General features: G+C 54.9%; 9 protein-coding genes, 1 non-coding gene and 1 pseudogene across 19 annotated transcripts; 6 read left to right on the top strand and 5 right to left on the bottom strand.

The window, feature by feature from the left end:
- The first annotated feature begins 21,331 nt into the window (after nt 1-21,331).
- On the top strand, nt 21,332-28,663 carry HOMER3 (homer scaffold protein 3). 2 transcript variants are annotated; one of them, XM_030880042.3, is made up of 10 exons: nt 21,332-21,486; nt 23,085-23,166; nt 23,254-23,410; nt 23,663-23,794; nt 24,804-24,911; nt 25,919-26,040; nt 26,556-26,712; nt 27,043-27,156; nt 27,266-27,352; nt 28,196-28,663. In XM_030880042.3, exons 2-10 carry the CDS (start codon nt 23,153-23,155, stop codon nt 28,385-28,387), a joined length of 1,083 nt encoding a protein of 360 aa, XP_030735902.1. In that variant the 5' UTR covers nt 21,332-21,486; nt 23,085-23,152; the 3' UTR covers nt 28,388-28,663. The 2 variants fall into 2 exon arrangements, with proteins under 2 accessions (XP_030735902.1, XP_030735904.1); XM_030880044.3 differs by lacking the exon at nt 21,332-21,486 and adding an exon at nt 21,566-22,170.
- A 585-nt stretch (nt 28,664-29,248) lies between these two features.
- Nucleotides 29,249-36,279, bottom strand: DDX49 (DEAD-box helicase 49). Its single transcript, XM_030880037.3, has 13 exons — nt 36,133-36,279; nt 35,133-35,256; nt 34,431-34,516; nt 34,221-34,342; nt 33,692-33,879; nt 33,408-33,548; nt 32,591-32,666; nt 32,218-32,294; nt 31,944-32,041; nt 30,781-30,855; nt 30,046-30,134; nt 29,882-29,953; nt 29,249-29,790 (listed from the first exon to the last, which is right to left on the bottom strand). The coding sequence occupies exons 1-13, from the start codon at nt 36,245-36,247 to the stop codon at nt 29,602-29,604; spliced, it is 1,452 nt and encodes a 483-aa protein (XP_030735897.1). The 5' UTR covers nt 36,248-36,279; the 3' UTR covers nt 29,249-29,601.
- Nucleotides 36,280-36,567: 288 nt separating this feature from the next.
- On the top strand, nt 36,568-53,934 carry COPE (COPI coat complex subunit epsilon). The gene is made up of 10 exons (XM_030880045.3): nt 36,568-36,749; nt 42,630-42,692; nt 44,601-44,701; nt 47,791-47,943; nt 49,159-49,212; nt 49,717-49,798; nt 50,945-51,100; nt 52,372-52,440; nt 53,513-53,587; nt 53,734-53,934. Exons 1-10 carry the CDS (start codon nt 36,624-36,626, stop codon nt 53,779-53,781), a joined length of 927 nt encoding a protein of 308 aa, XP_030735905.1. The 5' UTR covers nt 36,568-36,623; the 3' UTR covers nt 53,782-53,934.
- Nucleotides 53,935-57,285: 3,351 nt separating this feature from the next.
- CERS1 (ceramide synthase 1) lies at nt 57,286-75,530 on the top strand. Its single transcript, XM_030880050.2, has 7 exons — nt 57,286-57,581; nt 59,918-60,077; nt 64,467-64,647; nt 66,845-67,006; nt 67,486-67,633; nt 67,865-67,974; nt 75,390-75,530. The coding sequence occupies exons 1-7, from the start codon at nt 57,333-57,335 to the stop codon at nt 75,430-75,432; spliced, it is 1,053 nt and encodes a 350-aa protein (XP_030735910.1). The 5' UTR covers nt 57,286-57,332; the 3' UTR covers nt 75,433-75,530.
- A 243-nt stretch (nt 75,531-75,773) lies between these two features.
- GDF1 (growth differentiation factor 1) lies at nt 75,774-77,998 on the top strand. Its single transcript, XM_030880049.3, has 2 exons — nt 75,774-76,098; nt 76,761-77,998. Exons 1-2 carry the CDS (start codon nt 75,774-75,776, stop codon nt 77,546-77,548), a joined length of 1,113 nt encoding a protein of 370 aa, XP_030735909.2. The 3' UTR covers nt 77,549-77,998.
- Nucleotides 77,926-114,153, bottom strand: UPF1 (UPF1 RNA helicase and ATPase). Of its 2 annotated transcripts, none has more exons than XM_030880047.2 (24): nt 113,657-114,153; nt 99,838-99,980; nt 98,143-98,232; nt 95,666-95,833; nt 95,060-95,240; nt 93,779-93,940; nt 93,041-93,158; nt 92,792-92,890; nt 92,154-92,262; nt 91,820-91,979; nt 91,598-91,716; nt 90,972-91,136; nt 90,762-90,876; nt 90,007-90,150; nt 89,398-89,611; nt 86,023-86,140; nt 85,460-85,616; nt 85,088-85,230; nt 83,772-83,946; nt 83,129-83,210; nt 81,418-81,579; nt 81,066-81,283; nt 80,599-80,721; nt 77,926-79,782 (listed from the first exon to the last, which is right to left on the bottom strand). In XM_030880047.2, exons 1-23 carry the CDS (start codon nt 113,876-113,878, stop codon nt 80,602-80,604), a joined length of 3,384 nt encoding a protein of 1,127 aa, XP_030735907.1. In that variant the 5' UTR covers nt 113,879-114,153; the 3' UTR covers nt 77,926-79,782; nt 80,599-80,601. The 2 variants fall into 2 exon arrangements, with proteins under 2 accessions (XP_030735907.1, XP_030735908.1); XM_030880048.2 differs by having other exon boundaries at nt 93,074-93,158.
- Nucleotides 114,154-155,873: 41,720 nt separating this feature from the next.
- On the top strand, nt 155,874-163,573 carry COMP (cartilage oligomeric matrix protein). Of its 2 annotated transcripts, none has more exons than XM_030880051.2 (19): nt 155,874-156,139; nt 156,369-156,454; nt 156,869-156,920; nt 157,347-157,516; nt 158,181-158,318; nt 158,612-158,686; nt 158,792-158,950; nt 159,039-159,143; nt 159,232-159,339; nt 159,540-159,699; nt 160,241-160,359; nt 160,572-160,624; nt 160,725-160,906; nt 161,121-161,299; nt 161,426-161,474; nt 161,678-161,874; nt 162,372-162,544; nt 163,164-163,303; nt 163,386-163,573. In XM_030880051.2, the coding sequence occupies exons 1-19, from the start codon at nt 156,061-156,063 to the stop codon at nt 163,430-163,432; spliced, it is 2,271 nt and encodes a 756-aa protein (XP_030735911.1). In that variant the 5' UTR covers nt 155,874-156,060; the 3' UTR covers nt 163,433-163,573. The 2 variants fall into 2 exon arrangements, with proteins under 2 accessions (XP_030735911.1, XP_060152910.1); XM_060296927.1 differs by having other exon boundaries at nt 156,351-156,454.
- A 371-nt stretch (nt 163,574-163,944) lies between these two features.
- On the bottom strand, nt 163,945-242,722 carry CRTC1 (CREB regulated transcription coactivator 1). 6 transcript variants are annotated; one of them, XM_060296924.1, is made up of 16 exons: nt 242,568-242,722; nt 196,764-196,880; nt 195,487-195,534; nt 193,796-193,933; nt 192,714-192,775; nt 190,614-190,708; nt 188,476-188,561; nt 184,775-184,815; nt 184,077-184,297; nt 179,256-179,389; nt 177,372-177,524; nt 177,213-177,263; nt 175,005-175,109; nt 171,442-171,528; nt 170,644-170,824; nt 163,945-169,388 (listed from the first exon to the last, which is right to left on the bottom strand). In XM_060296924.1, the coding sequence occupies exons 1-16, from the start codon at nt 242,691-242,693 to the stop codon at nt 169,177-169,179; spliced, it is 1,857 nt and encodes a 618-aa protein (XP_060152907.1). In that variant the 5' UTR covers nt 242,694-242,722; the 3' UTR covers nt 163,945-169,176. The 6 variants fall into 6 exon arrangements, with proteins under 6 accessions (XP_060152907.1, XP_060152906.1, XP_060152908.1 ...); XM_060296923.1 differs by having other exon boundaries at nt 177,213-177,524; XM_060296925.1 differs by having other exon boundaries at nt 163,945-169,299; nt 177,213-177,524.
- LOC115865559 (U6 spliceosomal RNA) lies at nt 188,005-188,111 on the bottom strand. Its single transcript, XR_004044346.1, has one exon. It is a non-coding gene; the product is annotated as a U6 spliceosomal RNA (small nuclear RNA).
- Nucleotides 242,723-251,321: 8,599 nt separating the features above from the next.
- On the bottom strand, nt 251,322-279,482 carry KLHL26 (kelch like family member 26). Of its 2 annotated transcripts, none has more exons than XM_060296921.1 (3): nt 279,355-279,482; nt 256,332-256,508; nt 251,322-254,145 (listed from the first exon to the last, which is right to left on the bottom strand). In XM_060296921.1, the coding sequence occupies exons 1-3, from the start codon at nt 279,429-279,431 to the stop codon at nt 252,558-252,560; spliced, it is 1,842 nt and encodes a 613-aa protein (XP_060152904.1). In that variant the 5' UTR covers nt 279,432-279,482; the 3' UTR covers nt 251,322-252,557. The 2 variants fall into 2 exon arrangements, with proteins under 2 accessions (XP_060152904.1, XP_060152905.1); XM_060296922.1 differs by having other exon boundaries at nt 256,332-256,726; nt 279,355-279,454.
- On the top strand, nt 276,438-276,531 carry LOC115865561 (U6 spliceosomal RNA; annotated as a pseudogene).
- Nucleotides 279,483-279,888: the final 406 nt, after the last annotated feature.

Raw genomic sequence — 279,888 nt, 5'->3', positions numbered from 1 at the left:
AATCAGGAATGTGGGCTGGAATCTGCCCCCACTGGCTCATCTGTGAAGGGGACCACAGAGACTTCTGGATTCCTCGGATTGCCTTGTAAGGACCTCAGGGCCCCGTGAGTAGAAAATACCCTTTCATCGTCAGCTGGTGTAATCACTTCCTCTCTCCTGGGTCTCTCCAAAATGAAATTTTTGTTCTTTGAGGCCAACTGGTCCACCCCTCAGGGCTTTTGGGACCAAAGACAGCCCTGCCCATGGGACTGGAAACACCTAGATCTGTGATCTGGATCAGACCTTGGGGTTTTGGTGGGGGCTGATCTAGAGGCACCCTACCCTGGGTTGATTTTGATTGAGGGTGGTAGGCTGGGTCAGCACGTTGGGGGTAGCCTGTGCCCAGGACTGTGAAACCTGAGGCCTCGAATGCATGTCCTTGGCCGGCAGGTGTCTTGGGTGGCATCTGAGGCTGAGGGCCTGGCCTGTGTCCAGTCAGGAAAGGCCGAGGTAGGCTGTTTTTGCCTCTGAACACTCTCACTTTGTCAAGGAAATCTCATCTCTAAAAAACAAGCCCTGGGGCTTCCCTGGTGGTGCAGTGGTTAAGAATCCGCCTGCTGGGGCTTCCCTGGTGGCGCAGTGGTTGAGAATCCGCCTGCCGATGCAGGGGACATGGGTTCGTGCCCCGGTCCGGGAAGATCCCACATGCCGCGGAGTGGCTGCGCCCGTGAGCCATGGCCGCTGAGCTTGCGCGTCCGGAGCCTGTGCTCCGCAACGGGAGAGGCCACAACAGTGAGAGGCCCGCATAACGCAAAACAAAAAATAAACAAACAAAAAAGAATCTGCCTGCTAATGCAGGAGACACAGGTTCGAGCCCTGGTTCATCCCACATGCCGCGGAGCAACTAAGCTCGTGCGCCACAACTACTGAGCCTGCGCTCTAGAGCTTGCGTGCCACAACTACTGAGCCTGCATGCTACAACTACTGAAGCCCGTGCTCCTAGAGCCTGTGCTCTGCAACAAGAGAAGCCACCGCAGTGAGAAGCCCGCTCACTGCAATGAAGAGTAGCCCCCACTCGCCGCAACTAGAGAAAGCCCATGTGCAGGAACGAAGACCCAACGCAGCCAAAAATAAATACACAAAATAAGTAAAAATTTTTAAAAAGAAAGAAAAAAAAGAAATGTCACTGAGCTGTGCATTACTGTGCCAAAATTTCACAGCCGCTTCTCGAGGAATGAGAGGGCAGGGGCATTTGAGAGTCCTTGATATCCATCGCCATCTGGCCTTCCCTCCAGAAGTCCCCAGTGATCAATGTCACAGGGTTCCTGCATGCTGATTTCCCTTCAAATCTTCCACTTCTTTTATTTTTTGGCTGCACTACACGGCTTGTAGGGTCTTAGTTCCCTGACCAGTCACTGAACCCGGGTCCTTGGCAGTGAAAGTGCGAAGTCCTAACCATTGGACCGCCAAGGAGTTCCCCAAACCTTCCACTTCTGACTACAAAATTACTAGCTGCCAGTGCTCTGAACTGATCCCAAAATGAATGAATATTCTGAACTTCTCCTGAAAGAGAAGGGAGTTCCAGGAAGCTGAGGCCACTATGTTCCTGTCCACATCATTTGTTTACAAATATTATGTTGCCACACTGTGCATGGCCCCACACCAAGTGATGTGTGGACTCACGAAACCTCAATCCTCAAGATCCCCCCAGTCTGGGGAGCAAAGGCAAACACAGATTCCTCCAGTCCCATGGGGTCAGGGCTGGGTTGGAGGGAGGAATTGGAGCTGGAGGACCCTAGAACAGGGAGCTGGGCCCTGCCGGGGGGTTTAAAGAAGACTTCCTGGAGGAGGGGGCAATGACGCTGGGTGTTGAAGTATGAATAGGAGTTCAGTGGGTGAGGAAGAGATGGCAGTGACCCTGACAGAGGGAATTTGCAAGAGCATGAATCCGAGGACATTGAGCGAACATGGGGAACTGTGAGCAGGTGGGCACACGGAGGCAGGGGGGACATTGCTTAAGGATCCCCATCTGTAGAGTGACCTCAGAGGGAAGCAGCTCCTGCAGAAGCAGTGGACAGTCTTCCTCAAGGTCAACCTCATATGCTCCATCCCGAGACTAACTTCCACGTCAACATCCTGCAAGACTAAAGACTAGAGAGAAACTTTCTCTTACGGGAAACTTACACCGCAGTGTAAGTGGGCATCATCTCTGTGCCTCTGGGAGCAATAATAGGACATCCACTGCATGCTAACTCCTCATCACCGGAGGCAAAAACAGCAGCTCAGGAAGGTTCAGGGCTTTGGATTCGAACACTCGGCTGCAGGCCTGGGCCAGACGGGGCCATCTCTTCCTTGAGTCACTTCATTTCATCTTCACGCCCAACACTTGGGAGGAGAGAGTCTGATCTCCATTTATTGAACCTCCAAGAGAGGATTTCTGCTTGAGGGTTCATAGTGCTGGTGTCTCCAAGGAAATGCAGAGCCTGAGACCCCCACCTGCACCCATCTCCCCCTACCCCGAGTTCAAAATGGCAGGAGGCTGAGGCCCACTTTCAAGGCCAGTCCCTTCCAGAGGGAGCACCTGGAGTCACCCCAGGGTTTTACATGATCATTTTCCCCTAATTATAAAAATGTTAAGCAATTTCCTGATGGAGAACCAAAGAAACAGAAAAGAAAACAAACAAACAAAAAAAGACACAACCTGTCCCACAGTCGCTCAGCTCAGAGATAATCTCCCCTGCCATTTCATGTACTGCCTCCCAGCATTTAAAAAATGGCCTTATTATATTTTATTATCCAAGTAATGTGACTCTCCTGGAGAATAAGCAACTGACAAGATAAGGAGAAAGAAAACATAAGCAGAAATTACCTATCATTTCCAAAACAAGAACTCTTACTATTTTTTTTGACTTTTTGAATGTTATTTTATTTATTTTTTATACAGCAGGTTCTTATTAGTTACCTATTTTATACATATTAGTGTATATATGTCAATCTCCCAATTCATCCCACCACCACCAGCCCCCAGCCGCTTTCCCCCAAGAACTCTTTCTATTTTAAAGTATTTATTTTTCTTAGTATGCAACACCTCACGTCTACTGCAAATGATTTAGAAAATACAGCTAAACCAAAGGCAGAAGAGTTTCTTTTTATTCCTTCACCCATAGATGAGCCTCGTTAACTCCAGTTCTATGGTTTCTTCACACTATGAATACTCATGAGATGAAGAACAGCAAATGCTTATGAGCAAAGACTCTGGACCCAGACAGCTCAGGTTCAAATCCTAGCTCTGCCAGCTGGCTGTGTGACTTTGGACAAGTAGCTTCACCTCTCTGGGCCTCAGTTTTCTTATCTATACAACAGGAAGGATGATCATCATGCTTCCAAGGCACAGTGAAGATTGAGATAATGCACTTGCTGTGCTCAGAACATTTTTTACAACTTGATTTTTATACTTCTTTCCTCTGTTTACAAAGTTAAGATGTGCATACCATATACACAAAAATACACACACACACACACACACACACAGCAACAGCTAATAGGAAGGGAAAGGTTGGCAACCCCACCCAGCAAAGCCCAACCTAAAGCAAGTTAGGGCAAGAGACAAGCTGACGTCCAGCCTCAGCCTGATCCCACGGGGAGCCCTGGAGCATGAAGAGCACCCCAGAGCCTGTCTCGCTCAGAGGTGAGGGGGCTGGGCTAATATATCCAAATCCACCCTCGCAGGGGCTATTATTTCTCTCCATTTTACAGAAGAGGAAGCTGGGACCCAGAAAGGGGTAGGTGACTTGTCCAGGGTCCAGACTTGATTCATGACGTGGATGAAAGAGTCAAGTGATTAGGAAAAAAGCTAATTCTTAAATTTTTTTCCTTTTGCTGTTTTATTTTATTTGTTTATTTATTTATTGGATGAAACCATTTTATAGATTAAAAAATGAAACTCCTAAAAAAATGAAACTCCTGCAATTAGTGAAAGTATATATTGATCCATCCTTTTCGAAGTAAAATTTGACATTATATCCCAAAAACCTTATAAATATGCATGCCCTTTTGCTTAGCAATTCTGCATTTAGAAATTTATCTTGAGGAAATAATCACATAAGTGTTCAGAAAATGTTGTTAATAATAATACAAAACTAGAAACAAAACATTCAGAAATACAGTATTGCTTACAAAACTTATGGTACACTTGTACAATGAAGTGTATTTCAGAAATGAAATATGATTATGTCTGCCTATATTTATTGTTATGGAAAGACATTTATGATATGTTATAATATGAAAATCCAGGTTACCAAATAGAGTATGCTCCTTTTAAGATATGTATAATATGTTATTTTATTTTAAATACAAAAATATTATATGCTCAGTGTGAAAAATTCAAATTTAGAGTCCTGTTGAATAAAGAGAGAAGCCCGACTTTGCCCTTTTTTTTTTTTTTTTTTTTTTTTTGCCGTATGCGGGCCTCTCACTGTTGAGACCTCTCCCGTTGCGGAGCACAGGCTCCGGACGCGCAGGCTCAGCGGCCACGGCTCAACGGGCCCAGCCGCTCCGTGGCATGTGGGATCTTCCCAGATCGGGGCACGAACCCGCGTCCCCTGCATCGGCAGGCGGACTCTCAACCACTGCACCATCAGGGAAGCCCCACTTTGCCCTTTTGAGAGCAATTTGACATGCATCCTTCCAGGTGGTTTACACCTGCCAGGTATAAATATACAGATGCAGACATTATATACGATTTTTTTTCCTTATTTTTACAGAAGTGTGATTCTACTCTACATATTAATCTGCAAATTGTTTTGTTTACATACTGTTCTGTGAATATACGTGCACATCTATACGCATAGATCTACCTCATTTTTTTTCCTTAAATGGACTACTTTAATCCCCCACTGACATTTTTTGTAATGTTTTTTAAAATTTTTGGTAAATGTAAATTTATCTTTTTTATTTTTTCTTTATTATTGCAGTATGGCTTACACCCAGGAACATACATAAAGTGCATTAATTTTAGGTGTAGATTTTGGTTAATTTTTGAAATTTTTTTTCTTTAAAATGTATTTATTTATGGCTGCGTTGGATCTTCATTGCTGTGCACGGGCTTTCTCTAGTTGTGGTGAGCGGGGGCTACTCTTCGTTGAGGTGTGTGGGCTTCTCATTGCGGTGGCTTCTCTTATTGCGGAGCACGGGCTCTAGGCACTCAGGCTTCAGTAGTTGCGGCTCGTGGGCTCTAGAGCGCAGGCTCAGTAGTTGTGGTGCACGGGCTTAGTTGCTCCACGGCACGTGGGATCTTCCCGGACCAGGGCTCGAACCCGCGTCCCCTGCATTGGCAGGTAGATTCTTAACCACTGTGCCACTAGGGAAGTCCCTGGTTAATTTTTGATATGGGCACACCCAGGTAACCACCACCCAAGTAAACCTGGCAGGTCCCCTGGTGCCCTTCCCAGTACATCATGTTTCAAATAGCTGTATGCATCTCACTTTCTTCATAGAGGTTGTCCCCCACTTTAAAAAATAATTTTATTGTCTTCCATTATTTTCACTATCTGATCTTAATGTCTCAGCATTGCAAGTCTTTTTCTCCCTTTCATTAAACCTTGGTTTTTGTTTTTGCTTTCAAGTTCTTTTTTTTTAAATTGAAGTATAGTTGATTTACAATGTTGTGTTAGTTTCAGGTGTACAACATAGTGATTCAGTTATATATCTATGTATATGATTCAGTTATATATTCTGTTACAGATTCTTTTCCCTTATAGGTTATTACAAAATATTGAGTATAGTTCCCTGTGCTATACAGTAGGTCCTTGTTGGTTATCTTCATTAAACTTTTTATTTTTAAATAATTATAGATTCACGTGCAGTTGTAAAAATAAGACAGAGACTTGGAAGCATATGTTCCTACTAGAACTTGCATGTGAATACTCGTGGCAGCGTTATTCATAATAGTCAAAAGTAGGAACAATGCAAATGTCTACCAACTGATGAATGGGTAAATTAAAAGAGACATCTATACCGTGGGAAATCATTCATCCACAAAAAGAAGTGAAAATACTGATACATGCCACAGCATGGATGACTGTTGAAAACATTATGCTAAGTGAAAGAAGCCAGACATAAAATAAAAGGTCACATATTATATGATTCTATTTATATAAAATGTTTAGAATAGGCAAATCTATATGTAGAGACAGAAAGTAGATTAGCGGCTGACAGGAGCTGGGGGAGGGGAAAATGAGAAGTGATTGCTAATGGGAACAGAGTTTCTTTATCGAGGTGATGAAAATACTCTGGAATTAGATAGTGGTGATGATTGTACAACTTTGTGAATATACTAAAACCCACTGAGTTGAACACTTTCAAAGGGTGAATTGTATGACATGTGAATTATATCTCAATAAAACTGTTGAAAACAAAGAAAACATACAGAGAGAATTAGGGTACCCTGCATCCCACTTCAACCAGTGGGAACATCCTGTGTGACTACAGTACATTATCACAGCCAGGAAATTGACATGGATACAATCGACAGATTTTATTCAGATTTCTCCAGTTTTACATGCATTCATGTGTGCGCCTCACAGAATTTTAAAGAAATAATAATGGCAGTAGCTTGAGAGCCAGCTGCACAGCAGGCCTACTGGGACCCAATCCCACCACAGCTCTGCAAGGTGGGGACCATCTCCCAGAAGAGGCTCAGAGTTTAAAAAGGTGAACTTTTGTGTATGGCATGAGGTAGGAATCAAGGTTTGTTTTGTCCCACATGGATATTCAGTTGCTACAGAAAAATTTCTTAAAAAGTCCATGCATACCCAAGCTCACACAGGTAACCAGGGATAGGGCAGGGACTCCAACCCAGAAATATTCGACTTAACCCAGAACAGTCTCCAGGTCTCCTGTGGGCCTGTCCTACCGGCTAGCCAGCCAAGCGAGCTTTGCCCTGTCAGCAAAATGGAATGACTTTTTTAGAGCGTTTGCCAGAGGAAGCAGGGTGGGGAAGCACAGGCCAGCTCTAACTCGCTTCCTTCCTGCAGGGATGTCGAAACATCTCACTCTGTCTCCTTCCCACCCTGACCTCACCTTTAATTTTTTTCCCCCTTTTTCTGCCTTCTTCTGAGGGGGAAGGTAGTTGTCTGGACTGTGTGTGCAGTCCCAGTGCGGAAGGTCCAGCGTGTCTTTGCCAAGGGGACGTTCAAGTGCATGCCTACATATAGCACTTTTGTCCACTGGGAGAGGTGAACATGAGGCTCCCAGGACACCCTCAAACTGGCCCAGTTCCCCCCTAGTCTCCCCAAGTCAGGGAGAGGCTCCATCAAGCACCCAAATATCCAGGAGTCTCCCTAGATTTCTTGCCTCCCTCAGCCTCTAGAACATTCCTCCACTGGCCAAATTCTCCCCCTGTTCAGGCAGGTCATCCCTCCCTCAGAAGGTTTGGGGATGGTCAGGAAGCCAGGAGGCCTAGGGGCCACAGTTGGTGCCTAACAAATGTTGAATGGAGCCATAGTTATACTCCATGCCTCCTGACACCACTGTCCCTGAGTCCTTTCTCCCTACAGCAGCCACTGGGGGCTTTCCAGAGCTTAAAAACCATATCAGGTTACTCCCCAGCTTACTCACGTCTCCCATCATCCTAGAATCCTACTCCCTGCAGCCTCCCAAGGAGGCCCAGTCCCTGCCCATCTCCTTGGCCTCCTCTTTCTCCCTCCCCACCCTTGCTCACCCTGCTCCAGCCTCACCACCCTCCTCAATGTTCCTCAAACACTCCCAGCTCCTTTCTACCTCAGGGCTTTTGCATGTGCTGTGCCCTCCCCCTGGGATGACTTTCCTCCTGATCTCAGTGTGCCTGACACCTTCTACCCTTTCTGCTCTCGGTTCAAATGTCACCTCTCCAAATGCACTCCCGCCCCATGCTCTCCCAGCCATCTCCCCTTTCCTGTTCGATTTCCTTCTCAGTACCTATTGTCACGTGACCTCTCCTTATTTAGATATTTGCCTTCTATGCTTTTTGTGCGCCCCCACACCCAGCCCAGGGCCCATGACATGGTTAGGAGTATCAGCTGCTGCCATTGCTGGGATGGTTGAGGAGCTGGGAGGCCTGGGTGTCATGGTTACACTCCATGCCCCTTTGGGTTCATAGTTGGCAGAGCTCCAAGTTCTTCTCTCTGCCTCCCCTTACCCCTGCTCCAGGGGCATATGTCATCTCTGCCCTAATTGAACCCCTGGAATGGGGAATAGGTGGGGAATTTGGTCCTTGGGGTTCCCACCCCCACCTCACCCCAGTGAGGGAACATCCATGGGACCCTGAGCTTCAGGGCAACCCAGAAGGGGAGACTGAGACCCAGAGAGGCTTCCCTACTTGCCCAACCCTGAGAAGGGAACTAAGGCGGGGCTCTTCCAAGCGATGCCTCTCTGGACCTCTCCAGTACAGGCTGAGGATGGTACCAGGGGGCCGAAGTTCAGGGAGGTTACCTTGTGCACCCAGAGGTAGAGTGGGGAGGGGCAAAGCCGGGGTTCTCCTGAGACAACAGGGGCCCAGGCTGGCTCTGTGCCCTGCAGCACAATTGCAAAATCAGCCCAAACACTCCTGCTTGTGAATGCTGACAAGTGTCAGGTGTATGAGAGTCCAGCTTGTAGAAAAATGAGATGATTCTGAGCACATTTCAATTGAGACCCAGGAAATTCCCCCTTCCTTCCTCCCTCCCCCTTCCTCCCCCTCCTTCCTTCCTTCCTTCCTTCCTTCTTTCCTTTCCTTCCTCCTTCCCTCCTTTCCTCCTTCTCTCCCTTCTTCCCTCCTTCCCTCCTTCTCTCTAATATGACCCCGAAGGTCTTTAGAAACATCCTTGCTTTCTGGCCTCACAAGATGCTCCTGGATCCTCTGGCCCATTTCCTGCCCAGACCTGGAATCAGCCATTCCTCCAGGAGCCCTGGCTTCTTTCGTGGGAAATGGTATTTAGAGACCACAGTTGACATCAGGGGTGCTCATTGCTGCACGTCTGGTCACTGTTTCTAGGCCTTTTCAGTGGGCAGAGTGAGAGCATACTTCTTCTGTTTGAGAGACAATACATGCTGTATTCTTACTGATTTTCCAATTCAACTATTTAGGATTGCAGAATTTTACTTAACTTCTTTGCTTTATTGGTACATCTTTCCTCTAACCCTGAAAATCTTGGTTTCTAACATTAACAAAATGACTTAGTTGCTTTATCCAAAAAAAAAAAAATTATATATATATATATAATAGTTACAGAATAGCAACACCAATATTATTACTAATGCTATGATTCCCCACCAGGGAATATGATTTATGTACTGTAGACTGTGTTCTAAAGTCTTCTGAAATAATTCCTGTTTGTGGGGTTAAGCCAACAGCTCAGAACCACAATTAGATTCATTTGTCTCTCTCTCTCTCTCTCTCTCGTTTTTTCTTTTTCTGGCCACTCCACGCAGTTATTTTCCCAACCACGTATTGAACCCGGGCCCTCCGCAGGGAAAGCATGGAGTCCTAACAACTGGACGGCCAGGGAATTCCCCATTTGTCTCATTTTTATTTCAAGTTTTTGTTTCTCTCTCTCTCTCTTTCATTTAATTTTGTTTTGTAACCGTGCAAAACATTCACATGATTCCAAAGTCACATTTACAAAACAAGATAAACTCAGATAAATCAGCTTTTAGCCTGTCCCTTTCATCCTGTTTCTTCCTTTTAAATGTTGAGGTTTATTCTTCCATTTTAAATATAAGTAAATATACATTCATAATCCCCCTTAGATAAATGATAGCCTATTACATGCACTTTTCTCCATCTTGCCCTTTGCACTTTATAACATACCTTGGAGATGACTCTGGTAATATAGAGCTTTTACTCATTGCTTTTTAAAAATATATATATTTTTTGGCTGCATCAGGTCTTAGTTGCGGCACGCGGGATCTTTTCGTTGGGGCGTGTGGGCTCCTCGTTGCAGCGCGTGGGTCTGTCTCTAGTTGTGGCGCACACGCTCACCAGTTGCAGCATGAGAGCTCTCTAGTTGTGGCGTGTAGGTTCAGTAGCCCCACAGCATGTGGGATCCCAGTTCCCTGACCAGGGATCGAACCGGCATTGCAAGATGGATTCCCAACCACTGGACCACCAGGGAAGTCCCATTACTCATTTCTTTTTACAGTGGTGTATTCCATTGGGTGGATGTATGGATAGTTCATCCCATCATCCCCTCTAGGTCATTTCCAGTCTCTGTTATTATCATGCATTTCCCACACATCTCTCTTTGGACAAGATTCCTAGAAGTAGAGTTGCTGGTTCAAAGGGCAAATGAACATGCAGATTTGCTGCATACTTCCACCATGCCATTATACTGTTCTACATTCTCACCAGAGGTGAATAAGAGTGCCTGTTTCTTCACAGCCTCACCAAGAATGAAGGGTCATATTTCTATCTCCATGTATATTTTTCCCCAAACAAAATGGAAGTTTATTTTCTGTCTTGTAAAAGTCCAGAGGTAGGTGGTCCAGGGCAGGCATGATGACTGCTCCACAAAGTCCTCTGGAATTCAGCCTTGTTTTCCCTGGTGGCCTCCATGCCCAATGTCTCACGGTTCAAGATGGCTGCCTCAGCTCCAGCCATCACATCTGCATTCCAGGCATAAGAATGATGAAGGGATAGAGAAGGTAGCAAAGAGAGTGCCCTCCGTGTAGTTTTAATTTCCATTTCTCTTATCAGAGCAAGGCTGAGCATGTTTTTAGGGCCAGTGCACTTATTTAATGTGATCTCTTGTCCATTTTTAAATATAGGGTAGTTGATTTTCTTCTTTATTTTTGGGAACTCTATATTAGGTATATTAACCCTTTGTCTGTGATATATATTGCAAGTGTTTTGTGAGACTTGGAGACTGAGGCTTAGAGAGGCCTAGGGGAGTGGGGCTCAGACAGGGGGTGGGGATCGCGGCCTCATTTCTCTGCAGAGGAGCTTAGGCCGGCAGCCCCCTCCCTTCCACAGTGGACAACGTGGTCCTGCAGCTTCTCGCTGGAGCTGCCAGAGCAGACACCACAGTTCGAACACAACCATGGGTGGCTGGCCTGCCTAACCTTGCCCCCAGCATATTCTCAACCTCGTGGCACACTAATGCCCTTCCCCAGCCCCGCCCCCGCCTCTCCCACAAAATGGAACAATCCCACCCCCTCACTCCATGGTTCCACCCACCCGTTGTGAGTAGCCCCGCCCCACCAGCCCCGTTTAAGCCCATCCTCCCAGCTGCACACGACTTCTGCAGAGGTGCATTCCAGCTGGCCCCACCTGATGGGGTAGCCCCTCCCCAACCCCTCTGGCAGCCAGATTCAAGTCTTCTCCTCGACGCCCGCATCTATGTGTCCTCCAGCACCGTGCCAACCTCTCAGCCTCACCTTCCCCCTCTATACACTGAACGCAGGAATAGTGTCACCCCAAAACCTGCTCCGGCACGGCCTTGATGTGTGACCTTAGGCGTGTCACTTCAGCTCTGTGACTTCAGTTTTCCTCTCTGTACAGTGGGTACATTGAGCTCCCTCCTCAAAACCCAGCCCCTCATTTCCCAGCTATGTCAACTTGGGCAAGGACCTTAACTGCTCTCTGCCTAAGTTTACCCACTCATAATGGGCTGTTGGGAGAACTTTGAGGAGGAAGATTGGACTCTCAGTATACAGCTGGCACTCAATAAATGTTTGGAGCTGTTCGCTTAGTTCCTCCAGGTAAGGAGATAAGGAAACAGGCAGTGATTGGAGGAGGTGGTGGCTGAGGGAAACGACAGCAAGTCGGGGGGCCCAGGGCCAGCACTGCAGACCCCAGGTGTTCCCATAGAAACCACGGCCCGGGCAAAGGCATGGAGGCTGGAATATGCTTGGTGCTTTTTTTCCTTTTTTTTTTTCTGCTATGGAGATTTTTTTTTCTAATTTACTTATTTCATTTATTTTTTATTTTATTTTATTTTAATTATTATTTTTTTGCGGTACGTGGGCCTCTCACTGCTGTGGCCTCTCCCGTTGCGGAGCACAGGCTCCGGACGCACAGGCCCAGCAGCCATGGCTCACGGGCCCAGCCGCTCGGCGGCATGTGGGATCCTCCCGGACCGGGGCACGAACCCGTATCCCCTGCATCGGCAGGCAGACTCTCAACCACTGCGCCACCAGGGAAGCCCTGCCAGTGTTTTTTAACTTAACAGTGAGCACCTGGCACATCATAGGTGCATCATAAAAATTCACCCAGGAAATTAAATGCTATAACAGAGGACCTTATTTAGATGATTTATGTCATGCTTGTTTGTGTTTTCTGAAACTGTTTTTATACTGAGCATATTAATTTGGCAATCAGAAGAGAAAACACATAAAGCTAATTCCATTAGAAAACATATGCATGTATGTTTCATGCCCTCCCCCCACCCCTCATCATGGCTGTTTATCTTCCCAGCTGCCTCTCCTTTCCTCCAGTCTGGCTCCTCCTGACTTCTCATTGAGAGTGGAGTTGGTACATCCCAGTTCCTAGGGTCTGGGGCTGGGCTGGGCTCCTAGAAAGTGTGCAATTAAGATAAGATGGAGAGGGAATTCCCTGGCGGTCCAGTGGTTAGGACTTGGCACTTTCGCTGCCGTGGCCTGCGTTCAATCCTTGGTTGGGGAACTAATATCTGCAAGCCGCAGGATGAGATGGAGAGATTTCCGGATGGGGGAACTGAGGCTCAGAGAGGTAAGTTGACCTGTTCAATGTCACATAACACATAAGTGTCAGTGGAAGCTGTCTGCCCCCAGAGCTCTTTCTGCTACCTGGAATGGACTCAGGCCAAGCCTGGATTCCTTCCTACCCTGCAGCCATTTTATTAGGCTTATATGATGGTGGCTTTATTATTGACGGGGGGAGTTGCACCCCACATGGAGTTTGATTTCTCAATGGGCCACTGGCAGAAATCGCTGGTCTTTTCCTTCGTATACATCTCACACTGGTGCTCCTTGTTCCCCAAGAAGCCTCAGCCCCAGACCTAGGGACACCAAATCAGATACATTTGCTCTCTGCTCCCTGGGATCAGGGACCTGAGCCAGGTGCTCTGCCTGGAAAATCTGGAGGGCTGCATGGAGGAGGGGGCACAGAGTTGAGGCTCGGATGAGTAGAAGTGTGCTAGGTTGAGAAGTGGAGGAGGGACTTCCCTGGTGGTGCAGTGGGTAAGAATCTGCCTGCCAATGCAGGCAACATGGGTTCGATCCCTATTCCGGGAAGATCCCACATGCTGTGGAGCAACTGAGCCCGTGTACCACAACTACTGAAGCCCGCGCACCTAGAGCCCGTGCTCCACAACAAGAGAAGCCACCGCAATGAGAAGCCCGCGCACCGCAATGAAGAGTAGCCCCCATTTGCCACAACTAGAGAAAGCCCGCACACAGCAACGAAGACCCACGCAGCCAAAAATAAATAAATAAAATTATTTAAAAAAAAAAGAAGAAGAAGAAGTGGAAGACTAGCTGGGTGGATGTAAGGATGGAGGAGCTGGGGGTGGATCATGGATGATGTCTGCGTCTCTAGGAGGGTAGGTAGATGGTTGGGTAGGTGGGTGGATGGATTGATGGATGGGTGGCTGAGTGGCAGGATGAATGGATGGGTGGATGGATGGACAATGGGTGGGTGAGTGGATGAGTGGATGGGTGCATAAGACACAGCAGGCCACTCGGGACCACTGACCACCTGGCCGACCCAGTGGGGGCCCCTCAGCCTCCCTCCCTCTTGCCTCTGCTCTTCTTCTCCCTGGAAGGTGCCCCCCCAGAACAGCAGAGACACCTCAGCCCAGCCACCAGACACATCCTGCCTGGGCCCCAAGGTGCAACGAGAGACCCCAAGATGTGATGAGACTGACACCCCTTCCCCAGACTCCGAGTTCCCCTGGTCTGTGCTCACTTTGGGATTTGTTATAACAAAGAATTAAACGATTTTGAGAAGCGGGGACCCAGAGTTCCAAGTTCCACAATCCCCCTGCTGGGGTCCCCAAGATGTGACTAGGAGGCTGAGTCCTAGTTGTCCCCGCTACACTTATCACACTTGCCACCATTTTGGGAGGTGGGAGGGTCCCCGTGTGTCCCTCTGCTCTTGGGCACGCCCCTTCCCTCTCTCAGACTCAGTCTCTCCAGCTGTAAAAGGTGTCCACGAAAGGTCCCAGCTGGGACCAGCTTCTAAGTTTACTGCTCTGATGTCACAGTCTTAAAGATCTGAATAATTTGCATCTTCCTTTCACGCTGGGTTCTGTAAATCACGCAGGCTACGCTGCTCCCACTGCATCAATCAACGAGCATTTATGCTGCTCCAGCTGAATGCAAGCCAGGCCAAGCCATGATTCCCCTCTCTGGAAGTGTGTGGCCGCTACTCTCAGGCCTCCCGGCTAGAATAACACAGAGCAAAACTCGAACCCAGGCCTCTGATTGCAGCCTGGAGGTAGTCTCCCCTGTGTACGCGGTTGGTGTCCAACGTGTGACCCTTTCTCTGTCCCTTAGTGGGCCCCCTCCTCCAATCCAGCCCAGGGCAAAGCAGGCTCCTCTGTGACCTCCCTTGGGGCTACAGGATCCACGTGTTCCGGAAACCAGATGTTTCCGTCCTGTTGGAGGCCTGGGATTTCAGTGATAAGACCAGGGCCAGCATCAAGAGCTTTTGAGAGAGAGAAAGAGGAAGGCCAGACAAAGCAGAAAGAGAGTTACTGAGATGAGCTTTCTCCTGGAAGCCCTGGGAGGGATACGTGCTTAGAGCCTGGGACCGTCCCCAAAGATATAATGATAGCGCTAATAACAATGTCATTTGTTTATCAAGCACAGAGCAGGATACCCTCTGTTTCGTGATAAACGAAGAGGCAAGTATTAGAATCGCCCTCCTCAGTCCATTTGCCATGTGGTGTGCTGGTGAATCTTATTGCAACATGTAAAAGCAAATCCTGTCCCTCTCCTGCTCAAAAGCCTCCCATGGCTCCCCAGTTCACATTCTTCACTGGGGCCCAGAAGGTCTCTTCTGACCCAGTCTATGAAGCTCTCTGCCCACACGGCCCCCAACTGTGCCCCCGCACTCACCCTGCTCCAGCCACACCTGCCTCCTCGATGCCGCTCCAAGGGGCTGAGTGTGTTCCCACCTCAGGGCCTTTGCACATGCTGTTCCCCTGAATCACCACCTCCTCAGAGCAGCCTTTGCCAGCCACCTGTCTTTGCCTGTGGCTCTGCTTGATTTTCTTTCCTTCGCATAATGCTGTCAGAAGCCAGCCTACTCTGTCCTCTGTCATCCATTTTGTCCACCAGGTAGTTGTGAGCGCCCTGAGGGCAGAGCCTCCCTCAATGCTGGCATGTAGTAGGTACTCAATAAACATGAGCTAACAAATGAAGAGCCCCATCTTAAAGAGGAGGAAACAGGGGATTCCCTGGCAGTCCGGTGGTTAGGACTCCGTGCTCTCACTGTTGAGGGCCTGGGTCCAATCCCCGGTTGCAGAACAAAGATCCCATCAGCTGCGTGGCACGACAGAACAAAACAAAAAAAAAAAAAAAAAAAAAGGAGGAGGAAACAGAGGCCCCCAGTGCATCCATGGAGATAGGCCGTTGGAACATTTGAGTCTGAGCCCAGATTGTATCAAATCTACCTGCAGGGAAGTGAATGCCCCCCCACCCCCTCCAATGGGTAAATAAGGCTTCAAAGGCTGCACGGAGCAGGGCCTGGCCTGTCAGATCCAGGTTCGAGGCCAAGCTTTTCCACTCGGACATTTTTTAATTTGGGGAAGTGGCCTAATTCCCCTGATCCTCAGTTTCCTCTTCTATAAAAATGAAGTCAGAGGTCAGATCAAGGAGGCAGCCTGTGGGGCCCTGCCATGGGCTGCCATAGCAGGCATCTCTCTCCCTCTTTGTGCCCTCCCACACTGCGCGACAATGGGGCCCCTGAGAGGCCTTTGCCCAAGTCGGGACTCTGAGGGACTCCCAGTCTGGGGTGGCGGCAGAGCCAGACAGAGATACCCCCTCATCATGTAAGGTCAGGGTTGGGGTAGTGGAGGAAGTCTGGGAGGGCTTCCTGGAAGAGGAAGTGTTGGAGCTGGCATTCCAGGCCATAGGTGGGGTCAAGTGCAAAGGCTCAGAAATGAGGCCGAATGCATAGGTTCAGAGATGGGGTTTAGCAGCTTGGCTGATGGAAATGAAGCGCTTGATTCTCCCTCTGAGACCTAACAAGAGAGCCATAGAAGGTGCTGGAGTAGGAAAGTGAGCAATGCCACCAGTTAAGGGGTCCTGGGGGTGGGAATGCTGGTTTAGGGGCTGGCCAGAGGGGTGAATCCTGACTCTAGCCTGTGCCTGGGGACCAGCAACAACCTCCCCTGGCAGACTGAGGGAGGAGGATGCAGCATCTGAGTCACCCGGTTCCTGCAAGAACATTCGGCACCCAGCAGCCCCACATGGGCTGTCACGAAGCAGGAACACGGCCCCCGGAGCCCCTCCATGCAGACTTCCCCGAGACCTCCTGCTCTCTGTTCCCACAGCTCTTCCTTCAAGGCCACAGAAGGAGAGTAGTAGGAGGAGAGGGCAGGTGAAGGGGAGGCCATGTAGGTTGTTTGGCCAGAATTTGGGAGCTTGGGGGAAGGGGAGATTCCCTGGCTGAGGGCCCTGAGTGTCCTGGGGCTGCCAAAGCCGCTGGACTCTGTCTGGGATTGGGAAACTGAGGCTCAGAGAAAGTCAGGGTCTGCCCCTATTCTGCACAGTGTATAGATATCTGGTTCTCTCCTAAGAGCTGAAACTCTGGGGAATTCCCTGGCGGTCCAGTGGTTAGGACTCCCCACTCTCAATGTTGAGGGCCTGGGTTCAATCCCTGCTCAGGAAACTAAGATCCCGCAAGCTGCACAGCGCGGCTGCCCCCCCGCCAAAAAAAAAGAGTCGAAACCTTGTCTGGAGCCTGCAGTGTAAATCTGATCACATCCCTCCCTCTCTGGCTCCAAACTCTCCCACGGCTCCCCAGTACCCTCAATACTTCATTGCCATCCACGAGCTCCCACCTGGCTCCTTTAGCCCTCAGCATCCCCTTAGTCTCCTCCCTCACTCTGTTCTGACCACCCTGGCCTCCCTGCTGTTCCTCCAACACACCTAGCCCATCCCCACCTCGGGGCCTTTGCACATGCTGTGCCTCTGCCCAGAGCACTCTTTGTGACTTATCAACCCCATCTGATCCCCCAGCAAAGGTGCGGAGAGAGGGGATCATGTGCCCAGGAACACACATCAAGCTGGTGTGAGTCAGGATTTATACCCAGGCCTGTCTGACTACCCCCCAATCCAAGCCCTCTCCCACAGATGGTGTCACGTTCAAAACAGGCCTCCAGACCAGTCCACCGTAGAGATGAATGATTCTCAGTCTCTCCAGGTTTTGCCACCACAGGTGGGTGCCAAAGACTCTCAGTCCTTAGGCCCAAACCCGCTGCTCAGGGAGCTCCTGGGCCAACTTGACTCTCAAGTCTCCCACTGTCCCTCCTGATGTGGCCGTGATTTTTCTGCCCCACTTTCTGCCCTTCACATGAGTAGATGGTGGAGCCTTCAAGGACAACACAGCCAAAAATAATCAGGCCCTGACCTACCTCCCAAAAGTGGGGCAGCCCCGCCCAGCCACCTGGTATCGGGGAGGTAATTAGTACATGTGGCAAATGAGGGTAATTAGGTCTGTGGGAACTGAACCATGGATCCAGATTTGAAGTTTGGAGGGGGCTCAAGGGCCGCCTCCCTCAACCCCCAACCTGCCCTGGTCCTGGGAGGTTGAGTCCATAACCCAGTGCCAGACCCCCTGCACCAGCCCCTTCATGTCTGGGCCTGAGGGGGTCTGGTTCCATTACTTCCTGAGAGCTGTTTGTTTAATGAATTAACCTTGGCCTTGGGGAGAAATTGAATTGGATCTGAATTTTAGGTGGGGTCACTATCTAGGGAAGAAAAATCACCAATATTAAATCATCAAACTCTCCTCTGCCATGACCCCTATGCGTCCACCCCATGCTGGGAGATGCCAAGCCCAAGAGAGGCCTCAGCCCAGCCCTTGAGATACCTTCAGGCTGGGGGAATCAGCGCTGGACACAGACACCCCCTGGGGTCAGTGTTGGGCTACAAGGAGGGAGGGTGTTGGGAAGGGTTCAGCAGAAGAGGAAAGAGGGCTTCTTAGAGAAGCGGGCATTGGGGGTGGGGGTTTGAGGAATGAATAGGAGTTTGCCAGGAGGATAAGGTCTAGTGGCTGGCCCAACTAGCCAGCCTGGGGCAAGAGGGAGTAGGAGAAGGAGAGTGGTTAGAGAGGCACATACAGGGCCCAGAGCTAAAGATTTAGAGGATATCATGCCAGGTTGGACCCATTTCTGTTCTCAAGAGTGCATGCCTGGTTGGGACCCTTCAAACCCTAAAAGAGAAAATCTTAAGAACTTGGCTCAGGGTCGAAACCACATGCCAAGAATAACTATAATGTTTATAACAGCAAGCATTTATTAAACTCCTAGGGTCATACCCTCTTCACGCCAGGACATGTTGGAGCCTTAGAGGAAACCTCAGAAGTGAGCACCATTCTTATGCACATTTTATAGATGGGGAAACTAAAGTGCAGGGAAGAAAAGTGACTTCTTTAAGGTCACCCTGCTGGTAGGAGGCAGGGCAGGGATTCACTCCCTGGCTCATGTGACTCTGGAGGCCACCAAGGACCAAGGTGGGGCCTTGGGACCCCTTCCGTCTGGAAGCATTTACAGAGTTCCTGCTGCAAGTCAGGCCTTGCTCTAGGTGCTGAGACAGAGCCATGGAGGAAGTAGACAGTAACCAAATCATGACCTAAACAGATCTAAGTGGCCACTGTGACTCATGCCATGAGGTTGGGCATGTGGCTTTGGGGAAGAGTGACAGACCTCCCCTGCTCTGGTGGAACAGGAACCCTCCAGGGAGGAGAAACAATATAACTTCAGCCCAAAGGTTGGGTCAGATTTAACTAGGCAGAGGCCAGAGCCTGACCTTTAAGAGCCACTCTGTAAATGCGGCTGCCCTAGAGCCGAAAAAGCTGTTCTATTTCTTGCTTGGTTCCTCCTGTGACAGGAAGCTTATTCCCTCATGTCCTTCCTCAGCCCCAAGAGAAAGCTGTTGTTACCAGTCAGCCACCTTGTGTTGGTGGCCTCTGTTCGCCCCTCAAGGACATTTCCAGTAAGACAGGCCCAAGAACCAGGCAGAAGAGGGCTCAGGCTGGGGTGGTAGTGGCAGCTCAGGGCAGCCCCCTACCCATCTATACCCAGGGGACAGTGAGAAGCTGCTGGTGTTGCCTGGATCCTTCCTGCCTCCTCCCACCACCTACAGCCCTGTAAGCATCAGCCCATTCTCCAGGCGAGAAAACTGAGGTCTACACTGGCAAAATCACTCCCTCAGTTTGAACTTGATTAAGACAACTTCAGGTCAGGGCTGCTCAAGGCCAGCCACATCCCTGTCCTTCCTGGAGACCTGAGAGGGGACCCCATTCTCCCTCATGCTGTTGCCTCCTGCCCTCATAAGGGATAAATTCTGCCCAGGCTCCTCGCCCAGCCGCCCCCACAGAACAGCCACATGGCCCCAGCTCTACAGCCAGCCAGCACTCAGCACACACCGAGCAGCTTCCAGAAGCCTTGGCTCTGCCGGCACCTTTCCAGTTACTGTTTTTTTTAATTTTTAAATTTTCTTTTTTTTTTTTTCGGTAATAAGGAAAAGTCATTCTTTGCACAGAACAGACGGTATTTTCTTTGTTCCCTACAGTGTTCAAGCATTTTGTGGCTTCGCGCCTGAGAGCGAAGCCAAATCCTTTGCTTATGCAAATGCCGTATGAAGTTAAAGGCAACTGGGGAAACTGAGTCTGCAGCTCTGTTTTCCTAGCTGCAGTGATACTACCTCTCATGCTGAGTGAGCCTGGGCTCCAGGATGGGCCAGCTCTGGCCACAATCGAACAAATAAATAGATCAGGGATCCCACAGAAAGGGATGGGGTGGTGGAACAGGGGCGGGTGATATCCCTTCCGAACCCAGGATAGTTAGAGAAGCTTCCAGGAGGCGAGAGGGCAGTGGAGCTGAGCCTGGAAGGACAAAACTGAATATATGCCTTTGGGAAGCGCATTCTAGGTAGAAAAAACAGCTTGGGCAAAGGCCTGGAGGGAGGAAAACTCAGATCTTGGCCTGGGAGTAAGTCTCCGGAAATGACATGACCTGGGATTCACCTAAAGGTAATTTGAAGGAAGCTACCAGCTCAGATGTGCGATTCTTGTTGGTGGAAACAGACAGACAAGAACAGGGAAAGGACGTGAGGAGAGGAAAAGCAAAAACCTGGCATGTGAGTCAGAGCTTCAGGGAAGTGCAGGGCTTGGTTCTGAGGAGCCCCGGTGCCTCTGCCCATGAACCCGATGGCACTCTGTGACTTTGGAGACACTGTGTGTCTCCAGAGAAAGGGCAGATACAGGACTGAAAAGCGGGCTCCACAGGCAGGGTCAGAGGAGATCCTGGCTCGGCTCTAAAAGGACCCTCTCCCAGCAAGCGTAGGAAGGGGGTGGACTCCCTCTGACCAGAGGTGGCAAACTTGGGCCTGTGGACCTCCAGGCAATTCACCCGTTTGGTGGCAAGTGGACACTGACATTCCCTCCACCTGGATTTGGGGACCCTATAACACAGCAACGATGATCCTAATCCAACCTCATCGGCATTGTTACAGTTGTTTTAGGGGACACAGAAGCCCCGAGGTTGACAGAAGTCCCAACCTGGGGATCAGGGTGAGGTGGGAGAGCAGGCAGGAAGGATTCTGAGCAGGGGGCCTGGGATCAAGCCCCATTAAGTGCCTACTGTTTGCCTCTCTCTCATCTACCAGCCCCCTCTCTGCGGAGGTCTCTTTCATTTTCTGGATACAGCCATTGAGAAGCCACTGTGTGCATGCGCCTGGGCCCACCAAGGCAGCAGATGCGCCCTGCCCCTGGACTCCCATCGGGTGAAGAGGAACCTGATTCCCCATCACGGGCAAAAGCAGCAGAGGCCCCGAGGGTCAGGGCCCCCCTTGAAGAGAGGATGAGGCCACATTCTCCTCTGTCCACCCAGGTCTGTCTGTCTGTCTGTCTCCTGTGTCTCTGCCTCTCTCCTCCATCTCTCTGTCTCTAGGTCTGGGTCTCTGTCTCCGCCCTATTCCCTGTCCGCTTCCGCCCCGTTCTTAACCTCTCTTCCCCAATCCTCCCCGCTTCCTCCCTGCTCGCGCCCCTCCTTCTCCCTCTCCCCCCACCTGCCGCCAGCAGGAGGTGCTGCGGTGCGGTCTCGGCGGCCCGGGGAGGCGGGGCGGGCGGCGGCCGCGTCGGGACTCGCCGCGATGGGACCGGAGACGGCGCGGGCGGCGGCGGCGACGGCGCAGACAAAGGCGCGGGCGGTGCGGAGGGCGGCGCGGAGGGCGCGGGCCCCGGAGCCAGCGAGCGAGCGGGGCGCCCGTCTGCGGGGACTCGGCGCCGCGGGGCCGCACCCGCCTAGCGCCCGGACACTTGCGGGGTGCAGAGCCGGCAGGGTGAGCCCGGCCAGCTGAGCCAGCACTGGGAGCGCGGGGGGCCCCGAAGTTCCAGGGCCGGGGAGAGGGCGCTGGGGGTCCCGAAGTTCCGGATACAGAGGCTGGGGGCAGCTGGGGGAGCCCCGAAGTTCCAGGGCTTGAGAGGGCGCGGAGACCCCGAAGTTCCGTTGTCGGGGTCGGGGAGGGGACAGTGCGAGCGGTTCCCGAAGTTCCGGACCCGTCATTGGAGGAGGCTGTGAAGATGTCTCCGACGTTTCGGACCTGGGGTGGAGGAGCGACGCGAGGGAACCCCGAAATTCAGGACCCGGGGATGGAAGGGTGGCAGGGGCGTCCCCGAAGTTCAGGAGCCAGGAACAGCGCGCAGGATCCCCTAAGCTCTGGACCTGCGGTTGCAGGAGGTAGATAACGTGTCCCCGAAGTTCTGGACCCGGAGTGGGGCGGGGCGTCGCAGGGATCCTGGAAGTTCCAGGGTCGGGGGCGGCACTTCCCGAAGTTGGGGCGCGCACAGGGCACCCTGGTCCTGACCCTGGGAACTCGATCCTGACTGAATATCAGATCCCCTGGACTGGGGCTCCTGGGGTGGGGCTTCGCCCCCGCACGCGATTGTGGATCCCGGACACCGGGCGGAGTCGGGCTCCCCTTTGGAGCCCCGCGGCCGGCAGCGTCCGAGGCGCATGACTCTTGGTGAGTAACTTTTCCCAAAGCCGCAAGTCGCTGCAGGAACATCCGCTGCAGGAACGTCCGGGCAGGAGGGGCCTGAGTTTCTAGGATCCCTGCGCCCCGGAACCCTGGCTCGACCCAGGACTCACCCCCAACCCCGGCCAAAGTCTCTGCCCCTCCCCCACCCAGGGGCTCCGGTTTCAGACCCTGTGACCGGGACAGAAGCTGCCCAGGACAGAGTGGGGGGGCATTCCCCCCTCTGACCACGGAGGCTACCGAGTCTAGGCCTCCCTTCCCTTAGTTTGCCTCCCCCCCTCCCCCAGGTCTCTCGTGGACCTGGATCCCGCCCAGCCCCATGGTACTGGGATTGAGTGGTGATGGGTGGGCACCATGGTAGACCTGTTGAGCCACATCTTGTCTTTTTAACTAGGCTGGAGGCTCCCTGGGGATTTGGACTTTGACTCCAAGGTGTGCCTCTGCCCTACAGTGGAAGCTGAGGGGTCTCTTTGTGGGTCCAGTGGGGGACCGGTCTCCCAGTAGGCACCTGTCAATGCCCCACTTATCGATGGAGGCCCTGCTTTGAGGAGTGATGGACCAAAGTGTCAGGAAGTACTGAACAGGAGTTGGCCACCTTGGCCTCCTCCACCCAGCCCAGAGATTGAGAAGACTTCACTGGGGGTCCAATAACCAGGAAGATGTGAGGTATATGCTGGGCTGTTAGATGCCACCTGGCTCCTATCAGAGGCCGTCTCCTGCCCAGGGTGTTGCAAGAGTTTCCTCCCAATGGAGAGAGTTGGGGTCTTTTTGCTGAGTGATTCCCTCACTTTTGGATTGAAGTTCTATGAATGGTGTACTTGGAAGTGGGTCCTGGGGCTGGATATGCTTGGCCTCCCACAGCCTGGTCTGGGGAGACACTCACAAACGTCCTGTCCCCCCAGAGGCCAAGCCAGCTGTTCCTACCATCCCCCTGGCTGTCCCTTGGAGCCCACCCAGACAAGCCTGACCAATGTCCACAGCCAGGTGAGCCCCTGCTTCTACCAAAGCTTGGCCTTGAGTCCCCTGGGGGGCCGGTGCCTGGCCCCCACTGAACACCCTCTCCCCATGCAGGGAGCAGCCCATCTTCAGCACACGGGCGCACGTGTTCCAGATCGACCCGGCCACCAAGCGGAACTGGATCCCCGCGGGCAAACACGCACTCACTGTCTCCTACTTTTACGATGCCACCCGCAACGTCTACCGAATCATCAGCCTTGGGGGTGCCAAGGTCCTGGTGGGGCTTGGGTGGGGTGGCAGGTGCCAAGGATCCTAGGGACAAGCCTGGTTCAGTTGCTTCCTTGCTGTGTGCCTTGGGGGCCGGGGGAGTACCCTGAGTCTTTCTGGGTCTCAGTCTTCCTCCTGAAATGGCTCAGACCAAGGACTTCTGAGGTGCTAATACAAAGCTATATCCCTGGGGGTTTCACATTCATTATTACCAGTCCCATCACCCGGGAACTTTTCTCCCCTCCGCCTTCCCCAGGCCATCATCAACAGCACTGTCACCCCCAACATGACATTTACCAAAACGTCCCAGAAGTTCGGGCAGTGGGCAGACAGTCGCGCCAACACCGTCTATGGCCTTGGCTTTGCCTCTGAGCAGCATCTGACTCAGGTGGGCCTGCAGGGATACATGGTGGGAGGAATGGGGCTGGGGCTGGGTCTTCTCTTGGGTGCACTGGGGGGCCCTGGACAGATGCTGGGCCTCCATCTTCCCAGCTGCAGAATGGGCCTACAGAATTGGACAAGCCAGTAGCTCCTTCCCAATTTTCTGGTTCACATTCCAGCTCTGTCGGCCACCTGCTCTGATTTCGGACACAGCCTGCCCCTCTCTGGGTGCCTAGGATGGGCTGGGTGCTTCCCCGCACCCCTGGCATTACCTTCTTTATCGCCTTCCTCCACCCTCTGCTGTTTCTAGAGTTCAGTATTGTCTTATCCATTGTTTCCCTGTATGGTTCGTGCTCTCTGAATCCTGTTGAGTTCATGATGCTTTGCTTTGCTTTTCTTCTAGAAGCATTAGTTTTCCTTTCAAATTTAGATCATTGAATTAATTTCTACCGGAGGTTTAAAGTAGGAGTGTTTTTTTCCCACATGAGTATTCAGTTGCTCTTGGGCCATTTTTTGAAAAAAACATCTACCCCCCCCCCCCAACCCCCAATGAATTGCACTGGCCCCTTTGCACAAATCAAGTGGCTGTATGTCTGTAAATATGTTTCCTTAAAAAATTACTTTCAAGCTAAGGAAATTTATTTTAAAATGAAAAAAAAAAAGTGTATCCTACCCTAGCTGGAAATGAAAGACAGATTAGCACCCACCTGAGGCTCTCCTTGCTGCAATAAGCCTGACTGAGAGGGAAAGGGGGCCCCTTTCTCAAGGTGGCTCAATGTGATACACCTCCATGAACATCCCACCACCCCCCCCATCCTGATACCCACTCTGCTCATTGGGCATCGTTTTCCAAGCCTACTTCCCACTCTTCCAGTTCATGAGAGGAGGGGATGCACTCAATTCTAAAGTTCCTTCCAAAGCGACAGAGCTGCTACTGGGTGGAGCTGATGTGGTGGGACCCTGGGGGAGGGGGCTGGGGGTTTGTTGACTGTCTGTTCCTGCCCCCCATTCCTCAGTTTGCCGAGAAGTTCCAGGAAGTGAAGGAAGCAGCGAGGCTGGCACGGGAGAAATCTCAGGATGGGGGAGAGCTCACCAGTCCAGCCCTGGGGCTCACTGCCCACCAGGTCAGCACTCCCTGTCCCATGCGTGCCAGGAGCTCAACTGATATTGGGGGGGTCTAGGTGCTGTGCCGGTTCCCAGGACCAAATGCTCGCAGATGATGTAAAACTAGATCCATGGCAAGGACCATGGAAGAGGGCTGTGGGTGCCATGGGAGCGTGTCATAGGCTGTCCAAATGTTAGATCAAGGAAGGCCAGAAAACCAGCTCACAGGGCAGAGTTGAAATGTGGAAGTTGAAATGGCTAAGTAGAGCGGCAGAGTAAAAAACTGTCCCTGGGTGTTTCCCCCCACTAACTTATTCGTATCATTTATTTATTTAGTTTAAATATTTATTATTTATTTTACTTATGTATTTTGGCGGCACCGGGTCTTAGTTGCGGCTCGTGGGATCTTTGTGGCGGCATGCAGTCTTCTTAGTTGCGGCATGCAGACTCTTAGTTGTGGCACGCATGCAGGATCTATTCCCTGAGCAGGGATCAAACCCGGGCCCCCTGCATTGGGAGCACGGAGTCCCACCCGCTGGACCACCAGGGAAGTCCCTCAGCATCATTTATTGACCGCATACTGTGTGTCAGGCCCAGGGCTGGGCACAGGGATTAAGGAGATGAAAAAGTAGGTTGGTCCAGGCAGCAGGTGGATTCATAATGAATTTAGCCTGATGGAGTGCGTTTCCTGTAGGATTTTTAAATGGATGTTGAAATTTGGCCCCAGGGAAGGTCATTGCTCTGAGGGAACAGCATGGAAGTTTCAGATTGCTCCCCGCTTTGCAGATTATGAGTATCTCCCGGGGTTTAGGCTAGACTGCATCAGGTTTGCTCCTGGGGGTTGGTGAGAGCCCAGCAGGCAAGGTGGGGGGCAGGGCCCAGAAAGGGGCCATCGGGAGCCATTGGTGGTGGGTGAGGAGGGGAAAGGAGCAGTCAGATCCCAGTGCTGGGAAAGACCTCCTGCCCTCAGTCACGACCCACGTAGCATCAGCCCTCACTGTGCCCTCACTTCTGCCCATGCTCTTAGGTGCCCCCGAGCCCCCTCGTCAGCTCCAACGGCCCCGGCGACGAGAAGCTATTCCGCAGCCAGAGCGCGGACGCTCCCGGCCCCGCTGAGCGCGAGCGGCTCAGAAAGATGCTGTCCGAGGGGTGAGGGGGGTAGGGCGGGGCACAGGGGCGTGGCAGGACGAAGGGTTGGGGAAGAGGGGAGAGGAAGTTCACAGAAACTGTAGGCACTTGTTCAAGCGGCGGGATCTGACACTGGACCCAAGGCCTGTGGTAGAAGAGGAGACACCCAGACTATGCCCCTTCCAGAGCCGACCCCGCTCCTGCCTCATCCATTACTCGGGGCTAACTCTGGCCTGTCCACATCTCCCCCGGCTAATTCTAAACCCACGGGTGCCTCCCCACCCACTTTGTTCTGTCCACATCCCCTGGGCTGATCCTGCTTGGCCTTCCGACTGTGTCTCACTGAACTGACACCAAAGCGCCTGCTTTGACCCCACCCCCGACAAGACTCCGCCTCCCCGGGACGTCCCCACCCCCTAGTCCCGAGGTACCTTGGCCCCAACCATAACCCCGCCCCCAGCCCAGCACCTCCCTCACCCTGCCTCAGGCCCAGTGAGGCCCCGCCCTGCCCTCTGCCGACTCCAGCGTCCCCGCAGCTCGGTGGGCGAGGTGCAGTGGGAGGCCGAGTTCTTCGCGCTTCAGGACAGTAACAACAAGTTGGCGGGCGCCCTGCGAGAGGCCAACGCCGCCGCCGCCCAGTGGAGGCAGCAGCTGGAGGCCCAGCGCGCAGAGGCCGAGAGGCTGCGACAGCGGGTGAGGAAGCCCCTCCCTCCCAGAGACCCCAAGTGGCCCGGACCACTGTGAAGCCCCGGCCTCCTATATGTCCTGGGTTCCCTGGCTGGCTGTGTGATCTTGGCAAATCACTTCCCTGAGCCTTAGTTTCTTGTTCTGTAGTATGGGTCTGAAATAATGTCAGCCTCAGAGGGTTGTCAGACCCTAAAGACCTACCTGCCAGAGGCGGGGTGGTGGCCCCAACCAGAAGGGGTTAGTGCCCAGTCATGGGCTTGGCTGGTCAGGCATATTCCCCAGGGATCAGGAGAGTGCAGGCTGGGGCATCAGGGGCTGACCTTCCTGTCTGCACAGGTGGCTGAGCTGGAGGCCCAGGCTGCCACCGCCGAGCCACCCACGGTCAGTGAGAAGGAGGGACCGGGCCAGTCGCTGGAGCAGCTGGAGGCACTAGTGCAAACTAAGGACCAGGTGTGTGAGCGTGTCTGTGTGCGTTTGTGTTTCCTTGGGCCCTGCCTTCCCTGATCTCCCATGGGGGAGCCAGGACTCTCAGAATGGATTCTGGGAACTTCTCCATTAGGAGATCCAGACCCTGAAGAGCCAGACTGGTGCTCCCCGTGAGGCCCCAGACAGCACCGAGCGTGAGGAGACACAGCAGAAGGTGCAGGTGTGTGCGGTTGCTGTGAGGCGGGGTGGGGTGACCACCCAAGGCAGCCAGCCTCTGATGTAGGACAGACCTGGCATCTTCCCTACCTAGTGGGTTCTGGGCAGCTATGTGCCTCCCTGAGTTTCAGTTTCTTCACCTATAAATGGAGTAGGAAGACATCTAAGGTTGTGAAGGATTTGGATGACCAGGTGCATGGAAGGACGGAATCAGTGGGTGGTTTATAAAACATGGTTATTAGTACAATGTTTCATCTCCTTCCATTCATTCAACAAGCAGTTTTTGAGTCTCTGTTGAATCTTCATTCTTGACCCCATCAAATCCTCACACATTCCCAGCCTGAGGTCAGGAGCTTGCATTTGTACCCAGGTGTGCTGGCCTGGCCCTCACTGTAGACTTTATCTGAGAAACCTTCAAGCATGTCCTGTGAGTCCAGCAGGAGGGAGAAGTTAAAGGAGCTGGTGCCCCCAAAGAGAGAGGTTGGGGGAATGCTCCCTGTTGTTTCCTGGGCAGAGTGCACAGCATGTGCAAAGGCTCTGAGGTGGGGAGAAAGTATGTTCAAGGAACCACAAGGAAGCCACCAAGCCTGGGTTGGAATGAGCGAGGAGGGGTATGGATTTCATTCCCAGCATGATGGGTGACGAGGGTCTTGAGCAGAAGAGGAATGTGGTCATTTCAGTGATGTTCCAATCAGGGGACCAGGGAGTGTCTTGGGTAGAGGTGGCAGGGAGGAGGCCAGGAGACAGAGAGGGCTTGGCCCAGAGTGGAGGCTGTGGGGATAGCATTCAGATGCTGGACCCTTGAGACTTGCTGGGGCCCCCAACCCTGCTTGCCCTCTCCCTGCAGGAACTGGAGACCCGAAACGCGGAGCTGGAGCACCAGCTGCGGGCAACGGAGCGCAGCCTGGAGGAGGCACGGGTAGAGCGGGAGCGGGCACGGGCCGAGGTGGGCCGGGCCGCGCAGCTGCTGGACGTCAGGCTGTTTGAGCTGAGCGAGCTGCGGGAGGGCCTGGCCCGCCTGGCCGAGGGCACGCCCTGAGTCCGGCCTCTGGGTCTACGTGGGAGCAGGGGCCTGCGGGAGCTAGTTTTACATGAACGATTCCCGCCTGGGGCACGGGCCAGGCCGCAGGCGGCACAGTGGGCCATTCCCCCGGCAGGGACTGGGGCCCGACTCAGCCTGGGGAGGGCCTGTCCACAGTACTCCAGCCGGCCCTGGCTGTTCACAGCTCACGGGCTGTTTTTGAGCTCTTCATCGTGTAGAATTTCTAGACTCCCCAGGGCACGTGCTGGTGCCCAAATTACATTTCTAAGCGTGGCTGTGTGTGTGGTGTGTGAGTAGCTAGGTACCTGGTCGCCGTCACTGGACCCGCTGCCCTCGGTCTGTGTAGGGTTTGGTAAGCCACTCAGAGATGAGAGGGAGGCTCAGAAAGCCCCAGGGGCATGCCCAGGCCGCATGGCTCTGCTGCCCCATCTTCCTGGGCTCTGCCCATGTTGTCTGGACCAGTTTGGACTAAGGTGGACCCTGGTTAAGGACTCCTCCCACCACTTCACTCTGGCCACAAACCCCAAATACAAGCAGGTGGGCAGGAGGGGACGGTCCTAGCCCATGGCTGTGTTCACTGGGCATGGGAGGGATCTCACCAAAACATCTGCATTTGCAGAGAAGAGCAGTTGCTATGCCCATTTTCCAGGTGAAGAAACCAAGGCCCATATAAGGGGCTTCACCAACCCGAGGTCACTCGGCTGGAATGGTCAGCACTGCCGTTCAAAGCTTTGGGCCTGGCCCCACAGGAAAGGAGACCCGGGGGATGGGGGGGTGGTAAGTGGTGTTCTGGGAGACTTGAGAAGTATAGGCAGTCATACCCTCCTCCCTCTGCCCCTGCTCCCCGAGAGTCAGACGGGGGAACTCAAAAGACTCATTTATTGAGCATCTCCTGCAACGACACACCTTCGCTCTGGGGCCCCACGGCACCCCCAGCGTGACCCTGGGCTGGGGTCACTGCACGTGGACTTGGGCCCAACCTCATAGCCTCCTTTCCTCCTCTGCAGCCTGCCTCTTGGCCAAGGTTCTGAGGAGGGGCCACCAGGGGCTGCAGGGTGGGGTGGAGGGCTGCGCACTGAACGTGGGTGTCCGTGGGCTCCACTGAGGGGGACTGGGCAGACTAGGAGGAGAGATTATCCTGAGGGGAGGACCCTCCAACCTTCAGCTGGATGAAGGCGTCCCAGGCTGGGCAGACGGGGGCCGTGTGGAACTCAGGCCGGGCCCTGAGCGGGTGCTGGGGACAAGCAGGCCTCAGGCTGGGCCCTGGATGGACACCCCCTGCGGCCAGCCCCGCTGGCTTTCTGCCGCTGCAGTGCCTGCTCCACTTTCTCCTTGAAGCGCCGGTTCTTCTGCTTGATTTTGGCCAGCTCGGCCTTGCGCTTGGCCTCCAGGTCGGGATCCTGGCATGGGGAGGACCGGAAGGTGGCTAAGCTGATCGTCCGCGGGGAAGCTTGTGCCCCACGCCCACTCCACCACCGGCTCAGCCCTCACCTTCCCCTCCAGGATCATCTGCTTCCGCTTATTAATCTCTTTCTTTTCATCAAAGTTGGCTGCCTCCAGTTTCTGGGGGGCGGGAGGGAGAGGCCGTCTTGGGGGTCACCATCTTCCAGGAAGCACCCTGGGCCCCAAGGACCAGCCCCTTCCCCGACACTCACAATCTCACACTCCCTCCGCACCACGTTGACCTGTGTGAGGATCTGTAGCACCTCAGGTTCCTCCACCGAGAACTCCTCCAGCTTCTTCTCTGTGGGGACAGCAGGGTCACAGGGGGGCAGGCACGACATGGAGAGGGATTTCAACTATGTAGTGAGTTCCCTGTGTAGCAGGGCATGCAAGGCCATCCAGGGCCGTAGCAGATAAGGATCAGGTGGGCAAGATCTAAGATTTCAGACCCAAGGAAGGTATAGATTGCTCTTTTTTTGTTGTTAGCAATACTATGAATTTGACTAGGGATTTTTTTTTTTTTTCCTGGAAACAGTGTCCTTTAAAGTCAAGACATTTCTGAATCTTAGGACAGTCTGTGCAGTGACTGGAGGTGCCCCAGAGGTTCTCAGTCTTGGCTACACATTAAACCACCCAAGGGGGTTTTTCAAACATGCCCAGGCCCGAGCCCTGGGGCTTCTGACTCATCCACAGGGACCACCCACACACTCTGGTCTGAGAAACCAAAGTCCCTTCCCACCAGATGTGGCTTTCAGCTGCTGAAGGCCATTGCAGAGCTTGTTTCAACAACTGGGCAAAAGAAACTTCTTTGAGGGTTGCATAAAAAGGAAAGCGCAGTTTAAGCCTGCTTACGTGAGCAGGCTAGCGGGTGTCTGATAGGGCTGAGTGGCATCTCACCCAGAAGCACCCGCCTCCCCTCCCCTCTCCTCCTCTGCCCCTCCACTCACTGATCTGCTCCTCGATGGCGTGTACCAGGTGGATGTCATACTGCGTCACCAGCGTGATGGCCTGTCCCTGCCGCCCTGTGGGGACACACCCAGGCTGTGTGCTGGAGGCCAAGACAAAGGGCCAACAGAAGCAGGTCCTGACCAGCAGGCGGCTTAGGGCTCCTCTCAATCAAGGGGAACAGTACAGGAGCTCGGTGGGTGAGTGAGTGACTGGAAATGAATGACGCTCAGGGCGTCAGGGCTCAACCCCCTGCCTGACCTCTGTGTAGTAGGCAGGTCTGTCCCAGGGGAGCTGCAGGACTCCAGGGAGAGGCAGCTCTCCTGCCAGCTTGGCCTTATACAGGTGATGTGGCTGATTTCCCATTTTGGTGTGGCCGCCAGGGAGCCCAGGCTAAGTTCTGTCAGCAATAAGCCCAGACAGGCTTCAGCTCAGATCTCTGCACACCACTTTCTCCATTCCCCGTTCCTGTGACAGTGACTAGTGCTGGAACAGCACTGGCAGCTGGCCAGGCCCATGGCCCTCGGAGCACCCCAAACAGGTGTCACCTTCTTATTACCCATTGTTGGATGAGGCAGTGGGGGCCCAGAGAGCTGATGTGACCTTCCTGAGGCCACAGGGGAGGAGAGAAGGGCCAGGCCCAGTCTGGCCCCAGAAACCGTCTCTCTGCCCACTCCAGGTGTGAGAAAATCTCCTGGACTCCGCGCCCCTCCTGGGTGGGGCTGGGGAGCAGACACAAGGATGCCTCCTTGGCTCCTAGCCAGAGTCACAGCGAGGGGTTGAACTTGGACGGCAAATCCCACAGGGCAGCGTCATAACCAACAGGACTCGTACACCTATTTGCTGCTGGGCATGGATTGGCAGCCCTGACGGGTAAAGGGGCCTGGGGTGAGGCAACAGGGAGTGGTGGGGATGGGGCCAGTGTGTACCGTGTCCCCAGGGGACAGCACGTGTCACTGTTAGTGCTGCTGGGGGTGAGAAGACAGAGCATCCCCACCTACGGTTTTGAAAGGCCGATTCCCCCAACTTGCAAGTGCTTCCTCTAGTGTCTTTCACCTGTGGCCTGTAGCCCTCCTGTGTCCCACCAGCTTGTGACTCTGGCTCCTCGTGGTGTGGGCAGGCAGAAGGGGCGGGTGCCAAAGGCTGCCCCACCCTGTGTGCTCACCTGCACGGGCTGTCCGGCCGACTCGGTGGATGTAGATCTTCGGGAGCCCGGGGGTGTTGTGGTTGATGACCACCTGTACCGTGGGAATGTCCAGGCCCCTGGAGAGAGAGGTCGGTCAGCACCTCTGTCCATGTGGGGAAACTGAGGTTGGGACTCACCCAAGGTCGTTCAGCAGTGAAGCTGAGGCTGCCTGACCCATGCCTGAAGCCAGTCCCTCCCTCTGGCCCTTTTGTGGGGGGCGTCATGGGGAAGGGAGTACCCTGGAGCTGCTCACCGGGAGGCCACATCTGTCGCGATCAGGATCCGGTAGATGCTGGACTTGAACTTGGACAGGGCGGCAAAGCGTTCTTTCTGTGCCGGATTGGGGAGAGAATTGGGGGTGGGGGGCGGGGTGTGAGGTAGCATCTCAACAAACGTTTGAGCGCTTACTGTGTGAGGCCTGGGGACAGGGCAGAGGCCAGGACAGTCTCCGCCCTCAGGTGGCTCACAGTCCAGTGAGGGAGATGACCTTGAGGAGGCCAGACTGGGGCAGACAGGTGGCAGGAAGAGTGTTCCAGGCAGAGGAAAGGGCCTGGGCAAAAGCTGGGAGAAGTCCCCAGGGCAAGGCTGGCGGGTGAGGGGATCTGTGGGGCCGCCCAACGCCTCACCTGTTTCATCATGGAATGCAAAGCCACGGTGGGGAAGTTGAATTTGCGCAGCATCATACACAGAATCTGACAGGTCCTGGCAGGAAGGATGTGCTGTCAGCCCATCTAGCGCTAGGGTCCTGGAAAGGTGCTCCTGGCCCTCCCACCCCCCGAGTCCCCAAGTAGGTGGCCCTGCACAGCTGGGGAAGGAGAAGCCAGGCTGCAGTGTCCTGCCCACTGACCCCTCCCCTGGCCTAAGCCAACAAGAGTGGGCCCTACATCCAGACTTTTCTCTTCTGGTGGCCAAGAAATTCTTGGGGGCAGCAGTCAGGAGGTCTCCTCCACGTGCTGTGGACTGCCCTTCTACGCTGGCTCAGGCTAGGCTACTCTACAGCTCCTTGACGCTCTCCCAGAACGCCTCAAAGGATTTTGAAATCCCTGGGTCTGCGGAGAGGACAGCCCCAGGTGTTGGTGCTGATGTGCTGGGCCTCATTGACATCCTGAGACCACAGCGAATAGGCTGCTCCAGGGCCTTCTCAGCTGCTGCAGGGGTCTCCTGGAGAGAGCCTGAGGCCCTCAGCCCTTCCGGTTAAAGGCAGGTCTGAGGAACCCCAAATCCTGGCTCTGCCTTCAGGAGAGGTGACCTTGGCAAACTGCTTGACCTCTCTGAGCCCCCTTGAGTGCATCCTCTGAAACTGCTGGTCTGAGCAGAGGCCCCGGAGTGCCGAGACCATCTGTATGCCTCATACCTCCAACCTTGGGCCACCTCTCAGGCCTCCGTGAAGGGCTATGGGAGGGGCGCCCGGGGGATGGGAGAGGCAGGCCTGCCCACACTCACTTGCATGTGTTGGTGAAGATGATGATGGACCAGTCCTCGTGCTCGTCCTGGAAGTTCTGGATCAGGTGGACCAGGTAGGCATCCTTGACCTTCTCAGGCACTAGCAGGTAGCGCTGGTCCAGCTGTTCTACTGTGCGCACACTGGGGACAGGCGGGCCTGTTTCCCCTTCTGTTGAATGAGGCCAATAGCCCACCCTGCCCATGGGTAGTAACCTCTGTTGGGTGTGACCCCCACTTGGACTCCCGCCTGCCCTGCTCCCCCAGGAGCGTGGTTATGGACTCACGGGGCCTGAGCCTCCCAGAAGAAGGGCTGGTTGGTGGCCAGGCCCTGCAGCTCTCTCAGCGTGTCGGTCAGCGTGGCACTGAAGAGCAGCGTCTGCCTGCGGGCCGGCACAGCCGCCAGGATGGTCTCCAGGTCCACGGTGAAGTCAGTGCAGCCCTGCTCCAACAGCCGGTCCGCCTCATCCATCACCTGTAGTGCCGGCAGCAGGGGGTAGGGATCTGGGGTGAGGGTGCTGGCCGAGCCCTGACTACATGCCTGGGCTCGACCCACCTTCCCCATGTGCCTCCTTCCTGGTCTAAGATGTGGGCCCTAGAGCACTCTCCCTCTAGGTCTTGGAGGTCTTCTCCCTCACCCATCTCAGCTCCAATGTCACCTCCTCAGAGAGGCCCAGCCCCCAACTATCTTTACTAATACAGGCCCCCTTTTGTTGGTTCCTGAGCTGTTCTTATCACCATTCCCAGCGTGGTACTGGATGGCCTGTGGGACACACATTTCCCACATGGATGTATCAGGGCCCCAGGCTGACTTACCAGGAAGCGAATCTTCTTTATGCTGAAGGTATTGGAGCTGCGGAGGTGGTCAGCCAGGCGCCCTGGTGTGGCGATGACCACATGTGGTTTCCGGGAGAGCTCCAAGGCCTGGGCCACCATGTCTGTGGGTGGAGGGCGAGAGGTGGGGCTGGGTGGATGGTCTGAGGCTGCAGAGGGTCCATGCCCAGAGCCTCCCTGGGCCCCCCATACCCATGCCGCCGACAATGATGCAGTCTTTCAAGCCCAGAGGCTTCCCCAGGACCCGGAACTGCTCTGCGATCTGGTAGGCCAGCTCCCTGTGGGCATGAAGGGGCCAGCCTGGGTCAGATAGCGGTTTTGTGCTTGCCTCTCATTCCCATCTCCACCCTACGGCCTCCTGCCTGAACCTCTCCTGTTCACACACCCTCCGAGGCTCTCAGTCCCCTTTGGACAAAGGTTCTGATACTGAGTGTTGGAGGCCCCTTGTGGTCCCTACCCTCACTAGGCTGGATCCCCAAACAGCCCATGGCTTGTCCCCTGCCAGTCCTACCCACACTGGCCTTTCTTCTTCCCACGTCCTCAGCAATGGCCTCAACACCACAGTCATCAAAGCCTGAGACCCAAGTGTCAGTCCCCCCTCCCCCAGGGCTGGTCAGTATCCAAGTCCTCTCCTCTCTGCCCCCAGCCCCAGCTCCGCCCAGGCCTTTTCTCTGCCTGTGTTCCTACTTCCCGGCCTTCTTGCTTGCCCCTGAGTCAAGCCCTGTGCTCAGAACTTTTCACACACTGTCTTGTTAATTCTTCAGCACCTCTAAGAGGTGGGCATAATTTCTGTCCCCATCTTGCACAAATGGAAAGTGCGCTCAGAGAGGTAAAGGCGCTTGCCCGAGAGAACACAGCTGGTTAACTCACCCACGAGGCCTTTGGGGCGCTCACCTGGTGGGTGTCAGGACGAGGCAGAAGATGCCATAGGGATCCTCAGACAGCTTCTGCAAGATGGGCAGGACAAACGCTGCCGTCTTGCCACTGCCTGTCTTGGCACAGCCCAGGCAGTCCCGACCTGGGCAGAGGGCAAAGCAGTGTCACAGGTGTAGACAGGTGTTGTATCGGGCACAGTTTACAGCAGCTAACATTTAATGAGCAATTACTGTATGCTCAGTACTGGCCTGTGCCCTTCCCGTTCCAGGCATTCTGACAACTTTTCATTTAGAGCAACTGACACATTTTAGAAGGGCGAAGCCATTATAATCCCCATTTAACATAAGGGGAAACAAAGTCTCAAAGATTTTCCCAGGATACACAGACAGTGAGTATCAGGCTGGACTGGAACCCACATCCATCTGCCCTGAGATACCTGCTACTAACCACGACCTCGTTTTGACTCCTTCCGGGGTATCAGGGCTTGGGAAACCCAGAATGTCCTCCCCCCAATCTGCATCCTATGCTCCCTACTGACTCCTTCATCCTTGTTTATTTAATGCCTCAATTTGTCACATCCTAGGCTTCCTGAAGGCGTCCCTTTAATGGCAAAACTGGGTTGGACCAGAGGAGTGGGGAGAAGAGCAGTCTAGGGACCAGAGCCGTGGATTTACCAGTAATCTTGACAACCTCAGTTTCCATTTGTAAAATGGAGATAGTAATCCAAGCTTTACCGAATTTTCCCAGTACTATCTATTAGTTTTTCATCAAACCCTCCCAGTGCTCTGAGGCTATAAAAGTTTCAGAGATTACATCACTTGAGTGCGGACACACAGCGAGTCAGCCGTACACCCTAAACGCCGACACTGCCTAGTCTGCCTCCGGAACCCAGGATCGCCCGTAAGGGCCAAGACTGCCCTTCGCCTCACGGGGCCGGCGTGGGCAAAAGCTGCGAAAAGGCAAAGTGAGGTGACAGGAGCGGGGACGCCTCCTGGAGAAGAGGCCTAGCCATACTCACCTTCCAGGATGGCGGGAATGCAGCCAAGCTGCACGGGCGTGGGCTGCTTCAAACCCAGCTGCCGACATTGTTCCAAGAGCCAGGATGACAGCCCAAGCTCCGCAAAGCCAGCCATCCTCGCCGCCAGCCCAGTGTAAGCACCGGTGTGAGCCGTGCTTCCGGTGCGTGTTGATTACGTCAGGAAAGCCTTCCAGTTTATTGGATCTGCCTCCTGCCTGGTCCCACCCTTTGCAGCTCACTGCCATTCCTAGCCTCTACCACATCCGTACCACTCTTCCCCGAATCCCGTTGGCTCTCAGGATCGAATCGAATTACAGATGCCCTGCGAGACGCACTTGCGTCTCCCGCCCCTTTGACTCCCGTTTGAGTCTCCCATTGGCTCATCTCTAGGGATGAACGAGTAAACTACATTTCCCGGCGTGCCCCGCGGTGACTCCCTCCTTCCGGCCGACGTGTCTCTCAGTGGGAGTAGCGGGTGAGTGGCCAGCAACATGGCGCCTCCGGCTCCTTGCTCAGCCTCTGGAGGCTCCGGGGAGGTGGACGAGCTGTTCGACGTGAAGAATGCCTTCTACATTGGCAGCTACCAGCAGTGCATCAACGAGGCGCAGCGGGTGAAGGTGCGGCGGCTGCGGGGCTGGGGGACCTTGGGGGCGGAGGCGGAAGACACTTCCTGGTGGCTGCGGGTCGCGCTCTGGTTTTAAAAACCCTTCCTCTTCACCTCGCGCCGTTTCATCCCCGCGCCCTCACCACGCCGCCACATCTCTTCAGAGCGCGGTGAAGAATTATCCTTGTCCTATGACCAAACTCAAAGCAGTAACACTTTAACGATACTTCTCACTCTGAGCGCTCTCTCAGACTGAGCCTTGGGAGGCATTTGAGTAAGAGAGAGGTTCATACCGCTATAGTAATAATAACAATGGTAATGATACTACGCTACAGTAGTAATCATAAAGACAGCAACAACAATAATAGTTTCCATCTGTTGAGCACCCACACTGTGCCGCCATGCCCTCAATACCCGTGAAGTAGGGACTGTTGTTTATCCTCATTTTACAGGTGAGAAAAGGGAGGCTCAAGAGAGAAATGGCTTCTCGCTCGTTACCCTGCCCCACTAACCAGGTTATTTCTCCCCAGACTTGCGCATTCATTCATTCACGCATTCCTCATTGAGCATCTGTATGGGCCAGGCAGGATATTAGTGCTGGGCTCAAAGCAGTGACAAAATAGACAAAACTCCCAGCTCTCTTGGAAGCCTCAGCTCCCAAGGGAGACAGACAGTAAACAAGTAAATAAACAAGATGTCAGGAGGTGGTGCGACGGAGAGTGGTGGGAGTGAGCCTGGCTGTTTGAGAGCTAGAAAATGTAGCCCTTCAAGGCAGGGCCCAGGCAACCAGGCGGTGAGTGGGTGACAGGAGAGGGGGCAGCAGGGCCCACGAGCAGCACCATTTGGGGAGGCACATGGATGGTACTGTCACTTTGAGAGTGAGCCATTGGAGAATTTTTAAGAGCAGTGAACATGACAGGGTCTTTGCCAGCCCTCATGGTGTAGTGTCCTGAAGAGAGTAAACAAGTAACCAAGGAAGAGAATACACAGTTTTCAGTTTGAGTCCTCTAGGGGAGAGGGGAGATAAAAAAGTGCTGATCAGAAATGGGGGTGGGGGCTGCTTCACGTGGGAGTGGTCAGGTCAGGGCTCTCTGACTGCCATTTTAACCTGTGACCAAACCTTGAGAAGGCTCTAAGCCCATAAGTTGCTGCAAAGGTGCTGAGGCAACAGTGAGCTCCATGTAGTCAAGGCATGAGGGTGGTGTGGCAGGAGTGAGGTGAGCACAGTGGAGGAGATGAAGAAGGAGGTGGGCAGAGTGAGGGGCAGGGCCTGAAGGGCCACAGCAGGGGTTTGGATTTTATTCTGAAGGTGTGGGAGGCCATCGGAGCGCCACACAAGGGAGTTGCAGACATCTTCCCAGAGGCAGCCAGAGGGTTGGGAGGAATTTGGATTCTGAAGTAAGGAAGGCTTGCTTTCCCTTCTGGCCTTTGGCAGTGAACCCCATGTCCCTGAGTGTCATCTGCATAATGGGAGGTAAAACCTCAAACAGACTTCAGTAAGAGATTAGGAATCGTTGAAATAACATTTGCATGACTGTATTAGTTTTCCATGGCCACTGTGACAAATTACCAAACGACAGCTTAAGTCAGGCAGCACACGTTTATTATCTCGCAGCTTCTGTAAGTCAGAAGTCCAACACCGCTCTCACCAGGCTAAAATCAAGGTGTTGGCCCAGCTGTGTCCTTTTTTGGAGGTTCTGGGGAAGAAGCACCTTCCTAACTTGTTCAAGTTGCTACCTCTTGGAGGCTTCTGGATGCTTCTCTCCAGTCCTCAACCCCGCATATCACCCTTCCATCTCAGAACAAGCCACAGAGTTCTCACTTGGAGTCTCTCGAATTTCCCCTTCTTCATTTCTTTTGTCTAAAAGTCCTCTGCTTTTAAGGGTTTCCGTGATTAGACTGGATCCTCCCAGATAACCCAGCATAGTGTCTCCATTTTTAGGGTCCATAATCTTAATCACACCTGTGAAGTCCCTTTCGTGATGTAACGTAAGCTGTTCACAGGCCCCAGGGACTGGTATGGACATCTCTGGGGGACCTTGTCCGTTTGGCGCCATGGTTGTTACATGCCTCCTTGCTGGGGTAGTGTAGACCATGAGAAGATTGAGACAGACCTGGGCTCAGATTCTGTCTCTTCTGTGTTCTCTCTGCAGCCAGGGCTGAGTCACTGCACCTCTCTGAACCTCACTTTCCCCTCCTGTCAAATGGGAACGATGACATTCATCTCAGTAGGGTCCCTGTAAGGTTCAGCGTTATACTCATGATCCACCGTCTGTCTTCTGTTGTGTGTCTGTTCTGCTTACATTACAGCAATGTGTTCTTTCCGTCTTATTGTGTCATAATATGCAAACTTTACCTCCCTGCTGAAGGAATCAGCATGACCTGCTGTATGTAGAGAGTGATGGAAAACAAAGGAAACCAGATCAATACTCTTATTTATTTATTTACTTATTTATTGGCTGTGTTGGGTCTTCCTTGCGGTGCGCGGGCTTCTCATTGCGGTGGCTTCTCTTGTGGCAGAGCACGGGCTCTAGGCGCGCAGGCTTCAGTAGTTGTGGCTCGCGGACTTAGTTGCTCTGCGGCATGTGGGATCTTCCCGGACCAGGGAGTGAACCCCATGTCCCCTGCGTTGGCAGGCGGATTTTTAATCCCCAGGGAAGTCCCAACAGTTTTTTTTTTTTTTTTTTTTTTTTTATTTATCTTTGGCTGCGTTGGGTCTTCGTTGCTGCACACAGGCTTTCTCTAGTTGCGGCGAGCAGGGGCTACTCTTCGTTGTGGTGCGTGGGCTTCTCATTGTGGTGGCTTCTCTTGTTGAGGAGCACGGGCTCTAAGTGCATGGGCTTCAGTAGTTGTGGCATGTGGGCTCTAGAGTGCAGGCTCAGTAGTTGTGGCTCATGGGCTCTAGAGTGCAGGCTCAGTAGTTGTGGCGCACGGGCTTAGTTGCTCCACAGCATGTGGGATCTTCCCGGACCAGGGCTCGAACCCGTGTCCCCTGCATTGGCAGGCAGGTTCTTGACCACTGCGCCACCAGGGAAGCCCTCCGCAGTCACTCTTGCTGGAGGCACACTGCGGCCAAACCTCTGAGCTGGGGGAGCTACACCCTCTTTAGCAACGTGGTGAAGATGCACCGGCACCAAACCAAGAGGTTCTACCTGACGCGTCCAGAAGAGCGGGAGTCCTGTCCCTGCTGAGCCATTAGACGTGATTTATTTCTGGTCCACAGGCCACCTAAACCTTCTTAGGCAGCCTGTACTGGGTTGAATGGTGTCCCTGAAAAGATATGTTCACCCGGGACCTGTGAATGTGACTTATTTGGAAAGGAGTCTTTGCAGCTGTAATTCAGTGAAGGATCTCTAGACAAGATCAGCTGGGGTAGACCCTAAATCCAATGACTGGTGTCCTTCTAAGAGAGAGGCTTGAGGCAGACAGAAAAGATGGAGGCAGAGGTGGGGGTGAGGCAGCCACAAGCCAGGGACTACCTGGAGCCACCAGAAGCCGGATGAGGCAAAGAAGGATCCTCCCAGAGAGCCTATGGAAGGCGCACAGCTCTGCCTGATCTCGGACTTCTGGCCTCCAGAACCATGAGAGAATACGTTTCTGTTTCTTTAAGCACACCCCCCAGCCCAGCTGGTGGTTAGTTATAGCAGCCCCAGCAACCTCAGGCACCACCAGAGGTGGCGCCAGGTAGAACACCTGGTGTGTCTCAGTGCTGGCATCATGATGATGTTTGTTTCCCTACCTGTCAGACATTTCGCAAGTGCCCACAAGATGGCAGGCACTGCACAGGTGTTAGGGATGAAGCAGCTAAGAAAGCCTCCAGGAGCTGACCGTCGAGTGTGGTCAGGGGACACTGATGGCCAGTAAGGGGAGGGAACGTGATCCTCCTTGCCAAACCCCATCACCGACTTCCCTTTACAGTACCCCTTGCTCTCAGGTCTGGCTGCACCTCTGAGCTGTTTGAAGGCAGTTTGAGGCCACCTCGGGGTTGGATGTCGTTGGTGGGCATAAGCCTCCTGGCTTTTCTGGTTTCTGAGCTCCCAGGTGATTCTGATGAGCTGTCAGGACTGGGGACCAGACCACTCACCTGGTGGCATGCATCACAGTCCCTGGTGTTCCCTGGTCTGTACATCTGTCCTTGTTCTTACACCTCCCAGAAGCTCTTCTCTCTTTGGCTGATTGAGAGGGTCCTGAGCGTCTGTGTGTGGGGTCTCGGTGACCCCCCTTGGCAGTCCTGCAGGGTCAGTGGTGGTGCCTGTTTTACAGAGGGGGCAGCTGAGGCTCAGAGTTGCCTCTGGGACCCTGGTCCCCCACAAGGCATCCCACTGTGTCCCTGCTTCAAAGATAGCAACAGCCAACATTTGTCTCTTTTTTTACTGAGGGTGGTATGGGGACCCCAAGTGGGTTGTCCTCACCAGTGACCACCTCCGAGGGTCATTTCAGAGTCACTCATATAGAGGACACCGTGTTCCAAATCATGGCCGGATCCCCAGCCTGGCCACCAAGGCCAGAGCAAGCTGCTGGGACCCGCAGGCAAAGTTGGCCTGAGTCTGGCTGGGGCCAGGAGCCAGGCTTCTTGTTCGCAGTCTCCCTTGGCCTGGGAGGAGGACACGTTCAGCGCCCTCGCCCCCTCAGGCTGGGAAGAAGGCCTGGGGACTAGGAGTCTGGTTCTCAGCCTCGGGGGAGAGCAGTCCTGGCGTGCTCCCACCGGCGGGGCTCCAGAACATTTGTCCCTGTGCTCTGGCAGCTGGACAGGCTGTTCATTCTCTCTGCGCTTTTCCTCAGGCCCTGTGGTTTAGACGTTGTTAGAGTAGTGACTCCAAGGTGGCCGGCCCCCTTCCCCCATGCCACTTTCCTCTCCCAGCCCCCAGTACCCGCGTGCCCTCTAGGCTGAGTTGCTCTGTGCCACCCCAGGTGCCACAGGGCCCACAGGAAGTCAGCCAGCACCCTGGGGCGTGGTCCAAAGCTGCTCTTCCGAGGAAGGGTCCCTCGCTTGCCCGTAGCCTCGTGGGGGCCTCCCTCGCCATCCCACAGTGAACCCTGTAGGAGGTCACCTCACACCTGCTTCTGGGTTCTGTGTGGTGGCTGGGCTGAGGGAGTGTGGCCCTTGGGCCTCGTCCCCGAGTATAGGGCAGTCCCCAAGATCTCACCCAGCCTGGCTAGACCCAGACATCGCTATGCTGGGGCAGCCAAGCTGAGCTCTCCCAGAAAGGTCCTCCGAGTGAGGCAGACCTTCATTTCTCCTGTTTGTCACGTTTAAAGAACGTTTTGAAACAAAAGCAGGACAGGAACAAGAGGCATGGAAGTATTCATTACAGAAAGTAAGTCCCTTTCGCACGTCTCCCGCTGGGTCCCATCCCTTCTCCAATATCCACCATTCATGTCCAGATAGGAATCCTCCCAGGCCTGTTTGCTAGGCTTGTACAAACTTGGGCATCAGGGCATTCCCATACCTACCCCCACCCCCACCCCTTGCTGTCCTCGGACCACCCATACTGTTGAGCAGCTTCTGTTTTGATCCACTGCACCCTGGGGTCCTTCCGCCTTGACACAAGCAGCCACGTGTCCAGTGGTCAGAAGCGTGGGCTCTGCCCTGGCCCCTGCTGTGTGGCTGGAGCAGTTTCAGCACTTTTGGTGCCCCCATCCCTCACCTGAATGGATGGGGGTGACGGTCGAACCTCCTTTCCCAGGGAGATGTCAGGGTGGCACAGAATGAGGTGCCCAGCACACCGCATGCCCTCAGTGGAGGCTGCTCTCCTGCTGCCTAAGGTCATAGGCAGCTGAGAGCCAGGGCTGGGACTAGGACCCAGACTCCACTGAGAAAGCTGCCCACTTATGGCCTCTGAGGGCCTGTTGGGCACGTAGCCCCCAAGAGTTCTGACCTGCTTTTCCACAGCCGTCAAGCCTGGAGAGAGATGTGGAAAGGGATGTCTTCCTGTACAGAGCGTACCTGGCACAGGTGAGTGTGGGCCCTTGACCATGACTGCCAACACCCGGGGGAAGGAGAGTAAGGAACAGAGTGTCGGCAGGGGCGGGGACCACGAGCAGCTGATGTGGCCACCACAAGAAGGTGGCAGTGTCCCTGAGGCCCTGGAGCACCAGGCCAGAGGGCCAATGTTGGGATTTCTTGCTTTTCTTTTTATACTTAATGGATAGATTTCACTTGTTCAGTACAGTTCTGGGTTTACAGAATAACTGAGCAGATGGCAAAGAGAATTCCAAATGCCCACCCCCCACACGGGCATTTTCTCTTATTAACATTTCGGGTTGCAGGGTGCTTTTGTTACAATCCATGCAGTGATATTGATACTGTTACTAGCCAAAGCCCACAGTTTAGACACTAGGTTTTTTTTCTTTCTTTTATTTGGGGTATAATTGATTTATGATGTTGTGTTAGTTTCAGGTATACAGCAAAGTGAATATGTTATAGAAATACATATATCCACTTTTTTTTTGGATTCTTTTCCCATATAGGCCATTACAGAGTACTGAGTAGAGTTCCCTGTGTTGTACAGTAGGTCCTTATTCGTTATCTATTTTGTATACAGTAGCATGTATGTGTCAATCCCAATCTTCCAATTTATCCCTCCCCCCAGACCCCTTACCCAACCCTGGTAACCATAAGTTTATTTTCTACATCTGTAATTCTACTTCAGTTTTGTAGGTAAGTTCATTTGTAGTCTTTTTTTAGATTCCACATATAAGCGATATCTTATGATATTTTTCTTTTTCTGACTTACTTCACTCAGTTTGAGAATCTCTGGGTCCATTCACGTTGCTGCAAATGGCATTATTTTGTTCTTTTTATGGCTGAGTAATATTCCATTGTATATACGTACCACGTCTTCTTTATCCATTCCTTTGTTGATGGACATTTAGGTTGCTTCCACAGACACTAGGGTTTTTAAAAAGCAGCATTACCCTGATAATGCAGTAAGACTGCATTCTTCTGTTCTAAAAACAATCTGGACTCTGCAGACAGGATTGAATTGTGCCCCGCCCTGTTCCCACCCCAGACCCACCAGCCTCCCACCAACCTCGTCCCACAGCCACAGCCATAGAGTGCTCTGTTGTGGGTACATGGCTCCACAGATGCCCCCACCTCACATCAGGCCTCGGGTGGCTTCCCAGGTCTGTTTGCATCTTTCCCTCTATGGAGCATTCTGGAGCCTGATGGAACTTCCACCTTGTGGACCAAGCCCCCCTCACCACCCTCCTCGCCACCAACCTCCAGGGTGAAGCTGGGGCCCAGACAGTGTGTGTGGTCCCCAGCAGAGTAGGGTGCCCCGGTGCGCCCCAGAATCTCCTTGGATGTGTTCATATATTCGTGTGTGTATATATATCTTTAAAAAAAGAATACATGTCGGTGGCAACGAAAATACTGAAACTACCTAGAAAGAAAGAGTGAAAAATGGGTCCCTGATTCCAGTTCCCCTCCCTGCAGTGACCTCCCTGCTGGGTGTCTGTCGGTGGGGTGCATGTTCTGCTCAATAGAAGCCAGTGCCCAGACCCCCTGCCCCTGGTGACACCACCGCACCCCACCCCCAGAGCTGGTGGGGCCCTCACCCCGTCACTTCACCACCAGGGGCTGAACAGTGAGCTGCCAGGGTCTCCAGCTAGAGCAGTGGGCAGCGTGGCACGACAGCTAACGAGTGATGCTGTGCTGGCTTCCACAGCGCACTCCAGCGGGGATGGCACCCGTGGGCTGAGGGGGTCCCTGGGAGTGGTGGGCACTGGCCCCTGGTATTGGGGCTCCACCAGGGCAGTGCTAGAGCCAAGAAGCCCTTGTATGTTCCTGGGGTCTGAGAACATATAAACCCCACGGGGAGTTCGGGCGGAGCTGACAGCCTGCTTGTCTTGCCCACAGAGGAAGTACGGCGTGGTCCTGGATGAGATCAAGCCCTCCTCGGCCCCAGAGCTCCAGGCCGTGCGCATGTTTGCTGAGTACCTGGCTAGCGACAGCCGGCGGTGAGGTTGGGTGGGGGGCAGGCCTGGGGCACGGTGGATGGGCCTGGGTGGGCAGAGGATGTCTAGTTGGCATCCCTCCTCTGCCCTCTCACCTCTCTGAGCTTCAGTTTCCCTCACTTGCTCAGTGGGAGGCTGTGATGGACCCTGCTTCAAAGGGGGCGGGGGGCTGGGGATCAGAGATGAGGACTTGTGTACAGATACCTAGGGACTGTGAGGGCCTCATTCTTGCCAGGAGGACCTCCCCTGGTACATAAGGGTGGGGACCCTGCAGCCAGTCTTCCAGCCATTGCTGCTCACCCACTGTGCAGGGGAGGGAATGGCAGCCACACCACGCATCGTTCATCTCCGCCCAGATGGAGGGTGGGAGGGGACAGCAAGTCTTCACCCTGAGCTGGGTGTGTCCACCTGTGCCACAGACCAGCAGTCATCAAACTCCCTCAGGCGATGGCCAGGAGAGGTGGGGTGGTCCGGGCTATGGGGACCTGGAAGTGCTGAGCATCCCAGGACCAGCCCCGCCTGTTACCTGCTGCTCCGTTGGGGTCTGAGACAGCTCACAGTCCAACCCTGCTGGCCTCAGGTGGTTCCTGCACAGGCAGGTGCATGGGCTGTTCCTTGCTGGCTGAGATGCTCGCCCAGGTGCACGTGAACTCGGCCTCTGCAGGTGGGGGCCGTGTGGCCCTGCCTCACCTGTGCGTGGAGCACCAGCCTGACACAGCAGGCCCCGTGGCCCCTCTGCACCTCGGTTTCCCCCGCCCCTCGGAATGGGCTGGTCTTGAGGCCCCCTGGGATTTTGGAGGTAAAACACTCCCCACAGGGCGGCTGGGATGGAAGGCTGGGGCAGCACAGCCCATGACAGGGAGCCACTCTCTTCTGTGAGCCGATTCCCGCCTACTTGTCCCAGCCCCAGGGCCCTTCCACCACCCAGGCCGCCCCTCACAGCACTGTGACGCCTCACAGAGGGGCCCTCCCCCCGATCTCTGCCCTGTGGAACTTAATAGACCAGGATGTGGTCATGACCTTGTTGACAGTACGCTTTCCTCGGAGGCTGCTGCCGCCATCTGTGAGTCCCAAGTGTGGGTGCGACTGTCTGCTGTGACCCCAACCTCCGCTCCTTCCTCGTGGAGGGCAGCACCCTGTGCTCCACCTTCTGTGATCAGGCTCCTTCGTCCACAGACACTTGAAGGATTTACTCAGAGAGGCTTAAGCAGTGGCAGCTGAATGGGGACTCCCAAAAGACATGTCCATGTCCTGACCCCCAGAACCTGTGAACCTGACCTCATTGGAAATGGGGGTCTTTGCAGATGTAAGTGGTTAAGGATCTTGAGATCATCTTGGATATAAGGTGGGCCCTAAATCCGGTGACTGGTATCTTCATAAGAGATGGAAGAGAAGACACAGATGCGGAGGCTGCGTGAAGATGGAGGCAGAGATTGGGGTGAAAGGGACACAAGCCAAGGACTGCTGCAGCTCCAGGAGAAAGGACCAGGACCGATCTTCCCTTGGAGGAAGGAACCAATCCCGCCAGCACTTTGATTTTAGACTGCTGGCCTCCAGAACTGGGAGAGAATAAACCCCTTTGTTTTGATCCCCTGCCTGGTTTGTGGGCTCTGTGACAGCAACCCCAGGACACTAAGACAGGCAGCCTCCTGAGGCCATCCCTTCACCCTCTCTGTGCACGTCTCTAGCTGGGGTGACAAACCCCATTCTCCTTTCGGAAGGGGAAGGAGCCCCAGGGCTGCCGTGAGCACTACAGAAAAGAACCCGCAGGAAGCCCACGGCGTGGAGCAGGTGCTTGGGAAAGCAGAACGGCTCTTGGTGCATCCATCCTGGCAGTACAAACCACCCCATACAAACTGCCCAGCGAGCAGGTGGTGGAGAAGGTGCTGGAGCCCGCAAGGGTAACCACAATGTGTTCCAGGAACAACGTACAGCACTGAGGTTACAAGGACAAGAGCAGGCACCGTGTTCACAGCCTGTGTGCCAGGAACCAGGCAGGAAGCTTTGGGACGTGGCCTTGGGGCTCCTCACGCCAACCCTGTGTGATCCCTGTGCACAGCCCTTCTGTGCAGAGCGGGGAAGAGACTCAGATTTGAAGTCATTTGTCCGTCAGGCACTCTCTGGTGGGCGCAGAGGGAGTAATAGGCACATCCCTGCCCTCCAGGGGCGCTCAGGTACACAGGCACTGGGCCACCAGCCCCCAGCAACCCGCATGAAACGTATGCGCTTGTTGAGACTGTGTGTCCCAAGCCACAGCATTTGTCCAGCAGTGACACAGGGCCGGGCCCTTGCCTCCCTTCTCTCATTAACCGCTCAGCAGCCCTTTGAAACAAGGAGTTGCAGCTCGTCGTTTCAGTTAAGCAGACCGAGGCTCTGGTGTCCTGTGGCGGGTGAGGGCGTCCGGCTGGTCCTCGGGCAAGCCTGAACTCCAGCCTGCTGCCGGCTCCCAGCCCCCAGTCGCGCATGACATCCACTTGCCGGGAGCAGCCTGCACACCAAGCTCGGGAACCGGGGGCAGCCACCCTGTCAGTGGGGTGTCGTCCTGCACAGCCGCCCTCAGGACCCAGGCCTGACGCTGACCGAGGTAGATCAGGACCCTCTGCTGAGACCACTGGTCTCCTCGGGAAGTTGGTGACGTCGCCAGTGTGAGGTTTACCTGTGTGGCCTCATGTCCCTGTGGAGGTGTCCCCATTGAGCTAACCTGTCCCTGTGCATGTGGGGCGGCATGGACACCTCAGCCCCCGAGCACTGAGAGCCAGTGGAGCTCGAGACCTGGATGGTCGTTTATGCTGCTTCGTGGGCAGAGCCAGGCATGGCCCTTCCTGCCCCACACTCCCCATTGGGCCTGGAGCACCCAACCCCGCTTCTCCTGGCCTTGGTTTCTGTGTTTATGTGAGGGGTGAGGAGTGTCTGGTGGGGAGGTGGCGAGACTGGCACCTAGTGGGGCTTGGCAGAGACAGCTGGGCCTATCCTGCCCTCCGCTGCTTTGTGCCCCAGGGGGCCTGACTCGCCCTCTCAGGGCCAGTCGGTTCCTACGGGGGAGAGGCCGCCTCCCGCCCCTGCCTCGGGCTCTGAGCAACTGCATCTCGCAGGGATGGGATCGTGGCCGAGCTGGACCGGGAGATGAGCCGGACCGTGGACGTGACCAACACCACCTTCCTGCTCATGGCTGCCTCCATCTACTTCCACAACCAGAACCCAGATGCAGCGCTGCGCACCCTGCATCAAGGGGATAGCCTGGAGTGGTGAGTGGCTGTCCTGCACTGGGGGAACGGCCAGCGTGTGAGTGGCTCCTCTGGTGTCCAGGCAGCTCAGGGCCTCATCAGCCATCGTCATAGGAACGGCAAGGGGGGCTGCTCTGAAAGAGAGGGGCTGGGATGGGGCATGGGCCTCCCATTTAGGCTGCAGCTCTTGTTCTCCGTCCAGGAGACACACTTTTCCGCATGGCTGGGCCATTGCTCTGAGGACACATCACCCGGGGCTGAAAACCCTCTGTTCCCAGGAGCAGAGCAGAAAGCACCTTTGTCTCTGCCTGAGATTTCTGCACCCTCCCTTCTCCCATGAAGCCTTGTGTTTCTCTGCCTTGGGCCCTGGATTTCCATGTCCTCCCTGGGCCCCACGGACCCTCCTCTGAGACCGGCCCTCAGGGCACTCCGGGCCTGGGCACTGGAGCGCCCTGCAGCCTGCTGTCGGCTCCACCCCCACCCCAGGAGGTGGCTCTGGGCTGTGCTGTGTCCGGCTCCCTGCAGCCAGGACTCCAGCCCTGCAGGGTGCAGCCATTCTCCCCCATGAGCGCTCTGGTTTCTGCCTTCCCTTGGTTAGTTGCTCACCGCGTGTTCCCTCATATCCGTTTATGTCCCACCTGATCCAGAGAAGGCTTTGCAATAGGCGTGTTACACGGCTGGTGAGGCAGTGCACCCCACGAATGTTTCTCATGCTTCTCGGGCTGGTCTGTGTGCTGGGTCATGTTCTGGCGGGAAAGCTCGGGAACAAGTGGCCACATCAGTGATCGGTGGGTGGTCACAGCTGTCTGGGCTCGAGGCGAGGGGCTGTGGGTGTGGGCGCTGAAAGCACGGAGCAGGTGTTCCCCTGCAGCACTTCATCTGGGACTCTGGAAAGGAGACGGGGGTACAGATGGGATGGCCAGCTACGGGGCGGGCAGGGAGTGGGCCACAGGCCTGGGGACCCCGTGGGAGCTCCCGGCCCAAGCACACTCAGCAGAGACAGGTGGGAGTGCAGGGCTTGGGAAGCGATGGGGTGCTCAGCCCAGCAAGCAGCGCCCAGGTCTGAGTTTGGCCCAGCTGGGCTGACAGTCAGCCTCAGTGTTCCCCTCTGTAAGGCGGGGCTGGTGGCCTGAGCACTCAAGGGGAGGTTTCTGGAAGGTGGTGCTTACACAGAGTGAGCTCCTGGTGGAGGATAAAGTGGGGTGGGAGTTCACTGACTGCCCGCCCTTCCCACAGCATGGCCATGACGGTGCAGATCCTGCTGAAGCTAGACCGCCTGGACCTCGCCCGGTAAGCCCCTCCCCACCGGGGCTGCTGGGCTGTGGCCTGTGCATGGGGGGGGGGCGTATCTTAGCAACGGCCAGGCCATGTTGGGACCCTGTGTTCTCCAGCAGCCAGGCCGCTGTCTTCAAGGGTGCACGCGGCATGGGGACCACCCAGAGACCTCCCCCGGCTCTGATTATCAGTGACACGAGTGTTTCTCCATTTATTTCATTCTAGTCCATTGGAGTGACTGCACTATTGTTTACCTGCTCGTCTCTGCAGGGTGTTGCCTGGGACAAGGGGCGTCACTGTGCCTCAGTTTCCTTCTGTGAGGCAGGCAGTGGGGCCCATCTTGCAGGGTTGGGGTGGGCTTTGCAAGCACGCAGAGGCGTGTGCAGCCGTGGATGGGGGGTGGCCAGGCCGGGGCCTGAGGTCCTGGGGCCTCGTGAGCAAGGAACTCGGGCTGGGGTGGGGCACAGTGACTGGCCACTCAGCTACCGGGCACCTCCCACCTCTCTCCTCTGCCCCCAGGAAGGAGCTGAAGAAAATGCAGGACCAGGACGAGGACGCCACCCTCACCCAGCTGGCCACCGCCTGGGTCAGCCTGGCTGTGGTGAGTACCCGGCTTGTGTGCGGGCATGAGAGACAGGAGTATCCGGGAGCCAGGAGGTGGCGGCGACCCCCTGTGTGCAGCGCTGGCTGCTCCTGTGGGGAGGGTGCAGGTGGGGTTCCACAGACGCGCTGGACCTCCTGCTTTCTTGGGGGCTAGTCCCCTGGAGGAGCCCCAGCACGTTTTCCCCCTCTCTCGGGCTTGACCCCTTCTGGCTCCTTGCAGCCGAGAGGCTTGGCCAGAGCCAGAGTGAACAAACTGGGGGTTTATGGAACCGGACTCGGCGTACCTCTGCCTGCACGTACCCCCTCCCGCCCCCCAGCCCGGGTGCACGGAGCCAGCCAGCTGGCAGCGCACCCTCCTCTGGGGCTGGCCCTGCTCTTGGCTGCCATCAGCTTGCTCTCTGGGCTCCCAGCACAGGGTTGGTGCCCGTATCCCCCCACGCTTTCCCCCCTGGAGCCCGCCCCCCACCCCCCCGTGCCTGGGCACCCCTCTCCTGGCAGCAGCCCCGTTTCTGGATTTGGACATTTGGCTTCCTTTCTCTGAGTCGCTCCTTGTACGGGCCTTTTAAATTGTGCTCCTCGTATGTGTGCATCTGCACATCCTTTTGCAGGGCAGAGGCCTCACCCCACAGTATCCATTCAGTTTATTGGGACAAGCCCGAACAGCTCTCTCCCATAGCCTAGCAGTCTTTCACAAGCACATCTTGGTCTCAGGTTCCCCTGCAGGTGTGGCGCTGTGTCTTTACCAGGCGGACAGAACCTTCTTATTCAGAATTCGGGCGGTCAGGGTCATGGCTGCTGGAGCAGAGGCCACCCCGATGGGCCATGTGTCCCAGTGGTCCCAGCTCAGACCTTGACCCAGCTGCCCATGCACTGATTCTCCCTCTTGAAGCCGAGGCTTTCGAGTCTATAAACGTAGGGCTTGGGGAGCCGGGTTTGAGGGGGTCTGCGTACCGCTTCGGCCCCTTCACAGCACTAGCTGCACAAGGATCTCTTCGGGGAAGGGGGCGGTGTCCAAAGACTGCCTGCCGTGGGCCGGCTGCACTGGGATTGTCTCCACAAAGTGCTGGGATCCCTCCAGGAGGGAGCAGGCAGGGTAGGGCCGGGCAGAAGGGGGACAAAGCGGTGATGCCAACTGTCCCCACAGGGTGGTGAGAAGCTGCAGGACGCCTACTACATCTTCCAGGAGATGGCTGACAAGTGTTCGTCCACCCTGCTGCTGCTCAGTGGGCAGGCAGCCTGCCACATGGCCCAGGGCCGGTGGGAGGCCGCGGAGGGCGTGCTGCAGGAGGCTCTGGACAAGGTATGGGCAGGCGCAGCCCCAGCCCAGAAACAGGTGTACCACAGACCCCATGGCCTGCCTTGTGGCCATGTGGGGATTTTAATGCCATATCAGTTAAAACTCAGGATTGCAAGCGACAATCCTGATTCTAACTTCTCTTGGAAATGCGAGGATCCCGTCAGCCTGGGCCCCCGTCGGCCTGAGCTGAGCAGACCCACGCTCTGTCTCCTCTTCACTGACACCTTGGCTACCTGGCCAGGGGCCTTTCGTGGTGATCCCTCACCTGGGTCTGTGCTTGGGAGAGACAGCTCCCGTTTGCTGCCGAGGGGAGAGCAGGCTGCCGACGGGATGTGTCACCTCTGCCCATCCTTGTCGAGCAGAGGGCCTGGAGCGCTGCACTCAGGGCTGCTGCAGTTGTCTTCTCACGGCTGCCATCTGAAACGTTGTTTGATATAATGAGACACTGACACCAGTGGGAAGCTTTCTCCATGCTCATCTCTGCGAGGGGCCGAGCTATCGTCAGGTTGTTGGCCGAGTGGGGCCAGGCTGAGGGGAGTCAGTCGGGTGCTCCTGCTGGCTGGTGTCGTCAGGCTGCCCGTGTGGAGTTGCCTCGCCTACCAGAGCGCCCCGTGCTGGTGGGGAGAATGCGGGTCTCTGCAAAGAAGGGCAGCATGGGGTGGAGCCAAATCTGTGCAGGAGGCTTGGGTCCCTGCAGCCCCTCGAGCCTGTGGCGCCCTGCATCCTTAGCGGCATGTCCCTGCCTTGCCCCAGCCAGGGGCTCTGGCTGGGGTTCCTGGCCAAGGCAGCGGCCGAGCTGATTCCCAGAGTGCCCTGTGCCTCAGAGCCCAATATGGGCGGGTGGGGTGAGGTCACCCCCTTGGAGTTTCTGGTAATTTCCCGCAGCTTCCTGCCAATGCCCTGGGGAGCAGGCAGGGCGGGAGGGGTCTGTCCCACGGTCTCAGGCTTCATTGCAGCAGGAGGAGCAGCTAGCTGGGCTGTGATAGGTTGAGGCCGCCTTGGTCTGGACTCCATTACTTTGAGATTTGTGATAAAAACGCCCCTCCCAAATTGCGACAAGCAAGGGGGCTCTGTGTCAGGCTGGTCTGCACGTGAAGCAGCACGCTCACTGGGAAAGCAGCCGGTGTGGGGAGGCAGAAGGGAGGGCCCTGAGGCTACTGTCTTGTGGAGCGGCCAGTGGTGGGGGCGTGCTGGGTCTTGCAATCCCAGCCCTGCTTGAGATGGGGGCCTGGAGGAGCTGACCCTGCCTGTCTGGTGTCCCCTTGTGTTGCCAGGACAGCGGCCACCCTGAGACCCTGATCAACCTCATCGTCCTGTCCCAGCACCTGGGCAAGCCTCCCGAGGTAGGACCCTCCCCACCCTCAGCCAGGTGCAAAGTGTTTTCCGGCCCTCACGGTGCCAGCCTGGGGTGGGCAGGGGTCTCTGGTGTGGCCCCGGCTCTAGAGGGAGCTTGGGGCCTCAGGGTCTGACCTTCAAGATTGGCCTGGCCTTGGGGCAAAAACCTGTTCCCCACGAGTGGGTGCAGCTGAGATCGGCCCCGGGAAGCTGGCATTGCAAGTACTCTCCCAGGGTCCCCATCCTGGTCGGGGCTGCAGGTCAGCTGCTCTGTGGGTCCTACAGACAAGTGGACTGAGGCTCAGGGCTCCCAGGCTGGGACTCAGCCTGTGCCACCTCAGGATTGGGGGCGGACACCAGGACAGAGAAACAGGGCTCCGGGGAGCAATCCTGCTGAGCCTACCTGGTCTGAGGGCGGGGAGGAGGACGCTGGGGCACTGCCCCATTCAGGTGTCTTGCCCAGCCGGCCAGGGCCCTGCCTCAGGGCTTCATGATGGTCTGTCACCAGTTTCTCGAAGAAGAGCCCCCCAGACAGCCTCAGGGCTGGGGTGGTGCAGGACAGATAGGACCACTCTCCCACTCACCGCAGAGACATCCCCAGACTATCAGTTTTGGAGAAACAGAGCCAGACAGACGCCCCTAGCCCCACATGGTCAGGGCTGAGCCTGGCGGGTAGGGCAAGGCTGGGAGCGAGGGCCCACCTCTGAGGTGTCTCCATACGACGTGCCCAGAACAAATCCATCTCCTTTCCCAGCCCCGTGCTCCCTGACCTGCCTTCCACTCCTGGCCTCCTGCCTCTCCCAGGGCCTGGGTCCCTGCCCAGCCCGCATCCCTGAACCTGGTGCATGCTTCGCGCATGTACCAAGTGCAGACTCTGTGCCAGGTGGTGCTCCCCACCCGCCAGGGTCCTCTCGAATTCAGCATGGTTCCGGGGCAGCAGGTTGTGATGGAGAAAATGTGGGGAAACCAGGGCTCTTGCCTGGATCTGGCCAGGTGGCCCTTGTTTCACCCCACTCCCTACCCTGCAGGTCAGAGCCACCATGGAGTCCCCATATTTAGCTAATCTTGCCTCCCCCACAGGTGACAAACCGCTACCTGTCCCAGCTGAAGGACGCCCACAGGTCCCACCCCTTCATCAAGGAGTACCAGGCCAAGGTGAGCTTGTGCAGGCGGCCCGTCTCTGAGCCCTAGACCCCCGAGGCTCTGCCAGGCAAAGCGCAGAACTTGGGGCCTGGCTCACAAGTTCTCCCCTTTCTCTGCCCACCCCCATCCCCCTTCCCCGCCCCCTATTCACGTTGAAGGAAAACGACTTTGACCGGCTGGTGCTGCACTACGCCCCCAGCGCCTGAGACCGGCCCCAGACGCGTTTCTGGAGCTGTGGGGATACAAGGCCAGGGCTGTGCTGCCCTCTCCACCGGGCACTTGCCGTTTGGCCAGAAGCAGAGGCTGGAAGCCCAGTCCAGCCCCCCCTTTTGTCAATAAATGTCTCCACTCCAGGTATCCCCACCGGATCCATGTTTGCTCTAGCCATTTTGAGGGGAGCATGTGGGAACCAAGGCTCAGATGGGAGGGGCCTGGGCACCATCACCCAGGGCTGTTGCTGGGAGGGGGCCCCGGTGACCAGGGTCTGTGAGCAGCAGCTGTACAGACTCCCCTGCCCTCAAACAGCCACCTCATGTTGCTGAGCTGCAGGCGGCACAGCCATGTCCCCCAAGCCCAGTTGGCATCCAAGGAAACTGCAGCACAGAGAAGTCACAGCCATCACAAGGGGCCCCAGGATTTGAACGCAGGACCCCTGGGTGGTCTGCAGGTGGTGAGGGTGCCAGAGCACTCAGGTTCAGCCAAGTGGGGAGGGTGTGTACCGGGTCCTCATAGGAGCGAACATCAGCCGCCCAGACCCCTGCTCCCTGCTGCCCTGCGGTGAGTCATGAGCCGAGACAGACCCCCTGTGGTCGGGGCTGTGGGCGCCGGAGCACTGCTGTGGGTGCCGGAGCGCTGCTGTGGCCAAAGCAGCGAGCTCCCTGCCCAGAGAGAGAAATGCATAGTGAGCGCCCCTCGGTAAGAAGAAGCTAAGGGCTTCCCTGGTGGTGCAGTGGTTAAGAATCTGCCAATGCAGGGGACACGGGTTCAAGCCCTGGTCTGGGAAGATCCCACACGCCACAGAGAAACTAAGCCTGTGTGCCACGACTGAGCCTGCACTCTAGAGTCCGCGAGGCACAACTACTGAGCCCATGTGCTGCAACTCCTTGAACCCCGCGTGCCTAGAGCCCGTGCTCCGCAACAACAGAAGCCACCGCAATGAGAAGCCAGTGCACCGCAAAGAAGAGTAGCCCCGCTCGCCGCAACTAGAGAAAGCCCGCACGCAACAACGAAGCCAAGCAACCCACGCCAACAACGAAGCCAAGCAACCCACGCAGCCAATCAATCCGTTTATTAAAACAAAAAAAGCTAAACAACAGAGGGAGGGAGGGGAATGGCAGAGGCCTCTGGGATGAGGTCACCATTGAGCTGTGTCCACCAAAACAAGAAGAAGGATCTGCCAGGACAGGTTCTGGGGTGACGAGCATCCTGGGCAGTAGGAACAGCCTATGCAAAGACCCTAAGGCCACACTGGACTCAGTGAGCTGGACAGGGCTCTGTCTCTGGGCCAGTGTCTGGGTGGGGAAAGAAAGATACTTGGGCTCCGAGAGCCTGGCTTCGGAGGTGGCCTTGGGAAACCCTGTGCTTGATTGCCAAGACAAGACAGACAGCAAGGGACCCCCAGCATCAGGACCCACCCCCAGCCCCTCCCTGCCTGGCGCGGATGCCCCAGGGCAGGGGCATCAGTCAGGGGCAGTGGTGTGTGGGGGGAGTGAGGGCTGAGATGAGCTCCCTGGGGAAGAGGCCTGCCCTTTCAGGTGGGGCAGGGTATGGGTGCCATCCTTGGGACCTCGGCAGCCCCTCACTGAGCCCCTGGTGCCTGGGAGCTGTTTCTCAGCTGCCAGCACCAGGAGCCACTTTCTGTTTCCGCTCTGTACCCACACATTGGCAGCCTCCTATGTGGGCCCTGCCAAAATGAAACTCGAGGCTGGGCTGGGGCTGGTGGCACCCATTACTGATGGGTGCCATAGTGACCAGATAGTGCCTGGGCGGGAGGGCAGAGGTGGGTGGTTGGGATGGTACAGGGCTGCCCCACAGGCCCGACTGGACCTATGAGGGCATGTCCAGCAGCCCGGGACCCCTTAGCCCCCGTCTGCTTGCCACGCTGGCTGTGGCATTAGTTAACGGGACAGATGAACCCCTGCCCACATGGAGTGCACATTCAAAAATAATGAGTAAGAGGTACAGCAGGACAGATGGTGACAAGTGCCAAGGAGAAGACTGATGGGGGGATGAGGGAGGTGCAACAAGCAGGTGACATTTGTAGGTAAAGCCTGAAGTTGGTGAAGGAGGAGCCCTGCCAGTACCTGGGGGAACAGCATTCTAGGCAGAGGGAACAGCCGGTGAAAGACCCTGAGGCAGGACTCTGGGGTGTTGGAGAGCCACCTCCAGATATGAGGCCAGTGTGGCTGGAACGGAAGGAGAAAGATGGAGAGAGAAGGGCGTGAGGATAGGTTGTGGGTCACAGTGAGGAGATGGGCTTTTACTCTGTGTGATGGGAGCTATGGAGGGCTGTGAGCAGAGGAGGGACAGGTAGGTTTCCTCTGGCCTCTGAGCGGGGTAAGGAGGAGGCCGAGACACTAGGAAGGAGGCACAAGGGTGGCCGAGGGTCGCATAAGGCTGTACAGGTGCAGAGAAGTGGCTGGATTCTGGGAACATTTGAAGGTGGGGAGAATTGGATTGCTGCAGGACAGAGGGTGAGGGAAAGGAGGAGGGATGAGGGCCCCTTTGACCCCCCCTCTCTGTTTTCACCTGTGCACCTGAAGGTCAGGTCAGGCTGGTGGCCATATGGAACCCAGCCTGGCTCCTGCAGGGCACACACTGATTCCCCCCACCTCGGAAGGCTGTGGGAGGACTCCTAGATGGGGAGAAGGGCGGGCACAGGCATGCGGGAGTCCTGGGGCTGGGATGAGGGCTACCAGTGGCAGGCGAAACGATGTCCCCAAGAGGTGACCGGTGCCTTTGGTGATGGCCATTGGGGGCTTTGGACACAGGTCGTGGTCGGTGTACAGTGGAAGATCATGGGGGGTGGTCCCAATGAAGTGATGGTCTTGATCCAGCCTGAGTTCCCCCACATGGGCACTCACTCCCTTGGCCTCCCTGAAGGCCTGTGTTAACCCGGTTCAGGGAGGCCTGCCAGGTCCTCAGGGTCACAGAGAGCAGCAGGTGGCCCTCAAGCGGGGGGATGGTGAGGCCTGAGTGTGGGACAGGGCAAGAGAAGCATGCTGGAGGGCCTGGGAAAGAGAGAATCGCTGGTCCTGGGCACGGCTTACTGGTGCTCACCTTGCCCCGTGTTGCGGACACAGCCTGGTGGGGTGAAGGAGCCCAGGATGGGCAAGGGCATCCAAGCGAGGACGAGGGATGGGGACACGGGGCCGCTGCGGCCCTACTCGGGTTCAGGTCAGGCGGGCGCCAGGCAGACACCCCCTCCAGCCCCCGGTCGCCCCCCTCCCCCCTCCCCCGCGCCTGGGTTTCCTCCACTGGAAAATGAGCCAGATCGCTGGCCCGCCTCCAGGACGCGGCGCGACAACGCCAGGACTTGTACGCCCGAGGTCGCCGCTGCTGCCTCCGGGGGACCCAGCTCCTGCGCGCCCCGGCCCCGCGTCCCTGCGGGGCGGAGCTAGCACTGGCCCCGCCCCTCCGTCCCACGGGCTACGGCCAGCGCGCCCCCGGCCCAACTGCGGCGCGTGACGCGGGGCGCGCGGCTCCGGCGGCCACCGTGGGCGGGCGCAGACTGCCGGGACGACCGGGAGCGGGCGGCATGGCGGCGGCGGGGACCGCGGCGGGTCCGGCGGGGCCTGAGCCCATGCCTAGCTACGCGCAGCTGGTGCAGCGCGGCTGGGGCAGTGCGCTGGCGGCTGCGCGGGGCTGCGCGGACTGCGGCTGGGGGCTGGCGCGCCGCGGCCTGGCCGAGCACGCGCACCTGGCGCCTCCTGAGCTGCTGCTGCTGGCGCTCTGCGCACTCGGCTGGACCGCGCTGCGCTCGGCGGCCACTTCGCGCCTCTTTCGGGTAAGTGCTGCTGGGGGTTGGGACGTGGGGGTCCCGGGCTGGGGGGCCGGGATGTTAGGGAGTCCGGGGCGGGGACCCAGGGCTGCCGCGCGCCCCTTTATGTCTCCGCGGACCAGGGTGACTGGAACGTGGCGAGCCTCAGGCTGGAGGAGCTCGGGACGCGGAATCTTCGGCCGCCGCGTGCCCCTCTGGGCCAGGGCGGGGTGGGGTTGCGAGTGGATGTGGGGGTGTGGCCGGGCTGGGGGAAGCCTGGAACGTGGGGACCCTGACAAGGGTAGGATGCTCAAGATGTGGGGGGAACAGGTCCGGTCAGTGCGGGACAAGGGGGCCCCGGGCGGTGGGAGGGCCTTGTCTGCTGCGCACTCTTTCGGACCTAGCGGAGCTGGGTATAGAAGAGCGGAGGACACGGGCAGGGAAGGCTCGGCGCACAGGGGCTGCGTGTGCCTTGCGCCTCCGGGTCACTTGGGGCGCGCTCGGAACCGGATCGGTGTCCGGGGTCGGTGCGGCGGCGGGACTGGCTCGTCCGCTGCGACCGGGAAGAGGCAGGAGCTGCCCAGTCGCTGCCGCTCGTCTGTCTGGAGTCAGCGCCACCCTCCGATCAAGGGATGCAAAGGCCTGGGCTCCCTGGCCACGCCGTGTTCGCAGCCTTTGGGGGGAGGTGGCACGGCCTGGGTCTGCGAAGCTGGACTATGCGGGCTCCAAGGGGTCGCCACCGAATTGCTCAGTTTCCGGCGAGCCTGGGAAGGCCACCTCCCCAGCTGGAGAGTGACTGTGGGGTGACATTGGCGCCTGGCCTCCCTCCCATCCTTGGGGAGGGGTCGCTGCTATGGGAGCTTGTTGGAAGGCGTTTGGGCTCCAAGCTTGGCTGTGACTTCCCTGAGGACCAGCTGGGGTCACTCCGCCCGTCTGACTGGAGGTGGCAGGGGGTGCAGGGACAGAGTGCCTGGAGCCAACAAAGGGGCCTTTCTCTGCTGGCTGGGCAGAGGCTGGCCCTTGTTAAGTCAGGGATGGGGTGTTGTCTGGCTGCCATTGTCCCCACTCCCACCCCCATATGACCCACATGGGGGTTAGAGACCGCAGCCACCACGCTGCTCCAGGGAGGGGGAGGCAGGCATGACTATGGCCCCTCCGTAGGTGAGCCCTGGTCCCAATCTTGCTTTGTTGCTTCCCCCACCTTCCCAGTTTCCAGCTGGGCAGTGGGAGGTCCAGGAGGACGAGGGCCAGAGCCCAGGAGGGGGATATGGTTGCTCTGGGACTACCAGGGTGGAGCAGGCTTCCTCCCCACGTTCCTGAGGGAGCTGGGTGGGGGACAGCAAGGTCACGGGCCCCTCACTTTTAGAATCCCTGGACGTCGGGCACTCACTCCAGTTCGTGGCTCGCCCTTCCCAAGAAACGGGCGGAGGGGCTGCCTCGTTCTCCAAAGCTCATCTTCTTGGCAGTCGTGTGGTTGCCAGGGGTTACCGGAGCTGGCTCTGGCTGTCTCCATGGCGACTGTTGGTGCTCCGGCCCCCTCAGCCTCGCCTAGGGGAGGGGGGCGGGGCTTGGCCGGCAGCTTTGGAGCCCCGCCCCCAGAGAGATTGAGGCTCTGCCCCCAGGACTCCAGGGGCGCTGGGTCCCTGAAATTCCTCCATGCCTCACCGTTGCATGCTCCCACTTCTCTTGTCCCCTCCCTGCTGTCCCCTCAGGTCCCCCCATCTGCGGTGTCCTTTCCTTGACCCTCTTTCTTCCTCTGCCCCATCCTCTCTTCCTTTTCTCCCCTGAGTTCCCATGTCCTCCCCCACCTACCCACCCCATCTTCCCCAGCCCCCGTTCCTCTCTGGTCTCCCCAATTCCTCCTCTGAGGCACCCCCTCCCGTCAAGTTCCTCCCACATGGGGACTGCTAGGGTTCCAGCCCCCCATGTTCCCCCAGATGCCCCCATATTCCCCTCCAGTTCACTCCCATTGCCCCTTCCAAGTCTTCTCTTTAATCCTTCTTCCTCTCTGTCATACCTCTAGCTCCCCCTGAGACCCCCCAAGCCCCCCAGTCCCCTGGACTGAGCCCACTGGTCTCCCTTGCTTTACACCCACGTGTCCCCCTCCTCCCCTCACAGCCTCCCCTCATGTTTCCGCCCAGGTCTCCCCCATCACTCCCCTCCCCTTGCGGCTGCGGCTGGACAGCTGGGCACTAAGTTTAGCCCTTGGCAGGTACACGTGGGCTCTGGTTACTTTCCAGGAGGCTGTGGGTACCGGGCCCGGCACTGCCTGGCCTGGGGAGTCCCTGGGCCTTGGTTTCCCTACCCTGGAGGAGCGGCCCTTGGCTACCAGTGCTGATGGCTGCCCGCCTTCTCACCCGTAGCCCCTAGCCAAGCGGTGCCGCCTCCAGCCTAGAGATGCCGCCAAGATGCCTGAGAGCGCCTGGAAGTTTCTCTTCTACCTGGGCGCCTGGAGCTACAGCACCTACCTGCTCTTCGGCACTGACTACCCCTTCTTTCACGACCCACCCTCCGTCTTCTATGGTAGGGGACCTGCAGGGCTGGGGCAGGTTGGGGGAGGGCCCTGTTCTGAACTCAGAGAAGGGTACATGGGGGAGCTGGACACTCATCAGACATCCCATGCTGGATGTCTGCTCTGAGACAAGGGCGATGAAGGGGCCCTGGGGCCAGAAAAGGGGGCACCTGTCCCTGTCAGGACTCAGGGAAACATCCTAGAGGAGGGGACCCCTTGTGTGGGCCCAGGCAAGCAGTCCAACACGTGCAAAGGCCCTGGGGCTTGCATGAGCTTGATAATATGGGGACGGGAGGAGGATGGCAGGAGCTTGAGTTTCGTCCTAAATGGGATGGGTTTGTGGATTATAAAAAACCTTCTTCTGGCTGCCACGTGGAGACAGATGAATCTTGGGTAAGGAGGGGAGCTGGGCCCAGGGGTTAGGCAAGGGACCAGTGTGGCTTGGACCAGCTTGGCAAGGAGATAAAGGTGGTGAGAAGTGGCTGCATCCATTGATTGGATTCGACGTGGGTGTCATCAAGGCCTGAGCTCTGGGTGGGATGGGCAGGAATTTGACTGCAGTGTCCTCTGTTACCAACCGGCAGGCCGATGTAGAAAACTCAGTCTGCGACGAGGGGTCAGGCTTCTCTACTCTTGTGCTGACCACCCAGACCGTGTATCAGGGACACACATGGACGTGTTTCCTGCCGTGTGATATAAACATCCTGGGAGGGCTCCTGGTGGCACCAGGGAGCTGGGCATGGAACCCCTGCGCTGCACCTGTCTGTCTTGTGACCATGCTGCCCACATGGCCACTTTTCCCGTGTAACACACGCACATTTCCCGTGTCATAAATCCCTAGAGGGGAGGTTTGAGCTGTCATTCAATTTTCCTTTATGAGAATGAACTGTAATTGAACTCTCTCTCTGTAATTGAAGTTTCGAGCATGGAGTTGCCTCTGGTTCCTGCTTATAAATTATGCTGTGATAGCACACTTGCAAGTTAGCTGCTTCTCTGCAGGCACGCTTACTGAGTACCTACTGTGTACCAGGTGCTGTGCTGACACAACTGTGAGTAGGTCAGAGAAAGCCCCCCACCCCTGTGTTTTGGGGTGACAGATCTGTTAAAGTGAAACAGGAAATCTGTTAACGGTGATAAGTGCAGATGAGGAAACTTGAGTGAGCAGAGGAGCATGGGATGTGGGATGTCTAGGAGGTGGGGAGGAGGGCATTTTCTACAGGGATGGGGATGGTCCCACCAAAGGTGACTTTTGAGTGGGGACTGGGAGGAACCTGGGGCAGATGGGAAATGCAAAGGCCACTGTCGGACAGACACGCTACTGGCTGATCAGAAGCAGCAAGGAGCCCAATCAGGTGGGGTGGGAGCAGTGGGGGTCTTTACCATAGGGCCACGAGCAGAGGGGGGACGTTGACAGGACGACCTAAGGGTGGGGCTGAGGGCAGGAGCCGGTGTGCTCTGCCCAGGACAGGGTTGTGGTGGGGAGAGAAGTGGCTGATTTAAGAAATGTTTTGGGGCTTCCCTGGTGGCGCAGTGGTTGAGAGTCCACCTGCCGATGCAGGGGACACGGGTTCGTGCCCCGGTCCGGGAGGATCCCACATGCCGCGGAGCGGCTGGGCCTGTGAGCCATGGCTGCTGGGCCTGCACATCCGGAGCCTGTGCTCCGCAACGGGAGAGGCCACAACAGTGAGAGGCCTGCGTACCGCAAAAAAAAAAAAAAAGAAATGTTTTGAAAGCAGAATTGATAGGATTCACTGCCAAACCATAGGTGGGTGTGAGAGAGAAGGAGGATGGGGCTGGCCCCAGGGTCTAGGGGGCTGAGGGTGGGGCAGGTTTGGGGGAGACCAGGAGCTGGGTGTGGGATGCCCAGGTGGCTGATCCTGGAGATCGGGGAGGGGGATGAGGCAGGAGTGACATGGAGAGGCCAGAGCAGCAGGCGGGGTGTGTGTGGAGAGGAGGTTGGAGGTCCACAGACAGAGCCCGGCCCACCTCACCCCACAACGTGCAGGGAGGTGCAGACGCAGCCCAGATGGGGAATTATCTGCTGCCCTCTTCCCTCTGCCCCAGATCTGGGGCCCAAAGCTGGAGAGGGGGTGCTCTCCACTGTAGCAGTCTCGCCAGTGTGATAGGTGGAAAAGAGGGTGTCCCGTTTCCACAGAGGGTGCCTCCGCGTCCCTTCCTTCTCAAGAGGGACAGAGACACTTGGCAGGTGTGGGGAGGCCCCCCTCTGCTGACTGCAGCACTGCCACAAGGCTGTGCACGGAACGTGGGGGGAGACCCAGCCAGGAGTGTGAGTTTTGCTACTGAGCCCAATTGGGGAGCCCTGGACGTGTTCAAGTGGGGGATGAGTGATCTGTCAGGTGTCTTTCATTTTTTTTAATTAGGTAAACTTTACATAACATAGAATTAACCATTCTATTTTATTTATTTATTTTTGGCCGCACTGTGCCGCTCGCTTGATCTCAGTTCCCCGACCAGGGATTGGACCCATGCCCCCTGCAATGGAAGCACGGAGTCCTAGCCACTGGACCGCCAAGGAATTCCCAGAATTAACCATTTTAGCCAGTCACAGAAACACAAATATTGTGTGATTCTACTTATGTGAGGCACCTAGGGTCGTCAAATCCATAGAGACAGAAAGTAGGATGGTGGGTGTCAGGGGCTGGGGAAGGGGGAACAGAGAGGGAGTGTCTAATGGGGACAGAGTTTCAGTTTTACAACATGGAAAAACTTTTAGAGATTGGTTGCACAACAGTGTGAATATACCTAGTGCTACTAAACTTAAAAATGGTTAAGGTGGTACATTTTATGTTATATATATCTTTACCACAACTTTTAAAACTTCACCATTTTAAAGTGAGCAGTTCAGTGGCATTTAGCACGTTCACAGTGTCTATCTAGTTCCGGCACATTTCCATCATCCCGAAAAGGAGACCCGTCCCCGTTAGCAGCTTGCCATCCCCCCTCTCCCAGCCCCTGGCAACCATTAGTCCGCTTTCTGTCTCTATGGATTTGCCTGTTCTATAGACATTTCATATACATGGAATCATTGGTATGTGATTGCATGTGCCCGTTTGCGTCTGGCTTCTTTCACTCAGCATAATGTTTTTGAGGTTTATTCACATTGTAGTGTGTGTCAAGGCTTCTTTCCTTTTTAGGGCTGCATAATATTCCACATGATGTGGCTACACGAAACGTGGGTTTACCACATTTTGTGTACCCAGTCACCTGCTGATGGACATTTGGGCTGTTCCCCTTTTGATGATTGTGACTAGTGCTGCTGTGGACATGAGTATACGGGGGTCTCTTGAGTCCCTGTTTTCAGTTTCCTTGGGCACAGGCCAAGAGTGGACTTGCCAGATCATGGGGTCTGTGTATTCACAGCCATCGAGGCTGCTGTGGGGAGAATGGACAGTCGGGAATAGGCTCTGGAGGCCGGGAGAAGCTGGGGCAGCGCTGGGAGGAGATGACGGTACCTGGACCAGGGTGGGGGCAGTGGGGGCAGGGCAAGTGAGTGGAGGTGGGGACCGAAGAGGGACCCCCAGATAGAGGTCCAGGTGGATCTCCGTTGCAGGCAGGACCAGGGTACAGACGAAGGGCTGTCACTGAGGTGGCAGCATAGGAGGCGTCTAAGGGATAGCTGGCCTCCAGGGGGACTTGAGGGTCTAGCTCCAGATCACTGAGGCTTGGAGGGGGAGGGACAGGAGACCGGGGATGGAGCCCAGGGAGGCCGTTACAGGGGATGGACAAAGAAGGAGCCGCAGACAGCAGGGCACAGTCTGGAGTTCTAGGTCGATTCGGGCGAGTCCTCGGTGATGGACTGAGGAGGGGAGGCGGAGATGGTGGGGGGAGCGATGTCCCCTGGAAAGGCACGAGGCCTGAGTACGGGTGGGCGCATGTGCAGGGGCAGGGGGCAGGAGGTGGCTGCAGGAGGGGAGGTGGAGCCGGGCCCGCTCTGCGGGAGAGCCCGCACTCATGGGCGTTGGAAAGTGTGTGATTTCTGCCTCAGCTGCTTGGCCGGCACAGCAAGGCAGGTGGCAGCCTCCATCGGTTTGGGGATTTGCTGGGAGGGCGGCACCCAGGACCGGGTGTCTTGAGCGAGCCTGGTAAGAGAAGACGGGGAAGGGGGCCTGGGGCACAGTTGGAAATTCTGCAAAGGACCAATTTCAGGGCAGGAGCACCTTTTTCTGTAGATCTATAACTGTTCTAAAAAGTAATGCCTATTCATAAACAATGATGGGTGGAGAATGGGTAACAGAAAACCAGCGACCAGAACAGCTGCAGAGATGCGTGGCACGCCCAGCATGCAGAGGACCCATGCGCGGCTTGAGGGAGTGCTCGGGGTCGCCTGCGGGTCCCGGAGGCCCTGCAGGTCCCTGACGGCACGGTCTGGCCCTCCCCAGACTGGAAGACGGGTATGGCGGTACCACGGGACATCGCGGTTGCCTACCTACTACAGGGAAGCTTCTACGGCCATTCCATCTACGCCACGCTGTACCTGGATGCCTGGCGCAAGGACTCAGTGGTCATGCTCATCCACCATGTGGTCACCTTGGTCCTCATTATCTCGTCCTATGCCTTCCGGTGAGTCCAGGAGGGGACAGGAGGGTGGAGGGCACTGGCGTGAGCAGTGGCAAGAGGCTGGCACAGGGCAGAGGCTGATGCCTGGGTGGGGGGGTATGGGGGTGTCCGTGGGAGAGGTTTCTGAAGAGAGATTCTGACGTGATGGGGCAAAACAGGTGCAGAGAGGCACCACCTGCCCCCACCCCATCTGTCCCCCCCCAGCTCCTCCTGGATGGCAACCTTGGCTGGGTCACAAAGCAAGTGTTTACTGAACACCTGCCATGTGGCAGGTGCTGCTGGGGGCACAGCCGTGAGCACAGTAGACAAAACGTTATGTTCCAGAGCCCACTGTGGCCACCACACGTGGTCATAGTGCTTCAAGGCAGAGCCTGTGCAAACCACAGCATGCTGTATGTGTAAAAGCCACCCTGATTCCAAGGGTAAAGGAGAGTGAAAATATCTTTCAGTCCCTTTGTTATGTCATTTACATGTTGAATGACGACATTTCGGATATACTGAGTCAATTGGAATATATTATTAAAATTAATTTTACTTCTTCCTATTTACTTTTTTTTTTAAACGCTGCTGATAGAAAATTTAAAACGAAATTGGGATTAGCAGATGCAAACTATTATATATAGGATGGATAAACAACAGGGTCCTACTGTATAGCACAGGGAACTATATTCAATATCCTATGATAAACCATAATGGAAAAGAATATGAAAAAGAGTATATATATATGTATAACTGAATCACTTTGCTGTACAGCAGAAACTAACACAACATTGTAAAGCAATTATACTCCAATAAAGATATTAAAAAAATAAAAATTGAACATGGAAACTCAAAAAAAAATTTAAAAAAAAGAAAATTTAAAACGACATATACAGCTCATATTCTATTCATTTTTTAAAAATTTATTTTTATTTATTTTATTTATTTATTTTGGCTGTGTTGGGTCTTCGTTGCTGCGCGTGGGCTTTCTCTAATTGTGGCTAGTGGGGGCTACTCTTCATTGCAGTGTGCGGGCTTCTCATTGCGGTGGCTTCTCTTGCTGCAGAGCATGGGCTCTAGGTGCGTGGGCTTCAGTAGTTGCAGCATGTGGGCTCAGTAGTTGTGGCGCACGGGCTTAGTTGCTCTGCGGCATGTGGGATCTTCCCGGACCAGGGATTGAACTGTGTTCCCTGCACTGCTCCACCAGGGAAGCCCCTCAAATTCTATTCTTGTTGGACTAGCTGTGCCCTCCAGCACAGTAGCTGCTGGCCACAGGTGGTCATGTCAACTTTAATTAAACTTAAATAAAATCACACATTCTGTACCTCAGCCCAGTATGTGGCTGGTGACTCCTGTATTGGACAATGCAGATTTAGAACATTCCTATCATTCTTGAAAATTTATTAGACAGCCCTGCTCTAGAGGGTAGAATCAGATAACAACCCCCCCACAAAAAAAAAACCATGAAAGAAAAGAACTAACAGTTTGTTTGAAGGTGATCACTATGGAAAATTCAAGTCGGAAGATAAGGACTGCAGAGGTGGTGAGGTGAGGTGGGGTGGTCAGGGGTGACCGGTGAGCCGAGACTGAAAGTTGGTGAAGGAAGGCTCTGGGAACACCAGGGATGTTAGGGGATGAGAACAGCCTGTGGCTGTCAGGAGGGCAGAGTGGGCATGAAGACGGTGACAGAGGTGCACAGCCACATCCAGGCTGAACTCAGGCACCACGCAGCTGTGAGGCGGAAGGCTGGATAGGGACGGGGCTCCAGCCTTCGTCAGATCCTGGTGGGGGTGCGGCCTTTCCCAGGCAAGTCTGCAGTTTGCAGCAGTGTTCAGGTTAAATGTACAAACCTGGGAGCATCAGTGAGGCAGTCATGTTGAAAGTGTGGGGTATCTGGACACAGAATGACCCAGGCCTGTGAGGGTCAGGGGTCATTGAGGGTCAGAGGTCACAGAGATGAGGAAGGATCAGAGAGGGCACTTCCAGGGAGGTTCCTGAGCCTGGGGTGTGGCTGCCACAGGACGGGTGCAGCCTGGGTGTTACTGCTGACCTAGCCCTGTGAAGGGGGGATGGGCAGGGCAGATGGGCCAGGGAGGACAGCTCTGAACAGACCCACGGGAAGCCTGGAGGGGTGGCCAAGGGGGCCTGTGCTTGGGAGCCTCGGTGCGGGTAGGGGTCCCAGGGTAACCAGCCCTCTCTCCTCTCCCGATTTCCTCCTCAGGTACCACAAGGTGGGCATCCTTGTGCTCTTCCTGCATGACATCAGTGACGTACAGCTGGAGTTCACCAAGCTCAATGTCTACTTCAAGTCCCGCGGAGGATCCCACCACCGGCTTCACGCCCTGGCTGCAGACCTGGGCTGCCTCAGCTTCAGCCTCAGCTGGTGAGCCGGCAGGGGAGGAGGCGGGCCTAGTGGAAGGGGAGGGGACCTGGTGGAGGTAGGCGGGGCCAGGCCGGGAAGGAAGTGGGGCTTATGAAAGTGGGTGGAGCCAAGCAGGAAGGAAGTGGGTCCTAGAGAGGCGGGTGGGCAGGGAAGAGGTGGGTCCTGGTGAGGTGGGTGGGGGCTTGGTGAGGTGGGAGGGGCCAGACAGGGCCAGGGTGATGTGGGCGGGGTCTGGTGGGACAGCAGAGGGCACGAGTTGGGAATAAGCAAGCTGGGCAGGAAAGGACAGCACAAGAATGGAGACAGCTGGGCAGGAATGAACAAGGGTGGGGTAAGGAGACATGGATGGGTGAGGATGTGCAGGGGCAGATGGATGAGTCCAGACGGGACAGGACAGGGACTGGGGGGAAGGGGAGGGGGCTCCCCTCCCCCTCCCCCTCGCCCCCACAGCCTCCTCGACGCGCCCCTCCCTTCTGCAGGTTCTGGTTCCGCCTCTACTGGTTCCCGCTCAAGGTCCTGTATGCCACGAGCTACTGCAGCCTGCGGTCGGTGCCTGACATCCCCTTCTACTTCTTCTTCAACGCACTCCTGCTGTTGCTCACACTCATGAACCTCTATTGGTTCCTGGTGAGTTGGCGCTCACAGCTCCTCGCCACCCCTTTCTTCTCAGATGCCAGTCCTGTCCCGGTCCCCGTCCCCAAGGAGCGCTCCAGGTGCACGCCCTTCTCACGCACTCCCAGGGAGGAGGAGCATGTTAGGCAACGTGCAAAGGGCCGGTGGCAGGAGCACCCAGCCATCAGGAGGGCAGCGAGGTCGGGGACGGGGCTCTCTTCTCACCTGTGCCTTCCCCTCCCACAGTACATCGTGGCTTTTGCTGCCAAGGTGCTGACGGGCCAGGTGCGCGAGCTGAAGGACGTGCGGGAATATGACACAGCAGAGGCCCTGAGCCCGAAGCCCAGCAAAGCTGAGTGAGTGTGGAGGGGCCCCCAGCCCTAGTTCATTCCTTAACCACGTCCGTCTGATCGAGCGCACTCTGTGGGTAGGCCCCGGAGACACGGCAGCGGATGAGGCTGATGCCGACGCTGCCCCCCCCCGGAGCCTGCATCCAAAAGAGAGACTGCGACAAAGGCATGGACGATGTAGCGACAGAGTTAGATGCTGTCAGGACAGACAGCGAGGAAGGTGGGGGTGGAGAGGTGAGGGGTGAGAATTAGGGTCTCGGTGGTGGGAGCCGTGAGGTCCAAGCCCAGTGCTGAGGATCAGCTGTTTTCCAGGCCTGACGGCAACCTCTAAGCAGGTGGCAGTGGAAGGGGGCGGTGAGGGGGTGCCATGGGCAGCCCAGGGAGCCCGGACTCTGTTCGGGCTAATACCCTCTGGTCCAGCGGGGCAACCACTGGTCAGCCAAGCAGGAGATGGGGCCGGGGGTTCGGGCCCGGGTGGGATTTGTAGGGATGACGAGCCAAAGGGGCCTCTTCGACCGTCCTGGAGGTAGGGGCCTCGGGACTGCCAGCCCTGGGATGTGAGCCAGATGGCGCCCAAAGTCCCTGGCCTGGAGGGGCCCCAGGAGTGAATGGAGGCAGGTTGGGATGACCAGCAGGGTCCAAGGTGTGCAGCGCCTCACAGTCAATGTGAGGGGTGGTTGAGCAGCACTGAGATGGGGGCTGCTGAAGGCTCGCAGGGCGCTCCCCAGCAGACCCTCTGATTTGACCCCTGGGAGGTCATCAGTGACCAACCTGGGAAAGATGGTTTCGGGGAAGCAGTGGGCACAGAGTGCAGTGAGGTGTGGGTCAGAATGGGCAGGGAGGAGGATGAGAGAAGCAGAGATTTTTTAAAAATCTCCTTGAAAGACATGAGAAGGGGAGCAAAGAACTGGGGGAATTGCCAGAGCAGCCAAAAAGCCAGCGCCCAGGTTAGAGGGGAGTCAGGCAGGTGAGCAGGGATTGTGGACACAAGAGGGCTGGGCCGCAGGTGAGGTCACCCCAGTGGTCAGATCCCAACTCTGGTGTAGAACTAACCAGACTTGCTTTGGATGTAGGTGAAATAGAAATAAAAAATTCAAAGATGACCCAAGACCTCTGGCTCGAGCTGCCATTTACCGAGATGGGACTCAGGGCAGGACCATGTGCACCGGTGGGGGTAGGGGGTTGGGAGTCTAGTTTTGAGGGTGTCGGATTGTCGATGTCCAGCGAACCTGAGTTGGGAATTGCGCGTAGAGGTCAGTGAGGTCTCACCAAGGAGTCTGACCAACCCTCAGAGGCTTCCAGAAGAAACAGTGATTAAAGAGAACTCCAGGGGTGAGGTTGGGGAGGCACCTGCTTGGCTAAATCTAAAACTGAAAGACCTTTCTGCTGTAAAACAGCGAACTCCTAGAGATGTCCTTGTAAACGCAGAGCCCAAGGCAAAGAGCAAGCCAGACCACCTAGCTCCACCCTGCTCCCTGCTCTGTCTCCCCCAAGAATGTCCAGCCAGAATGTGAGTTGGGAGGCTGGCGCCTCCAGCCCCAAATGACAGCATTCCCACTAGGATGGCAAAGAACAAACTCCATACAGAAATGACAGGGGACTGGGGACATGCTGCCATGGTTGGCCCCATGGGCACCACATGCAGAACCTGGTCCCTAAGGATGGCTAGAGTTAGCACAGTTGGGTATAAAACAAGATGGGATAAAAAGCAATGAGAATGTGGAATGTGCCACAAAAGAGCTGGTCAGGACACCTGAAAATCGTCAGGTCATGGAAAACAAGAGACTGAGGAACCGTCAGCTCAGATTGACTGAATGCAATGTGGGATCCTGGACCAGAAAAGGGACATCTGTGGAAAAACTGGTGAAATTCAAATAAAGTCTATGGTTTAGCTCATAGCAATATTCTAGCATTGGTTTCTTAGTTGTGATAAATGCACTGTGGAGATATAAAGTGTTAACGTTCGGGGAGACTTGGGCAGTGGCCACCGTGGAGCTCTTTATGCTATCTCTGCAAATCTAAAATTATTCTAAAATGAAAAGTTTATTAAAAATGTAAAAGGCATGAGAGACCATGAAAAACAGCATTGGATGTTAAATATATTTCTTTCCTAGGGCTGCCGTAACAAAGTACCACAAACTAGGGGGCTTAAAACAACAGAGGTTTATTCTCTCACAGTTCTAGAGACCAGAAGTCTGAAATGAAGGTGTCAGCAGAGCCACTCTTGCTCTGAAGGTCTTCCTTGCCTCTTCCAGTTTCTGGGGGTTCCAGATGTTTTTTGGCTTGTGGCTGCATCACTCCAATCTCCATTTCCTGTCTTCAAATGGTCTCTCTGGCTCTTATAAGGACATTTGTCATTGGATTTAGACCACTATGATCTCATCCCAAATTCCTTCACTTAATTACATCTACAAAGACTCTTTTTCCAAATAGAGTCACAGTCACAGTTCTAGAGATTAGGATGTGGACATATCCTTTTAGGGACCACCATTCAACCTATTATAGATGTTAAGTCTCCAACGATTAGATACAGCTGAAAAGAGAATCAGTGAATTGAAAGCTGCGGAGAAATTACCTAGGATGCAGCCTAAACAAATGGAAAATATGACAGCTAGAATAGTAAGAATTATGTGGCTGAGTCCTAATAGGAGATAGATAGACAGGGAGAGACAACATGAGAAGACATAATGCTGAGAATTTTTCCAGAAAGTGACAAGACATAAATCATAAGCAGGATGAATACAAAGGCATCCGGGCCCCAGACACATCATAGTGAAATGTGAAACAGCTACAGAAAAGAAGAGATGACCTAGGAAACAGTGACAGACTAACAGCAACGAGGGAAGCTGGAAGACCGGAGTCAGATATCACCTCAAATGCTGAAAGGAAGTAACAAGAAACCGGGACTCTTATACACAAGTTTAAAAACAGTTACTCAAGAGAAAGGAAACCTGTTGGCTTGCATGAGATCCTGGGTTTGGTCCCCAGCATCCCCACCAAAAAAAAAAAAGGATATCCGCAGGAACAAAAACTAAGAAGGCTTACCATTCACAGATCTTCTCTAGGAGAATATTTCAGAAAACTACCCCAAGAGATAGATCAGCAGAGAAATTGATACATATCTGGGTAAAAATTTTTTTAACGCCTAATTTGAGAGATTTTAAAAAATTAGAGCTGAAATATTTAATATTATTGAAACTTTGGTGGCTTTGCATTTTGCAGGAGGATTGGTGGCTTTGCATTTTGCAGGAGGGTAGGGCATTACCTTTGGGCTATATTGAGTATTTATGTTAACACTATTAGGGTGTAGAGGGGAGAATGGAACCAAAAACAGGTACAACAAAGTAAATGCAGGAAAGGAAAGCTAGAAAAAGCAGGGTAAGTAATGCAGAATGAGGGTAGAATCTCAACTATTGCGCATGCAAATAAACACACATGGAATAATCATGACAATTACGCGACTGGGCTTTTAAATAAATCCATCTCTGACCTGGTCAAAAGACTTCAACTCCAGGATAAATAAAAGTTGTAAGTAAAAAGACAGGAGGAGGGCTTCCCTGGTGGCGCAGTGGTTGAGAGTCCGCCTGCCGATGCAGGGGACACGGGTTCATGCCCCGGTCCAGGAAGATCCCACATGCCGCAGAGCGGCTGTGCCCGTGAGCCATGGCTGCTGAGCCTGCGCGTCCGGAGCCTGTTGCTCCGCAACGGGAGAGGCCACAACAGTGAGAGGCCCGCGTACCGCAAAAAAAAAAAAAAAAAAAGACAGGAGGAGAAAGGTGTAATTTTTGATGTGAAAGGATCCGCATGATGCAGCCCTAAACTGTGGCGAGATGGGACCACAGGAGGTAAAGTCCATGTTCCTCATCAGGCAGCTCCGAAGCAAGAACAGATGTTCTTTTTAAGCACAGGAACACTTCTCAAAATTGAAAAAAACCAGGGGCAACCTCCGTTGCTCAGAACCAGGATCGTGCAGACCATGTATGATGAAAATGCAGTTAGATTTGAAAACAATGACTGAGAACCACTTTGAAGGACCCCGGAGTGGAGAACAAATCACGTGGCAAAGCAGCACTGAGGCCTTCTTTGCTCCTGCTGGTTCTCTCTTCTGAACCCCCTCCATGGGGCCCCTCCTGGACCTCTGTCTTCGGCCCCCTGCAGTGGCCCCTGCACCCTGGTCACGACCTCGGTCTGAAGCCCCCATCGTTCTCTTGGGCTGCTGGGACCGCCATCCATCGGGGGCCCTCACCCCGCTCTGGGTCTGCTGACCTGCCTGAGGCTACCCCACCCCTCCGTACACCGGCTTTCTCCTCCGTGACACTCTCAGCTGCCCCCGCTGTATCTGAAGAGCCATGACCCGCACATCTGGTCCTCGCTGCAGCACTAATGGGGGCCAGGGGTCCTCAGCGATGCCTGGGCAGTGCCTGATCTCCTGAGACTCTTCCTTCTCCTCGGCCACCAACTGTCCTCACCATTGTCCCCTCACCCGATGACTTGGCTTCCGTGTCCCCAGGAAAGCAGGGGTAGCCGGATGAGGACATCCACCCTCTAGTGCCGGCTGGCTGCTTTGGTAGATGGTCCGTCTCCCTCTGAGGCCACCGTCCCGGGCCACCGATGTCCACCCCTTTGCCTGCTCAGGGACATTCTGATCAAGAAGAGAAACCTCCTCTCTCCGCTCCGCTTACAGACCAGCACCCCCTTCTCCTCCCTTCTCGAACCCAGCTCCCTCTGGGGTCTTACCCCCACCACCCCGAGACCACTCCTGTCCGCTCCACTGATGCTAAACAAATCTGGTGGTCACTCCCCCCCGCCTTTTTTTGAACAGTTTTATTGAGATGGAATTCACACACCATGCAATTTGCCCATTTGCCGTGTAGAAGTCAATGTTTTTAGTCCATTCACAGAGTTGTGAAACCATCACTGCGGTTTTAGAACATTTTTGTCACCCCCGCAAAAGAAACCCCATACCCAACCCAACCTCTCCTTTTGCAATCGCCAGTCTGCCTCTGCTCCCTGCTTCACTTTCTTTTTTTTTTTTTTTTTTTTTAGTATTTATTTATTTACTTGGTTGCACTGGGTCTTAGTTGCGGCTCGCAGTCTCCTTAGTTGCGGCACGTGGGCTCCCGCTTCACTTTTTAGTGCCTTCCTGCTCCGCATCTGGCCTCCCCCTCTCCCAGGGCCCTTTCACTTAATCCACCCCAACTTCCAAGTTCCTCTCCCAGCTCACAGTGCTCCTCTGAGTGCCATTGTCTGTGTCAGTGTCTGCTTGACATTCCAAGCACCTTCTAAATATCCAGAATCAACCCCCATTCCCACCGCAAACTACCTCTCGTGAACATTTGTCCATCGCACTTGATGGCAACTCAGGGTGAAAACCTTGCAAAACCCTAGGGAGCCCCCCGTCTCTCCCTCTCCTCCTTATCCTCAAGGAAACATCCAGAATCCACCCGAGTCTCTGCCTGCCCACATCCCCCTGCAGCTTCCACCCTCGTCCTGATTTTCTCTTTCCCGCTGTGGTGCACTGAGACGAAAAAGTGTAAATCTGATTCTGCAGAGAGGCCGTCTCGCCCTAGTTGGGTACTCCCCTCCCCCGCAAATACACTGTTTTTGAGGAGGGATGGGGCACTTGGAAGCTTGTGCAGAAAAACAAACCAGAATCACCACAGGAAAGCTCTGATAAAGAGGCACAGGGCGGGGGTACGGATCCTTGGAGGTATTAAACCTTCTATAGAAGTATAGGAATTAAAACAGCGGGAACAGAGCTGAGCCCATCAAACTTTAGCAAAGAAGCATCCCGGGAGGGAAGGAAGAACTGTCGATGGGACGCTTGCTTGGTAACCATCTTTATCTCGCATGAGCCCCCAGTGCAAACTCCCAAAGCATCAAAGATGTTGATGCAGAAATGGAAGCTGTGCAATCAAGGAGTCGAAATGAGAGACTGTGCCGTCCAGCAACTGAACTATGAGAAGACTCAAGAAGCTGGGAACCCCACCTCTGCTCTGTCTAAAAGACCAACAGGCAAAGCTGAAGATATAGGACAGATGGGAGGTCCACGGGGGGCTTATCTCTGATCTCCCAGATAAAGGGCTCCCGCGGTGGCAGCGAGACAAAACAGCAGCCCACGGAGAAGTGGGCCGAGGGCGGGAGGTGTGCTCCCAGGAAGGGGCATCCAGTGGCTCCAGCCCCAGGGAAGAGCAAACTAAAGTGACTGAGACCATCTTCTCCAGGAAAGTCTTTATGTTCTCATATGGAACGGTCTCTGAGCTAGAGTGCTCCACAAACCAAAGGGCTGCAGGGTACAGTAATGCACATATGCTAGTATCTGAGGATACACAGAAGTCAAAGGGTGGTAGATCCCTAGGAGCCGCTCGGTTGAACTGTGAGTTTTCTATGCTTTCTGAGGTCTAGACCGTGAGAATATATTACTGGCTCAGAAAACTTAATACAGTTGTACATAAACTAGACTGTAGAATTCACTTTAGCAGAGACTGATGGACCATGTGCAAAGGCACGAAGAGTTCTCATACGTGGGAATAGGAATGGTCAATGGCCGTGACCGTAAGACTGCGGGGAGATGCTGTCTTGGCATCAGCAGGCTGGCCAGTTAAACAGGACACAACACCGAGCAAGTGATGGCAATAGCGGTGAGGGGCAGGGGTAGACCTGTTGAGTCCAGTAAGGTGGGCCTGGGCAGATCCCCAGGGTGCAGGTCCCCTCCCAGTCGGGACCCCAGAGACCTGCCACTAACACAGGCAGGGAAGATGGAATTAAGGAGATCATCAGTGCACATGGGAGCGATCTCGGTGGCACATTTTTGGAAAATTGAGGTGCAGGAGAAGACATCTTTGTAGACAGTTTGAAATATGCAAACCATGAACGTTGTTTAGACGTTAGGGGTCTTTCTCTGGGATCTTACAGTACTGATTCGTTTTAAAACACTACATAACTTGTTTTAAGGACATGGAAGCAAAGAAGGGGCTGTGGCAGGTGTAGACAGAGGGCAGTGGATGGAGAATCATGGGCTGGGAAGCCTTTCCTGGTAGGGCCATTGTAGTTGGGGAGGAGCCTGCCCGGTGGGATAGCCGGGGGCTCTGGCCAGTTCTGCCTCCCTGGGAGAGGAGGAGGATAAAGCGCTGGTCCAGGTCCAGGCGATGGGCTTAAATCAGGCAGAGGTTGGTAGGTGACTTTTGCCCTCCAGCAGCCGCGGGTGGCCCAGGGGGGAGGGGAGAGGAGGGTTTAATTGTAGGAAGGAGCAGGGACCACTTGCCCAGCAGGCAGATGGCAGGGTCTTTTGGCCTTGTGGGCTGGGAGGAAGAATGGGGCGGGGCTGGGAAAAGGAGGGCAAGGAGGGCGGGACGGTGGTGGGAGGCGCTACGTGGTGGCGTGGGGTCCCTAGGCTAACCTGGGCCGGTTCTGGCTCGCAGGAAGCCGCTGAGGAATGGACTGGTTAAGGACAAGCGCTTCTGAACCCCTCGACCCCGGCCCCGCCGCCCAGGACCCAGCCCCACCCAACCTCGCCCTCGGGGACCAGCCACGCGGCTGCCCCATTCGCCCCCTGTACCCTGGCCCTATCAGGCTCCGCCCCCGCCGCAACCCACCCCGCCCTGGCCACTCCCGGGACCCCTGCCCCGCCCCCTCGAGACCCCGCCCCCGTGATTGGTCCCTATTCGACTTCAGGATCGCGGCCACGCCCCCCGAGACCCTGACCTGGCCCAGGTCTTTCCAGGGACCCCGGTCCCGCCCCCAGCCCGCAGGTCCCGGAGCCCACCAGCCCCTGAGCACTCGCCCGGCCGCCGCCTGTGACGAAGATGCCACCGCTGTGCCGGCGTCCGAGCCGCCACGTCCTTCTTCTCCTACTGGCCATGCTGCTGCCCTCGTCACCCCCGGCCCGCGCCCCCGCGCCCCCGGGCCCCGCCGCCGCCCTACTCCAGGCTCTCGGGTTTCCCGATGTGCCCCGGGGCGCCCCCAAGTCCCGGCCTGTACCCCCTGTCATGTGGCGCCTTTTCCGCCGCCGGGACCACCAGGAGGCCAGGGCGGGCCCTCGGAGGACGCCCCTGGGGACTACCCTGCGGCCGTGCCATATGGAGGAGCTGGGGGTCGCCGGAAACATCGTGCGCCACGTCCCGGACCGCGGTGAGTGGGGTCTGCGCTGGGGGCGTGGGTCTGGGAGGCCGATACCCCGCTGGGCGCCCCGAGCCCGCCACGAGCCTCCAGCGGCGCGTGAGGAAGGCCGGAGAGCCCTGAGGGTCGCCACCCTCCCCGTCCAGCCCGCAAGCAACCTGGGCCTCTGAACTCCCTCAGCTCCTCCGCGTGGACACCTGCCGGGACAGGGGATGGGGTGGGGGAGTAATCCGAAGGCCAGGCTCCCTTGCACCGAGCAGGGCCCCTTGCTTGCAGCTGAAGCCCTGCCCCCACTCCATCCCACCCCCTCTGCCGCTTCACACCACTTGATGCCTTCCTGCAGATGCCACCCGCCCTAGCATCGCTTCCCCACTAGCCCCATGCGTTCGCTCATTTCCCCCCCCCCCCACCTCCCCACCCCCGCCTATGTCCCCAACGGCGGGCTGGCCGCCCTACACTGGTCGGGGCCTCTTCCTTGCAAGTGACGCCCTGCCCCCACTCCATCTCCCTCACCCACCGCCGCTTCACACCATTTGACGCCTTCTAACAGATGGTGCGACCCCCAGCTCCGGTCGCTCACCTTCCCCCGCTGTCCCCAACCAAGACCCATTCGCGGGCCGGTCGGCACCGAGTGGGGACCCAGCGCCAGCCGAGCCCTCTCCCTTCCTCCCCAGGCGCGGCCGCCCGGCCCCCGGAGCCCGCCTCAGCTGCGGGACAGTGCCCTGAGTGGACCGTCGTCTTCGACCTGTCGGCCGTGGAGCCAGCCGAGCGCCCGAGCCAGGCCCGCCTGGAGCTGCGCTTCGCGGCTACAGAGGCGACGGCGGGGACGGCGGGCGGCTGGGAGCTGAGCGTGGCGCCGGCGGGCGCGGGCCCCGGGCAGGTGGTGCTCCGCCAGGCGGTGTCCGCCCTGGGAATGCCGGTGCGCGCCGAGCTGCTGGGCGCCGCCTGGGCCCGCAACACCTCGGCGCCGCGCAGCCTCCGCCTGACTCTGGCGCTGCGTCCCCGGGCTCCCGCTGCCTGCGCGAGCCTGGCCGAGGCCTCGCTGCTGCTGGTGACCCTCGACCCGCGCCTGTGCCACCCCCTGGCCCGGCCGCGGCGCGAGGCCGAGCCCGCAGTGGGCGGCGGCCCTGGGGGCGCGTGTCGCGCGCGGCGGCTCTACGTGAGCTTCCGCGAGGTGGGCTGGCACCGCTGGGTCATCGCGCCACGCGGCTTCCTGGCCAACTACTGCCAGGGCAAGTGCGGGCTGCCCGCCGCGCTGTCCGAACCCGGCGGGACGCCCGCGCTCAACCACGCTGTGCTGCGCGCGCTCATGCACGCGGCCGCCCCTAGCGCCGCCGCCGGCCTTCCCTGCTGCGTGCCCGCGCGCCTGTCGCCCATCTCCGTGCTCTTCTTCGATAACAGCGACAACGTGGTACTGCGGCACTACGAAGACATGGTGGTGGATGAGTGCGGCTGCCGCTGACCGGGGGCGGGCGGGAGAGGGCAACAATAAACACTGCGTGGTCCGCTCTGCTGCCTTCTCGGGTCTTGTCACCTGGGAGTGGGGACGGAAGCAGCTATGTCCATCACCATCGACCACCAGGATGGTGGGTGGAGGTCCTACAAGTGACGCCGCCGGCGCAGCCTTCCCAGAACCCATCTCTAGGGGGCCCAACGTCTAATGTACACGGGCCCCAGGAACTGACCCTGCGTAGGCCCAGATTCCCCAACTCCCGTCCCTGCTGCACAGGTTTGGCCCGTCTCAGCTTTGCCGTTGAGGTGGCTCCGAATCCCCCACCCCCAACCAAGCAGAACCCCAAACCAAGTGCTCTGCCACCCCCTGTAGTTATCCAGCCCCAGTGTGAATGCAGAGCTGTTTATTAAGATTTTATTGGTGACAAAAGAAGTTAAAACAAATTGACCGAAAATCAAAGTTACATTGCCTTGGTACAGATGCTTCTTGATTTGGGGGACTCATAGCAACTGTTGCTAAGGTGGAGAAAAAAGCAAACAGCACAAAGCAGAGGCAAAGCATTCCAAGGAACAGAACAGGGTGGGTGGGTGTGTCACCCATGGGGACAGTGCACAAGGAGTCATAGCAAAAACCTATCCAAACTCTATGCAGCTACCAAAAGAAGTGGGAACCGAAAGCACTACAGCAATGGTAATAAATAAGAGGCCTTGCCAGAAGGAAGGTGGCCTGTGTGTCCCCCGTCTCTCCCATGTACCAGCTGGAATCTGGAGGCTTTGGGATAAGGCACATGGGGAGGGGGATGCTGGGGGTCAGGGTCATCAGGGCCTGGATAGGCAGGGTTAGGGTTAGACAGTCCCCAACTAGGTCCCGCCAGGGAGGCTAATCCCCGTCACGGTGTGCGAAGAGCTGGGGGTGACTCCACCAGCAACAATAAATGCAAGTTGCAACCCAGACCCAGGCAGAGGCCCCTTGTACCACGTGATGTGACAACTCCTTCAAGCCCTTCGGCACAGAACCAACTTATTTCAGAAATGTATCCCCTTTCCCCGCCAAAGTTAAAATGACCCCACCTCATCAAAACTGTGCCCACAGGTAGAAGGGCTCCAAACTAGTCAGGTAGGGTGGGGGAACAAGAGGGGATGGGGCATTCAGTGAGCCTAACTGGCCACAGCGACGGTGGGAGCCTCCCTGGGAACGGGGACAGATCCTCCTGGCTAGTGCTTTCCACCAAATCCTCAGGAAGGACCCTGGGGAAGGAGCCACTGGCCAGGGAACTGCCACCTTCCTGCCCTCTGGCCTCACGGCCAGTCCTGCCCGAGGCCCCTCCTGCGGGGCCGAGTCCACGGCACACGGGAAGCGCTTTGCTTCTCGGAGTCCAGCAGAGACCACGGAGTCGCCTGCCCGGCCCGGGACCATGCTCCCTCACTGCCCTGACGTACAGGGAGAAGCTGCTGGAAGCTAAAACTGAAAAAAAAAAAAAATCCTCCTCCCGTCACAGGTGTTGATCCTAATCTTGAGTTGTTTTGGCATGTTTAAACTTCGTTTCTGGAAGCTTCTCGCATCTCCCAGGTCCACCACTAAGATTTGAGAGACAAATTCAGGAAAGTATATTTTTCAGTACTCCTTTGAAAGAATCTTTAAAAAACAAACAGAAAAACACAAACCACCATATTTTCTTTAAATGAAAACCCTCCTAGAACACAGGCAGTTGTGAGCGCGGCGATATCAGAGCCAGCGTGGACAGAACCCACTCTGAGGGGCTCTCCCGGCACGGCCGCCACCGCAAGGAGCCTGCTCAGCACAGAAACGCGTAGTTTTTCCTGCTAAAACGTAGTCCCCTTTCAATAAAAGAGAAAAAGAAAGAAAAGAACAGAGGAAAGGGCTACTCTGAGATGAGGGTCTTCCTCCCTCCGCCCTGGTCGCAGACCCAGGTGTGGACGCAGCGGGCGAGCGCTGGGCTCCTCGGCGAGCGGGGCTGGCGGGGCTCGCTGGCGGGCGGTCCTCCGTGGCCGCCCCACCTCCCGCTCTCCCTTCTCCGTCTCCTCGCCGCCACGTGCCAGCAGTGGGCGCTCGCTCTGTCTCGGGCTCCTCTCTCCCTCGGGTACTCCTCTCCCTCTCCTGTTGCTCACAGTGGTGCTTCAGTTTTAGCAGTGGAAAACAGGTATCCATTTATTTTTATTTTTTATTACCCAGAATAAGATGCTGATGGACTAAGCCACGTAGCTTAGCTCTTCCGCTGCCACCTGTTGGGGAGGGAGGGAGGGCAAGAGGCTTCAGAGAAAGTGGGAGCTGGGGCAGCTCCCGGGCCTGGCCCAGAAGGCACGGACGGGGCTTTCTCCCCGACTCCACTTGGCACCTGCGTCCTCATGTGTTAAACATGACCTCAGAGGCCGGCCGGGTACCCAGACCAATGACTTCCCACCCGGAGAGAAGGCAGCCAAGAGTTAAGGCTGCTGAGCCTGTGTTGTTCAACAGCGGTACGCCCCTTCTCCCAGCATCACTGCATCCCATTTTCCCTGCACACCGTCAGGAAGGGGCAGAGGAGCAAGCCCCAGGCCTATGCTTGCCCTGCTCGGCCTCGTTACAGATGGAGAACCATGAGGCCCCTTCTCCCAGCATCACTGCATCCCACTTTCCGTGCACACAGTCAGGAAGGGGCAGAGGAGCAAGCCCCAGGCCTATGCTTGCCCTGCTCGGCCTCGTTACAGATGGAGAACCATGAGGCAGGACCCTCGCGGGCACCTAGAAGCACCCCGAGGCACCCGTGCACCTAGGAGCTGGGGCCCTCGCCACCCTCACGACCTGCCTCGTCAGGGCGAGGGGTACGTCCACTTCCTGGCTGCCCACCAGGAGCAGCTCTAAGATTCTCTCTGGAGAGGACCGTGGCACAGACGGTGTGCATGAAGTTCACATCCCCCAGACACTAAGAAGAGGTGCAGGGACCCAGAGTGACAGGTGACAGGATGCACTGGCCCCTCGAGGACTTGAGACTCCCATATTTCCCAAATTTTCCTACAAGTCCAGATCCCAGCGAAGACCTCCTCCAGAGGCCAGCTTGCCTTCTAATACTGGGACAGCCCCGTCACTCCGCCGTGCTGGTATGCCCGCTCCCCCTGGTACGTGGAGTCTTGCGACAGCGCCACATCAATCTGTGACTTAAACTCATCTCCAAGGTAACTGTCCTGGAAGACAAGGTTGGAGAGATGAGCACCCAGTCGAAGGATGCGCACTCACCCTCCCAGGCTTGAGAACCTGCTCTGCGTCCAGCTCATCACCAGCCGCAGGGAATAATCTGGAAACCTATCCTCAAGCCTAAGTGGCAGGAAACCCACACTGGTTACTTCACCATTGGAGACACGCTACCCAGGACAGTATTGTGGATGGAATGTTCTAGACCTACAGTCCCCCTGCTAAGGTCTTTAGGGGTAAGTGTCACGGGGTCTGCATGTGTGAAGAGGGCTCCCTGGGCTGGTCTGACTTTTCTGTGGGTGTGAGACGTCTCAAGTTAAAGTGGCAGAGGGCTCACCTGGGACAGCTCAGGCTGGGAGAGGCCGGGCTGGCTCATCTGGGAGGGCTGGCTCATGGAGATGTAGCCCTGGGTCAGAGCGCCCTGTGAGAAGGGCTGTGACGCCACATCCTGGCTGGCCTGGCTATTGGGGAGATTCGTCTGGCTGGGCCCAGGAAGCCCAAAGCGGTTCTTCTGGCGTCCCCCACGACCAGTCTTGCCTTTTGGGGTGCCCCGGCCTGAAAGACAGCCATCCAGGGTTCCTTGAACGAGGTTTTGAGCCTCACAGACAAGCACTCCTGCTCAAAGCCTGGATGTGAACAAACTCCAAGGCCAAACTGCTTTTCCCCATGGGATGCCACTCAGTGCTCACCTGCGGCTGGCCCATTAGCTTGTCCAAAATACCCCGGTGGCGGCATGGGCGGCATGACCAGGTTGAAGGGGATGGGAATGTTCATGGCAGCCACGTGGCTGGGGCCAGCACTGATCATGCCAATCTGGTCATGGGTCTGGAAGTACATGTTCGAGGGCCGGCCTATAAGACACAAGGAGAATGGCAGGCATCACACTGCATCCAGATGAATCTGTTGCCTGCCCACAGCTGAAATGTCTGTTTGGTCCTGTCACTGCTTTGTCTGCCCCAGCGTTTCTTGGTGCGTCCCTAACGGCAAAGTCACCTGATGCAGAATCTCACAACTCAACCCGCTCCCCTTCCCTGCACCCAATAGCCTCCTTGAGGCTGGTGCCTGGGAAGGCACCTTTTCTCCCAGGGGATTCTGAGAATCACTGGCCCATGGGGATCTGAAAAACTGAAACCGCTATGCATTTCTAATTTCTTAAAAAAAAACCTTTTATGGCAAATGTTATATTCATATTACATGCTACCACTGCCACCCTGCCACCCCCCAATCAAAAGAAAAAGACCAAGCTTGACAGACCAGCAGATCTCACTGAAAGCAAAAGCCCCCAGGGCAACCTTGGGTGTAGCCAGACCCACGGTGGCATCAGGGATGAAGTATGGACCCAGGAAACCCCCAGCCACACAGGGACTCGTCAGATGTGGCAATAAGAGATCTGTTGTTCTTCAAGAACACAATCCCTGGGACTTCCCTGGTGGTGCAGTGGTTAAGACTCTGCGCTCCCAGTGCAGGGGGCCCAGGTTTGATCCCAGGTCAGGGAACTAGATCCCACATGCATGCTGCAACTAAGAGCTCGCGTGCTGCAACTAAGGAGCCCATGTGCTGTAACTAAGGAGTCCGCTTGCCGCAACCAAGACCCAGCGCAACCAAATATAAGTAAATAAATAAATAAATAAATATTTAAACAGACAAAAACAAACAAAAAAACACAATCCCTGTCTGAGCCCAGGGACAGGGAGAACACTGGGGCAGGGAAAGGGGCCTTGCCAATTTAATGTGGAAAAGGAGCAGCTGGGGTGCGCCTGCCCTCAGGGTGAGTGGCAAGCACATGAGAGGTTTAAGGCCAATGTGAAACTCGGGGAGGTGGCACAGAGTCATGGGTGAGGCAGTCACCCTCCATGCGGGCTGGTGCAGGGAAGGGTCCCAGGAGGCAGGGATCTGGGGGATGAATGGGAACTGTCTACAGACTGGCTCAGGCAAGAGTCGTCATCCCAGCAGCAGGATAAGGCTCAGCCTCAGTACATACGGAAGCCTCACACAGGAAAAGCGGGCATGCGCAACCCTGAGGTCTGACAGATGGAACTGAAGCTTGGGGAAGCCGCGAAACCTGAAATGAGGCGGTGGGTGTGACACCCCCACTGAGAAAGCGAGCGAAGGGCAGGCAGGGTGGGGTGTGAGCACAGGGGCAAACTGGCTGAGCTGCGTGCAGTATTTGTTGAGAAACTGCTGTCCATTGAGCTGTATTATTTTAAAAACATCTGGTTTTTAGAAATGGCCAAAGACCAATTATTTGATTTCTGACAAGGGAAGCTGAGAAAACTCTGTCAAACAGGCTTCTGTGGACCAAGGCTTGGGAGGCCACTCCAGGAGTAACAGGGCTGGAAGCTGTGGGCGTGGGAACGGTCAACAACTGTGGGGCCGGTCCGCTCCCCTGCAGAGACTCACCCTGGCTGCTCCGGTCATAGACGGATCCTGGGATGATGGCCTCCCGGGCATCATACATGGCTGTTGTCATGAAGCGGGCTCCCTGCAAAGGGTTTAGATAAGTGAGGAATTTATCATGTTGACACAAGGAAGAACTTCCAAAGATCTGGTGGCCTGGAAGGTGGCGAGGCTGCACTGAGGACTACCCCGAGGCTTGCCGGCTTTGGGCCTTGTGTGCTTTGGGCCTTGCCTGCCCCTCCTCACCTGACCTGGTCTTTGTTGCCAAACATTTCCGTCTCTGGGCTTCAGCTCAAGCAGCATCCACTCCCTAGGCCCCCAGAGCACCTTGGGTTTGCCAAGTTCCCTAACTGCTTGGGTCTGACTCCTAGGTGCCACCTGTGACGTAGCATCCCATGAAGTCCAAGGCCAGAAAGGCCTCAGAACAGCAGGGAGACCTGGCGTGGGGGGGCTCTGTGGGGACAGACCGGCATGCATGGCTCCTGTTCACACACTGACACTCTCGGCGCACCCTCAGCTCACACTAGTCACGTGTCACACCTGCCATCGCTCACTGCCACGTGCCTGGAACACTGGCTTGGGGAGGACGGGGTTCCCAGCAGTCTCCTCCCCGCCTCCCCGCCCCCTGCCCGCGGCCGGCCCTCACCGGGTTGATGGTGTTGACCAGCTTCCTGGGCTTGCTGAACTGCATGAGGCTCTCCCGCAGGTTGTTCAGCGGCCCCTCCACCAGCACCTTCTGCTCCTTGTAGTAGTTCAGCAGGTGGTTCCAGAGCGGCTGCTTGGACAGGGCCTTTGGGTTGCCCACAATAATGACCCCATATCTGCGAGACGTGGGCACAAAGAGTGCCGTGCTTAGGGCTGCACAGTGAGCAGAGCACTACGCAGATTGGTCCAAGGCAAGAGCAAACGAACTCGAAACCCAAGTCCAGAGTAAAAGGTGCCCAGGCAGCTCTCCTGGCACCCCGCCCACCAGGCACCCCTCCTCTTGCCACACAGGAGCCTTGAGTGCCACCCTCGACCTCCCTAACCAGACGCCTGCCCTGCCTGTGCCAGTGCCCGCCGTGAATGCTGGGGACGGGTGGGTAACTGCGAGCTGAGGTGACTTTCACTGGAGCCCACCCTGTAGCTGCCGAGCCTACACCTGGGTTTATTTGAGGGCAGATTTCTGTGGAGCCCAGATGTCAAAACACCTCTGTGGGCCGATGAGCTCAGAGTGAGTCTCCTTGTTTGCAACCACGAGTCAGCCTCCTGGGCACTATGTCATAAGTGGCCCAGGCAGGCTCCACAGCAGCTTCGGGACCCCTTATGGGCCAGGCATGTAACTCAAGGCCCAAGCTGAGCTGCTAATGGATGCTCACACCCATCAGGCTGTGCTGGGACCACCCCCGCCCCTGCCAAAGCTGGCCACAAAACAAATGGGGTAACAAACGAAAACCAAGGTGCCCTCAGTGGGGAAGGGACCAACATGCGAACGTGAGCCCTGCTTGGGGCTGGTACGATGGTGGCTGTTGTCTGGTGTCACGTGGGGGTAACACGGGGTCCACCTTGCCCTCTGGGTCCCTCACCATTTCAGAAAAGTTTTATTCCAGAACTGAACAAGGCAAATAGGACTAAAACAGTAGACTCATGGATTAAACAACTTGACAAGGACACTCCGTTGTTGGGATGGAATTTCCTTCGAGACTGAGGCCACAGAAAGCCACCAGGACACAGAAACAAAGACAACTCATGAGTGAGACGTTCTTTCCGAATTGCTGCTGGGAGCCCTCTGACCACTAGCACTGGCGAAGCCCCTCTACCATGCCCTGTGCCCCAGCCCAGGGTGCAGCTGGGGTATGAGAATTAATAGGAAAAGAACCAGGCACTGAGCAGCCTCTTGGGCCAACCCCTCCCAGCGCCTCAGAAGGACTCCTATGCAAGAGAAGCCACCAGCAAGGCCCAACAGGACTCAGTCCTCCATACCGTGCTCTGGTCAAGGCCACATTAAGTCTCCTGGGGTCGTTTAAAAATCCAATGCCTTGGTGCTCATTCGCCCGCACACAAGAAAGGATGATGAAGTCCTTCTCGCGGCCCTGGAACGCATCCACGCTGGCGATCTCCACCTCCTGCAGGGGCAACGGTCACGGTCAGCCAATAGGCTTCCTTCAAGGACCCTTCAGCCTGGTGTGCTCAGCCTGGTGTTAAGATGCACCATCAAATCCCAGCGATGAGCCTGGGACCTGAAGCCTGCAGAGCCCCTAGGTGCTGGCCACCGGCTCACTGCGCCTCTGTTACAAGGCGGTCAAAGGTCAGTGCCTGGGGTAGGAGCCAGCAGACCGGACTGGGCGCGCGCACCTGGTAGAGCTTGGTGTGCAGGGAGCCACTGAACTGCATGTACTGCACCAGGTAGGAGCGCTGGCCCTCATAGGGCGTGATGATGCCGATCTGGTCTGGCTTGGCGCCCGCCTTCAGCAGCTTCGTGGTGATCTTCTCCACATTTGCAGCCTCCGTCCTAAGAAAATCAGGCTTTCACTTCCCAGGCTCCACCTGTGGGCTCCTGAGACCGCCCCCCCCACCAAGGCTGGAGGCTGTGGGAAGCTCAGGGGCAGTTCCGCCTCCAGCACGACCCTGGGAAGGCCCTGCCCAGTGCGGCCACAGCTGGGCTGCCCATCCTTTACCAAGGGAGTCATGAGGGATAGAAAGGCTCACGCGTGGGCTTATGAAGGATCTGCTCAACATAAAAACATACGTTGAAAAGATGAGATTGGAGTAGGCTGTTGGTTTAAGTGTCTGAACAGAATAAGGATGAGGGAGACAAGGAAAAGTTTCACCACCACATTAAACAAAACCACAGGTTAGCAGTCACTGGACAAGCCGTCACTGAAGCTAGGAGACGCCACAGATGAATCACTGCTTACCTGTTTAGGTAGGAGGTGCCTGAGCTGGCAATCTCCTCTTGGCCCTGGGTCACGTAGAAGAACATCGGTTTATCCGGTTGGGGCCACTGGAAGTCAAACCCCTTCTTCACACGATCCGCTGTCATCGTAGAGGAGAAAAAAAGAGAATATCCTATCAGAGAAGAAAGTGTAGGCAGTCTGGACTGAGCTAAGGTGGAGAGCTGAGTGGAGGCCACGCCATCCTGGGCAGGCACACGGTGGGGCAGGAAACCGCAGGCTCCAGGCAAAAGACCCAGGTCTGCGGGCCCGGGCCAGGCCACCGAGTACCGAAACTCCCAGGAACACCTGGCACCGTGTCTGGGATGAAGCTGGCTCACTGGCTGAAAAGATCTCACTGGTTAGTGCAGTCTGTTTAAGAAACCTGTGTCTGGGGGCTTCCCTGGTGGCGCAGTGGTTGAGAGTACGCCTGCCGATGCAGGGGACGCGGGTTCGTGCCCCGGTCCGGGAGGCTCCCACGTGCCGCGGAGCGGCTGGGCCTGTGAGCCATGGCCGCTGAGCCTGCACGTCCAGAGCCTGTGCTCCGCAACGGGAGAGGCCACAACAGTGAGAGGCCCGCGTACTGCAAAAAAAAAAAAAGAAACCTGTGTCTGCCTCAGGGTAACGAAGATATTCTATTTCCTTCCAGAAGCTTTATGATGTACCTTAAGGGACTCATATGCCCCTACAACTGGCTTTTAAGAACGACACTGTTGGGACTTCCCTGGTAGTCCAGCGGTTAAGACTCTGCACTTCCACAACGCAGAGGGTGCAGGTTTGATCCCTGGTTGGGGAACTAAGATCCCAAATGACACGTGGTGTGGTTAAAAAAAAAAAAAGAATGACACTGTTGAGCTGACCCCATCTTGTCACACACCAGGGCCTGTGGACACATGGGTCTGCCTCTGGACTCTATCCTGGGCACTGTGCCCAGTGTCTCTGCGACTGCAGCTTTACTGTTAACTCCTGACATCTCCTAGTATGAGTTGCCACCTTCATCAGGCTCTTCACGTTCATCTTGGGTGCCTGGTCCTTACAATTTAAAAAAATCAGCTTGTCCTGTCACATACCCCACCCACACCTTTGGGAATTCTGACTGGAGTTGTACCTGATCAACAGATTAGTGTAAGAAAACTGGTATTTTTGCATGAAAATAGCCTAACACTGATGAAGGAAGCTTGACCCATGAGAACACGTCGTATGATCCCTTTTATGTCAAGCTGAAAATGAGGCAAAGCCTCAACCTTTCAAGCGAGGGCAGTGGCTGGCAAGCTTGGTGACCTGCTCACTGCTGGCAAACGCTTAACCACCTGCTGGGGGTAAGGCGAGGGCTAATCTACAGTGCTGGCCAATTTCTGTGGTGTAAACACTCCCGCCACCACTGATGTCAGGCTATCCTGAGTCCGTGGGTCTGGGCAGGCACCCGCACTGCCCTGGACAGGGGTCACTTCAAGGCTGCAAGGAGCTGGTCAGGTTGTGCTTTTAGATGCAGGTGCTAGTTACACAGGTGTGTTCACTTAGTGAAAACTCACTAAGCTGAACACTTAGGATCTGGGCACTTTTTTACACTTCAGTAGAGAGTTTAAAAAAATATACTCATGGGCACTGATGGTTCAGCAGTGAACCACCACCACCAACCCCTGCCCTACGGAGCTGACGCCGTGGAGGTAGGTGGAGCAAGGTGGGCAAGGGTGTGAATTACGGTTAAGCGGTGGCTTTCCCAACAAGTGTCAACCGCGTCAGAGAATCACAAACAAGCTCCTCATGGCCTGGCCTTTTCTAGCCCCACCACCCAACAGACCAGCAGCATTCTAAGTGTCAAGACTGCATTGCACAGCAGCCATGGGGCCCCGGCCAGGCACGCACACTTTCGGCCTCAGTCTCCTCACCTATAACGTGGGCTAAACAGGCCGACGTGGTGGGCTGCTGGCATTAATGAGACACTAACTGGTTCTTGAATGAATGCTGGTCTCAGAACCCCTTTACACTCTGAAAAGTTGAGTTCAAACAGCTATTGTTTTTATGGATTACATCTACTGATATTTATTGTATTTTAAAACCCAGAAATCTAAAATATTTTAAAATTCATTTAAAGATAAACATATTAACTTACAAATATTTTTTTATGAAAAATAACTGTATTTTCCACTAAAATATATATTTAGTGAATTTTCGCAACTCACTTCACTATCTGGCTTATTCTACTCCTGTTCCCAGTCTCCCATGAGCCCTTGCAGCATGTGAGGATGGTCACAGATGCACGTGGTTGGAAAAGGGAAGCGTGTTTTATGACCTTTCCTACTACTGTGGAATTCTGCCCAATTCTACAGGAAAGCTGGACGGGAGGTCACCCTGCAGGTCAGTGACGATGGCCTTTCTACTCTGCCCTGCACCTGCATGGCCTTTGACCCCCCAGTGACTTGGGAGCACCCTTGCTGGCCACTGGAATGGCAAGTGCCTGCTCACCCCGTCAAGCAGAGCTTCCAAAGGCTGATGCACCTGACATCTGTCACCACCAAAGATCTCATCAGAAAATCCATGCAGCATTGGGAAGACTTGATCAGCTTATGCTAGGGGACATGGGTTTTCCAAAATTCTAATTTTGGTGTGAATTCTCAGATTTTATCACTGGTGATGAATATTCTCAGTTATTTTCCTTGAAGCCACAGGCTCACTTTGGTCACTTTTGGGAAAACGCCTGCTAAATACCCCAGTCTGTATAACCAGTGTGTGAGTCCTTCCTTCAAGCACCTCACACCCCTGCCAAGTTTCTTAGGAGAACGTCCTCTCCCATCACACATAGAATCACAAGAACATGCACTCAGGGATTAGTAAACTGAGTACTCTTTGCTTGTGCACCCAGGCTGGTGCCTGCCACAGGTGCGTGGTGGTGACGACACACAGCAGCCTGGTCGCACCACTGACTCATGCTGAGGCTTCTGCACCATTAGCGTAAGTGTCAGCACAGCCAAAAGGCACACGATGTCCCAGTGTTACTACAGAAGTAGTCTGGCCTTGGTCGTGCAGAGGTCTTTGAGACCCCCATGGCCCGGACTTTGAGAACCACCGATAGAGGAAGGAGCGGGACAGGCAGTCAGCTCTGCCACCCCCTCTTGTGTGTGTTGTGTGTGATGCGCCAATGGTGGAAATGCTCACATAGTGACTCTGAATTTTACGAGGACACAGGCTCCCCCTTGCCCACACCCCGAGAATGTCCCAGAGTGCACTTTCTGTCCCACTGACCACTGCATCTCTCTGAGGCGTCCCCTACCCACTAGCAGTCACCACGTAAGGCCACTTAAGAAGGAAGTGACAGGAGGTATTGTCTCCCCAGGCCCCCCACTCTGGGCCGAGTATTACCTGCAGTGACACCATTCTGAAGAGAGCCCTCATAGAAGATGTTGGATGGGAAGGCACTGAGCGCAGGATGCATCCGATACTGGACCTGCAGACGGATGGGACGGATGCCCAGCACCACCAGGCGCTCAAAGAGCGACTGGGACAGCCCGGCCTTGGCCGCCTTCTTGCACATCACCACGGGGCCCAGCTGGCAGTGGTCGCCCACGAGGATCAGCTGTGGTGAAAGGCCCACACAGGTAAGAAGCTCAAGCATGGAACAGCCTAGACGTCCACTCAGGGGACTAAGAGGGCCAGGGTCCATACAACCACCCGGCTATGTGAATTCAAGTGGCAAGATACGGCCTGGGGGTGGGAAAACTGCCCACCACATACATGGAACACGCAAACTTGCACTCAGAACCCACACAAAGGCACTCTGTGTCAAGTCCACCCTTCGAAGACCCCCTCAAAGGGCCTGCTGTGCATCCCTCTGTGCTCTGGCAGTGCATCAAACAGCACTACAGGACACTTAAAAACAAACCCCCAGCACTAAGAATTACACAGAACTGGAACAAGAGAGAATGCACACCAATTTTCAAACAAGACTATAATGGATGGGCTGTGGCCCACCTGCTTGGCTCCAAGGACCACAGGGACCATGCACTCTGGCTCGGTGGCCTGGGTGCTCTCGTCGATTAAAATGGATCGGAACTGCATCTTGGCGAGCCTCGGGTCCCCGGCGCCCACACACGTGCAGCAGATGACATCTGCATTCTGGGGAAGAGAGTGCGCCAGGCATCAGGGCACCTGCACGGCCAATGTTCCCAGATCCCCAAAGCAGGCAGGACGGGACACAGACACCATTCCGGTCCACGCCCTCCTCAACAACTATGGAGATAAGTGGTCCCTCCCTGACAACATCTGTCCAGGGTGCAATGACCCTAACTTTCGAGATCCTAAGTGGTTGGGCTTCACTCCTAAGAAAGAGCTTGGCGCCTTGAGACAGCCTCTGAGGGGCAGCGCTAAGCCAAGGGCACCATGCTCAGGCTGAGATCCACTTCTGGTTGGTTCATCAGCAAAGAGCAGGAGACAGCGCTCCAGACCTGCCCCCTGCCCCACCGCGGGTACGGACCAGGTTCCCAAGATCCCAGCAGCAGGGAGGCTGGCGGGAAGTGGAATCTACCTCAACAAGATGTCTCTGTGTGATCTCAGAAAAGCATACGGAAGAGGGTATCAGAGTTCTCTCCTCAAATGCAAAAGAACAAACTAACTAAAGGTGCCATCGTGGACTTAACGTATCCAAGCAGGTCCTTTGGCCCAAGTGAACAAGACAAACGCCCAAAGGCCCAGGCCAGTTCCCCCGGCAGCAGGGCAGGTGAGTTCACCATGAGCAGCTCCCTCTCGGCAGTGCGCTTCAGGGCCCGGTATCGCTTTTCATCCGCAGACGACAGCTCGCCAGTCTCATCCTTCAGCTGCTGCAGCTTCTGGAGCTCCGGCATGCTGCAGACACAGGGGCACATGAGAGGGAGGCGTGTGCCGCCAGGGCCTGCCCAGGGGAGACACACCTCACTTAAGGCCGGCTACCCGACACCCACCTGTCCATGTTCCTGATCTGGTTGTGCAGGGCCAGGAACGACACCGGGGAATCGATGGCCTCTCGGCTCTTGGCACAGAGCCGCACGACTTTCAGCCCAGTCTGGTGGATCTTCTCAGTCAGCTGATCCACGGCTATGTTGCTTGGAGCACAGACAAGCACGGGCCTTCAACACAATGTGAGCAAATGTCAGTGCTCGCCCAGAGAAAGTCGAATTAGCCAAGACTGTTGTTTTGAATCACAGGCGGTAGAGCCAGCTCAAGCTCTAAGACTAAAGCCGGGAGTGACACGATGCTGAAGGAGCTAAGAGCCAGATGGTCTGGAGCTTCCTGATCTTCACTCTACTCAAGCAACCCACCGCTAGCACCCGAGTCCAACATCCTCACCTCCCGTTTGCACTGTAAAGCCTCTCAAAGCTCCAAGGTGCACGCAGGCACAACACGACCCAGGATGGACCTACCCACTACGGCCTTTACAAGAATGGCAGGTTTGCTTGTTAAAAGCAACCGCAAAGGCCAGATCTAATACAAACGGCATAGAATGCAGCATGCCAGACACCCTGGGCCCCGAAGCCTCCTGGAAGACAGGCCTCCCTCTCTCCCCCACTTGGGCCATGCAGAGCCCTACCCATTGCCTTGCCGAGCCAGGTGGTAGACAATGGTGGCTGAGGTCACCGTCTTTCCTGTACCCGGTGGGCCCTGGATCAGACTCAGTGGTCTCTGCAGCACAGTCTTCACGGCGTAAACCTTCGGATACAAGTGGCCGTTAGGGGTGCAGGCACGGCGGAGGGCCGCTCACCGGGCAGGCTCTGCAGTCCGGGACCCTCCTGCCCCCGGGGCGGGGGAGAACCTGAGAGTGGTTGAGGTCAGGGAGCCCCTGCGCCGTGAAGCGTTTGGGCAGCTGGCACTTGATGATCACATCCTCCACTTCGTGGCCGAGAAGTTTGTGGTAGATGTAGCCCGACACGGAGGTCTCGTCCACAGCAAAGGTTTTCAACGCACTCTGCATCCTGAAAGGAAAGCTCCAGGTCAGTGGCACGCACCACCGTGGAGCTGCTGTGCAGACCTGCCCCTCCGTGATGAGGAGGAGAAGCACGGAGACGCCGGAGGCAGCAGCCACGCCAAGGGCAGGTGACGGCAAAGTAGATGCAGGGAAGTAGAGGCTGGGAAGGAGGCAGACATACCTGTCGAATGAGGTTGACTTCCACACGAAATCCACCTGGAAGTTATGAGTCACCTCCACGGGTGCACCCACACTGCTCCGAAGCTCAATAGCGATCTCATCGCCATAATCTATGCCGCCGAGTTAAGTCTCATTCTGGTCAAAAGCCTTTCTGAGGAGACCTCACTCTGTTACTGAAGACACAGACCCTCCTCTGCACCAAAGACAGAAAACGCAGCCAGAGACCCATGTTCTCGGTGACAGATTCTGCCCACCGTGTCCGGGGCCAGCGCAGCCAGCACCGTCCTCCTCCTCATGAGCCCTGGGGCAGCAGCCAGCACCCAGCATGGAGCAGCCAAGCCCAGGGCCCAAGTTCCAGGCCCTGACTGAATTTCCGCAGAGCCCTCAGGCACATAGCTCGGAGCACCCTGGCTTCTGCCTAAGCAGCTCTCTTCATCAGTTTTATAGAAACGGTGCCCCCTCAGAGGACACCTGAAGAAAGGGCGTTGCGGTCGCAGCTGTACACACCCTTCCCTCCACCTGAGGCCCCGAGGCTGCTCTCAGCAGTGACCCCCACGCAGGTCTCCTGTGCTCTGGACAAGTTCGTCACAGACTTGGGCAGACAGTGCCTGTGCCAGCCCTTCTTTACACAAAGGATACTATCAGGGACCTTGATGACGTGGCCGATCCCTTTCCACAGGGGCGCCAGGTCCCCTTTGTACCGCAGGCATATCTCATCCCCTTGCATGAGCCGCATGTCTTACAGGGAAAAGACAGCAAGAAAGTTAAAGTTTTCACATGTGCCACAGACGCTACCATGAAGAGTTCAAATTAAGGGACACTTTACAAGGGTGAAACTAGGAATTTTATGCTACTTATGGTCACAAATATTTTAAAACTTAAAATCACCTCTTAACCAAATTATGACTAAATCCTCATTACCAGAGTCAGTCTTGGGCAAAGTGAAGTAGGCGATTCTCTTCTTGTTAAGGCCCAGGTCCCACCTGACCGTGATGTTATCTTGAGTCTGAGCACATAAAAAATAAGAGCCCTGTTAGCCTGCAACACAGACACAGGCCTGGACTCCTTGTGTCTGGGTTTCCACAGGTGCGTGCCCTATGGCGAGCAGCACCGGACAGCCTGAAACACCAACAAGGGCACATCCAAGAAGTCATTAGGACCCCGAAACCTGCGCAGGACGACCAGGAGACCCCCATATGATGTCTGTTCTTGGAGGCGGCTTCTCTGTGGGCTGCGGAGGGAGAGAAGGAAGCCGATGGCCGGGGACACATCTCGTGAGCCTCAGGGCTCCTGCTTCCTATGCACAGTCTCCGAGGGATGGGCACAAGGAGTGTCCTCAGTGTGCTGTGGGCTCCTGAGGTCTGACTCTCATGGCTGTGGCAAAGGCTACAAACCCAAATGTAAGGAATTTTTGTTGGATTTAAAATCAGAAAACACCCAGGCGGGTGTCTGGCTTTGAGTGATGGGGCGTCTGCCCACAGGCCTGTCCTCAATCCACGGTTCTGTCTCTCAGGGGCTGGGCCTCGGCCCACGTCAGCATTTGCAGTCTGCAGAGAAAACCACCCTCCCCAGACCTTAGAAGAGATGCTTTGTTAAAATGACCAAACCCTCCTGCACACACATCACCTGCGACTCTTTCAGTTTCTTATCATAGTCAGCCTCCAGCTTGACCAGAGGACCGAAAATGTTCTGGTACTGGTAGGCATCCTCATACCGCAGGAGGACATGCTGCGGCTCCTCATCCACTCCCGGCTTCTCGAGGTCCTCCAAGGTGGCAGAAGGATTTTCCTAGAGGACAAGAACGGCACCACGTTCTTCCCTGTTCTCACCTCTACAATGAACTATATGCGAGCTCCCCAGTCAACAGAGGCACAGTCACACCCACCATTTCTCAGAACGAGCTGATGTTGGGCTGATGCGGAGAAGGGCACCCGGTGGTCGGTGGTGTCCACTCCGTAAGGAGAGCCCTCATATCAGGAAGTCCACGCGGCACACAAAGGTGGACACCCAGGTACACAGCCCTGACACACCTATACCATCAGATGGCTGCATTCTCCAACAAAGGCCTAACCCCTGACCTGGGAGAGATTACACTTCTTCCTGGCTGCCAGAAAGATTACTGGCTTCCCTGGCTGTGTAAACAGAAAGGAAGGCCCACGTCCCCATTTCCTCCTGATCCTATGCTGCACCAACAGGAGCAACGCACACTTCCTTGGCAGGGACAAAACAGTATGTGGGCTGTCTGGATACAAACAGGAACAGTGAAGTAATTGTGGCAACTTGAAAATCAAGGTGGAAAGGTTCCTTGCTGGACTGTCCTTCAAAAATATTTTGACTTGCACTTGAAGATAAATTCACATCCTTGATCATATGGGTGCCTAATTAAAATTTCTAGCCTAGTTACTAAAACTTTATCGTAAAATATAAACAGCCAGAACCAGAGATGGGCTTCCCTGGAGAAACAGTCTGTGGGCAGGGCAGGAATCCTGCGCGCCCCCAGCCTGGTGTCGCCCTGGCTCCGATGCGCCACAGGCCCGACCAGGTCTTATGGAGTACACCCACAGTCCTGTCTGTCCACTCAGGCCCGGCTCTTCCTGACATGTCCACACACAGTCACCAATGGCCAGTTCCCAATCACTTCCTTCCCACCACCTACCCTTGCCCTCAGCAAGAGAAAAATTCTAACAGCCGGAGCTTTCCTTTCCCAGAGGCCTGGCGGAGCTACCCGTGGCGCCCTTGGTCCTGCTTCCAGAAGGAGCTCGAGGGGCCACTCCAGGTAGAGGCTGCAGAGTCCCCCTCGAGCTCCTTCCGGAACCTCCTGTTTCTGAGACACCACCCCCAGCTCCCCTCCCCACCCCCGGCAACACTTGGTGCTGAGATGGGTGTGCATTCCCAGCAGGCCCTCACCTTCCAGAGCTCCTCCAGCTTGTTGATCTGCTGGGCGGTGATCTGCCGCGCCCGCAGCTGCTCCTGCTCAGAAGGGATCTTGACCAGCCAGGACAGGAAGCAACGGTCCTGGATCAGGGGCTGCCACTGCGAGCTGTCCCAGTTAATGTCCTTGAGACTGCTCTGACTGGCACAGGGCTGCCTGCAGAAGCCCCGAGGGTGGGGAGAGCCCAGGTGAGGATGACCTCTAGCCCCCCAAAGGCTTACTGCCTTTAACCTCAAAGGGGCGTTTTCCCTACATTTTACTGTATGAGCACATTACCTTTAAATTGTTAGGAATAAATTGTGTGTCCCCACACACTTGAGCTCTGAACTCTTAAAACTCAGAAGAGACTTTGCTTTTACAGAATTGTTTTCGTGATTTAACCAGAACACACCCCAAAAGGGTTACTTGACATTCCCAGCTCTCTAACAAGCCCCAGCCCCCCGAACCTCCTTACACCTCGTCAGTCGGCAGAAACTATTTTAAAGCTCCATGGAGTCAGAGCCATGGAGTGGCTGAGTCTTTGGGGAAGAGGACTGGGGCTGAAAGGCAGTCCCCCAGGGAAATCGCGGCCCTGCCCTCACCTGCATAGCAGCACCACAACCGAGTCAGCCTTGGCAGGGATGAAGCCGAGGAGGAAGACGTTGCGGCAGCCGCAGTTATAACACTCCAGAACCGTCTCCCCCAGGGGCCCATCCTTGTGCAGAGTCACCTCTTTGCATTTTGCCCTCACGAGGTGATTTACAATGTGGCTGAAACCAGGAAATGATAAATAGTTAACACCCGAAGTTTGGCTTTTCACCACTTCCAATTTTCGAGCTCCGTTAAAAGTTCCGGTACCGTTCACGGTCCATTAGCAGGAGTGGTCACACCTCATCCATCTGGCATCCCGGGGGACCAGCCCGCCCCTGAACTGGCTCCCCACGGAGCACAAAAATCAATCCGACTTGAACCATTTTTAAGGAAAACTTTCCTAACACGTTTCACACAGTTCCTGCTTTTTTCTCTCCCCCCCAGTTCCTGCTTTCTTAAATCCAACTTATTGGACCTAAGTGAATCTAACGCTGGGGCCAAGGCTGCTGTCCTGGAGAGGCAGGAGGCTCGCCCCTTTCACTGCTCCTCTGCTCGTTGTAGTTTCTCTCCTGCTCCTTTCAAAGTCACTTCTCATGGCCCCTGTGCCTGCTTCCAGGAGCAACACCCCTCCTCATTTGCTGCAGGCCAGGAAACCTGATAACCAAATGTATTAGAAACCTGAGGACAGTAAAAAATACCGAGTAGTGGGGCTCAGGGCTACTCTCCGGAAGCACAGGGCCAGCCCTGAACGGTCTGAAAGCCCCACCGCCTCAGCTCTTTCCTTGCTTCGGGTGGCCAGGGCTCTGACGCCTTTCTCATTTCCGGGACACGGCTCACCTAAACCAGGACCTGAGTGCCCCAGCCACAGAACTCTACCCTCCGCCACGCCAGCCTCATTCAGGGCCCACGGGTGGTGCACGGTTCTGCCTCAAGCCCTCCCAGCCCCCGCAGCGATCTGCAGCCTGGCTGCAGGTTTGTCACACGCTGAGCATGCCTGCCAAGCCTCCAGCCTTCCCTGCTGCCACCCTCACATCACCTTGGGAAACCCCTCCTGTTCAAGCTTCGGCTCAGATGCCAACATCCTAATCCTCTCTGGCCCCACGAAGACTGTCAGATTACCTAACTAATCATCACTGCTCTCCGTACTTCCAAAGCCACCCCTCCCCCCACCCCTGGGCCTTCTACCAGGATCAGTGATTTTCTCTTGTCTTTTCTAGGCCCACCTCACTCCATTACACTGGCAGCTTCTTGAAGGCGAGTGGCTGTCCCATCACCTTCACAGTCTGACCTTGCACAGAACACACAATCTGGCTGGCCGAGTCTGTTTTCTCTTAGAGGCCCTCCACTCACTTCCCTTATCTTGGCTCTGCTGACCGGAAGCTGGGGTTGCCAGCCAAGGCAAGTTTTATTTAACTGCTTTTCCTGCAGGAGAGGAACTAATGTGAACACGGTAACACTTATAATTACCCAGAATGTTCAGAAAATGGTATACCAGTCTCTTCTGGTTATCCTGAAGATGCTTTTCCCTTCAAATCTCTAAAAAACATCAGCTCCCTTTCTTGTCTCACTCAGAACCCCACAATTCGCATTACTAACTCCAAGGTGACACGAGATCTGACCATTCTGTGTCCTCAGCCACAGCTGCCAAAGGCACAGTAAGGGTACGGGGCTCTGTGCAAATAAAGCTGCCTATGGAATTTTGTCACTTTATTTCTATAAAACATGAACCTCAGAGGAAGATGCCGCTTTCTTGCAGGCGACCTGGATCCTTGCCCCACGGAGACTCTGCTCTGCTTCCCTGTGGTAATGGAGTGAGTCGCTGCACATCATGGCAGCCTTGGAGGAGCCACCAGGACCAGACCCATGCCAGTGGTGGAGGCTGAGGAGTCTCACCACTCGAGCTTAGCCAAACGGACTCTCCCCTGGAATCCAAGCACCCTCACAATGCGGGTCTCACCCCAAACACAAAACAAGGGACCTAGTCACAGCTGCTGCTGATCAACAGCAGGAAGGGAAGCCCAGAACCGACGGTCAAGTGAACTTAATTTAATCTAATGATTCAGGATCTGGCCCATATTAGCCTCAGGACTGCTCTGATGAGCTAAGGCCAGAGGGAGCCTTCTCAGGAAGCGGCTCCCATGGATGCCCATTACTGTCTTGGGAACATCCTCCCCAGGCACCCAGTAATGAAGATGAACGGGCGTGCCAGGAGCTCATCTTGCAGAAAAATATAAATAAAAACTGGGAAAGAGAATTAAGCCAACCCTACTTGCATAATAAAAAGAACCACAGAGAATAAATCAAGGGTAAATACATTAAGGCATTCACACACCACCATCTGTTTCAAGTTAAACCAGTCACAGAGGAGGGAAAAAACCAGGTTTGTTAGCGTGCTTTTATATTGTGCTTCGCGTCAACATTTCCATAATTTACACACAAATCTGAGCACAGCACTGATTAAAGACACATGCGTGGTTTGATTATCTACCTGCCAGAAGTATTTCCACGTCCATTACAGAACCACTTCTTGCTGGTATTACAGTAAACCACGCAAGCAGGATCGTGTATTCCGCAGTAACTAAAAAAGTCAAAACATCAACAGTTAAAGCTAGAAGACCACTCTCTGGTTTTAATTTGGCAGGATGTAAAATTCTTTCCTCTTACAACATTTTTAAGTTTTTCATTAAACACATACTCAAACCCGATGATCCCACTAACAAAATCCAATCAGTTAACTGCAGAGGCTTCCTGACCCTGTGAACGCAGGGAAGGGTTTAGGGGTGCTGTGGAGATTCCTCAGACAGCAGCAAAGCCCCTTCCAGGGTGAGGTGTGTGGGGGGGGGTGAGAGCAGTAAAAGGTGCCAGGTGAGCCCAACAACGGAGTCCTAAAACCCCCAAGGTGACCTAGTCACTCCCCTTGGCCTCAAGTTTCAGGAACCGTGACTTATAAGCAGGGAAATCGGCATCCTTAGCTCTGGGCACACAGAAGGTAAGCTGAGACCACGCTGCGTTCACAGTGCCTCCCATGCTCCAGCAGAGGGCGCCCTGCTCCTGGGAACACTCAGCTCAACCCAGCAGCGGAGGGTCCTGGGGTACAGACTGAGCTCAGCTCACAAGGAGCACCTAGGGAGATCCCCCTGGCCTCCCTTTTCTGAAAATCAACACACCAAAAACAAAAATATTGGCTCTCCACAGAGTTCTGTATGTGGATGAAGCCAAGACTCAAGTCTCAAATGAGAATGTCCTCTGGCCAAGAACCTTCCCTTCAACACCTCACGCCAGGGGGCTCTCCCTACTCCACTCCCCACGGACGGCAGGAGTGTGACGGGGTGTGCAGACTTTAACGACCTGCAGCTTCACCAGGACCACTTCACAGGCATATTTGGTACATAACAGGAACGCGAATACATATGTAAAAATGTACTGTAAATGAGAGTGAACAAAGAGCCAACAAAGTAAAAAAGTGTGCCCACCAAGCAGGGAAAAGAGCGGCCCTCTGTCCCGTGATGGGTGCAGACCTCAGAGGGGCAGCGTGCCCAAGGGGCAGGCAGAGCTGAGTAGAGGCCCAGGCCCACTGCCCTGCCTGGCGGGGTGCCCTGAGCAAGATTATTTCACCTCTTTTGGTCTCAATTTCCTCATGTGCGTGTAACAAAAAAGCAAGAGTAAGTCCAAACACAAGGGGTGGGTCCTCCTCTAGATAAGAATTCCAAATTTGGTCAACACGCAGGTCTATCCACTGACTACTCACTTCCAATTTTTCAGGAATCTTCCATGCAACAAGGAGGCAGATGTTTTAAAGAAGCCTACAGTGATCTCTTTGTAAGAGAAATCTTAGCTGCTCTATTACCCTCCAAATGCTCACCCCATGTGATGAGTTCTTTCTGATACGTGAGTGGGGCAGGTACCGGGTAACAACCCAAGGGCCTGAGGAAAGCAGAGAAGGGGAACCTTTCCCCCTCCAGCTGGGAGAATCAGGGATGACAGAGGGTGCTGATCCCATTCGCCTGCCCAGTAATAGGGACTTATGTGTGTATAAAGGCTTGAGCAACCTCCTTATTCCCAAGGACAGTGTTTCCAAGTGTCACAGTCCATGGTCTTAGAGGGGCCTCTGTAAAGTTAGCAAATGCATATAGAATGTGGATGCTCTGGGAGGCGAGTCCTCTCCTCCGCTGAAGGTGCTCACCTGCAGGCATGTATGGGGAGATCCTTCGTGTAATAGGTATCTTCCTCATCTTCTTCGAAGTTCAACTCGGCCAACAACTGGCTAGTCTTGGCCACGCTGTCATCCACGGCCCCGTTCTGCAGGATGCCCTCAGGCCCACCGACCTATGGCAGAAGGCAGCGTCACCATGAAAGACTGCAGCTTCCGGGCCTCAGCCCAGGCACATGGCTTCTCCCCATATGAGCAGTCATGGCAACCTTCCCGTGAAGCACTGGCCTGCTCTCTACTGTGCAACAGTTCAGCGTCTTCTGATTTGACTTTTCATACTCTCCTCTTCCCTATCAAACCTACCTGGCCAAAAACAGGGCACAGGTGGCTGAGGTCATCCGCCCTGCCACCTGCACACCCAGGCCCAACCCCATCTAGCCATAGCGCCATGACTACAAGCAGGAAGCTGAGGGCCACAAGAAGCAAGATGACTTTTTACAAACCAGATATGGTCCCCCCCTGCAGACAGCTGCACAAGGGTCCTCCTCCTTTAAAGCCTAAGCACCAGAAGTAAAGGTTGTGACCCCTGCAGATGTGGGAATGCAGTTCTCTCGTTAGTCCACATACTTCCTTCACTGTCAGTTCCCCTCTCCAGAAGGCAGCCCTTCTTAATTATGAATTAGAAATTGAATGTTAGGATAATCTTCCAGTTTCAGGACACAATCTTACTAAATGTACCCTTTATATGTCATAACAGCAAAAACATACAAATAGGCAACTTTAAATAACTAAGCGATGAATTTCACAGGCACCTCTGCTGAGCTCACACATCCATTCACGAGTGCACAGACTCAGCTTGTCCGAGGGAAACAGGTGCTCCTAATGCTGCCCCCGTTGGAACTGCCTCCTCAGACAGCAGCCAACAGTCCTCATCATGGTCCCCACGGGCCACAGCCCACAAAAGGCTGGGTCAAGCAGTGGAAGCATCATGCGATGAAAGACGGGAAGGAGTGACAGGAGCCCCAGGGCAGGCACCAGGTTTCTCTGAGCTGTGAGACGGGATCAGACACTGGCCTGCCACGCAGAGCTGGGAAACCAAAACCCACACCCACGCCATGCGGGGTCGGCTCAGGCCAGTCCCTGTCCACTGCTCCAGTCACCTATATGGGCCTAAGGACAACGGGTCTCCTGAGGGGGGGGGCATCCCAGAAACTCCAAAGGTGCATTCAGGTTGTCAAGGAAGCCAAGAACCCATTACAGGAACACGTGTCTCTGCAATGGTCTCAGCCAGATCAGAACCCCATTTCACTGTGTCTGCCACCACTTTAATATACTATCTTTTTTTCTTAAGATTTTTTTGATGTGGACCATTTTTAAAGTCTTTATTGAATTTGTTACAATATTGCTTCTGTTTTATGTTCTGTTTTTTTGGCCACCAGGCATGTGGGATCTTAGCTCCCCAACAAGGGATCAAGCCCACACCCTCTGCCCTGGAAGGCGAAGTCTTAACCACTGGACCACCAGGGAAGTCCCAACATTTTTTCAGAAGGCAACAATCAGGTTAAATGCAAGAAGACTGTATGCTTTGTTTGGGGGAAGGTTTTTTTTTTAAATGAAAAATCAGTATTAACTTTTGGATTTTAATGTAATGAAGACAGTATTATTAACATCATCACAAGCACCTCTTTGTAAATCCCTGACCTCCTTTTTAAAAAAATTGTAAGTGGTTCTGTGGCGTTAAGTACATTCACATGGTTGTGCAACCACTACCATCATCCATCTCCAGAACTTTCTCATCTTCTCAAACTGAAACTGTCCATTCCCCCTCCCTCAGCCCCTGGCAACCTCCATTCTACTTTGTTTCTATGAATCTGACTACTGTAGGGACCTCACATAAGTGGAATCATGCGGTATTTGCCCTTTTGTGACTGACTTATTTCACTTAGCATAATGTGCTCAAGGTTCATCTATGTCCTAACTGTGTCAGAATTTCCTCCTTTTTCAAGGCTGAATAATATTCCATTGTATGGACACACAACATTTTGTTTATCCATTCATCAGTCAGTGAATACTTGGGTTGCTTCCACCTTCTGGCTGCTGTGAATGATGTTGCTATGAACATGGAGTACGAGTATCTCTTCAAGTCCCTGTTTTCAATTCTTTGGGGTATATACCCAGAAGTGAAGTTGCTGAATCATATAATTATTCTATCTTTAACTTTTTGAGGAATTGCCATACTGTTTTCCACAGCACCTACACTATTTTATATTCCCACCCACCAGTAGTGCACAAGGGTCCTAATTTCTCTACATCCTTGCCAACACGTGTGATTTTTCTGTTGGTTGTTGATAGTAGCCATCCTAATGGGTGTGAGGTGGTATCTCATTGTGGTTTTGATTGACACAACCTGGATTATAATGATGCTAAATATCTTTTCCTATGCCTGTTGGCCATTTGGGTATCTTCTTTGGAGAAAGGTCTAGTCAAGTACTTTGCCTTTTTTTTTTTTTTGTGGTACGCGGGCCTCTCACCGTTGTGGCCTCTCCCGCCGCAGAGCACAGGCTCCGGACGCACAGGCTCAGTGGCCATGGCTCACGCGCCCAGCCGCTTCGCGGCATGTGGGATCTTCCCGTACCAGGGCACGAACCCGAGTCCCCTGCATCAGCAGGTGGACTCTCAACCACTGCACCACCAGGGAAGCCCTACTTTGCCCATTTTTAATCAGGTTGTTAAATTTTTTGTTGTGCTTTGTTTGAAAATATTTTAAACATTTATTTATTTATTTAGGCTGCACTAGGTCTTAGTTGCGGCACATGGGCATGTGGGATCCTTAGCTGCGGCAAGCAGACTTCTTAGCTACAGCATGCGGACTTCTCAGTTGCAGCATGCGGGCAGACTCTTAGTTCCCCGACCAGGGATCGAACCTGGGCCCCCTGCATTGGGAGCATGGAGTCTTACCCACTGGACCACCAGGGAAGTCCCCTTTGTTTGAAATTTTGATAGCAAGTTACTACTTCAAAAAGTTACCTTTCCTTTTGGCAACACTTCTCCTGACACATGCAGCGGCAATACTGGGATGAGGCTGCCGACAAGGGACCAAGACACCTCTCAGTGTGACTGCCTCAGCACACACATGTTTGTTTTCTGAAAGTGTGTGGCCAGATTATGGTACCTGGATTTCACTTCATGGCAGTGAAAGAGCCACATATATCATGCTATAGGGGAGGGCTGAGAGGGTGTGGGCCACAATCTCAGGCTCAGGATGGTATTTACGTTTTTAAATGGTTGGATGAAATACCTAATAGTAGGTATTTGCTTCTTGTCCCACAAAGCCTAGAACGTACTACCTAGCACTTGAAGGAAATGCTGGCTGACATTTCTCCAAAGAAGACATACAGATGGTCAACAGGTACATGACAAAACACGCAATATTTGCTAATTATTAGAGAAATGCAAGCCAAAACTACGAGGTATCACCTCACACCAGTCAGAATGGCCATGATTAAAAAGTCTACAAACAATAAATGCTGGAGAGGGCGTGGAGAAAAAGGAACTCTCCTTTGTTGTTGGTGGGAATGTAAATTGGTGCAGCCACTATGGAGAACAGTATGGAGGTTCCTCAAGAAACTAAAAATAGAACTACCATATGACCCAGCAATCCCACTCCTGGGCATATATCCGAAGAAAACTCTAATTCGAAATGTACATGCACCCCAATGTTCACAGCAGCACTATTTACAACAGCCAAGACATGGAAGGAGCCTAAATGTCCATCGACAGAGGAATGTGTAAGAAGATGTGGTACATATACATAAAATGGAATATGACTCAGCCATAAAAAAGAATGAAATAATGTCATTTGCAGCAACATGGATGGACATATCATATTATCATATTAAGTGAAGTCACTTATTAAGTGAAGTCAGACAGAGAAAGACAAATATCACAATATCACTTGCATGTGAAATCTAAAAAAAATGAAACAAATGAACTTATTTTCAAAACAGAAATGGACTCACAACTATAGAAAAACTTATGGTTACCAAAGGGACTGATGGGGGGATGTTAATTAGGAGTTTGAAATTGACATATACACCCTGCTACTATAAAATCGATAAAACAACAGGGACCTACAGTATAGGGTGCTACATTCAATATCTTGTAATAACCTATAATGGAAAAGAATCTGAAAAAGAATATATATATAACTGAATCATTCTGCTGTATACCTGAAACTAACACAATATTGTAAATTACCTATACTTCAATTTAAAACACGGTTGGGGGACTTCCCTGGTGGTCCAGTGGTTAAGACTCCACGATCCCAATGCAGGGGGCCCAGGTTCGATCCCTGGTCAGGGAACTAAGATCCCATATACCGCAACTAAGATGGCACGCCTTAGAGAAGCCCGTGCCAAAATAAATAAATAAATAAATAATTTTTAAAATAAAATAAAAAATGGTTAATTTAAAAAAAAAGAAAGAAAATGCTTGCTAACTCCTAGTCTAGAAGAACTCTTAAAATGTCTCATCAGGTTGTATAAACTTTTATGTGTAAAGAAATACCCTTAGTGATATGTGAATCTTTACTTTCCTGAAACATAAAAATTAGTATGTGGAGTAATACGGACACATGCGTGACACCAGGTGCCTTCATTCCACCCACTCTTGCTTCATCCAGGCCTCAGATCCCACACTTCATCTCCCCTCACAGAGGGAAGAGTGAACCAGCAGAGGGCACATCAGGAATGTGTGAGGCTCTTAACAGAGCCTGACCAACCATGTGACGACCCTTTCTCTGCATCACTCATACCCCTTCGGGTTTAATAAGGAGCAGGAAATCTAAGTCCGTTCTAGGACCTGCTCTAGGAACTCTCAAGAGACAATACAATACCGACACAACACAAGGTCAGATGGATTCTCCCTCACCCCCCACTGAAGGCAGGGAGACTAGAGAGAGAGGAGTCCGGATTCCCCAGTAGGCCCTGTAGCTGTGTGGCTGGGGGGCGTGGGTTTGTCCCTCCTCACAAGTACTTACGCACACCTACACACCACATGCACTTGTCCAACCCCTGCCCAGCCCCACTCCTGCCCAGCTGTGACCTGACCACAACACAGACTTCTATAGCTGGCTTGTTAATTTCTCCCTCTACTTTCTGGAAAGTTTTAAGATAAACATTAACTTCAAAAATACATTTGACCTTAGCAACTATAATTAAATGAGTTAAAGCACTAAACAGTGCCTGGCACAGAGAAGGCCCACAATCCAAGCCAGGCGACGTAATGGAAGAAGGGAGGGGAGTGTCCTTGTCTGGCACAGGACTGAGGTTATCAACCCATCAGCTCCAGCCAGGACTCCTGGGTCCTGCTGGGCTCAAGAAGGGAAAGTCCTCCCCGCACCCCTGGCACCAAGCCCATTCCCAGGCACCGTGTCACTGGGTCTAGAAAGCGAAGGAAACAGTTCTCCCTCCACCCCTGCTCTGGACACTCATTATTGAAGTCCATCTATGAGCTGCTGAGCTGATCAAGGTCTTGCAGAGGTTTTCTGCCCAGAGAGTTTCTTACGACCCACTGCAGAACTCAGTGCACCTCAGAACAGCAGGAAGAGAGGCCACTTCCCCACAAAGGAAAAGCACATCAGTTCAAAAATTACCACTAACTGTGCTGGTAAGAACTTTTAGACCATAAATTTTTACCCCAAACCTCATAAGCGTCATACCACTCAGCATGAAATAGACATTCCTGTCCCTCAATCCCCGACTATGCCAATGTCCCAGGGCCTTTGCACTCACTATCCCCCTGGCTTCTACACAGATGGCTCCTGGTCCTTCAGTCCCAGTCCACAGGGCACCTCCTAGGGAGGCCTCCCCTGACCCTATCTGAGGGGCACCAGTGGGGCCAGCTCTGCCGGTCCTGCTCCCTGCTCTGACCCCCGCACCTAGAACTGAGCCCACACCCCAGGAGGCTCTCACAGTGTTAGCTAAATGAACATATCTTCTCAATCAAAATATAAGGTTGAGATGTAAAATGACTCATCATTTATTCTTTTCTTCCACAACTTAAATAAAAAAGAACGAGTGGGAAATCGCCTTTCCCTCAGGTGACCTGAGGCAGAGAGGAACTACCAGGTCTCTGAGCCCTGCCTCAGGAAAAGGCTAACAGAAGATCCGCTCTCCCTCAGCTTTTGAAAAAGTTTCAAAACTACAGAGAATGAATGACCCACACACCCACCATCTGGATCCACCAGCCACTCACATTTTGCCACATTTGCTCTCTCCCTCTCTTGCTCCGCACACATATGCACACATGTGTTCACACACACACATACTTTTCTGTTCCTGATCCATTTCAGAATCATAGGTCCCAGGACAAGGGCTTTCTCCACACAACCACAATATAAACATCACACTCGGGAATAATGCTGATGTAATACTGATATCTAATACACATATACACATTTTCCCAATGTTCTAATAATGTCCTTTACAGTTTTTTAAATCCAAGACCCAGTTAACAATTACACATTATTTGTGATGTAATCTCTTAGCCTTCTTTAATCCATTAGTTTTAACCACAAGAAATTGTTGAGATTTGACCATTTTTGACCTACAATGAAGGGAACTTCACATGGTCCCACCCAACACAGCAGTCCCTGAGCTCTGGGTTAAAGGAGTTCTACCTGCCTCCCTCTTTTCAGTAGACCCTTGTTTTGACCAAATGCCAAGTCCACCCCTGCCGTTCATTTCAAAGCTCAAGAACATCCTCGACCTGTTTGGGGTGTCTGCAGCTCACCCTGTGCTGCCCCTGCCTGCCCAGCTCTGGGGTCAGCCACTCGCAAAGGAGCTCACAGACTGACATGGAATCCACCCACACCTGCAGGGAGAAGCCAGGCTGTGAGGAGAGGTTCAGTCCAGAAGGCAGGACACCTCACAGGACAATGACCTGGACCGGATCCTGGCTCAGTGGCATGAAAAGAAGAGGGAGGGGCTGCCCAGAAGAGCAGGGCTGGAGACGTGACAATCAATCACGTTAACGCTAGACCTCACAGGGATCCGGACCAGGTAAATAATCTGACTGTGGAGAAAGGGAAGCCCCATGTATTCAATATTAGATGATCCTGAAAAACTACTGTTGGTGCTGTTTGTCTGACCACAGCAGTACGGCTATGAAGGAAAGATGCCCTTTTCATGTTTTTAGAAATGCATTCTAAATAGCATAAGTCTAAATGGTTGAGTATCACTAACTCATATGGCTCAACCTCAGAAGAGTGAAATGACAAGTTGGATTTGCTTTAAAACACTTCAGCAAAGAAAAAGAAAAAAGAGAGAAAAGAAAATCTTCACAACCATCAAATCAAGAAGACAGATGGGCAGGATTTGCTTTATCTACTTATACACGAGAGAATTCCTAATAAACATTTTTACACAATACAGGTGGACAAGGTGGCTGCCTGGAATCTGTGTTAGCTCTGCAGAGCCATGCACTTGAAAGGAGTGATGGAAGATGAGCACAGCTTGTACCAAATGGCTTCTGCCTCGGGATGAGGCAAGCAACCCCTCCAGCTTCACTGTCAGCCCTGGCAGCTGAGCTATGCGAGGAGCTAGGGTAGATACAAAGGTGCTATCCTCAGTCATGACAAAGGGCTACTCACAGCTCAGCAGGCAGCCTAAATCAACTGTACTGTCTAGAAGCCGTCCTGGCAACAGTCCACAGGGATCCTGAGAAACCCGGCTCAGTTGTCCAACTTGCAAGCTGCTAGTGGACCAACACACATAAAAAGGCACAAGGACCCTATGCCAGCCATGGGATCCCAGGACCCGGCATTCCTGTTGTTTATCAGAGGAAGTAGGATTTTGCCCTCAAGGAAAGCTCTTCCGGCAAGAAGAGTTCAAAGCCCCCCAAGACTGGGGCCCCATAAGACTTGGAAAAGGGAGCACTAAAGACCCGGCCCGACTCACTGCCCCCTCTGCACCTCCCAGGCCACATTCTGCTCTGGGTCCCACTGAACACAATGGTCATCTTGGCCCTTCTCTGTGAGCTGGACTGTCCTATACCACCAAAAGACCACCCCTACCACGCTAACCACCACAACTGCCCCTCAGTTGAGAGCCACTGCCCACAATCTGCCCCTCCAGCCCCTGCGCACAGCGCTCTGGTGGGGCCTCTCCCTCCTGCAAGGCCTCTCACCCAGCTCTCGGGGCAGCACCTCCAAAGGTCTGCTGACCCCCTACTCACACCTCCCATCCAAGGGGAGCCCTGCCTCAGCCCAGGGGGTCCCGGGCCCTGATGTAAACCATCAGAAAAGAACTCACGCCTGCTCTAGAGGAGTTATGAGGACTCGAGGACAACGGGGTGCTCAGCACAGTGACGAGCATGTGCCTGAGGAGGAGTGGCCACCTGGTACTGTGGTAGTTCACACATGTGCGCACCTGAGGGCACACATCTGACCCCAGCGCTCTCTGCCTGAGCTCCCCTTCTAGCCTCAGCCAAACTCTGCCAGGTCTCCCTGCCACCTAAGGGCCCTTCCTCTCAAGGGAGGTCACGGCACCCCTCAGCAGCAACACAAGGCTCCAGGATCCAGCCCGAGCCCCTCGTCGTGGACAACAGCCCTTTTCCCTCCATGCCAAGCCCTGTGCCCAAGTTGTTCAGGGTGCACTTCCTGAACAACTCAAGGACCACCACTCACAAAGGCTTTTTCCCCTTTCCCTCCTCTGGACCCTCACTGTCCCCAGGGTCAACTGCAGACTGGGCAGCACCTGCCATTTCTAACAAAGCAGCTGCAGTTGGCAAAGGACTCACTTTGACTCCCAGTGGGAGTCAGCCCTCCCCAAGCACAGCAAGACAGTGAAACAGAAGTACTGAGAGGACGGGCATTGAGAACCAGGCTGAGGAGGTCAGCCTGAGAGTCTGTGCAGAGGGAACAAAACAAAACGTGAACAGACACATGAGGGCTCCCAGGCTCACCACATGAGCAGTGTGGCCAGGCCTCAGCTCCTACCTCTGAACACCAGCACAGAACCTACCTAGCACACGAGGCACCACATCTCCCCAGTGTGTGACCTGGAATGGGAAGCACGGGGTCACCCGATCTCCCTACCTTAGAGCTTTAACAAGAAACTACCAAGATTAGAAGGAGCAAAAATAGAAGAGGAAAGGAAAGGTGGCATGAAAGAGAACTCAGGACAGTGAGTGACTGTTGGGATGGCTACACAGCCCAGTAAATTTACAAAAAAAAACACAAAACACTGAATTGAACACTTAAAAACAAGAGGCCTCGGGAACTGCCTGGCGGTCTAGTGGTTAGGACTCCGTGCTTCCAATGCCAGGGGCCCGGGTTCAGTCCCTGGTCGGGGAACTAAGATCCTGCAAGCTGCTTGGCAAAGCCAAAAAAAAAAAAAAAAAAAGTATGTCTTACCTGCTTATATCTATGACCCAGATCAAGGTGTGTGAAATTGTAAAAATTATAAAAAAACAAACAAACAAGAGGACCCTGGTATATGACCATACCTCAGTAAAGCTATCATTTATTTATTTTATTATTACTTTTTTTTTGGCTGCACTGGGTCTTCATTGCTCTGCACGGGCTTTCTCTACCTGCGGCGACCGGGGGTTACTCTTCATTGCGGTGCACAGGCTTCTCACTGCAGTGGCTTCCCTCGTTGCAGTGCACGGGCTCTAGGCACGCGGGCTCAGTAGTTGCGGCTCACGGGCTCTAGAGCACAGGCTCAGTAGTTATGGCACACGGGCTTAGTTGCTCTGCGACATGTGGGATCATCCCGGACCAGGGCTCGAACCCGTGTCCCCTGCATTGGCAGGTGGATTCTAAACCACTGCACCACCAGGGAAGCCCAGTAAAGCTATTAGAAAGATGCCTCTCTTTTTTGGTTGTGGGAGCTAGATTGATAGAGAACTTTGTTCTGCTGTTAATATTGGTATTATATTAGTGTTACCTTTTCCCCCCAATCATGCTGAATCTGGGTAACAAAACTAATTGGGTAAATAGAGTTAGGAGTTATTTCGCTTATTAAGCAGTAACTGACACGTAAGCCCTCCCTTTCAGGGGTTTGGAACCAAACGCCAGAAATCCAATAAGAGGAAAGTACAGGTAGAACACATGCCAGAGCTCCTGCGAGGTTAGCAGCATCTCATCTCCAATTTTCTCAAGGCGTACTTATGTCACAGCTGTACTGAGTGTTCACGGAACAAAAAAGGGCTGACTCAAATTTTAAACTCACCACTTTTAGGAACCCCGGAACTATATGGAACTCACTCCTCACCATAAGCTGAGGGCCAGGAAGCAGAAGATGATCTGTTTACCTGGACAATCAAGGATATGCTGGAACAGCCTTCCCTGACTTCTGAAGGCAGCAGGTTTTGAAGAGTAGGTAGCAGTTCTTTATAATTTTATAAATTGACACACATCAATGTACATAAACACCGGTGAATCCATCAATAAAGGTAACAAACACATCCATCACCCTCAGTCTCCTCGTGCCTTTGCCATCCCTCTCTCCTTTCCTCCCCTCCCCACAACCACTGATCTGCCTTCTGTCACTGTAGGTTACCTAGCACTTTCTAGAGTTTTATATGAACAGAATCAAAGAGTATATACTCTTTTTTAAGTGCATCTTTCACTCACTGGAATTATTTGAAGATACATCCATGTTGCTGGCTGTATCAATGGTTCATTTCCTTTTTTTTGTTTGGCAGTGTTCCCAACTCTTAAGATTTTCACCATAATTCCAATGTTTGGAGGAAACACAATGGTAGCAACAGTCAAGGGGAAATATTCCAACTAGGCAGACCAGAAGGTCTGTAATACCAGCTATCATGCAAAGGACTTCCAAAATTACCTTTCCCTGCCCTTTGAGGGGCAGGGGAAGGGGCCAGGAAAGGGTCAAATACCCAAAAGAAAACTGTCCCTTTATCTTAAGGACACCTGTCAGGGCTTTGATAAATATCAGTTTCAAATAATAAACAAGAAAACAAGTGTCATTGGAACCAACTCAGAGCTCAGCAGGAGTCACCTCTGCCTGCCATTCTCCCACCCTGGCCAAGACACACATGTGTTACCTCAACAAACTTTCAGATAAAACCAACTGTGCAAAACTGGCAGTCAAGACTGATATCAAAAGTGGCTACACACCGGAAAGCAGTCTGGCAGCACCCGAAAAAGCAACAGGCAGTTGTTACCATACCACCCACCAATTTCACTGAAGGCTTACGTCCACACAGAAACCTCTACACAGATGTTCACAGCAGCATTTTCCATAACAGCTAAAAACAAAAACAACTCAAATGTCCACCAACAGGTAAGTGGATAAACAAAATGTGGTCTGTCTGTGCTGTGGAATATCATTCAGTCATAATAAGGAATGGAGCAGATACATGCCACAACATAGATGAACCCTGAAAACATGCTCAGTAAAAGAACAAAAGACCACATACTATATGTCTATTTATATGAAATGTCCAGAGTACATAAATCCAGAGATAGAAAGATTAGTGGCTGCCTGGGGTTAGAGAAGGGAGGACTGACAGGCTAAGGGGTGCAGGGCTTCTTTTTATGGTGATGAAAATGTCCTAAAATCGACTGTGGTGGTGGCTGCACAACTCTGAATGTACTGAAGTCACTGAATTGCACACTTTGAATGGGTGAAGTGTATGGTATGTGAATTCTACCTCGGTAAAGCTGTGAAACAAAAGTGGTTGCCCAGCACTTGACAATCCACAGCCACTCATCCAATAAGATAAAATCAAAAGGCACTCAGAAGAGAAGCCCAGGGACTTCCCTGGTGGCGCAGTGGTTAAGAATCCGCCTGCCAATGTAGGGGACATGGGTTCGAGCCCTGGTCCGGGAAGATCCCACATGCCGCGGAGCAACTAAGCCCGTGAGCCACAACTACTGAGCCTGCGCTCTAGAGCCCGTGAGCCACAACTACTGAGCCCACGTGTCTAGAGCCTGTGCTCCGATACAAGAGAAGCCAACGCAATGAGTAGCCCCCACTCACCACAACTAGAGAAAGCCCGCACACAGCAACGAAGACCCAATGCAGCCAAAAATAAATGAGTAAATATATTTATTTATTAATTTTAAAAAAAAAAAAAGAACCCAACTAGAACTCAGAGCTGCTCCAGGCTTGCTGTTTTATAGGCTACAGTTTAAACAGGATTTCCAATAAAACAATTACCTCTCACAACCCTGAGCTGCCACGGGTCATGGCACACTGCTCAACCAAGAGATCTTTATCCTCAGCCTTCCGGACACGCTGGACACAAATTACAGACAGCACTATCTGGTCTATCCATTCATACATGAGTCCAGATTTCACGTATGTTTAAAAGTAACAAAAATATAGCTGTTATCCCCATTTTACAGCTGTGGAAACAGGTCTACAGAGTATGAAACTACAGGCGTTATCATGAGCCTCCAGCGGCTCATTCATTTCTCCATGCAAACTCTCCCCTCTCTCCTACCTTCCCCCACCATATGTAAACAAAACCGAAAAAACATACATATGGTGCACACCTGTTCTCCCTGATGCCCCACCCATCAAGCTTCTATTTTTAAGGAATCTGGGGTTAGCATGAGTCAAATGTTTTCTGCTTCTATTAGGGGCTAAAAGAAAGTCCAGGTGGGTGGTCTACCCACGGGAATGACTCATCCAACTAGAATGTAAGCCCCCTCCTCCAGGACAGGGTTTGAGCTCACTCTGGCTGAGGATGGGTTAGCTCCCCGCACCCTGGCGGTGGATCCTCTTGCTAAGGGACACCTATGACAAGGTGAACCCTATAGCTCCTCCCTGGCTGAGAATTCAGGAAAATAAACCTGAGGGAGGTGCCAGGCACAGGAATGGAATCTGAGATCCACAGGAAGATGGCTACATTCCTGGGGAGCCCAGCCCAAGACCACTGCCAGCCCCTTCTCCCACCCCGGGGCAAGGACCCAGGTCCAGGAAGTGTATGCCTAACACACTCTCGTAACACAAACCCAAATTTAAAATAACTGAGCAGCCTTCGCTAAATGTTCACATTATTAAGAACAAAACTTTCTGACGTGGCAGAACCATTTATATGAAACCCACTACCACGGCCCCATTGGAGGAACAAACTCAAAACCAACTTTTCCAAGGCAGGGCTGTGGAGTTACGTAACAGGTCGATTTCAGCAACAGGCAATGCAAGAAGGAAAAACAAAACGCAAACTGCTTCATGAATAATCTTAAAAGCCAGAGAGTGTGGGGTTCTCGATTGGATGCAAAAATTCCGTGTCTGCTGGGGAAGCCTCGACCCTCGTCTCGCCAGCATCCCAGGGCCCGGTGAAATTTGAATCCGCCGCACAGTGGGCATGAATGGGGGCGGGGGTGCCCCGATGGCTGCGACCACAGGTAAGGGAGTGGGGCAGGGCGGTCGCATCAGCCAGAGGGGGAACCGGAGCAGATCACCCCGGAGCTGGTTTGAGCAGGGCACTGACCCAGCTGGAGGAGAACTCGGGGACAAGTCGCCCCCAACCTGTCCAGAGACGGACCTAGGGCCGCTCACCTCGGACAGGTCCGGAAGAGGACTTGGGACAGATCACGTAAGACCCGGCCTGAGCTAGGTCCTGAGATCACTCGGACGCAACCAGAGCGGAACTTGAAGGAGATCTACCCGGGTCCGGCTGGAGAGCGGAAACTGGGGCAGGTTACTCCGGGCACGTCCTGAGCGGGAGATGCCCGTCCAGGTTACTCCGCACCCGGCCGGGCTGTGGGACCCGAGCAGATCAGCCTGGGCCCGGCTGGAGGGGAAACCGGGGCAGGTCCCCGACCGCCGAGGCCCGGCCCTGGCTTCCGGCGTCGCCATGTGCCGCTCACCTGCGCGTCGAGCTGTCCGGCCGCCGCGCCCGGGCCCGCGCAGACCGGGGCCCCAGCGCCGCCACCTCCGGGGCCGCCGGGGGGCGTCTGCGTCTGGCTGGGGAGAGTGAAGTCGGTAAACTCGAACTCGGAGCCCTGGGTGTCGGCGCCGAGCAGCTCGGCCTCCTCAGTGTCCAGGAAGGTGAGCGTCTGCGAGCTGGGCCCGTACGCCTCCACGCTCATGGTGCCGCCGCGTAGAGCTCTCAGGCCGGCTCCACACCTCACTCGAGCCCGCCGCCGCGCTGAGGCCTAGGCCGCAGGCCTCGGGCTGCCGCCGCCGCCGCTGCGCCCGCGCCCGTGAAACGGATCAAAACGCCCGCCGCAGAGCGAGCAGGGTCGAGAGTCACGCGCGCCAAACCGCCGCCGCTGCCGCCGAGCCTCTCAGCTTCGCCGCTTCCTTCGGAGCCGCCCGCCCTCGCAGCCCTAGGCAGGAACCGCCGCCACCGCTGCCGTCGCCGCCGTGCGCGTGCGCGAGCCCGACGCCAGCGCAGGTGCGCGTGCGCGAGCCCGACGCCGGCGCAGGCGCGCGCACTCCTTGAGGACGCCTCCAACCGCGCCCGGACTCCCGGAGCCTAGCGGGCCGACGGGACGCGCAACGTGCACGCGTGGGGGGCGGGGCTTCCAACTGCCGTCTCAGCACACGCTCCAGTACGTGGTCACGCCCCAACCGCTGCTCTGTGGCGCTGGGGCAGAGGTTGGTTTCGGATTTGGTCGTCTGTGTCAGGCGGTGGCAGTGTCTTGGGTTAACTGAGCGCCAACTGAATGCCTTACATAGGTGGAACACCCAGCTGGGGAGGCTTCACCAGGACGGTGCGGTGCGTCCCCATCTCTCGAAGAAACTCCCTGGGCCTGTTAACCCATCTTTAAAATGGAGGCGCCTGGCACAAAGTAGCTGCTCAGTGTGCACTGGTTGAATAAATGAATGGGGACAGTCCTTACCACAGAGCCTAGCACGCGGAAATGGTGATTGCTGCTGCTCTGGACAATAATATTATTCAGAGGCAGTATATAACAAAGCGATTGGGAGTACTTGCTCTGAGTTGAAATCCAGACCTGACCACCTACTGGCTGTGTGGCTTTGTACAAGTGATTTCACCTCTCTGAGCCTAGGGTTTTCTCATCTGGGAAAGGGGAATAATAGCCATTAAGATGGAATGAGGAATAAATGAGCTACTATTTACTCCCTTAAGAAGTATTTATAAAGGAAAGTTCCATGTGGACAGGAGCTGACCATGTGATCATGGGCTTCCCCAATGGGAAGAATAATGCCAACACACAGGAGGTGCTCAGTAAAAGTTCAGTTACTAGTTTCTGAGCATTAATTTCCTAACTTCTAGCCTCAGTTTCCTTTTTTGTAAAGTGTCTTCGAGAACCTGCCACTTCCCAAGATTCTGGGACTAAATACTTGAAGTCAGCTCACAGGGCTCCTGGTTTGCATGGCTACACTAAAAGTTCCTGATGCTGCATTGTTCCTCATTTTCCAATATTCCTGTCACAATATGATAAGAGTTTCCTTTTTCCTTCTTCACATCTTTTTTGGCTTCCTGTGCACTAAAATGTGGGAATATAAAAAATGAATAATTAGGTCCCCCTCTCCAGGGTGAGAGTTTAAGGGAGAATCCCAACAAGCCAACAGATGCTTTCAATAAAATGCAAAGCCCTCTATGGAAAATATCCAATTGAATTGGTAGAAGCATTTAAGACCAATGTGGTAAAACTTATCAGAGTTTTATTTATTTATTTATTTTTATTAATTAATTTTATTTATTTATTTTTGGCTGCATTGGGTCTTCGTTGCTGTGCATGGGCTTTCTCTTGTTGTGGCGAGTGGGGGCTACTCTTCGTTGCGGTGCGCGGGCTTCTCATTGCAGTGGCTTCTCTTGTTGCAGAGCAAGGCTCTAGTTGCATGGGCTTCAGTAGTTGTGGCACTCTGGCTCAGTAGTTGTGGCTCTCAGGGTCTAGAGCTCAGGCTCAGTAGCTGTGGCACATGGGCTTAGTTGCTCCGTGGCATGTGAGATCTTCCCAGATCAGGGCTCGAACCCATGTCCCCTGCATTGGCAGATGGATTCTTAACCACTGTACCACCAGGGAAGTCCCCCTTATCAGAGTTTTAAATGCATGCCCTGCCCTGCATTTGACCTAGCAATTCCATTTCTAAGGATCTCCTCTTGTGTCCTACATACACTCACATTTGCAAAACGTTTTAGTGTATTTGATAATACACTAAAGCATATCTATTTAACACAAAAGAAGTCGGTAATGGAGGAATTGAAAAAAAAAGACATGACGTATAGAAAGCAAATAGCAAATGGCAGAAATAAGTCTTTATGTGTAATTACACTAACTGTAAATGGATTAAATTCTCCACTTAAAAGACAGAGATTGTCAGAACTGATTTTTTAAAATCATGGTTCAACTATGCTGTCTACAAAAGACTCACTTTAGATTCAAAGACAAAATTGAAAGTAAATGGAGAGAAAAAGACACTCCATGCAAATAGTAACCCAAAGAGAGCTGGACTGGCTATACTAATCTCAGATGTTAAGACAAAAATTGTTACTTGAGACAAAGAACATTATATAATGATAAAAGTTTCCGTCTATCAGGAAGAAATAATGTATTTTGGGTCTCTACCTAACAGTAGAGACCCAAAATACATGAAGCAAAATGTGACAAATTGAAAGGAGAAATAAACAATTCAACAGTAACTATGGTTTACTCTTGAGGAAAGGAGTCTAAGGCCTAGGGAGATGAAAATGTAGAGTGGAGTTGTCATTTAAGACCTACTCACCCAACCTGGGAGGCCCCAAGGATACAACTTTCACCATGATTGTGAGAAATAAATTTGTGAGGGAACCCCAGCATCCTGGAGGAGCTCTATGATCTCTCTTCTCTGTAGCTCAGAACTTATAACAGTAACTGCTGCCACTGAATTGGGAAACCTAAATGCAATGAGAGTAATTGAATCCCGGGTTGGCACAAGCCAAGCGGTGGCACTCAAACACCAAAGGCAAGGTGGGTGTCATTACCATAATGGACATCAGGGTCAAAGCAGCAATCAGGAAAAAAAAAAAATCAGGATAGTCTGACTCACAGGGACCTATGGCATTGGCTAGATGATCATGGTGTTCCTAGAAGTGAAATAGATGGGAAGCCTACTAAGTTCTTATTTGATCTGTTTAAGCAGAAAAGTTCTAGGTCAAGTGAACAAAAGTCTAACTTGAATCATAAAAATAGAGAGTCGCGGCCCCTCAGTCAATCCTCAGACTTGATCCAGTTCACAAACCCAGAACATCTTTAAGGAAGATGAGGCTGAGTGCCCTTGAGGAAGGACCCTGGCACACTACCAAAAATTTGTATGTTAACATTTCTCCCAGTCTTCTCCAATGAAACCTATGGCCCTTTACCAGGGTGACTGTGCACTGGGGAAAAGGAAATAATTAGGCCTTTCAGGAATTACTGGACACTGCCTCTGAACCAACACTAATTCTGGGAGACCCGAAACATCACTGTGGTCCATCAATCAGAATAGGGGCTTATGGGGACTTCCCTGGTGGTCCAGTGGTTAAGAATCCACCTTCCAATGCAGGGGACATGGGTTCCATCCCTGGTCAGGGAAATAAGATCCCACATGCTACAGGGCAACTAAGCCCGCACACCACAACTATTGAGCATGCATGCAAGCCACAACTAGAGAGAAGCCCAGCGCGCCTCAACAAAAGATCCTGCCTGCTACAACTTAGACCCGATGCAGCCAAAAAATAAATAAATAACTAAATATTTTTTAAAAAAAACTTAAAACTTAAAAAAAAAAAGAATAGGGGCTTATGGAAGTCAAGTTATCAATGGAGTTTTAGCTGGTCCATTTCACAATGGGTCCAGTGGATCCCTGAACCCATCCTGTGGTATTTCCCCAGTTCTGGAATACATAATTGGAATAGATACACTTAACAGCTGGCAGAATCCTCACATTCATTCCGTGACCTATGGAGTGAGGGCTATTATGGTGGGAAAGGTCAAGTGAAAGCCACTAGAACTGTCTCTAGCTAAGAAAATGGTAAACCAAAAATAATACTGCATTCCTGGAGGGATGGCAGAGATTAGTGCCGACATCAAGGACTTGAAAGGTGCGATTGAATGCACATCCCCATTCAACTCTGCTATTTGGCATGTACTGAGGACAGATGGAGCTTGGAGAATGACAGTGGGTTATCACAAGCTTAAGCAGGTGGTTGACTCCAGTTGCAACTGCCCTACCAGATGTGGTTTCATTCCTTGAGCAAATAAACACATTCTCGGTACCTGGTATGCAGCTATATAGGTGGCAAATGCCTTTTTCTCCATCCTTGTCCAAGACCAGAAGTAGTTTGCTTTCAGCTGAAGAGACCAGCAATACACCTTCACTGGCCTACCTCAGGGGTACATCAACTCTCCAGCCCCATGTCACAATTTAGTTCTCAGAAATCTTGATCACCTTTCCCTTTCACAAGATGTCACACTGGTCCATTATAATGATGACATTATGCTGATTGGACCTAGTGAACAAGAAGTAGCAACCATTATGGACTTACTGGTAAGACATTTGCATGTCAGAGAGTAGGAAATAAATCCAACAAAAATTCAGGGGCCTTCTAGCTCAGTGTAATTTTTAGGGATCCAGAGGTGTGGGGAGTGTAGAGGTATCCCTTCTGAGGTGGCTGAAGTTGTTGCATCTGGCCCCATCTGTCACCAAGAAAGGGACACAAAGCCTAGGGGGCCTCTTTGGATTGTGGAGGCAACATATTCCTCATTTGGGTGTGTTACTCTGGCCCACTTACCAAGTGACCTGAAAAACTGCTGGTTTTGAGTGAGACCCAGAACAAGAGAGGGCTCTGCAACAGGTCCAGGCTGCTGTGCAAACTGTTCTGCCACTTTGACTGTAAGATCCAGCAGATCAAATGGTGTCAGTGGCAGATAGCGATGCTCTTTGGAGCCTTTGGCAGCCCATGTAGGTGAAATGCAGCACAAGCCCTTAGGATTTTGGAGCAAAGCCCTGCCATCCTCTGCAGGTAAATACTTTCCTTTGGGGAAACAGCTTTACGCCTGCTACTGGGCCTTAGTAGAGACTGAACCCTTCACCATGAGCCACCAAGTTACTATGGGATCTGAGCTGCCATCATGAACTGAGCACTGTCTGATCCATCAACACATAAAACAGGATGTGCACAGCAGCCCATCATCAAATGGAAGGGGTATGTATATAAGATCAGGCCTGGGCTTCCCTGGTGGCCCAGTGGTTAAGAATTTGGCTGACAATGCAGGGGACATGGGTTCGAGACCTGGTCCAGGAAGATTCCACATGCCGTGGAGCAACTAAGCCCGTGCGCCACAACTACTGAGCCTGCAAGCCACAACTACTGAAGCCCGCGCACCTAGACCCCGTGCTCCGCAACAAGAGAAGCCACCACAATGAGAAACCCGTGCACCAAAACGAAGAGTAGCCCCCGCTCGCCACAACTAGAGAAAGCCCGTGCGCAGCAACGAAGACTGAATGCAGCCAAAAATTAATCAATTAATTAATTTTAAAAATATATATATATCAGGCCCAAACAGACCCTGAAGGCAGAAGTAAGTTACCTGAAAAAATGGGCCAAATGCCCATGGTCCCCACTTCGGTTACACTGCCTTCTCTCTCCCAGCCTGCACCTATGGCCTTATGCAGAGTTTCCTGTGATCAGTTGACAGAGGAAGAGAAATCTTGGGCCTGGATTACAGATGGGGCTGCGCAATATGCAGGCACCACCAAAAGTGGACAGCTGTAAAACTACAGCCCCTCTGTGACAGCCTGAAGGACAGCCACGAAGGGAACTCCTCCCAGTGGGCAGAATTTCAGCCAGTGCACTTAGCTGTTCATTTTGCTTGGAGGGAGAAATGGCCAAATGTATGATTATACACCGATTCATAGGCTGCAGCCAATGGTTTGTTTGGATGGTCAGGGACTTGGAAAGAACAAGATTGGAAAACTGGGAACAAGAAAGTCTGGGGAAGACTATGTAGATAGACGTCCTTGAATGGCAGGGGTGGGGGAGGAATGCGAAGATATTTGTGTCCCATGTGATTGCTCACCAAAGGGTGAACCCAACAGAGGAGTATTTTAATAATCGAATGGACAGGATGACCCATTCTGGGAACACCAGTCAGCTTCTTTTCCCAGCCACTCCTGTCACCACCTAATGGACCATGCATGAACAAGTGGCCATGGTGGCAGGAATGGAAGTTATGCGTGGGCTCAGCCACCTGGACTTCCATTCACTAAGGCCAAGCCAGCTATGGCCACTGCCGAATGCCCAATCTGCCGACAACAGAGACCAACACTGATGCCCCAGTATGGCACCATTGCCTGGCCAGCTACCCAATGGCAGGCTGATCACTTTGGACCACTTCCATCATGGAAGAAGCAGCATTTTGTTTACTGGAATAGATGCTTACTCTGGATGTGGAATTGCCTTCTCTGCATGTAATGCTTCTACCAAAACTACCATCTGTGGACTTACAGAATGCCTCGTCCGCCATGATGGTGCTCCACATAGCGTTCTTTTGGTCAAGAAACTCACTGCACAGCAAATGAAGTGTGGCGATGAATTCACTGGTCTTACCATGTTCCCCATCATCCTGAAGCAGCTAGTTTGATAGAGCAATAGAATGGCCATTTGAAGACTCAGTTACAGTGCCAGCAAGGTGGCAGTACCTTGCAGGGCTGAGGAAGCCTGTCCAGGAGGCTGCATGTGGTCTGAGTCTGATAGCCAGGATTCACAGATCCAGGAATCAAGGTGTGGATGTGGGAGAGGCACCTTTCACTATTACCACTAGTGACCCCTTAGCAAAACTTTTGCTTCCTGTCCCCATGACCTTATGCTCTACTGGCCTAGAGGTCTTCATTTCAAGGGGAGGAATGATTAGACCAGGAGAAACAATGATTTCATTGAACTGGAAGGTGAGACAGCCACCTGGCCACTTTGGGTTCCTCATGCCTCTGAATCAACAGGCAAGGAAGGGGGTGACTGTGCTGGCTGAGGTGATGGATCTTGACGTCCAAGGGGGAAATTAGCCTTCTACTCCACAATGGAGGTAAGGAAAAGCCTGTCTCGACCACAGGAGATCCCTGAAGTCATATCTTAGTATCACCATGGTCCTGTGATTAAGGTCAATGGAAAACTACAACAACTCAGTTCAGTTCGGACTGCTAATGGCCCAGACCCTTCAGGAATGAAGTTTGGGGTCACCCTATGAGGTAGAAGACGATGACCACTCAGGTGCTTGCTGAGGGCAAAGGGAATATGGAACAGGTAGTAGAAGAAGGTAGTTAATACCAGCCATGACCACGTGACCAGTTACACAAGTGAGGACTGAAATTGTCATGAGTATTTCTTCTTTTTTTTGTTATGTATGTGTGTGTGTAATATCTATATATTCTTCCTTCTCTTATCCTCTTATCATGGAACATGAGACATATTGACTTTATAGTACAGTATTTAAGTATTGTTAGCTTTACATTGTAGTATTTAACTTAAAGTTTATCAAGAACAAAAGTAAACATCACCCAAGGACTTTGCATTCTCCTCTAGAGAAAAGGTTAATGCATTTTCATTGTATACAGGAAAGTTGTATTGTGTTAGGCAAAATTATGACCTGGTTATAATTTTGCCTAACACAATAAGTAACTGCATGACACTTTATTTGAAAATTAAGTATGGTTTAAGTACATGTGTATGATTGCCAAGTTGACAAGGGGTGGACTTATGATGGTTAATTTTGGGTGTCAACTTCACTAGGCCATGGTATCCAGATATTTGGTTAAACGTTATTCTAGATCTCTAGGTATTTTTTAGATGAGATTAACATTGAAATGAGCCAGGCCAAGAAGAACAAATACTGTATGATTCCATTCCTATGAGGTACTGAGAGTAGGCAATTCATAAAGATAGGAAGTAGAATGGTGCTTGACAGGATATGGGGGAGGGGGAATTGCAACAGGGATGGGGTTTCTTTGGGGGATGATGGAAAAGTTCTGGAATGAGATAATGGTGATAACATTGTGAATAGACTAAAAAATCAATGAATTGTCTACTTCTTTTTTTCTTTGGCAGCGCCGCTCGGCTTGTGGGATCTTAGTTCCCTGACCAGGGATTGAACCTGCACCCTTGGCAGTGAAACCATGGAGTCCTAACCACTGGACCGTGAGGGAATTCCCTGAATTGTCTACTTTAAAATTATGAATTTTATGTTATGGGATTTTATCTCAATTTAAAAGTCGCTCCTCATCAACATTTTGGAAGTTTAAAATATGTCCTCAAGGGCTTCCCTGGTGGCGCAGTGGTTGAGAGTCCGCCTGCCGATGCAGGGGACACAGGTTCATGCCCCGGTCCGGGAAGATCCCACATGCCGCGGAGCGGCTGGGCCCGTGAGCCATGGCCGCTGAGCCTGCGCGTCCAGAGCCTGTGCTCCACAACGGGAGAGGCCACAACAGTGGGAGGCCCGCGTACCGCAAAAAAAAAAAATGTCCTCAAATACTTTGACACTTTTTTCGATTGCCCTCCCCTTGAGTGTAACTGGACTTAGTGACTTGCAGCTAATGAACAGAAGGCAAAACAGAAGGTGACAGAAGAAACTGCATGATATTGGAGGAATTGAGGTTTCTGCCTTGCCCTCTCCTGGTCACTCACTCAAGGGGACACAAGCTACCACATCATGAGGACACTCAAGCATTGCTGTGGAGAAGCCTCAAGGAGAAGAACTAATATCTCTCACCATCAGCCAGCACCTGCTGCCGCCCATCTGTGGCAATGAATCCTACAGCCCCAGGAGAGTTTCCTCTGGCTCCAGCTCTAGCCAATAACTTGACCACAAGCTCCTAAGAGACTCTGAGCCAGATCCACCAGGGCAAGCCACTCCCAAATTCCTGACTTACAGAAACTATGAGATAACAAGGTCTATCTTTTTAAACTACTAACTTTGGGTATAACTTGTTACACAGCAATGGATAACTAACACAGACGTACAAGATATTTAATTTCAGGTTAGTTGGTAAAAGCAAAGGATTCCAAACAACTTAGGTGTCCATCACTGGTAACAAATGACTTGTCCCAACCTCAGATTGGGTTGTTACACCCCTAAGGGCAGGACAGCCTCAGCTGTCATGGGCTGGGTGATATCCTGGCTGAGGTGCCTCAGGAGGGAAGCCAGCCCTAGAATGTGGTCTGGAGCAGCTGAGCCCCAAGCCCTTCCATTGCACTTTAGTTCTCCAGCAAAGCTGGAGACATGGTAGCCAGAATTGCAGACCCATGCCTTATCCCTCCTTTCCCTGTCACCCCAAGACTTTCCTTTCCCTTCCTCTGATGGAGCCCTTTTCAGAGCCAGCATTTGTAACTGAACAGGACCCTGTGGGGCCATCCCAGGACAGACCCCACCTCCCATGTCTTCCGCCTGCCTCTTGTCTGCAGAAAAAACTTTAGCCTCCTAGGCCTTTCCCAAGTTCCAAAGAATAAATTTAATCAGAGAAGTGGGAAAATTCAGCTAGAAAGGAAAACAGTCAAGCAAGACAAAATAATTTCAGGTTAGTCATTAAACAAAGTCAAGGACTTTTAGTTCCTTCTCAAGGGCTATAGATAATATTCTGAGCCATGTCCTTTGAGTTATTTTGCAGATACTGAAACTCTTACCAGGTAGAAGTTAACTGCATGCTGCCCACAATCACATAGACCCCCAGATCAGCTGGAACCGGAAGATTGATGATGTTGACTCCCAATTACCTCACCACCAGCCGATTAGAAGAAAGTCCATGAGCTGATCACACACCCCACAACCCCGCTCCCTCACTGTCTTTAAAAACCTTTCCCTGAAAACCGTCCTGCATCCTTCACTCCCTCACAAGTTTCCCCCAAACTCACACAACCTTGAATCTCCATCTCAGGCTCAGCTTCTAGAGAACCCAACCCAAGGTGAGGCAGAAATCAGTTCTCTGAAGGCAGGAACTGTGTCAGTTTCATTCACTGCTGTATGCACAGGGCCGAACACAAGACTTAGCACACAGTAGGTGCTCAGTAAATGTTTCAGTGGCCAAGTCACGAGCCCATATTACTGCTTGGGGAGAACATGGAGGAGACCTATTACCCATGTTTATAGGTTGAAGGGATAACTAAAAGGATCGTCACACTTTTTCAAAATCTTCCATTCTCAGTCACCTCTGGCATGTTTCTCCTGCAAACTCAAGACCCATCAACATCTTCATGTGCTTTGAGCATACAGAGGCCAAAGGCTCCTCAAAAAAGAAGGCACGTTGATCTACTTGTTTCTTTTGTTGCTTGTGCTTTGGGTGTCATTTTCAAGAAACCATTGCTAATCCAAGGTCATGGAGATTAATCCTTATGTTTTCTTCTAAGAGTAATATGATTTTAGCTCTTACATTTAGGTCTTTGATCCATTTTTGAGTTAATTTTGTGTATGGTGTGAGGTAGGGGGTCCAACTTCATTTTTTTTGTATGTGGCTATCCAGTTGTTCTAGTACCTTTTGCCAAAGAGATTATTCCTTCCCCATTGAATGGTCTTGGTACCTGTTATAAAGTGAATGTTTGTGTCCCTCCCTAAATTCGTATATTGAAACCCTAACCTCCAATGTGATGGTATTAGGAAGCAGGGCCTTTGGGAGGTAATTAGGGCTTGATGAGGTCATGAGCTCTCTCTCTCTCTCTCTCTCTCTCTGCCAGGTGAGGGCACAGCAAGCAGGTGGCCCTCTACAAGCCAGGAAGAGAACTCTCACCAGGAACTGAATTGGCTAGCATCTTGATTTTGGACTTATAGCCTCCAGAGCTGTGAGAAATAAATGTCTGCTTAAGCCATCCAGTCGGTGGTAATTTGTTATAGCAGCCCAAACGGGCTAAGAAAGCATCCTTGTTAAAAATCAATTGATCATGAATGTAAGGCTTTATTTCTGGATTCCCAATTCTATTTTATTGATATATTTGTTTATCCTTATGCTAGTACCATGCTGTCATGATGACTATGGCTTTGGAGTAATTTTCAAAATCAGGAAGTGTGGCTTTCAAAGTTTGCTCTCCTTTCTCAAGGTTGTTGTTTGGGGGGAGAAATGTCTCTTCAAGTCCTTTGCCCTTTGTAAATTGTTATTTATATTTTTATTATTGATGTGTAAGAGTTCTTTTTGGATACTGGATACAAGTCCCTTGTCAGGTATATGATTTGCACGTGTTTTCTCCCATTCTGTGGGTTGTCTTTTTCATTTTCTTGATGGTATCATTTGTGGCACAAAAATTTTAAATTATGATGAAATCTAAATTATCTATTTTTCCTTTTGTTGCTTTTGTGCTTTTTTCATCATAGCTAAGTAACTGTTGCTTATTCTAAGGTCACAGATATTTATTCCTATATATGATAGACGTCCAACTTTATTCTTTCACGTATACATATATATATATGTATATATATATATCACAATACATATACATCACAATACATATACATATACAATACATATACATATACAATATACAATACAATACATATACATCACAATACATATACATTGTAGATATACAATTGTCCCAACACCACTTGTTGAAAAGACAGTTCATTTCCCATTGAATTGTCTTGGCACCCTTGTCAAATGCGTTTTTAGTATGAGTGTGTGCCATGGGACAAACTTAGGCTAAAAACTTTTTCTATGTTTATCTGAAATTCAAATGTACCTGGGTATCCTGCATTTGTATTTGCTGAATCTGGCAACTCTATACTGGCATCTAGTGGGTAGAGGCCAGGGATGCTGTTAAACGTCCTACAACGCTCAGGACAGCCCTCCACAAAAAATGAAATCTTACCCAAAATGTCTATGGTGCTGAGGTTGAGAAACCCTGGTGTGAAACAAATACAGGGATAGCATCACTTGACAACCAGCAACTCTGAGAGTAGGTGGGATCTGCCCATTTTTCAGGAGTGGAAACTGAGGCTCAGAGCAGGTGAAGCAAGCATGGGAGGTCGTGGGCAGTGGGGATTCACCTGGATTCTCTTTAAAAATCACCCAGGAGAGGGCTTCCCTGGTGGCGCAGTGGTTGAGAGTCTGCCTGCCGATGCAGGGGACACGGGTTTGTGCCCCGGTCCAGGAAGATCCCACATGCCATGGTGCGGCTGGGCCCGTGAGCCATGGCCGCTGAGCCTGCGCGTCCGGAGCCTGTACTCCGCAACGGGAGAGGCCACAACAGTGAGAGGCCCGCGTACCGCAAAAAAACAAAAAAATCATCCAGGAGAATCTGTCCCAGAAGAGACAAAGAGGCTCTTCAAAGGGGCCTGGGCTACCCGCTATGGATGCAGGCACCACAGATCAATCTCCAAGGATCCCCCCCCAGCCCCCACCCCTACCAGACACTTAGCCTGAGAAGATCCCGGGCACGCCCGGGCATTTGCATCTTAATGCTACCCCAGGAACTCCACTCAATGTTCTGTAATAACCTATTGGGAAAAGAATCTGAAAAATAATGGATATATGTGTATGTATAAATGGATCACTTTGCTGTATACCTGAAACTAACAAAACATTGTAAATCAACTATACTGTAATATAAAATAAAATTTCAAAAAAGCACATACTAACCCAGAGCGCTTCTTTAGGATGTCATATGGAGAGGATGAAAAATAAAATAATGCTTGGTCTAGCCACATTCTCATCACTGGAGGGTCCATGGCCACTTTTCGTTTACTTGGTTAGTAGTCATTTTTAAAAACCTACAAATGGGGAATTCCCTGGTGGTCCAGTGGTTAGGACTCTGTGCTTTCACTGCCCGGGCCAGATTCAATTCCTGGTCGGGGAACTAAGATCCCACAAGCCTCACAGTGTAGCCAAAAAAAAAGTTTTTTTTTTTTTTTTTTTTTTAAAGTTTTTTTTAATTACAAATAAAATAAGATAAAAACCTACCAGTCATTAATATTTGCCCCCGCTAGCAGGTTGAATGGTGTCCCTCCAAAAGATATGTCCAAGGTTTAACCTCTAGAACCTATGAATGTGATCTCATTTGGAAAACAGGGTCCTTGCAGATGTAATTAAATGAAAGATCTCAAGATGACATCACCATGGATTTAGAGCGAGCCCCAAATCCAAGGACAAGTGTCCTTATGAGAGACAGAAAAGGAGAAACATAGAGGAGAAGGCCATGTGATGACAGAGGCAGAAGCTGGGGTGCTGCAGCGACAGGCTAGGAAATGCCTGGAGCCCTCAGAAGCTGGAAGAGGCAAAGAAAGGTCCTCCCTTAGAGCCTCCAGAGGGAGCACGGCCCTGCCAACACCTTGATCCTGGACTTCTGGCCTCCAGAACCATGAGAGAATAAATTCCTGTTGTTTTAAGCCACCCAGTCTGTGGTAGCTTGTTACAGCAGCCCCAGGACACTAACACCCCCACCAGATGACTCTCATCTCAAAGACCCCCATCCAACCCTTGTACTATATTTTTCATGCCTCTATTAATTATTAAAAATACATATACATTTTTATTTGGATTGCTTTTAACTGTATAAAAGGGCATCAAGCTGCCTGTGATCTTGGGGTCACTTACTCTTTCTCGCATGGTGATTCTATTTCTGAGCTGTGGCCATATTGTTACTCATCCATACTTTTTGATGGCTGTATAATATTCCACTACCTCCATTCAGCATTTAGGCAGATTCCAGGCGTGGACACCTCCAACACATCTAGCAATTTCTCTCGAGCATGTTGCAAGGCATGTGAATATTCCACTTGAGGAGGAAGAAACACCATGGCCACCACACACGCCTGCCCCCCCAGCTTTCTATGAGTTCCCCAGGAGTCCCATTCCCACCATGCTGGGTATCATCTCACTGGGTAATTTTTGCCAACCAGCTGGATGCAAAGTGGTATCTCATTGAGGTACTCAGGTTATTCTAATTTTTTAATGCAATTCACACAACGTAAAATTCGCCACTTTGGCTATTCTAAAGTGACATTTAGTACACTCACAATGCTGTGTGAACATCAGCTCTAGTTCCAGAACATTTTCATCACCTCATAAAGGAAACCCTGTACCTTTAATACAACTTTTGAGCAAAACTAAGCAGCTGTTTAACTGGTATTTAATTCTTGTTCGTTTTTCCTATTCGGGAGAAAAAACACAATGTTTGTGTGTATGGGGTGGAGGATCCCTCACTGTAAAAGTAACACATTCTTGATGCTGGAAAAGAAAAAATCAGACAAAACAGAAAAGTAGAAAGAATATAAAACCACCTGGAATCTCACAACTCAGAACACAGTGTGCTCCACGATCCCCACCCCCAGATGGCTAACGTGAAGAAGATTGACACCAGCAAGTGTTGACAAGGATGGGGAGGAACTGAAACTCCTGTCCAGGCCGCTGGAAATGCAAACTGCTGCAGTCACTTGGAAAGGCAGCTTGGCGGTTTCTTCAAAAGTTAACAGAAGTCAGCCTTTCCCCTCCTCAGTATTTAGCCTAGAGAAATGAAAGCAGGTGTTCATAGAAGACCTGGTACATGAATGCTCCCAGCAGTTTTATTTATTAGTAATCGTCCCAAACTGGAAATAACCCAAATGTCCACCATCAAGGGAATGGACGAACACACAGTGGAATACTTCTCAGTAATAAAAAGCTGTGAACTGTTGACACTCCAGCAACAGGGATGCACCTCCAGCCCATTATGCTGAGTGAAAGAATCCAGACGCAAAAGGCTACGTACTGCACGATTCCTTTTATATGCCATTCTAGAAAGTGCAAACTAATGTACACTGACAGAAAACAGGTCAGAGGTTTTAAGGGGAGGGGTGGGAGGAAACATTTAGGGTGATGGTTATGTTCACTATCTTGATGTGGTGACAGTTTCACAGGTGTAGACGTATATCAAATGCATCAAATTGTACACATTAAAAATGTGCAGGCAGGGAGATCAGCTCGGTGGTTTGTGACCAGCTAGAGGGGTGGGATAGGGAGGGTGGGACGGAGGGAAACGCAAGAGGGAAGAGATATGGGAACGTATGTATATGTATAACTGATTCACTTTGTTATAAGCAGAAACTAACACACCATTGTAAAGCAGTTATACTCCAATAAAGATGTAAAAAAAAAAAAAAAGAAAAGAAAAAAAATGCGCAGGTTTTGGTATGTCAATTATTACTGAATACTGCTGTTTTAAAAAGCAATGACAATGACAGTATTATATGAAAAATGTGTGTGTGTGTGTTGTAATGGGAATTCACAGATACTTGTGAATGGGATTCACAGATACTTGTATGGGTATGTTCATAGCAGCCCTATTTACAATACCCAAAAGGCAGAAATAACCCAAATGTCCATTAGTGGGTGAGTGGATAAACAAAATGTGGTCCATCCAAACAAGAGAATATTAGGGCTTCCCTGGTGGTGCAGTGGTTGAGAGTCCGCCTGCCGATGCAGGGGACACGGGTTCGTGCCCTGGTCCGGGAAGATCCCACATGCCGCGGAGCGGCTGGGCCCGTGAGCCATGGCCGTTGAGCCTGCGCGTCCGGAGCCTGTGCTCCGCAATGGGAGAGACCACAACAGTGAGAGGCCCGCGTACCGCAAAAAAAACAAAAAAAAGAGAGAGAATATTACTCAGCCATAAAAAGGAATGAAGCACTGATTCATGCTACAACACGGATAAAGCTTTTTTTTTTTTTGGCTGCACTGCACAGCATGTGGGATCTTAGTTCCCTGACCAGGGATCAAACACACGGCCCCTGTGGTGGAAGCATGGAGTCTTAACCAATGGACTGCCAGAGAAATCCCAACACGGATAAACCTTGAAAACATTATGCTGAGTAAAAGAAGCCAGACCCTAAAATGCCACATGTTGCATGATTCTATTTCTATGAAAAGTCCAGAACAAACAAATCCACAGAGACAGAAAGCAGATATTAGAGATTAACTAGGGGGGAGGGGAGGGGGAGATGGGGGTTACTGCTTAATTGGCACTGGGATTCTATTCTGGGAGATGAAAAATTTTGGAAGTAAATAATGGTGATGGTTGCACAACACTTCGTGAATGTACTTAATGCCACTCAATTGTACAGTAAAATGGCGAATTTCATGTTAGGTATATTTTTCCACAAAAGAAGTCTAAAACGATAAAATTCAATTAAAAAGAAAAATACAACAGATGGTTGTGTTGATGGGTTTGGGTTAACTAAAGCAGGTCTGGATTTATATCCCTGTCCTGCTATCGGCTTGCTGTGTAACCTCTCTCAAATGTCTTGACCTCTCTGTGCCTCACCTGTAAAATGAGATTCTAGTGGCCCCAACACCCCACAGTGTGTTGAAGGGCTTAGGGCGGTATCTGGATGGCAGCCATCAAGCACTAGTTCTCAGTGTTCTTTATTTTGTCTACATTTTCACAATTCATCATTGAAAATTAAAAAAAAAAAAATTATTTCAAACCACACCAAAGTCCCCTTGGGCCTCCACCACAGCCCAGGCTGGGTCCCAAGTAGATTTCAGCCAATCCCAGGCCTGTCCCACTCAGTGACTTAACCCAGCATGGGTTGCACTCCGGAATTCACCCGCCAGTCCTGAATTCACAGCTCTGCCCCACGTCCTGGTCCAGCCCCTCCTCAAGTTCCACGCCAGCCTCCAAGTCCAGGGAAATGGCATTCTTCTCTTGTACCAAGAGAGGTCCCTCGAGGGTAAGCAGCGGCCATGGCTGCTGCAGGGAAATTCCATGACTTTGGAAAAAAGGACATTTAGGATCTTAGCTTTCCCCCAGACCAGCTTCTTTGAAACCCCATCTGTCAGGCTCCTGGCTCCCACAGAAGTGGCCCTCGCCAGCCACGCCTTGCTGAGATGTGGGCAGCCCAGGCTGACCGTGGACCCCATTTGGGGCTCTTCCCAGGAACAGTGGGCGCTTGTGGGTTTCTGTGGGCCCCCCTCGCGGCCCCATTCTTGCTTCAAAGGAGCCTCTTGTGGGACATGGATATGTGGCCAAAGCCCCGGCGATGTTGGTGGGGAAAGAAAAATAGGCATGTGTGTATACTTTATAGCCTCCCTCTGCTCTCTGAACAGCCTCTTTGAAGGTGACGATGGGTCACAGCAGGCCTTGGGTTGGGGGGGACAGTGGGTGGCCACCTTGATTCTAATTCAACCACAGGCTGCTTTTTGGGGAGATATGCTGGGGTGTCGGGAGAGGTGGGTTTTGGCCTGGCCTCAAAGCTTGGGTTCCCAAAGAGACTCAAGGCTGCCACTGTGGGTGGCAAGGCTCCAGGAAAGAAGTCAGCCCCCAGGGACCCTCTTCTATTCCCATACGACGCTGCACGCTGGGATATATTTGGGGTGGAATTCACCATGGATGTTTTAGAAGGTGTTGGGCTGGGAAACTAAATAACACCTCCCAGTGGGTCCGACCCAGGTCATTCTCCCCAATTCACAGATAGCTGTGTGGCCTCTCAGAGCAGGGAGATGGATGATACGCAGAAGCCATCAGAAATCAGTAACTGGTGTAGTGTGTGAGGAGGGGACAAAAGGATGGGAAGGAAAATGGACCACGCCACACCCACTATGAGGGCCACAATCCAAAACAGAGAATAACAAGTGTTGTTCAAAGATGTGGAGGAATCGCAACACTTACGCCCTGCAGCTTGTAAAAACGTGATATGCTGTAGTCGCTGCAGAAAAGTTTGGCGGTTCCTCAGAAAGTTAAACATTGAAATGCCGTGTGATCCAGAAATCTCACTTCTGGGTATATGTGCAAAAGCGTTGAAAGCAGGGTCTCAAAGAGGTGTTTGTACACACATGTTCACAGCAGCGCTAGTCACAATCGCCAAGAGGTGGAAACAATCCAAGTGTCTGATGAATGGATGAACAGAAGGTGGTGGCTCTGTACGGTGGAATATTACTCAGCCATAAAAAGGAATGAAGTTCTGATACATGCTACAATGGGATGAACCTCGAAAACGTTATGCCAGGTGAAAGAAGCCAGACACAAAAGGTCACACAGTATATGATGCCATTTGTACGAAATGTCCGAACAGGCAAATCCATAGACAGAAAGTAGAGTAATGGTTGCCAGGGGCTGGGGGAGGGGGACGGGGAGTGACTGCTTAGTGGGTACAGGGTTTCCTTTTGAGGTGATAAGAATGTTCTGGAACGAGAAAGAGGTGATGGTTGCACACATAGTTAATATACTAAGTGGCAGTTTAAAGGGGTAAATTTTTTGTCATATATTTTGCTGCTAGAAAAAGAGAGAAAGGAAGGAAGGAAGGAAGGAAGGAAGGAAGAAAGAAAGAAAGAAAGAAAGAAAGAAAGAAAGAAAGAAAGAAAGAAAGAAAGAAAGAAAGAAAGAAAGAGAAAGAAAGAAAGAAAGAAAGGAAGGAAGGAAGGAAGGAAGGAAGGAAGGAAGGAAGGAAGGAAGAAAAGAAAGAAAGAAAGAAAGAAAGAAAGGAAAGGAAGGAAGGAAGGAGGGGGAAAGGGAAAGGAAAGGGAAGGAAAAAAGAAGAGAAGAGAGAAGTAAATAGTTCCCTGAGGGGTCGATGGACACCTGGGTGCAGGGCCACTTGCAGGGTCAAATGTGTGACTGCAAATCACTGACCAGATGTGCCCAGAAGATGGGCACAGTATAAAACCCACCAGACCAACTGAAACCGAATCATCACAGATGAGTTAGAGGACACTGCATGAGGTTCCTGCAGCTGCTGTAACAAAGTATCACACACTAGGGGGTTTAAAACAACAGAAATTTATTCTCTTGCAGTTCTGGAGGCCAGAAGTCCTAAATCAAAGTGTCGGCATAGTCACACTCCATTTGAGGGCTCTAGGGGAGGATCCTTCCTTGTCAATTCCAGCTGCTGGGGGCTCCAGGTGTCCTTGGCTTGTGGCTGCATCACTCTAGTCTCTGTTTTTACATTACCTCCTCCTCTTCTTCTGTCTCTTATAAGGACACTTGTCATTGGATTTAAGGGCCACCCAGATAATCCAGGATGATCTCATCTTGAGATCTTCAACTTAATGACACCTCCAAAGACCCTTATTCCAAATAAGTTCACATTCACAGGGTCCGAGAAGGCATATCTTTGGGACGCCACCATTCTACCCACTAAACTATCGCTTACACTTGCAGAGGGGTATCCAAGACCCCGAGGAGTGAAACCACTTCCTCAGGGCCCCTCTGGCAGCTTCTCACTCAGACCTGGGCAACATTGAAGTCCCCAGGACGTGAATTCAAGGCCCAGTGACATTCACAAGGCCAGCATGGCCCGCTAGGCCTGCACACCGAGGCTTGAGGCCCAGGAGATCAGAGGGGTTTGTGAACACCAGCAGCCCAGCATCCCGAAGTGAAGGGGTGCAGACTGCCTGGCATCGGCTACCCAGTGCGTGTTCGCCGAGCACCTCTGCGTGCTGGGTGCCCTCACCCCAGGCTGGGCAGAGTCTGGGTATGGAATGCTCAGATGGGCCTGGGGCAGCAGCACTGTGGGTGGTTTAAGGCTGGGGGTTCTGGGTTTGAATCCTGACCCAGCCTCTTCCTGATTTAGGAGGCTGTGTGCACGCTTTCCTCACCCATCAAATGGGGCAAAATCAAATCCTTCATGTATGAGTCAAGATTCCCCAGAGAAACAGAACCAGTCGGTTACATATAGATTTATAGAAAGAGATTCATCATGAGGCTTACGTGATTATGGAAACTAAGAAGTCCCACAATCTTCCATGGGCAAGCTGGAGCCCAGGAAAGCTAGCGGTGTAGGTCAGTCAAAACCCAGAGACCAGGGCTTCCGTGGTGGCGCAGTGGTTGAGAGTCCGCCTGCCAATGCAGGGGACACGGGTTCGTGCCCCAGTCCGGGAAGTTCCCACATGCCGCGGAGCGGCTGGGCCCGTGAGCCATGGCCGCTGAGCCTGCGCGTCCGGAGCCTGTGCTCCGCAACGGGAGAGGCCACAACAGTGAGAGGCCCATGTACCGCAAAAAAAAAAAAAAAAAAAGTCAAACCCAGAGACCAGGGGAGCTGATGGTGGAAGTTCCAGCTGAGTCCCAAAGCTTGAAAACCAAGGTGTTGATGTCTGGGGGCAGGAGAAGAGGGAGAGCCCAGCTTAACAGAGAGAGAGCAAATTCACCCTTGCTCCAAGTTTTTGCTTTGTTCAGGTCCTTACTGGAGTGGGTGATGCCCACCCATATTGGTGAGGGTAAACTTCCTTACTCAGTCCTCTGATTCAAATGCTAAGCTCTTTAGAAATGCCCTCACAGATGCAGCTAGAAATAATGTTTTCCCATCTCTCTAGGGACCCCTTAGCCCAGCCAGACTGACACTTGAAATTAACCATCAGGAGGTAAAGGAGGGCTTCCCTGGTGGCGCAGTGGTTGAGAGTCCGCCTGCCGATGCAAGGGACACAGGTTCGTGCCCCGGTCCGGGAAGATCCCACATGCCGCGGAGCAGCTGGGCCCGTGAGCCATGGCTGCTGAGCCTGCGCGTCCAGATCCTGTGCTCCGCAATGGGAGAGGCCACAGCAGTGAGAGGCCCACATACTGCAAAAAAACCCCAAAGAAACAGAAATCCTCGTGTTTCAGTCCACTCCTGATTGTCCATTGATGGCTCTACCCCAGACCTCCTTGTCTTTGATCTTCCAGATCTTTTTTAAAAAAAAATTCATTCATTAATTAGTCTGTTTATTTATTTATTTATTTATTTATTTATGGCTGCATTGGGTCTTTGTTGCTGCACACGCCTTTCTCTAGTTGCGGCGAGAGGGGGCTATTCTTCGTTGCAGTGCGTGGGCTTCTCATTGTTGTGGAGCATGGGCTCTAGGTGCGCGGGCTTCAGTAGTTGTGGCACACGGGCTCAGTAGTTGTGGCACACTGGCTTAGTTGCTCTGCGGCATGTGGGATTTTTCCCGGACCAGGGCTCGAACCCATGTCCCCTGCACTGGCAGGTGAATTCTTAACTGCTGTGCCACCAGGGAAGTTGTGATCTTCCAGATCTTTTCCTTCTGGCCCTGGCCAAGGAATCTGTGTATACTCTCACCTCAGGTCACCTCTCCATCCCACAGAGTGGCTAGTCAGGGACTCTCTCACAGCTCTGCCCACGGGGGAGAACACCCCTCCACCATCCTTTGGGGCGACCCCTGCATGAGGCTGTACTGCAGCCATTGGTTCACACCTGTGTGCCAAGCAACCCACCACACAGACCCAAGTGGGAGAGCTAAAATGCCTATGGGTGTAGGCATGCCAGATTCATCAAAACAAACACACACCCAGAAAAATCTTTTTTTTTAAAAAAAAAAAAAAGGACATTCAGTTAAATTTGAATTTTACATAAGCAGCAAATAATTTTATTTTAAAAATTTTTACTGTGCTAACATACACAGCATAAAATTTACCATTCTAGCCGTGTTTAAGTGTATAGTTCAGTAGTGTTAAATACATTATTGCTGTGCAACCGTCACCACCATCCATCTCGAGAACTCTGTTCTCTTCCCAAACTGAAATTCTGTGCCCATTAAACACTAACTCACCGTTCCCCCTCCCCCAGCCCTTGGCACCCACCATTCTACTTCCTGTCTCTGATTACTCTAGGGACCTCATATAAGTGAGATCATACAATGTTTGTCTTTTTGTGTCTGTCTTCTTTCACTTAGCATAATGTCCTCAAGGTTCATCAATGTCTCAGCATTTTCTTCCTTTTAAGGCTGAATAATATTCCATTGTATAGATATACTCCAATTTTATTTATCCATCCACACGTCAATTGCCGCTTGGGTTGCTTCTACCTTTTGGCTGTCATGAACAATGCTGCTATGATTATGGGTGTACAAATATCTCTTTGAGTCCCTGCTTTCAATTCTTTGGGGAATGTACACAGAAGTGGAAATGCTGGATCATATCATAATTCTATTTCCAATTTTTTGAGGAATTGTCATACTGTGCACCATTTTACATTCCCACCAACAGTGCACAAGGGTTCCTGTTTCTCCACATCCTCACTAACACGTGTTATTTTGTGTTTTGTTTTGTTTTTTTAATAGTAGTCATTCTAGCGGAGATGAAGTGATATCTCATTGTGGTTTTCTAAAAATATATATTTATTTATTTATTTGTTTTTGGCTGCATTGCATTTTCGTTGCTGCGTGCGGGCTTTCTCCAGTTGGGGCGAGCAGGGTCTACTCTTTGCTGCGTGTGCGGTCTTATTGCGGTGGCTTCTCTTGTTGCAGAGCACAGGTTCTAGGCGCGTGGGCTTCAGTAGTTGTCGCGCATGGGCTTAGTAGTTGTGGCTCACAGGCTCTAGAGCGCGGGCTCAGTAGTCGTGGCACACGGGCTTAGCTGCTCTGCGGCATGTGGGATCTTCCCAGACCAGGGATCGAACCCGTGTCCCCTGCATTGGCAGGCGGATTCTTGACCACTGCGCCACCAGGGAAGTCCTCATTGTGGTTTGAGTTGCATTTCCTCATGTTGAGCAGCAAATAAATTTTTAGGATAAGTATTTTCCATGTAATATTTGGTACATACTTATCCTAAAAATTTATTCATTGTTGATCTGAATTCAAATTCAACGGTGCATCCTATATTTTTGTTTGTTTGTCTGTTTTATATAAATTTATTTATTTTATTTATTTATTTTTGGCTGTGTTGGGTCCTCGTTGCTGTGTACAGGCTTTCTCTAGTTGTGGCGAGCGGGGACTACTCTTCATGGGGTGCGCAGGCTTCTCACTGCAGTGGCATCTCTTGCTGCGGAGCACAGGCTCTAGGCGTGTGGGCTCAGTAGTTCTGGCTCGTGGGCTCTAGACCACAGGCTCAGTAGTTGTGGTGCACGGGCTTAGTTGCTCCGCAGCATGTGGGATCTTCCTGGACCAGGGCTCAAACCCATGTCCCCTGCATTGGCAGGCGGATTCTTAACCACTGTGCCACCCGGGAAGTCCTGTTTGTTTCTTAATTGCAGTAAAATATACATAAAGTTACCGTTTCAACCACTTTTAAGTGTGCAAATTTATTGCCATTTAGTACATTCACCATGTTGTGTAACCACCATCACTATTTAGTTCCAGAACTTTTTCATCACCTCCCCAAACAGAATGGGCATCTGTAGCTTTTTGGGCAATCCTAGCCCTGGGGCAAAACTGTAAATGCATATCCTGTCTATCTTGTGGGAATGTGAACTGTTTCTGGTCCTTCTTTCTAATCAGAATAGAAAAGAATGCATCCGCCAAACCAGCGGCCACAGGCGACATAGCTGAAGCCTCAGGAATAAGCTCTGTCAGGACCACCCCCTCTACACAGCAGCTGGATAGAGCACCCACTTGGTCAGACCTGAGGAAGTCCATGGTCATTCTCCAGGGCCCATCTGGTATCCTCAGAGGCTGACTGGAGAATTTGATTGGAGAATTAAACAGAGGTGTGATGGGGACCCTCCCCTGCGTCCTTTGATGGTGGCGGATCTCTATGGATGTGATCTTGTTTGTGTTTTACGACTTGGCTGCAGGTGGGGACAGATTTGGAGGCTTCTTGTGGCCTTCCCCACTCTTATCCTTCAGGCCTCAACAGTGAGAGGAAGTTCCTCCAACTTCCAAGCATCTCTGTTCTCATCAGCTCTACTTGTTGTATACTCAGGGACCGCTGAGCTGGTCCACCATGAGCTAGACTTTCTCCAGGACTTTATTCATTATCTGGCCCCCCAGCCCTCTGTCTGCGGGCGGGGTGGTGACTCCCTGGTTTCTGAGATCAGTGTCAGCTCAGACCCTGTGTCTGAGAGTCCTCAAAATGTCTGGGCATCCAGGTTCTGCAGCGGATGGCCACTTGAGTACAGGACCACAGGTCGCTGTGAGAAAAAGGACTGAGGATTTGTCAAGGAGGCAACATTCCAGAGTCCTCCCTCCTCGCACCTGACCAGCTCTTCAGGCCAGCTTGGGTCTGGGAACTGGGCAAAGGGACTGAGACTCAGCATCCCTTTCCTCTGTTCTTGTGCTTTCAGATCGTGGTTGTTGATGATGCGGTATCCTTGGTAGCTGCCCATCCATCTCACCCCAGGGATATTCTATTAGCCTTATTAATCATCTCCACAGCTCGCTGGGGTCAAGCCCCCTTCCACCTTGCCTGGCTGTATCAGCCAGTTTCTCCCAGAGATGGAGCTATTAGGACACGTATACATCAAAAGACGTATTGTGAGGAATTGGCTTCTGCAATCATGGGGGCTGGTGAGTTCGAAATCCAGACTGGCAGACTGGGGGTTCAGGCAGGAGCCAAAAAATTGGTCTCCTTGACCAAACTCAAGCCCAACTCCTCCGACCCCTCTTCTCAGCTAGGCTCCAATCTTGGTCTATAACGACTTGAACTAATGTGGTATTCAATGGCTCAAGTTCGCTTCCCTAGGATGACCCTAGCCCCTCTTTTTTTTTTTTTTCTTTTTTTAATATTTATTTATTTATTTGGCTGTGCCAGGTCTTAGTTGCCGTGTGCAGGATCTTTAGTTGAGGCATGCGGACTCTTTGTTTCCCGACCAGGGATCGAACCCGGGCCCCCTGCTCCCCCCGGGAGTGCAGAGTCTTAACCGCTGGAAGTCCCGACCCCAGCCCCTCTTAAAGTACCTGCCTGAGAAGACTCAGGGCTGCCAAAAGAATTGACCATTTGTTCCAGTCAGCTCTTGGAGATGGTACCCCGGTCTCTCGGCCTCGGTGGGAGGGTGGAGGCCAAACTTTGAGAAGCATCAGTTGGCAAACCTAGATGGGTCTCACGTGGAACAACCCTTCCTTCCTGCTTTTTGTCATTTTCACTTCCCTGCCTCTACAGAGCCCCCCGTCACCCCCCACTTCCATTCCCTCATTCTCCCTTTAGAAAGCCAAATCAAAGTTGAGTTCGCTCCACATTGAATCTTTTTCCTTATGGCAATAGTATGTTATGGATTAAAATCTCCCCTGACCGCTTTATTTATTTTTTATTGAAGTATAGTCGATTTACAATGTCGTGTTAGTTTCAGGCATACAGCATAGTGATTCAGGGTGTTTGTTGGTTTTTCTTTTTTTTTTTTTGCAAATTATATTACATTACAGGTTATTGCAAGATATTGGGTGCAATATTTTATAGTATATTTTATAGTATAGTAGTTAGTATCTGTTAACCTCATACCCCTAATTTGCCCCCAGCCCTGCACCTTTGGTAACCATAAGTTTGTCCTGACCACTTTAACTAGGGTCTGGCTTTGTTTATCTTGGACAAAGTGGAGTTTCTCCGTCCTTGGGGAAACCTTAGTTTTGCTCATAAATCATCTCAGCTGACTGGATGAGACCCACCCTGATTATTTAGGGTCAACCTGATATGGAAGCGAACCACATCTACAAAATACTCCACTGCTACCCCTAGACTAGGGCTTAAGGGATGACTGGGCACAGTCTAGCCAAGTTGACATGTAAAACTCAACAAGCTGACATGTGAAACCATGGTACTGTCTTAGAATAATTGAGGGTTCTGGCTCTTGGTGGTGAAGTGCTCACCCAACCTCGTACCTGGAGCATCATGCCCACGGCTCTGTGACCACCTGCAGAAGACACCACTACCCAGCTCCCCCTTGGCGCTGGCATCTCTCTCTGACAGCCTTGGGAGATGGCGTGCCCTCTGGGTCCTCCCACGGGACACCATCCTCTGGGATGCTTCCACGTATGCTTCCACTGCCCTCAGCCGCTGCCAGGACAGCTCACCCAGGTAATTCCACGCCTCTCAGCCTGGGCCAGCACTTTCTCCAGGCTTCTAAGAGCCATTTCAGCAACCCAGCTGGCCCATCATCCTCTGAGTCCTTGCCAGGATGTTAAATCCCAAGATTTAACGTGTCCCAAGAAGGTGCCCCCAAGTCAGTGCACTCTCGTTCCTCTGGTCTTACCTTCTGGTTCCTGGACAAAACGCCTTCAACAAGAAGCGAAAGCAGGGACTTGAATGGATGCTTGCACACCTGTGCTCACTGCAGCAACATTCACAGAAGACAAAAGGTAGAAACAACCCAAATGTCCATCGACAGAAGCCAAATGTGGTGTAGCCACACAATGGAATATTATTTAGCCTTAAAAAGAAGGAAATTCTGGGGCTTCCCTGGTGGCGCAGTGGTTGAGAGTCCGCCTGCCAATGCAGGGGACGTGGGTTCGTGCCCCGGTCCAGGAAGATCCCACATACCGCGGCGCGGCTGGGCCCGTGAGCCATGGACGCTGAGCCTGCGCGTCCAGAGCCTGTTGCTCGGCAACGGGAGAGGCCACAACAGTGAGAGGCCCGCGTACCACAAAAAAAAAAAAAAAAAAAAAAAGGTTAAGATGGGGACTTCCCTGGCGGTCCAGTGGTTAGGACTCCACGCTTCCACTGCAGGGGGCCCAGGTTCAATCCCTGGTCGGGGAACTAAGATCCTGCAAGCCGCGTGGCACTGCCAAAAAAAATTTTAAAAGAAATGGTTAAGATGTTAAATTTTATGTTATTTTACCACAATTAATAAAAGAGAGAGAGAGGGGATAAAAAGAGACTTAAGGGAGACAACAACCAAATACGGATGTTGTTTGGAACCTGATTCTAATACACTGACTGTAAAAAGTCATCTTTTGAGACAGCTGGGGAAACTGGGAGATGCATGATGCATCGTGGGTGCCTATGAAAATCCCCATCATTTCTGGAGCCAAGTGGCAGAGAAACAGAGAAATGACTCGAGGCCTGCGAGTGCTTTAACATATTTCAGCAAAATAAAGTAAAAATAAATTGAAACTAGAGTAACCTTGAAAACATCATGCTGAGTGGGGGAAACCAGCCACAAAACCCCTCATAATGTAAGGATCCATGTATGTGAAATGTCCACCACAGACAAATCCATAGAGACAGAAATCAGATTAGTGGTTGCCAGGGGCTGGGAGAGGAGATGGGAGTGACTGCTCATGGGGACTGGGTTTCCTCTGGGGGTGATGGGAATGCTCTGGGATTAAACAGAGGTGGTGGCTGCATAACACTGTGAAGATACTAAAAACCACTGAATTGTGCACTTTAAAAAGGGTGCATTAGGGGCTTCCCTGGTGGCGCAGTGGTTAAGAATCCGCCTGCCAATGCAGGGGACACGGGTTCAAGCTCTGGTCTGGGAAGATCCCACATGCCACGGAGCAACGAAGCCCATGCGCCACAACTACTGAGCCTGTGCTCTAGAGCCGGCGAGTGACAACTACTGAGCCCGTGAGCCACAACTACTGAAGCCCGCGCGCCTAGAGCCCAAGCTCTGCAACCAGAGAAGCCACCGCAATGAGAAGCCTGCGCACCGCAACCAAGAGTAGCCCCCGCTCTGCGTGGGTCAAGGTGGCTTCTAGGGTCTGGACTGTCCAAAGAAGGGTCCGTGTGTTCCTGGTATACCAAACTCAGCACACTGAACCTGGCTTTGCTGTGGAAAACTGGTTTGAGGTTTCTCAAACAGTTCCACGTGGAATTTCCAGCAATTTCAGCAATGATCCAGCGATTTCACTCACAGGTGTAGACCCAGGAGAACTGGAAACAGTTGTTCAAACCAAAACTTGTACATGCATGTTCAGAGCAGCATTAGCATGGAGACTAAACAACATGCTACTAAAAAACCAATGAGTTGGGACTTCCCTGGTGGCGCAGTGGTTAAAAATCCACCTGCCAGTGCAGGGGACACGGGTTCGAGCCCTGGTCCGGGAAGATCCCACGTGCCGCAGAGCAGCTAAGCCCGTGAGCCACAACTACTGAAGCCCGGGCGCTTACAGCCCGTGCTCCGCCAAGGAGAAGCCCGCGCACCTCAATGAAGAGTAGCCCCCACTTGCCGCAGCTAGAGAAAGCCCATGCGCAGCAACGAAGACCCAATGCAGCCATAAATAAAATTAATTAATTAAAGAAAAATGTCTAAGGGACATTAAAAAAAATGGGTCAACAATGAAATTAAAAATACCTGGAAACAAATGACAATGAAATCACAACCATACAAAATCCACGGGATGAAGCAAAAACAGTTCTTATAGCAAAGTTCATAGTGAGTAGGCCTTCCTCAAAAAACAAGAAAAATCTGAAATAAACAAACTAACCTACCACCTAAAACAATTAGAAAAAGAAGAACAAACAAAACCTAAAGTCAGCAGACAGAAGGAAATAATGAAGATCAAAGAGGAAATAAATAAAATAGAAATTAAAAATTAGAAGAAAATCGATAAAACCAAGAGCTAGTTCTTTGAAAGGGTAAACAAAATTGACAAACCTCTGGCCAGGCTCACCAAGAAGAAAAGAGAGAGGTCCCAAATAAACAAATAAGAAATGAAAACCGATACCACAGAAATACAAAAAAAATAAGAGAATACTATGCCAACAAATTCGACAACCTAAAAGAAACGGACCAGTTTCTAGAAACATACAGGCCACCAAAACTGAATCAAGAAGCAAGAGATAATTTGAACAGACCGATCACTAGCAGTGAAATAGAATCTGTAATTTGAAAAACTCCCTACAGGGACTTCCCTGGCGGTCCAGTGGTTAAGAATCCATCTTCCAATGCAGGGGACGCAAGTTGCATCCCTGGTCGGGGAACTAAGATTCCACATGCCACGGGGCAACTAAGCCTGCATGTGCCACAACTAGAGAAAAGCCCGCACACTGCAAAAAAGAGATCCTGCGTGCCTCAACTAAGACCCAACTCAGTCAAAAATAAATAAATGAATAAAATATTTTTAAATATAAAAAATTTAAATCTCCCTACAAACAAAAGTCCAGGACCAGCGCAACACTAGTCACAGTTGCCAAAAGTGGAAACAACCCAAATGTCCACTGACAAAACATGGTACAACTGTACAGTGGAATATTACACAGCTGTAAAGGGGGATGAAGCTCTGACACACCCTACATCGTGGATGAACTTGGAAACCATTACGCTAAGTGAAAGACGCTAGACACAAAGGCTGCAGATTGTATGACCCTATTTACGTGAAATGTCCAAACAGGCAAATTCACAGAGGTACAAAGCAGACCAGTTGTTGCCAGGGGCTGGAGAGTGGGGTGGGAGTGACTGTCAATGGATAAAGGTTTCTTTCTGGGATGATGGAAAAGTTCTGGAATGAGATAAAGGTGCCGGTTGCACAACATTGTGAATGTACTAAATTCCACTGAATTGTTCACTTTAAAATGGTGATTTCTACATTTTGGGAATTTCACCTCCATTAGACAAAAGAAAGGCGTCTTTGGAACTGCTCTGCCTATGTTGATCTCTGCCCCTTTGCTTATTCCCTGCCCCGTCTCAGGCAAGCTGCCACCTTCCCTGCCCACCTTTATAGACCTGTGAGCTGGGGGTACTCTAGTGCCCCTTCCCACCTGATTCTGGTCCCCACTCTAGGGCAGGACAGGTCCCACTTGTTCCTGCTGTGTCCCCAGCACCCGAAGGAGACCACACAGTAGGAGCACAGCAGGCGTTTGTTGAATGAATAAATGTTGGAAAATGTATTAGCTCCAGGCTTTATCCTGAGCCTCTGTTTTGCTGGAGAATTTCTCCCCAGTCTGGGGGAAGGGGGTGAGGGGGACTTTGCTTGGCTAGGAAATCCCTGCAGAGCCCAGGCCTCTAAGGAGGGTACAGGACGCAAGCAGGGTCGAAGCCGCTCTGCAGAAGGAACAGCGTCGTGACGAGGCCTTTCCACTCTGCAGTCAGACTCCCAGCCCCGAGAACCATAAAACAGTCCTGCTCGGACTGGAAACATTTTCTTTTAATATATTCCTGGAGGCGTTGGCAGGGCCTGTGAGGAAAATTCCAGGGGAATAAGGAGAGAGGTCTTTGGCATCCACGAAGGGCCTGGAAGGGGTCGCCAGGCCTAGGGCCTTGGGGGGACCTTGCTGTTCTTGGGGGAGGCTGAGGGGCCCAGGCAGGGCCAGGTGGCTGTCAGCACGTTATCTGGGTCTGGGAGGCTCCTGCAGACCGACAGACCTCCCTGAGTCCTGTGGTGACGGAGGTGGTGCGTGGCCTCACCAGTCGGAGACGGTTCTCCACAGGAATTCGTATAAAGCTGCTTCGAGATGTTCCCAGCAAACATGAACAACCCACAGGGTGCTGACGTCTGAGGAAGGAACCTCCCGGTGCCCAGCACAGGGCAATGGGGTCCACACACCTCCCACGGCTCCCTATTGTCCCAGGATGGAATCCCAGTCTGGCCTGTCTAGTTGTATCGCCCTGTGTCCCCTGCCCCCATGTGAGCCGGGCCCCACCACAGCCAGGTCCAGGAACACTGCCTTGTTCTCGTCCCCTCCGGCCTTTGCCCACACTGGCATGTATTGAGGGTGAAGTTCTTGATTATAAATCCTGGGGCATTGCTGGGGGAGGTCAGGGGGACTCAGAGGGGTAGATGTTTCTCAAACCTTGTCATTGGGGCTCGTAGGTGCCTTTGTCCCCTAGAAGACAGGACCCCACCTACTATGGGCTGGGCATGATGGTACATGCTGGGGGTAAAATACAGTTTGTATGAACATACACACAAAGAAGATAATTTCAAAGAGTGAAGAGTGTTTGGAAGAAAGTTGAGTGAAGGTATTTTTGTTCAGGGGTTGGGGAGGCCTCCTGAGGTTGGTGATATTTAAGCTGAGATCTGAAGGACAGGAAAGTACCGTGTAAATACGGAGAATGAGAATTTCAGACAGAAAGGATGGCTTGTGCAAAGGCCCTGGGGTGGGAAAGGACGTGGCTGTTGGCAGAACAGTGAGGAAGCCAGTGTGACTGGAGCAGAGTGAGGGAAGGAGGAGACAGGCAGGAGGGATGGGATGAGGTCAGATTGTGTGGGGCCTTGCAGGACACAGAGAGGAGGCGGAATTTATTCTGAGAGTAATAGGGAGCCATGGAGGGTGTGTGAGCCAGAGAGGATTTATGAATTGATTTATGAATCTGATTTATGAATTTGAGACATCCCCTGTGGTTACCCTGGGGAATGGGGGGCAGTGTCCAGGCAGGAGTCAGCGGGGTGGAAACCAGGGCTGGGCTGCTGGGAGGGGCAAAGTGTTTGGATTTGTATGTTTTGGAGGCCGAGGGGACAAGAGCTGCTGACCAACTGAACATGGCGGGGGGTGGGGGCGGGGAGGGAGGAGCCTCAGATGCTGCCCAGGTCTCAGGCCCAGCATGGAATGGATGGTGGGACCATTGCCTGAGACAGAAAGCCTCGGAGAGATGACATCAGGGTGCCAACGGCTGTGCCTTGGCCGTGCGGTCAAGGTGTCTGGTTGGAACCACATGCCTGGGCCAGGCTGGTCGAGCTCCAGATGAAACTGTGGACCTTGTGGGCGAAGAGTGGCCTTTGACGTCCAAGCCTGGACCGGGTCCACCAGGGAGAGGCAGGCAGGGGCGTGGCCCGAGCCCTAAAACCCCAAGCTTTGTGTAAGCAGGCAGGGCCCAAGTTTTCCCCATCCGGGTCCTTTTGTTCCAGCTGGAAACTGGGACCAAGTGGAGAAATCCAGATGTGGAGTTGGATGCAGCCCCGAGACCGTGCGGTCTGGGGAGGCCCAGCATCCAGGCGTCCAGTGGGTCCGGCCTCCGTGTGGCCTCTCTGGCCACGGCCCGGCCAGGTGTGGGGGCAGGACGGTTTCAGCTTTGTGTCTCTGGCTGCAACTGCAAAGTTTAGAAAAATAATCCCAGCGCCGAGGCCTCACCCTTCCCGGTGTCAACCCAAGCTCCGGGTGGAAAAACAGGCCCCGGGCCCCTCGCCAACCCACAGATCTGAGACCCGCCCAGGGACCTGTTTAGGAGCAAGGGCAGGGGTCAGGAGGGCAAAAGACTGGCTCCCAGCATTTCTCTAGACGTGAAAGTTGACTCGGTTTTCCACCTGGAAAAGGGGGGCATTGCTCTGGACTCGCACCCACATTCAGGGTCTCCTGAAGCACCAGCTGTGTGCTCAGCCGCGGGCCACGCACTGGAGACCAACTCCTCAGACAAGCCATGGCCAGCCCTGCCCAGAGGGCCTCCCAGTCCAGCGGGACGGGGTGTGGGGTTCGCTAGACAACAGCTGTCACATTCCTGGGCCTCCGTTTTCCATCCCTGCAATGGGGAGGAAAACAGCCCCCCCTCAGGGAGTCAGCACTATCACCATGACAACCTCCTCATTTCGGACCATTCACAACCCAGCTTGGGGCCCCATGGACAAGATCCCAGCGGTCCCAAATCTTCTAGATCGGGGGCACAAGTCAGCTGTTTAAAATCAGGCGGGGTGGGAACTGGGTTGAATCACTTTCAGGTCTCCTGATCCCAGTCACTAGGAGGAAGTGGTTCAAGTGTGGCTTAAGAAGTGGGGACAGGTGGCGGGGGCGGGGAGAGGGCTGGGGTGTTGCTTAATGGGGACAGAGTTTCAGTTTTTCGAGCTGAAAGTATTCTGGAGATGGATGGCGGGGATGGTTGCCCAACAATCTGGACACACTTCATGCCACCAAACTGTGCACTGATTAAGATGGAAAGTTTTATGTGATGTGTTTTTACCCCAATAAAACGTAATTTTTAAGAAAGAAAAAAAAAAGGTGAAGACTGAAATCAGATCTGCCTCTCATGTACTGTGTGGCCTGAGCAAATGTCTTGCCCTCTCTGGGCTTCTGTTTGCTCCCTCCCTGCCTCCCTTCCAGCTCTGGATCATAGTCACAGCTCTGAACTTGATGATTCCCTGTGATTGTGCATTTCCCCCATTTCAACCCTCTGGGGCTTGAAGCGGGGCTGGGGAGCAAGGGAGATGAACGTCAGTTGAGCAGCCTTGAAATGAGTGATGGGGTGAGAAACTAGTGAGTGTGGGCCCCTCTTGCCACCTGCCAGCCATTTGGAAATAACACGTTGGCGACGGCAGCCGTCCCGGGCAAAGCCTGTTTCCTTGTGATGTTCAAGGTTGCCTGGTACCCAGGGGAGGTCAAGAGGCCAGCAGACTAAGGAAGGGCCTTGGCTGGGCCTGGAGCTTCCCCCAGCGGCAGCCTTCCAGGGAAAGCCTGGGCCAGAGCTGGGACCACCACCATTCCTGCAGGCAGAAGGTAACAAGAGGGGCCTTGAATGTAGCGTTTGGAGATGCAGGCAGACGGTGGAGGCTTGGCATACTGCCAGGGTCACCTCCATTAAAGCAGGTGGTGTCCGGCAACCTGTAATCCAGAATGATCACTAAGGCAGGAGGCAGGTGGCGGATCCAGTCTCCATCATTTGCATCTGGTGGCATCCATCTGCGGGCTTACCCCCTTCCCCACCTCGAGAGGATGACTTAAGCCCCTGGCCTGTCCAATCAAAACCTTCTATCTACAGACCACAGTGACTGGTTCCGGGAAGGGCATGGAACCTGAGCTGGGCCAGTGAGCCTCAGCCCTGAGATCTCTACTGGGCCTAGCAGGGAGAAAGGTGCTCTGCTTCCGCTGGACCATGGGGCTGGAGAAATTTAAGCATGACCCATCTTTGCCACTCCAAGAAGCAGGAAGAGGGCTGGTCAGGGAGATGCAAATCAGAACCACAAAGAGACATCACCTCACACCCACTAGGATGGCCATAATAAAAAAGAATCTAAAAAACGGCATTGGCAAGGATGCGGAGAAACTGAAACCCTTGCGCATTGCTGGTGGGAGTGTCAAATGTTGCAGCCGCTGTGGAAAACAATGTGGTGGTTGTTCCTCTGAAAGTGAAACATAGTTCATCATCGTATGATCACAAGATCCAGCAATTTCACTCTAGGTATACACCCAATTGAAAACAGGTGTTCAAACAAACACTTGCACACACGTGTTCACAGGGTTATTTATTCACAATAGTTAAAAGGTGGAAACAACCCAAATGTCCATCAACTGCTGAATGGATAAACAAAATGATGAACCCTGTAGACATACTGAGTGAGAGAAGCCAGACACAAAAGGACACATGGTGTATGATTCCATTTATATGAAATGTCTAGAACAGGCAAATCCGTAGAGACAGAAAAGCAGATGAGTGGTTACCAGGGGCTGGGGGTAGGGGGAACGGGAGTGACTGATAAGGGGAACGGGGTTTCCTTTTGGGAGAAGATGAAAATGTTTTCGAACTAGATAGAGGTGATGATTGCATGACATCACCCATGTACTGAAAACTACTGAACCGTACACTTTAAAATTGTTGAAATTATAAATTTTATGTAATGTGTATTTTATCACAATTTTTTCTTTTTAGAAAAGGGAGAAGACAGCTGACAGAGAGACACAGATCCTGAAGGCATCATTTGGGGGTTCTGGACCCAGCCATAGCTGAAGGTAACCCTGACGCTAAGGTAAGGCAGCAAGGGATGGGCTTTCCCTCCCTGTAACCTGGTATTTCAGAAAATCAGCTGCTTCGTCCCCATCATGATGAGAACAGCCCTCACTGAAGGCGCTGGGGGCCTCAGGAGGCTGGAATCCCCTCCCTGACCCTCTGCTTTCCCTTCTGTAAAATGGGAGGAAGGGAAAGTCCCTCCATGCCAGCAATACGAGGTCCCAGTGTGCACTCATGGTTGATCACGTATGATCGTGTTTCGTCCCCGTGGCAGCTCTGTGAACAAGGTGTTCTGAGTTCAGCAAAGGGAAGCAATTGCTGAAGCCCATGCTCCTGCCTTCGACGCTGCGTCACATCTAGAAGCAAATGGCTGGGGCCTCAGGAGGAGGGGGGTTAGGGCTCCCCAGAGGAGGCTCAGCGGGGTGGTGACAAGCTCACTCTTAGCATCCAACAGCCCTGAGTTCGAGTCTCAGCTCTGGCCCTCTGTGATCCCGGGCCAGTGGTGTTCACCTCTGGGCCTCAGTTTCCCCTCTCCAAAACAGACTGGTTATTCTGGGCGTCAGGTGTCGGGTCTGCTGGGTGAATCGTTGCTGTCCTGGGAGAGCTCATTAATACACGGATGTGTCTGGTGGAATCCGAGCTGGGCTATGACTCCTGGTGTTGGGCAGAGGCCAGCGCTGGGGGGCAGCTTACCAGTTTACTGCCATCCGGAGGCAACGCAGCCAGGATACAGCCTCCCCTCCATGCCGTGTTGCTGTTGGCTTTTAAGAGGATATGGATGTAGAAGGAACTTGTTGATTCTTTTTCCACTTGCTGCTGAGCACTCGGCGTCCCGGCGCGCCTGGCCGGAGGCTGGCACTGTTTCCTGGAACCTGGACAGCCTCGCTTGGCCCTGGCCACAGGGACTCGCTGAGTGTTTGGTGGCTGGCTGGCTCCAGGCATCGGCGATGGCGTGGTCCTTCTCTCCCATGGCTGCCCCAGAGAGCAGGGAGAGAGTACCTCAGAGCTCCCGCGGCCTCTGGGAGCCTCCCTGGACAGGTGCCAACAGGTGAGGGTGGATCAGACAGGGTGATTCTGATGGGATCACCTCTGAGACTCCATCCTGTGGCATCTCATACGTGGGGCTCACCAGTGTTGTGTCTCAGGCTCCCTGGGCTCCTGTGGCTTCCACCATCCCACGGTTCTGTGCTTCTGTTGACTGGTGGCCATATCACCTGCGTCTGTGGGTTTTAGCACTGTGATCCCATGGCCCTAGGATCCCACAGTGTGGTCCCAGGTCTCCATTAACCCATAATGCTATGACTGTCATTCCTTAGTTCTGTGGCTCCTTGTTCTGTGGTCTTGTGACTCTTGAATTCATTGGAACTTCCTGACTTTACTTTCTTAAAATAAATTTATTTATTTGTTTGTTTGTATTTTTGGTTGTATTGCGTCGTCATTGCTGCACGCGGGCTTTCTCTAGTTGCGGCGAGCAGGGGCTACTCTCAGTTGTGGTGCGCAGGCTTCTCATTGTCATGGCTTCTCTTGTTGCGGAGCACGGGCTCTAGGTGCGCAGGCTTCAGTAGTTGCAGCACGTGGGCTCAGTAGTTGTGGCTCGCGGGCTCTAGAGCGCAGGCTCAGTAGTTGTGGCGCACGGGCTCAGTTGCTCCGCAGAATGTGGGATCTTCCCAGGCCAGGGCTCGAACCTGTGTCCCTTGGATTGGCAGGCAGATTCTTAACCACTGCGCCACCAGGGAAGCCCCACTTGTGACTTTAGAAAAGGGTAAATCATCTAACCCAGTGGGAAACAGAGTCAAGAAAACTCATGGGGTGGGTGTTGCAATGACCGCCCCTCCACCAGCACTATGTGGGCCAGCAGCAACAGTGGCATCACCCCTTTTCCAGAGGGTTCCATGTGGCTGTCATCGTCCCATAGCTCTCTCGCAGACTATCCCAACAGCTGCTGTAGTCAGTCTCCTTCTGTGGGGTGAGAATAGGGACACACAGGCCAGCCATCCTGGTCCGGCCTGAGGGAGTAAATTTTAAGTTAGGGTAAATAGGGGTCAGCCAGGTAAAGGGCAGAAGGAAGAATGCTCCAGGTGGAGGGCACAGCCTGTGCAAAGGTCCTAGGGTGGGGAGAAGCCTGAGAGTGGGAGGCACAGGGAGAGGCAGCCAGTGTGGCTAGAGTGAGCCAGGCCAGTTCACTTTTCTCATGTAAGGTAAGGGAGACAGAGACCGGACAGAGGCACCTGCTATGTGCTTCACTTTCACTGTCTGACTTCTCACAATGACCTTTGAATGGGCTTGTCACATAGCTAGAGAGGCCCCAAGGGGGCGTCCATTCATTCATCCATCCATCCTACCATCTGTCTATGATACATCCATCCACCTATCATCCACCCATCCACCCACCCAGCCACGTATCCACCAACCCATCCATCCATCTCCCCACCCATCTGCCTGTGTATCAATCCACTCATTTAGCCGTCCCATCTATTCATCCCTCCATCCATCCATCCCCTGATCCAGCCAGCCAGCTATCATCTATCCAACCATCCATTCATGTGTCCATCCAGCCATCTGCCTTCCTTTCTGTGAGTCCGTCCATCCACTCACCCGTTTACCCATCCAACCACCCACCTACCCACTCACTCATCTATCTGTCCATCGATCCACCCATCCATCCATCTACTCACCCATTAACCATCCATCCATCCATCCTTCATTTGTTCTAACATGTGTATGATGCTGGAGATGTGGTGGGACTCGGTGTGATGAAGGATGCAGCCCCCTAGCCATGTAACCCATCTGTGCCCATTCGGTGTGGCCAGAGCTGTGACAGATGATACTCAGGGCACTTTGGAGGCCAGAGGACGCTGCTAACCCAGCTGGGACAAAGAGGAGTGAATGATGTTAAAGGGGAAGGTGGACCAGGTGGAGTCACAGTCCAACGAAGGGCCTGGAGGGCAGAAAGAGATGGGGCTGGAGAGGCCCGTGAAGCCTGAAATGGTTCACGGCTCTGTCCCGTCCAGCCCTCTCCCCTTCCATCACACTCTCACCCCTCTGCTCCAGCCACACCTGCCTCCCTGCTGAACCTCCCAGACATCAGGCACATCCTCCCCGCAGGCCTTCACCCTTGCTGTGTCCTCTGCCCGGGACACCCCTCATCAGCTGGAACCCGTTCACCTGTTCAGGTCTCGATGCTAACATCCCACCGCGGAGTGGCCTCCCTGACCCCTGGGCTCTGTTTCCACAGCCCAGCCAGCCCCTACTTCCATGCAGCTTGGGTGCACTTGTCCACCTTCGAGGCTACCTACCACAGGGCTGAGAGGCTGAGACCACCTCCTTCCCATCCACTGTGCAGCAAGGGGTCAATGCTTGTGCAGTGGATGGAGTTATTTCGTTTTATCCTATTGATTGCTAAGCATTTATTTGGCACATATTGTATGCAGTCCTCCCATTTCGGGACTGGGGCTCTCCCCTGCCTGGTAGCCTCCCTCTCTCACTGGCCCATTCGAGCCTGGGCCTCTGCCTGCCAGGCAGCCAGTGGGTAAACACACCCCGCCCTCACCCTCGGCCTCCCGCCCTTCACTGGCCAGAACAAGGTCCTCCTGTTAATGAGCTGAGGTGGGGGCTGGAGAAGGGGGGAGGAGGAATTGGGGGCAGGGCTTTGGTTCCTGTGATCTCTCCTGCCTACTCACCCACAGAAACCTGAGTGGCGGGACTTCTCCCCGCGGCAAGGCTGTGTGTCTTCCCTCTCTGAGCATCCAGTGCCCAAATAGAGGAGGCACGACGAGCCTGCCACACTGAGCCTCAGTTTGCCCATCTGTAGAGTGGGGAATGTTGGCAACCACCAGCATCAAAAAGTGCTGAATGCGCTTTTCATGGACTAATGTATTTGGGTCTCATGATGAGCCTAAGAAGTTGGGGCTCTCATTGTCCCCATTTCACCTGGGTTTTTAGTGCTGCTGGTATAGTGCAGAAAAACTTTAAGAATTTCCAATTTTCACTTCATTAGACGGAGAGGCAGACTGACAGACAGACAGACTGAGGGAGAGAAGGAAACCACTGCAGTGAGACCGCAGGCAGTCTCTCTCCGTGTAACACAGACACAGGTTTGTTTTGCTGTTACCTACAAAACTCTCACTAAATGCGAGAGGAAAGGAGAAAAGAGCAGGGCAGTCATTTGTCCTGCCACAGTTATCCCTGGAAAAATTATGAAGATAATGGTGGTGTAAAATCATTCTCAGAAATCAGTGCCCATAGAATGACATGTTGTTAAATTCCAGTCGCTTCCTAGTGAAGTCCTTTCTCTCCTAAGGGCAACCCCATAGTCCATTCTCTAAACTGGAGAAGTAAAAATTTACATTATAATAAACTTTTGAAGGTGTCCTCCCCCACCCTGTCCAAAGGAAAGAAACACACACACACACACACACACACACCCCCGCTGCTGCGAGGCACAGCAACGTTAAGCAACTTGTCTCAAGTTGCACAGCAGAGCTGGGATATGAAACTCAGGGTCCTGGTGCCAGAGACCAAGACCTTCATGGCGGTGTCCTGCTGCCTCCCACGATGATGAGTTCCTGCCTCCTGAGGCTGCGGGGAGAGTGGGCAAAAGAGGAAAACCCACAAAAGTGATGTGGCAAGGTTTCGAGCATTTGGTGCTTGCTCAATAAAATTGTGTCACTATATTTCTTGTCATTTTCTTCTTTTATCATACGTTTTGGAGAGTCTAAGACCGAATGACAATAGAGTCGAGGCAAATGGAGGGTAGGAGGGGAGGCGGGGCTTGCTGAAATTTACAGAGCAAGTCAGGGTGGGTCTGCCAGACTCCAGTGCCCAGATGGCATCCTATCTGTCCCCCTATCTGTCCCCCTTCCCACCGCTTGGTCCTTCTGGAGAGATGGGTCCAGTTGGGCCATCCAAGGCAGGCTGGGTCAGGCTCCTCAGCTGCGGATGCAGCAGTGGCTAAGTGGCCTCCCTTGCTGCTCTAATGAATTCCCCAGACCCTGGGCCTGTGGTGGGGCCCGCCCAGGGCAGGGCGGCTGCCTTCCCGACATACTTTCTCTCTGGATTCACAAGGAGAGGCGGCTGGGGGAGCTGGGGGCGCCCACATGTCTCCTGGCCCAGCAGGACTCTGCCAGGAAGGGCTCAGGGGCCCCATCACACAGGCATCAGCCTCTCTGCCCCAGCCTGGCCAGGTTCCTGGAACTAATGGGTCCAGCATCATGGGAAGGGGGGCTGTTTGGGGCTCCAGCCAAGGGCTCAGGCCAGGAGGTCCTGGGTAGCAGAGTTTTCACAGCTAATGAGGGACCTGGGCTAGCATTTCTCGTCTGGAATCTGTGGCCAAGGGCAGAGAGTGGGTGGTATGAAGGCCTTAGGGGTCCTGTCTTCTCCTGTTTTCATCCTGGCTGTGTGACCTTGAGCTGTCTCATACCTTCTCTGAGGGAAATGTAAATAAGAACGATCTGAGGTATAAGTGGCATAGTGTATAAATTACAGATTATATAATGAGGCTAACACAGGAGGCAGACACGGGGCACGGGTTAGCTCATTCAATCCTCTCAACAGTGATCACTCCCACTTTCTAGGTGAGGAAACCGAGGCACAGAGAAGTCAAGCAACTTGCCTTAGGTCACACAGCAAGGCGATGCCCAGCTGACATTCGAACCCAGGCCATGTGGCTCCTGAGTCTGTCCTAAAGTACAGTGGTAGCCGGGGTTGCTATTATTAATAGTAATTACATTACATTAATTATAAGGAATAATAACAATGTTATACTAATCATGGCAGGTGTTCTTTGCAGGCCCAGTGGCCCCCAGGGTAGGAGGAACAGAGCAAAACACAGACGTTTCCAGTCCCCCGGGTGAGGCCATCCCAACTTTCTCTGCCAGAAATATTCTGTCAGGCATCCTAGAAGAATGTCACACAGGCACCAGCCCCTAAGCCCTGCCCAAGTAGAGCAGGGAGGTCTTCCTGAAGGAGTGGGCACCAGAGCCAGAACTTGGAGGATGGAGGAAGGTGTTCGGGATGGTGGGAGACAGCAGGTACAAAGGCCGGAAGGACACCCAGAGTGAGTTCTTGTGTAATGTGAGGCTGCCGAGGTGTGCGTGGGAGGAGGGGGCTGGCTGCTTGGAAGGGGGACTTCAGGGCCGATGGAATCCAGGAGGCAGGAGCATGAAACCAGATTGCCCATGTCTCCAGGCCTCTGTTGTCTGATCTGCAGACTGGGGCATCTTAAGGACCTCTGCCTTTGCCGTTCCCTCTGCCTAGAATGTCCTTCCCTGCATCCCCTCATGGCCGGGCCGTGAACAAGGCCGCGTGTGTCCAAGCCGCAGTCCCATGCCAAGCCTGTGGTGGGGGCCTGGCTTCCATGTGCCCTTGTCCCAGCTGCATGAGGCACACGCAAGCCTACAGCCCTTGCTGGAGCCGTGGTTTTCCCAAGAATTCCAGCACCAACCGGGAGTGGCCCCCAGGTGTGCCCGACGCCAAGAAAAACAGGAGGTGAGCTCACGGCCCTGCCACAGGCATCAGGGCACGGGCCTGTGGTACTTCACTGGAAGTGCCCAGGCTGGGATCGGCTGTTCCTACCCAGCCTCCCCTCCAGACCCACCACTCCTCACTCACCCTCTGTGGCTCCCCATTGCCCTCAGAAGACAGTGCAAGCCCTGCCCCACTGGTATTACTTCTCCTGAGCCCCAAGATTTCTCTACCCTGAGATCAATCTGTCCATCAGACCAGGCTCATTTTTGCCTCAAGGCCTTTTCACATGCTGTTCCTCTACCTGGAATGCCTTTCCACCATCTCTTTATCTGGCCATGGCCTCCTCACTTTCCTGGTCCTAGCTTGGTGTTCCCTCCTCCTCCTCTAAGAAGCCTGCCCAGACTCCCCCTGCCACCCCAAGCTGGGTCAGGCACCTTCTTGGAGCTCCCACTGCTGCCTGTGCATCCCCCACCACAGTCCTGGCCCCTTGGGATGATTACATGTAGCTGCTTCCCCACCAACCTGGGTTCCCCACAAGGGAGGGGCCCAGTCCGGCTTGTTCACTCTGTGTCCCCAGCGTCCTGCACAGGACACAGCACACAGTAGGTTCTCAATGCATGTTTGAGAATAATGAATGTGCCTGAAATTTCCCCACCTCCAAGCTCCACATGCTTCACTCTGCCAGAACCGTCCTCACCTTTTTGTCTCTGCTGATCTGAGTCTTCCTTTCCTTTAGGTTTCCTTGCCACCTCCTCCAGGAAGCCCTCGGTGACTTCTCTGCAACCTCCCATGAGAACAAACCTGGCAAGGAACCTACCCTGGCTTCATCCCTGCCCCTCTCAGTGGCCCTAGGCTAGTCACTTCCTGTCTCTGGTCCTCAGTTTCCCTGCCTATAGAATAGAGGCTGCAAATGCTGGAGGGTAGGGGCAAAGAGGGTTAACTCCAGAAAACAGAGATGTTTTGTAGCTTAAGAGCATGGCTGGGCTGGGAGGATTTTCCTGATTAGCAGTAATTTCTATTTTTATTACAGGCTGTTCCCACAGAGCTGGACTGGAGCTTGGATGGTATGGCAAAGTCTCGACAAACAGAAGCACAGGGCCTCCCCCGCTCAGATCTCCTCCAGCCACAGTCCTTTAATTTGCTCACCCTCCTGCTGGGGAGGGACACACACACAGCCCAGTGCACAGATTGGGAGACTGAGTGGGCTCCGGCCCCTGGGCGACCAGGCTGCCCCCCTCCCCTACTCACCAGCTTGAGAACCGCAGAGAGAGATCAGAAAGGGGTTGGGGGAGGAGGTGAGTCCTAACCTTCAGCCACTCTTGACTCAGTTTCCCCAAGTGTGAGCTGAGGGGCGCCACTGTGGCGATCACTTCGTTCCCAGCTATGCCCGAGTCTTGGCACGCAACCATCACTCAGATAAGCGAATGAGAGGGCTGGAGGGCGGTCCCGCTTGATTCCCCGCCCCAATAACCCCCGCACAAGCCCTCCCCCCGTGACTCAGTTTCCCCGCCGGATCCGGGTTCAGCCGCGCTGGGCGGGGCCTTGAACGCGGAGGCCAGCGCCGTCTGTTTACCTTGAGGCTGGACGCTGGGCAGGGCCGCGGAGGGCCGTCCCCGGGGCCGGCCGCGCCGCCGGCATAAATAGGACACGCGGGCCTCGTGGGCGGCAGAGAGCGAGCCGCTGTCCAGCTCCCCGCCGCCGTCATGGTCCTCACCGCCGCCCGCGTTCTCTTGCTCACCCTGGCTGCCCTCGGCGCATCGGGCCAGGGGCAGATCCCGCTGGGTAAGCCGCGCCTGACCCCCAAACGGACAGGACTCGCGGGAGGCCTGGGGTCGCGGCTTCTTGGGACTCGGGGACTGTTCGCCGGGGCGTGCGGGGCGGAGAAAGCAGGCAGCGGGGCAGAGGCTCAGGAAATGGGGTGGGCGTCAGGGGTCCCTGCCGCGGCGGTGTGAGGGGTGGTGATGGGGGTCTCCGGTCCCCGACGCCCCACCAGCGCCCCCTGTCAGCGCAGGTGCAGACCTGGGCCCGCAGATGCTACGCGAACTACAGGAGACCAACGCGGCGCTGCAGGATGTGCGGGAACTGCTGCGGCAGCAGGTGCCTGCCGGGGTTGGGGGGACGGGGGTGCCGGTTTGGCACAGAGAGGCTTGGAAGAGGGGAAGGGGGTCTCGGAGGTAGGGGAGTGTGGAGGAGTGGGGGGAGGACTGGAGAAGGGGATCCTGGTGGAGGTGAAGAGGGCCCAGAGTTATGGAAAAGAGGAAAAAGAGGGGTCCCAGGGAAAGGGGGTTCCGCGGGAGAGGGGTAGGGAACCGTGAGGGGGGAAGGGAATCCCAGGGAAGGAAGAGAGGGGCTAGGAGAGTAGGGATCTCGGGGTAGGGAGTCCGTGGGGAGGGGGCCCGGGCCGAGTGGGTGGGTCTGCGGGAAGGGAGTTTGAGAGAGGGAGAGGGGAGACCCGACGGGGGAGGAGAGGAATGGACCCGCTGACCACACCCCATCCCCCTTGCACCAAAGGTCAAGGAGATCACGTTTCTGAAAAACACGGTGATGGAGTGTGACGCGTGCGGTGAGCACAGCTGGGGCGGCAGAGACTGGGCGGCGGGGGAGTGAGAAGAGATGGGGAGACAGAGACAGAGAGCGAAGGACAGACCGGGAGGAAAAGAGACAGAGAAGATGGAGGCTGACAGAGATGGAGAGATTGGTTGAGGGATGGAGAGAGAGAAACAGGAAGGGGAGACAGAGACTACGGGAAGGGGAGACCCCAAAAGTGCCAGAAACCTTGCGAGAGATGCTGGGAGGTGGAGAGTCGCGGAGGGAGAAGCAAAAAACGGCCGGGCGCAGAGATCCAGATACTGGAGAGACCTGGCGGGCAGAGCGCTCAGTACGAGGCGGGGTCGCAGAACAACCAGGATCTCACCACGCCCTCATGGGCCATCCCCCCCAGGCTCCACCCCTGGGCGTGACCCTAACCATTCCCGCCCCACCCCCGCAGGGATGCAACCCGCGCGCACCCCCAGACTGAGCGTGAGGCCCCTAAGCCAGTGCGCGCCCGGCTTCTGCTTCCCCGGCGTGGCTTGTACCGAGACAGCAAGCGGCCCGCGCTGCGGACCCTGCCCCGCAGGCTTCAACGGCAACGGCTCGCACTGCGCCGATGTCAACGAGGTGCGTCCGTCACCACCGCCCAGACGATCCCCCAACGCGTGACCCCACAGCTCCCCACCGCCCCGACGAACTCCTCATCCGCTGGGGGTGCTCTCCCGGAGAGCCCCCTCATCTCCAGGGGCGCAGGTCCAGACGACCTCCCCACCGCCGGGGGACACCCACCACTACCACCCCCCTCTCCACCTGGGACGCCCATCCCGACGACTTCCTCCGTAGCCGGTGACGTCCGCCTCAACGACCCCCCTCACCGCCGGGAGCCGCCGACCCCAGCCACCCTTCCACCACCGGGGGGCTCCCGCCCCGACAGCCTCCTCACCGCCGGGCACGCACGCCCCGACGACCACTTCCCGCCTCCTCTGGGGACGCCCGCCCTCAAAATGTCTTCCCCCGCCCATGAGCACCCAGCCCACCGGGTCCCAGGAACAGATCCCCTCAGGCACGCTCTGTTCCCCGCCTGGTCTTGCCCCTTCCCACATCAAGGCAAAGCCGTGTGTGACCCCTGGGACAGTGGCCTCTGCCCCACATGGCACTCCCCGCCCCCCAAGAGCTAGCTGACGGCCCTTGAACTTTACAAGTACAAGCCCAATAAGCCCTGAGAAGCCTCTCTCGGGGAGGCCCAGCTATACGTCCGTCCTCTGACCCTCCGGGGCCCTTCTTCCCCCAGTGCAACGCCCATCCCTGCTTCCCCCACGTCCGCTGCATCAACACCAGTCCGGGCTTCCGCTGCGAGGCTTGCCCGCCGGGGTACAGCGGCCCTACCCACGAGGGCGTGGGGCTGGCCTTCGCCAAGGCCAATAAGCAGGTGAGGGCCGTGGGGGGTTGGGGTGGGGAGCCAGGAGGAGCATGTTGGGGTGGGGGGCATTTTGTTGAGTAAACTCGACCTCCAGCCTCGCAGCCTTTTCCTGCCTCGCTCCAGCGGGAGGGCATAGGGACCGGAGTCTGGGGAACAGAGGAAGTTAAGGGTCCACGTCAGGGATGGTCGGGCTTGGAGGCAAGATGTAGGGGAGAGGTAGGATTCAGAGGAGATGTGAACCGGGTGGGAGGTCTGGGGGTATCTGCGTAGGATCAGTGACCTCTGCCCTCCCTCCCACCCAGGTTTGCACGGACATTAACGAGTGTGAGACCGGGCAGCATAACTGCGTCCCCAACTCCGTATGCGTCAATACCCTGGTAAGGCCTGGGAGGAGAGGGGAAGGACTGAGAGATGGAGGATGGGACGCGAAGTGTCAGGCGTGCGGGGGGCGGGGGGGCTGACCTCCTGTGGCCCGGGTTCAGGGCTCCTTCCAGTGCGGCCCGTGCCAGCCCGGCTTCGTGGGAGACCAGGCATCAGGCTGTCGTCGGCGCGCACAGCGCTTCTGCCCCGACGGCACGCCCAGCCCGTGCCACGAGAAGGCCGACTGCGTCCTGGAGCGTGATGGGTCGCGATCCTGCGTGGTGAGTGCGAGCGGGCCAAGGAGGGGCGTACGATGAGGGTCCGGGGGTGGGGCCACGCCGGAGCACCCACTCACTCCCCCACCCGCAGTGCGGTGTCGGCTGGGCTGGCAACGGGGTCTTCTGCGGCAGCGACACAGATTTGGACGGCTTTCCCGACGAGAAGCTGCGCTGCTCAGAGCGCCAGTGCCGAAAGGTGGGCGGGGTCTGAAGGGCGAGGCCTGGTATGAGGGTGGGCGGGGCTCCCCGGCAGCGCCCCTCATGCCCGCCGCGCCCACCCCTAGGACAACTGCGTGACGGTGCCCAACTCAGGGCAGGAGGACGTGGATCGCGACGGCATCGGAGACGCCTGCGACCCGGATGCCGACGGGGACGGCGTCCTCAACGAGAAGGTGGGGCAAAAGCGGGGGCCTAGGTGAGACTAGATGGGGGCTCGGCTCGAGTGAGGGGTGTGGCCTTAGAGGCTAATCTCACGGGTCCCAGAGGGATAGGGGGTTCCCTGCAGAGGAGGCGGGGCCTCGGAGACGGACAGTCGGGGGAGTGACATTTGCCTTTCTAGGCCTGACTATTCCCAACCGGCCCTGACCTCTAGGACAACTGCCCGCTGGTGCGGAACCCAGACCAGCGCAATGCGGACGGCGACAAGTGGGGCGATGCATGCGACAACTGCCAGTCCCAGAAGAACGACGATCAGAAGGACACAGATAACGACGGCCGAGGCGACGCCTGCGACGACGACATAGACGGCGACCGTGAGCTCTGTGGCAGGGGGGAGAGGAGAGGGAAGGGCTGGCACCAAGGGGCGGGGCTTGGCTGGGCGGGGCTCGGCCTCCTTTGGAAGCCGGAGGGGGTGTGCTCGCCTAGGGCTCCAGGGACCGTGGACCATGCTCCGGCGGGCAGCAAAATGCAAGCTGGGATATGATGCCGAGGAGAAAAGGAAGGAACTTTTGGAGGAGGGGAAGGTGGTCCCTGTGTTAGATGCTGCAGGGAGGAAATAAGAGGACAGAGACGTGAGCCTGGGGTTTAGGGCTGAGGAGGTACCATTTTTACATCTGGGCAGAGACTCGAGGTGGTACATTCACAGAGCTAGTCCCCTCACCGCCATCCATTCATTTAGTCTCTAGGAGGCTGGTGACTGGGCATGAATACTTGGTTTAACTTTGTTGTTATTGGGAGCCAAAGATGGGGTGGGACTCTGTCCCAAGCTAGCCCCAGGGCTGCACCTTCCCTGCTGAAGTCAGCCTGGCCCCGTCCTAATCTTGGGATCCTGTTCTGTCCTTCTGCTTCCCGCAGGGATCCGCAACGCAGTGGACAACTGCCCCAGGGTGCCCAACTCAGACCAGAAGGACAGTGATGGCGATGGTGTAGGGGATGCCTGTGACAACTGTCCTCAGAAGAGCAACGCAGACCAGGTGAGGGCAGGCCAGACCCCAGCTGGGTCAGACCCCTGGGGTAAGCACAAGGCTGATTGACAAGACTCCAGCCCAGTCCCAGCAGCCTGGGGGGGTGGGGTGGTGTTCCTCCACGTGAGGAAGGACCTTGGCTCTGGAACTGGGGGTGGGCGGGAGGCTTCTGAATTCTTCTGCCCTGATTAAGGACATCTACAACCTTCCCCCGCCCACAGAGGGATGTGGACCACGACTTTGTGGGAGATGCTTGTGACAGCGACCAAGACCAGTAAGGAGGACATCTGGGGCTGAGGTGGGCACCCAGGGTGGGCAGCCCTTGATCCAGCTTTCTGGGGTCTCATTGTCTCTGCCCCACCCACCCACTCTAGGGATGGGGATGGGCACCAGGACTCGCGGGACAACTGCCCCACAGTGCCCAACAGCGCCCAGCAGGACTCAGACCACGATGGCCAGGGTGACGCCTGCGACGACGATGATGACAACGATGGGGTCCCCGACAGTCGGGACAACTGCCGCCTGGTGCCGAACCCGGGCCAGGAAGACGTGGACCGTAAGGCAGGGTGCAGGGCCTGTGGTGGGGATGGGGCTAGTGTGGAGCCACTAGGGTGAGATTTGGGGTGGGCATGGTGGGGCCAGTGGCACGTGTGAGCAGAGCTGGAGACATGGTGTGGGCAGGGCCGGTAGCCTGTGTGGGCGTGGCCAGGCCTGGGGCGGGGCCTGGAGCTGATTCTACTACGGTGGGGGGGCCTCCCATCTCCTCTCAGGGGACGGCGTGGGCGACGCGTGCCAGGGAGACTTTGATGCAGACAAGGTGGTGGACAAGATCGATGTGTGTCCGGAGAACGCTGAGGTCACCCTCACCGACTTCCGGGCCTTCCAGACGGTCGTGCTGGACCCCGAGGGCGACGCGCAGATAGACCCTAACTGGGTGGTGCTCAACCAGGTGCGGGCGGGGCCCAGGCGGGAGGTGGGGGGAGCCCAGGACCGCCACAGCGGGTCCTAAGCTAGGGGCGGGGAGCCGAGGCCCACACGGCTGGCCTGAGGCCCTTCTTCCTTTGAACCCCACCAGGGGATGGAGATCGTGCAGACGATGAACAGCGACCCTGGCCTGGGTGTGGGTGAGACATGGGGAGGGGCCAGGCCGTGCAGGGGGCGGGGCTAGAGGAGAGGTGGGACGGGGCGGGCCTGGACTCAGGAAAGGCGGGGCCAGGTTGGGTGGTCTGGGCTCAGGGGTCGGGCGTTCTGGACTCTGGAGGGGCGGGGCCAGGGGGCGGTTCTGGGCCCCGGTGCGGCAGGGGCTAGCGTCCCTTCCTCTCCCCAGGTTACACAGCCTTCAATGGCGTGGACTTCGAAGGCACGTTCCACGTGAACACGGTCACGGATGACGACTACGCGGGTTTCATCTTTGGCTACCAGGACAGCTCCAGCTTCTATGTGGTCATGTGGAAGCAGATGGAGCAGACATACTGGCAGGCAAACCCCTTCCGTGCAGTGGCGGAGCCTGGCATCCAGCTCAAGGTGCTGGGCCCTACCTGAACTCTTGGTCTCAGTGCCAACTCGGAGGCCCCAAACCCTCCCACAGATCCCCAAAGCCTTACAGCCCCCGGCCTCATTCTATGGACCTAGAAGTCTTTCTACCTAGTTCCTCCCACAGGCCCTCAAACACTCCCCCGGGATCCCCCAATCTCTCTGTAAGCCCCCAAACCCTCTCACAGAGCCCCAAACTTTCCCTCAGGTTCCAAATCCTCCTGCAGGCCCCATAGACCCCAGTATTTCACTGAAACCCTAGAATTCCCCAAGTCCTCTAGACTCAAGTTTATCCCACAAACCACTGCTGCCCCTACAGCCTGACTGCAAAGCTCCTCGTGGCCCCCAAGGCTTTCTCATGGGTCTCCCATCCAGGCATACTGGGGCCCCCCACCACTCCTCTATGACTCACAGCTCCTTGCCTGTCTGGGGGCTCTGGTGGCCTGTGTGGTCTCTGACCCCCGCTCCCCTGTTCTCCGGCGTGGCAGGCCGTGAAGTCCTCCACAGGCCCTGGGGAGCACCTTCGGAATGCACTGTGGCACACGGGGGACACAGAGTCACAGGTGCGGCTGCTGTGGAAGGACCCCCGCAATGTGGGCTGGAAGGACAAGACATCCTACCGCTGGTTCCTGCAGCACCGGCCCCAAGTGGGCTACATCAGGTGGGAACCCGCCCTCTGCCAGGGGACCCGGAGTCTCTGCTCTATCCTGGCTCTTGAGGGAAGGAGGGGGGTGCTTCAGGGGGCCTCGGTCCCCTTATCTGTAAAATGGGAATAATATAGGCAGTTAGAAATAACTGTCTGGCCCTAGGGCATGATACCCCTCCCAGCACAGGGGGAGGGGCCAGGCCGTCCAGGGAGCTGCTCAGGGGGCAGGGCCAGAGGAGAGGTGAGACATGGGGGAGCCTGGACTCAGAAAAGGCAGGGCCAGTTTGGGTGGTCTGGGCTCAAGGGTCCGGTGGTTCTGGACTCTGCACACAGCAGTAGGGGGGTCTCACTCACTCCTGGTTTCTCAATCCCCACTCTACGCTGCCAGGAAGACCAGGCACTACGCTTAGCACCTACTGTGTGCAGGGCCCTAGATGTCCATCCTCTCACACAGGGAAACTGAGGCTCAGGTCAGGAGCCCCCTCTGCCCTGAGCATGGCCCAGGCAGGGAGACATACGGCCCCCTCTTCTAGAGAGGAGGGGGCCTAGCTCATGGGGCAGGATGCCGACGCTCTGAGAGGGGAGGAGGCACCTGGCCCAGGGCCCCAAATCACAGTCCGTTCCTTCTCCGCAGAGTGAGGTTCTACGAGGGCCCGGAGCTGGTTGCGGACAGCAATGTGGTCCTGGACACGACCATGCGGGGAGGCCGCTTGGGAGTCTTCTGCTTCTCCCAGGAGAACATCATCTGGGCCAACCTGCGCTACCGCTGCAATGGTAAGAGGACCCTGTTGGGGAAGGTGGGGAGTCCATACCGCCCAGCCTCACCCCCCCTCACCTGCTCACCCTCTCCCCACAGACACCATCCCTGAGGACTACGAGGTCCAGAGGCTGCTGCAGGCCTAGGGACACAGGTGAGGACCCGCCACTGGATGACGGCCACCCTCACGGCTGCCCTCACTGTGGGAGGCCATCAGCACCCGGCCCCAAGAGGCAGCTGGCCTGGTGGGGAGGGAGAGGGGCTCAAAGAGGACAAAATAAAGTGTGTGTGTGGCGGAGCAAGCCGGCTGTGGTCTCTGCTGCGGGGAGATGGAAGGGTCGAGCCTCTGAGGAGAGGCCAGGGACCCCAAACTCAGGCCTTGGGAGAGTTGGGGGCCTGCCACTCTCTCCCCCCGTGACTGGCTGGGGCCCTAGAAGCCTGACTAGGAGTGTCCGGCCCTGCTGCATCCCACTCACTCTCCTGGGGCGTCTGCCCCAGGATCCTGGGGTGTGTGTGTGAGGGGCTCATGCCTGCGTGTCCGTGTGTCTGTGTCTGTGTGTGTGGCCCCTGTGTGGCTCCTGCCTGGTGCACCTGCAACACCCACAGTTCATCCTCCAGAGGGGAGAAGAGGGCAGGAAAAAAGGGGAGGAGGCAGAGATGAAAACATTGTATTTTTATTACGTTTCATTACAAAGGATGCAAAGGTACACAGACGATAGCGTCCACGCCAGAGAGGATGGGCAGGGGCCGGCCGAGTGCGCCCTGAGCGCCCGCCCCCGCCCGCCATGGGCACCCACGCGTGCGGCCCACGGGACATCTACAGCACAATGTACATGCTGGGGGTGGGGGCAGAGCCAGCCTGGGGGAAAGAGGGACATGAGTGGGACAGGGCTTGGACTGGCAGGTTTGCATATATCAGTGCCCAGTCCCTGGAGGGGCAGGGGCAGTTTCCAACGGAGGGCATGGCGGGGTCAGTGGACCTTGACTGCCAAAGCCCTCCCTTCCAGAGTCTGGTAGCAAATGCCACAGCTGTGTCCCCTTGTCCCCGGTTGGCAGGAGGTCAGAAATGACAGGCTGGGCATCGATTACCCCCAAATTCCACAACCCTGCAAGATGGGGGCAACCCAAGTGTCACTGGCTCCTCGGGACAGGGTGTTGGGCACTGGCCAGGAGGGCAGAAGGCAGAGGGAGCTGTCTGGAACCAGTCCCTGACGTCCAGCCCCTGCCTGGGGTGAGCCTGGGGCCCTGAGACCTGTGGGCCTGAGCTAATGACAAGAGGGAACCGAGGCCCGGGTCACAAGGGTCTTGTCTGCCCCCCGGCGCCTTCAGGAGTACCCCAGCGCCTAGGCCTGGGGGTGCAGGTCACCGCACCTCCATTGGGGTAGAACTCTTATCTGTGGCCAGCCACCTGTGGCACACCAACGGTTAGGAGAGGTACCTGAGCCCCACGCAGCCAGGACCCCCAAAAGCCGAGGAAGCCAAAAAGAGTTGGTTCAGGCCAAGCTGGCCGGGCAGGGCCTGACAAAGGAATGTCCCAAGGACCCCTGTCATAGGATGCGAGACCCCCAGGGGATGGGGGCCCAGGGTCCACGGAGAACTCGGGCAGAAACAGACCTGTCTGCCCACTCACCCCAGGCAAGCCTCCCAGGGTAGGCGAGGTGCCAAAACCTCCCCCAGCTCTTCAGGTCACGTGGGGGGGGGGCGTGGAGCTCAGGTGGCCACAGCTCCCTCACCTGAAGCGTCACCTGCAGGGGTGGTAGGCCAGGCCCAAGAGCAGCAGGGTACCCTTGACCTTGCACCCCTGTGCCCCAACACTACGCCAAGGGCACCCTGAGGACTCTGACTACAGCTCCCTCAGAACCCAGTGAGGGCGATGGGTGCTGCTACTGCTGTGTCAGGGCTGGGGGCGGGGGTCTCCTGACCCCACCAGGCCTCACCACACCCAGCCTGCACCCTGGGGTGGGGATGCCTTCTTTGGAAATGCAGAAGACTCAGAATCCAGTTGGGGGCAGGAGTTCGGCAGCAAGTTTGGTTATGAACTAGCTCAGGGTGGGCTGAGATGTGGAGGTCTGGGGAGGCGTGTACCATCCCAGGCGTTCTCAGCTGCCTGGAGGCCTCCAGGTCAACAAAGTTTTCTCTAGGAGAAGGTGATCATGGGGGCTCATTAGGCCCAGGAGGCTGGACAGAGGGGGGTCACCCCTGCTGCTTGAGTCCCACCCAGCACCTCCATGGGCCTCGTACGTACCTACTCCCGTCCCCTGTGACCAGGCCATGGCCAGCACCCAGCATGCACGCAGCCCCCAAACTGGACACCCACCCCAGCAGGATGGATGGACGACACGGGACGTCTCGCCCTCCATGCAGGAGTCTCACAGCATCTGATGGACGGACAGATGGACAGCTGTCCTTGCCCGCGCCACTGTGACACACAGGCCTCACGACGGGCCCACTTGGCTGGCCGCCCTCCTGGGAGGTCGGCCGCCTGAAGAAGTCAGGTCAAACACACCTACGACGTCAGAACCCTCCTGCCCAGCCCTCAACACCCACAAGGAGATAACAGCACACAGGCCGCAAAGGCCGGCCAAGCACTCCCAGTGAATGGAGGCGTTGCTGGGGAAAGGGCTGCAAACACACACACCTGCCCTTGCCTTCCAGCCTCGCAGGCCTGGTCCCAGGGAACTCCGTGGACCACACTGGGGTTGGGGGCTGGACCAAACGCAATTAGGGTCCCTTCTGCTGTGTACTTGTCCCCACAGGGAAGCCTGACTGGTTTTTGGATACCACTGGCCGTGGGCCTCCAAATTTTGCTGAAGGGTCGACCTGCCCCCTGAGCTTTCCACTGAGGGTCTCAGGGCCCCCTGCCCCAGGGGACTGGCGCCTACCCTTCTTGCCCGGAAGAGCGCTGGGGGGAAGCAAGGCGTGCAAGGAAAGCTGGGGGGGGGCTGCAGGGTACCCCAAACAGTGCTGCCTGTCTTCCCTCTGCTAAGGGCACGGTGCGGGGGGAGGTCCTCACGGGTACCTGTGACAGGGATGTGACCCCCATGAGACTCCTCCTTCCCCAAGTCAACCCTGGGCACTGCAGGGGGTGATGCTGACAGGCGGAGGGTGGGGACCAGGGGCATGAACTCTCTTCTCTGGGGGACACAGAGACAGGCTGACCCCAGGTCTCATCCTCGGTCCATGGAGCCTCACGGGGGAACAAATTTACCACCCTGGGGGCTCAGAGGACAGAGGGTAAACTGAGGCAGGTGGGGACACGCTGGTTGGCTCACGCTCCCGGAGGAAAGGTTTGCACAGCTGAGGGGGGCTCGGCCACAGCGAGCGGGTCTATATACACGACGCAGGGGCTCCAGCTCACCCCTCACGGCGCAGCTCGTCTGAAATCACAGTATTTTCACGTCACAAGTCAAAGGGCTGATTCCCTTAAGCTGTCCTGTTTCTAAAAGTCTTGGCTACTCATATTCAATATTTAGTAGAGAAATGATATTTAAGAAAAAACCCCAAATCCCCTGTTGTAGACCCCCAGAGGCCTGCCCAGGCCCAGGAGGGGGCAGTGAACCCTTTGAGGACGCCTGGCCTCTGGCTCCTGGCTGGCTCCCCTCCCTGGGAAAGCTCTGCACCTACGCCCCTCATGGGCTGAGGCTGCCGTGTTAATACAGTGTCACCTGTGCTCCTGGCCTAGGGATGCCAGAAACAGGCCATGGGGCTGGACAGTCCCTCCTTCCCTGCCCATCTGCACCAAGAACCCACTGCTGGGCAGATGGGAAATGTGGGCTGGCGGGGCTCCCTCACGGGGTCCCCAACTCCTTGTTTGAAAATTGCATCCAGGAAGGTTGCTTGTAATTTTATTAAGGCCATTTTTTAAAAAAAGTTCTACATACAAGTCTAATGGTAATCAAACCCTTCTATGTACATACATGTAGTTTTTCTTTAAAAAAAAGAAAGAGTCCTCACTCTTTGCCCCCAGCCCTGGAAAGAAGACGGGCCCTTGACCTGGATGGACTGACACTAAACCTAACTCCAGTCCAGACAACAGCGGCGGAGGCCAAGTGACCGAGGACAGGGGGCTTCCCATCTGTGGGCCCACGCGGCCACTTGGCCACATGCTAAGAGCCCGGCCAGGGAACAAGAGAGAGGGATGGTCGCTAGGATCAAATCTGGCTCCCACAGATAGAGGCGGGCGCTCCCAAGACCCCGACGGAGGCGGAAACGCACCAGGCAGGAGGTGCCAGCCCTGCTGGCAGGCGGAGGAGCGAGTAAGAACTCGAGATGCGATGTCGGAGGGAATGAAACGGACGTTCCTATTCCAAAGCAACTGACAGAACACAAAGCCAGCCCTGTCGCCCCCTCGCAGGGCCTGCAGGGCAGACGGATGGCCTCTGGTGCGCCAGTGAGCCCCGATGGATGGTCACCTGGGCCTCCTGAGGCACTCTGAGAAGCACCTGGAAACCAGCCGCTAAAATGCACACTGCTCTTTGCCTCCAAATCCAGCCCTGCCAGGAAGGGCTACGAAAGAGATGGCGGGATGGTGGGAGGGGATGAATGTCGGCTGGACCTCGGGTTGGGGGTGCTGAGGACAAGCTCGTCTCCGGGGCATCTCAGAACAGAGGGGCCGCGGCTGCTGCCGCCAGCCACGGGGTCTAGGACAGGCCTGCCCTGAGGACTGGCTGGCACCTTTGGGAAGGCCGGGCAGAGCTGGGTCTTCACGAGACCCCTGATGGAAGCTGGGCTCCTTCCCAGAAGTCCGTTAGGGATCAGAGCAGAGGCCCCTCTGGCCGCTGCTGCCAGCTTCTGCCAGAGTGCCCACCCAGGCCAGCGAGCCCAGCCCAACCTCACGTCCTTCTGTTTTGGGATAACGGAGCAAAAGTAAAAAGGCCAGAGATGCAGCTCAGACCCGGGCAGGCAGCAGACCGCTTCCAGTTAGCTTACAAATATTATAACGTTGGATTTCTAGAATAAAAACATGCTCTCAGGCAAGTGTTGGCTTGAAGGAGTCAGTTATTCATCTACAACCAAAATGTAAATACAAACCGAAAGAAACAAACCAAAAAAATGCCCCGGCCGCCTCCACCCGCCCCCCCGGCCATTCTTTAAATAATACTAACAGTGACCACGGTACAGAGAAAGAAAGAGGAAACAAGTCGCAAAACCCCCTAGAAATGATCCCTGCCTCCACGTGCATCCCCGACAGGCCTGGGTGGGGATTTCGCAGCAAAAGTGGCCACCGAGGGGCCCAGCTGGGGGTGGCGAGGCGGGGGCGTGGGCTTCCCTACTGGGCCCCAGGGGGGATGCAGCTGCTTCGCATGCTCCGTTCACATGTTCGCATCCCACCTCCGTGGGATGGAGTCTAGTGTTCTGCGTGTGCTCAGAAATATAAAAGACAGCAGTCCAAATAGTGTTTATTTCCGCTTCATGTCCGCCCACCCCCCGCCCCCGGCGCCTTCTCCTTTTGGCGGGGTGGGGCTGGCTCGCTACCTAACCAAGGGCTGGGGGCGCGGGCGGGTGGGGGGACCGGGGACAAAGGAAGGCAGTGAGAGCTGGACAACAGTCGCAAGATGCACCTCATCCCACCACCGTCACAGAGCACGGCGCCCCCCGAGGCCGGCGGCCCTGCCCAGCACGCTTTCCGCATCTTACATGGGGACGAGAGAGCAGGGAGGGAGGGTCCGCGGGGGCGACGACACGCGGCCTCACGCGGGAGGTGGACAATCGGGGCGGGCGGGCGGGTGGGCTGGGGCGCTTGGCGGCATTGCAAGCTCAGAATCACAAGCTCGGCCGTTTGCGAGGGACGGAGCGCCACCGTCCCCAGGCTTGGGGAGACGCCGTGGGGACCACTGACCGGTGGGGTGACGGAGCCGGGGGCTGGGCGGCCGTGTGCCGGGCGTGCGGCTCACAGACGGTCCATCCGGAAGGTGTCCTCGGTGGCCGGGTCGGCCAGGACCATGTCTGGGTCATTGAGCATGTGCAGTCCGTCCAGGGTCAGGGGGTCAATCTTGAGTTCGTCCAAGGGGAACTGGTTGTCAGAATCGAAGCTGACGTCACCGACCCCGGCCAGCGTGCTGGTCAGTTCTTTAGAGAGGCTGGGAGGGGACTCTCCTGTCACTGGGGGTGGGGGGTACACACAAAAGGCTCAGCTTGGCCCTGACTCCCCGCACCCCGACTCTGCGCCTCCATGGCTCCCATCGACGCTCAGGCCATACCAGGGAGCTCACCTGAGCAGTGTGTTCCCCAAAGGACATTTGCGATGTCTGGGGACATTTTTAGTTGTCACGACTGGAGGGAATGCTACTGGTATCAGGTGGGTGGAGGCCAGGGATGCGGCTCAACACCCCATAGCACACGGGACGGTCCCAACCCAGATGTCGGGGTACCAGGGCCAGAAAGCCCTGGGATGAGGGCTGCGACACAGACTTCAGTGTGACCTGGAGGGTGCAGGGGCCTCTCAGGCTCTGCCAGGTTCCGCCAGGCAGTCTACTCCGTGTGCATGTGGGTTGGGGGGAAGCCCGGGTTTCCCTGCAGAGACCCAGGTTCACACCTGGGCTCCTTCCTCTACTTGTGGTGAGACCCTGGGCCTCAGTTTCCCAATCTGGGAAACAGATATGAAAGTTTCGTTCCTTCTGGGCTGTTGGACAATCACAGAGGCCTGATTCTTCTCACACAACTTCCAAGGCCAAGGCTTCTACACCCAGAGCATCTCCTGCAGACCCTTGGGGCGGGGAGGAGGCATTGGGTCTGCACTCCGGCTGTGGAGAGCTCTGGGCAGGAACCCCTTCCATCCTAGAGATGTCAGTGGGGACTGCTGAGAGGGCCTCACCCTCAATTCCCCGACAGCCCTGGCTTATGAGGAAACCGCCTCCGTCTTTGATAAAAGAACCTTCAGGGGCACGACGAGGGGTGGGGGTGGGGGACTGCAGCGTCTGAGCTCTGCTGGGAGAAGACTCACTCAACATGCGCGTGCGCAAGCCTGGGTGCCTGGGCACTGTGCTCAGGCCGCTCAGGGAGGCCCGACGCAGCATGCGCGAGCTCTTACGTGTCTGTCAGCTGCACGGGACAAGCCCCAGCAGGCAGGGCCCACCCCACAGTCACATGCATCCCCGGCATGTTCAGCTACTGGGGTTCAGGGGACTGGGCAGGAGGTGAAGGGCTAGGTGAGTGACCGGTTTCATCCTGTTCTCACTCTTGAGCCTGGGACACCGGACACCTGGTCCAGGGTCCAGTGTGCGTCCCCCCAGCCTGTGTCCTGTAAGCCCAGCAGTGAGCCGAGGTCAGTGGGTTCTGGCCTCCTTGGGCAGGGACACCTCAGCCCCGTCACGCCTCACCACGCAGGGCAGGGACTCCGTCTCCCCCGGCCTCTCACCTGTGAGGATGATATTGGGGATGCTGCCGTGGCTGGGGAAGCTGAGCTGCTGTGTGTCCGGCAGGCTCCCGTGGCTGCCCGTGAGGCCCATCATGGCCGCCTGTGAGTAGTTGAGTGTCGAGCCCGGGCTATACAGGCTGCTGGAGCTGATGGCATTCTCTATCATGTTGAACTGCTCCAGCTGGGACAGGAAGCATACAGGTGTGAGGCCAGCCCCCCCGAGCTGGCCACCCTGGGGCCCCGGCCGTGGTTGGCTGGCTGGCCTGCCTGCGACCGCCGGCACCTCCTCCCCTACAGGACGGCCAGCACCCGTGCCAAGGTACACTTGGGGCTGCCAAGCATAAGTCCCTCTGCCTTGGGGTCTCCCCATCTCCAAACCTGCCTGGGCCTGCCGGCTCACGTCCCCCTCAGAGCTTGCTGGATGGATGGATGGATGGATGGATAAGTGAGTGAGTGAACAGCTCCAGGCTGCAGCCAACCCTTCCCGTGCCCACACGCCCCCAATCCCGGCCTTCACACAAAGCCACTGCAACCTCCCGCAAACCCACGTGCACGGCCCACACCGAGGCACCGCTGTAACAGCCACTGCCTGTCCCTACCAGCGTTCACCGCCCACCCTTCCTCCCCGCTCCGCTGGCGGCCTCGTTCTGCGGGCAGGGTGCAAACGCCAGGAGAGGCCAAGCCAAGCCACCCCCTCCAGGGCCTGGGCCTCTGCAGTCTGGAGACTGGAGAGGCTGAGAAGCTCACGCAGAGGAGTGGGCGGGGTCTGGCGAGCGTCTGTGGTGGGCGCCTGCTCACCTGGTGGGACAGAGCATTGGCCTGCCTGGCCGCCATCTGCTGCTCATAGTATGAGTCCCCAAACACGCCGCCCAGGGTGGAAGAGTGCTGCAGACAGAAGAGAGGCCCACTGTCGTCAGGGTTCCTAAAACCAGGCAGGGGTTGAGGCTGCTATGGGGTTGGGGGGGTGGTTCTCCCACGGGCTGGCTGCACCCATACCCTTCTCCCAGGACCTCACCACCGGCCTGGGCTGGGAGAGGAGGGAGGCCTCTGGAACTTCCTGGAAGGTGCTCAGGACGTGAGAGGCTGATGACATCTATCTCAGGGCTCCTGGGAGAGCCCACACCCGCTGGGGTGGAGGGGTGCACCCCTACTCTCAGGATGATTGCTCCTTTCCACCACCTGCTCCTGGGGAGGGGGCCGCTGCCGCCCAACTTCTCCCAAAGTGCCATCCCATCTCCTCTCCTTAAGCTCAGGTGTGGGTGAACCCGCTGTCGTCAGATGGAAGACGAGGAGCCACAGGGACCGGAAACCCCACCTGACAGGCCCCAGAGGAAAGTGTGTGAGTGGGGCAAGGCGGGAGATACTCGGTGTTCAGGGTGGGATGCGTACCTTGTCAGACATGGGAGACGCGGGACAGGCAGCAGGCCACACACACGTGGGCAGGAAGGGTGCACAGAGTGAGCACAGGACAGGTACACGGAAAGCCCCTGCCCACCTGTCCAGCCGCGGCTGCCTGCCTGCCCGCGAGGCCCTGGGGCCTGGGGGATGGCAGGCAGTCCCACTCCTGTTTGCCCAATGCCAGCTGGGGCAGAGGGATGGGGGCTGCCCCTGGGAGAGGAGCAGGGGGCTGGGGATCCTCTGAGGCAGTGGAGATGCCAAGAATAGGACTGTGGAGCTCCCGCCCATTCTTGAGGTGCTGCCAGGGAGATGGCAGGACAGAGTCTGGCGGGATGTGGAAGGGAGGAAAGGGATGGCCGTGTGTGTCGCCAAGTCACACCGGAGGCAACAGACCTGGGGAAACAGATGCCCCGCCCAGGGCCCTCGGCGTCCCCGAGGCTGGGAACTCTGGCCTGTTTCCTCCTCTGTAGAACAGGGTGGCCCTGCAGAAGTCGCTCCCCTGCGGCCGTTTCCAGGTCAGAGGCTTCATGGACCACAGGCCCTGGACCTCCCCGCTTTGAGCTCTCTATTCTAGAAAGGCCCCCGCGTTCTCTGACAGCTGCCAAAGCTTGACTCTCAGGCCTCCATCCCAGAGGGGAGTTGGCCACAATGCCCCCAGCCACTCCGGGTGTTCAGTGTACTGACCGCAGAAAGGGACAGCCGCTCCGGCTGGTGCGGTGGCTCCTGGGAATGCACATTCCATTCAAACACCAGGAAAGAGTTAAAAATGCGAAAGGAGTAAGAAGCCAAAAAGACAACGTGGCAAAAAGGCCACACCTGCCCTAAAAATTGCCAGCTTCAGGTTTGGAGAAGGGGGCTGTGAGGTTGCTGGGTTTACCTGCGAAGGGGGCAGATGATGGCCGTGGCTGAGGCCGGGGGCAGGCTGTTCTGGGGCAGCTGACCCTGTCCCCATGGCCTTGACCCCAGAGAGGCCCGGCACACACAGGAGACCCCAGATGTGGTTTCTCTTGTGAAGCTACCACGAGGGTTTGCCAGAAAGGTCTGCCCAGAATGGAAGGGCTGGGGCCGGAGGGGGCAGCACAAAGGAGCCAATTCTAGCTGCCTAAGGTTCAGGGTGCAGCCGGACACAAGCGACATCCGCTTGGGGCCAAGTGGGGCAAGGCGGCTGCCTCGTGCATCCAGGGGAGATGCTGGCTGGGCCGGAGAGGCGTGGGGTGACCCAGGCCCATGGGGCTGATGAATATGTCCCCAGAGATCCAGCTGCAGTGGGAAACCATGGTTTGCCCCCAAGCAAGCCCCTGGTTGGGGCCAGACAGCCTGCCAGCCCCATCCTCACATCTGAGTGAGCAGCCTGCCTCCCTGGCCAGTGCCCAGTTGACGGACGGACAAACCAACACAGAGACACGGGCTTGATGAGACAGCGACATGCTTTCCGCTCAGAATGGCCCACTTTGGTGCAGGAGAACCTCTCCTGAGAGCGATCTGCTCCACGCTTAAATTCCTGTCCTGCCTCACGTACACCAGCCCCAGGCAGGGCTGCCCACCTCGGGCAGGCGCCCCCTATCGCTTTCCCTGCCTGGACCAACTTCTCCCACTCCCGCGTCCCCTCGGCACCACGTGACGAGACCAGCCGCGAGAGCTCAGAGCCGACAGGGATGGACGGAGAGTATGCAGACACCAGGCTGACCCCCCGCCGGCCCCGAGCTCACTGCACCTTCCCTGCCTTCTGCGGAGTGGGGGGCTGCATGCCAACAGTCCCAGCGGGACCCCTGGCTGCCGTGGGTGGTGGAGGGAGTGCCCTGGGAGAGCCCCTCCTGTATCAGTGAGCCATGAGAACAGCCTCAGGTCCACTGAGGGCTAGGTCTACTGTCCTGACACACGGGGCCTGGCTCGGGGTGCGCTGCTGCGAGCCTGGGAGATGGACAGCGGGGCATGTCGCTGGGGACAAGGGAGCCCACGTCCTGCCTGGAGGAACAGCTCCTCCCCCTGCTCTTCCCGGGAAGTAAGGCCCTATCTTCCCCTAGCTGAGAGGGAGACTTCAGGGTCTTGGGCACTGCAGTAGCTCCTGAGGTTTCTCAGCCTGGGGATGGGGTGGTGGGGTCCTGGGGAGGCTCTGCTGCTACAGCAAGAAGTCTGGGGCCTGGATGTCAGTTTTGCAGGAACCCCTTCTCCCCTGATGGAAGGTTCCAGACAGAATGCACCCATGGATGGAGCAGAGCCAAGAGGGATTCTGAGGAACCTGGAAGGGGTGTGTGTGTGTGTCTGTGTCAGAGATCGGGGTCCTGTGGTGCCTGGTATGGAGGGAAAACCTGAGTCTGATAGACATGATCAGCCTTGCCTGTTGCCTGGGGCAAGCCTCAGTCTCATCTGTGGGAAGAGGACGGAGACACTGGAGGGGCTGCTTCCTGTGCTGGGAGTCTGAAGGCGAGAGACACGCCATCCTAAGGGGTGAGTGGGGCTGAAGAGTCAGAGCCCCCATCACAGGCTGGCCGTCACCTCAGCTGCACTCTGACGCAGGGGGAGCACGCCTCCACCTCCAGAAGCCTGGAAGCAGGAGGCCTCAGGGCGGGCAGACATGGGTGGGGACGGGTGCACGGGCTGCTCGATGCCTGCTCTGAGCCGCACACAGGGCTCGGCATCCCAGCCATGGGGTGAAGTGCTGGGGCGAAGGCGACACCAACGTCACCGATGCGAATGGGGAGCCCGCCAACCCCACTTGGGGCTTGGCGTGGACCACAGAGGCGCCGAGGGAATGTGACAGCTCCAGGAGAGGGTGCCTTCTCCCTGGCCACTGCCCAGGGTGGCTACCCCTCACCGGTCCCCACCCCGGTGGAGTGAACAAGATGGCGTGGAGTGAGACGGGAGGCACAGACGGCGGACAGACAGGTGGATGGGGGACACGTGGGGGGGTGCCAGCTAGGCTGGAGTGGGGGAGGCCGGGGAGGGGAGGCGGCGTCCCTTACTTGCGGGGAGCTCCCGGGGGAGAAGCCTTGATTGGAGACGGGTGAGGTGGGAGACTGGTTGGCTGGGGAGCCAGCGCTAGTACGGTACTGCTGCAGAGCCGGCGCCTGTGACGACAGACAGGTCAGGATGCTCGCGGGGCCCCAGGCCTGGCTTCCCGGGACTGGCTGTTCGCTGCTGACACCCCTGGCAGGGCCCCCATCCCTCAGGTGAGCTGAATACCCAGGGCACCTGCAGGAGGGCACCTAAGCCCGGGGCCTCAAGGGGCCCTTCCTCCAAACCCAACTCTGGGAGGGGTGGGGCATTCTGTCAGAGAACATGGAACCCAGCCTCACAGAATCGCCCTGGGGGGCTGGGGAGGGGCGGAGGGATCAGTTCTACTCAGCAGGTTTTAGAGCACTCACACGAACGCACACCACACCCACGTACGTGTGCGCACAGCTGCACACGTGTGAACACGCACACCCGCAAGGGCAGGGAAGGCCAGGGCCGGTCAGATGCCCTCGGGCTGACAGCCAAGGCCACCTGGGGCACACTGCAGGGCTCCTGGCGCCGGGTAGTCACTACCACTGGTATTGCTTGGGACAAGTCCGCCGGGTTACGCTGTCCACAGACTTCCAAAGGACGGCCACCTCCTCACTCGAATGACAAAGGGTCTTGGCTTCTTATCAGACTCCTGGGGGGGCAGGACGAGCTCGGCCAGGACCTGGATTTAGACCCTGCTCTGGTCCTAACCAGTGAGGCCCTGCTGTGTGCCTCTGGGCAAGCTGCCTGACCTCTCTGAGCTTGTTCAGTGAGACCCAGCCGGCCGGCCCAGGGCTCCTTAAGCGCTATGTCTCCTTCATTTCCTCAGCGGCCTGTTCTGAGCAGTTTGGGATGGCGGTTGAGCCCAGATGGGGCAGGGGGCTCGTGCAGGAGGGTGGGGGTGTCAGAGACATCAGCGTGGTCACTTGGCAATGACCAGCTCAGGCCTTCTTCGGGCTGGAAAGAGGAAAATGACCAGAGGGACATTCTCCTCGCTTGGATGGATCTACAGAAACTCACAGAGAAGGCCGCTGGAACCTGAGCCCTGAGGGAGCCACCACTCCCACGGGAGGGGAGGGGCTGCCCGACAACAGCGCCCTGACCCGAGAGCCTGGCCTGGATAGCCCATGTCTCCTATGTCCCCCCAGGTCCACAGAGAGGCACCGCCATGGCAGGGTGTCATGGAACTGGGTGCCCCAGGCAGCCCCACTGTCAGAGCCACGTCCATACCTGCTGTGTTTCTGCCCAAGGCAAGGCTGGGGTGCAGTCCCATCCAAGGGGACCCCTGAGGTCTGCCCTCTGAGGGATCAGAGCAGCCTGGAAATGTGGGTTTCTACCTGTTGGGTTACCTGCCCGCCCTGGCCAACCCAGGGGGGGCCTGTTCTTCACAGAGCACATGATGTTCTGATGACATTTATCCTGGGGCTGGCAGCCATGGGCCAAGTGAGTGGGGAGGGCTGGCTGGGCCCCAAACGTGGGTCCCTGTTCCTCTGGATGTGGCCAAAGGTAGCTGTGACCACTCCCTTCCCATCAGGGCAACCTGGGTGAAAGTCTGAACAAGCAGGAAGGTTTGGGGTGCAGGGGTCAAAACCTAGCACTTGTTACCCCAAGCCTGGCCCCAGGCAAGGGGGTCCCATTGTCTGAGCTACAGGCCCCCGGCCCAGGGCACTGTGCTGTATGAACCACAGAACTGGCTTCATCCCTTCTTCTTCTCCAAGTTCATCTCCATCCCTCTGGCTCTCAGAAGTCCATTCCCGAGGCCCTGAGAGCTCCGTGTTCTCCCTGCCCCCGAGGAAGCCTTGTCTTGGGTGGGAAGGGCTGAGGGGGGCAATCAGGGCCATGGGGGAGGGCTTGGCAGCCAGACGTGGGGTGGCCCGTCCTGGGTGAAGTCTGGGGCACCTGACCCCTGCTTGTGCCTCAGTTTCCCCATCTATACCGGGGTGACAAACTTGGCTTGAGGATTCCAGGGAGAATACCCCACTGAGCTCCCAGCCCCAGGCAGTGTTTGCCGCCGCCCCAACCCCTGGCCAAGTTGGCCTCAAAGTGGAGCCTCAAGGTGGCTGCAGATAAAGCCAGGCACCCTGACACTCCTCCTGCAGGTCTGATGGGGGTCTCCCACAGCCCCTGGGCTCCTCCTGCACAAGCCCCACCCCCCGCCCCCCCATCAGGCCCCGCCCCGGGCTTACCGAAGCAGTGTCGATCCCCATCGGCGGCTGGCCCGAGTTCTCTGGGGGGGACTGGGGGAGAGAGGATGGTACCGTGACCGCAAGCGGGGGCAGTTGGGGCCCCCGAGTCAGGCTGGCGCTCGGCATCAGGGAGCCGCCCTGGGGGAGGCCGACAGGCACCTGCGGGGGCGGCGGGGGCGGCTGCTGCTGGGACGCAGGCGGCGGCGGGGGCGGGGGCTGAGGCTGAGGCGGCGGCGGCTGCTGAGAGCCCGCCTGGGTGAAGAAGGCGTAGGGCAGCTGCTGCTCCAGAGACAGGGCATCCATGGCCACGGCCTGAACGGAGAGGAGGGCGTCAGGTGGGACACATGCTCAAAGGAGTGGGCCGAGCGGGCTGTGAGCACCTGGCCCCCAGGGGACCCCCATGGCCTGGCGTGATTGACACTGAAGTGAGAGATGAACAGAGGGATGTCCAGACCCTGGACCAGGGAAGCGAAGCGGGCTTCCCCCAGGGCCCACGGAGGACTGGGCTGCCCCCAGTGAGCCTTTCTCGTTGCACACCCTTCCACACTTGCAGAGACTCAGGATGCTCCGCCCCCATCCCCCGCCTCTCTGAGCCGGAGTTTCCCCACTGTGGGCAGGCACAGGGCACCACACTCTGGTAGCCCAGCGGGGAGCCAGCACCTCTCCCCTGTGGGGTCCTGCCGGGGAGAAGGAACCCCCTCCCGCCACCCTGCAGCCTGGGCACCAAGGGGAGGCTGGAGACGGTGGGGCTGACGGAGGCTCCTGTGTGGTCACTCGGCAATGACCAGCTCGGGCCCCTCTTGGAGTTGGAAAGAGGAAAATAACCAGAGGCAAGTTTTCCAGGCTCACGAGTCTGCGCGGACAGTTCCTCAGGCAGGCAGGCAGGCATGGGCTCCTGCCCTCTGAGGGAGGCTGGATATGCCCAGGAGCTACAGGATGTAAACACTTAGCAGAACACAGGAAAGGAGTGGCCGGAAGGGAGTTTCCGGAAAGGGAAGGCAGGCCTCAGGGGTGGGGCGTGGCGGGGAGGGGAGAAGAGGCTGGGGTCACGGATGAAGAGACTGAAGACACAGCCGCTAGGAGCCACACATGGCTCTGTTTGGATCCTGATCTGAACAAGAACCGTACAAGAGACAGAGACACCGTGGAGAGCCGAGACCAGGCCGGGCATCGGAAGGTATAGAAGAACTACTGTTAATTTCGTTGTGGGTGGATAAGACCATCGAGGTCATGTTAAAAACCGAAGAAACAATATTATCTATTAGGGACTGAAAAGCAGACAAAGTGGACAAATTCCTCAGAACACACAAACTACCGAAACGGACCCAAGAAGGAAAAGGACGTCTGAGTAGGACCGATATGGAGTAAGGAGGTGGGATCAGACACCAAAAACTTTCCAGTGAAGATCCAACAAGACCGCAGCACCTTCACTGGATTCTACCAAATGTTCAAAGAAGGACTAATACCAATGCTTCTCAAACTCTTCAACAAAATAGAAGAGGAGGGAACACTTCCTAACTCGTTCTACGAGCCTGGACTGACTAAAAAAGAGAAGATTCCAATTATGGAAATTGGAAACGAAAGGGGCAACGTTACTAACCACTTCACAGAAATAAAAAGGATTATGAGAGTACTACGGACCACTATGCTGGCACGTGGGATAACTGATGAAACGGACCAACTCCTAGACACACACAAAACTACCAAAGAAGCAGACAAAGCAAACATGGTAAATTGGTGGTGGTGGTGGGCGGGGAAACCTTCTCTAAACATTTTATTTTGGGAAATTGCAACTAGATCTTAAAGAAGAGAACAGCATAATAAAGAATGCCCAGTCACACGGGCACAAGCTAACAGCCATGATGGACACAGGGGAATCCAGGCCACTGATTTCTGCATTCCCCGTGTGTTTGAAAATTTGACAACAAAAAGCAAAAAAAGTGTTGGCAAGATTTTCAGGATTCTGCTCCCTGGAAGGAGCGTGAGGCCTCCCAGAGAGGCAGAGCCGGGCCCCACCTCCCCCGCCCCACTAAGCCCTCGCACCTGAGTGATGGGTGACAGTGGGGAGAGAGTGGGTGACACCTGCTGGGCCTGCTGCCGCCTTGCCTCCGTGCTCAGGGACAGCGGGCTGACGCCGGCCGGGCGGTGCTGCGGCGAGGAGCCAGGTGTGCTCATCCCTGAAAGGAAGGGAGGGTGGGCATGATGCCAGCCACTGGGATCGTGGCAGGGGGCACTCACACACCCAGGGTCATTGCTGAGGACAGTCCAATCGCTCACACAGACGCCAGTGGGCACATTCTGATCACCAAACCTGGGATGCCCCCTCTGAGGTCCCGATACCCTGACCTCAGGGTCCCCCAGCTCTGCATGGGCTCCCATCTCCAGTGCTGACCAACACTCTCCCCACAGATCCTGCCATCCCTCCAGGAGGGGCGTGTCCCGCAGGCCCTGCCAATCAGCGCTTCCCCACCTCCGGGCTACTGCGTGATTGGCCCCCAGATGGACATGTGACTAGGCTGGCCAAATGAGACCCTGCCCAGGGGCTTTTGATGGAACTCCAGGAAGGGAGGTCCAGAATTGTGTGAGGAGGCATCCTGGTAACCACAAGGGCAATGAGGGGCAGAGATAGCACCTGAGCCCCAGATCCAGCCACGCTGGCATTTCCCTGGTTTCAGAGACAGTCCCCCTCCTTTTTTTTTTTTCCTAAAATGGCTTGGGTTTTGGTTAGCTCCAACCAAATCGGTGCTGCCTGATGCTGCAGTTTCTTCTTGAGCCTCATCGTTCTCCTCACCCCCATTCCGTGAACGTGCCCCTTCCCATAACTGCTCCTTTGGCCAGATCTCCTCTTGGCCCCTGACCTCTGTATCTGGCAGCCCTTCCCCCCACAACACGCACCCACAACCTTCTCCTCCCACCTCATGCACTCCCCATGCTGCAGCACCAACCCCATCAGGATACCTGAGCAAGAAACTCAGTTATTTTATCTTCTTCCTGATGGAGCTTTTGCTGGGGCGGCGGGGGCTCCAAGTCACCCCTTCCCTCACCCCGGCCCCCTCCCCCAGCAATCTGATCCCTGGATGTGTCTGCTGTGAAGGAGCTAAGTGAGGTCAAGTTCAGTGTGTTGGGGCCTGCCAGATGATCCTGGGGCACTGTGCCAGGGAAGCAATGGGCCCCCTGATGCTGGGGGCAGGAGGGGAGCCCTGAGGGCCTGGCCTGATCACCCCAGACTCAGTTTCTTTGTCCTCTCCAGTTCACCGCGAGGCCCTCAGAAGGTCGTGAGCAGGCTCCCAGAGAATCTGGCCCGCAGTCAAGGCCAGGTGAAGGTGCCTGACTCACTGGGGGAGCTGGGCCCACCCCGCGGAGGGCACCGGATCAACCCGGTTCCAGCGGGTGAGGCGGCAGGTTCCAGGGCTGGCAAGAACGCACCCAGCATACACTGAGGGGAGATGACGGGCAGCCTTCCCTCTACCCCAGGCAGCTGTTCGCTGGGGCTGTGTCATCTGTGCAAGGCGAGCCTGGTCACGCCTGCACTTCCCCTCGGATGCCCTGGCAGCTCCGCTCCACTAAGCACTGCTGGGGGGGCCTGGCACCGTCGACAGCTCCTGTAGCGGAGCCCCCGGGGGCCAGTTTCTGCACAGACCTTGGGCCCAGAATCAGGCTGCTGCAAACACAGCGACGTCAAGGGAGCCATCGACAGAGGCCTAGTCAGGAGGAGTCCGGAAGACGCCTGCTGAGAGCACACTGGGAGTCGGGACCCTGCACTGCTCCCTCGTCTTCTCTGAGCATCTGACGCTTCGTGTGTCCGGCGGGCCGAGGAACGCTCCACATGCACGTCGGGAGCAGATGTCGGGGCTCGGTAAGCAGCAGGGGCAGATGCCAAGAGTGGCGGGGACAGAGGGGCGACGGGGACGGGAGGGGCCCGCAGCAAACTGGAGTGCTCTAGCCCAGCTTGAGGCACACGACCTCGACCCACCATTGCTGGGCCTGACTCTTCAAGAGAAGCTGGAAATCCAGGTTTTTACGTGCATATTTGAATGTCAATTCAAAGCATCACACACACAATCGTGTAAGAAAGCCAAAATACACTGGGGGGCTGGATTTGGCCCTTCGGCTGCCGCCTCTGACGTCTGTCCTGAAGACAAGGGAGTTTTTAATCCTCTGCTAGGCTGTAACGTGAGCTCCTGGCCTCACATGGGGCGGCCACCACCCCCTGAGACACCAGTTGGGCCGGGAGGGCTGAGGGATGCCTTGCTGTTGAGTTCCTTTTGACAACCTGGATCAACTTTAGGAAAAGAAGTGGGGCCAGCTGGAAGGGAAGCCTAGCGTGGGCAGGGACAGCTGCCAGGGGAGGGCAGCCCAGGTGGCAGGAGCCCGCCCCAGTGGCATGGAAGCCCTGTGCACGGGGCTAACTGGCCACGGAGCTGTGCAGGGAAGGAGGACCTCAGCCTGCCCACTTCCCGCTTCCGGCGTGCAGCCAGGGAAACGACTTTGGCAAACTTGGAAGGAGATGAGAGGGGCCACTGTCTTCCTGGCGGCGGAGGCCTCCGTCCTCCTCCTCCGCCGGCTCCCGTCCTGACTGCAGGGTGGGCCAGGTGGTGTGGGGGGCGATCTCCATGTGTGCCAGGGGCCGGTGGCTCTGCTTGATTTAAAACACACCCGGAGAGTGAGGCCCCCGCCAGGCGAGCTGCTGGAGCGCGGCAGGTTCGCAAACAACCGAACACATGTCAGACATTACCGGGCCGAAGCTCTGAGCCAGGCAGGCTGGGGTCTGGGCCCCACGCTCGGGGTCTGCACTCGTTCCCGCATCTATGGTTTTCACATGTGTTGTGTTTTCCTGTACTTGTTTAGACTCGGCGCGGGCTGGAGGTGCGAGGCTCCCGGGCGGGCGCCGGGGGGCTGCAGAGGGGGTGGTGCCCTGGAGGCTGCTGCCAAGGCGTGAGGAGAAAAACGGGGGCCGGGAAACAGCGACTCTCTGCCGGAGGGCCAGCAGCCCCAGGGCCAACCTTCTGATTTCTTTCCTTGCACAGGCATCTGTGGACGCTGCCCACCCACTGGTGGGAGGGCCACAGATCTGGGGCTCCCCTGGATCTGCTCGTTTTGCCTTCTGGGCCTTCCCTGGAGGGGTGGGCGGGTGAGTGGGGTGCACACGGCCAGGGCCAGTATCCTCTGCCCGATGGCTGAGCCTCAGCGGGCACGGGGCCAGGGGCACGGGAAAAAGAACACAGCCTAAATGGCATGAGGCAGAGTGTCTCTCTCCTCTTCACCACTCTGGCCTCCATCTCCTCGCCTAAATACCTAGGGAACGTCTGCACCGCCCTCAACAACCCTCACCTGGCCCTGGCCCGGTCGGCACCAAAGCCGGGAATGACTCCGGGCTCCTTGCTCTCCTTCACTCCCTGAATCAACCTGGCTCCGAGGCTGGCCAATTTCCCCCTGAAATCTCTCTGCAAAGCTCCCAATGGGGCTCTGCCCTGGCCCAGGGGCTGCCGCCCATTCCTCACAGTCAGCTTCTCCCCGGGGCAGTCAGAGGAAGTGTGGCAAACACGAATGTGAGTGTGTGATTCTCTCTCAGAAAACCCTGCGTGGCGCTGCCCACCACGGTCGGGGCGGAGGTGCCATGGGCGCTGAGCACTGACCTGTGCTGTGGCTCCAGGACATAGGGAGGGCACAGCGAGGCAGTGCTCTCACCGACCGCCGAGTCCGGACACATGTGGGGACACATGTGAGTCCCCACGGCCCCTCCTGCCCGTCCCACCGCCAGGCTGTCGGGGGCCCGTCCTGTCTCCTCCCTGGGCGCAAACCCACGCCTCCCACAGTCAACGTGGGTAGAGGGGTCAGAGCAAGGGCGTGGGAGATCAAGGCCCAGCCCAGGGGACAGACGAAAGAGCGAAATAGTGACTCAACAGCAGCACGGTGAGTGCAGAAAAGCAACCCAGTGTGAGAGGGGGCAGGGGCGGGGGCATGGGCAGGGAGTCAGGAAGGCCTGCAGAGGGGAGGGGAGGCGGTCTGCGTAGGGAACGGGGTGAGGAGCCTGGAGGAGCGCTGTGTGGGTGGGGTGGCATGTGCAAAGGCCCCACGGTGGTCGGCGGTGAGCCTGTTGGCTGGAGAGGAGTCGGCATGGGCAGCAGGAATTAGGGGGCCCCGCGGGTCTCAAGCTTTCACTAGGGAGGAAACTGAGGTGCTGTGCAAGGTCCTGACCAGAGGAGGGCCATGAGCGGATGGCCCTTCTGGGTGGAGAAGAGGCATGGGCTGGGCAGGGAGCAAGCAGATGGAGGCCACGCAGGGGAGAGGGTCTGAGTGGAGGAGGACACCTCCAGGGTCCCCGCCTGAGTCATAGAAGGACGGTGCTGCGGGAAGTCCCAAGGAGGAACAGGGTTGGGGCAGCATCGGGGGATACTGGGACAGGCCAGGGGCCCATGAAACATCCTCAGGGGAGGGGGCCGGGCTGGAGCATCCTAAGCAGGCAGCCATGGTTGGGGGATTGGGGGGTCGGGGTGGGGGGAGTGGGAGAGGTGGGGGAGAGGAACAGATCAGGTCTGTCCTTTGATGAAGGGCATGAGGAAAGCCTGGCACACCCCAACTCTCTGAAGCCCCCAGTCCCCCCTAAGAACCATGGTCCCATCCCTGGGGGCATGAGCTTTCCCAGCCCTGGTCCTCTGCCCAGGCTGTGCCCTCTGCCCAGATGCCTTTCCCCTTGGGTCAGCGTGGCAACCCTGAACCCCAGTGGTGGACTCTGCTCCACCCCCATGCCTGGCATTTTGGACGTGACCCTGCTAAGTCATCATTCAAACACACTTGTCATTCTCACTAGACGGTGACCTCTGTCAGGGAAGGGAGTGTCCCCGCCACCCAGCCCAGCCTTACCCTGGCCGGCACCGCCGATGCCCAGGTGTGTCAGGTTGGCTGCGAGGTTGCCGGTGCTGCTGGAGCTGCTCAGCGCGGGGAAGGTGGGCTCCTCGGGGTCCAGCGGGGTCGGGAGGGGGGAGGGGAAGTGGATGTTGGTCAGGTCAGGCAGGGAGCCCCCCGTGTTGTGGGTGGCAGGGATCAGGGCTGTAGTGTTTTCCTGGTCGGCGGATGGAAAGATGCTGGGGGGAAAGGCCAGACAGAGGGGGCGGTGAGCTCTCGGGGTGGCGGCTGGCCTGTTCTCCCACGAAAGCTGTGGCAGGGGCAGAAGAAGGCTGGTGCAAAAAAATTCGTAGGCGCAAAATGACACCCCATAATTAGGCACTGCCCTGCTGGAGAAATGACTGTCAGCACCTCCAGTGGAACCTCAGGAAGCTGCCTATCCCTGTGGGATGGGGGCCAGGGTGAGGGTCCTCCCACTGCCCAGGAAAAGGGTGTGTCTGAGGGGTGAGTGTGCTGGGGCTAGGACAGGGGCTCTGTCATCTCAGGGAAGGAGCGGTAGGCGTGTCCCCCCGCAGTGGGGCTTGCTGGGTGGCTGCCAGGGCACAGTGTCCCTCTTGTCAGGATATGTAGCCTCATGAGCGGAGGGGAAGCCCTGGCATCGTCCAAGCAGCCCAGGGTGGCCTTGGGCACACAGGGTGGGCCCTGCTGAGACTTACTTGATTCCAGGGACCTCGCAGGACTTGGGCCTGGACCCCGTCTGAAAGAGAAGACAGCAGAGGCTGAGCTGGCCTCCTCATGTGCACTGCTCCTCCTCACAGCATGGCTTCTCCCCACCAGGGCTAAGAAATGCTCAACAAGAATGGAGTTCATCTGCAGATGAAGAACTCGTGGCCTCGTGGCACTGGGGGTGCCTGCCCCAGACACACCCAGGGGCAAAACCAAGAGTTGTGTGGAGATGGTCTTTCTACAGCCCCCTCCCAGCTTCAACTCTGTCTACCTGTGGGCACAGCCCAGGGGTGGCGTGGTCCCCTGTGCGAGCAGGCATTGGGGAAGAAGAGGAAGCTTGCCCACTCGTCACATCTGAACCCCCCCAGGGCTGTACCATGGCTGTTAGCAGCCAGCCGGGGGGCAGGGTTACTGAAAACTCCAGGCTAACACCCTGTGTCACTCCTGAATGGAGGCAGGCAGGGCTCCAGTGGCAGGGGCTGCCTCTGTTCTGTGTGCCTCTGTCCATGGCAAGGAAGGACACCACGTGGAGAAGCCTGAGGAGGCTCAAACCGCATGCCCTAAGTGAAACAGAGGGCGCTCCCCACACCCCCTGCTGACCCGCCTTGCAGCGGTGTGGTGCCCCAGAGCTGCGACTCCCACAGGCAACCCTGCTGCTGACGTGCTCCCTGGCCCACGCGGCCCAAGGACAGAGACCGTGGCTGCCCTGGACACCAGCCCCGGGGAGAGGGTCCCAGAGAAACCCTGTTTCCCCTTCTGTGAACCCGGGACATTATCACCATCCAACAACTGCAGGCTCCAGGCAGGGTCCCCAGACCTATTCAAGGACAAAGGAGGAAACTCTCTTCCGACGGCAGCAGACATGACTGGACAGAACCTGGCATGCTAGTGGCGGGCTCGGCTGTGTCATGTTCCCTTATTCCTCTCTGCCTCTCGGGCCCTGGGGCAGACACTCCTGGCTGACTGTTACAGCAGTATGGACACACCAGCCGGGGCGGGGGGGGGGGGGGGGGCGGGGTGCTAGGCCTGCCTCCCATGCACACACCCAGTGCGGTGGGGTGGGGGAGGCCCGACTGGCATGTGACCAACAGGCATTTAGCCCCTGCAGGGAATGCCGGAGGAACGGGTTTCTACTTGGCCACAGGCTCCTTAATTCCGTGGGTAAACACTCGCTTCATTACCAGATTTTTTTACAAAGCACTTTGACAATGACTTTTTCTAAAGAATCTTTTCAAAAGCATTCCACGAATGTTATGGGATCCTAAGAGATTTCTAAACAGTATTAAAAATTCACCCATCACCCCCCACCCCACCCCCAACAAATCCACAGGAATTCCTTTACTGACATCCTCACAGATGCATCGTTTTGAGCGGCAGTTAAAGGAAGTCTGGCCAAGATGCTGGGCTCTGCCACCATCTTCTCACTCCCAGGATGCTGGGGCCGTCCCCCTCCCCAGAGTCACGACGCTAGCCATCTTCACTTTCTTTATGGCAGCACCACATTTGGGCATGTGTAGGGACCCTGCTGTCCTTACTGACGCACCTCTCTGCAACTACACGTTTCAGTTACTTTTTGACTTTGTTTGGGTTGTTAGAATTTTTAAGTTTCTCCCCCCAAGTTTGAAAATCATATGCGTTCCTTGTGCAAAACTGGAACATGCAGACGGGGATTAAAAGGCCAGGGCTTCCCTGGTGGCGCAGCGGTTGAGAGTCCGCCTGCCGATGCAGGGGACACGGGTTCGTGCCCGGTCCGGGAAGATCCCATGTGCCGCGGAGCGGCTGGGCCCGTGGGCCGTGGCCGCTGAGCCTGCGCATCTGGAGCCTGTGCTCCGCAACGGGAGAGGCCGCAACAGTGAGAGGCCCGCGTACCGCAAAAATAATAATAATAAAAAAAAAGGCCAACAGTGCTGCTCACACCTGCACTCAGGTCTCCCCCAGGGCCTGGTCCTGCACGCCCAGGGATCTGTTGGCATCTTTACGTGTCTTGTGCCTTTCTAAACAGCTTTATCCCGCTCTTTCCACATACCAGTTTTATCACAAGTCTCTCATGCCTTTAAAATTCCTTCAAAGATCCCAATTCACACACACACAGCTTTCCACACGAGGGACTGAGGACAGTTTCCTTATAAATCCCCCACTGTCGAACATTCAGGTTGTTTCCTGTTGATTTCAAACGTTCTGAACACATGCCTTTGAGGAACATAGTGCTGTCTGCTCGTTCATCATCTCCCTCCGAGTTCCTGACAGGGTTTCAATTTAAAAAAAAAAACATTCAAAATTGCTTTAGTGTTAGTGCATTTTTGTCCTATTCAAATTCGTTGGGGGCTTCCCTGGTGGCGCAGTGGTTGAGAATCTACGTGCTAATGCAGGGGACACGGGTTCGAGCCCTGGTCTGGGAGGATCCCACATGCCACGGAGCCACTGGGCCCGTGAGCCACAACTACTAAGCCTGCGCGTCTGGAGCCTGTGCTCCGCAACAAGAGAGGCCGCGATAGTGAGAGGCCCACGCATCGTGATGAAGAGTGGCCCCCGCTTGCCACAACTAGAGAAAGCCCTCCCACAGAAACGAAGACCCAACACAGCAAAAATAAATAAATTAATTAATTTTTTAAAAAATTCGTTGAAATCTGTATTCATGGCACAAATTCCATCTTATCACTAGCCATTTTTGTAGGTTGAACTTGAGAAATTTGTTTCTGGACCTTGAAATAACACAGAAATCCCAATCCAATTGGGAATTCCAAGCAGACTCTGTACTCTAATAAAAGCTGCAATTATTGTGCAAGTGAATGGAAGTTTACGTTTAAGAATGAGGACAGGGAATTCCCTGGAGGTCCAGTGGTTAGGATTCCGTGCTTCCACTGCAGGGGGCACAATTTCAATCCCTGGTTGGGGAAATAAGATCCCGCGTGCTGTATGGTGCAACAGAAAAAAAAAAAAAAGAATGACGATAAACGATGATAATTACCCAATACTGTGGGTTAGTAGAACGATCACAGGCTAAAAATTAGGAGGTATACGTTCTAAACCCTAAGTGTCTTCACAGCCTTGGGCAAATCACTTAACTTCCCTGGCTTCAATTTCTTTCTTTTTTCATTGAGGTATAATTCGCATATAATATTATATTCGTTCCAGGTGTACAACATAATAATCCGATATTTGTATATACTGCAGTGATCACAATAAGTCTAGTTAATAGTTAACATCTATCACTACACATAAAAATATGGAACGCTGTGTGAATCTGCACATCATCCTTGTACAGGGGCCATGTTAATCTTCCCTGCACTGTTCCAATTTTAGTATACATGCTGCCAAAGTGAACATAGATTTTAATTCCTTACATGGTTTTCACCAGTGTAACAGGCCTGCCATTAGTATTCAAGGCTTATGCAACTGGTCAAAACTGAATGAGGTTTAGGCAATTCCCTGGTGGTCCAGTGGTTAGGACTCCGAGTACTCACTGCCAAGGGCCCCGGTTCAATCCCTGGTTGGGGAACTAAGATCCCGCATGCTGTGCAGCACAGCCAAAAAAAAAAAATGGAATGAGGTTCACACTTCAGGGAAGGCGACACTCCCCCAAGGTGCTATTCTACCATCTTCACGTGGGTTGTGCTTAAAAAAAAAAAAAAAAAAAAAAAAGAAAAAGATCAAGAAGGAAAACCACTTCCGAAAACCCTTAGGCTCTTACCTTCTTGGTGTCCCATGCCTGCTTGGAAAGGTTCTTGTCCATCTCTGATGTGGTCTCCTCCATTCCAGGGACTGTTAATAGTAAGACTGGGGTGGGGTGGGGTTGGAGAAGAAGGAGAAGCAGAAAAGGAATCTTTGCAGCTGTGCGGTGGCACCAGGAGGGCACTTCCCTGACATACAGAGTCGCGACCGTGATATGAATGAAGCTGCCCCAACAGTGACTTCTGGGGATTGTACTAAAGCAAAAAGGAGTTTCGTTAAAAAAAGAAAGAAAGAAAGAAAGAAAAAGAAAAGTGAAAAAAAAAAAAGTCAGAGAACTTGTGACTTATAAAGAAATGAAAATGAAAGCTCTGGAGCTAAGGACGTGTGTCAACTCTGCCTCTCACAGGACCCACTCAGGCCTCGGGCTGCAGAGAACAGCCAAGAATCTCTCCCCATCTCCCACGACTGGTCACCTCACCCCGTGCACCCCACCTACAGCCCTGTGGACACCTGCCTCCCCCTCTGGGCTGTCAGTACCCAGGGGCCAGGCCCTTCTTGGGCTTTTGGCAGCAAGCCACGTAGCTCAACGTAGTCTGAGGTCGATCCAACCATGGTAGCTACGGCTCTGTGAGTTAGCTGCAATGCCAACCAGTCCCAGAGGAGGAAAGGAGGAGAGAGAAGGTCTAAGGGACTGGATGAGCATCGGTCGAGGCCCTGGAACCAGCTGTGCCTGAAGGCCCCTTTCCTTAAAACTTTCAACACTTTCTTTATGAGATCCAGTTTCCTGATGCCTGTTGGAGGTTCAGTGCTGCAATAGCGCCACTATGAACATAGTTAGAAGGAGGAGGTTAATTCCTCCTTCTAGAAACCTGGACTGGGGGATGGGAGGACAGCCAGGCTAACACCAGACTTCGTTACTGCCTGGGCCCCTCCTAGAGCAACGGGGAGAGGTGATGTGTCCCACCCCCCCCACCCCCACCAAGGCCAACTGGACTCTGAGCTACCAGGGGTCCTTCCACGGTCACAAAGAGTCCCTGGGGAGGGTGAAGTCCACTCACCCACCCCCAAAGCCCCAAGTTCCTGGCGGACCTCCCTCAGGATAGACAGCGCCCTCTGAATTGCCCCCAGCGTCAGGAACAGGAGGGAAGTACCAGGTCCATTCTCGTCACCCCTAGGCATTTGGAATCCTCGCTTTTATTATGGAGACATTCCCTTCTGCAGTCTCGCCTCTGATGCCCAATGAGCTGGAAAGATCACATGAGGAGAGCCCCTGCCCACCAAGGGGTGAAGTTCTAGTTGACCATCCTTCTTCTATCAGCAAAATCTCCCTGGTATGTTTACATACTCACACAGTGAAATGCTACCCAAAAAGTGGTAAACGTTTGGACCTGCAGTGTAAATGATTGATTAACTGTCTGGTTTCAGTGTCCTGGAGCAGATCAGGCCCACATGGGCTTCTAGGGCTGGCCTCATAGCGTCACACTCCCCTCTCTGGGTGACACTGCCCCAGTTTTTAAGATGCCATGTACCTTCCTGGAAGGTCCCAGGGATGCTGCCTCCATACCTAGCTCCAAGGAGGAACTGAGGCCTGGACACAGATCTGCCCCAGCTGCAGGGCTGTGTGCATGACCCAGTTGGAAAGGAGGCTCTGGACAAGAGTTAGGGAACAGTTAGCCTCTTTTCCACACACTGTTGCCAGGACAGACCCTGTGGACCAAGAGGTTCTGAGCCTCAGAGCCGGGAAATGATCCAGTGTGAAGCCCTGGATCAAACGCTACCTGAAGCTGAACATCTAGCTCCGACTGTCGGTCACGAGCTGATAAATGCCCCTTTTCCCCGGGCTTGCTGCTCCCAACATTTGAAAGAATCTGCAAGGCCCCCATACTGCACGGCCATACCCTGAATCCATAATCAGAAGCCAATCTGAGTTTGCAGAGACTGTTTTCTCTGCCTAGAAAACTCCTACGCACTCCTCAAAATCCAACTCAAATAGCACCATCTCCAAGTTTCCCTGAACCCCTCCCCTTGTCCCACAGCACCTGCTGAGTCTTCCTTCTCAGGTCTGTCCACCTACATATTTGTGACCTCTGGGAGCACAGCGGTCAGCCACTGGACTTGCCTGACCCCAGGAAAGACACCCATGGGCCCCGTTGATACCTTTTTTCTGGTGCACGTCCTGGGACCCACCCGTAAAAGGCTCTGGCTGGGTGGGCGTCATTGTGCTCTGGTGAAGGGCAGAGTCAGAATTGGTCCTGGGGAGAGGAGAGAGACAGTGAGCCTTGGCCCCAAAGGGGACGAAGGGACAGTCCTGGTTCCACTCTATCTGGGACCCACCCGATGGAACAGGGTGGCAGTCATGGGTCATTTTTGTGAGCTGCATACCTGAGCAAAAACCCTGAAGAACCACAACAGTGATTTTGGTTTTCGTCTGCAAAGGCTGCAGCAGAGCTGTCCGTTCGTTCCTAACCAGCCCCTGCCCATCCCTGCCCCTTCGATGGCCTTCGCGGCTTTAGGGAAAAGGTAGTGCTTTCCTGTTGAAACCCTGAAGAGAGAGGGCCTGACAGTCCCACAGTGGCCCAGCCTTGGGTGTATGAACCCATCATGGAGTCCCCTACTGGTGACCAATAGCCAAGGGGGGGTCTTGCTCCAACCAGCCCAGTGCTCCCAGGAGTCTGGGAGAGGCTCCACTCTCTGCCCCAATAACACAATCTGCCCCCAGCTGCAGGTGCCTGGAGGGAGGGTCCTCAGAAAAACCCCTCAGCTGCCTAGGAAACCAGGGGCAGCCACGGGGAGCTGGGCAGACACGCAAAGGGCAGGTCCAGCTGCACAGCCAATTCGGGGAAACAGCCACACACCCCCAACGGGGATGTCCCAGACACTGAGAGTGACGTGGAGGAAACTTGGCTCAAGGACAACAGCAGGGTACAGAGGACCGGGCTGTCTCTGACCCAGGGGCCAGCTGAGCTGTGAGGAGCCAGGGGGATCCTGGCTCCCCACCAGCTGTCTGTCCCTGAGCAAGTGTTCTGACCTCTCTGCGCGCTTTCTTATGCCTAAAATGGGGAGGATAACAGCACCAACTCCACAGAGCTCTGTGCGTCTTACATCAGTTAATGTATGTGATGGTTGAAATAGGACCTGGTATATGAACACGTGCTTGGTGGGCATTTAATTATGTTATTTTAAAATTTTATTTATTTATTTATTTATTTTTGGCTGCATTGGGTCTTCATTGTTGGGTCTTAGTTGCTGCGCGCGGGCTTTCTCTAGTTGTGGCGAGCGGGGGCTACTCTTCATTGCGGTGCGTGGGCTTCTCACTGCGGTGGCTTCTCTTGTTGCAGAGCTTGCGTGGGCTTCAGTAGTTGTGGCACGCAGCCTCAGTAGCTGTGGCTGACGGGCTCTAGAGCGCAGGCTCAATAGTTGTGGCGCACGGGCTTAGATGCTCCGTGGCATGTGGGATCTTCCCGGACCAGGGATCAAACCCATGTCCCCTGCATTGGCAGGCGGATTCTCAACCACTGTGCCACCAGGGAAGTCCCTAATTACGGAAGTCCCTAATTGAATGATATATTTTGTGCTGTGTTTTTTTTTAATAGCTTGTTTACTTTGGGTCTTTGTTTACTGAAGTCACCTACATATGTTTTTTTGCGTATGTGTGCTAAAATAAATATAAAACTTGCCTTTTTAACCATTCTTAAGTATACACTTCTATGTCATTAAGTACATTCACACTGGTGTGCAACTATCATCTGTGTTATTGTAGGTATTTATATTAACTATATTATTGTCATCTTAGATCTTCCTAGATGATGGCATTATGGACTTTTTTTTCATCTTCTAGATGCATTTATGTATTTTCCTAATCTTCTAGTAATAAATATATCTTACTTTTCCAATCAAATTTTCTATGGCTTTTCAGGAATGTGGGAAACAATCATAATAGAGCATTAAATAAAGCAAGTGACAACACTGAATAGTCAGTACAATCCCAACTTTGTTTAAAAAAGAAAAGGAAAAAAAAAAGTCATAAATAGAGGGGAAAAAAAAGTCATAAATAGAGGGGGAAAAAAAAATCCCTGGAAGACCCCAAAACTGTGACCTCATTGTTTACAGGGATAGAGCTGATTTCTAGAAACTTCTGGATGCTTCTAAGTTTTGTCATTTTTAAGTGACTGCATATTGGTTTTCCAAGCACGGCCACGATGAAAGTATAGTTTTGTTTCCAATGAGAGGGCTGGGGGTTGGTTCTGGGTCACTGACCTTCTCCAGCTGGTGTCCGCAGGTGGCGAGAGGTACACGGTGCCATATGGGCAGCTGTCCGCGTGAGTGTAAGTTAAGGGGATGGTACTGTCAGCTGAGGCCCTGCCCCGAGCCTCAAGAACCCTGCGCTGGCCAGACCGAGTAGCCAGGCTGCTGGGAGCCGGCAAACAGCTGGGGCCTCGGGGCGGGGGCCTTTCCTGCCTGGCTGCGAGCAGCCCCCAGGGTGCAGCCCCATCCACCTAGCACTCAGCACTCACCCCCTGCAAGCGCACGTGCAGGCTGCACCCCTTCCAAGAGGGGCCTCAGCCATGAAACGGGGGCCCGTAGGGGGGGCTGCAGGGAGTCTAGTTCAGCTGACCCCGGTCTTGACTCTTAACTTTGGGCTGACGGGGCGACTCCCAGGGCCCGAGGGCTTGGTCTGGTGCCCAGTTGCTCAGGCTCCCCCAGCCCGTGGAAACGAGAACCAGGAAAGAACAGGCTTCTCTGTTCTAGAGAGCCGGGGTTCCCAGGAGCAGCCACTCAGAACGCAGTGGCGGGGGAGCCTGGCTGGTTAAGTACCAAGGGGCAGCCAAGTCGGTGGTGGGGGTGGGATTCCTCACAACCTCTCTGCTTGGCAGAGGCGCAAAGGCAAATTTTGTATCTTCAGATCAAGCCTCCCTCTGATCTGTGTCTGGCTCAGATCCCCCTCGGCCCCACTGCCTTGGCTCCATACTGCCCCCAGAGGGGTCCACCACCATGGCCCTGACGTGTGGGTGCCCTGCTCACAGCCTTCCTGGGCCCCACTGCCCAGTCAGGCATCTGAGCATACCCTCCCAACTCTCATTTCAAGCTGTGTGCTCCAGTGGCCTACTCTGTGTCACTGTTCCCTGTGCTCCCCTAGCCCCCGCCTGGCTAAAGGCTCCTCAGCTTGCACTGCCTCCTCCAGGAAGTCTTCCAGGGTTGCCATGCAATGGCACCCCCCTCTTGGTGGGGCCCAGTAGCCCTGGAGGACTGGAGCAGCCCTGATTCTATCACAGAGCTGGCAGCAGGCAGGTCCATCAGCTGGATGAAGTGGTTCCCCCCCCACTCTGGGAAAAGGATATCTGCCTTCCATGTTTGTCCACTGACAGAGGCCGGCGATGTGGGGAGCCAAGGCGGCCACGCTCCCGGTACACTCTGTCCACTAGCCCATGGTGCCGGGTAGTTCGGCTGGTGTCCAGGCCTGAGGACTGGAAGGGTGTCTGGGGGTAGGGAGGGAGGAGAGGAAGAGACGGAAAAAAAGAGAGAGGAACCCAAACCACGGTTACCAGCTGTGGTCCAAGATCTGACCCCAGCTCTGCCCCCAGGATCTCGCCTCAGGGTCCCTCTACAACCCCCCTGCCCAGTTCTGGAGACACCCTCGGCTACTCCAGACGGGCTTCCTTTCCTCCTCGGCCCCTGCCCCCAGCCTCCGAGCACTGTAGGGGTGGCGGCGCGCTGGGGTTCCAGGTGCCGGGGCGGCAGGCGTGCAGTGCAGCTGGCATGCACGGGCCAGGCAGAGCGGCGCAAGCTCGGGGCCCGGAGCCGGCCAGGGTGCCAGGGGTGCAGATGGCCCGAGCACCCCCTCCCAGCCTCGCCAGGTGCAGACAGGCCTCCGCCCTCTCTCTCCGGGCCTGGCCGGCCTCCTCTCCCCACCTACGTCATCCCTGGAGGGGCCTGCCAAGAGACAGCCCCAGGGCTTCCAGCCCAGGACGTCAGGGGCCCACCTGGCCAAGTGCTGGCTCCCTGGAGGCTCCTCGTGGAGCCTGGGGCTGGTCCTGATTGAGACTCGGCCCCCACGCACTCTCCCCCACAGCCTTGTCCCAGCACCACCGGCAGCCAAGTGCAGGCACTTTCCGGAGCCCTGGCCCACAGCTTGGCTGGACGGGGCTCCCTTCCAGCACCTGGGGCTGGCATGAGGCCCCCGGTCACGCCCGGCTCCCGCTCCTGGCTCCATGCTCCTGAGGTCCCCAGGAGCCTGCTCTCCACCAGCCCTGGTGCCATGGGCCCCTCACCATCTGACTGGGGTGAGACTGGCAGCCTTAGCTAGCTCTGGAGGCAGCTACCAGCCTCCTACCTGGCCATCTGGCCCTCGGGCCCTTCTGTCTTCTCTGGGCAGCCAGGCAAAAAGCAATTTCCTCCGGAAGAATGCCACTGGCTGGCTCACTGCTCTTCTCCACCTGTCTGAAAACCTCGGCTAGCATTCAGGGCTGACTGCTCTCCCTGGCGTTTGGGGACCCCTGGCGTCCGGGGACCCCGTCTTTCTTTGACCCAGCAAGGATGCTGCCAGCTTGGGTCTTTCTGTGCTTCTGCCTCCAAAAGGCTGTGGGCCCGGGAGATAGCAGTGACCGAGGGAGGGTAGGAACCTCACTGTCCAGGCACAGACACCAGAGGACAGGGGCCGTTCATCTCCTCCCAGAGATGCCTGGAAGCCCAGAGGGGAAACCAAGGCGGCTGAAGCAGAGCCAGAGGCACAGAGAAGCTCGGGCCCAGCCACAGCCCAGCTCGCCAGGCCGAGTTAGGATCCGTGCACACGCATGTGCATGTGTCACAGGAACGAACCATGCAGCGTTGGCACGCATGCTAGGATCCCCCGGGGAAGGGGTCTCTCGACGCGACCATATGCACTTCCCCAGACAAGGGGGTGCAGAGCGAATCTGCTTCCGTTTGGCAGACGGGACACCTCCCGCTGGGCCACGGGGGCGGCCGCACAGGAATACCCAGCGCCCGCACACGTGCCGGGGATGCCGAGGCCTCAGCCCAGGGGCTCATTTACCAGAGAGACAGGAGCCGCTGCCAGAGCCTCCCCCAGATATCCGCTGGGCTGAAAATGCAAAGAACCAAGACTTTGAGACACTCCTGCCTCGCCTGGCCCCCCAGTGGGAAGCCCAACAGGCCCCCATGCACCCTCGGCCCACGGGGGCTCTACAGTGGCCTCAGGCAGGGCCAAGTTTGGGGATGCCCAGCGAGACACTGTCCTTGACGGAGGAGGGGATGGGGAAACAGAGGAAGAGGGGAGCCAGGGAGGAGAGGAGAAAACCCAAACTAGAAAGGGCCCTGACAAAGAGGTGAGGCTTTTGGAGCATGTGAAGATCAGCCTGACAGCCCCATGCATCTATCTGCTCTGATGTGGAGGCCACGTGAGGAGGGCCGTGCTCCAAGAGGCCCTGGGGATTCAGAGCTGAGCCAGCCGGACCCCAAGCCAGCCTGCGGGACCCTGGGCTGGTGCCCTGACACATCCCAGCAGCAGTGTGGGAGGAGTGCAAGTTGAGGAATGACTGCGGGGTGGGTGGGGGCTGAGCTCCCTGTGGGAGCGACCCAGCTCCACCTGGCCTGTCAACATGCTAACGGACGTGGCTGTCTCTGGGGCTCTGTCCCAGCCACGGGACAAGTGCGTGGCTGTTCGGTGGACCTGTCCCTGCAGGAGTCCAGATATTGTGCTGGGGGGCGGGGGGCCCAGCTATCGGCCCAGCTCCTGGGCCCACCGTGCCCCCACTTCCACCTGCAGACCAGGGTCGAGGGACATGGCCCAGGAAAAGAGGCCGGCCCTGCACCAGGCAGGCGGTGGACCTTATCTGTTCTTATTTATGATAAGGACGTGCGCGGCAGCTATGCGGCCTGCGGGAGCCGTGCTGTGTGGGTCTCTGCCAGAAAACGTTTGCAGACAAGTGGGGTCAGGCTGAGGGGCCTCCTTCTGAGAATTGCTGGGCTTGCGGATTAGTGAAGCGGGACGGAGCCAAGCCCCAGAGGCCCTGAGCAGTTCCCGCTGCCGCACAGTCGGCCAACAGGTGTAGCGGCTGCCGAAACACTCACAGCCAGACCTCGGCCTCTCTGCGGGCTCCGCTGACAGAGGATGGGCAGGGGGGATCCGGGTGAGGCCTGGCCAGGCCATCCCAGGGGAAGGAGTAGGCGGGGGCTGGGTGGGCGGCGGCAATTGTCTGGTGACCCCAGCTGTTCACCGGCTGTCATGCACGCTCTCTTGTTCTGTGGCCAGGGCCCAGACTGCAACACACTCCAGGTGGGAGGTGGTGTGGGAGAGGAATGGGGGCTCACCTGGAAGGGCAGATCCACGGTGCCGCTCCCAATCTGGTTCACGTTGGGCAGGGACCCGCCATAGTACTGGCCACGGCTTGGGCCCAGCTGCAGGTACTGGGACTTTTGGAGCTGGAGCTGCAAGAGAGAAACCGACAGCTATAGTGTGGGGGGAGCGGGGGTGGTGGTTCCTGAGCACACTCTGCGGAGCATCATTCCCGAGGGCCCCAAGTAGTGGAGTCAGTGGCACCGGGCACAGAGGGTGTGGCACCCCCATGACTCAGATTCTCAAAGGAGCCATGATTCTCTCCACCAAAACCAGCAGAATCAGAGACCCGAGACGCCCAGGTGGCCCTCCCCAGGCAGGGAAACTCGCCCTGGGGGTGCTGCCTCCATGAACTTGAGGGGGCGTCGCCAGCTGATTCAGACAATTTGTGAATAAGCAAGAGTATCAAGTGGACCTGGAGCCTGGAGCCTGCGCAGGAGGCCCCTCACCCCCCCAGGGGAGCCATTTCTTATCACGCCAAAGGCTGCGTTCCTGGGGTGCGGGCCAGAGGCTGCGAATTTACGCCCGGACACAGGAGAAATTGTCTTTCCACTGGCCTGAATCAGAGAGGCCAGCTCAGAAGTGCAGTGCTGGCTTTCAAAGTGCAGCATGTACAATCCCTCTGACAGCACACACAGGGCGAGAGGGTCTGCCAGACCCCGCCTGAGTTCTAAGGAGTCCTGCCCAAGCCCCCAGGCTCCTTCTGCCTGCCCCGCCAGCCTCACGCATTACAGAGACTTCGTCTGGGGTGGCTGCATCCCTGCACAGTCCTCTGCCCATCACTCGTGTGGGGATTCGTCCTGCTGGGCCAGGCCTCAGAACCAGGAGTCCGGGGCTCCCTGACCAGCCACGGCTGCCTTGGTGCGGGGCTGGGACCGGGCCTTTCCTCGCTGGAGCATCGATTCCACTTCGCCAGGAATAGCAGATGCTCGTGACCTGGTTGACACCACCGGTGGCCCTAGGCCCTCAGCCAGGTCCCCAAAGCCTGTCAGTCTGCCCAGGCTGGTATGCAGGTGCTGTGACGGAGGGGTGGCAGCTGGGCACCCGGGGAGAGGTGGGTGTCCGCTCCAGCCGGCTGGGGCGGTTGCTAGGGTCGACGCTGTGTACACAACAAGACCGGCTCACGTTCCCTCACAAACAGCTCCTGGCAGCACTCCGTTTGCTGTCCGCCCACACCGCCCGGCACTCCCACGCCAGACCCGGCTTCTTGGGGGGCCTCCGACACCGGAGGGGGAAGTGAAGCTCGGGAACTGGCTGCTCGCCCGGCCGAGCACCTCACCCAGGTAAACAGCTGTTTCCTGCGAGCTGCGGTGGAGCCAGGAGGGAGATTGACCTTGCTCCATTCCTCCGCGGGTGGTTCTCAGGCATCTGTAGGGTCCGGCCCAGGCTCTGTCTCCAATGGCTGGAGACGCTCACCGTGAACACCCCACTGTGTCCCTCCCTGCGGTTGCAGGAGATGAAATAGGCTAGCCCCCGGTCAGGACGGAGGGGGAGGCCAAGTAGGATGGGCGATGGGCACGGGTTACCTTGCACCCGAGACCCGCCCCCCCCCCCCCCCCCGCCAGGCCCTTCTTGTGTCTGAGCCACGTGGCAGGAACTAGCCTTACATCCACCTCTCAAGAACCACCTCTCGAGTACCATGTGGCCCTGGGGAGCTACAGCCCCCTTCCGGGCCTCAGTTTCCCCCTCTCTAGAGTGGGTGGTCCAGGTGAGCGTGTGTGCACAAACGCTGGTTGTGTGAGATACAGGAAGTGCTTATAACACACGTGCTTCTGTCCCAGGCTGAACGGCCAGCTCTGGAAACCGTGGCATTCTGGAAAGTACTCTGCAAAGCTGCCACGTTCCGGCCCAGAGGGAGCCCAGACTGGCGACAGGCTGCTCGTGGCTTGTGCGCTGCTGCAACAGTGGCCCTCTGGCGGAGGCTTTCTTTCCCTTGATGGTTCCCAAGCTCCACCCACTGTGCTTTGGGAATGTCAGGCTTTGTGGTGCGGCCTCTGGAGTGGACACAGTGCGGGGCCCCACTCGTCCTTTGGGGGGGACCCCTGTGCTCACCGTCGGTTGTATGTGGGGCTGTGCAGGAGAGTTAACCTGGCCCAGGGCAGTTTGACCTTTGCCCCCAGCTCCTGGGAAGTGAAAGCGCTGCCTGATAAAGAGTGTCTCTGTTTGCCTAGGTCCTCGGGCCACGCTGGGTATCTATGCCAACAGTGTGACTGCGGGTGGAGGTCTCAGGCCAATGCAATACCAGCTCACCCTCTGCAGCAGCTGCAGACAGCAGTCAGCAGCGTCTGTGTGGTGAACCCCAATAAGAACCCTGGACACCAAGGCTTGGGGCACATCCCTGGTTGACAGCCCCCATGTATGTCATCACACACTGGTGCTGGGAGAAGCAAGCACTGTCCGTGTGATTCCCCGGGAAGGGACAACCTGCAGCTCTGTGTTTGGAAGTCTCCTGGCCGCCGCCCCACGCCAGCTGTGATCTGTGTCGTTTCACTGTAACAGACCCCGCGACCGTATGATGGTTTTCAGTGACTCCTGAGTCCTTCCAGTGAACTGCCGAGCTGAATGTAGTCTTGGGAACCCTCGAATTCTGCAGTTGGTGTCAGATGTGAAGGTGGTCTTAGGGACCCCCTTAACTTTTGCAGGGGCTGACTGCCATCCCAGGCCTGGCCAGGAAGCCCCAGGAGTAAGGTCCTGGGGTGAGGAGGTGCCAGCCTGGGCTCCACCCATGGGCCTGATGCCTCAGAGGGTCCACAAGGAGGAGAGCAGAGTGACACCACCAGTCAGGGTCTAACAAGCTGCCTGACGTTGAAGTTCATGCCTCTTCCCGCTGTCAAGCCACAGTCCCTCGTGCATCCCTCCACCCAGTGGTCCTCACTCTGTACCCCCTCGACGGCGCTTCCTACCCTACCCTACCCCCAACCTCGCCATAAACCCGGCATCCAAGCCAGGGTCTAACACTCAGCAGCACCTGCTGGTGGAACAAAGAAACACAGAACACATGAGTGAAGGAATGAATCAATGAATGAACACCACTGCTCCCGCTCTCAGGACGTGACTTTCACCAGCCAGGTGACAGTCCCATTTGGAGGCCACATAAGAACCTTTCAGGATACCAACACAACTCCTGATGCCCTCAGGAGGCTTGGGCCACCCCTTCCCCTCACCCCATCCTCATGGGTTTTGGCAGAGGCAGGCGCAGACAGGGCAGTGAAGTCTGGACAAGGCCCACCGGCTCAAAGGAGCTGTGACTCCCAGGCTCCCCCTTGCTTTTGGCCTGCGGGTCAGACAGTCTGGGGTCCAAGTCCAGGCTCCCCAACTGTAAGAGTGGACCCCACTCCAGATGCTGAAGGCAGGCAGATGCCCCATCACCCACGCTTTCACGGTGGCCTCCTTGCCTTCTGCTCTCCCCACTCTTCATTTCCTCTGGCCACCTGACCCCAAAGCACCCCGAGTTTGTAACTCCCCCCAGGGCCTCAGCCTGTGACAGCTCCCCCTCCACACCCACCCTGGGGGGGCCTCCCTGACACCCCACCCAAGGAGCAGGCCCCCCCAAGCCACCTTCACACTGGCCTCTGGCTTTGTTGTTGTTGTTGTTTTTTCCCCCGTTGCAGAGCACAGGCTCCGGATGCGCAGGCTCAGCGGCCATGGCTCACGGACCCAGCCTCTCCGCGGCATGTGGGACCCTCCCGGACCGGGGCACGAACCCGCGTCCCCTGCATCGGCAGGCGGACTCTCAACCACTGCGCCACCAGGGAAGCCCTGCTGTTGTTGTTTTTAATAAAGTTTTCGGTTCACAGAAAAACTGCAAAGATGGCACAGGGAGTGCCGGAATCACCCTGCCCAGCTTCCCCTAAAGCTACCCTCTTCCTTTACTGGGTCAAAAGGAAGAAAAATGATAGCACCACTGACTGACCCAGGCCTTTTCCATATGCCCCTTGGTTTGTCTAGCCACGTTTGCCCCATCCAAAATGCCTGGCCCATGAACCCTGTCCACCATCCCCATCCTGTAACCGCCAGGTGGCGGGCTCCCGAGACTCACGGTCTACTGGTCACAATGTGTCTGGTGCCAGCACTGCATAGGGCCACGCCGGACCCCCAGGAAGTGCTGCTTTGTGTCTGGCCTTGCCTCCCACCAGCATCCTGCAGCCCCAGATCTTTCCAGAACAGTCCAGTTCGTGTCTCTCAAATCCTCTTGCTCCCACGTGTGAACCAACCAACCAACGACGTGGCGCCACACCCTAGGGGTCAGAGGTGTTTCAGGGTTGAGGCCGATGGGGACACGACAGATGACCAGGAAGCACAGCATAGGCCTTAGGCACCCTCTGAGCCGCCCTCCCACCCCAAGTGTCGCAGACGGCACCCCTGGGCCCCCGCCACGGGCCACAGAGCCCTTCTCAAGTCTCAGCACATTTAAGCATCACAGCTGCCCTGTCTCAGGTGTGCTGCGGCGACCGCAACAAATTACCACAGACTGGGTGGCTTATAACAACAGGAATTCACTCCCTCACAGTTCAAGAGGTGGAAGTCCAAAATCAAGGTGTGGACAGGGTTGGTTCTTTCCAGAGGCTCTGAGGGATGGTCCGTCCCAGGCCCCTCCTGGCTTCACGGGGGTGGAGGGGGGGGGCTCCAGGCGTCCTTGGCTCACAGCTGCCTCACTCCGATCTCTGCCTCTGTCTCTACACGGCCTTCCCCTCTGTGTTTGTGTCTCAAATCCCCCTCTCCTTTCTCTTAGAATAATACCTGTCATTGGATTCAGAGCCCATCCTAATTTAGAAGTAATCTCATCTTGGGACCCTTAATTACACCTGCAGAGACCCTCCTGCCAAGTAAGGTCATATTCCCAGGTTCCAGGGGTGAGCACATGGACATATCTTTTTTTGGGGGGTGGGGGGCGTCATGAGGCATGGGGGATCTTGGTTCCCCGACCAGGGATCGAACCTGTGGCCCCTGCAGTGGAAGTGCAAAGTCTTAACCACTGGATCACCAGGGAAGTCCCCAGGACACATGTTTTGCGGGGACACAATTCAACCTAAGACAGGCCCTTTGGGGGTTGCCTGGTGGCCTAGTGGTTAGGATTCCAGGCTTTCACTGCGGTGGCCCAGGTTCAACCCCTGGTCGGGGAAGATCCCACAAGCCGTGCAGCGAGGCCAAAAAAAAAAAAAAAGAAAAGAAAAAAAATAGTAATAAGACAGGCCCTTTGAGGAGGTTACCAGCACACTCCGCTTTCCAGATGGGAAAACTGAGACTCAGCAGGCAAGGGAACTGCCCAGGGCCATCAAGCTCAGAAGTGGCCAAGTGGGGCATAGACTCCACTCCTGGAACCTGACTCTCGCATAACCCTGTGGACCAGCGGGTGGCTGGGACCGCAGAGTGTCCCAGAGGCCACATCACATCACAGATGAGAGCACACCAGCCCTTCTGGGAGCTTATAGTCAGAGCATCAACCCAACCATTTCGGCTCTGCCAAGGGGGACCCAGCACAAGTCTCACTATAAAAAGCCACTTCAGGTCCTGCTTTCGCCCTGGGCCCCTCGTTTCCACACAGGGTTCCCCCGCCCCGGCCCCTGACACAGCCTGAGTGAGGACTGGCCCTCCCCCCCCAAAGTCCTTCTCCCCCACCCGACCCCCACTCCCCCTACAGAACCGTGTATAAATGGGTGGCTTCTCCAGCCTCTCCCAACCCCCTTGCTGACAGGACCCCACAGGGACAGAGTTGCCCAGCACAGCGTGCATCCCCAGTCTGTGTCCACATCCCTACTGGGCACACAACCCCCGATCCTGGCATCGTCCAAGGGGCTGGGAGGAGTGGGGGCCACAAGGCCGGGGAAGCACGGGGGCCCGTGGCCCTGGGAAGGCATGGCAGATGCAATCACTTCTCCAGGGCAGCCCCCGTCCGCTGGGACCCCCACAGGATACAGCAAATTCCCATCTGCCAACCCCTCCCAGGCCTCGCTGTCTAGAAGGAGCTGGCCTCGGTCAGGTCCATCAGCAACCACCATGGCAACTGGCCAAGCTTCTAATGAAATTAAGGGGAGTAGCTGAAGGCTGAGCTCTGTCCTGCAAAGCCAGGGCAGGCATGGGGGCCACAGCAGAGCACCAGAGAGGAGCTGTGAGCTCTCAGCAGACCTGTTTCCCCCTCTCACCACGAAGGTCTGCACTGTCTGGCCCTCTGCTCTCCCTCCCCCAACCACTGTGCTCTACCAGCTGAGGTAACTGCCTCAGGGCCTTTGCACTGGCCCTCCCTCCTCCAGAAGGCTCTTCCCGCTGGGCCAGCCCAACACTGCGCACCTCTCCCCCACGGGGTCACCTCCTTCCTTCCACGGCTCACTATCCAAAACCACCCGACCAAGGTCTATCTCCTCCCATTAGACTGTCAGCCCTGCAAGGACCCTGGCACAATGGAGTAGCTTGGCACTCACACGAGGACTGAGAGACCAGATAACAGATGAACATGTGAATGCAGGAACAACTAACTGTTCGATGTGCTCAGAATCCCAGGCAGGGACAATGTTTCTCCTGTGCCCACATGGGACAGCCCACCCCCCGACTCTGGGGAAACTGAGGCCCAAGGAAGAACAGGCGGCTTCCCAAGTACACGAAGAGCCACTCGTGAGAGGGAGGTGGAGGGCAAATCCCACCTCAAGTGCAGGATCCTTCTGGGACCTGAGTGCTGAGCAGGACCCCAGGGGATTCGCACACCCTGGCCTGAGCATGGCCCCTCAGGGCTCCCCTAGGTGGAGTCCTCAGCAGCCTGCCAACAGCAGAGGGGTCACCTTTCGGGGTTTTTCCCTGGGAGGGAGAAACCAGGGCTTCATCAGGTTCTCCAAGTATTCCAGCAGCAGTAGGGGCCTGTGGAGGGAGCCCCAGAGAGCCCCTGAAATGGTCTGATTCTGAGTCACGTGGAGCTGCCAGTGCATTTTCCGGGGCCAGCAGTCCCTGAGAGGTGTGTGCACCCCAGTTATTCTGGCTGTGTCCCTCCAGGTTCCTTCCAAGGCCTGGCCCCAAGTGCCTGCCTGGTCTTAGCTTGCGCACCAGACGTGAGCTTGGGGAGGGGAGACGGCCCCTCCCAGGCTCCATTCCCAACATCTGTGGGTCGAGCCGTCTCTCCCCACACCTCTCGGAAACCTGGGGCTCTGGGGGAGACGGCTGTGCCTGCACAGGTACCCAACCAGGAAGGCCCGGAACCACTCTTCTCCCTTCTTAAACATTTTTTTTTCTTTGTTATCAAAATAAAAGTCACACAACATAAAATGAACCCTTTGAGGGGCTTCCCTGGTGGCGCAGTGGTTGAGAGTCCGCCTGCCGATGCAGGGGACACGGGTTCGTGCCCCGGTCCGGGAGGATCCCACATGCCGCGGAGCGGCTGGGCCTGTGAACCATGGCCGCTGAGCCTGCGCGTCCGGAGCCTGTGCTCCGCGACGGGAGAGGCCACAACAGTGAGAGGCCCGCGTACCGCAAAAAAAAAAAAAAAAAAGAACCCTTTGAAATTGTACAATTCAGTACCATCTAGTACATTCACAGTGTCGTGGGACCATCACCTCTAGCCAGGTCCAGAACATTCGCATCACCCCAAAAGAGACCCAGCGCTCATTAGCAGTTGCTCCGCATCCCCCCACCCAGAGCCCCGGCAACCACTAACCTGCTTTCTGTGTCTGTGGATTTGCCTGTTCTTGATATTTCACAGAAATGGGATCACACACTATCTGTCCCTCTGCGTCTGGCTTCTTTCTCTCAGCGTGGTGTTTTTAGAGTTCGTCCACACGGCAGCACGTGTCAGAGCTTCATTCCTTTTTATGTCTGAATAATATTCCACCGCGTGGATGGACCACATTTTGTCCATTCATCTATTAACGCAAGTGTGTTGTCCCACCTTTTGGCGACTGTGACTAGTGCTGCTGTGGATGTGCATGTACAAGTATCTGAGTCCCTGTTTTCAAATCTCTCAGGTATGTACCTCCAAACAGAACTGCTGGATCATATGGTAACTCCATATTTCTCTTGTTGAGGAACTGTCAGACTGTTTCCCTCAGCTACTGCACCATTTTCCATTCCCACCAGCAGGGCACGAGGGTCCCAATTTCCCCACAACCTCATCAACACTTGTTAGTGTCTGTTGCTTTGACAGTAGCCATCCTGATGGGTGGGAGGTGGTATCTCATTTCAGTTCTGATTTTCATTTCCCTGATGACTACTGAGGTTGAGCATCTTCTCATGTGCTTATCGGTCACTGTGCATCTTCTTTGGAGAAAGGTCTATTCAATTCCTTTGCCTTTTAAAAAAATTGGGTTGTATGTCTTTTTCTTGTTAAGTTATAAGAGTTCTTTATATATTCTGGATCTTAATCCCTTATCAGCTATATGGTTTGCAAATATTTCATTTTCTTGACAGTCTTTTGATGCATCGAAGTTTTAAATGCTGATATGCTCCAATTAATCTATTTTTTTTTTGCTTGTGCTTTTAGTGTCACATCTAAAACTCCATCCCTAACCCAAGTCCAGGAAGATTTACACCTATGCTTCCTTCTAGGAATTTTATAGATTGAGCTCTTACATTTAGGCTTTTGGTACATTTTTAATTCACTGTTGTTGGAAATTCCCTGGTGGTCCAGTGGTTAGGACTCTGCTTTCATTGCCAAGGGCCCGGGTTCAATCCCTGGTCGGGGAACTAAGATCCTGCGAGCCGTGAGGTGCAGCCAAAAACAGTAATAATTCACTGCTGTTAACTTTGTTGCTGCCCCAGTCCCACCTCACCATGGGCCCCCACGCCAACTGACAGCTCCACAGTGAGGAGAGCCAGGCTGCCCCCCACGAAGCGTGCCCGGTACACTGGAGTTTCTCATTACACGTCTACCGAGCATGGGAAGGAATAATGAATGAACTCGGGAATGAATGAAAGCATCACAGGCATGTGGCCGAGCGTGGATTCCAGGCTGAGTCACCCCGGCCCCCGGCCCCCCTGGCCGACTGAGACACTCCCCAGCTGCCTCCTCACTCGTTCCCAAAGTGTAAATACAGAACCAGATACACAAACACCGAGTGCGCCTCGGAATGCCTTTAATCAGGCCCTGCTGCCGCTGCCAAATCCGCATCCCCGGCTGATTCGGAGGGTCCGCTCTGAGCATGTTTTGTTTCCCTCGCTGGTGGCCGTTGTTGAGCACAGACGGTCGGGCTGGGATGTAGGAAGGGTCCCTTGGGGTCTGAGTGCAGCACAGCTGGCTCCTGGGGGGCCTCTCTCCCCTGCCCGCCAGCCAGGCACCCACTCTGGGTGGGGCCTCGAAGCAGCCCTGAGATGGGGAGACATGGCTTCACCTCCGTTTTACAAGGGGGGAAACTGAAGCCCGGGGGGGAATGACTGGCTCGCCCTGAGGTCACCTGGGAAACGGGACGGGGCCTCGGTTACAATCCAGGCTCTTTTCCTGGCAAACCTCAATTTCCCGGTGGCCCACAAGGCCCTCCCCTGCCTCCTGCCTCTGGGCCCTTGCACCCACCTCACCCTTTTCTGGAACCTTCCATGGAGCTCCTTCTCATCCTTTGGGTTTCAGCTCAAACATGACAAGAAGCCTACCCTGATCCCTTACTTCCAAAATAACCCTCTGTATTAACTCGGGCCGCTGTAACAAAATACCACAGACTGGGTGGCTTAAGCAGCAGATGTGTACTTCTCAGAGTTTCGGAGGCTGGAGTCTGAGATCAGGGTGCCGGCACAGCCTCTGGTGAGAGCCCTGTTGTTGGCCTGCAGAACGCTGCCTTTTCCCAGTGTCCTCACGTGGCCTTTCCTTGGGGTGCGTTCAGTGAGAAGTCTCTCTCTCCCTCTTATAAGGACACCTGTCCTATCGGATCAGGAACCCTCCCTTATGACCTCAGTTCACCTCAATCACCTCCTGCACGCCCCATCTCCACATAGGGTCACACTGGAGGCTAGGGCTTCCCCACGGGAATCTGGGGAACACAGTTCGGTCCGCAGCACCCTCTCACGGATAAGCTGCCGGCCTGTGTCTGTCTGGTGGGCCAACAGGCCCTGACAGCTGGGGCCCTGCTTGCCTGGCCTCCATAGGTGCCTCAGGGACCAGCTCCCATCCTGAGGAAGCAACCATCGACAGTTCTATCTGTTGTTCTTGTGGTTTGTTCATATTTATTTAGTTAGTTAGTTATTTCTGTGGCTGCGTCGGGTCTTAGTCACAGCGCATAGGCTCTTTGTTGCGGTACGCGGGCTTCTCTCTAGTCGTCGTGCTCCAGAGCGCACGGGCTCAGTAGTTGCGGCTTGCAGGCTTAGTTGCCCTGCATGGCATGTGGGATCTTAGTTCCCTGACGAGGGATCGAACCCGCGTCCCCTGAATTGGAAGGTGGATTCTTAACCACTGGACCACCAGGGAAGTCCTGTGTTTTGTTTCGTTTTGCTGCACTGCACAGTAGGCAGGATCTCAGTTCCCTGACCAGGGATCGAACCCACACCCCCGGCAGTGGAAGCACGGAGTCCTAACCACTGGACCACCAGGGAATTCCTAACAGCTGTATCTGGAATTGGGAAGCCCAGAACCGCCCCACACCCTGAGTCCTCTGGGAACACCCACAGCTAGCCAGGCCCAGGCGAAGCCCAGGGACCCCAGGACTCTCCCAGCAGGAGCCCCCAGGGTGTAGGGTGGGGTGGCCTGCAAGGATAGGTCTTCTCTGGACCTGTCCCGGGAGTCAGTGAGGCGGAGGTGACAAGTGGTGCGTGCTGCTCCGGGGCTGCCGAAGACAGAGACGTGATGGGTGGACAATCACGGCTGGCGTTTCCAGAATCGGTGGCCCAAATGTAAAGTCATGTGCCTGTTCACCAGGGTCACGGGTGAGGGCCGGGTGGGGGCACGTGCAAGGCAGCACAGAGGAGCAGGAATAGCCCAGGATGAATCAGCTCAGCCACTATACGGGGGCTGCATGCCCACCTGGAACCTCAGGATATGACCTTGCTTGAAAATAGTTTTTGCAGCTGTGATTAGTTCAGGCTCTTGAGATGAGGTCATCCTGGATTTCGGGAGATCCCTAAATCCAACGACTAGTGCTCTCCGAAGAAGAGAACACAGAGACGGACAGGGAGAAGGCCGTGTGACGGTGAAGGCAGAGATCGGAGGATGCAGCTACAGCCAAGGGTTATGAGGAGCCACCAGAGCCGGGAGAGGGGCCTGGGACAGACTCCCACTGAGAGCCCCCAGATGGATCCAGCCCTGCACACACCTTGATCTGGGACTTCTCGTCTCCAGAACTATGAGGGAGTAGATTTCCGGGTTTTTTTTTTCTTTTTTTTTCTGTTTGTTTTTGGTTTTGTTTTGAATCTGTTTGTTTTTTTGTTTTGTTTTGTTTTTTTTGCGGTACGCGGGCCTCTCACTATTGTGGCCTCTCCCGTTGCAGAGCAACAGGATCCGGACGCACAGGCTCAGCAGCCATGGCTCACGGGCCCAGCCGCTCCGCGGCATGTGGGATCTTCCCGGACCGGGGCACGAACCTATGTTCCCTGCATCAGCAGGCAGACTCTCAACCACTGCGCCACCAGGGAAGCCCTGTTTGGTATTTTTTGATCCTTATGTTGTTATTAAATTCTTTTTTTTTCCAAAACAACTTTTTTATTGGAGTTGATTTACAATGTTGTGTTAGTTTCAGGTGTATAGCAAAGTGATTCAGTTATACAAATATATATATAGCTGTTCTTTTTCAGATTCTTTTCCATTGTAGGTTATTACAAGATACTGAATATAGTTCCCTGTGCTGTATAGTAGGTCCTTGTTGTTTATTTTATTTTATTTATTTTATTTTTTTGGCTGCGTTGGGTCTTCGTTGCTGCTCATGGGCTTTCTCTAGTTGCGGCGAGCGGGGGCTACTCTTCATCGAGGTCCGCTGGCTTCTCATTGCGGTGGCCTCTGCGGAGCATGGGCTCTAGGCGCACGGGCTTCAGTAGTTGCAGCACGCGGGCTTCAGTAGTTGCGGCGCGCGGGCTCAGTAGTTGTGGCTCACGGGCTCAGTAGTTGTGGCTCACGGGCTCTAGAGCGCAGGCTCAGTAGTTGTGGAGCACGGGCTTAGTTGCTCTGCGACATGTGGGATCTTCCTGGACCAGGGCTCAAACCTGTGTCCCCTGCACTGGCAGGTGGACTCTTAACCACTGCACCACCAGGGAAGTCCCTGTTTATCTATTTTATATATAGTAGTGTGTATCTGTTAATCCCAAACTCCTAATTTATCCCTCCCCCTCCCCCTCCCCTCAGGTAACCAGAAGTTTGTTTTCTATATCTGTGAGTCTATTTCTGCTTTGTAAATTCATTTGTATTATTTTTTTAGACTCCACATATAAGTGATGTCATATGGTATTTGTCTTTCTCTGACTTACTTCACTTAGTATGATAATCTCTAGGTCCATCCACATTGCTGCAAATGGCATTATTTCATTCTTTTCTATGGCTGAGTAGTATTCCATTGTATAAATATACCACATCTTCTTAATCCAATCATCTGTTAATGGGCACATGGGTTGCTTCCGTATCTTGGCTATTGTAAATAGTGCTGCTTTGAACACTGGGGTGCATGTATCTTTTCGAATTAGAGTTTTCATCTTTTCTGGATATATGCCCAGGAGAGACTTTTGTTGTTTTAAGCCTCCCAGCTTAAGGTACTTTGCTACAGGAGCCCTAGGAAACTAACTCTGGGGGCCCAGAGAGGAGGCAGGGCCACTCAGAGCCAAGCTTGGGGGAGGTGGGGACCCTGAGAATGGATGATCGGGGAAGGCCGATGATGGGGACCCTTAAGGTGATACTCCAGGGTGAAGAAGTAAGGGTCTAGGCAGAGGGAACATTAGGGGCAGAAGTGGAAGCCCAGGAAGAGAGGGAAGACAAGGTCAGGCCAGCTCTGATGGGCAGTTACTGCAGAGTGGGGGGGGGGGGGAAGCACAGGTGCCCAGTCCGTGACAGCACAGGGAGGCAGTGAACGCCCAGCTGGAGACCCAGGGGCTGGTGACACCATAGTGGACTCGCCAGGCGGGGCAGTCTTGGCACACTGGGAGCTGCAGAAGGGCCCCCCCAAGACACGCCCCTGGAAGGTCCTCAAGGCACCCTTCCCCAACACTATGCCAATCCCACCCCAAGGTTCTGGGGGCTGCACTAGGTGGGACAACAGGGACATGGGGTCTTACTGGGCACAGAGCTCCGCTGGAGCTGCACACCTCCCTCTGGCCTGCACCTGGGCACTGCATCCCAGCAGGCTGGGGTGGGATCAAGTGAGCAGGGGCCTCAGCAACGGGACTGCCCCCAACCCCTTCACCACATACTGACTGCAGGGCCACAGCCCGTCACCGTCAGGTTCAGAGGGTGGGAGTCGGCGGGGAGGGTGTGTGCAGCAGCCCAGGAGGGCCCAGTGGTTGCTCTCCTACCCCTGCCCTATACAAGCCCTGACAGGTCCTAGAGAGGTGTGAGGGGCCCCAAGTGGGAAGCAGGGGAGCCATGCTTTGCAAGCCCAAAGGCAGAGCCCAGTGCTGCCAGCAGGGCCAACTGGAGATGCTGCTCCCCTGTTCCACAGCCTGGCGTCCATGGGAGAGGAGGCCGACTGCCCCACAGGCACAGGATGGCCTGCACACGAGCGCCAGCCCCGACCCCATCTGTCTAGGCAGCAGGTCCCCACAGCCTGGCTGAGCCTCCCCCAAGGCAGGCGGCCGAGCCTAGCACACAGTGAGGCCCCTTCCAAATGGCCAAACGCACGTGGTTTCACCTGTGACCTCAGGAAGCTCTCCCGGCCTCCAGGCGGGCTACTCAGCCCGGGCCCAGCAGGAGGCTCTGGGGGGAGGCCCCGGGGCTGGGGGGCTCGAGGCCAGAGGGGCTTCCAAGAGTGAGGCCAACAGAATAATCAAGTGAACTTCGAAAGCAGGTCAGGCTTGAAGAAGCTACTTGGAGTTGCCCATTTCTACTATGACTGTGTTCTAACGTTACTTGATTTCTGGAGCTGATGAGATCTAGATCTCTGATATGTTTAAGTCCAAACCCCTTAGACGCTGCAGTTCTTTCCCAGTTTTGCTTACCCACAATTCATTCTGTGTAGCTAATTAAGCTGGAGAAGCCTGGGAATAATGTTTGGAACCAGGTTAATAAAGTTCCTTGCCTAGTAACAAAAAAAAAAGAAAGAAAGAAAAGAAAGAGTGGGGTGGCGGTTCAGGACAGTGCACACTCCCGACCCCTGGCAGCCTCGCCACGTGGAGAGGCACGGCGGGAAGGGTGCTTCTGTGGGTGCAGGAACCCTGACCCCAGGGCCATCTATGTCCACCCCCCACTCTGGGGCACTACACAAGTTTCCTGGGGCTGCCGTAACAAATGATCACAAACTGAGTGGCTTAAAAAACAGGAATTTATTCCCTCACCGTTCTGGAAACCAGAAGTCTGAAATCAAGGTGTGAGCAGGGTTGGACCCTTCGGGAGGCTCTGAGGGACAATCTGTCCCAGGCCTCTCTCCTGACTGCAGGTGGCTTTCGGCAGTCCATGGTGTTCCTGGGCTTGTAGATGTGTCACCCCGATCTCTGCCTCTGTCTTCACGTGGCCTTCTCCCTACGTGACTCTGTTCTGTCTTCTTGTAAGGACCCCAGGCACTGGATTCGGGGCGCACCCTATTCCAGGATGACCTCACGGTGACTTGATGAGATCTGCAAAGACCCTAGTTCCAAATAAGGTCCCATTTGCGGGTTCTGGTTAAACATGAACTTGGGGGAGGGGGGACACTCTTCAACCCACCAGAGTCACCTCATCCTGTGTCCCCTCGAGTCCCACACTAAGAACCATCCCATAATGGCAACATCTCAGAGCTCAAGCCCCAGCCCTGCTCCTGCAGCCCCTGGGCCTTCCGGGCCGTGCTCTCTCCTTCACTTCCTCCGCTGTCACCCAGGGGCTGAGGGGTGAAGCCAGGTCGGCACACAGACCCGCCCAGCACACGTCAGCTACAGAGGAAATGACCCAGACCCTGAGAGGCAGGTGGCCGGCAGCGTCTGCAGAGCCATTTGGCTGCATCCATTGGGAGCCTAAACGATGTTCCTGCCCTATGACCTGTAATCCCACTTCTGGGAAGCTCTCTTGAGGAAGATGGTCCAAAAGGCAGATTTATGCACAAGGATGTTCCTGCAGCGTCGCAGAGCTGCAGAGCGAGAAGCCCGAGCTGCATGGCAGGATCCTCCAGAGAAGAGCAGGGGACACACGCCTGCCCCCAGGGCCGGAGGTGGACGATGGGGAACCCACCTTCTGGTGCAATTTCTAGACCATCTCTGTGGTTGGCCCGTGCAGGCGCAGGCTGACCCGGGAGAAGGCTGGGCTATCCCCTTTCCAGGGACAACCCCAAGTGGGAACAGGAGCTGAAGTGTGCAGGCTGCAGGGTGGCCGGCAGCCCCAGAAATGCCCCATGGGACATGGGAGGAACTCCAGGTCAAAGGAAGGGCCACGGCAAATCGCATAACCAGGGTGACTGGGGCCACCTGGGCTTGAAGCGGGGACCCAACACTCCACGTTCGTCCTCCACAGGCCAGAGACTGACATGAACCCGAAAACAGGCCAACACAATGATCCTGACAGTGAGGGGTTCTGTGAGGGCGGGGGGCTCCCTGGAGGCCATGGGGAGAGATGCCCCAGCTGCATGGAGCAGGGGAAGGGAGGCTGCTTGAGGTGCAGAGGCCCCACAGAGGTCAGAGGTCAGAGAGGAGGCTCCCCCCCACTCGGTCCAAGGGGCTTGGGGAGTGGTGGGAGCGTGATCTCACATGCAGACAGTGAGTCACAGATGTCCACCCAGTATACCTGGGGGACACAGAGAGGCATCCCCAGCTCCGGGCAGGCCCACCAAAAGGGCATGGGAGGTAGGAGGGACAGAGCAGGCGTGCTGGGGTGACACAAGGCAGGGCTGGGTGGGCGACAGGGTCAGAAGGCCCTGACTGACAAGGGCAACGAAGATGGTGACAGCAAGACCTAAACGGCACCTTCCCACATCCCACCAGGTGCCGACCAGGCACCTGACGTGGGTCAGCTCAGGCACATGCAGTGGGTTCACTTAGGTCCCTAAAAACTTAAGTCCACATCCTCACCCCAGAAACCTGTGACTTTGACCTAATTTGGAAAGAGGGTCTTTACAGATGTAACTAAGGAAAGTATCTTGGGATGGAGAAATCTTCCTGCGTTATCCAGGTGGGCCCTAAATCCAATGACAAGTGTCCTTATAAGAGACAGAAGAGGAGACACACACAGGGAGAAGGCCACGTGGAGATGAGGCAGAGACTGAGGCAGAGACTGAGGCAGAGACTGATGCAGTCACACACTAAGGAACGGGGGAGCCCCCAGAAGCCGGAAGAAGCAAGGAAGACTCTGCCCCCAGAGTTTCAGAGGGAGCCATGGCCCTGCTGACACCTTGATTTCAGACTTCTGGCCTCCAAAGCTGTGAGAGAATAAACTCCTGCTGTTTGAAGCCCCCCAGTCAGCAGTACTTGTTACAGCAGCCCCAAGACACTCATACCCACAGATCGCCCAAGCCAGGACAGATGCAGTCATCTCCCCTTCCCAGGGGAAGCTGAGGCTGGTGGGTGGGCCCTGAACCCCTCCCCCACGCACAGATGGTGCCCTATTACCTCTCTCTTTTAACTTGAAAACGAAGTTGAACTCCAGCAAGCACAAAGAACTACATACCACACATCCACTCCCTCAGTCTAAGACCTAATAACTGTCACCACTCCGTCATCTTGGCCTCTCACTTTGCAAAGTGGACAACGGAGCCCTGAGGAGGCCACCAGGGCACCCACATTACCGCCATGCTTCCCACCGGGCGACACTGGACGCCATCGCCCTTGACGCACTGACTCACGATCTGCCTTCTGGGGGCTCTGAGAGCACCAGGGCCTCTGAGGGGACAGAGGCTACTTGGGGACCGTCTAGTTCCATCAGGGCCCCACAGCCCTCTCACTAACAGGCCCCTCTGAGCATCCAGGTTACGCGGCCCTCTTAGGCACCCCCGCCCCCAAACAAAGGGCCCAGAGGCAAAAGATACCCAACAGATAAGCACATGCCCGGGCCTTCCAGAGTTCCCCACAAGGTCCTCCGTCCAGCAGGTACCAAGCCCACTACTGGAAACACCAAACCCACCACAGGCATGAACTTCTGACACTTTAAACCTCACGGTGGTGCCACCACACGTCCCCAGAGGTCGGACAGTCCCACAGCTAGAACCGGCGGACAGAGACAGAAGTGGGGAGACTGAAGGTCATATGTAAACACACTTACAAACCGTGGATGGACTGTTCACAACTGCCAAAAGGCGGAAACAACTAAACGGACGAAGGGATAGAAAAGATGTGGTCCGGCTATACCATGGAATATTACTCAGCCATAAACAGGAAAGAAGCACTGACACAGGATACGACGTGGAGGAACCTCGAAAACATCGGGCCGAGTGAAAGAAGCCAGACACAAAAGGCCACACAGTGTAGGATTCCACTTCTATGAAATGTCCAGAACAGGTAAATCCACAGAGACAGCAGATTAGGAGTCACCAGGGGCTGCAGGGGGCGTGTAGGGAGTGACTGCTAATGGGGACGGGGTTTCCCTTGGGGATGATAAAATGTTCCGGAGCTGGACAGACGTGACAGTTGTCCAACACTGTGAATGCACTAAATGTCACTGAATTATTCACTTAAACATGGTGGATTCTATGTTATGTGAGTTTCACCTCAATCTAAAAATTGGTGGCGGCTGGTAATCCTTGGTGTTCCTTGCCTTATGGCTCCATCACGCCAATCTCTGCTTCTACCCTCACACGGCCTTCTTAGAAGGACACCAATCACTGGATTCAGGGCCCACCCAACTCCAGGACAATCTCATCTCAAGATCTTTGACTTAGTCACACCTCCAAAGACCCTTTTTCCAAAGGTCACAGTCACATGTTCCAGGGGTTAGGACTTGGACATACATGTTTGGGGGACACCATTCAACCTACTCCACCAGGTTTGCTGTAAGGCTGACAGCCTGTGTCTGTGCCCACCCTCCTACTCCCCAAACCCGTGGACTGCGGCTCTCCAGCCAAGGGACCATAGGCAAATCTGTAACCTCTTGGCCTCAATTTTCTCATCTGCAGCATGGGGCTGGGAGCGCCTCCCCGGCCGGATGGAGAAGGGGTCGGAATGATTCTCACGGGGAAGCACTGCGGGGTGCCTGGGATGCAGCGAGCCTAGGCAGGGACACCAGGGGCCCGCAGTGCACGTCCACAAACCCCCGGCTCTGTGCCCAGTGAAGACCCCACTCATACCAGGCTGCGCCCCCATGTGCTTGAATGAAGGCAGGGCAAATCACTGCACCTCTCGGGGAGCTGGGGCCTCACTGAGGGCCAGTGGACCTGCTTGGTGGAGGGTCTGTTGTGGGTTGAATTGTGTCCCCCGAAAATATACATCCATGTCCTAACCTCCGGTACCTGGGAATCTGACCTTATTTGGAGACGGTGTCTTTGCAGATCTCATTAGTTAAAGCGAGGTCGTACCGTAGTAGGGTGGGCCCCAGTCCAATGACTGGTGTCTTTAGAAGATGAGAAGCGACACAGACACACAAGGGAGAAGGCCACGTGGAGACAGAGGCAGAGACTGGGATGATGCGGCCACAATACAAGGAACATCTGGAGGTACCAGAAACTGGAAGAGGCCAGGAGGGATCCTCCCCTAGAGCCTTCGGAAGGAGCACAGCCCTGCCACACCTTGCTTGGGACTTCTGGCCTCCAGAACCGTGAGAGGAGATGTATTTCTGCTGTTAAGTCACCCAGTTCATGGTCATTTGTTACAGCAGCCACAGGACACCAACACGGGCCTGAGGACTTACAAGTGCGTGCGTGCTGTACACGGGGAGAGGCGGGGGACTCTGAAACTCATCGTTTCTCCACCTTTACTCCGAATACACACCGCTTCTGGAACGTGTGAGCACGTGTCTCTGTTTACAGCTGAAAGAATGGACCCTCTGCAGTTTAATTTTAAATCTCATCACCAACTGGAGAACACAAACCACCAGCTGGGATGCCGGCCCCTGGAAACCGGGGCTGCCTCCCAGCAAGCGGCCCCTCGGCCCAGGCACGGAGAGGGAGCCGGACTCAGACGGGCCGTGATGGGTCCTGCGCCTCCCTCTGCCCGGCCCGCCTTGAAAACATCAGACTGAGTTTCTGACAGGTGCCAGATGCAGCAGGGAGCACAGCCTTCCGCACGCCGTAGGGGTCAGCACCTGCCGGCCTCCGGGATCCCCGGCGCCGCGGGGCAGTCTGCCAGCAGCTGCTTCGGGCCGATGCCAAACGAGTGACTTTTAAAAATGGCCTCCACACAGAACTCAGGTTCTGGGTTGAAACCGCCTCTCGCGAGTGGCTCCTTCAATGCTGCCTCCCCCTAGGATGGAAGGGGCCACGGGAAGATAAGACAAAAGCGAGATGCCCTCATTACCACGGGCCCAAAATAGCTTTTATGTTCCATTTTTCAGACATAGCACAACTCTGGAGTTACATATTAACACTGCACGCTGTTCTGTGGTCTGGGAGGCAGGATCCCGGGCCTGCCCAGGCCTACCCTGTGCCCCTCAGGCACTCTCACAGCCCTGCCTGAGCCCCTAAGACTGCCAGCCCCCAGCGGGGCCCTGGGTGGCACCTGCTCCGGGCATGGGGATGGGCAGGGTCAGCCCTAGGGCTGCCTCACTGCCCTCAGACCACAGTCGGCCTGGCAGGGCGGGCCCCACTCGGAACTGTCGTGTCCAGTGGACATGTCCCAGGAACCGTCACCAGCCCGGGGCCACGCCCCCCCCCCCAAGGAAAAGAAAGCAAAGACAAGGGCTGAGAAAGGTGAATGCCAAGGGCTTGTGGGGATGAGCAGCTGGGCAGGGTGACATGGCAAGGAGACCACGCGAAGGTGAGGCCAGAGAGGGGGCCGGGCCGGGCTGGAGAAGGCCTGAGTGCAGGGCCGAAGAGGTGGGGGCAGGCAGGGGAGCATCCCACGGCTTCCCCTTTCCCTCTTCCCTTTGTTGTTTCTGTGAGGAAGTCCCAGCGGCTCCCCCTCCAGGGCCCCTGTGTGCCCCGTCCACATTCCCAGCCTGGGTCACCTTGCACCAGGATGCCCGCACAACCTCCTCCCCGATCCCCCTGCCCGAAGCCGTCTCCGCACACCGCTGCCAGGAAAGCCTTTCTTTCCTTCTTGAATTAAGTTCAAATTGTGTCACGCTCCTGTTTTAAACACACCAGTAGGTTGCTATCCTATTTAAAATCAAAGCCAACCCCACTCTGGCAGCTCCTGAACAAGTTAAAAAGAGTTACCTCGGGATGTAGCGGTTCCACTCCTTGGTACGTGCCCCAGTGAAATGAAGACCTACGTCCACGCTGTTCACAGCAGCCAAAAAGGTGGAGACAACCCAAGTGGCCATTGATGGGAAAATGGATATACAAAACGTGGTCCCTTCACACAATGGAACATCGCTCAGCCATAAAGGAACAAAGCGCTGACACACGCTGCAATGCGGGTGAGCCTCGAAAACATGCCGGGTGAAAGCGGCCAGACACCAAGGGCCACGTGCTGTGTGACTCCATTTAAGGGAAACGCCCAGAACAAGTAAATCCACAGAGACAGCAGATCAGTGGTTGCCGGGGCTGGGGGAGGGGGTGGGGCGTGACTGCTCACGGGCCTGGGGTTTCCTCTTGGCGGGGGGGTGGGGGGGGGGGGGTGGGGGGGGTGGGAATATTTTGGAACTAGATAGTGGTGGTGGTCACACGACATTGTAAATATACTAAATGCCATTCAACTGTTCTCTTTACATGGTTACTTTTATTACATGAAATTCACCTCAATAATCAATCAATCAGTGAAAATCGAGCCCAACCCTGGGGGGCTGGCTGTGCCTGCCATCTTCTCCCTTGCCCCCCTGCCCCGTCACTCGGCCTCGAGGTGGCCGAGTCCCTCTCCCCCCAGAACCTCTGTCTGTGCGTCCCCTCCTCCTGCCCACGCTCCCCCCAGTTCTGGGAACAGCTGCATCCCGACCTGGGGGTCCCATGCCGAGCCCCCTCCTCCGAGAAGCCCTGATCTGCTCCCTGCCCGGCACTCGGGCCTGCCTACTCCCCTGGGCCCGGGAGGATGGGAGCAGCGTCTGCAGGCCTCCGAGCCCCCTGGGGTCAAGTGGGGCTGCCGATGAAGAGGGGAGGACTGGCCACTGGGCTGTACCAGCCCGCAGTGAATCCACCCCAGCATGCAGTGTGGGGTTGCAACCTCGATCCTCTTCACGGGCCGCCGAGAAGACGGAGCCGGGCTCCAGGGCACGCTTGACCCCGAGGGCCACCGCCCAGAGACCGATAAGGGGGAGGAGCCCCCCCCCCCGTGGCTCCTGACTGAAGCCCACTGGGACCCTGACACCCCAGTCTAGCAGCCTCTTCTCAGCCCCCGTCTCACTCTTGTCAGGATTCCCTCGAAGCTCTCCAAATTCTGACTTCCAACCCAGCGCCCGCCATCCTCACAGAGAGGCTGCACAGACACCACAGGCGAGACACGCACACACCTCGCTCACATGTGCGTGCAGAGGCAGGCAGGCATGCACGTCTGGGCACACACTCACACGAATGTGTTCACACACACTCAGTACTGAATGCACACACACGCGTGTGCGCGCACACTCACCCACACACTCGTGTGTGCACACGTACGTGTGCTCACTCACTGGTGCACACGCTCACACCCCTCCCACCCGGAAGTGCCTCTCTCAGAGACACCCCCAGAAGCTGAAGAGGCAAAGAAGGATCCTCCTCTAGAGCCCAAAGAAGGAACCAACCCTGGCAGCATCTTGAGTTTGGACTTCTGGCCTCCAGAACTACGAAACAATAAATTCTTGTTGTTTTAAGCCACTAGGTTTGTGGTCATTTGTTGTGGCAGCCCCAGGAAACTAATAAACACAGTGCTTGAACTGTCCCTGAAGACTCTCAGGGGACCCTCCCCCAAATCGCCCTCCAGCTGGGTGCAGGGGCACCAGAGCCCAGGGGTAGCAGGAAGGGCCCTGGAAAGGTGCTGAGGGAAGCACAGAGGTGCAGGCAACAGGACGCAGCCAGAGCGGGGAGGTCCCCGGGGTCATCTCCGCCGCTCCGGATGTGGGAATAGCATCCCAGTCCCTAACCCACCATCCCGAAATACAAAAGCTCTGCAGAGGCCCTTCTGGTGAGCGTGGTGCAGGCCGACCAGCAGTAACATGACCAGTGGATGGGAGGCTATTGCCGTTTGCTCACAGAGCATCAGTTTTTCTGCAAACATGTGCCAGGTCCATACTGTGAGGCTGCCCAGACCCCATCGTGTCTGTACACGCACAATGCCATCTTCCTAGAAATAGAGCCAATATGATTCCCAGTGATTTCTGGAGCGCCCTTGACCCCCTGCTGCTCAGTCTTCCTGGGTGTGTGTCACTTGCCTGGTGTCACACTGGAGGCCAGTGGGGGGACTGCATGGGCCCCAGTGAGCACTGCCACTCTGCTGCCTCTGGGTGGGCCTGGGAGTGAGGGAAGGAGTCCAGCACAGGCTGCCCACAGGAGGCACGTGGCTGCTATTTTCAGGGTGGGTTTCCACACTCGCAGGCCAAGCCGCCAGGACAGGGAGTGGACTGTGTGGGTACAGGGCACAGCAAGGTGGGGGACTTGCTGGCAGCCACTGCACAGGCATCCAGGGGCACCTCCTTGGGCATGCAGTTAGATGTGCACAAAGGGGTTCCCTGCTCTGGCCTACACCCCGGGGCTCTGTGCCTGGGCGTGTTATGCAACATCCCTGTGCCTTCACATCTTCGCATATAAATGGAACGTTCCAGATGGACCAGGGCAGGAATCCCAGCCTGCATCGAGCCCCCAGACATTGAGCTAGAAGCAACCAGCGGTGAGCCTCACGGTTACAGGACTGTGTGCAAACAACTCAAACCTCCACAATATAAAATAAGACAATCCCAATAAAATTGGGAGTGAGTGGGGAGGGGAGGTGAAGGACCAGTAAATGGGCACAAAGCCCCAGCTCCCAAGCTGGGATGCAACACAGAACATGGAAAGGGTGGTTTGCAAAACCAGCTGGCTCTTGGAAGATGGTCTGGTGGGTCCTCGAAAAGTGAAACACAGAATTACCACATGACCCAGCAATTCCACTCCTAGGTTACAGACCCAAAGAACAGAGCTCAGGTGTTCAAACAGAAACCTGTACAACCATGTCCATGGCAGCACAAGTCACAATCACCAAAAGGTGGAAACAACACCCACGTCCACTGACTAATGAATGGATAAACAAACTCGATCCATCCATACAATGGAATATTACTCAGCCATAAAAGGGATGAAGCACTGGTACATGCTACACCATGGATGAACCTCGAAAACGTCATGCTATGGTACTGGCAGAAAAACAGCTACAAAGTTCAACGGAACAGAATTGAGAGCCCAGAATTAAACCCTCGCATATATGAATAATTAATTTACGACAAAGGAGTAAAGAACATACATCAGAGAAAGGACAGTCTCTTCCATAAATGGTGCTGGGAAAACTGGACAGCCACGTGCAAAAAATGAAACTAGACCACCAACTCACACCATACACAAAAATCAACTCAAAAAGGATTAAAGACTTAACTGTAAGACCTGAAACCATAAAATTACTGGAAGAAAATACAGGCAGTACACTCTGTGACATCAGTCTTAGCAATATTTTTCTAGTATGTCTCTAGATAGGCAAGGAAAACAGAAGCAAAAATAAACAAAAGGGACTACAGGAAACTAAAAAGCTTCTGCACAGCAAAGGAAACCAGCCACAAAATGAAAAGATGACCCGCCGATGGGAGAAGATATTTGCAAAACATATATCTGATAAGGGGTTAATATCCAAAATATATAAAGAACTCATATAGCTCAACAACAACAAAAAAAAACAATTTAAAAATGGGTAGGGGAGCAGAATAGACATTTCTCCAAAGAAGACACACAGATGACCAACAGGCCATGAAAAGATGTTCAGCATCACTAATTATTAGGGAAATGCAAAACCACAATGAGATATCAACTCACGCCTGTTAGAATGGTTATTATCAAAAAGGCAAGAAATAACAAGTGTTGGTGAGGACGTGGGCAAAAGGGAACCCTCGTGCACTGTTGGTGGGAATGTTAAGTTGGTGCAGCCACTATGGAAAACAGTATGGAGGGTCCTAAAAAAATTAAGAATAGAGGGCTTCCCTGGTGGCGCAGTGGTTAAGAATCCACCTGCCAACGCAGAGGACACGGGTTCGAGCCCTGGTCCGGGAAGATCGCACATGCTGCGGAGCAGCTAAGCCCGTGCACCACAACTACCGAGCCTGCGCTCTAGAGTCCACGAGCCACAACTACTGAGCCCACATGCTGCATCTACTGAAGCCTGCGTGCCTAGAGCCCGTGCTCCACAACAAGAGAAGCCACCACAATGAGAAGCCCGCGCACCGCAACAAAGAGTAGCCCCAGCTTGCCGCAGCTAGAGAAAGCCCACATGCAGCAACGAAGACCCAACGCAGCTAAAAGTAATAAATAAATTAAAATAAATAAATTAAAAAAAAAAAAAAGAATCCGCCTGCCAATGCTGGGGACATGGGTTCGAGCCCTGGTCTGGGAAAATCCCACATGCCGCAGAGTAACTAAGCCCGTGTGCCACAACTACTGAGCCCACGTGCCACAACCACTGAAGCCCACGCTCCTACAGCCCATGCCCCGCAACAAGAGAAGCCACCGCAATGAGAAGCCCATGCACCACAGCGAAGAGTAGCCCCACTTGCTGCAACTAAAGAAAGCCCACGTGCAGCAACGAAGACCCAATGAAGCCAAAAAATAATTAATTAATTTTTTAAAAAAAGCTTGGTTTGGTTTAAAATAAATTAAATTTTTTAAGAAGTCCCCTCTTAAAAAAAAAAAGAAAAAGAGGTAGTGCTTGTATACAACAGAATACTACTCAGCCATAAAAAAGAATGACATTTTGTCATTTGCAACAACATGGATGGAACGTGAGGATATTAGGCTAAGGGAAATAAGTCAGATGGAGAAAGACAAATACCCTATGATTTCACTTGTATGTGAAATAGTAAATAAATAAGTAAATAACCAAACAAAACAAAAACAAACATGTAGATAGAGAACAGAGTAGCGGTTACCAGAGGGGAAGGAGTCGGGGGCGGAGAGGGTGGAATGGGTAAAGGGGATCAACTGTCAGATGGTAATTAAATTTTTGACAGTGAGCACACTGTAGGGAAGGCAGAAGTAGCAACATAATGTTGTACACATTCAACTTATATAGTGTTATAAACCAATGTTACCTCAATAAAAAATAAATTAAAAAAGAAAACATGACAGAAGCCAGACACAAAAGGCCACATAATGTGAGATCCCATTTATATGAAATGTCCAGAAGAGGCAAATGCATAGAGACAGAAGGTGGCTGCCGGGGCATGAGGGGAAGGAGGGAGTTGGGGAGTGACTGCTCATGGGGACGGGTCTCCTCTGGGGGTGATGGAAACGTTCTGGAGCTAGACAGAGGGGACGGTTGCACAACACTGTGAATGTGCTAAATGCCACTGAACTGTGCACTTTGAAACGGTAAATTTTATGTTATGTGACTTTTACCACAATAAAACAACACGTAAGAGAAAGGAAAAGCATTCCCAAGATTCTGGCCAAGCGCAAAGTGCAAGTCAGCATGGAGGTGAGCGGTGGGTGAGATCCGGAGCGACCTGTCCCGAGCCCCCGCTCGCAAGACAACGGTGTGGGTGGGGGACGGTCGCCAAGGACCACGTCCCTGCCCTCAGAGCAGTGTCATCTAACTGGGAAGCCACCACGGCCCCACATGTGTACGCAGAAGAGGAACACAGACTGCCACGTGGCTTCCTGGCCGTGGCACATCCCCTCTTGAGGCAGCCCAGGGTCAACCTGCCAGGCACCCACCCCAGGAGGGGCACAGCCGCCCACGCACTGCCAACCCACAGCGCCTTGGGGTCCATCGGTCCACGTCAGAGCCTGTGATCTGGCAGGCAGGAGCACCGAGGCCGCAGCTGTGGCCTTCTTGAGGTCTAAGAAGCATTTTGAAAAATGCAAACTAGTGGCCAACTTCTAAATTTTTTTGAAATTAACTTAAACATCAGAATTGCTGGCTCCTCCTGTAACACTAAAAGTGCCAACAACTTGGGGCCTGGATTCCTGGCTCGTGATTTATTATCAGCCAGCGCGGGGCCACATTCCCCGCGGCGAGACAAGAGGGCTGCACAGGTCCCCTCACGCCCCATGTGCGAGTCTGGGTTCCAAGAGGGCCGGCAGGCCTGAGGTCGCCCAGCTGGCTGCAGACCCAGGGCTGCCAAGCCCAGCTTGTCCCCGCTGCCCCTCCCTCCAGCTCAGCAGCTGTGTGGACCGACCCAAGGCCTGGAGGGAGGAAGCCCCCACCCCACCCCCAGAAGCAGGCCAAGTGCGGGACAAGAAGGTATGGAGCTAGGATGTTGCATGTGGGCCAAGCGAGGCCCAGAATGCAGGTCTCACCCTGAGCCAAACCCAAAGAAATCCACTGCTGCCTGTCCAGCATTTAACCAAGAGCAGCCCCACCCAGAGTGGACACCAAGAGGTCTGCAAAGCCCTGGGGAGGGGACATGAGCAAAGGCAAGGGGTCCGCAGTCAGGCCCAGCCCCAGGCTGGCTCAAGAGCCAGGGGTTCCTTGGGGAGAGCGCACACTACACTGCCACCCAGAACCCCCACCTGAGGGAACCGCTCAGCACAGCCCAGGAGCCCTGCCACCCTCACTGGCTCCTGTCTTCACCCTCCAGCCGTCCCAGAAAACCCTATATGTCTGGCCCAGCCGGCGGGGCTAGTGCCCTCCAGGGAGGGTCCACTAGGCATCGCCTGGGGCCAGCAGGACAGGAGGCCCGAGCAGGCAGTTGGAGACACGGGGAGCCAGTCACCTGAGGTTGCTGGAAAGGAGGCTGGCAGGGAAGCCAGCAGGGCCAGCAGGGGACGAGCTCTGTGGCTCATGTGCTTACCCACCAGCATAAAGAGGTCCTGGGGCGCTCCAGGTTCCGGGCTGGGTGGAGGCTGAGGATTTCTGAGTGAGAGGGGCTGTGCAGAAAACAAGCAGGAAAGGGGGTCGGGGGTGGGGGAGCAGGTGGCAAAGGAGGTGACACTAGAGCTGGGAAGAACACTCCAGGCAGGCGGCCCAGTGAGTGCAAAGGCCCTGGGGTCAGAGTGAGCATGACAGGCGGAGGGGGACATGGGGGCAGGCCAGGCCACCCATGAGTGAGCAAGGAGCTAGGGGTAGGAGGGCGCAGAGCCTCACGGGACCTCACTCTGAGTGTGATGAGAAGCTACGAGAAGAATTAAAGCCAGTGACCTAGGCTGCCTTCCCTCGCACAGAGTTCCCATGCTCGGAGGAGGTGGACAGAGGAACCAGTGTCGCGCTGGCGATGGGGGAGCAGACAGCCCATCCACGGCAGGCAGGGCACAGGGCAGGTGGAGATTAGGCCCCTGAACTCAGCCACCTTCCAGGATGGGGCCCAATACGACACCTGGACAGATGAGGGGCTGCGCAGGCACAAGGAAAAGCACCCAGGGCAGACGGGACCTGGAGACTCACCTGTCCCGGGGACCAAGCGCTCCCAGGCAGCACCCCTGGGTGCACTTCCAGCTTTCCAGCAGGTCCCAGGAGGGTGCTGACAAGCACACCGGCTCACCCCAATTATCATCCATGACCCCTGGCTGGTCCCCAGGGTCTATCTGTCCCTCTCTCGTGCCCATGCAGGTGCTGGCCAGCCTTCCTCCCAATGTCTCCTTCCTTCCCATCCAGACCCCAAGGTGGGGTCTGCTCCCCTGCTCCAGCGGCTGTGCCCCTCACTGCAGGCTTCCTGCCACCACCCTCAGGATGAAGTCCCACGTTCCCGCAGGAGCGTGAGGCCAGGACAGGCGCTCTCAGGATGCTGTGCCCTTGGTCCCCACCTTCTCACGGGCAACCCCCACCCCGCCACGCCAAGCCTCTGCAGCTGCTGTGCCCTCTGCCAGGTGCACCCTCGCCCGCCCCCCCCCAGGCGAACCTCACTCGGGGCACCACAGGGCCCAACATGGCTCCCCTCATGCCCCATCAGGCACCCTCTGCTCCAGACGCAGCTGTAGCCCTGCACCTCCAAGCACCATGAAGGCTCAGAGCAGGCACTGCTGGTCAGGCCTTTGTCGACCGGGGGTGCCTCTCCAGCCTGGTGCCTGTGGCTACCCTTGCGAGGAAAACCCCCCTCTCTCCCCATTACTTCGCTCCTCTCCCAGCCTCCGCCCTGTGGTCCCCTCCCAGCTCCCTCCAACATGGCTCTCTTAAGGACTCAGCCCTCTGCTTCTCACGTGTCACCCCTTCTAGGGCAGCCCCGGATGCCAAGTCAGCCAGCAACTCCAGTGTGCCACCTGGCCCTGTGCTTGGAACGCTCTCCATCGTGCTCACAGGAGCCTCGTCCATCTCAGCAGCCCCTCACGAGGCTCTTGTCCGCCCAAGTCCTCCACTCCACACCCCTGCTCCTCGTGGCCCTGGCAGATGACACCGTGATCTTCCCCACGCGGCAGCCAGAAACCCGGGGGTGGCCCCGTTTTTCCCTCGGGTCTCCCCGCCGTGGCCGGCCTGACGGTCACCTCTCCTCCACAGCTCCTGAGCCCCCAGATTCCCCTCGCCCCACAGTCGTGCCCCAGACAAACCCCTGCCAGGTCTCTGTGCCTCAGGATATGCTGTTCCTTCTCCTCTGTCGCTCCCTACCCACCTCCTGTCCCACCACAGAGCTCTCTGCCTCCAGGCAGCCCTCCCAGCTTGGCCCCACCCTCCAGTAACCTCTTCTCCCCTCTAAGTCAGTAGCTCCTCAGGGCAGTCAGCAGATGTGATTCCCTCCACAGGGCACCAACTGTGTGCAGGTACAGTCCTAAGGGTTGTTCACACACTGAGATGGTTAACCCGCTCTACAGAACATCTTAAGAGCGGTGATGGGAAAACTGACAGGGGCCAGTTATGTGTTTTCCCAGGGTCACACAGCTGGCAGGAGAGGAGCAGAACTTCATACTGTTAGGATGGCAACAATACCCGAAGCAACCTACAGAGACAATGCAATCCCTATCAAAATCCCAACAACAGGGGCTTCCATGGCAGTCCAGTGGTTAAGACTCTGCGCTCCCACTGCAGGGGGCACAGGTTTCGATCCCTGGTTGGGGTAAGATCCTGCATGCCGCACAGCGTGGCCAAAAAAAAAAAAAAAAAAAAAAAAAATTCCAACAACATTTTTGGCAGAAATAGAAAAATCCACTGTAAAGTTCATATGGAATCTCAAGGGACCCCAAAGAGCCAAGACCATCTTTAAAAAGAAGAACAAAGTTGGAGGACTCATGCTTCCCGATCTCCAAACTTACCACAAAACCACAGCAACCAAGACAGTCTGGTATTGACATAAAGACACATAACACCAACGGAATAGAATACAGAGCCCAGAAATAAACTCTCACATATATGGTCAAATGATTTTTGACAAGGGTGCCAAGACCATTCAAAAAGGAAAGGACACTCGTTTCAACAAATGGTGCTGGGAAAACTGGATCTCCACATGCAAAAGACTGAGGCTAAACCCATACCTTATACCATATATAGAAATTAACTCAACATGGATCCAGACCTAAAGCTAAAACTATAAAACTTTAACTATGTAACTAAAATTATAGAAGCTCAGAAGAAAACAGAGGAAAAACTTCAAAACACTAGATTTGGCAATGACTTCTTGGCTGTGACACCAAAAAGACAGTCAACAAAAGAAAAATATATATAAATTGGGCTTTGTCAAAATTGAAAACATTTGTGTATCAAAGGACACCATCAACAGAGTGAAAAGGCGCCATTCCCATGGAACATGAGAAAATATTTGCAAATCATGTATCTGATAAGGGATTAACATCCAGAATATATATGGAACTCCTAAACCTCAACAGCAAAAAACAACTCAATTCAAAAATGGGCAAAGTGGGCTTCCCTGGTGGCGCAGTGGTTGAGAGTCCACCTGCCGATGCAGGGGACATGGGTTCGTGCCCCGGTCCGGGAAGATCCCACATGCCACGGAGTGGCTGGGCCCGTGAGCCATGGCCGCTGAGCCTGCGCGTCCGGAGCCTGTGCCCCGCAAAGGGAGAGGCCACAACAGTGAGAGGCCCGCGTACCACAAGAAAAAAAAAAAAAATGGGCAAAGTAACACAAAAATACTAATTAGAAAAGATATATGCACCCTTATGTTCATTTCCACACTATTTACAACAGCTAAGATATGGGAACAAACTAAGTGCCCATTGATGGATGAATGGATAAAGAAAATGTTTTATACATATGTATTTATACACACACACACACACACACACACACACACACAGAGTACAACTCAGCCATAAAAAAAGAATGAAGTCCTGCCATTTGAGACAACATAAATGGATATGAGAGTGTTATGCTATCTCAAATAAGTCAGATGGAAAAAAACAAATACCATATGATTTCACTCATATGTGGAATCTAAAAAAAAAAAAAAAAAGAAGAACAAACAAAATAAAATAAAAACTCATCGATACAGAGAATAGATTAGTGGTTACCAGAGGGAAAAGGGGTTGGGGGTGGACAAAATGGGTGAAGGGGTCAACGTATGGTGATGCATGGTAACTAGACTTGTGTTGGTGATCACTCTGCAGTGTACACAGATGCTGAACTACAATGCTGTATGCGTGAAACGTACATTTAAAAAAAAATAAAATGGGCAAAGGACCCAAATAGATATCTCTCCAAAGAAAATATACAAATGGCCAACATGTGCATGAAAAGATGTTCAACATCACTAATCATTAGGGAAATGCAAATCAAAACCACAGTGAGATACCACCTCACATCCACAAGGATGGCTATAATCAAAAAGCCATAAAATAAAAAGTACTGGTGAGGATGTGAAAAAATTGGAACCTTTGTGCACTGTTGGCGGGAATGTGCAGCCGCTGTGGAAAACAGTGTGGAGGTTCCTCAAAAAATTAAACACAGGATGGCCACATGATTCAGCAATCCCACTTTTGGGTATACACACCCCCAAAAAATGGCAGCAGGGATTCGAACAGATATTTGTACAGCCATGTTCAGAGCAGCATTATTCACAACGGCCAAAAGGTGGAAGCAACCCAAGTGTCCAATAAATGGGTAAACAAACGTGGTCCATCCATACAATGAAATATTATTCAAGCTTAAAAAGGAAGGAAATTCTGACATATGGTACACCACAGACAAACCTTGAGGACATTATGCTAAGTGAAATAAGCTAGTCACAAAAGGACAAATATTATGAGTCAGTCCATTTACACGAGGTCCCTAGAGTAGTCAAATTCATAGAGACAGAAGGTGTTTAATATGGGAACAGAGTTTCGGTTTTGCAAGATGAAAAGAGTTCCAGAGATGGATGGTGGGGACGGTAGCACCACAATGTGAATGTACTTAATGCCCCCGAACTTAAAAATGGTTAAGATGGTGAACCATTACGTATATTTTCCCACTTTATTTATTTACTTATTTGGCCACGTCACGCGACTTGCGGGATCCTAGTTCCCTGACCAAGGATCAAACCCGGGCCCGGGCAGTGAAAGTGCTGAGTCCTAACCACTGGACCACCAGGAAATTCCCTCCCACAATTTTTAAAAAGGAAAAATACAAAAAGAAAATTAGCATTTCACTCCTATGGAATTCCTGCCCAAAACACACCACCGTAACCCCATGGCAAGAAAACAGACAAACCGCCCTGAATGAGATTCCACAAAAAGACTGAGCAGTTCTCTTCAAGAGGTGAAGGTCATGGACACTGAGGAAACCCTGAGCATCATGGATTGGAGGAGACTGAGGTGACCCAACGACTAAATGCAACGTGGGAGCCTGGACAGAACCTAGGCCCAAAAAAGGTCACTGAGGGACATCTGGGGAAATCCAAACGCAGACTGGAGTCTAGCTGATAGACCTGTGACAATGCTGCTGTCCTGGTCCTGTGACGCCGTTCATGGTGAGGGGCTATGGAAACTGTACTGTCTTTGCAACTTTTCACTAAATCTAAAACTCTCTCAAAAGAAAAAGTGAAAAGAAATGAATATCCCTCCCCCCCAATAAAACTGAACAGACAATTCCTAAACTGTTTCTTGGCACCTGTCACATGTCAAGCCAGGGCACATGGGTGCAAAGTGTAAGACCCTGCCCCATGGAGCACCCTGATGCCCCCCGGCACGAGGCTAAGCGCTTAGGGTGGGCACGTCATCTAATCTGTACAACTCTACACATGGAAAAACTGAGGCACAAGAGGAGGAGTCATTTGGAGGAAGCCGGCAGAGGCAGGGCTTTGAGCCCCAATAATAGCCACTTAGACTTGCAGGGTGGGGGCGTCGCCATGGGGAGGGCTCTTGGGCACAAGTGACCCCCAGAAGGCCCCTGCTACTGACCCTCAGGGCTCCTCCCTCTGCATCTGTTGAGCCAGCAGGGATGAAATTAGCATCTCCTTGGCACCTTGGCTGCTGGGCCCATAAATCACTCCTGAGGCTGTGCATTGATTCTGTGATGGTTTAATGAGCCGCTCCCATCCTAATTACAGCTATCAAAGCCCTCCTGCTTGGGAGGACAGCAGGGATCAAGACAGCACAATGCTCACGGGTACAAAAGGACCCACGGAGGAGGGCCGCAGGAGTTTGTCTCTTCTGAACTTGATCACTGAACTTGATCTCAATGTGAGAGAGGCTCTTTAGCCGGCAGGGCATGGACACAGCAGCCCCCTGGACGTTCCGGCAGGGTGGACAGATCTCGGTCTTTGTGGGGCATGCTCCACCCCCCACCCCCACCCCGGTGTCCCCAGCCCCGAGGACTGGCCAGCCCTGCAGAGCCAGCCCTGGGCACTCTGCCTGGCTGGGCTGACACTTCCTCCCTGAGATTTCCAGGCGAATGACCAGCTGGCATGCACCCACCCACCCTCCGCGCCCAGGTGAGCTGTTGTCAGATGCACGGAGGAAAAGGGAAGTGCTTTGGGTTTTCTGTTTTCAATCCTCATCAAAGTTTTGAGACATAAACAATTTCTTTTATTACTGAAAAAAAAAAAGGGTGGCAGGGTATGTCCCTGCAACCCCAGCTGGCAGGGAAGGGCACACCTCAAAAGCTCTCACAGGGCTTCTCCCATCATGAGCGTCCTTGCGGGAGCAGGGCAACTCAGGAGGGACCACCGAGCTCCCAGGCTGGATCCAGGAACAGAGGCTCAAATGCTCAACAGCCAACAAGGGAAAAGATCTGTCCTTCACAGCAGAGACTGACCCCTCTGGATAGAATGCCGTGCCCCGGCTGTGGGGTGAAACCCCCGTGACCAGTGGGGTGTCAGGATGGGACCACCTGACAGAGAAGGAAGTTCACATAGGAAATTAGGACTCAAGGTCTCTTCTCTGCTGCAGAAATGCCTTTCCTCATTATGGGGGCCACCAGAGCATAAAGTGAAAGCTATTTAATATAAACCTCCCCCATCCCCACCCTGGGGAATCAGATTCCCGATTCTTGGGTGAAAGAACTTCTGCCAAGTCAGCAAGTCCTGGTCTGTAAGGAGTCAGCGTTCATTCCCTCAGCACCCACCACCCCTTGGGGATGCCTGCCCTGGTTCCCTCCCAGGGGACTAGTCCACCCCAGTCCCCTGCATCCCCTGCCCTCACTCTCCCCAGGCCTGTGCCCATATGGTGGCTGGAGGGATCTTTGCTAAACCTACATCACACATCACTGCCCTGCTCATAACCTTTCTGGAGCACCCCACCACCCCAGAATCGGACTCTGACCCCTCACGGGGGCCCATGACACATCACCCACGGAGTTCGGCCGGGCTCTCCCCAACAACAGGCCTCACATCTCCCAATCCCATGGCTCACCCTTGTGCCTCAGGGCTCAGCCCAAACGCCACCTCCACCAAAGGGCCCCCCTACTCCCATCCCATTTCACTCTCTCAGAGCCATGACTTTGGGGCCAGGGACCAGCTGGCTGCTGGCATGGTTTCCCCACTTGTTCTGCAAGGTATCCCCAGGGTCCAGCACAAAGTAGGTGCTCAATAAATACTGACTGAAGGGCTAGACTTTCCAGTCCAAACCCTGGCCACTGCAGGGAGACCTCATTGCGTGGTCCGGTGCTTCCTACGTTCCCCAGCCCAGGGTACCTGCAGGGCCGAACAGGCACCACACTGCCCCAGGCCCGCCCTCCAGAGCCCACAGGGGTCTGCCAGTCCACTCCAGACCCCTGCATAGTCAATACAAACTCCAAGTTTCTCCCTAAAACTGTTCAGAAAACTGTAGCTCTGGGAAGATCCTACTACCCACCTGGCTCTGTAGCCACTCGGCACCCGGTACACGTTCCCAGATGGAAAACGGGACCCCACGCCAATTCCCACTACTTAAGGGGAGAAGCCTGACTGTGTGGTGGGAGACTGGCCCTTTTAGAGGACACCTGCACCCAGAAGATTCTAAAATGAACTAGAGCTAGGCCTGCCCTCGGGGGGGTCACAGTCCAGTATCTGCTTAGTGCCTGTTGAAAACCCACTCCGTGCCTGCTGACTGTCTGCTGTGCCCACTCCATGCCTGCTGCCAAGCGCCTGCTGGGTACACCCTGTGTGCCTGCTGAATGCCTGCTGGGCACCCACCGATGGTTCACTCTGTGTCTGCTGGGCACCTGCTGGGTATACCGGGTACCTGCTGAGCAGGAGCTGAGTGTCTGCTGAATGCCTGCCGTTTGCCCGCCCAGTGCCGCTGAGTACTGCCGTGCGTTCACTGTGCGCACACCTCCAGAATCCTAGCAGCGGCAAGCACGCATCTACGTGCGAGCCCCATTCCGGACACGCTACCTGGGTTAACCCGTCTAGGTCTCACCACAAGCCTGTGAGGCAGACACCACTGTGACCCCCGCTTCACCGAGAGGGAGAAGAGCCCAGAGGGGACTCCCAGGTCTAAACTCACTCAGGAGGAAGCAGGGAGAAGCCCAGCAGCATGGTCCCAAGCTGGGTACCAGGTGCTACAGGACCCCCTCACCCCAAGCACTTCCTCCCCTCCACGCCCATCTGAGAACCCTGAGGAGGAAGCCCCAGCCGCGCCTCATTTCCATCTGGCAAATAATAAATATTGACTCTCTCTGAATCCTTGGCCCGAGAGGCAAGCAGTGGCTTCCTTGTTTGCGCACCTGGACCCCCAGCCAGCCGGCGGCACCAGAGCCACCCCTGGCCAGGGCAGGGCACACCCACCTCTGCTCTGGGGTAGGGCTGGACATGGTGGAGGGAGGGAGGTGAGGAGAGGGGGTCGGAGACGCCCCAGCCAGAAATGGGGGGGGCTAATCCATCCTACAAGCTCCAAGATGAGGTGAGACTCTCCCATCCCCACCCCTTTCTCACTGGTTCCCCCACCTCGCTCTCCTTCCTGCTCACCTCTGAGTAAACCCTGTCATTATTACCTCTGAAATGTCCCAAATCGGCCTTCCCTCTGTCCTCACCGTGGCAGAGCCCAAGGTGCTACAGTCCCCTCCCTGCTGCAGGGGGTTCAGAGACAGACACACAGGTGGGGCAGGCACAGGGAGGAATACAATGAACGCCTGATTTGCAAAACACCAGGGATGACCGCCATGGTCATCAACAGATGTATATGAATCGAAGCTCAGCCTCCAACAGGGTCCCTTATGGCTGCATTAAGAAAAATGTGGGCCCCAGATTCAGACACAGGGTCGATCCCAGCACCTCCACACACAGCAAACCACCTGACCTGTCACGCCTTGGTCTCTCCTCTGTGCACCAGGGGAAGCAGCAGGCTCTTTCTTGGGGTGACTGCCACCACTTGCTGGGTGTAGGCACCTGGGCTCTAGCAAGCATGGCCCCTGCCACTCCCGCACCTTCGTGTCACTCACGTCACCGTCCTGCTGGAACCTTCCATGACATCCCGTGGCCCACAAACAGGGCCTGGCCTAGGGCCCTCCATCACCCGCCCCGCCTCCCTCCCCAGCCCTCTGCCCGTGCAGTCTATGCTCCTCAAGCCCTTCCCTCCACACACAGGGTTCCAGCAGCCTGGAAGGCTCTGCCCCACCCCGACCGGCTGGCCAACTCCCAGAGCCGCATGAGACAGGGGAAAACGTGTGGTGACCTGGGTCTGTCCAAAGGGGTCAAATCCCAGCTCTCCCACCTCGAATGTTCTGTGACATTTGCTCTCTGAGCCGTGGTTTCCCCCTCAGTAAACCCGGGAGGATGCCGTCAGCTGCCTGGGGTGTTGCTTTGTCGCCAGGCTCAAGGTCTGCACCTCAAGGAACCGGGGGCCTCTACCGACCCCTTCTCGCCTGCACAATCCTGGCACGCGGGGGAGCACAGGAGCAGGGCTTCTCGGCCTCGGCACCCACCGACATCAGGGGCCTCGTGCACACTGCAGGGTGTTGGGCAGCACCCCTGGTCTCCGTTCACCAGATGCCAGGAACACCCACCGCCCCAAGTCATGACAACCCAAGATGTCCCCAGATGTTGCCAAATGCCCGCAGAGGCAGAACAGGCCGGGGTGGGCACCCTGGAGCACCCATTTTTGACGCTTCCCCACCACTGCACTCGGGCCGGTCTCTCCCCAGGCCAGGCCCCACCCCTGACATCCGCATGGCATTTTCCAGAGGGTCCCTGTTTAAAAAGAAATCCCCAGCACCAAGGACTCTGAATCCCAGCCCCTGAGGCGCCAGTACCCTGTCTCACGGAACAGCACGGAAGGCAGCCTGTACCACTGAGTTGAAACCAGAAGCTCCCGGCGCCGAGAGCGGCAGAGGAGGCCCAGCACTCAGCCTTCGGGACGCCCGCAACGGCCCAATTCTGACCCACAGTAACCTAAGTGACCCCGAGCAGGACCAGAAGGCCCACTGCATGGACAAGAGTCACCTGGCACTCTGCCCCCGAGCCAGCCTTGGGGACAGTGACAGCAGAACCCTCCCTGGTGGTACGGACCGACAATTACCACCAGGCCACCAACCAAGGGCCAGACAGCCCACTTACCCCTCTGATGGAGGCCAACCCTATCCCTCCACCTGGCACAGCCCTGGTGACCCCGGTGTCCGGGCCTCCCAGCAAGGCCCACATGGCAGGGTCCTCAGATCCCCACTCAGAACTCAGGTCCCCACCCAGACCTCCAGAAGCAGGATCTTGGGGGAGCCCAGAGTCTGCATCCTTTAGTTCCAAGGTGGTTCAGAGACCCCCAAGAGTGACAGAACCACTGCCCACCATCCTCCCAACCTTCCTTGTTGCTCTTGTTCAGTGGGGCTCAAACTGTGGGTGACAGCCATTGGCCCAGGGCCAGCAAACTCCTGTAAAGAGCCAGATGGTAGATATCTCCACCTCTTTAAGCCATCAGGTCTCTGTGGCAATGACTCAACTGCCACAGACAAGGCATGAATGAATGGGCGTAGCTGTGTTCTAATAAAACTTTATTTACAAAAAAACAGGTGTAGCTGGCTGAGCCCTGGATTACTGGGTTATGAAACCAATTCAGTGGGTCCCTGGCACTTTATAATAAACAGAAGGGAACCAATTATATCAACTTTGCACACACACGGGGAGGGCTGGACTCCTTGGAGAAAACTGTTTCAATTGCATGTTTGTTGGTGGCTGCTGTTATGACACGAAACACAAATTTCTAACAGTGGGTCACAGTCAAGGAAATGAAAAGGCGGCCTCGGAACTAAGCCCTCAGCTTCCATGCCTGTCCCTCAGCCAGTGACACCCGCCCCTCACCCAGCCACAGACCCCCCTGGTTCCACACCTACTGCAGGTCCAGCAAGCCCTCCTGGATTCCCCGGAGCAGGTGGGCCCCAGCACCGCACACCCTGCGCACCGGCCACCACCTGGTGAATCAATATGCCCGGCAATTCCACTCCCGGGCATGTGCCCACAAGGTGAAAACAGGGGCTTGTGCAAATACCTGCACACACATGTTCACAGCAGCACCATTCATGACAGTGAGAAAGCGGAAACAGGCCATATACCCATCAACAGGTAACAGATAAACTAAATGTGGTCCATCCACACAACGGAATGTTATTTGGCCACAAAAAGGAATGACACTCTGACACGTGCTACGAAGTGGATGAACCTCAAACACATCATGCTGAGTGAAAGAAGCCAAACACAAAAGGCCACATGTTGTATGGACCCGTTTACATGAAATGTCCAGACACGCCAGTCCACAGAGACAGAAAGTAGATTAGTGGTTGCCAGGAGATGGGGGAGGGGAGGATAGGGAGTGACTGCTAATGGGGACTGGATCTCCTTCTGGGGTGATGGAAATGTTCTGGAACTAGACAGAGGTGATGGCTGTACAACACTGTGAATGTGCTAAATGCCACCGAAATGTGTATTAAAATGGTTCATTTTATGTGAATTTCACGTCAATTTTTTAAGGCTTTTTTTCAAAGCAAGGTCACTCCGCATGGTTCCTGGGCTGGCCATGAGCTTTAGGAGGGTTCTCTACACAGGACCCCGGGCTGGCAGGGCCACTCAGCAGTCCCCTGTGGGAACAGAACCAGGGCTCTCCAAGAAAGCCTCCTTCCAAAGGACAACTGGACCAATTAACCCAGAAGCGTGTCCCGTGCCAGCCACAGAGACTTCGGCACCCAGCCTGATCTAGACCATGGCTTTTATGGGAAAAGCGCCATGGGCACCGCACAAAGGTGTGTGTGATGGTGTCCCAAGGCTGCCGCCTCCAAGACGAGGACAATTAGTGACAGGAAATATGGAGTCCAGGGTCCAAGTCATCGGAGAAACAGGGGCGTGGCTGGAGAAACTGAGTCACGTTTCGGAAAAACCAAGGCCCACATGGGGCCAAGCAGGCTCTGGCGAGCTACTGAAGGTTCTAGTTTGTGTTCTTACTTCCTTGTTTCGGACACAGCGCGTGTGCTCATCCCAGAGCTACACGTCAGTTCTGCCTCTTCCCAGCTGGGATGCGGCACTGGGCCTCAGCTTCCCCATGGGCACAATGGCAAAGCCGACCCTCCTCTCCGGTAGGAGGGGCTGAGCCACAAGAATGGGGTTGAGTGAAAGCCACACGGTGCCCAGCAGGGGGCAGGACCCGAGAGTGCAGAGGACAGACTTTACCCCTGACCACACTGTGACCATACTCTTGGTCAGCTCCTGACAAGACGCCCCCTCCTGCCCCAGGGCCTTTGCTCTAGCTGCTGTTTCTCAGGCTTGTTCACCATCACCACCAGGCCCAGTACAGAGCGAGAGTCCCCAGGTCCTGACAATGGGTGTGTGACGGATCCACTCAAGGCCTCGAGGGGAACACGACCTGCCAGAGAAGGACACGTGTGCACATCTGCAGACAACCCTCAGGCCCACCGCCCCGAAGCGGGTTCCGCACGGTACCTGGACTCCGCGGGCTCTGTCTCAGCCCAGGAGAGTGTCCGCCAAATGACCGCCAAAGGCGGGGGGGTGCATAAAACAACACAAATTCATTTCTGCACAGCTCGGGAGGCCAGACATCCAAAATCGAGGTGTCGGCAGGGCCATATTCCCTCTGGAGGCCCTAGGGGAGGACCCTCCCTTGCCTCTTCCAGCTTCTGGGGGCTCCACGCATCCCTGGCTCGTGGCTGCAACACTCCAGTCTCTGCCTCCGTCATACATGGCCTCTCATATGTGAGTCCGGGTCTTCTCTTTTCGTGAGGACGCCAGTCATCTGACCACCCTAAATCCAGGACAACCTCATCCTGAGATCCTTACCCTACTCACAGCTGCAGAGACCTTTTTTTCCAAATAAGGTCAGAGTCGCAGGTCCTGGGAGTCAGGATGTGGGCATATCTTCTTAGGGCCCCCATTCAACCTATTATCGGGTGTGGCAGATCACGAGCTGGAGGGCACTGAGACTGCTGGGGCCTTCTGGAGATGGGGTGCAGTGTACCCCATCCTCTCAACAGAGCAGCTCGGCGAGTCCTGCGTGCGTGTGTGTGTGTTAAGGCTGCAGATGGCACCAGACACTTGAAGCAGCCGGCACAGAGGCAAATGGTGCCAAAGCCCAGGATGGAGGCCAGGACTGGGGGCGGCCTCCACGCTCAGCTAACCCGAGCCCCCGCTGCACGGTGCCTGCGGCCCAGAGGCCCGTTTTCCAACAGCCTGTGCAGAGCCACCCCCGTCACAGGGTAGGGCCGGGAGAACACCCTCCTTGAGCGCAGCCAGAGCTGGCAGCCCTGGCTGGGCCACCGTGGACTGCTTTGCACGCGGGCTTTTTCTGGCCCCGGTGCTGCTCCCTGGGATGCTCAGTGATCAGTTACAGGCAGAGCCTCCTGTGCCCTGAGCCCCTGGCAAGTGGGCGACGCGCCCCCATCGCTTCCCCTCACCTCCCACATCCGGTCCACCCACACGTCCAGTCATCTCTGCTGGCAAAATCCACCGCTCCGGCCACTGCCACGGCCACCTCCCTGCTCAAGCCACCTTCTCCATTCCCCAGCCGGGATGCTACAGCGGCCTCGCACCATCTGCCTGCTTCCCTTCTCACCCCCTTGCCCACTCAGCTCACAGCCATCTTTGTAAGACACGAAGCATCCTTGAATGATTACATGGAGAGTTACCATTTGAGAGTGACCAGCAACTCCACTCCTCGGCGTATACACCCAAGGGAAAGGAAGACCCGCATCCACACAAGCACTGGGACACAAACGTCCGCAGCAGCAGCACTAGTCACAGTAGCCAAAAAGGTGGAAACATCCCGAGTGTCCACGGATGAACAGATGGATACGCGAAAGGCAGTGTACCCACACCACGGAGTATTATTCAGCCTTAAAGAGTAATGAAGTAATGGGCAGTGGTGGCTACACGACGCTGTAAACGTACTTAATACCGCTGATCTGTACACTTATCAATGGTCAAGATGGTAAATTAGGGACCTCCCTGGTGGTCCAGTGGGTAAGACTCTGAGCTCATGCAGGGGGCCTGGGTTTGATCCCTGGTCAGGGAACTAGATCCCGCATGCCGCAACTAAGAAGTCCGCACCCTGCAACTAAAGATCCCACATGTCGCAACGAAGATCCTGAGCGCCTCATCTAAGACCCGGCACAGCCAAAATAAATAAAATAAATACATAAATGTTAAAAAAAAATGGTAAACTGTATGTTTTGTATATTTTACCACAATTCTTAATAAAGAAAGGAAGGACTGATACACCCTACAATATGCATGAACCTCGGAAACATCACGCTGAGCAAAAAAAGTCAGACATAAAAAGCTACGTGTTATATGATTCCATTTATATGAAATGTCCAGAACAGGCAAATCCACAGAGACAGAAAGTAGATGAGTGGTTGCCAGGAGTGTGGGAGGGGGAATGGGGAGTGACTGCTAAGGGGACGGGGTTTCCTTCTGGGGTGATGGAAATGTTCTAAAATTGGTGATGGTTGCACAACTCTGTGAATATGCTAAAAACCACTGGATGGTACACTTTATTTATTTTTTTGGCCGTGCCACGCGGCTTGAGGGATCTTAGTTCCCCGACCAGGGATTGAACCTGTGCCCCCTGCAGTGGAAACTCGGAGTCTTAACCACTGGACCACCAGGGAAGTCCCTAGATGGTGCACTTTTCTTTTTTCTTTTTTGGCTGCACTGGGTCTTCGTTGCTGCATGCAGGCTTTCTCTCTAGTTGGGGTGAGTGGAGGCTACTCTTCATTGAGGTGCGCTGGCTTCTCTTGGTGCGGAGCACGGGCTCTAGGCACACAGGCTTCACTAGTTGCGGTGTGTGGGCTCAGTAGTTGTGGCGCGTGGGCTCAGTAGTTGTGGCTCGCGGGCTCTAGAGTGCGTGTTCAGTAGTTGTGGCGCACGGGCTTAGTTGCTCCGCGGCACGTGGGATCTTCCTGGGGCCAGGGCTGTCCCCTACATTGGCAGGCGGATTCTTAACCACTGTGCCACCAGGCAAGTCCCAGTACACTTTAAATGAGTGGTTTGAATGTATTGGGAATGATATCTCAATAAAGCTATTACAAAAACAAGCAAAGGATCAGGCCACTGACCATCACAGACCCTCCCAGGGCCCCTCCCTCAGGGGCCAGCCGCATCTCTCCTCTCTCTCTCTCAATATGCCAGCCTCAACCTCGCCAAGCCCTTCCCACCTCGGGGCCTCTGCACCTGCCTCCCTCACAAGGGACACCCTTCCCCAGCATGGGGTGGGGGTGGGGGGCGCGGGGGCCTCTGTCTCACTGTCCAGGTGCCAGCCTCCCGCCCTAGCCAGTCCTAGCACATTGCTTTGCTTCTTCTGAGAGCATCGGCCTCATTTATCTGTAGCAATTCTCTCCTGTCTCCACTAAAACCATGCCGGCTCCCCAAGAGCATGGCCCTCACATGCCTCATATGCTGCTGGCTCCCCAGTACCTAATACAGTCCCTGGGACGTGCTGGGCAAATAAAAATGTCATTTTGTGGAATAAGCAAGCTACCCTTGCTCACAGATCAGGATTCTGAGACCCAGAGAGGTTAAGAAACCTGCCCGAAGTCACACAGCAGAGCACCACAGCCCTCTCTGCACATCAGGCTGCCCATGTCTGAGGACGAGAAAGGAGCATTCGTGCACTCACCTCTCTACCCTGCGACCCAAAAGTGGACGTCACACCCCATCCGCCACCCGAACTAGCCCTTGGGGTACCTGCCCCTGGGTGAAGTGACAGCATGGATCTACTCATCAGGCTCAACACCTGCTGACCGGCCTTTCACAAGGGAAGGCACTGCGGGTGCACCCATCACGACCGAGGGCCGTGCACAGACACACATCGACACGAGTGTCCCCGCTCGCTCCGGGAGTGGGCGTGCTGACCTGTGGAATTCCCCTGAGAAGAGCAGGTACCAACTGGGCCACGTCCCACCTGTTCTCAGGTGAAACGTTTGTGTCTACCGCAGGCGGAGGCAGCGCAGAAGGCTGCAGCCATAGGAGGGTGAGCAGGAGGAGACCCTGCATCAGGCGGGTTCGCTCACCTGCACCAGACACTGCTGATGTACCACGTGCCATGTGCAATAGCCGGAAAAGGCTGGGAAAGAGCTTGCCCATCCTGGTCTCAGGAGCAGGCAAAGCCACCAGCCTGCCCACAGTGGCACAGCCGTATTGATGGGTGCGGAGTTTTGAACTATCTGCCCGGGTGCAAAGCTCGCACCCCTGCCCACACAGCGTTTCCTTCAAACTGAAGGTATCTCGGCCTTGACACTGCTGACACCTGGGGCCGGATCACTGTCTATGGTGGGAGCCGTCTATGCATCGTAGGGTGCATCCCTGCTCTCTACTCACTAGATGCCAGTAGCAGCCCTTCCCCTAGTCGAGACAACCAAAAATGTCATTGCCAAATGTCCCCTGAGGACAGAATCACCCCCAGTAGAGAACACTGCTCTGTCTGTAAAAATCTAGTATAAGTGCACCTCCGCCCAGGGCCCAAGCCCACCCTACCTCCCCAACTCCCGAAGTAAAGGAAGGCAACAGGGCGAGGGAGGAAAGAGATGGGAAACGGTTACCAGGGGCCGAGAGAACTGCTGTCTGCGAATCTTAAAAATCTTTTCTACATCCATCAACCAATGAATGGATAAACAAATGTGGTCCAGCCATACAAAGGAATACTACTCAGCCATAAAAAGGAAAGAAGCTTCCTGATACACGCTACAATGTAGATGAACCTTGAAAACATTAGGCTGAGCGAAAGAAGCCAGACGCAAAAGGCCACATCTTGTATGAGTCCATTTATATGACACGTCCAGAACAGGTAAATCCATAAAGACAGAAAACTTGGTGGCTGCCAGGGGCTGGGGGGAGGAGCACATGAGAAGTGATTGCTAATGGGTGTGGAGTTTCTTTGAGGAATGATGAAAACATTCTGGAATTAGACAGTGGTGATGGTTGCACAACTCTGTAAATGTACTAAAAACCACTGAATTGTACACTTTAAACAAGTGAATTATATGGTACTATCTCAATAAAGTTGTTATTTTAAAGATATCTTTTCAACAACAATTCAAAAACAAACAAACAAAAAGACACCAATAATTCATTTCCAACCCTAAAGCAGAAACCAGGCCTTGGATCATGAAGAACTGTCAAGAACCAGTGTGACCCCTTCTTCTTGTCACACCACATACATTTGACACCTACTGCATGCTAGCACACACTACATGCTGCAGACAAGATGAAGTGGACACTCCTGCACTCAGAAGCCCTGACGTATGGGCAACACTCAAGCTGCGCGCTTTCACTCATTCATTCATTCACCAACCACATCCTGAGCGAGGCCGCGAGCGGCTGGAGCAGGGACAAGCAGCACCTGGCCGACAGTGAGCACCCGACTGATATAGCTGAACAAATGCACGGAAATGAAGACACACATTGTAGTCTTAAGGTCATGATCTCAAAGAGAAACAAGCAACTAATTAAAAAGTAACGTCACCCCAAAAGCCCACCTGAGGAATCAGAAACTGAGGCTCACGGCATGGAGGTAGGTCTGCCTAGGCCAGTCAGATCGGACGTCAAATCCAGAAACCAGCGGGGTGGGTGTCTGCAGCTCCCACTCAACCCCTCCCTAAGGCCCCAGGGTACAGCAGAGGGGTCCCATCGCTCTGCAGGATCGAAGCAGAGATTTACTGCCACCTGTGCAAAGCATGCTCCCCTCCCTGACCCACGAGGAAGGGCTTGCTAGACACACTCCACAAAGGAGGATACCGAGACCCAAGGAGCTTGGCACCTCACGGTGGTCGCCAGAGAGCTGGGGCCCAGAAGAAGGGCCAGGGCCCCCAACCCCAGCCACAACCAAGCCCCTGCTCCAGGCCTACAGCGGCTTCCCAGATGAGGTTAGCAGGTAACCGGGCCTGCTCCTGCACACCAAAAGCACCCAGCCATCTGAAGAACTGTCCCTCCATCCTGGTCCTGAGGGGCCAGGGGCCATCTGTGGCCAGCTGTACCTTGTCCTAGTGGGAGGAACATCACCTGGTCCCCACCATATGGGCTGCATGGGGAAGGGGCAGCTGTCTGCACTCCAAGCTCCAAGACAGCCCAATCTGCCTTCCTGATCCCGCCCAGGTCCCCACAGCGGAGGCCAGACCTTTCCCTCAAGTATCCAAAAGGGAGATACCTATCCCATCTCAGCTCTGCAAGTGGGGGTACCTGTCCTTCCCCCAACACTCAGGCAGTGAGTGCACAGGTGACAGTGATGGAGAGACACCTGTCCCTTCAGGTAGCAATGGTGTGGGGGCAGCTGTACCCCTCAGGTGCCAATGATATAGGAGCACCTATCCCCCCTCCCCAGTTAACAGTAATGCTTGCAAGCAGCACCCAGTTCACACACCTCAGTATCACTGCCCTAGGTAGCAGTGATATAAAGGCACCTATCCCCCTCAGGTAGCAGTGTGGGGACACCTTTCCCCCCCCTCAGGTACCAATGATGTAATGGCACCTGTTCCCTCCATGTAGTAATGATGTAGAGACCCCTGCCCCTACAGGTAACAATGATGTAAAGACACCTGTCCCCCACTTCAGGTAGCAATGATGCAGGGACACCTTCACCCCTTCAGGTATCGATGATGTGGGGGCACCTGTCCCGCCCACGACGCCCGGGGCGTGGGGACACCTGTCCCCACGGGCCGAGCCAAGTCCCGCCCCCGCCGCGCGCGCCCCGCCCCCGCCGCGCGCCCCCCACCCCGTGCACGCGCCAGACACGCGCCCCCTGCCTCCCTCTCCGGCCCAGAGGGGTCGGCGCGGGCAGCCCCCTTACCCGCGCGGCCCGCGTCAGGCTCAGGTCCTTCATGACCTCCTCGAAAGCCGCCGTCTCCTCCGCTTGCTTCTGGTTGTGCAGGGCGATCTTCTCGCTGAATTTCCGCGGATTGTTCGAAGTCGCCATCTTCTCGCCGCCTCCTCCTCCTCCTCCTCCTCCTCCTCCACCTCCTCGCCCCCCCCACTCGCCGGTGCCACCACGCAAGCGCCGGCTGGACCCGCGGGCGGCGGGCAGTGCGCAGGCGCGCCGGCTGTAGTGAGAGCGGCACATGCGCACAGGAGCGGCGCGCGGCGCGGGGGCGATAGCGCATGCGCGCGCCTCGGCGGCGCGCTTAGAGGCCAGAAGGGGAGGCGGGAGAGGGAGGGTGGAGTTTTCGGCGCAGTCGCAGTGAGTCGCCTCCTGGCCCGCTGGACAGCGGCCGTCTGGCTGTTGGGCAAGGGACAGGCTGGGCCGCTGGAGCTCCCAAGAGAGAGACTCCTGGACGCAAACCCTTCCAGGTCACCAAGATGGAGCCAGCACCCATCCCAAGGACAGGTAGCACTCGAGGCTGAGCCTGGGTCGGACCAGTTCAGCTCAGAGACCAGTTCAGGGCGTTGCTCATCCATGCATGCATTCATTCATTTATGGAGCGCCTATGTGTGCCAAGCGTACTGGGGGAACGGCGTGAGCAAGCAGACGTGGTCCCTGCCCTCATGGGATGCACAGTCGGGGCGGGGGGATGGAACATAACCCACCAACAAATGACCCGAGAACTTTTCAGATGGAGAGAAATGTGATGTGGAAAATAAAACCAGTGATGGGCCAGGAGGAGAGTGATGTTAGGAAGGGAGGCTCCTATGGCCAACATGGTTTTGGGGGTGCGATCAGTCCCCAGCCCAAAATCCCAATGTCGTCCTTAACACCTTTCTTTCCCTGTTCCTATCCCCTATCCAGTTCCTATTTTCTGGATCCTTAAGCTCGGAGCACTGGAGCTACATAGCTTCAGCCTCCTCTCTGTGAATTTCTCCAGTCCAGTTTTGCTCAAGGAAGCCAGCTTTGCCATGGGGTGCTAAAGGACAGGTCCAGAAATCCCACCCAGACCCATCAGTGAAAGGGACAGCAGAGTCTCCCCGATGATGAGGGGCGGGGGGCAGGTGACCTAGAGAGGCAAGAGGGATTCTGACACCTAGTTGTCTCTCCCCAGACAGAGGGACCCCAACCACCAATGTCAAAGTTTGTATTCAAGAGGCTCCAGGGATTTCGGAGCATGGGTGGGGCAGAAGCCAGGAGGGGCAGCCAGGGGAATTGGGGGCATCTCTAATTGCACAACAAGCACACTTTTTTACCAGGGCGAGGGATGGCTGGAGGGGACACTGATGGAGATCATAGGGGGAAACCAACATTTTCCAAACATGCTTTTATTTACATTTTACAACAGTTTAATGAAAAGTCCACATTAAATACATACACATACATAGATTTTAATTTGGAGTGTCCTGGGCACTGCCACTGCTCTATTTTATCCTTCTTGTTCATATGGTTTTGAGCACTTTATTGGACTTCTAGCCTTTTTGCCTAGCAAGTATCTGCCACCTATCTGGGGTGTCAACAACCAACTACCCTTCAGGGAACCCTTTCCAACTTTCAGTCCCTGGTTTGTGGTAGAGCTGGTCTCACCACTCGCTCTCCCCACAGTCTCCCCTTCAAATTGGAAGCCTTGGCCAATCAGCAGAGCCATTGCTCTGACCAGCACGATTGGGTCAGGGCAGGCATGTGACCCAGTTTGCCCAATGAGATGCAAGTCTGGAATTTTTGTTTGAAGCATGGGAAAGAGAAGCACCCTCTTTGCTTGGGTGGCTGATTTGAAGGATAACACAGGTTTGGAGAGCCAGAGGTCACCACTTGAAGAGAGGTGGCCTGGGGAATTCCCTGGTGGTCTAGTGGTTAGGATTCTGTGCTTTCACTGCCGTGGCCTGGGTTCAATCCCTGGTTAGGGAACTGTCCTAGAAGTCGCACAGTACGCGTGGACAAAAAAAAAAAAAAAAAAGAGAGAAAGGTGGCCTGAGAGTAAACCCACACAAAGGAAAACAGAACCGAATGTAGGCAAAGACACTCTCAGAATTCCTGCATCCAGCCATACCTGAAGCTAGACACTCCTGCCTTTTCAGTTATATGAGCCAATAATTCATGCTCTTTTTTGCTGAAGTCGATTTGAAGTCCATCTTCTCTCCCTGGCACGGAGACTGAAGCTTCTGGGAGTCAGGTAAGGGACTGGACATTCTATTTATGTGACTTTTAGTCCCTGCCACCATCCTGAGATTGGACAGGAAATAGTGACAGAGAGCAGGGACGGCAGCTGCCCATAACAAGTTAAGCGCCAGAGCCAGGACTGGAACTCGGGCCTGACAGCAGAGGTCGGCTTCCTTCTCTACACCAGGTTTTGTCAAGTTTAAATGAGGTTAATATATGTCAAGTGCCTGGCTCATAATAAGTGCTCAAAAAATGCTGGTTACCCAGATCACTTACATAAGGCTGCACTAAGCCGGTTTCTGCACAGAAAGATGGAGGAGAAAAGATTTCAGGGGGAGCAGGGGCCACAGCAAGAGGCTGTGCCCACAGGGCAGAGGTGAGGGGCCAGTGCTCGCCCTACTCACCCCCGTTTACCCCGCACCCCAGCAGCAACTCGATCCATCCTAAACCCTGGTGATGAGTCAGAGGAAGCCACAAGCCTGCTTATTGCACAATGGCCAGACAGTGACCAAAGCCCTCCTCCCACTCCACTGACCCCCAGCCCTGAGAAGGGTGAGGCCAGGGCGTCTGGTGACCCAGGCAGAACCCAGCCCTGACTCTATCACTTTCTCCCTTCATCAAAGGCACCTTCCACCACCCAGTGTGGCCCGGGCAAGACTTCTGGAGCAGCTCATGGTCTTCGTAAAGGGGGGGCGGATCTCATGCTCCCTATGACACTCAGAAAAAAATCCAGTGGCCCGAAGGGTCCTCACACAGCCTGGCCCCTCACTCCAGCCACCCTGGCTTCCTTGCTACTCCACCTCCAGGTCTTTGCATGTGCTGTTTCCTCTGCCCGCACTGCTCTCCCCCCAGATCCTTTCATGGCTGGCACCTTCTCATCTTTCAGACCTCTCCTCTGGCAGACCCACCCTGAGGGCGCTATCTAAAGTGTACCCTTGAATGTTTGTCCCATGATCCAGGAACATCCCACCCTCTGAAGGCAGCTGTGTCTGGAGTACTGTCTGCTCCCCTATAGACTGAGCAGAGATCAGAAGCTGAAAGTATGTTCACCCTTCTCAGACACTCCGGGGGCTTGAAGTTCCTGTGTGATGCAGAAAGAACACAGACACACCCAATTCCCTACTCCTAAGGCTTGTTCTCTGTTGATGGCTCTGAGCACTTTAGGCCTCATTTTATACTCATCTGTGTTCATTCTGTTTCCCTGGCTCCCCAGAGCTAACACAAGACTAGTCAGAAATGGGGAATGAGGAAGGGTTTGTTAAATGAATATGCCTGGGAAACTCCTATCTATCCCTCAAAACCCACCTCAAATGACCCCTCCTCCAGAAAGCCATTCCTGACCCCAAAGCAGAGCTGTTCCTCCCTCTGGACTCACACAGCCCTGGGTCCTTCTCCAGCCAACCCTGACCCAAAGGGATAAGGAACATCCCATTCTCTCTGTCTCTGTTTTTTTTTTTTTTTGGTTGCACTGGGTCTTCATTGCGGAGCGCAGCCTCTTTGTTGTGGCACGTGAGCTTCTCTAGTTGCAGCACACAGACTGTCTAGTTGTTGTGCAGTGTGGGCTCAGTAGTTGCGGCACGCAGGCTTAGTTGCCCGCGGCATGTGGGAATCTTAGTTCCTCGACCAGGGATCGAACCCACGTCCCCTGCATTAGAAGGCAGACTCTTTATTTTTTCTTTTTTAATATTTATTTATTTATTTGGTTGTGCTGCGTCTTAGTTGTGGCAGGTGGGCTCCTTAGTTGTGGCTCACAGGCTCCTTAGTTGTGGCATGCGAACTCTTAGTTGTGGCATGCACGTGGGATCTAGTTCCCTGACCAGGGACTGAACCCCAGCCCCCAGCATTGGGAGCATGGAGTCAACCACTGAGCCACCAGGGACGTCCCGGAAGGTGGATTCTTAACCACTGGACCACCAGGGAAGTCCCAGGAGTATCCCATTCTTAAATAGCTTCCCTTGAGTTACAGAGCACATCCAAGTGTGAGCTAAGAGGCAAGTCCTATAAGCTACTTCTTGCTGCCTCCATGATACAGTTTTCTCTCCTGTGCTCCATAACTTTGGCTGGCTCCCTTTTTTACTCTGCCAGCTTCCCTAGCATCCTCTCCCACCCTTCCCTTTCTCATGTCCTCCATCCAGCCTTGCTGATCCTGCGTGGGCCTTTGCACAGGCTGTCTCCCTGCCTAGAATGCCCTTTCCCCTGCATCCAGGCCACAGCACCCCTCAACGTAAAGCTTCTAAATACAAGCTAAATTAAAACCTAAATTCCTGTGCGTTTCTGCGTGGCCCAGCCCTTGCCAATTCTCCAGCTGTGTGACAACAGGCAAGTGATTTCATGTCTCTGAGCCTCACTGTCCTCCCATGTGAAATGCAGATAATGGCACTCCGCAGAGCAAGCTCTTGGGAAGATTAAATAGATAATGCATGTAAAGCACTTAGCTCAGCGCCTGCTTCCTCGCAAGCACTCAGTAACTGTTAGGGAAGCAAAACCCTACATCGAGATGTTAGTTTTCATGGCTTGCTTTTCTGCACTGCCTTATATGGAATCTTAGTCAATCCAGGGTACCCACATTGCATGAAGGTGAACTCGGGCCATTGGGAGCTGGAAGGCAAAGAGGAAAACCATCCAGGGCCCGTCTTTGACTTCCAAACCAGGCCCTCATCAGACAGAGTTTTGAAAGGCAAAGCAAGAACCAGGTTTGATTATGAAGCGAAAGGGAAGAACCCGATGGGAGCCAGAAACACCAGACATGGAGCTCACTCCTTACGACCGAATAAGAGGTTAGATGAGGACCCAGGCCCCTCAGCCCCCCACTGCAGGCTGAGTGTGGGGTGGAAGGTAGGACGGGGCGGACTGCCGGACTGCCAAGGAGGCTGGAGTTGAGGGGGCAGGGACCCAGGGGGATGGATCTAGGGTATGGTGGGGCAGAGCCAACCGTCCAGTCCCCACCACAACCACCACCACGCTGAAGGGACATCTGGGGCAGGCCTTCCAGTGACACCAGAATGCCCTGAGACTTGGCTGAGCTCCAGCTAAACTGCCTCACAGAGCCCCCCGCTACCCGCTGTCCAAAAGCCCAGGACACTTACAGCCCCAATCTACTCCACAATAAAAGAGAAAGATTCCCCAACCTCTAGGGGGCAGTGGCTGCAGAAGAGATACAGCCGGCTTTTCTTTTTGGTGGCCCAGCATCTGGAGGCTGGGGAATCCCCATAATGGGAATTCAGCCTCCCCAATGACAACAGAGGCTCCAAAGCCAATGGTGTGATCAGTCAAATTATGGGCCTCAGTTCCCCTTCGTTTCTGTGTCCCACCCTTTGCCACACCGCTGTGCATTCTTCCTGCCTAAGGTAGGGGATATTTACCCAGCCCTGATTTTGAGCACATCATTTGCTTTGGCCAAAGGAATATGGGTAGAAGCAGCAGCACAAGAGTTCCGAATCTGGACCTTAGGAAGCCTCATGTGATCCCACTTGTCCTCTGGCACCATTGTAAGAGGAGAACATAGGTTGACTAGCTGCTGGTCCCAGGAAGATGCAAGGTAGGTGGAGCTGAACTTCCTGGTTACTCCACAGTCTTGCACCTGGAAGCAGAGCTGCTCAGCCAAGGGAAGCCTAGAACAAATACCCCACCCCAGCTGAGTCACAGACATGTGAAAAATATTTTTGCATGCCATTGAGACTTGGGGTTGCTTGTTACACAGCAGCAGCAGCTGACTAATACACTGAGGTACTAACTTTCCCCACTCCCTAGGGCATTGGAGCAGGACATGGGCTGGGCCAACAGGATGTTTCCAAGTGATGCAAAGACACAGCATTGGGGCAGGAGCATGTGGTTTCCAGGGGCAGCTATGGCGAAGTACCAGTGGCAGTGCCAGTTGAGGCATCTGGATTCTGTGGTGGTGGCAGGAGTGACCTCACCAACCAGTTCCCTGGCATGATTTCAGCTAATCACCCTCGCCTCCTTGATTTCTACCACTTTCTGAGCCTGGTTTTCCAGCCTTCCTGCCACTTTTGTGAGGAACTGAACAGACTTCCAATGCACATTTTTGCTATTTAATTTGGCCGGTGTTTCCGCTGCTTGCAAATTAAAACCTTGACTTACATAAGATGGGGAAACCCCAGCATCTGTTACATTTATATTATAATTTTGGAACTGTTTGGGTTACAATTAGCAGAATATCTGACCACTAGTATCTTAAGTGGCACAGACATTGTGATTTTTCATAAAAAGGAGTCTGGAGGTAAGAGGTTCCAGGGTGGGACTGGTGCCCCCATGGTTTCAGGGCTCTGGGAGGCAGCATCTCTGTGCCTGTCTTAACTTGCTCCTCATGGCCACAAGATGGCTACAGAAGCTCCTGGCATCATGTCCTCGTAGGAAACAGTAAGGGAGGGAAGGGGGCAATAAAACCTTTCCTGTGTCCAGAAACCCCTACCCCAGACCTCCCCTTAAAACTTGCTGGCCAGAACTGGGAAATGTGCCCAGATGGAGAAAAACCCCCACAAAAGACGTTGCCAAGAATGGCTCAGCCAAATCCTAAATTAACCCCCGAGGCTGGGCACCAAACCATGGCTCTGTTGGTGAGGAGGGTGAAATGATCGCCGGGATGGCAACAAGCGGGGTCAGCCACAAGAATTAAGCTGGGCCCTTTGTTGTGGGCAGAAGCACGGCTTCGTGGCCCTCTTGCCCTGGGGGTCTGCAGGCCAACGGTGCCCACGGATCCTGGAGTGGATGAGACTCTGCTCCCACCACCCCACCCCAAAAGCTGTCATTTGTGCAACAAACATTCAGGCTGTGCCTCCTGGGACACATGGCCAGGTGCCCCTAATAAAACTGATGTGCCGAGGCTCCACCATGAGAAGCAAAAGCTCCAGGGCCCGTGAGAACAGAGGGGCTGGAGCTGCGTTCTCAGAGATGAAGCCAGGGGCGGGTTTCCAAGCTGGCCAGGTCTGGGGCAGATTCCCACCTCACACGGCTCCCCCGAGGCCCCCTTGGCCCTCGCTCACTGTGAGGCCCCAGAAGTCACACTTGGCCTCCCTCTCGCGGGCCTCCATCCCACCGTCCCAGGAGATGGCGTTTTCCCACAGCCCAAGCCCAGGTGCAGAGGGAGGCTCCTGCCGGCCACATCCAGGGCCACGGTGGGAAAGCAGGCTATCTGGAAGCAGACGGGCTCTCCACAAGCTCAGTCCCTACGTGCCCAAGCTACCCTGGGCCAAAGGTGAAGGAGGTGATGAGGTGATGAGCTCCAGACCCCTTCAGGGTGCTGTGCAGAGGAGGGCCAGGCTAGTCCAGGAGCATGTACACATGTGAGCTGTGTGTTTAATTGTGCGTGAGTGAGCATGTGAGTACGTTACACGGCCTATGAACAAGGCTACCTGTGAGTGTGACCACGTGGATGTGGGTGTCAGATGCATGAGTGCAGGTGTGCGTGTAAGCGTCTGCGTGCCTGTGTGCACGCATGTTCCGCCTCCCTCTGAAGGACACAAATGTGCACAAAGTGAAGATGCAAGCCAGTTTCTGCTAAATTAAAAACAGCTTTTTCGTGTTTAAAGTTTACAATACGAAAAATAATTTTCCTTTCTTCCGGGGGGGTGTGGGTGTGGAGAGGGAGGGGCAGGGGGCCCCTGAGAACATTCCATGAACCAGCCCAGACAGTTATGCACAATCGACCCAGTTAGATATGGCAGCACCTCCCCGCCCCCAACTCCGCGCCGGCGCCCCTGCCAGCTCGTTGGGGACAAGATGTTCTGAGGTGTGAGCTGATCTGGGGGGACTTGCAGCCAGCAAAGGCTTCTTCTCCCTTCCCCCCCACCCCGAAGGGGCCGTGCCTCCAGCAGGGAAGGGTTCTCTTTGGGGGAGCTCAGGTTGGGGGTGATGAGAAGGGGCTAGAATGTTCCAGTAAGTCCCTGAGGGCTGCTGTTTTTTCACTTCTATGCCCCTGGCAGTGTGGGCTCCTTACTGGTTCCCAACCAAGTTCTTATTTCCACCCTGCACCCCCATACACACACCCAGCCTCACCCCGGGCCCTGACGGCCACTGCACAGGAGCAGCAGGCCTGTGGGTACGTTTTGAGGATGATCCCGGAAGCCCCATAGGGAAGCACAGTGACTTCATGCTTCCTTTAGGACCTGCCCTGCTCCTCCCCTATCACAGCCTCTGCGGAGGGGGGCTCCCCAGCTTCCCAACCTGGAGTCCCAGGACTGAGCAGATGGAGACAGAACCTGCCAGGGGCTGTGGGGCTGGCTGATGGCAGGGGGCCGGGTCACCAGGCGCAAGGAACCACCTGGAAAGAGTCTCTGGAAGGCTGCCTTGCCCCGGCTGGTTGCCCTCTGTCTTCCAGGCGCCGGGTGGAAGGACGTCCTAGCCTCCTTTCCTGTTGCCCCCAGGCCTCTGAGCCAAAGGCCGGCCCCACTTCCGGCTCCTCTGCAATGCTGGAAAAGGGCGAGGGGGGAGAGGAGCCCCCAAACATGCAAGGACACGAGGAATCTGCGACCCATCAAGCCCACAAGCTCAGCACTGGGCCCACTCCATCTTTTTACCATAACATTTTTATTAAATAAAAGGAAAGTATTAGGAGACAACGTCTGCTAAGGTATGAGGTTAATTATTTACATGGCGAGCGGGTCACAGAGACACGACATCAATCGTCCATTAGCAGCAGAAGAGACACTTTAAGTTGCCCCGAGGGTACAAATCCCATTTATAAGACAGTGGTGCTGGCCTCTTAAAAAAAAGCAGAAGAGAACAACAACAACAAAAAAATGGTTTTGAGGTTTAGACACCAAAGCAAATGTGGCTGGAGATGCCGCAAAGCCCTTGAAGGCAGAGGCCTCACAGCCCGCCTGACTTCCCACGCAGGGTGGGCACAGGCCTGCGGCATGTCAACCTGAACACAGGATTGGGGGGAGCAGAGGGCTGGAAAGAGGGGGAGAAATAAAAAGCACGGGACAGGCCTGTGGAATGCAGATGCACTGTGAGATTCTGAAGCAGGCGTCCCCTTTCATTCATGGGACCGGGACAGGGATGAGGAGAGTCAGCCCGTTCTTATTAAGGCCCCACACATCACCCAGGGCCAAACGGGAAGGCCTGATGCCCGTAAGGACGGTCTCTGGGAGCTGGCTGTGTTGTTTTTCCTCCTGAAAGCGGATGACAGAACACCCTGAAGGTGCTAAGACCCAGGCCAGGAATAGAAATGAGTGCCGGCTCCCTCCTGCCCAGCAGCTCAGGCTTCTTGGGGAGGTGGAAACGTGCCCTTCTGGCCAACCCGAGCCAGGTACTTGCCAGCCGCTTCTCCTGCTCCTGGAGGTCCATATGTTAGAGACTTGGGGTATGTTTATTTTAAAAAGGACGCATGCAACTCATGGGGGTTGGGGGGAATTTGGGGATCAACCGGGAACGAGTTCGTATCTGCATTTCTCAGACCTCCAGGCAGGGGGAGGGGAGAGAAGTGGGGCAAAGCCACACCACGACGCCCCAAAGGAGACCCCGATTCCCGCCCGCCAGGCAGCCAGCGAGAACTGAAGGTGGGCGAGGAAACCACCTTGGGTGTGAGTTTGCTGCCACATCAGCCTTGTTGCTGGCAGCCTCCCCCACTGGGCACAGAGCCAGAATCTGCTTCAGGAAGGAAGGGGGGGGGTGAGGAGGGTGCCTTATGCGAGACCAGCCCGCGGGGGTGGGAATTTGAAGTTCCCCGCCCAGACACGCACCCGCCAAGCCCCTCGCAGAAACAGCAGGCGGCCAGGCCGGGAACCGGGGTCTGGGGAGCTACCTCCTGGTCCTGGCCCGGGGCAGCAGGACAGGGGCACAGGCGATGCCGGCAAAGGACTCCGGGAAGTGCAGGTCGCGCTCCCACTCGTCCGTCTCGGTGTTGTACACCTGCACGATGCCTGTCACGTTGTTGAGACGCCAGTTGTAGCCCCCAACGATGTAGATCTTCCTGTCCAGCAGGCAGCAGCCGGCCTCTGACTGTCCGGCCCGCATGGGGCTCACACTGGTCCACTGGTCCGTCTCGGGCACGTAGTACTCCACAGCCAGCACGTCGAAGCAGCGGTCAACGTGGTCCATGCGGCCACCGAGGGCGTAGATGCGGCCGCCAGCGCCCACCATGGCGTGGAGCACTCGGGGCTCGCTCATGGGAGCCTTGAACTCCCACTGGTCGGCCTCGGGGTCGTAGCAGTGCAGGGCCTTCTTGTCCTCCACCGAAATGCCGTAGCCGCCCGAGATGTAGAGGCGGCCCCCAGACGAGGCACCCGCGTGGCCCCACGTGCGGCGCTTCAGTGAACAGGCGTAGCCCCACTCATTGCGCCGCGGGCAGTACCTCTCAACTGAGGCCAGGCTGCCGGCCCGGTTGCGGCCACCTGTGGCGTATACCATGCCGCACAGCACGTTCAACTGGAACTGGATTCGGCTCTCCTGCATGGCCTGCAGGCGCAGCCAGCGGTTCAGGTGGGGGTCGTAGCGGTAGCAGGAGTCCACGGCACCCTCGCCACTGCGGTACTGCAGGTGCTGACCCCCGGCCACGTACACGAAGTTGTCCAGCACGGCTACGCACGTGTGGCTGCAGCCCACCTCCATCTCCGTCAGCTCACGGAAGTGACGGGACCCCGGCTCGGGCAGCTGGTACACCTTGCTGCTGACCGAGCGGTCGCTGTCGGTGTAGGGCGTGCCACCAAAGGCAACCAGCGAGGGCACATCCGAGCGCACGGCTGTGCGCGGCGACTGCATCTCATGCTGCCGGAAGGGGAGCACCTGGTAGTTGAAGGCCTCCAGCAGGTACTGGCGGCACAGCACATCCTCCACCATGATGTCTAGCGTCTGCACGCTGTCCACCAGGTCTGAGGACCGCATGAGCGGGAAGCGGATGTGGCAGAGCACGTGGCTGGCGCGCAGCCGCCGGGCGGGGTCGTGCTGCAGCCAGCGGACGGCCACACGGAACAGGTCAATCTCGGCGCAGCTCTGCAGCCGGTTGCTCTTCAGGAAGAAGACGAGGCGCTCCAGCGGCAGGTGCAGGAAGTCCTCCTCCTCGGCAATCTGCAGGAAGTGCCGGAAGGTGAAGGTGTCCACCGATTCCTTGAGCGAGGCCAGGCTGAAGGTGGTGGCCATGTGGCCAATGTTGAGGCAGGTCTCCACGCTCATGGCGGCCTTGAGGAACTCCTCACACAGCTCCACCACGGGCAGCATCTGCAGGAACACGGCTGCACCCAGCACGTCCTGCACACAGTCCAGGTCCAGTGTCACCTCGGCACTGTAGGCAAAGTCGATGATGTGCTGCAGGCCGCGGGCCGACACGCCCTTCAGCTCAATAACGTCCTGGCTCGTCTCCCTCATGCCGCCCGTGAACATGGCCCTGAAGGTCAGAAACATAGCATGTGGGCTCGGGGCAGCCAAGGGGCACTGTGGCTGCCCGAGCATGGCCTGGCCCCAGGACACTGTGAGCAGGGCACGGCCGGCCAGGGGAAAGCAGGCTGGATGCTCATTAAAGACAGGCAAAAAGGAAAAGACTTTTAATCCACCCCTAGCCATGCATCTTCCTACAAGCAGCAACTCCCCACTCCGCCCCCCTACGTGGAGCCCTGCCTGGCCTCACCCAGAAGTGTGCGGTGCTGGGGCCCAGCTGCCTCAAAGGGCGGGGACCAGGGGCTGCTCGCTGCGGGGCTGGTGCGGCTGTGCAAGAGACGACCAAACCTTGGCTTTGGCTTTGGCTCTGGGGACAGGTCTCCAGCCCCACATTAACACCCAGCCCTGGACGACCACGCCGGCGGCAAGTTCAGGAGACAAGGCAGGGACCCCCAAGGGCACTAGGCACTGTGGTTCACAGAGCCCAGCCCCTCACGTGGGCAGCTGGCTCCACGTTCCCCAGCCTGGGTCACTGTCACATGGGTTGGGGAGGGGTGAGGGTGCCCAGTCAGAGTGCCCATCAGGGGGCGGTGCTAGGGTCCCTGCCATCTCCAGAGGCTTACGTGGTCAGGAAAGCCCCCTGAGAATGGCCCAAAGGAACACCAGCCCATCGTGAGACCCGCCCCCCAGCAGCAAGTAACCCCAGCTCTGTCAGCCGTGCTATCCTGCTCTGAGAAGCAGTGCTAATGTGAGCGCTGCTGAGAGACGTAGGCCCTGGGTCACAGCTCCCCATGGCCTTTGAGGGCCCCCCACAAGGAAGAGGGGTGAGAACCCCAGTGCCTGCTCAGGGTTCATGGCAGGTTCTAGAAGATGGCGTGTGCTCCAGCTTGGGGCAAGCTGGCATTTCATAATTATAACTACCATCAGCACACGCCTGTGACAGCCGTCTGAGGGGAGAGAACTTCCCGACATTGCCCGACAGATGTCCGTCCCCTAGCCGCACACCCAGTGGGCCCAGCTCAGGCCCCAGAGGAGGGACAGCTGAGCTTGGTGCTGCCGTGCGGCCACTGACTAACAACCCCCCAACCCTCCACCACAGTGCTCTACCAGCCCCCTGGACCCTGCCCCTTCTTGTCCCCGCGAGTCCCGTCAGCCCATCGAAGGCAGAAGCAATCACGGTGACGGTGACGGGAGGGAGCATTGCCTTTTAAGGCCTCTCCAACTGCAGTGCCAGCGCAGAGGAGCCTTTAAAGGGCATTTCTGGCTGGGCCAGCCCGCCCGTCCCCAAATCCAGAATAAAAATAGAAGCGGCGCCCCAGATGGCTTGGCTGCTCCAACTCCCCAGAATGGCCCCTCTGAGCCCGTGGGGCGGGCAGCCAGGGGGCGCACCAGGCAAGGCACCCCAGCTGCGAGGAACATGCAGCCCAAGACGGGCACCTGGGATGGCAGGTGGGAACGCTTCGGCCACCCTGGCAATGTGGGGCTGAAGAACCACCCCCAGGGCGGCACCCCAGCTCTCTCTGGTGTCAGGAGGAAGCTTGCCAGCTGGTCACTAAGGGAATGAGGGAGACTGTCCCCAGCCTGTGACAGCCCCCAGCTGATGAGAATGGCCCCCAGCCCTGCTCCGTGGGGCCCTCGCTCCGCTGCCCAGCCAGGCACAGGGAAGGAGCTTTCAGGAAAGGGCCTTTAGGGTAGAGAGACCTGTACACCCAGCAAGGCCTCACTCACCACGTGGGGCCTTGGACAGAACCTGGCGCACACAAGGGCGGCCGAGCAGGTGTCCCTCCCGTCCGTCAGCCTGAGCACAGGTGCCATGAGGGCAGAGCTCGTGCCTGTCTTATCCCTGCTAAATCCCCAAGGCCTAGAACAGCGCCTGGCACATGCAGGCATCACATAAAGCCTTAGAATGAAAACCTGACGGAGCCCTGCCACCTTCGCAGGGCAGAAGCTGCTCATCGGGCACCCACCTCTGTGCCCCAGGCATGCTCTGCTTGTCTGCTCAGTGTCCCCCACAAGTTTGAATAAGCAGCAAACCTGGAAAAACCTGCAGGCTTACTGGACTTCTCTCTAAACCCAAAGATGGGCTAACCCCAGCCATTCTCCCTCAGAGCCATCCCCGGCTAGATGCCCAGCCCTGAGATCTTCCCTCTTAGAAGGGCAGCACCCTCCACCCTGCCCCTGGGGGCCCACGCTCACCTGAAGTAGTCGCTGCAGGCGGCCAGGACCACCTTGTGCGCGTGAAAGGTCTCTTGGTTGATGGTGAGCACGACATCCAGGAGCTGGCCCTGGGCGCGGAGGGCGGCGAGGCCCTGCAGGAGGCTGGTGCTGTGGCCCGGGGCTGAGAAGGTACACTTGAGGGCCCCGTTCTTGTCGGCCATGCTGGGGGAGAGCAGAGGTGGGCAGGTGGCTCACCGGCCTCAGGGCCGTCTGGTCCCTGGGCAGGCTTGGCAGGGCTCTGAAGCTGCCCCGGGTGGAGGCAAAATTGCCAGAACCAGCCCCAGAGAAGTGGAAACCAGGCCTGGGTCCCAATGGTGTCTGCCACCTGCCCACTGACTGGCCGTGGCAGTGGATGCGCCTCTCCAGCCTCCATTTGCCGCCTGTGAAATGGGCGGGGTTTGATGCAGGACCTGCAGAGCCTCCCGTATCCCTTTTTTTTGTATTTGAGATGAGATTCACATAACATTCATCATTTTAAAGTATACAATTCAGTGGCATAAAATCCACTCACAATGTTATGCAACCATCACCTCTATCTAGTTCCAGAACATTTCAGCACTGTGAAAGAAGACCCACACCCATTACCAGTCACCCCCACAATCCCCCTCCCCCAGCCCCTGGCAACCACTAATCTGTCTCCTGTAACTATGGATTTGCCTGTTTTGATGTTTCATATAAATGGAATCATGCAACATGCGGTCTTTTGTATCTGGCTTCTTTCACTCAGCCTGATGCCTTCAAGGTTCATCCATGTTGTAGCGTGTGTCAACGCTTCATTCCTTTTTCTAGCTGAGTAATATTCCCCTGTGTGGACACACCATAATTCCTTTATCTGTTCACCCATCTATGAACCTTTGGGTTGCTTCCAACCTTCTCCTCTTTAAAAATTTATTTCATTAGCTTTCATTCTAAAATGACCTGTGCTGGGGCTTCCCTGGTGGTGCAGTGGTTAAGAATCCGCCTGCCGATGCAGGTTTGAGTCCTGGTCCGGGACGATCCGACATGCCAAGGAGCAACTAAGCCCACGTGCCACAACTGCTGAGCCCGCACTCTAGAGCCCACGAGCCACAATACTGAAGCCCGCGCGCCTAGAGCCCGTGCTCCACAACAAGAGAAGCCACTGCAATGAGAAGCCCACGCACCGCAACGAAGAGTAGCCCCTGCTCGCCACAACTAGAGAAAGCCCGCGCACAGCCACAAAGACCCAACGCAGCCAAAAATAAATAAATAAATAATAGCAAATAAAATGTCCTGTGCCTACTGAGTGCTCGTTTTAAGGAACAGGACTCTCCATGTCACCTCACTGTCCCCTGTGCCCCAGTGAGCCATCCCCACGAGTAAGCCCCTCTTCTCTCCCCTGCAGGAGGTGGGGTGGGATTAGTTGCCAGCGCAGAGCTCCAGCACAGGTCTGAAGGAGGAACTTGAAACCTGCAGCCTCCCGGGTGGCACTAAGCCCCGGGGTTGGGGGTGCCACGGGCCAGCTTCTCACCGTGGGAGAGGGAGAGCCACCTCCAGCGGGTGCTGACCTTCAAGGTCCAGCCACTCTGACACCAGCCAGCATGCCTCTTGTGCCCTGTACCCCAGGGGAGGGCGGCCACACGACCATCAAGTCACCCTGGCCGTTTACGGAAGAATTCGGCCCTGGCTGCACTCGGTGGATGCCCAGTCGAGGGGAAACGCCTGTCAGTCCTACCTTTCAGGGACACGCTGAACAGGCTGTCCGCAGCCCCAGAGCTATAAGAGGACGCAGGAGGACTGAACCCGGGCCCAGGAAACAGGAGGTTGCGTGGGATCTTCCTGTCACCAACGTAAGGAAGCCATAAAACCAAGAATAACTGCCCTAAGATGGATTTACCTATGGGGGCAGTTAGCTGGGGATGCGACAAGTAAAACAGATTCCTGCACCTCAAAATGAGGATGCACAAGGCAAAGGTTGTCTTGGAATAAAAATAAAGTTTTGAAAAGGAGAGGGGTGGAACTAACCCAAATGCCCATCAGTGGATGAATGCATAAACAAAACGTGGTATATGAATACAACGGAATATTACTCGGTCATAAAAAAAAGAATGAAACTGATTCATGCTACAACATGGAAGAAACTGGAAGACATCAGGCTGAGTGAAAGCCGCCAGACACGAAAGGCCACGTGTTACATGATTCCATTTATATGAAACGTCCAGAAATCCAGAGACAGAAAGTAGATTAGTGGCTGGGGGAGGGGGTGTGTGGAGTGCCCGCATGAGGGTACAGGATTCCCTTTGGGGTGATGAAAACGTTCTGGAACTAAACAGAGACGATAGTTGCACGACACTGTAAAAGCACTAAATGTCACTGAATTATATACTTTAAAATGGTGAATTTTAGGTTATATGACTTCCACCTCAAAAACAATACAAAACTCAAGGACATCTGAGCCTTCTCAGGTCCTGGGCAAAACCCTGCCATGACCTCCAGGGCCTCACAGCATACAAGGTCCTCTGTGGCCCAGCCCCTATCACTCCCACTCGCTTCCCCTCATCCCCTACCACCCCCCAGCCCCTGTCCCCTTTGCTGTTTCATCTCGGAAAACTTTTGTAGAAATGCAGAGATAAATGAGTAGTTTAGGAGGCCCTAATACATCACTTCCTCCTCCAAACACAACAGAAGCGGGCAATGCCCATCAGCCTCCATGGGGTCAAGAGCCTTCCCAGGACTCTCTCAGCCCCCACACCCCACCCCAGGCAAAGGCCATCCTCCCTAGCCCTCTGCTCTCTCCCCATGGCCTCCGGCTCTCTGGAACTTGCTTTCCCATTCCTGGGACTGACGCCTGCCTCTGCCCACAAATGAGGGCCAGGAATGTGGGCACTGGTCTTTCCAAGAAAGCAGGAAGAGAAAGAAGGCTCCTCGACTCCTACTGCCCACCAGCTCCCAAAACACAACCAAGGGGTAAAAGAGCTGACGCCGGGCACAAGACACACAGTCGCTGCTGACGGGAGGTCCCCGGCTCGCACAGGCCGCCCCCATCAGCGGCCTTCTGCAGAGCCTAGGGAAAAGGGGTAAACCATCCAATGGGTAGAGGGGCTGCAGGGCCCTGGACACTGCCTGCAGGCCTGCGAGGTGCTCAGGGTTCCGAAGGTGTGGGGACGTGGCGGGGGGACAGGGGACGTGGCAGGGGGACACCACCTGCGCTTAGCGGAAAACCATCCTGTCTCTGGGAGGCAGGAACACATGTGACTCAGAGCCCAGCGCTGTGGTCATCTGGGCTGGTGATACTGGGACGCCAGTGGTGTCGGTAGCCAGATCCTGGGTTTGTCCTGGAGGCTGGGTGTGCAGACCGTGGAGGGAGGGAAGGAAAGGGACCCAGGAGGACCCTGAGTCTCTAGCTTGGCTGAGTCGCCTCTCCCCACGAGGTGGAGGGGACGCCCACCTCACACGCCCCCCTCCTCTCCCAGGCAGGAAGCAGCCAGTGCTGCGGCATCCAGCCCATCCTTCCTGACTGGGTCACTGCTCGGATCCGAGTCTCTGCTCTTTTGGTTTCCCAAGAACCCCACCTGACCCATGTTCTGAAGATCACGAAGAGAATGTCATTGGACCCTCAGGATTCAGAAGGCCTCCAACTGTACCCACCCACTGGCCAGGGCTGCCCTCAGCCATACAGGCCCTGCCAGGACATCTCTAGGGACAGGGTGTTGCTGTGTCCTCTCGGCGACACCCTGTGACGGGCCTCTGGAGCGCCGAGCCAAAGCCACATCCCACATGAGCCTCCAAGGACCCTTGAGGTGCTCAGATCCATCCCCCCCTCCCCCCCTCTCCTCATGGGCTTTTTTGTCAGCCCCTTGTCTGTTTCTCATGGGTGGGAGGACACAGCATGAATGAGACAGAGCAGACCTGCCCTCGTCGGGTGCACAATCGGGAAATGGGGACCCGAAGTGGTCACATCATCCACAACTGGCTTCACATCGAAGCTGTGAATGTCCCGGGGGGAGGAGACAGGAGCTGGGAGCAGAGAGGTGCAGAGGCCAGAAAAAGTGGGGGTGTCCCCGGCTTCTCCTCCCAGCTCTGCCACCCCTGAGGTTAGACAGTGACGCCCAGCCTCTCCCTGGGAGCAGAGGGCTTGGCTGCATCCTGGGTGTTGGCCCTAAGGCCCGACTTCCACAAACGGCCGCCCCTGTGCAGAGCCACCTCCCCTCCCAAGACGGGCCCCCTCCTGCCTGGGGCCAGGTGCTCCACCTTCCCTGTGCAGCACAGTGGCCTGGGATCAGGGACGGTTGCTGTGACCCCTTGGAACCTCCCTCCCAGGAACAGGGTGCAGAGAAGAGGTGTGTCTCAAACCAGGGGCCGTGTTAAGATGCAGACACAGACGTAGACTTGGCCAGTCTGGGTAGCCCCGGGGATGGCAGTGCTGTTCTCTGCAGATGTCACTCAGCACAGCAGGGGCTGCGGGGTGTGAGGAGGTGACACGCAGACAGCACCTGTGTGCCACTTTCATCACCAGGATCCCCTAGAGTCATCCAAGCCTGGAGCCTGGCCCTGAGCAGAGTGTCTGGAGGGTTGGGCCGGGACCCAAAGCCTGGGAGGTGAATCTTGGCCAGACCCACTCTGGAAAGACTGCCCGGGCTGCACCACGGCCCTTGCTGCTCCAGGCTCTGGCACCTGGTGTGAGGAGCAGAGGGCAGGATTCCGAGGCTGCCCTGCTATCTGCCAGCTGTGTGACTAAGGCACGTTCCCCGGTCCTCTGGGTCTTCATTTTCTCAGCTCTCAAATGGGGCAGGCAGAACTGCCCTGGTGGTCCAGTGGTTAAGACTCCACACTTCCACTGCAGGGGGCACGGGTTCGATCCCTGGTTGGGAAATAAGATCCCGCATGCTGCTCAGCGCGGCCAAAATTTTTTTAAAAGGTGGGAAGGGACAGGGAGGAGCAGATGTCACAGGGCTGCCATGAGGCTCCCCGGCCCCCATCACCTCCTGGGAAATGAGGGACCACAGACCCCCTACTTCCCCCAGCTTCACTTTGGGCTGGCAAAGTGGGGGGCTACATCCTGCCACCAACCATACAAGCCACCCGCATGCCTTTGAATGGGGCCAAGTGCTTGGGAACTTGAAGCTTGGAACCACCCACAGAGCACCAGCCCACGGCAGGTGTCAAGTGAGCCTGGCTGGCCTCTCTGTGGACACCTCACCTCACAGATTTGGTATATTCCCCCAACCCAGCATTTTGCTTTTAGCTGGCCTCAGTTTTTTCTTAGAAGTTCCTCTGAAAGTGTGAGGCGAGCTGGGAGGATTTCCTGTGCTTCCTCTGAGCTCTGGGGACTGGCGTGCCTATGCATGTTTTCACCAGAAGAAAGATCTCCCACCAGAGGCAACTTCATCCTGGGGCTGCTTGGTCCCTGGACATATATTTACAGTGGTCCTCCATATATAAAGAGCACCAAGAAATCAATACAAAGCCAGCAATGTCACAGAAGGATGTGGGTTGACGGTTCCTAGGAAAGGAAGCACAGCTGGCTGGAGAGACCTAAGACTCAGCCTCGCTCACGATAAGGGAAGTGTGCTTGCCAAAGGACTGGCTTCACCCCTCAGGTGGGCAGAGTCATGGGGTGGGCCATCTGGCAGCAGATGCTCTTGTCCATTCCCAGCAGGAGTGCGAAGAGGGACAACTCCCAGGCAGGCAGTTTGGTAGACCTAGAAAAATTCTAAAGGTTCACATCCTTGACCTAGCAGGTCTACTTTTGGGATTTATCTGAGATATACTCGCATGTGCAAGTTGAGAGATGTGTGAGGATATTTACCAAATACCATTTCTGGGGGCTGAAGATGGGAAACAAGCTAAACACCCTTTAAGGAGGTACAAAGGGCTGCCCTCCAGCAGAGCACGGAGGCCGTGCATACTCTGAGCGTTAAAACGCTCCTCTGCTGGAGTTAGGACACCCCGGCCCAGGAAGCCCTACAAAGCCCATAGCACTTCTGCTTACAGGGTGTGGAGCCCAAGTTGCACCAAGGGGGTAGGAAACAGCCCCTTTCTGCACGCCTCATCCTGTCCCAGGCGCTCCTCCTCGTGCCCCCAGCAAGGCTCATGGTACCTCACAAGGCTGGTTTCCTCCTCCCATCTCACCGGTGGGACAACTGTCTGTGAAGCCCCCACCGCTACCCCACACACACCTCACAGCCTCTGGGGAACTCAGGGAAGGAGGGAGGAAGCCGGCAGGGGCCAGAGTCCCCAGCCTGGACAGAGAAGCAGGCTTGGCTGGGCGGAGGTGGGCAGGAGGAAGAGGGAGGGCCAGGGCCTGGGACCGATGACTAAGGGAAGGACCCATTACTCAGGCCGGCCCAGACAGGGGGCGGCTGGCGAGGCGGGGCCCCGGGCCCCCAGGAAGGCGGCAGCGGCAGCCCTTGAGCTAGTCCGAGTCTCCAGACGGCCACCCAAGCCACAGTCACCCGCGCTGAGTCATCGGAGCCAATGCGTCAGCAGCCGGGTCAGGGCGTCTCTGGAGGCCACTCACTGCCTCCCCAGCTGCACCCTCAGCCTGGACCTGGCCTCTGACCATGTGCCCCCCACTGTCCTGACCCCAACCCCCGTGCTGTGTCTCTCTACCACTGTCATCAGGCACCCCCAGCCATGTGCAGTCCCGTGCTGAACAAGGGAAACAGCTGTTGCCTCCCTCTGGATGTCCCTGCACGGGAGCTGACAGCCAGTGGGACTAGGTGGGGTAAATGCCCACCTGTGGCAGGATCCCCACAACCTCCAGGCGTCCCCAGCCTTCTGAGCCCATTGCCCATGCTGTCGCTGGATCCTTGCTGGCGCCCCCTGTGTGGGCTCCTTCCTGCCCCCCATTCTTCATGGGGTCACCCCCCAAATATACCACCCCCCAAATATCCTTGCCTCAGGGCCTGCTTCGGGGGGACCCAAGGCAGGATGGCCTAGTGAGGGACAGCCACAGGAGGTGCAGAGCCACACCAAAAGTGACAGAGCCCCGCGACAGCGGTAGGGGCTGCCTTGGGAGCAGCACTTGGCGGGGAGGGCGCTCCCCTCCTCCTGCCCTCGCCCGGCTGCTGGCCCTGGTCTCCACGGTCGGTTTCCCAAGCCCACAGGAGAGATATGAAGCCCCGGAAAGTTTTTTTCACTGGAATGTCCAAAAAAAAAAAATGGGAAAAGGCAAGACCAAGAAAGAATTTCATGGAAACATTTCTTTGGGGTTTTGTAAACTCCTTTCCCACCCCCACATGGAGCCCAAAGCTCAGGCCAGAACAGAGTCTGACGGTATTGCCCCTTTAACATACTGTTCTTACATGCAAATTCCCTCACTTCCCCTCAAAACAGAGAGCACTTCCACTTTCAAAGCCAATTTTGGTTTTATTGTCCATGTGGCTCGATGGAGCACAGCAGCGCAGTGCAGCTGGTTGGCTCACACCCCAGCTGATGCAGTACCAGGGAGCTCCAGGCCATTCCACCTTAGGGTCCTGGGTGCATCAGCAGGGAAGACGCTGCACTTGGGCTGACAAAGGGAGATAGAGACCCAGAGAGGGGGAGAGAGACCCAGAGAGAGAGAAAGAGACCCAGAGAAGGGGGACAGAGACCCAGAGAGAGGGGGACAGAGACGGGGTGGGGGGGGAGACAGAGGCTGGGGGATGGGGATGGGGCTCTCTAGCTGCAGATGGAGAAGCGCCGGCAGCCCACTGGTGACCTCCTATCCAGCCACACTGGAAGCTTCTCTGGCTTCCCCTTCCTGCCCGCCTCAGACCCTTCACAAAGCAGGCTCACTGACAGAGCACATGCTGGGCACAGCCCTTCACGAAGAACTTCATGAATCCCTGGCCAGCCCAAGAGGTCAGTGCAGCAAGTGTCCCTTTCAAGATGGAGAAACTGGACTTCCCTGGTGGTGCAGTGGTTAAGAATCCGCCTGCCAATGCAGGGGACATGGGTTCGATTCCCTGGTCTGGGAAGATCCCACATGCCGCAGAGCAACTAAGCCTGTGCACCAGAACTACTGAGCCTGCGCTCTAGAGCCCGCGAGCCACAACTACTGAGCCCACGTGCCACAGCTACTGAAGCCCGCACGCCTAGAGCCCGTGCTCTGCAACAAGAGAAGCCACCACAATGAGAAGCCTGCACGCCACAATGAAGAGTAGCCCCTGCTCACCCCAACTAGAGAAAGGCTGCGCAGCAACGATGACCCAAGGCAGCCAAAAATAAATAAATAGATTTATTTTTTTAAAAAGATGGAGAAACTGAGGCCCAGTATGCCCGCCCCCCCATGGCTGCAGGCAGCTCCAGTACTGGCTCCTGCTTCCCGCTCTACTACAGCCTGCTGACTCTGCCAAGGCCACTGCTCTGCCTTCCAGGCACGCAGCTCCATGGATCAAAGGTGCGTCTGAACCAAGGTCCCACATGTCCCACAAAGGCAGACACCCCAAGCCACTGTTGCTGTGGTTACCACAGTATTTCACAGCTCTGGGTACTATGCTCCCAGCCCAAAGGATGGAGTCACCATGTTTTGGCACCTGGCAGTAGCCCTTAAATGCTCCGGCTGGCCAGCAGCCCCCATGCTCACGTCAGCACGCTCTCCCCTGGGGCTGCTCACCCCAGGCCGGCTCCGCCCTCCTCACCCCCAGACAGCCGCAGCCCCACGATAAGGGGCAGCTCCTTCTGAGATGCCTGCAGTCCTCTCGCAGGGCTTGATCCCCGGGCACGCTGGGGAGCAGATGAAAGAGCAGGGCTCCAATGTGGACAAGTGTGGAACCCAGGAGCAGATGAAGGTCCTCAGAACAGTGTCCCAGCAGGCCTGGAGGCCAAACCACTGAGAGAGACTGGGGGGCACAGAGACCCAGAGAGAGAGAGAGAAAGAAGAACATCTGGCCAGGGCTCCAGATCCCATGTGCCCCTGAGCCTGGGCTCTTTCCACAGCATCAGCTGAATTGTTTATTTCTCCCTCCTGGTCATCATACTGGTTACTTCCTACATCTTCTGCGATAATTTAAATCAGGATGCCCAGTGCCAAGGTGGATCTGCGCACCCCAAGCCAGGCCGCCAGGCAGGGACAGAGCTTCATCCACTCCTTCCCACCTGCTCTGCCTCATCCAAGAGCTGGGCCGTGGACACGTCTAGGGCCCACTGCGAGCCCACCCTGGGAGCACGTCGCCCACAGAGATGCTCTCCCTGAGCCCTGCAAAGGGGCGCCAGGCCACGGTTGCCAACCTCATCTTCAGAGCATCACCAGGCAGGGCCACCTCCCACACGTATGTCTTTGGCTCCTGCCTGTCTGTGCCTGCAGTGCAGTGACAGGGTGATGGAAGAGAGGCGGTGCTGGGTGCTGGGGAGTACCAGCAGGAGGGAACCATGCAACCTGCCGGCACCCGGGACTGGTGGCTCCTGAGAACCCCCACATGACAGCCAGGGAGGTTGAGGGTCCAGAGGGTGGTAGGGAAGGCAGACAGGTTCTAGAACCCACGTCCACCTCAAAAGAACCATCATGACTCCTCCCAAGGACCCAGAGAGGTGACAGGAGCAAATTCCTAGGGGCTGGGAGTAGAGGCAGGGGTGTGCCTGGCCCCACAAGTCACCAGCCTCACAATGAGACCCCACCAGCCGTCCCCAAAGCCTGGCTGGGATCCTGAGCCTGGCGCCAGACAGCCTCACTCAGTGCTGGTTCCACTCAAGGCAAGTGGAACCACCCGGTCAGCTCCGTCATCCCGCCCTTCTGAGACAGGGACAAACCGCGTGGATTCCCCCACTCCCACAATACTCACTGGGTTACAGCCAAGAACTCTACAGGTATGGCCCACCCTCCCACAAGCAGAAGGCAACAATGACATCAAACTCCATCACTCTCCTGCCTAAGCCCCCTGTGGCTCTCCCACAGTCTTGCTCCTCAGGGGCCACGGTGAGCCCAGTGCCCCTGAAGCCCAGCTGTGACGTCTTGCCCAGGCTCTCTGCCCTCACCCCAGCCTCTGACTGGTGCCCCAGGGAGCCCAGGACGTAGGGATCTGGCCACTGCTGATGGACGAGAGGACCCTGTAGGCAGCACTTCCCCAGTCCCAGACCTGCCCAACTCCAGCAACTTCTCAAGGCTAGGAAGATGGAAGGCGGACACCCAGACCCTCCTTCCCTCATCAGCAAGCTCTCTGCCTCCACATACCCCCACCCCTCCCCATCCTGGCAAGCGAGCACCCACTCCATGCAAGACTGTGGGCCCGGGGCAGTGCCAACCTGGTTCCCAGCTCGTCTCTCAGTGGGCAGCCTGGAGAGGGGTATACCACTATCATCACCATCTTACAGATAGGGACATTGAGGCACAGAGAGGTTCAGGCACCCACCCAAGGCCACACAGCACGTAAGAGGCCTGGCCAGTGTCGGTCTCTCTGTAGCCCCAGGTGGATGGGCCCCCTGATCACCTCCATGATGCAGACGGGGAGACTGAGGCTGGGAGAGCTGAGACCACTCACCAGGAAGGCCAAGCCAGGAGGTGGACGTGGAGCTGGACAGTAAGTAGGGCAGGATGTGGCTCCTCAGTGGCAGCCAGGGCAAGGGTGTGGACTATCCCACTAACCCTCCAGCTGTTATGAGGGAGGTAACCCCATTCTGCCAGGTCACAGTGGGAAAGCCCCACCCAGGCCTCACACCTCTCTGACCCCAACCCAGCTCTAGTTGTCTTGCCTGCGCATCGCTCCATCTGGTAAACCATCCATCTGTTTCCAACCTGTCTCCTCGAAGCTGCAACAGGAGACTCACCAAGCAGGGAAGGGTGGGTTCTGTCTCCTGCTGTGTTCCGGCACCTGGCACCATGCCCAGCACGTGCTCAGAGCTCAGTCACACTTGTTGATTAAATGGCTGGATGGCTGAGTGGGTGGGTGGATGAGTGGATGGATAGATGGGTAGATGGATGATGGATGGATGGACAATGGGTGATAGGGTAGATGAACAGATGAATAGACAGATGGGACAGATGGATGGATGGTTGGACGGAAGGATGGGTAGATGGATAGACGGATGGAAGGATGGATGGATGGATAGGATGGGTGAGGTGGCAGGTGGCTGGCTGCTAGGTGGCAGCAGTGGCTGGCGCCTGACTCCTATCTCTGCTTGTTGCAGGTATCTGCTGCATGTATCTGCTCTGTTACCCCCTCCATGGAACCTCCTGGTCCAAGTCCTGGGACTAGGTATGTTATCCTTTGACTGGGCTCAACCAGGAAGCCCTCGGCAGGCTCCTCTCTGGGATGTCTGGCCTCCACACTGTACTCATGCTATTCCCCGTGTTGAAGGGCCAACTCTTTCTGCCCCCCACCTCCACCCCTCCTCCCTATGTTGCACTCTCAAGCCCACTAGCTCTTCCACGCTCCTCTATCACTTTCCCTTCCAAGCCTTCTCGAACTAGAAGGTCTCCCCCATGACCTCCCTTGCCTTCATGGACCAGCCAGGGTTCCCCACAGCCTCCGTGACCCCTCAAAGCCCAGCCAGGGCCCCAATGCCAGAGGCAGAAAGGGCTACTACTAAGCAGGTCTCAGGTTGAAGCTTCGCCTGTTTTGTTCCCACCCACTGACAAGAGGCTGATCCCAGTAAGAGCCCATCCCCCCACATTATCCCTGCTGCACTGGGCTTGGAGATGGGGCCACTTGAATGAGCAAAACCCCTTCACTCTACAAATTAGGCAAGTAGGCATATGACTGCATGGCCCCAGAACACCGCTCGGAAACCCTGTGAGAATCCAGCACTGCAAATGCCAGCATTTCAGGACCCAGCCCAGCTGCCTCCCCTGGCAGGGCAGGTATTGAGGCTCTGAAAGGGACAGTTCCACCAAATGGCATGTGCTCATGCCCAGTGGTGCCAGGCCATTTGCAGGCAGACACAGTATGGGTATGGCGCAGCAAGGACCTTCCAACAGCAGCACAAAGTCAGGCATCAAGAGGGTCCTCTCACGAACATCTTCATTTTAGGGGGTGCCAACATCCCTTCTTTCTTCTGTTAAGGGCCCCCTGTTTTCCTCAGGGAACCTCCTTCACTCTCAGCCCCAGTGGTAAGGATCAGGAGACGCACTCCTGGGCTGAAAAGGGAGAATTCATAACCCAGCCTGGCCAACCAGAGCCTCCCAGGCCCGCAGCCATGCTGACTGAGCCCAGGATAGGCAGTGTGACCCATCTGACCCAACCAAAACCTTCCCTGGGACTTTTGCTGGAGCCACCAGGATGGAAACTTGCCTTCCCCCTAGGGTTGCTGGGATGATGGAGAGCAAGGTGAGGTTGCCTTGCCCAGCCAAGAGCTAAGAGACGCGAGTCACAGGTTCCAGAGGAATCATCTGAGCTCTGAATTTAATGAATATAAAAACTGGAATTCTCCCTGAACTTGTTTTTTATGTGAACGATAAACTTTAATTTTTTAACTGAAGGCAGTGAGTTGAGTTGAGTTTCTGGCTCTCGTAACCAAAAGGGGCCTTCAATGTCAGAAGCCTCTGATCTGGGGCTCGAATTCCGGACGAGCCTCTGGAAAAACCACTGTGGAGTTAATACTTCTCCAGCTACCACCTCTCCCTGCAATGCACACTGGCTTCCTACCCTGGGAATGGGGACAAGGAAACCTCACTGGTTGATCTGCAGGTGAGTGGGTGGTGACCAGACCCAGCCCGAGCCCCGCCCGCCCGTAAAGAGACAGCCCAGCCATCTCCCTGTGAAAGGTCAGCAAGCTACCCATGCCCCCTACTGTGAAGGTTCAGCAACTCTAAATGCTAAAATGCTGGAAGCACGCCTAAGGCTGGAGCCGCAGGGCAGCCCAATGCCATCAGCCTTGGCAAGGAAAACACCACCCAGAGTTTCTGCAAGTGACTCACGTGGTGCATAAACATTTGTGTGTTCCCAACCTCCCTGCCTTACAGCCCACGGGCTGCCATTACCCCTTGCACAACTGAGGTGGGGAGAAAAGAGAGAGAGCAAGAGAAGCCCTCCTAGGATCGAACAGACTTCACCAAGCCAGCACACAGTTATGACTTTAACTATAGTCCTGGAAGTTTTCCAAGTTGAGGCTGCCTCGGGGGTCTGCAGCAGGGCTCCCCTACATGACTGTTCCTTCACGGGCATTTTGGCACCACCACCCCCCAAACCCTCCCTCAGGAGAATGTCCCACTCTCAGCTACAGTCATGGAAGATTCCGGGTGATCACGTCTCCCTGCTGCTGCTTCCTCCGGCAGACTGCTTCAAATTCTAACATCCCTTTGAGAGGCGAGCTGTCCGGATATCCAGCCCAGCCCAGCCCAGCCCAGCCCAGCCCAGCCCGCTCCTGCTAGGATCCTGTCTTTGACCCCTGTGGAATTTTGCAGTTGTGGCGTCAGAAAACGTCTTCGGCCTCGATCCTTGATCCTCGGGTGACCCCCTCTTGAGGCCTTTAAAAGCCCAAAGGTCCACCCCTCAAGATTTCCTCCAGGCTGAGCGTGTTCAATTCCGGAAGCTGCTTCCCTCATAGGAAAGGTCTGCGATTCCCCAAAGGTGCCGGTTACTTCCTCCCGAATCACAATAATTTCAGTATGCGGCGAGGTGGTCTGCGGGAAGAGCTCAGCAGCGGGGCTGCTCGGCGAGGGGTCTGAAATCACGCTGGATGCGCCCCAAAACCCACTCCGCCAAGGAATGTCAGGGAAACGCTCTCATAGCCATGGGGGATGAGTTCTGTGAATCCTGAGCAGCCCTCTCTGAAGGGAAACGGGAAAGGGGCGGGGAGGAGGAAGGGACTGGAGACTCGGGGTTAACAAGTGTTAAGAGCCCGTCTGCACAGCTGCGGAGCGGCTACCACAGGAGGAGGGTGGGTCGGCCCGGTGGGGACCCAGCGGGCCCCAGCCCCCACTTCCCCCGGCAGGCAGCTGGACAGGGAGTGCGGCTGGCCCTTTCCCCGTCTTCAACACGGCGCTAAGATCCTGTCCTTGAACTAAATGGAGCTCGTGCAAAAGGGTGCTGACCACACTGGCTTCTCTCTAACGGGGCTGATTCACTGACAACACACCTGTGAGTCTCTGTTTCTCTACCCGGACCCTGCCATTAACAAAAATCAGAAGAAGAATAGTGACCCTTGCTTGGCTGGCCATGGAGGGCCGTTCCAGAAGCCTCCCAGTCAGGCCAGCTCCCCCTGCAAATCCATCGTAGATTGTATGTAGAATATCCGCTAGACTGTATCAGAGCCTCCACAGTGAAGCCCTGCCTGCGGGGAGCACACATTCTAGGGCACACAGATCCTTAAGAACACAGAATGGACCATGAGCCTGGGGCAGAGGACGAAGAGGGGCAGACAGGGGGAGTCATGGTGGACAGAGTGGCCAGGCCCCAAGGAGGCAACACGGGAGTTGTGCAAAGCTCTGGGACAGGTCACCCCAGCTGAGGGAGGGTGAGCCCACGAGGCCCAGGAGGGGCACCAGCCTGCTGTTGGAGATGTGGGCTGTGGAAGCATGGGGGCCCGTAGGCGGGCAGGGCCTCGCCGTGGGGGCCAAGGGGATCATGTGGAGAAGTGAATTTTGTTCTGAGACTGTTCTGAGAGTGAGGAAGCCCCCGGCAGGTGTCAGGCAAGGGACGGCCTGGTCTGATACCTGCCTTGGGAGGGTCCCGCCAACTGGAGGTGGGGGGACAGCAGCCAGGAGGGCAAGAATCGATGGCAGCTCAGAGCCAGGATGAGGTGGAAGTGGAAGAAGGGGCCGGATGGGGATGTGGCTCAAAGATGGAAGCAACACAATGTGCCAACAGATTAAAGGAAAAGAGAGCAAATAAGTGTGCACGTGGTGAGTGCTCTCAAGGAGGTCAGAGAGGAGAGGCAGGAATTGAACTGGGAACGACCAGGTCCTGGTTGTTAGAAGACCAGGGACCCTCGAGCAAGGACAGGCACGAGGACTTTCCAGAACAGAGGGAGGACTTTAAGCCCTCCAGGCCAGGTGTCCATGTCTGCTCCCTGTCCCCACTGTATGATCTCGGGCAGCAGAGCCTCTCAAGCCAAGTGGGGCCTCATCCTCCTGCCTGACGCGTCCTCCACCAGCACTCACTCTTTGGTCCACAGCAGAAACCTGAGAGCTGGTGACTCCCAACCTGGCTGCCACCATGGGTCAGCACGTCACACAAGTTCAACCTTGTATCTTCCCCAAACCCATGCCTACCTCACCATCTCCACGCGCCCCCCTCAGCCCAGGCCCCCTCATCTCCTGCCAGAGGGATCCTTCCAAAACACGAATTTGACCCAGGTGCCCCCTCACCCAAATCCTGCACCAGCCCCCAGTCTCCCCACTCCTCCCTCTCACCCTCTCTAGCTCCTCTCTGCCCTCTGGACCCCTAAAAAGCCAGGCTCCTCCCCCTCCAGAACCTGCACACGCCACTTGCCTGTACCCAGAAAACAGGCCACCTCCCGAGACTCCCTTCCCCCAAGCTGATGGCACTAACCTTTAGGCTCTGCTCAACCTCATTTGTAAGGAGACTCTCAGAACCTTCCGGAGAAGGCAGGAACCTCCAACTCAGCCTCGGGACATTTTATGGCAACCGTGGGGAAATGACAGCCCAACTGCTTCACATGCTGGCACATAAGTGTCCCACACAGGCAGAGCCCCTCTGTCTGGGTGTCCGGGGGCCCATATGCCCAACACCAAGCGCAGCAGCAGGCACACAGGAGGCATGTGACCATCGACAATCGCCAGGGGAAGAGAAGGGTGTCAAATGAGTCCCATCCACAAGAGGAAGGAGCTGGGGATGCCGAGAAGTCACCCTCCCTCCTCCCCCTTCTCCAGGGCCTTCAACCCTAAGTCTGAAACATGCCCCAAGACCAAAGGGCAGGAGTGCAGAGAAGCCCCACTTTTAAAGTGTCTGGGGGGGAGGCAGGCGCAAACCTCCAACCTGGCCCCTCTGAGCTCTCGCATGAGGATCGGCAATAAAAAATAACCAGTTAAGGAAAGTGGGATGACACACTACGGCTACTCCCTAGAGATGGCGCAACGATAGCAGAGGCTAATAACGCCTTTCTACCCCGACAAGAAGGCCATCCCCGAGGGGTCACAGCTACCGGATGGAAGTGGTTCAGCTATGAGACAATCAGGCTGCACAATTCAGGGCGAAGTGTGCAGTTTTCAGAGCAATTTCACATCCTGAGCTCAAGGGACCCTACCAGTGAGAAGGTGAGGAATGGGGCACCTCACTCCCAGAGAAGGAGCTGGGCTGCGTGACCCAGCCCCCCAGAGCACCTCTGCCCAGCACTCTCTCCAGCTTACCCCAGACTCAACTGCCCCACCCCAATACTCTGCCAAGACCCACCAGCTCATGCTCTACACTCTGTTCCTAGGTGCCAGGTTCACATGGCAGCAACTGTCCTCTCAATGCTGCAGAAGCAGCTCAGACTTGACATGTTCCATTCTCCCACTGGCCCTGCCACTGTCCCTCTCATGGCCACCAAGTAATGATACTACCATCCTCCAAACTGCTCAAGCCAACAACCACAGAATGAATGCTTGTATCCCCCCAAAATTCAAACATTGAGACCTATTCCCTAATGTGATGGTATTAGAGGGCAGGGCCTTCGGGAGGTGATTAGGTCATGGGGATGGGGCCCTCATGAATGGAATTAGTGCCCTTATAAAAGAGACCCCAGAGAGCTCCCTAGACCCAACCACTATTTGAGGACTCAGCAAGGAGGCCGTGTCTATGAACCAGGAAGTGGCCTCTCCAGACACCAAATCTGTCGGCACCTTGACTTTGGACTTCTCAACCTCCAGAACTTCAAGAACTAAATTTCTGCCGTTTATAAGCCACCCAGTCTATGGTATTCTGTTATGGCAGCCCAAACAGACTAAGATACCAACTTTCTCCTCCCAACCTGCCACATTGGCTCGTTAGCAAGACCTGCCAAACACCCCATGATCCCTTCTTGGTCCATGCAGGCACAGCGGACAGAATGCTAACAGCTTCAGGACCGCAGGGCAACATTGCCACTTCCACACACACACACACACACACACACATGTGCAACATGCTGGGTGCCCTCTGAGCATACCTTCACCCTAGTTTGCTTCTTCCCAGCCACCCTGCCCAGTGGGTCCGGGGTCCCACTTCCCGGATGAAGACTAACACACAGAGGGTTGCAGATGTGCCCAAGGCATGCAACAAACATGTGGGTCTGATGAGGTGCCTGATGTCACCAGATCTCCCAGAATTCCTAGGAGGAGCTGAGTTCCTGTCTCTGAAGGGTCAAATTCCTGTCTCTCCCTCTCAGCTGAAGAGAGGATGAGGCCAAAGGAACAAGAATCGTCTCAGAAGGCCAAATCATTGCCCAGTCTTTCACACAGGGGTTGGGGGGATGGACTCTTCCAGAGCCTCAGGGATTAGTGGAGACAATCTAGGGTGCAGCCAGAGAGGGCTTGTTAAGAAAGTTTAAACAAGCAAAGGCCACCAAGCCAGGAGCAGACGCCTCAGCTGAACTGTGCCAAACCCACTCACACTGTGTCCCAGTCACGACTTCTCAGAGAAACACCTGTGACCGGCGTGGCCCTCACCCAGATACTCCTGCCTCGCCCCACAAGAAGCAGTGTGAATCAATGAGACTGGGCCCCATCCAGACACCTTTAGGAAAGATGGGCAGTGAAGAGAGGATGCCAAAGGCCCAATGTCTGAAGAAACTTCGTGGCGAGAAGGTTCTTCCAGAACTAGGCAGGCCAGGTACCTCACAGCGATGGAATTTTAGCTGGGGAGGTGTGACTCCTGGGAGAGTTCCTCCACGCCCTCACAACACACTGTAAACCTCCTCTCTCTCCAGAAGCCTGGACCCCCTCAAGGGCCTGAGGTGGAGCTGAGAGGGGACCTGCTGCAGAACAAGTTTCTTTTGTGTGAGTGAGCCTGCAGTTAGGACCCCACCTCCCCTCAGCAAGCGCCCAGCCAAGGCAGCCATGCTCTGTCCATCCCAGAGGTTCGGCTTGGTCATTAACGACCATCTCTACTAGGCAACGGGTTTTTTGTTGATCCCTCGAGATAGGAAGGAAGGAGAATAAGCTTTTCTCTTTCTTTTTTCCCCCTTGGTTGCAGAAAAGTGAAGTTGGAACAAACAAGTTATGTAATGCTGGGGGCGGCTGGGGGAACGCAGTCCCTCCTAAGGACAGTTTTTCGAGTTGTGGAACCGTTGGAAGGGCCAAGGGGAAGACAGGAACCGCCCCCACCCCTGGCCAAATGACAAAACCCTTCATGGGACAAAAAGGCAGATGCAGGCACCACCTGGAAGGCTGGAAAACCAGACTCACAGACAGGGCCAGCCTCCCCCCATCCCTGGCAGGCCCACAAGTCTCCCCGAGAAGGCAAGGGACAGACCTGACCACCTAGAAGGGACGTCCTACCAGCCAGATTACAAGCCCTAGAGAGCTTTTCCACACTCCATTCATCCATCCCTCCCTCCCAGCCATATTTCCTTTTTTTTTTTTTTTTTTGGTTGCTCCAGGTCTTAGTTGCGGCTTGTAGACTTCTTAGTTGTGGCATGCGGATTTCTTAGCTGCAGCATGCGGACTCTTAGTTGTGGCGTGCATGCAGGATCTAGTTCCCCAACAAAGGATCAAAACCGGGCCCCTGCGTTGGTACCGCAGAGTCTTACCCACTGGACCGACCACCAGGGAAGTCCCCCAGCCATATTTCTTGAACACTTCTTTCCTCTGGGCTGCCCGTGCTCCAGGCATACAAGACCAAGACTACACGAGACAGACATGCTCTCTACCTTCAAGGTACTTCCACTAATAAACACACCAAGTAGTGTTGGGTGGTGACTGCATGTTCAACATGTTCACACAACAGCCATAGGACCCAGCAATTCTGCTCCTGGTATATACCCCTAAGAACTGAACCCAGGTGTTCAGACAAAAACTTGTACATGCATGTTTATCGCAGCATTACCCAAAACAGCCAAAAGGTAGAACCAACCTAAATGTCCTTCAGCTGGTGAACGAATAAACAAAACGTGCTATGTCCACACAATGGAATGTTATGCAGCCATAAAAAGAAATGAAGTACTGACACACGTTACATTGTGGATGAACCTCGCAAACATTAATATGGAGTGAAAGAAGCCAGACACTGAAGGTCACATATGGTACGATTCTATTTATAAAACAGGTAAATTTACGGAATTCCCTGGTGGTCCAGTGGTTAAGACTCTGTGCTTCCACTGCAGCGGCATGGGTTCCATCCCTGGTCGGGGAACTAATACCTTGCATAGTCGCGTGGTGAGGCCGAAAAAAAAAAAAGGTAAATTTATAGAGACAGAAAGTAGATGAGTAGGGACTTGCCTGGTGGTGCAGTGGTTAAGAATCCGCCTGCCAATGCAAGGGACACGGGTTCGAGCCCTGGTCTGGGAAGATCCACATGCCGCAGAGCAACTAAGCCCGTGCGCCACAACTACTGAGCCTGCGCTCTAGAGCCTGCGAGCCACAATTACTGAGCCCGTGTGTCACAGCTACTGAAGCCCACGTGCCTACAGCCAGTGCTCCGCAACAAGAGAAGCCACCGCAATGAGAAGCCTGCACACAGCAACAAAGAGTAGCCCCCGCTCACCGCCAACTAGAGAAAGCCTGCGTGCAGCAACGAAGACTCAACGCAGTCAAAAATAAATGAATTAATTTTTTAAAAAAAGACAAACCAAGTAAAAAATGGACAAAAGATTTGAAAAGACACTTTACCAAAGATCTGAATAGCCAGTGAGACCATGAAAAGATGTCCAACATCGTTAGTTATTAGGGATATGTAAAATGCAACCAAAATAAGATACCAACATACACTTAGAATGGCTAAAATTAAAGACTGGCCACGTGAAGTGTTGGCAAGGATGGGGAGCAGCTGGAACTGTTGCACATTGCTGGTACAAATGCAGTTATGGTTCAGTCACTCCAAACAACTCAGCAGTTTCCTGAAAAACCTACAGTGCAGAGGGACTTCCTTGATGGTCCAGGGGGTAAGACTGCACTCCCAATGCAAGGGGCCCGGGTTAGATCCCGGGTCGAGGAACTAGATCCCACATGCATGCCACAACTAAGAGTCTGCATACATGAGTAAGAAGTCCGTATGCTGCAGCGAAGATCCCGCGTGCCACAACGAAGACCCAGCGCAGCCAAAATAAATAAATAAATATTTTTTAAAAAAACCTATGGTGCTTGCTTCGGTAGCACATATACTAAAATTGGAACTTATCATGGCCCCGGCACAAGGATGACACTCAAGTTCGCGAAGTGTTCCATATTTTTCAATCTAACCTCAAAAAATAGGAAGCAAGGGGCTTCCCTGGTGGCACAGTGGTTAAGAATCTGCCTGCCAATGCAGGGGAAACGGGTTCGAGCCCTGATCGGGGAAGATTCCACATGCCGCGGAGCAACTAAGCCTGTGCGCCACAACTACTGAGCCTGCGCCCTAGAGCCCGCGTGCCACAACTACTGAAGCCCACATGCCTAGAGCCTGTGCTCCTCAAAAAGAGCAGCCACCGCAATGAGAAGCCGGTGCACCGAATGAAGAGTAGACGCCGCTCACTGGAACTAGAGAAAGCCCGCGCACAGCAACAAAGATCCACCACAGCCAAAAATAAATAAATAAGTAAATAAATTTATTTAAAAAAAATAGGAAGCAAAAGTACAAAGATTCAATGAACAATTTTTTATATTTTCTGGGATGGGGAGGCCCTACTTGTTAAGAACCTCAATTGCTAAGGTGAGGGGTTATGCTACAATGTGCTTCACTGATTTCCTCTGCCTCTTTTGCTCTGTTTTATTGCAACCCCTAAGTTGTTCATCACTCTAGTATTTGTAGAAAGGTGTTTTGTATTTTGCCACATCATGATAATAATAGTCCCGGTTTGACTGGCTGGTTTATAAGTTTGAATACAAATAAATAAAAGATCCATTTTACCCTGAAAAAAAGAAAAAAAACTTAAACCTACACCTACCATAGGACCCAGTCATTCCACTCCTAGGTATTTACCTGAGGATGAAAGTATATGTCTACACAAAGATGCATACCCAGATGTTCACAGCAACTTTATCTGCAATTGTCAAAATGGAAACAACCCAAATGTCCATCAACCAGTAAATGGATAAACAAATTGTGTCCATCCATTTAATGGAATAGTAGGCAGCAGTGAAAAAAGAACGAACTTCTGATACTTGTGACAACACAGATGAAACTTCAAAAATATTCTGTTAAGGGACAGAAGCCAGACACAAGAAGCCACATATTATATGATTCCATTCATGTAAAATTTCTAAAAAGACGAAACTACAGAGAGCGAAAGCAGATCAGAGTGTGCCTGAGGCCAGGGGTGGGAGAAGGGTTGACTGCAACGGGCTTGAAGGAATTCATTGTGGTAATGGACGCATTCTGAAAACCTGGATTGTGTTAATGGGTACATAACTCTATAAATTTATTAAAACTCAGTGAGGAGACTTCCCTGGTGGTCCAGTGGTTAAGACTCCATGCTCCCAATGCAGGGGGCAATCCCTGGTCAGGGAACTAGATCCTGCATGCCGCAAAACCCCACATGCTGCAACTAAAAGATCCCTCATGCGGCAACGAAGATCCTGTGTGCCGCAACTAAGACCCGCTGCAGCCAAAAAAACAAAAAACTCCAAAAAACTCAGTGAACTGTTCAGCTAAAATGAGTGAACTGTACAGCATGTAATGAATTATACCTCATTCTTGCCCCAGGTTATCCCTAGCCAGGGCTCAAAGCAGGGACTAGGATTCACTGTCCCTTACATGCCACCTCCTACCAGTCACCAAATCCTGTCCACTCTACCCCCTGCATGTCTTCCCAAATCCCCTGATCTCTCTTTGCTCCCCACTACAGGCCTCCAAAGCCCAACTCATGCACCCGGACCCTCAGGCCTTTCTGAGGCACACGAGTATTAACCATTTCATCATTTATCACACTGACGGAAATTATTTGCTCCCATAAGCTCACCAGCAAGAAAAAGTCCGAATTTCTTCCTTGGTCACCGAGGGTAGCAGACTGTCCTGGGGGACTGGGATGAGAAGGTCTAGATTACTCTGGCCTTGTGCAATGGGAAGAGGGAGGGAGGTCTTACATCCTAAGATCCCCCCTTTCCCTCTGAGAATCCAGAACAATGCATAAAAATACCTTCAATTGCTATGCCAATTCTGCGGTTCAAACAACCAGTCTCAGGACTTGTCCAAAGGGAAAGGGGGCCTCTCTCAGACCAAAAGGGGTGAATTCTTCCACCATGATCTGAGGGCAAGACCATGCTTCAAGTTCTTTTCCCTGGGGGTGAATGGGATTTACAACCCATGGGGCTTGGAGGGAGGAGCCACAAGGTCGGACCCTTCTCATGTATTTTTTAAACCTTCAGCGCTCTCTCACCATCTTCAGGCTTCCCAAGACCCATTCTAGCCCCCCAGGACCCCTGGGACCCCAAGACCTCTCCCTGCCAATCAGGACTCACTGGGACCCCCAGGGCCCCTCAGCTCCCTCTCTCAGGTTCTCCCTGGTCCCTCAGGCCTCTTTCAGGCCCTTGGGTTCGCTTGAGCCTCCTACTCCCAACCTTCTACAGTCCTCACTCCTCCCAGGTCCCCTCAGCATGTCCTCAGGACCACCTTTAGGAACCTCAGGGTCCTTCAGCACCCTCCAAGAAGCCGTGGGCCTCAGCCCTCCAAATTCCCCTCAGCCCCTCCTCAGAGTCGCCCAGACAGCCTCAACAACCTCAAGACTTCCTATAGCCCCTGCTCAGGACCTCCCTGCCTCCCAGACCCCTTGGCATCCCCAGTTCCCCCATGGCCACATCACAGTCAGGAGCCCCTGGGTTTCCTTTCAGATCTCCACACCCTTCAAAGCCCTCTCAGGCCCCTAGGGCCGCATGCAGACGCCTGGAGGCCCTGGGGCCCCCAATCCGCCTTCGGATGACCCGTGAACAGCCCTCAGTCCCCTCAGTACTCCATAGCCACCTAAAGTCCGCAGCCCCCGTAAAAATCCTCGAGCCTGCCCAGGCCACTCCTCCAGGACTCCCCTTAGGTCACTCCAGCCCCGGGGCAGGTGCAGGCCCACCCTGTGGGCTGGTTCTCACCTGTTAGGGCGCTCGGGGCCCGGGCCCGCGCGGAAGCCGCCGCCACCAGCGCCACCACTGCCACCGGACGCCGCCATCTTCTCGCCGCCGCCACCGCGCGTGCTAGTGACGGGAACCGCGCGCGCCGGCCCGGGAGACTAAGTCTCGGGGGGTGGGGCGGGGCCTGCTCTGCGGAGGGGCGGGGCCCTAGGCGAGGGGCGGGGCCGGGTCTGAGGAGGAAGCGGGTCCTGGGCTGCGAGGGAGCGTGGTCTGCGGATGCGCGGGGGAGGGCAAAGGCAAGTGCCGGTTCTGCGGGAGGAGGGGGGGTGGGGCCTGGGGAGAGGGGCGGAGTCTGGGACGAGGCACGGTCGTGGGTCTGAGGAGGGACAGGAGACTGGTGGGACAGGGACAAGGGGCGGGGGGGCATAGTCTACGGAGGGACGTGGCCCGAGTAAGGGGAGGGACCTGTCTGGGAGAGACTGGGCAAAGGAAACCTGTGCGTGTGGGGGCGTGGCCTGGGGGGGCGAGGAATGAGGCGAGGGTGAGACGCAGCTA

This window comes from Globicephala melas, chromosome 3, assembly GCF_963455315.2.
Source record: "Globicephala melas chromosome 3, mGloMel1.2, whole genome shotgun sequence".
Lineage (NCBI taxonomy): Eukaryota > Metazoa > Chordata > Mammalia > Artiodactyla > Delphinidae > Globicephala > Globicephala melas.
Note: the sequence above shows the minus strand (reverse complement) of the source record. Positions and strands in the feature narration are given on the sequence as shown.

Coding starts and splice junctions, on each gene's coding strand:
- CERS1 (XM_030880050.2), top strand. CDS start 57,333: ATGGCGGCGGCGGGGACCGCGGCGGGTCCGGCGGGGCCTGAGCCCATG. Junction 57,582..59,917: donor CCACTTCGCGCCTCTTTCGG/GTAAGTGCTGCT, acceptor TCTCACCCGTAG/CCCCTAGCCAAGCGGTGCCG. Junction 67,007..67,485: donor CTCAGCTTCAGCCTCAGCTG/GTGAGCCGGCAG, acceptor TCCCTTCTGCAG/GTTCTGGTTCCGCCTCTACT.
- GDF1 (XM_030880049.3), top strand. CDS start 75,774: ATGCCACCGCTGTGCCGGCGTCCGAGCCGCCACGTCCTTCTTCTCCTA. Junction 76,099..76,760: donor GCGCCACGTCCCGGACCGCG/GTGAGTGGGGTC, acceptor CTTCCTCCCCAG/GCGCGGCCGCCCGGCCCCCG.
- DDX49 (XM_030880037.3), bottom strand. CDS start 36,247: ATGGCTGGCTTTGCGGAGCTTGGGCTGTCATCCTGGCTCTTGGAACAA. Junction 34,517..35,132: donor CTCGTCCTGACACCCACCAG/GTGAGCGCCCCA, acceptor TCATGCCCACAG/GGAGCTGGCCTACCAGATCG. Junction 30,135..30,780: donor CGCCATCGAGGAGCAGATCA/GTGAGTGGAGGG, acceptor CTGTCCCCACAG/AGAAGAAGCTGGAGGAGTTC.
- UPF1 (XM_030880047.2), bottom strand. CDS start 113,878: ATGAGCGTGGAGGCGTACGGGCCCAGCTCGCAGACGCTCACCTTCCTG. Junction 92,891..93,040: donor AGTCATAATTTGGTTAAGAG/GTGATTTTAAGT, acceptor TTTCCCTGTAAG/ACATGCGGCTCATGCAAGGG. Junction 89,612..90,006: donor TGGTCCTTGGAGCCAAGCAG/GTGGGCCACAGC, acceptor CTTTCACCACAG/CTGATCCTCGTGGGCGACCA.
- KLHL26 (XM_060296921.1), bottom strand. CDS start 279,431: ATGGCGGCGTCCGGTGGCAGTGGTGGCGCTGGTGGCGGCGGCTTCCGC. Junction 256,509..279,354: donor GGCCCCGAGCGCCCTAACAG/GTGAGAACCAGC, acceptor GCTCTCCCCCAG/CATGGCCGACAAGAACGGGG. Junction 254,146..256,331: donor CTGGCCGCCTGCAGCGACTA/CTTCAGGTGAGC, acceptor TATGTTTCTGAC/CTTCAGGGCCATGTTCACGG.
- HOMER3 (XM_030880042.3), top strand. Junction 24,912..25,918: donor TGGGGCTCACTGCCCACCAG/GTCAGCACTCCC, acceptor CCATGCTCTTAG/GTGCCCCCGAGCCCCCTCGT. Junction 27,157..27,265: donor TAGTGCAAACTAAGGACCAG/GTGTGTGAGCGT, acceptor CTTCTCCATTAG/GAGATCCAGACCCTGAAGAG.
- COPE (XM_030880045.3), top strand. CDS start 36,624: ATGGCGCCTCCGGCTCCTTGCTCAGCCTCTGGAGGCTCCGGGGAGGTG. Junction 36,750..42,629: donor ACGAGGCGCAGCGGGTGAAG/GTGCGGCGGCTG, acceptor GCTTTTCCACAG/CCGTCAAGCCTGGAGAGAGA. Junction 42,693..44,600: donor ACAGAGCGTACCTGGCACAG/GTGAGTGTGGGC, acceptor TCTTGCCCACAG/AGGAAGTACGGCGTGGTCCT.
- COMP (XM_060296927.1), top strand. CDS start 156,061: ATGGTCCTCACCGCCGCCCGCGTTCTCTTGCTCACCCTGGCTGCCCTC. Junction 159,700..160,240: donor CGACGACATAGACGGCGACC/GTGAGCTCTGTG, acceptor TGCTTCCCGCAG/GGATCCGCAACGCAGTGGAC. Junction 160,907..161,120: donor GGGCCAGGAAGACGTGGACC/GTAAGGCAGGGT, acceptor ATCTCCTCTCAG/GGGACGGCGTGGGCGACGCG.
- CRTC1 (XM_060296923.1), bottom strand. CDS start 242,693: ATGGCGACTTCGAACAATCCGCGGAAATTCAGCGAGAAGATCGCCCTG. Junction 192,776..193,795: donor TGGACAAACATGGAAGGCAG/ATATCCTTTTCC, acceptor ACTTACACTCAC/GCGGACAGCTGCCCATATGG. Junction 170,825..171,441: donor CCAATGCTCTGTCCCACCAG/GTGAGCAGGCGC, acceptor TTCCTGTCCCAG/CTGGAGCAGTTCAACATGAT.